Here is a 243,793-nt window from a genome sequence, read left to right on the forward strand (position 1 = left end):
ACTTTTCACAATTTACGTTAAAAAATGAGACATTTCTGAAAGACCACTGCTTAATATCCAAAATTTTAGGTGCCAGAACGCACCTCTACAGCCATACAAACCCCTTCCCTAGCCATAAAAAGCAAATTTCGAATTGTGAAAAATTGGGATAAACCTTAGAATCAGAAATTTTTTTACAAAATACTGTTCTGAAATCCAGGTTTTAGAAACATGATTTCTTGTAATCTAAACAATAAAGCCACACGACTGCTGTGAGTGGTAAAAAGCAGAGAGTCGACGCGAAGGTTACCAATATGTACTGATCACGATTTCGAAACGAAGCTCAACTTATCTTGGGTGTGCTGCGCACGCGCACTACCTTGGACACGCCCCTGTTCACCCCATCTTGGTCGCCCATTTTCACATTCACTAGTGCCGGCGCAGCAGCAAATTATAGTCACGTTGCGATTTAATACACGTGTACTATTTTAAATCTCCGCTGCCGACTTGCTCCATTGAATTCAAGAAACATTCCCTGGGACGTTCCGGCCGAAAATAATCTCCGGGTCGTATGTCAGCCAGCCGCAGCTCATTCTAGGGCTCCACGCGCTCGCTGTGTTACCTGTTTAGAAGGTACGTGCAGAGCTGCCAGCTGAGACAGGTTACACGGAGTAGAGGGGACAAGGTAGCCGTCCTCCTGAACCTCCCCTGACGTGTGTAATCGCAAAGTTATTTCATTCGAAACATAACATCACTGTCAGTGGTAAAAGAAACGGTAAATGACAAACGTCTAAGGCCTGCCTGGATATCAATCCCATACCTTTTAATTCGTATTGTGACACCCACTGAGCCACACTACATATTTACCACTCTGAACTATGGTTGCTAAAATGAGACTAATTCTATGCGACTTATTTAATTAGTTATTTATTACATCCAAATAAACGAAAAATTACGTCACTGAATAGCCTCCATAGGCGATAATCGTATTCGCAGTAGTACGCGCTTGTCTTCCGCCACTCTCAAGAACTGGTTCACCCAGACACACACAGAGAGAAATAGGTAAATGTGTGAACTGAACACTAGTACAATCTGGCATTGTTCTTATTCAATTAGCACCGCCAAATGTGAGACTCACGATAACACGGTTTGTTTTAGAATTAACCGGGCCTCTAACACCAAAGGTTAGTGGCCGACCGTTCTTGAGCGATACAAGCATAAAAGAATAGAGGCCGTCATTAAGAACATCTACATCTATAGTAAGGAAGCTATCTTACACTATGTTGCACAGTATCCTTCTGATACCACCATCTGTTTCCCTCCTTCCCTGATCCCATTCGTGAATTGCACTTGGAGAAAAATGACGGTCGGTTAACATTAGCTCTAATTGCACGGATTTTTTCGTTGCGGACATTTCGCGAGACGTTTGGGGGTGAAGTACATTGCCCGACTCTTCCCACAACGTACTCCCAGAATTTCAGTCATAAACCTCTCCAGGATTTACAACACCTCTTTTCGTCTACCAATGGAGTTTGTTAAGGATTTAAGTAATGATCTCGCGCCAACTAAACGACCCAATGACTAAAGACCCCGCTCTTCGTTTGTTCTTGCCTATCTCTTCTATTAATACAACCTTGGAAGGGCCCAAGACTAACGAACAACACTTAAGAATCGGTCGCACAATCATTTCGTAAGCCACTTGTGTTTTGGATGAATGACATTTTCTTAACATTCTTCTTATGAACGTCAGCCTTGCATCTACTTTTTCTACACTTTGTTTTGTGCGTTCATTCCACTTTAGGTCGTTCCGGATTCTTAGTTATATGCATTATACAACAGATAATGTTTCAAATGATTTGTGCTCAAGAGTGGAATCGTATAACAGTGCATTTCTTAGCTGATTTATAATATGTTTCATTTCTTTAGGTTCTGGGTCAACTGCTACTTCCTGCAGCAATCATCAAGCCTCTACATGTCTATTCCAATTAGTTAATTTACACATATAAGAAGCACAGTCTAGTAACTGGCTGATATTAAAACCAAATTCATAGTTAAGACAGGTTTTCAAAAAATATTCATGAATACAGTGTAATATATATTTAATGAATGACGATCAATAAACCGATTCTTTAAAGAATCTAATACCTATGTATAAAACAGTTTCAAATCTGATTACAAAAGAAGCAGGTGTTAAATATTTGACGTCAAGCACGTAAGCGAGAAAAACATTTGAAAAGATTTGAAATTATACTTAAAATTTATTGGAAGTCGCTAAGTGCTCTCATTATGAAGCATAGTATAAGTTTACTCTAGATAATTCGCGCTTTCAATTAAAAAAATCACATATTTAATTGTTTATGACGTCATATATCTATGTATCGTACAAACGTATAATTTGGCGAGTACAGGCTGACAATTATTGAACTATATGTAAAAACGTTAATTAGTTACAAACTACGGCGTGCACACACTTTCTTCAACATGTAAACGTCACTACAGATTTAGGTTATGACCTGTTCGATATGCCTGCCATCATTGGCGATGATGTGGGGCAGACGAATAGCGAAACTCTGCATGGCCCGCCGAAGTGTTGGAACATCGATGCTGAGGTTATTGCTGTACACCTTGTCTTTAGCACAGCCCCAGAAAAAGGTTAGCACTTGTTCAGATCCTGAGAATTGGCGGCCAATTTAAGCCCATGCCCGTGGTCTCTGGGTACCACAGAACCAGAATGCGGTGCCCAATGTGCTCCTCCAGTACATAAAACTCTCTCCTGCTTCGATGGGGTCGAACTCTGTCTTGCGTGAATCACATCTTGTCGAAATCAGGGTCCCTTCGGATAACGGGGATGAAATCATCTTCCAAACCACGTACCGTTCGGTAGTCACCATGCCATCTTGGAATTTTGCACTGATTATTCCGCGACTGGACATTGCACACCACACAGTCACCTGTTGAGGGTGAAAAGACTTCTCGATCACGAAATGTGCATTCTCAATCCCCCAAATGCGCCAATTTTGCTTACTGACAAACCCATCTAAATGAAAGTGGGCTTCGTCGCTAAACCAAACCATATTGCGCATACTAATTTGCGGCATGCCTCCCGGGCGAACGTGCAGTTTGAACGTCCAACGCAAACCGATCAGACGTTATGACGATTTTATTTCATACAGTTCAATAATTGTCCAACCTGTACATTTTATTTCATACAGTTCAATAATTGTCCACCCTGTACATTCAGTGATGAATTTAGACACTGTCTCCGAAGTGTGTAGTGACTGCATACATAGCGAAAACTGCAGTAAGATATTTTTTTACTTTCATTGTTTTGTAGGGGATGTCAGCGAGAAAAAGCTTCGTAAAGGTTTGAAATTATGTGGGAAGCTTTGTGGAGTCGCTAAGTGCTCTCATTCTCAAATACTGGAAGAATAAAGCCCGGATATTTGCACGGCGTGACTTACGCTGTCTCAAGACAAACAGTTTACAACTCCAACTGTAATACTTGACTTATAGTTTCAAACCTTTAACGTAAGATTATACCTCTTAATAAATAGACTATGACAGTATTTTATATTTTAAATTCAGTTAATAATCACGCCAAATACTCAAAATTAAAATTTTTGTTTCCCCTGGCAGCCGTTGCATCGGCAACCCGCAACTGAAAATGGTTGCGGGATAGTCTATGAGTAACATACTGCTTAACTACAGTTTTCCTTCTTTCGGCAGCTTAATTTGCAGTGTCAGCTACATTGTGCAGTTACTTATTTTCGAAGAAAGGTACGTTGTAAAGATGAAAAAGGGAAATGGCACTGTAATAGGTCCGAACAATGCGGCCGCCGTTGTGTGGAACAATGAAGACGAACAGCCGCCCAAATGGAACGACGACCACTGAAAAATTAACTAAACTACGCATGCAGCATTGCACACTGAAGCTGCAACGCGGACATTACTCTGCTGGTGGTGGTGTAGCAACGGACGTATCTGTGCGAGCCAAGAGGGGCCCGGAAATCACGAGTCCGAAAGCTGCCGGCACCGCGAGCGAAATTTTAACAGGGCTGCCGTCAGTTTGTTTACAGAGGGCCATGTGCGTTCTGAGTTGGGATGAAAGTACCGCCCTAACCAAAGAGTAAATCCGATTTCAAAGGACATTGTGACTAATTATCATCCGCATGGCCTAGTATATTTTTCTAACGTGTAAAAAGGTCAATAAAAACTCCGCTTCTTGCGTGTCACTACGTGCCATCTGGCGCGTACAAGACGCTCGCAGGAACTACAGTTGCCCGGCCATTGCAAGGCTGCGGCGTCCTTGGCGCCGCGCAGGCTGTGACGTCAGCGGCACGTGACGTGGCCCCCACGTGAGTGGCGACGCCCACCAGCTGCAAACGCAGCGCTCACGTAGGCGCTAGGCACTACACGCTGCCGCTGGAACAAGGGCGTTGCTGTCACGTGGAAGCGGAAACCTGCTAAACTAATCGCTGTCCAACCGCTCCCGCCGACAGCCGTTGCTACTTACAATATACAGCAGGATCTCTGTCTGTCTGTGTCTGTCTGTGTGTAATTAAATGGACCATTTTCAACGAAATTGCCTGTAGAAAATTAACAATGGAACGCTCTAATCGCCTTGTGTGATCAGAATTGCATTTTTTAATCATAAATTTCTCAATGCTAGAAATGAGTAAATTTCCCGTTGCCTCACGGCAATGGCTGGATCGATGTTCTGCCATTTTATATTAGGAGGAAAAGCTGAGATCGTTTTCTCAGTGCCGGCCGCGGTGGTCTAGCGGTTCTAGGCGCGCAGTCCGGAACCGCGCGACTGCTACGGTCGCAGGTTCGAATCCTGCCTCGGGCCTGGATGTGTGTGATGTCCTTAGGTTAGTTAGGTTTCAGTAGTTCTAAGTTCTAGGGGACTGATGACCACAGATGTTAAGTCCCATAGTGCTGAGAACCATTTGAACCATTTTTTCGTTTTCTCAGAATCTGTCCGGAGGATTTTTTTTACGGATTGCGGTGATTCTCAGAATGCAGATCCCAACGCAATGAAAATAAAAGAAAGGAATCGAGTACTTCGTATCACGTTAAGTGGTTCGAAACGGCGGTATGGAAACACACATTCATCAAGCATCCAGCAGTAGCACAATGAAGTCCGTCTGCTATATTATTGTCCGTGAGATGCTGCGCTGAAGTTACATAGTCAAACAAGCAAGTTACGTTTTTCACGACGCGGTATTTCCTCTATGTAGTGCACGAAACGCGCAAGAGATCCCGAAAAGAAATACAGGGTATCGCAAGAGCAACGGTCAATATTCAGCGCTCTGACAGGAACGATCATTTGAAGCAACAACGCCTAGTAAACATGAGCTATAAAACGCCTAACTTAAACGCTATAAGCAATTGCTCAGCCGAAGAAATGTGTTTCACAGTAACGAAGATCAATAAGTGCTCATAGCTCTTGCAATATGCAATTTAAAGATCATAGTTACTGACTTTGCTTCGAATTCCTCCTGCGAAACCCTGCAATAGAAGTACACCTTAAGGAAAAAAGACGCACCTCGAAGGAATTATCCGAATGGGGCCGAAATCTCTAGGTGTGATTTAGATTTACAGACAAACAAACGACTACAATTTCATGAAAAAATGGCTAATTTATTCAAGAGAAAGAGTTTCACAAGTTAAGTCAATAACTTCTTGTTCCACCTCTGGCCCTTTTACAAGCAGTTATTCGACGTGGCACTGATTGATACAGATGTTGGGTGTCGTCCTGAGAGATACCGTGCCAAGTTCTCTCCAACTGGCACATTAGATCGTCAAAACCCGGAGCTGGTTGGAGGGCATTGGCCATAATGCTCCGAAAGTTGTCAATTGGGGATAGATCTGGAAACCTAGCTGACCAAGGTAGGGGTTGACACGCAAGAAGACATGCAATTGAAATCCTCGCCGTGTGCGAGCGGGGATTACCTTGTTGAAATGTAAGCCCAAGATGGCTTGCAATGAAGCGAAAAGAAAAAGAGAAAACAGGTCGTAGAACACCGTCGACATAGAACTGTGAGGGTGCCGTGGATGGCAACCGTCGACATAGAACTGTGAGGGTGCCGTGGATGGCAACCAAAGAGGTCCAGCTATGAAAAGAAATGTCACCCCAAACCGTCACTCGTAGTTGTCGGTCCGTATTGCAGGCGACATTCAATGAAGTCAATTCTATTCCAGTCAATGAGATTTCAGGCCGAAGAGAAGTCTGGAGAAGTCTGGAGAAGCGCCGGACAGCAGTGAGTACAACGTAGCAAAATGGTGCTGTGAATCTGAAGTGGTGATATCAATGATAAACCAAAACAATGACATTTGTCACTGGTGGAACAGTTCAAATGGGTTCGCTGTGGCTTATCCAGCAGCAATAAAGATATCGAACCCTGTGCAAGTACTCTGTTTCCTCGTGTAAATACTGATCCAGCCATTTGCTCTAGCCCCAGCGATGTTACCCATGTTGTTGGACGTTCGTGGAACATACTAAAATGCTGTGGGTAAATATTCTTAACATGTAGTGACTCTGAAGTCCCGGAATGTCCGCATCAATAGCCACTATGTCGCGGCAACCTGTTAATAATGACATGTAACTTCAACCGTCGTACAGAAAAAACCGCCTGTATGTTACACTCCTTGCAAGCAATGTTATATGTACTTCTCGGTATTTTAATTTCAGCACATGTGAGGTTGACGATGCTGAATCATATTCTGAGTCCCCGTAAGTATCTCACATTGAGCGTTGTTTCCTTCTCGGGAGCTGTTTCAACCAGCGTACTGGCTGAACGACTGCAAGTTTGAAGCAAATATTGGTGAGGAAATTTCCACGCCACCTGTCTCGGCACTCGCATTAACTTGGTGAATTCGTCAAGTGTGAACTGCCGAACAATAATTCTACGTCGAGTCTGATATTGACAGAAGTTGAGCACGAAGGACTTCGTCATGCCAACGCAGAATCACATGTGGAGTACATTGCACCAGATTTTAACCCAAACAATACATTACAACGGTGTTACACATGTCGTAGTCTCCATACTATGTCCAATTCTCTTCTTTATTCTATCCGACAAGAAAATTAAGCTCAACAGGTGAACATTACACAAAGTACACGAAATTCGAGCAAAGACGCTGGGATGACACACCTAAACTAAGGACTACCATTCTGCTTTTCAGAAATGGCATGAGCACAGATTATTGTGCGCGCTCCGAAAAGAACTTTTAATTTCATGGTACAGAATGACGATTCAGTCACTGTCATTCATACATTTTGAATTTTCTTTTAGTACATCACAGGATAATTCGTTATCTCATTTAGATAAATAGTGATTGAACGCCCTACAATTTCTTCTGACCTGACAATACTTCAGCTTACTACATTATTGCCCTTTGGTATACATTACCCAGGTACGCTATGGACGGTGTCAGCAACAAGCACATTCCATGTGTAGGTGACCCAAGCGTCCCGTTATTTTTCCATTTCATAGATTTGATGTCGATTGGATTGATTCAAAAACCCAAGTTTACGGTAATTCTCATTCACAGTTGTGGTACCTCGGGCGGGGGGACATATCGGAATATTACTTGGAGATTTTACAGTCGAACGAAGGCATACGCAAATAGGTGTAGAGCACAACCTGCTGCAAACTGTTGATCGGCACCCAGCTGTTGGCGGTGGGCCTAAGGAACTAGTCGATATCCCGGAGTTACGAGCGTTTACAATGCCGTCTTGCTGATCTCCCGTGTAGCACGCAATATGAACATTACTCTCTCACCTACAGTTAAGCTGACAGTAGCTAGGAACACTACTGTCATCTGTAAAAGCGATTACCGACACTGTCGAGATGACTTCATTTTTTCCACACAGACCTCAAGTACTGCCTTCACACAGAGACTGATGTCAGGAAAATCAGTATTCCTACTCTGCATAATTACTTTTGTCTTTTACTATAATTTTCATTTGCCTGTACGGCGAGTTTATACAATATTACCGGTTTCGATTATAATGGCAATCATCTTCCAATTATGAAATATTTTTCAGAGCAGAGCTCGTCAGATGTGCCTGACACTCAGTTTTATGACTCAGTACTTTAACGTACAACGTGTGACGTGTTATTCTATGTCACGATATTTTATGATATAAAGATGATTGCTAGTACAATAGAAACTGGAGCAGACAAAAGTTACCAGACTGAGATTTTAACTCTGCAGCGGATTGTGCGTTGACATGAAACTTCCTGGCAGATGAAAACTGTGTGCCGGACCGAGACTCGAACTCGGGACCTTTGCCTTTCGCGGACAAGTGCTGTACCATCTCAGTTACCCAAACACGACTCACGCCCCGTCCCCACAGCTTTTCAAACTGCCAGGAAGTTTCACACTCCGCTGCAGAGTGAAAATCTCATTCTGGAAACATCCCCCAGGCTGTGGCTAAGCGATGTCTCCGCAATATCCTTTCTTTCAGGAGTGCTAGTTCTGCAAGGTTCGCAGGAGAGCTTCTGTGAAGTTTGGAAGGTAGGAGACGAGGTACTGGCGGAAGTAAAGCTGTGAGGACGGGGCGTGAGTCGTGCTTGGGTAGCTCAGTTGGAAGAGCACTTGCCCGCGAAAGGCAAAGGTCCCGAGTTCGAGTCTCGGTCCGGCACACAGTTTTAATCTGCCAGGAAGTTTCAAATAAAAGTTAAATTAAAAATCAAGATCGCTGTTTCACATTCTTGACCACATCGAGCCTATTAAACTACTTTTTACCTTACTTCTGCGACATTTGGGAGTGGAACAGTTGACAAATCGTCAAAGTGATTCTACGTATGAACACACTATCCAGCATATTGAATTTCACAGTAGTCATGTACACGAGAGGCAGATTTGGGAGTGTCACATGATGCCGATCATTATCTCTATCAGCGGACTCTCCGTGATGAATGCAAGATTTTTTAAAAATCTGTTAATCTTTATTTATAATCCATCAACAAATATAAGCGGCATGTTTTTACATAACATTTTTCTACTAACTTTGTTGATGTTTTTTTAACCTATACAATAAAGTTTTGTCATTTCATTCCCTGCCATCAGAAGCCCGTTCCAGCCTTGTCGGCTGGTCCCGGCGGAGGTTCGAGTCCTCCCTCGGGCATGGGTGTGTGTTTGTCCTTAGGATAATTCAGGTTAAGTAGTGTGTAAGCTTAGGGATAAGGACTGATAAGGTAAGGAATGAGGAGGTTCTACGCAGAATCTGAGAGGAAAGGAATATGTGGAAAACACTGATAAGGAGAAGGGACAGGATGATAGGACATCTGCTAAGACATGAGGGAATGACTTCCATGGTACTAGAGGGAGCTGTAGAGGGCAAAAACTGTAGAGGAAGACAGAGATTGGAATATGTCAAGCAAATAATTGAGGACGTAGTTTGCAAGTGCTACTCTGAGATTAAGAGGTTAGTACAGGAAAGGAATTCGTGGCGGGCCGCATCAAACCAGTCAGTAGACTGATGAAAAAAAAAAAAACTGCTAAGGTCATCAGTCCCTAAGCTTTTAAGTCCAATAAGATTTCACACACACACACACACACACACACACACACACACACACACACACTTCCAGCCTTGTACGTTCAGGTATATGTTTTGTCTCGGTGCGAAAATTTATCGTAGCGTGCTGCGAAATGCGCCTGCGTTTTCCACTGTCCGATGCACGCTGCAGGGCGCTGCGTGAAACGTTTTCCTAGGTGACGGGCGATGCGCTTTAGAACGTAAAAAATGAAAGTGCTATTTTTTGCAATTTGGCAACTGCACATTGTAGAGTGATACGAGACATACCTTCTGACGCCGTTTTATACTCTATGAAATTTTTGTGCTATTGTAAATAGAGAAATATTTAAGTTTTTGTGATTTTTTTACGCTAAGCAATAAGCTATTTATCGTCTCCTAAACTACGTATCGTACAGCCAAATTTTATAGCTGTGTTTGGTAGTATGTGTCGATGACGTCTGCAAGATTTCTGGCTAATAGAATTAGTAATTGTGGAGAAATAAATTCTCACGTCTGACGCAGAACTTTTCCCAAACCAAAATCCGAAATGTAGTAAGCGACAAATTTTTTCCCTTTGCAGATTAAGCTTTCCCATTACGGGTGTCGTCGCAAGCTAGCACCCAGCAATATGCTTGAAATAGCGACGTCGTTTCCGGAAAACCATTTGTAGACCATCAACAAAGGAGGTGGCTTACGAAACACTCGTTCGACCTATACTTGAGTACTGCTTATCAGTGTGGGATCTGTAACAGGTCGGGTTGACAGAGGAGATAGAGAAGATCCTAAGAAGAGCGGCGCGTTTCGTCACAGGGTTATTTGGTAAGCGTGATAGCGTTACGAAGATGTTTAGCAAACTCAAGTGGCAGACTCTGCAAGAGATGCGCTCTGCATCGCGGTGTAGCTTGCTGTCCAGGTTTCGAGAGGGTGCGTTTCTGGATGAGGTATCGAATATATTGCTTCCCCCTACTTATACCTCCCGAGGAGATCAAGAATGTAAAATTAGAGAGATTCGAGCGCGCACGGAGGCTTTGCGGCAGTCGTACTTCCCGCGAACCATACGCGACTGGAACAGGAAAGGGAGGCAACGACAGTGGCACGTTAAGTGGCCTCCGCCACACACTGTTAGGTAGCTTGCGGAGTATAAATGTAGATGAAGACGAACCTCAGAAGGTTCGAAAACCGCACCCATCTCATAGCCAGTACCATCAAAGTGTGGCTTTCCAGCGACATTCACGCCGAAAAGATAACAGTGCTAAGTTAAGGATACCTTCGTGTACCTCACGCGAAGAAAATTTGGAGTCTCTTGGCTGAAATTCCGTTATTGGCCGTGCCACGAAACTGGAAATCTTTATGGAGCATGTTTAGAAGGAGCACTTTTCGAAGAAGCTTGCCGTCAAGAATGTGCCAACAAGTTGGAAAATCTCTCACGGTTCTTACTTTTTATGAAACAGGCCGGACTCTGTTATAATTAACCAGGTGCCCGGAGATGTATTTCTTGAGCGACGGAGAGGTAGTTTCTCGGATCCAGGTGAATATTTGCGTCATGGAAACACTCCAGCACAGATGTCAAGTCGTTAGAGGCTCTTCAAATATCTTCGAAGAAACAATGTCATCCGCGTAGCAAAGACACGTCGTCCATTTATGATGTCCAAGCAGGTTGCCCATCATGCGGTCAAAGGTGCCTTGAAGCCTTTGCACAGACTAAACAGCACTCATTTGAACTCGTTGAGGCTGTCGGGTATTATGAAAGCAGTCTTTTGTCTGCCACTGAAGTCAACCTCTACAGCATATCTGCGATAGCATATCTAGACTATTTGAAGAAAGTACTGTTTGTACTCAGGTTTCCTGCCCGCGAAGACGATGTCTGAGCCAGGGTCGTATCGATGTGTTACTTACCCTGAGTCTCCATTAAACTGTTACCACACAGAATCGGGAATCTAATACCAATTATGAGAGGAGGGCTGTAAACAGGAAGTAACACACTGCGATCATGTTTATTAAGGAGACACGCAGCTGAACTAGCTGCCTCAAAAAAGTGTACATACATCAAATGTTTTAGCATATTCCACAGTTCCAAAAATGAAACAAGACACGCCGCAATACCGAAGGCTAGGGGATTAGTTTGTGAACTTTTAACGTTTGTACTGTATCACAGTACTGCTTCTGTCACACGAAAAACACCAGATGTGTCTAAAACACACATGATACATGTTGTTCATAAGATTATTAAGCGAATGACTAACAGAGCAAAAGCAAACCGTCGGAGTCGTCACGCAATAGCATAATCTAACTGAATCACCGGAACGTAAATCCCCACACAACTTTTTCGCGAGGACAAAATTGCACGTGAAGCGTGACTTGGCAAAGTACTCGAGCAGAATTTAAAAAGAAACTGATTATCAGGTTCCGGTAACCGACACAACGCTTTCCTGCTTCTGAAACATGGCTCATGGAAGCTGAGCCACATCTTGAACGCCCCCCCCCCCTACTGTTTACGAACAATGTGCTAAGGTTCTTATTTCTTACTTGTGTCACCCTGGCGATACATAACCCACTCTACAGTCAGTAATCACTAATATGTAACTTGTTTCTGCGTTCTGGTGTCCATGAAACTCACTCACTCACTCTCAATAGCAACACAGCATGTCCCTAACCTGATATGATGTGAGATGGTGTCTAAAAACCACACACAAAGCGTCCGGTGTACCGGAGTCAACAGTTGTAAATGCAGTCTAGCTCTTAAACGATACCTCACACTCCGAAAATAAGTCTCAATGAAAATACTTAACAAAAATCTAAAATACAAGAGAATTCTCTTGAAAGAGATCATGTTTACGCCAGTGACTGTTTAACAGTCACTGGTGTAAACATGATGTCTTTCAAGAAATTTCAAATGACTGTGAATCCCAGTTATGAAAAGTTAAATAAGAGAATTCGTTATTTAGGAGCCATTCGACACAAATCAGTAAACCCCAAATTCTTTAAAGAATCGAACTTCCACGTATAAAACAGCTTCAAACGTCGGATTATTTTACAAATGAAATAATACGTTAAATATTTGACGTTGAGCTTGTAAGCCGTTAGACAGGCAACCTGAAACTGGTGCAGGTGTCACGAGGGCAAGAAACTTACAGGGTAAGAGACGTTAACTATTCGCATCCACTCAAAAATGTGCGTAAGCCATCACTTCCTTGCAGCCGGCCATAATTATTTACGCGGGTACAAATCAGACTGGTTCTGTCACGTCTGCTATATTAACAAAGCGTTAACGTGTAACCTCAGTCCAATAAGCTTAGAAATCTCACCAGCAAGATGCTTCGCTCATTTTGAAACCGGTATTCGTCTGTAATGATCCTCTTTACGACAAAGTGTTAAACATCAGGTCGGCAAAGCTGTCAGCAGCAGGCTTCGTTCCCTACGTCTGCCGGGCGCTTCCAGCAACGCCGATCTGGTGTTACTAGTCTTCACAACAGGCAAGCCACAAATGGGCATACGATTAAGGTAAAAACAAATCGGCACTTGTAATCACGATCAGACATATTGAACTGGACCGCTTAGAACGCATAGTCAGACATTTTCGTACACTGCCAAGAGCCCAACCCGCCAGCCGAGGTCGTAAACGCACGCTTTTGCGGTCCAGCTCGACCCGGGTTGTAAGTCGGTTCGTGCCCTGTTGGTGGAAAAGATCACTGCCGGTATTTGGCTGGCAAGGGGAGGAGAGGTGGTGACGTCAAAGTTCCTGATCACCAAACTTTGCACCGATGTCCTGTTTTAAATACCAAACCTCTCCCCAAGCGTCTCATAAAGTGATGGCATATGGCAATGTTGACGGTGACCCGTCCTTCGGATGGCGACGTTAAGCTTGGCGGCCCTCTTGGTGCCGATCATACATGTATTACAAATATAGTAATGGAGCATGCTTATAAAAAAAAAAAAGACAATAGCTTTTCCTTGTGTAAGGAAACAGGCAAGCGTGGCGCATGCTTTTTATTTGTGCGTTAAGTCGCATTGCCACAGGTAATGATTCACCAGCTTTCCTGGAACACTCACCCACGTGAACGGAGAGCAGCGTATGCGCCCCTGACGTCATACCAAAATTGTGACTCACATTTCAATTGGAACCGGTTCGATTTTCACTCCCGAGTTCGTCTCTAACTATGTAATGCGGCATCAAGTAGTACAAGGCAAATTCAAGTAGTGGAACTGCGATTTCACGAATTGTACTGATCGAATAAATTATTAGTAATCAAAATAAAAAGGGAACTTTGAATCGTAGAATTTATGTCTTCACTCGCAAATCAGTCTTATTTTACCATCATCATCGTCATCGGCATCTTTATGTCTGTGTACTGAAGAACATAACTGATTAAAAAGATATGATGCAATCGAAGATTGACATAGAGTTCACAGTTTAAAACACTGGATCGCTGTAACCTTCATTGTAACCATGCCATACTTTATAAAAACCTTTTCCTGATAACTGATGAAAGTAATACAAACAAAACGGCTAACTTGAGTATCTGTGTTAATTCTGTAGAGCTTTAAGGCTTTGTAAGTCTAGAATTTGTCGGATACATTGTCTCATATTAGTATTTAACTTTGAAATTAGTGGTGAAACAGAGTTCTGCCAAGGAGATGAAAATGTCGCTCAGAGACTAGGAGTAATAAAGTTAACTATTTATTCTTTCCATGTTAACCAAATAATCCCCCAATTCGTTACTAGTATCTGGTTTATAACCAACTACCGTCCGTTATTCCATTTCCATTACGGTAGGAGTAACTGAATCAACCTTAAGACGAAAACAGTACCAAAAATTGAACTAAAAAGTTCAAATGTGTGTGAAATCTTATGGGACTTAACTACTAAGGTCATCAGTCCCTAACCTTACACACTACTTAACCTAAATTATCCTAAGGACAAACACACACACCCATGCCCGAGGGAGGACTCGAACCTCCGCCGGGACCAGCCGCACAGTCCATGACTGCAGCGCCTTAGACCGCTCGACTAATCCCGCGCGGCAAAAATTGAACTCATCAGAGCACAATAGCCATCATCAGCAACTCTCTCATCGTCAGTTTTTCACAATGAACTAAGCCACTTTTTCGTTGCCGCTTCTGTCCGTGTGAACAAATCACGAGCCCACGGCTGATGGGCAGCAGAAGCACGTCGGCAACGACGAAAGTTTGTCACAACGTTTCACGTTCCGTCTAACCTTCATCAGGTAGCGACTGTAGTTTCAGGCTACTCAACAGTATGGTATAAATCTATGACTTTGATAAGCCACACCATGTCTTGCCTCTCAACCCATGTCACTGTAACCAATTAACTCACACCGTAAGACGTCAAAGTAGTAAGCAAACGTCAATGAAAAGCTCTAAATCAACTAAGCTTACGTAACCTCGCAAACTGCAGACGACAAATTGACTATGAGTAAAACTAATTCTCACAGTAAACGAGGCATTAACGAAAGAGGAAAGCGTTTTTATCACACAAAAAAGAGAAACAGCGTTGAAAACGCTCTCTTTTTGGTAAATTAATGACAATTTTTGGTATAAAAACTACATGTCCCTTTCCCGGTTGGACAACTGAGGGTAAGTTAGGAACACGCAAGTCGGTGAAGTAGTGTTCTGTTGAAAGAGCTGCAATCTGTCAGTGTGCACGCGAAATTATTCTAACTCTATACAAATTAAAAATGTTTCTCCCGCGCGCTAAATCGGGCAGCTTTTATTTTCCACGAAGACCCAACTGAAATGTGGCTTTTATCACATTTCTTTATTTTCTTTTCTAGTGTTCTGTGAGACCATGTGAGCCCGAGATGCCCCGTCTTAGAACAAGGAATCGTTACAGACTTCGCAGGATGGCAGAAAAAAAATGTGATGGTATAAATGGGTAAGTAGAACATTAGAACGAGTCTCCCAACTATAACAGAATGGAAAGAGTACGCTACAAGGGAGTCATTCAACTGAGATTTAATCTATTATTCGCAAGGTGCCTCAGTAGCTCAGAAAGATTCTATCAGCGATACAGCCCACAATCTTGTCAGAATCACAGGATAAAGTTAGGGGCGTATGGCCTCAAAAGGTTTGTTTTTGGCCGCCATGGAAACTGGTCCCAGTAACTGTTAATCAACACGCGTCTCGCTACTTCCTCTGACTATATCATCACTATCGTCCAAACCAGTTACCCGATTCTTGCTTGATTCAACAAGCAGAAGCAAAGTACCATTCAACGACTACGACACAGGATGTCACCAACAAACTTATACGAAAACTAAATAACCTCCTACCCATTCCACTACCTCGTCAGGGCTTTTGTATTCTTAGATGCATACTAAAACACGCTTCAAGACTCACGAGAATGAGGCTTATCCAGAAGATTGTGACATTATACGAAAATTAAAGTTTATACCATGAATCCAACAAGTTAGAAAGGACCTCGAGAAAGTCCTGATAGGAGTGGTGGATACAGGAGATAGGAATCTGTTCAATAGAAAGGTAAAACGATTGCGTAGGACAGACAGAATGAGGTTCCGGCATCAAGCGAACTGAAGAAAAAAAAATAGCCTACGGAAAAACAGTGGGAGGCATATAGAAAGTCAGACATACGACTGTATACATACAGCGTTATCAGAGGTCTCTTTGTACAAAGTAATCCGTACCAATGACAAAATCGTGCAAACTTAGCAATATCAACATATGTGGCCCCTTCTGTGTTGATTGTGTAACAGTTTTGATTTCCACTCTCCCTGCCATTCCCTTATTTCGAGCCAATTAAAAATAAAATTTTGTCAACGTAAGATTACAGTTCTATATACATTTTCTGTTAATCATTTTTTCTGGAGTGAAAAGTGTCCACAGACACCAGAGATTAACACATGAAAATGCATTTCCATATCGCTTTAATAATTAGAAGGTGCAGAGTGGAGAGGAGGAAATCTTTATATATATTCACTGATGAACAACCACGGATCTTCTACGCCAATGCAGAGCCCAAACAGTAGTACATTTACATTAACAGTATTTGTAAGTGCTAATATGGATAAACATCAGACGTAAAATGGAATGACAACAATGAAAATCTGTGCCCGATTATCTGCAGTCGTAAATCTATTGTGTATATTCCGGGTACAGGGTAGACATTTTAATTTAAAGTAGCTTGCCCAATGTCGATGGATAAACAAACTATTACAGGGTCTATGTCGCTCAGAAGTACGATGCAAAGTTCCCTCGGACATCCGCCAGCACCAGGCTTGCTATTGTACTGTAATATACATAATGGATGTACGAGTACAGTTTGTACACACATTTTCGACGACATATATGAAGTTTCGCTCCGGCCAGAAGTTGTGCTCGGATAGCCCAATGATACACGACCGCTCGCGATAAGCTGGAAATACGGGTTCGAGTCCCGGCCCGGCACAACTTTTCTTTGGCATTCCATTATACAGCTGAAGGTTGTCCATATTCGCAACTGTGAAAATATTTTGTGTATTCCATACCGGCTCTAGTCGCCAGTGCCTGTTCCTTAGAACGTGCATGCATGTCCGATGGAACATTGCATCATAATTCGAAACAACAGGGGCATTGCAATATCATATTACATTTAACCCGTACACTGCAACAAAGTTCACTTTCTTTCTCGGGCCAAAGCACTAAGTTTGTGTAATCGCAAGCCTGTTGCTAAAACACTTTACGAGTCACCCAACATTTCATCAGCCACGTTATGGATCTTGCTACCAGAACTGCGCGAAGTCCCACCAGTCCATTTTATGTGTGGGACTTCAGAAGGATGTGAGTGGAATAGCATCTATATACATAAATAGCAAGCATGCGGAGGTCAGCGGAGAGTATCTTGTACCACACTGCTGGTCATCCCAATTCCTTTTGCACTCGCACTGTAGTCTTCACGCGAGATGTACGTTGGTGGCAGAGGAAGCGTTTTGCAATTTGTCACAAATGCCTGTTCCCCTTCGCACCCCTTCAGATTTAGTGGTTAGAGGACCCAGTGGACAGTGTCAGAAACTGAACACAGATCAAGCACGAAAACAGGAAGAAGGTATAATGTCCTGTGGAAAAAAAGCAAAATAAAAACACTGAACGGTCCAAGAACAAGAAGTGTAATATGGAGAAATGTGGAAGAGCCATAGCGTCATGGTTAAGCAGTCAGTGTTGGACTGCAAAGCGTGCGATCCGAGTTCAAAGCTCACTCGTGCCAATTCTTGCCTTTTTTTTTTGCCAGTGTCGTGGACCTGTAATGAAAGCTGATTCTTCACAACTACTCTATTAGCAGGCGAAAGGAAGTGGATTTCGAATGGGAACCGCAAACATTTGATGACAAGGCGACAAGTCAACTGAATCCTCCATCGCCGAACACGTCTTGTGTATCATACACGGCATTAGTGACAGTACGTGTTCGGAATTTCTTATTGGCGCACGTTATTTATACGCCTCGTGAGTGAGTGAGATATGCCTCCTTGCCTGATTTAGGTGTTCGTATAAATGTCAAATGTGATCACTCCAAATGGAATTATGAAAACAATAGTTTGTCACGTAAGCTGCTACAAATGTATTCCACAGTTTCACAATCATACAGTTTCTCTTTGCTCTGCAAAACAAACGTTTTTGAAGTTTTTGAAGTTGCGTCACGTTTTGGAAGTTTTGACTAATTCCTTTCTTCTAACAGTTCACATCAGTTTATTTCATGTTTTCATTTCTATGAGTCATCTATATGGTATCTCGCTTGCTCTCACTATTCACCACGTACTCTTACCACATGACTCAAATAACCAATGTATGGTATGGCAACTGCCATGACTACAGAAAGAGAAAGAACATTTCAATGACTAGTCGAACAGCTAAAAATGTGAAAAAAAAGCGACACGATAGAGTTTTGAATAGGACTCGTCCGCTTTACACTACAACATCCTGACCACATTTTTTTATCTCATTTTGTTCGTTGCATTTGTTCGGGGTGATCGTCCCATGACACTCCAAGTTCATCGTTGATCCACTCACTTTTTTTTTATCACAGAGGGCAGGTAACACACTGACCGAACACACTGAGCTACCGCATGACACCGCGGCTCTTCCACTGTGCTCGATGTTGCACTTTTTCATCTTGGACCGTTCAATTTCTATATTTTTTTCGCACTGTTTAGTACACCTTCTTCCTGTTTTCATGCCTGATCTGTGTTCAGTTTTTGACAGGCTATCCACGAGGCCATCTTGCCACTAAATCTGAGGGAGCTGCGATGGGGAGTTTCCCTTGTCAGTAGTGTTCCACGAAAGAACTTTCTCTGCCCTCCACAGATTACCATTAGAGTCCACGGAGCATTTCCGTGATACTCGAGTGTTGATCGAACCTACCGGTAACAAATTTAGCAGCACTCGTCTGAATTGCCACGATTTCTTCCTTGATACGACGTGGTGCAAACACTCGAGTAGTGCTCAAGAATGAACTCCATTAGTCTTATACATGCGTCCTTCTAGAACTCCCCAATAAACCGATTTCCACCACTCGGCTTTTCTACTCGTTCCATTTTACATTTATCTGCAACACTGTAGCTACATCGATGTGAGTGTGTCAAATAGCACACTAGTGATATTGTATTCGAATAATGCAAAATTGTTTTCCCTGTTGTATTCGAACACTGCAGAATTATTTTTCCTATTCATCTGCATTACTTACATTTTTCTACATTTATAGCGAGATGTCAGCCATCATTCCAAATAGAAATTCTATCATCTTGTATCATCTTGCAGTTGCTCAACAACGACCCTTTGCCGTACACACAGCATGACCAGCAAACTGTCTTAGATCACTGCTTGCCCTATTCAACACATCGCTTATATATGTTGAGAACAGAAGAAGTCGATCATATGTCTTTGGGACACTAGTTTCCCGTTAGCGATACTATTTGGTACCAACTGTTTACAACCAATCTGAGAATTTCAGCTCACTTATGTTGAGTACAAAACCGTTCAAAGATTTTGGTACCTGTTTAAACCACTCAATCTCCGAGGAAGCAATACAAGAGTAGCGTATTAAAGCATTAAACATTAAATGAACGACATGATGCCGCCTCCTCTATGGTGAATATCTGATGTTATAAGCCCGGAAGTGCAGCGAGTATTTCTACATCTACATCCATACTCTGCAAAAAGCCGCAAAGGACACGGCAGAGAGTACGTCCAACTGTACCGAACAATCACGTATGTAGCGCGGGAAGAATGATTGAATGATTCTGTGCGTGCTGTAATCATCCTAATCTTGTCCTCATATCCCTACGTGAGCGATGTCTAGTGTATTGCTAAGAGTCATCATTTAAGGCTAGTTCTTGAAACTTTGTTAAACTTTCTCGGGATTGTTTACGTCCATCTTCAGGAGGTTTTTTTTTGTGGTTTTAGGGCGCACAACGTCAACGGTCATTAGCGCCCAGACTACTTTAGGAATGCACCGCGAGTCACAAGTTTAAAACAGCAACGAAACGGAAAACACGATGAAAGACATACTGACAGGCATAGGATTAAAAAAGAAAACAGCATAATCAAATGTCCTTAGAGAGGTGTGTCAAGTTGATAAAACGAAGAACGCGAGCAGCTGCTCGTGGGTCATCCGCTAAAATGGCTTCTACAGTACATGGCAGGCCAAGATCGAGACGCAGGGTGGTAAAATCCGGACACGACGTTAAAATGTGGCGGACCGTCAGCAATTGCCCACATGGGCAGAACGGCGCCGGCGCAGCCGTCAGCAGATGGCGATGGCTGAACCGACAGTGGCCAATTCGCAACCGGGCCAAAACCACCTCCTCCCGCCGAGAAGGGCGTGAGGAGGACGTCCAAGCCACGGGAAGAGCTTTCAAGGCCCGAAGCTTGTTGTCCGGAAGTGCAGCCCAATCGGCATGCCACAGCGATACAATGCGCCGACAAATTACCCTGCTACAATCTGACGAAGGGACACAACAAGAAGCTGTCCGAGGCTGGAGGACCGCAGCCTTGGCCGCGGCATCTGCAGCTTCGTTCCCAGGGATACCGACATGGCCAGGAACCCACATAAAGCTAACCGGAGAACCGACGTCCACCAGCTGCTGAAGAGAGCGTTGGATCCGGTGCACGAAAGGGTGAACCGGGTACGGATCACCGAGGCTCTGGATAGCGCTCAGGGAATCGGAGCAGATGACATATGCAGAATGTCGGTGGCGGCAGATGTAAAGGACAGCCTGGTAGAGGGCAAAGAGCTCAGCTGTGAAGACCGAACAATGGCCATGGAGCCGATATTGGAAACTTTGTGCCCCGACAATAAAAGAACACCCGACCCCGTCATTGGTCTTAGAGCCATCTGTATAAATGAAGGTCATATTAATGAACTTCGAACGAAGTTCGACAAAACGGGAGTGGTAGACTGAACCGGGGGTAACCTCCTTCGGGAGCGAGCAGAGGTGAAGGTGGACGCGAACCTGAGCCTGGAGCCAAGGTGGCGTGTGGCCCTCGCCCACTCGAAAGGTGGCAGGGAGTGAAAAATTAAGGTGTTGAAGGAGGCGACGAAAGCGAACTCCAGGGGGTATCAGGGCGGAGACATACAACCCGTATTGACTGTCGAGAGAGTCATCAAAAAAGGAACGATAAGACGGGTGGTCGGGCATTGCCAGTAGCCGACAGGCATACCGACAAAGCAGTATATCGCGCCGGTAGGTGAGTGGCAACTCACCAGCGTCAGCATGAAGACTCTCGACGGGACTAGTATAAAACGCTCCGATCGCAAGTCGTAAACCCCGATGTTGTATGGAGTTGAGGCGGCGTAAGATGGATGGCCGTGCAGAGGAGTATACGAAGCTCCCATAATCCAGCTTGGAACGGACGATCGACCGATATAGGCGAAGTAGGACGGTTCGATCCGCTCCCCACGACATACCACTGAGAACACGGAGGACATTGAGAGAACGGGTACAACGGGCAGCCAAATAAGACACATGTGGAGACCAACTAAGTTTCCTGTCAAATGTAAGACCTAAAAATTTTGTTGTCTCCACGAATGGGAGAGCAACGGGACCGAGTCGTAAGGACGGTGGGAGAAACTCTTTGTAGCGCCAGAAGTTAATACAGACCGTCTTCTCGGCAGAAAAACTGAAGCCATTGGCGACACTCCAGGAGTAAAGACGGTCAAGAGAACGCTGAAGACAGCGCTCCAGGAAACACGTACGCTGCGCGCTGCAATAGATGGTAAAATCGTCCACGAAAAGGGAGCCTGATACATCAGCTGGGAGGCAATCCATTATTGGATTGATCGCTATGGCGAAGAGAGCGACGCTCAAAACTGAGCCCTGTGGCACCCCATTCTCCTGGCGAAAGGTGTCTGACAGGACAGAACCCACACGTACCCTGAACTGTCGATCCATTAAAAAGGAACGAATAAAAAGAGGGAGGCGACCGCGAAGGCCCCATGTATGCATGGTGCGGAGAATGCCCGCCCTCCAACAGGTGTCGTAAGCCTTCTCCAAATCAAAGAACACAGCCGCGGTCGGGCGCTTCCGCAAGAAGTTATTCATAATGAAGGTCGACAAGGTAACCAGATGGTCAACAGCAGACCGGCGCCTACGAAATCCACATTGTACATTGGTAAGGAGGCGTCGAGACTCGAGCAGCCAAACCAATCGAGAGTTAACCATTCGCTCCATCACTTTACAGACACAGCTGGTAAGCGAGATGGGTCGATAACTGGAAGGCAAGTGCTTGTCCTTCCCCGGCTTAGGAATCGGGACAATAGACTCGCGCCAGCATGCGGGAACATGTCCCTCAATCCAGATGCGATTGTAAGTACGAAGAAGAAAACCTTTACCCGCAGGAGAAAGGTTCTTCAGCATCTGAATATGAATAGAATCAGGCCCTAGAGCGGAGGACCGTGATCGGCCAAGTGCGTTTTCGAGTTCCCGCATGGTGAATGGGGCATTATAACTTTCACGATTCGAGGAGCGGAAGTTAGGTGGCCTAGCCTCCTCTGCCTGTTTGCGGGGGAGGAAGGCAGGGTGGTAATGAGCGGAGCTCGAAACCTCTGCGAAAAAGCGGCCGAAGGCATTGGAGACAGCCTCAGGGGCCACAAGGACGTCATTCGCGACCGTCAAGCCAGAACTGGTGAGTGGACCTTAGTGCCAGATAGCCGGCGCAGGCTACCCCAGACAACAGAAGAAGGAGTAAAACCGTTGAAGGTGCTTGTGAAAGCAGCCCAGCTGGCTTTCTTGCTTTCTTTAATAATACGACGACACTGTGCACGTAATCGTTTATAATTGATACAATTCGCCACTGTAGGGTGGCGTTTAAAGGTGCGTAAAGCACGTCGACGAGCACGTAAAGCGTCTCTACATGCTGCGGTCCACCAGGGGACCGGTACGCGACGTGGAGAAGAAGTACGGTGAGGGATGGAATATTCAGCAGCAGTGAGAATGACTTCCGTGAGGTGTGCGACCTGACTATCGCAGCTTGGGAATGTTTGATCCTGAAAGGTCGCCCTGGAAGAGAAGAGCCCCCAGTCTGCTTTGGAGATGTTCCAACTAGATGAGCACGGAGAGGGGGTATGCTGCAGGAGATGGATAATATGTATCAGAAAGTGCATACCACTCGAACCGGCGTGCAAGTTGGGGAGTACATATAGAGAGATCTAAATGGGAATAAGTGTGAGATGTGTCCGAAAGAAAAGTAGGGGCGCCAGTATTGAGGCAGACAAGAATGAGCTGGTTGAAAAGGTCTGCTAACAGGGAGCCCCTCGGGCAGGATGCTGGAGAGCCCCAAAGGGGATGGTGGGCATTGAAGTCTCCAGTTAACAAAAATGGTGCAGGTAGCTGAGCAATAAGTTGCATCATGTCTGCCCTGGTAACGGCAGACGACGATGGAGTGTAAACGGTACAAATGGAAAATGTAAAAGTGGGGAGAGTAATGCGGATGGCAACTGCCTGCAGGCCGGTGTGCAACGTGATGGGATCGTAGTAAATATCATCCCGGACCAGCAACATAACCCCTCCATGAGCTGGGATACCTACCACAGGGGGTAGGTCAAAACGCACAGAGGTGTAGTGTGCCAAGGCAATTTGATCGCATGGGCGTAGCTTCGTTTCCTGGAGGGCTACGACGAGCGGACGGTGCAAGCGGAGCAGCAACTTCAAGTCCTCTCGGTTGGAGCGAATGCTGCGAATATTCCAGTGAATAAGTGCCATCGTAAGAAAAAAAAAAAAAAAAGGGAAGATGAAAGAAGGGGTCACCTCGAAGGCCACTGAGGGCCTGGCTTCGAGCGAGCACTGCCGCCGCTATCAGTAGGCGGGCAGTCTTCGTCCATTGGGTCTATAGGTTCATCGGCCATCTTGGGAAGATGGCCGGGAGGGGGAGCTTCCTCCGCCGGTGAACGGCCAGATGTTCGGCTACCAGCGGTGCGGCCAGGCGAAACGGATGACGGCCTGGGGCGGCAACCGCTGGGTGGCGCAGGAGAAGAAATGCGCCGTGGCGGAGAAGGAGAACTGTGCTTCCTATTAGCCTTCTTGGAAGGTCGTTTGGTGGAAGTACCGGTCGAAGGCTGGGAGGTCGAGGTACGTAGGAAGTCTGCACGGGACGGTTCCTTCTTGAAGGCCCGTGCATCTGACTTCTGGGTCTTCGTCTTAGCAGAAGCTGATGAAGGGGCTGGTGTCTGTGGGGTGATGGGAGGAAGAGGAGACGTCGACCGCGCGATCTTAGCACTGGCCGAACGGACGACCGTGGTGCTGAAGGTCAGATCGTATGTCTGGGTTGCCACCTCCCTGGTAGTCCGAGGAGAGGCGAGGACAGTACTGTATTTCCCCGCTGGGAGCAGCGTGGGCTTCCTACTAGCCAATAGCTTGCGAGCAGCCGAGGTGGACACTTTCTCTTTGACCCGAATTTCTTGGATACAGCGTTATTCCTTTAGACAGGACAGTCGCGGGAGGATGCGGCATGGTCACCCTGACAGTTCACACAACGAGGAAACGGAGGTGGACAGTCACCCTCATGGGCATCCCTGCCACAAGTGACACATTTAGCCGCATTGGAACAAGACTGGCGAGTGTGATTGAAACGCTGACACTGGTAGCAGCGCGTAGGTGTCGGGACATAGGGGCGAACAGAAATAACCTCGTAGCCCGCTTTGATGCGCGATGGCAGCTGAACACTATCTAAGGTCAAGAAAAGTGTCCGGGTCGGTACAAGGTCATTGTTGACCTTTTTCATGACCCTATGGACAGCCGTCACGCCCTGCTCAGCGAGGAAAGATTGAATCTCCTCGTCAGTCAAGCCGTCGAGGGATCTAGTATAGACCACACCACGAGACGAATTCAAAGTTCGGTGAGCCTCCACCCGGACAGGGAATGTGTACAGGAGTGTGGCCCGAAGCAGTTTTTGTGCCTGAAAGGCGCTCTCAGTTTCGAGTAATAAGGTACCGTTACGCAACCTGGTACAAGATTTGACAGATCCGGCTATGGCATCGACGCCCTTTTGTATAACGAAAGGGTTGACAGAGGAAAAATCCTTTCCGTCCTCAGATCGAGAAACGACGAGGAACTGTGGGGCAGGCGGTAGTACTTTTGTCACTGGTAGCTGGTCACGTTTCCGTTTTTGGGCAGAAGTCGAGAGAGATGGAGTGAAATCCATTGCGGAGGAATCCCCCATGATTGCCAGCGTCTCCGATGGCGCGCTCCTTCCTTGTGGGGACCCTCTCAGAGGGCACTCCCGCCTTAGGTGAATGTTTACACCTCAGGTCACACCTCCCGAGAAACAGACGGAGGGACCAATCGGCATGGTCAGAAGGTATCACCTCAGGCAATCACCCCTCCCCGGGCCTGGCCTTTACCAGGGGGTACGCGCGTGCCTTACATGTCTACCCAGGGCGGGGAATTACGCGTTACCCCGTCACCGGCTACGCGTGCGAACGCGTGGGTCGGCCTTCAGGCGCGCACAGGGAGGAAGGAAGACGAGGAAAAAGGAGAGAGAGAGAGAGAGAGAGAGAGAGAGAGAGAGAGAGAGAGGGAGAGGGGGAGAGAGAGAGAGAGAGAGAGAGAGAGAGAGAGAGGACAGTGTCTCAAACGCCGAGGCGGAGACCAGAGAAGGCAAGGAGAAGAAGGCAATGAGAAGGCAAGGAGAAGAAGGCAATGAGAAGGCAAGGAGATTATGCAGGGGAAAGAGTAAGGAAGACAGTGAGGTGGAGAAGAGCAAAGAAAGGAACCAACCAAAGGAAGGAAGAAACGAGAAGTGAAAAAGCAAAATGACCGCAAATAGAGGTCGTGGAACCGTCCGTCTCCGGACGCAGGCGCTAACTACCCCCTTGAGGGGGAGGGACTCCTTTTAGTCGCCTCTTACGACAGGCAGGAATACCTCGGGCCTATTCTTACCCCGGACCCGCAGGGGGGATCTTCAGGAGTCTTCCAGTTCAGTTTCCTCAGCATCACTAAGACACTACGTGGGTCCAACAAACCTGTAACCATCGCGCTACCGTTCTCTGTACACGGACAATATCCCCTATTAGTTGCCGGCCGCGGTAAGCAAGCGGTTCTAGGCGCTTCAGTCCGGAACCGCGCGACTGCTACGGTCGCAGGTTCGAATCCTGCCTCGGGCATGGATGTATGTGATGTCCTTAGGTTAGTTAGGTTTAAGTAGTTCTAGGGGGCTGATGACCTCAGATGTTAAGTCCCATAGTGTTCAGAGCCATTTGAACCATTTGAACCCTATTAGTCCTATTTGGTACAGGTCCCGCACACTTTAGCAATACTGTAGAATAGGCCGCACGGGTGATTTGTAAGAAATCTATGTAAACTGACTGTACTTCTCAGTCCATTTCATATCCCTATAAAGTGTTACGCCCAGGTATTTGTATGAGTTGGCCGATTACAAAAGTGACTCACTGATATTATAGTCACAGGGTATTATGTTTTCCCGTTTTGTGATGTGCAAAATTTTACATTTCTGAACATCTAGCGAAAGCTGCCAATCTCTGAGAAATTGAAATCTTATAAAGACCTGGTTGAATATTTATGCAGCTTCTCTCAGACATATTTCACAATTGATAGCCGCATCATCTGCAAAAAGCACACAAGGTCATTAATATATAACGTGAATAACAAGGGTTGCAACACACTTCCTGGGACACACCCGACGTTACTTCTACCTCTGACGATGACTCTCCATCCAAGATAACATGCTGTGCCCTCCCTACCAAAAAGTTCTCAATCCAGTCGCAAATTTCACTTGATACCCCATATGATCGTACTTTTGGCAATAAGCGTCGGTGCTGTACTGCGTCAAATGCTTTTCGGAAATCATGAAATGCTACATCTATCCGACTGCCTTGATTCAAAGCGCTCAGTATGTCATGTGAGAAAAGTGCGAGTTCGGTTAAACATGATCTACGTTTTCGGAATCCAGGATGTTTGGCATGCATGTCATTCTGTCTAATTCCCTGCTACCACACTTAACTTTCTGCGACAGAAAAGTCTAGCATGGTCAACTCACTCTCGTGTGAGACCTAGTGAGGGCCTGCTTGAGTAAATGAGTAAAGTCGTCCTCAATCCCTTAGTTTGGTAAGGACACCAGCATGCAATGCTAGGCATGGTCCTACTGAGAGTGATGTGCTCTTGCCTTCCTCCTACCGTTCAATTGGGTGACCTAGAGCTTAAACGTAGACTCCGGGACGAGTGCTACTTTGCATGTTTCGCATTAGCAAACAGTTGCCAGGGATGGAACAAGTGCCAAGAGAGACGATAAATCCTATGACCTGCTGAGATTCGAACCCCTGACCTCTGGAATTCATCAAACCTAAAAACTTGCACTACACTGGCAATTACGCGACTTTTGGTGAACATCATACCTTGAGTCTAAACCTTATTGAAAGGGGGCGATCAAAAAATTTCCGTTTGAGAGCGTATACGCAATGTAGCGCGACTCTGATGTGGATCTATAGGCACCCACATGTAGGCAAAAGATCAATGCGGCATCCGTGTCTTTCCGACATGCGTACGGTACATGCAGAAACGAACTATGGGGTCATTATTACCAAATGCGTCCAAACAAGACCAATGTGTCCTTCAGCACATTAAGTACACGATACGACCGTGTTTTGTTCACACATGGATTCCAAGTCACAAAAGGATTACGTCAAGGATGTAGCATCTCACCTACATTGTATAAAATATATACAGAAGTAACTTTACAGAATTGGAAGAAAAAATGTCACGCTATGGGAATACCAATAAATGATAGAACAATATACTCGTTACAATTTGCAGATGACCAACTGATTATAGCCCAAGACTATGAGGACAGAAAATTGATTCAAGAATATAAAAAATCAGGTCTAAATGTAAACATGAATAAAACAAAGTACATGGTAATTGGTGGAGTGAATGGAGACTTAATATTAGAAGAAGGGATGGGAACAATAACAGCTACTGAGGAATATAAATATTTAGGTGTGAAAATTACAAATGATGGGAAACAGGACAAAGAAATTAGATCAAGAATAAATTCTGGAAAGACGACAATCTCTTTATTGAATGGAATTCTCTGGGACAAACACATAACAACTGATAACAAAATAAGGATTTTTAAAACAATAGTTAGGAGCATTATTACATATGGTTCAGAAGTGTGGACAACAAAATGGCAACTGAAATCAAAATTATTAGCCACAGAAATGGATTTCTGGAGACGTTCAGCAAGAATATCAAGACAAGAAAGAATAAGAAATGAAGTAATCAGAGACAAGATGAAATGTAAAAATTCAATTATTGATTTCATCGAGCACAAACAACTTAAATGGTATGGACACATCAGACGGATGGAACAGGAAAGGCTACCAAAATGCATAATCGACTGGGTACCAATTGGAAGAAGAAAAAGGAGACGACCACCTGATACATGGATACTGGGAGTTCAGTCAGCAATGAGGAAGAACAACATTCCTGAAGATTTATGGACAAATGGAGAAGAGTGGAGAACAATAATTAGTGACTTACTGTAATCTGGAATAGGTGCTGGAAAAATGTACTCACATTGTAAATCCAGAATAAAAAAATAAAAAAAAATAAGTACTCGTCAAATAATTGTCTCTTCGTAATTTGTGTGTGCCCTTCGGCAGCCAACAAATTCTTTTCTTGGCTGCCGATGAACAAACACCGGTAGACGAAAAATCTGAATGAGGCAGCATGTCAGTCGAAAACCACCGTTGTGGAATGGTGTTCCAAGTTCCGTGCTGATCGCGATTCAACACACAACGCCAGTCGATCTGAGAGGCCAGCCACATCCACTGCGAACCAACTCAAGCGGGAAACACTCGAGCCCATAGTCCTGATTTCTCTCCATGCGATTATAATGCCTTCGACCCCTTAAAGGCCTAGACGGTTTGAAGATTCTTGTCAGACGAGGATGTGCACCAGGCAGTTACGGACTTCCAAGCAGGATATAGTCTTTCACCCAATAACCTGCTGAGTCTGAGATTATTGCCTCAGTGTTCGCGAATATTTTTCCTGGGTGGCATACCGATTCTGGACTATACGGTCATCAAAGTGAAAGTCTTTGATCGGCCGCTTATACTTCCACTCTACATAAAAATCAGCTATCTTCAATCCTTTCTTAGACACACATTGCCGTACTGCTGGTTGTATTCGGGATATTTGGTAGGTTGTTTTGTCGCTATACGTTCACCCAGCGAAAGAAATTTTTTTTTTTTCGAGTGGCCTCCTGGATTGCCAATACAAATTTTATTTGCAATATTTCGAAGATGGACCTAGTCGTCATAGGTGCTGCACACGATAATCTAAGTCCACAGCTCGTGGTCGTGCGGTAGCGTTCTCGCTTCCCACGCCCGGGTTCGATTCCCGGCGGGGCCAGGGATTTTCTCTGCCTCGTGATGACTGGCTGTTGTGTGATGTCCTTAGGTTAGTTAGGTTTAAGTAGTTCTAAGTTCTAGGGGTCTAATGACCATAGATGTTAAGTCCCCTAGTGCTCAGAGCCACGATAATCTAAAATGTTCTCAATGCTTGGATTGAGTCCACGTAAACAAGCACACTTTAAGCCACATTCTTCAGCACATGAAGTATGCGATTCAGCACATGAAGTATGCGATTCAATCAGTTTTTTTCCACACGAAATGGACTTGTTAAGTAGGCCAAACACTGTACAATATGTATGTTCAGCTTTCCTGTCATTTCATCAACACGAATAAGTACTCGCCAAAGAATTCTCTCTCCATAGTTGTCTGGCGCGGGTGTACACAATGTACCTACAGGGTATAGCCTATATGCAAACAAGACAAAAATTCCGGATTTCCCGGTTAAAAATATACTTTTCCCCGCTTGGAAGTATATTTTTTCCATATTAAATGGCAATATGCTTTACCTTGGAGCCGTAAAACTTATCAACCATTAGAATGGTAAAGGATTCATACACGGGCATAAAACTTCTCGGCATTGCGATGGGCTTTTGTTGGCCCATAGTTTATGTCCAGTGATATCGCCAGCCAATGACGGCAGATGTTCCGAGCACAAGACATGCTATGTAGTCAGCTAAAAGCAACATCACTGTTAAGCAGGTGGTTAGGCAGCATCTTAAAAGCACAGCTTAAATTTCAGCAGCTGAATATTTCTGACGAGCACGATTATAAATTTCACTGCTTTGCACCGAGCATTCAGTGGGTTACCTGTATGATCAAATATTCCGTCGCACACTTCGACTTCTTCATAGAAAACCCAATTACGTGTGAAACTGTTCAAATGTGTGTGAAATCTTATGGGACTTAACTGCTAAGGTTATCAGTCCCTACGCTTACACACTACTTAACCTAAATTAGCCTAAGGACACACACACACACACACACACACACACACACACACACACACACATGCCCGAGGGAGGACTCGAACCTCCGCCGGGACCAGCCGCACAGTCCATGACTGCAGCGCCTTTATAGCGCTCGGCTAATCCAGCGCGGCGGTGTGAAACTGATGAACTTTTCTTTTTCTGAAGGATAATTTTTTTTTCAGCGGTACTGCGCAATTGTAGTCTGTGAAAGAGCCAAAATAAATACGAAAAGCTAACCTTGCATGTTGGTCTTTTTTGCGCGTTACCTTTTATGACATATCAAACACAAATGCGGCAGTAAATTTTAAATAATGGCATAAACGCCTGGTCTTCTGGGCCAGAAATTTTTCTAAATAGCTGGTCATCAAACTGCTAAGTTTTGAATGAGATTCAAACGCTCCGTGATTTAAGAAATTCATCGCACATTCTCAAACGTAACAAGTTTATATTGCGTAACAGGAAATTTACTTGAAAGTAACTCTTCTCGAACCACAATTAGCAATATTTTTCGGCGACCTATTAGAAATGTCAACAGTCGCGACATCACGCTCATCGTAACCAGTTTGTTCAGAAGTTTTGCAGTCTTCGTCCTAAAGCCTTTGACACATTTTTTTCCCGGCAGACGCTTGTGTATGCGCTTTGTTCTGTAGCTATAAACGGCCCATTTTCTTTGCAACCAAAGTTTTGTTTTGGTACAATCCTCTCGTTTATATATTATTTCTGCAGTATTAACCTTGCAGTAGCAGGCCATAGTACAAGTCTTCGTTGGGGTATAAATTGTTACCGGTCAAAATTACAAAAATTTAACTGAAAACTAAAACAGCGAAAAATTCGAGTTTTTCACAAATTTTTCCCGGATGTCCCGCGGTGTATACACTCTGTGACTAGTAAATGATAATTTCTTTTAGTTTTCACGTTATTTTTTAAAAGGATAGCATCTAAATTACTTCACATTCATCCTAGCAAACATTTAGATACGAGTTATAGACAGCTTTAGAACTGATGGAAGTGCTGAAATGGAACATCGCTGCTGCTGAATCTTCGGTTTTAGAAATTACTTACACATGTGTGGTATGTAACGTGACAAGCACCTAACGAGGGATTCGACTGCGGGGGAGACCCGTCTGCTCAGAAGGCGAGATGACGTAGTGTCCAGCATCAAACTGTTTTCCAGCTTGGGATCGGGCCTGTGGCGCCGAGGCCTTGTACGGTTTCCAGCTGATTGCCAGTGACTCAGCCACCGTATTTCCAGAACGCGAGCGCCAGCACAGCATCCCGTCTTTCCGTGGCCTCGACTTCCTCCAAAACAAATCCCCAGAAAAAAACAGGAAGCGCTCAGGTACATTCCAGCCAATTTCCTGGAGTGTCTAAGGTCCATTAAACTGCAGCTCTGCATCTCACAGCCAACAGTTGCAGTCTTTCTTACGACTGCGTTCTGGAAGAAGAACGGTAGAAAAAGAGGGCAATCCCGAAAGAAACAACACAGGATGTTTTGTAAGAGTAACAGGAAATGTACCAGGTATTCTTTCATGAATTTGTGAACCAGTTCGATAACGCTGGCTAGTGTATGCAAGATGGGGCTACACGACACACGTCTATTGCGGTATGTCAACGGTGGATTGATTTTTCCATGACAATTATATAATGGAACGATCACAGTCTCATTGCCAGTCGTTGTAAAGCAGGTGCAGACTTCCTTGTCACTGATAAAATACTGGGGAAATGATAGCAACTCTAAAGAATATTGCTTACTAAACACTCATGCGTTCCATCCTGAGAATGCTGCTCTCAAGAGTGTGGAACCTGTAAAAAAGGGGACGATGGGTGATACTTCAGTGTACAGACGAGGGTAACGTGAATCGTCACGTTTTTGGTTCATCCATGGATGAGTGTCACGGAGATAATAAAAAAAACAAAAAAAACAAAAAAATGAACTGGCATGCACTTTAAGATACATGCAAGCTATCCCGTAAAAAACTACCTATTATCATTGAGTATTTATTTATTTATCCATCCATCCTGGAATCTAATCGCGGTGATGTAGGATTTGTCATTGTATACAATGAAAATAAAAAGCTCAAAAATATATAATAAGAAAATATGCTTTATAAGGATATAACAGATGCTGGGCCGTTGTCTATTATTTAGGAAAACCATGGAAAACAAATTAGAATGGCTGGGCAGATCCAACTCCATCCTCCCGAAAATGAAGGTGTGTTGACAGCTGCATTACCTCATTCGGTTGGTCCCTATTGTACAGAGTTTCAAGAACAACTAAGTAAAACTCTAGTAATATACTACAATCTTCTATGTATCGCTTCCGTAGGCATCCCGAAGATAAGATTACTATTTGCAGCCCGTGCAGAGGCGTTTAAAATCAATCCTTTCTTCCCGCGCTCCCTACGTGCATGGGACAGAAAGAGACCGTATTAAGTCCTACAATGTACCGGTTGCTACCCATTTCACAGCGGATTGCTGGGTATGGATGCAGACATGTTCTCAAAACAGTCGTTAAAAAATTACTATGTAGGGCAGTTTTCTCATAAAACGCATGTAAGTACTAATGGTAACGTGCTCCAAGTCCGTAAACTTACTTTCAGTACCTCCAATCATCGTCTTGAGAGAGAGAGAGAGAGAGAGAGCATAACGGCTTTTGCTGAATTGTGTCCTGTGCAATAGTTAAAAAAGAAAGGGCTTATGACAAAGTGACTTCATATCATCTTTGATTACTTGGGTATCTCTTTCGAAGCAACTTTCGTCATCTGTTTCAGTAGTGTGTCTCTGCTTCTATATAGGTAATACCAATTGTTAAGGAAATCTATTGTTGCCCAACTTGGGCACGGTTTGGTCCTTACTAGGCACCGACCGGCGGTATTACTTCGCTCTCAAATCATAAACAGCAATATTCCACTACGGGAATAGTATGCCTTATTACAAGAGACCGGTTTTGGGTGGGCAATACAACTGGCTAATGGCGCTTCTAACCATGAAATTAATATTGTCGGAAATAACGTAACTGCTATCTGGCACGCATTATACAAACATATTGTTATTGAACGCCGCCACATGTTTCAGTAACTCCAGCTACTGCGTTCATGGTCAGTTTTAACAAAAAAAAAATAAAATCATATGGAGTACATTTTTCCAACACAAATTTAATACTCTTGTGGAATTTGCATAACGTGATCTGGCGCCAAACCCGTAGACTACAAATTTAATACATTTTCTACCAATATGGTAACGAACGTAATACAACTCAACATAAATATTTGCATTACCGCAAAGCTTATTCTCCATTTTCGTTGAAGATTCTCAATGAGTATTTCAACAGTAAGAAGGGAAATTCATTCCACTCTCCTGAGCTACAGGAAAAATTAATGGTAAACCATAGTATCAAAATAACTTACCCATATGCAAAGTGGCTCTTGCACCATAAACACCACTAACTGCGTCAGGTACTGGAATAAGGTCAAGTTAGGTTCCTCCACAGTTCTTTCCACGGTGTCACCGTGTGTTTCACCAGTCCCTTCACTTGCCAGTGTCGCATTTGCTCTCCACTTGGGATCAGATGTAACTTGCACAGCATAATACACGGAACACGACACAAGTAATAAGCTAATAAAAGTGTAAGCTCGCAAACTTGGCAGCGGTAAGCGGTCCAGCAGCACCACCGGCATTGTTAATCACAACACCCTCTTCCCGCTCGCGACACTCTTGCCACAGGCACTTCAACAGTACTGCGTTTCTTCCGTCATACAGACGCCCAAGCCGGGCGATGCTATGCCGGATTTACCCCCTCCATACAGACGCAGCGGACTCGCGCGCCATACTGCAACATAACACTATCGCTGGTGTACAGCGTCTGTCATATTCCTGTTTTACCTGTGCCGTGAAATTAAAACGAGCAGATTCGCTTCGTGAATGTAAACTTTATCTTGGCACTCTTCCACAGTCCTGGTTGCTTCCAAGACAAGCATCATATCAAAACTGATTAAGGTACCAAAGAAATGAATTAAACGAAAAGACAAGTGCACTGTAGCAAATATGAAAATTAAACATTACGAAAAAATTAATTTTTTGTGTAGCATTTTCTTGTTCTTCTTGGAAGTAAGCTTTGATTTAGGATTAGAGGCTGCTTTCCATGTACGGACAATGATTTTAAAACATGTACACGCACGTCAATAATTCCTTCATCCGTTTAACGTACCCAATAGTCGCCGCGAGTTTTTTTTTTAATTACATTCATATCGTTATATTGGAAGTAAATCTTAGGCCCCCTACACTTACCTCGGTTGTCAAATTTGTGGTGACAAGTTGAGCTCAAGCATAACTACTTCAAAAACTTTAAAGTTCGTCCGAAATCTCTCAAGAGCGATAATCATTATTGTATCACTAGTCGCTAATGTAATAGTTGATATTCTGTTGTTTCTTCACATGTGAGATATCAGGAGGTTCCGACAGGCAATGGGAATTTCTCAAGAGGAACAATGATTATTGTATAAGAAGTCTGTACAATTTCAGGCACACTATTTCCAGCATGGTTTCCTGAATACTCTTGACACGTTTGTGAGCTTCGAAATAACATTGCTTTCTTCTTTAAACTTCTGGCCACCATGTTAAACATGTATTTCTCAGCTGGATTTCTAATACTGACTTATTATGTAACTACTATGTAAATAATAGACCTCCCCAAAGGCGCTTGTAAGAAATGAATGTTATGTTATTTTTGCATTCATTTATTCACTCATTGTATTCTATGAATCTCATTGTGACAATTATATGCGGTGATAGTGGCCCTACACAGTCATGTAGAAGAGCCTTCCAGGATGAGTAATATAAATATTATCAGAAGCAACAACTGTTGACTACTTATGAAAAGTAGCCTAACTGTCAAACAGTTATACCTTGTGCTAATCTACTTCCACCATAATCACTGTAGTTATTTCTAGAATTCTTGATAGGCTATATACTTGTTGGAAGAAAAACAGCTACTTTGGAACAAGCCACTACTCATCATATATGGCTCAATTTTCAACATATTGTTCACATCTAGAGGTACAACATAAAATTATTTTATATTTTTCATTAATGTTTCGTGCAGCCTTGGGGCTGAACCTGAAAGGTATAAGAAAACCACCATTGAAGAATGACCAATAGGCTTGTCACAACACAGTGAATTATCATCTACTTATGACTCGTAGGTCCTCCCTCCCACATGTTAATTCACATATTATGTTCTGTGAATTCAATCATGAAGGATGGCCATCAGAGATGTGGAATGAATTAAGTTATGCATTAACAGGCAGAAGCAGGCAATTTGTATAAAGTAAACTAGCAAATAATTAAACCTAGGTCTCGCGGTTCTAGGCGCGCAGTCCGGAACCGTGCGACTGCTACGGTCGCAGGTTCGAATCCTGCCTCGGGCATGGATGTGTGTGATGTCCTTAGGTTAGTTAGGTTTAAGTAGTTCTAAGTTCTAGGGGACTGATGACCACAGCTGTTGAGTCCCATAGTGCTCAGAGCCATTTTTTGAATTAAACCTAGTGGTAAACTATTCACATAATGGGTAGGCTAACTCGGTAACAACACTGCTCGCAAAAGGCAGTGTTCCGGCATTTGCATCCTAGTCCACCTCAAGTTTTAATCTGCCAGCAAGTTTCAAAACTTCTGTGTTATTTTTAATACATTATAAATCAAGGTATTATGTATTTTATTAGAAAAGCAATTGACTGAATAAAAAGCCACTGCTCTCTCTCTTGTGTGCTTCAACTGCTGTTTTTATCCAACAACTCAACCCAAGCATTTATGTAATTTTATTTATTTTAAGGATTGCTATCAGCTAATTATATACTTGAAAAAGTTACAACCTGAATTTAGTGTAACCAGAATTTACATGCTACAGTCATTTGTATAAATTGCATGAAGATTGACTACCAAAGTGCTCCTTTAGTTTAATTTTAAATACCTGGAGATTTACAACTTCCTGACTGATGTCTGTTGGGAACCTGATAATGACTTTTCCACCAGAAAATAACAGACACAAAGTAGTGTAGAAATGACTTTCATTTCTAGTATTATGAATTTCAAAATTTACCCCAAATTCACTCTTATTTTTAACTGCAAACATCAACAAAGTTAATTGAAGAGAGTGCTTTTGAGTTTAGTAATGTATTTGTGTAACTTGTCACTTATCAGTGGGACATTTCCTGAATGGTTGAAATATGCTGAAGTTAAGCCTTTGTTTAGGAAAAGAGATACAGAAATGATGTCAAATTTCCATCCAATTTCACTTTTACTTGCATTCTTGTACATTTTGGAAAAGGTAGTAAACAGCTGGCTTCTTAATAATCTTGCAACAAATAATGTATTGTCAGATTCACATCATGGATTTCTAAAGAGTTCTGATATTGTGGAGGGTTTCTACACATCCCGTGAAAATGTGCTTAATTCATTAGACAGTGAACTACTCTAACTACTCTAACTTAATTCATTAGATGACAAGTTACTCTGAAAAAAATGCACTACATGCAGCTTAGAACTTGTAACATGTTTCCAACCAGTGTATGCTGATAATATGACAAACAGATAGAAGACCATAACGATGTTAAACTGTTGGGATTACAGCTTGACAATAAATTCAACTGGGAGAAGGATACCACAGAACTGTTAAGTGCTTAAACAAATACCTATTTGCAATGTGAATGTTGCCAGACATAGGTGATATAAAAATAAAGAAAAGCTAACATACTATGCTTGATTTCATTCCATAATGTCACAAAGGATTTTTTTTTTTGGGGTGGGGGGGGGGTGGTAACTCGTCAAGCCAAGCTCACATTTTCTGCATTCAAAACAAATAATAAGAATGATTGGCAGTGTGAACTCAAAAACATCCTGCAGAGTTCTTTTTAGGGAACTGGGCACACTAACTACTGCTTCCCTATATACTTATACCTTAATGAAATTTGCCTTTAAAAATATATCTCTTTTTCCAAACATGGAATCAATATCATAAATAACAATCTTCACAAAGATATACAGTTGTTCACTTTGGTACAGAAAGATGTCTGCTATTTAGAACACACATTTTCAACAGCTTTCCAGCAGCCATAAAAAGTGTAATTAGTAAAAAAGTTCAGTTTATGAGGAGCCTAAAGGATTAATCGGTGGCCAACTCCTACTCCATTGATGAATTTCTGAGTAGAACTAACTGATGTGTGTGTGTCACTGATAGTACCAAATAATGTGAGTATTAGTACGATATGACTTGCGTGTGAATTCAATGCAGAAATCTGATCATTGTAAATAAGTGTTGTAAAACGATTTTTCTATATGATGACACATGGCTATATAGGTTTAGGGCTTAAGAATTATCTTACGAACCTCAGTGTATTGTATATTTACATGTTTTTATCTCAAGTTATTTATTACCATTTCAAATGAAGATATGTTTAAGATTTTGTGACTTATTCCACATCAATGAGGATTATTACACTTGAGATTTGTGGAACACACATTAACATATTTGTTTTTCTTTGTAAATACACTGAGGTGACAAGTTATGAGAGAGTAATACACATATATACAGATGGTGTGGTGCACGGCCCATGAAGTCATGGACCCAAATTGTCAACAAAGCACTGTGCAACATTTTGGTAGTTCCATAATGATGTGGGCTGTGTTTACATGGAATGCACTTGAACATCATGTTTCAAACAACAACGGAATTTTTACAGATGACGATCTGCCATGTCACCGGGATTGGTTTGAAGCACATTTTGGACAATTAGAACAAATGATTTGACCACCCTTTGTTTCTCTATGAATTTTATCAGTCAATTTTAATAACTGTACAATTTTTGAAATGATTGGTGTAATTGTTGTAGATCTATAGATTCCAGGATCACTCTTGTCATTATATTTGTAACTTCTGTTTCATCTGTTGGAAATAGAAATATACATTCTTTTATTTCCAGTAAAACTGTACTTGTTTTAGTTGATGCCTCATTTTGTTTCATTAGGTTCTGAACTATATTTGTGGAATACCGATTTAAAATGGAACACACGTCTTGTGTGTCAGTCATTTCTTTCCCTTGTACTGTAAGCACTATGTTGCCACTTTTTGTCTCACTTGATTCATTCCTATTTGTATTTATGTGAGACCAAACTGTCAAAGAAATACTGATCGATTTCCAATTTGACGCTTATAATATCTAGATTTTGCGTGCCTTTATCTTGCTACATTCTTTCTTCTTATGCCCTTACATTTCATTTCATGGTCTGCTTTACTGTTGCATTTCCTATATCTGTCATAAAAATATTTTAAATCTGTCAAACTCATTATTTCCATTTCTTACTATGTCGTATGTTTATCGTACTGAGGAGCTTTGAACAAGCTATGATCGCTACATACAGCCTCCCAGTCTTCTGATCTGAGTAACATTTCCAGTATGTTGAGTTTTCTAGCATTCGTCAGCCTTCACTCTACAATGAAATTTCCAGTTCTAGATTCTTATTCTATAAATCAATCAAATAATCAAAGCGATCTGAAATGACTGTATTTATTTAAAGGTATGTTTGTAAAACTGGTCTGTTCTTGTGTCTAATGATTCAGCACTCTTTGTTGGGCTGTTTACATGCAGCTCCATATTATCTGCATTAACATCATGAAAACATTTCGTATGGATGCTCGGTTTCAGTGTATTTATATTTAGGTTACTAGCTACTGCTAAGTATGGAAATTTTTTAATAGCTTCGTCATGTAGTACCTCAAGTTCTGTTAGGAAATATTTTATCCTAGAGCCTGAAGAACGATATACACCTAACACTAGACATTTGTCCTCTAGAAAATCTGTTTGAAATGCTACTGCTTCAATACACATTTCTGTGCAATTTGTAACTGTCCATGGAACACAATCACTTACATTGCTTTCCACATACAGTGCTAGCCCACAGTTTTTATGTTCAGTTCTGCAAAAATATGACCCTGTGAAAAGTACATTTTTATTTTGTTTTCAGTTAATTCAGTCTTTCTAAAGATATTCAATACCTCAGCAAATCAAATGTCTATCTCCTCTCCTTTTTTGGGGCATACTGGGTACTTTAATGAAATATTCGGAAATCACAATTAGTTTCTATATACAGGGTGTTACAAAAAGGTACGGCCAAACTTTCAGGAAACATTCCTCACACACAAATAAAGAAAAGATGTTATGTGGACATGTGTCCGGAAATGCTTAATTTCCATGTTAGAGCTCATTTTAGTTTTGTCAGTATGTACTGTACTTCCTCGATTCACTGCCAGTTGGCCCAAATGAAGGAAGGTAATGTTGACTTCGGTGCTTGTGTTGACATGCGACTCATTGCTCTACAGTACTAGCATCAAGTACATCAGTACGTAGCATCAACAGGTTAGTGTTCATCACGAACGTGATTTTACAGTCAGTGCAATGTTTACAAATGAGGAGTTGGCAGATGCCCATTTGATGTATGGATTAGCACGGCGCAATAGCCATGGCATGGTACATTTGTATTGAGACAGATTTCCAGAACGAAGGTGTCCCAACAGGAGGACGTTCGAGGCAATTGATCGGCGTCTTGGGGAGCACGGAACATTCCAGCCTATGACTCGCGACTGGGGAAGACCTAGAACGACGAGGACACCTGCAATGGACGAGGCAATTCTTCTTGCAGTTGACAATAACCCTAATGTCAGTGTCAGAGAAGTTTCTGTTGTACAAGGTAACGTTGGCCACGTCACTGTATGGAGAGTGCTATGGGAGAACCAGTTGTTTCCGTACCATGTACAGTGTGTGCAGGCACTATCAGCAGCTGATTGGCCTCCACGGGTACACTTCTGCGAATGGTTCATCCAACAATGTGTCAATTCTCATTCCAGTGCAAATGTTCTCTTTACGGATGAGGCTTCATTCCAACGTGATCAAATTGTAAATTTTCACAATCAACGTGTGTGGGCTGACGAGAATCCGCATGCAATTGTGCAATCACGTCATCAACACAGATTTTCTGTGAATGTTTGGGCAGGCATTATCGGTGATGTCTTAATTGGGCCCATGTTATTCCACCTACGCTCAATGGAGCACGTTATCATGATTTCATATGGGATACTCTACCTGTGCTGCTAGAACATGTGCCTTTACAAGTACGACACAACATGTGGTTCATGCACGATGGAGCTCCCGCACATTTCAGTCGAAGTGTTAGTACGCTTCTCAGCAACAGATTCGGTGACCGATGGATTGGTAGAGGCGGACCAATTCCATGGCCTCCACGCTCTCCTGACCTCAACCCTCTTGACTTTCATTTATGGGGGCATTTGAAAGCTCTTGTCTACGCAACCCCGGTACCAAATGTAGAGACTCTTCGTGCTCGTATTGTGGACGGCTGTGTCACCAACCTCTTCAATGGCAGTTTCTACCATTTCAGCTCCAACCACCCCAGAAACTAGAGACACGAAGCAGCTAAATCATCTGAAAGATCTTTTATTGCCAAAAGGAGCAGCTACAGTGTCAAAAGAAGTAAGAACTTTAAGGAACATGTTTTTATTTTTTTATAGTGAGGGGAACCAACCTGACATTTGTGAGTATATCATTTAGATCTATAAGAGGGGGCATAGTTCCATGCCAGATGAAGTGACAGCTGATCATTTAATGGACTGCTGGGAAGAGATTACAGAAGAGCACACTGAAGATTCAGTTTTCGATGGAGAGACTGATGAAGACGTTGTAGCCAATATTTCCGTAGTTCCAACCGCTACTACAGTAACTGATGGTAGCGTGGGTAACATAGCGTCAAGTGAGCCAGTGGGTGAAACATCTAGTAACAAATGCAGCAGGTGAGGTTGACTGTTAGCCTATGCTTGAAGAAGCATTTTATGAAAGTTCTAAAACTGACTCTGATGTTGAAGTTTCTGAAATTATGGATTTATGTGCATAGTCTAACATTGGTTTTGAATCTCAGTTCTTTGGGGAATGACTTCCTACATAAGTTTACAGAGAGAAATTGAAATTGTTAATTTCCTGCAATATTTTTCAGTCTGTTTCAGCACAGCTTCTGTGTTCCTGATACACTGGTATTAAAATTTACCACGCAATAACTGTGGTGGACTTAGAAATACATAACAAATTGAGGAGCTTTATTGATTACTATTCCCATAGATTACATACTGACATGTATTTCATTGTTATGCTGTATAGAACATTTTTTCACTTAAAGAGTTAAGGAAAGTTCACAGGGATGTGGAACAAGTAAAGTTATACATTAACTAGTAGAAGCAACCACTGGCTACTTTGAAAACGTAGACTTAACAACAAATTATGACTAGTGCAAACTATGTAAACAATAATTATGGTAATTACATCTAGATTACTCTGTAAACGTACACTGAGAGAAAAACAGCTGCTACTTTCCTATACTACTCGACTGATGTTTTTGTCTAATACTGTACTTCAAACAACGAATTTATATAACTTTACAAAGACAACTATCAACTCTCTACATACTGGCAAATTAAGGATCCATGCCAAATTAAGATTCTTGGGTCCAAATACTATGATGAATTGTAAGAGTGGCTAGTGAGATATTCTTTTACTTTATTTTGAAATTTCTGGGGATTTTCAGTTTTCTGCCTGATGCTGACTGGTAACCTTTTAAGATTTTTGCACCAGAACATAAAATGTCATTCTGAATGCTAGACAAAGATTCATAGTCAATGTGGAAATAGACTACTTCTAGTATTGTGGTTGTAAATTGCAGAGTTCATTCAAGGTTCACTCCCATTATTAACCACAAATACCATTAGAGTGTCTATTTGGCATGTAAGTGTAAGAACCTTTAAGTCCCTGAAGTCACTTCTACAAAATGTTTGCTTATCAACTTTACAGTTTTTAGTAAAAGAAATAGTCAATTGCAAAAGGCACATTAAAAATTCCTGAGGATGCAGAACAAAAAACAGAAATGGATAAAACCAGAAATGAATATATAAAGATAGAACCTGAAATAATGTAGATATGTGATTATGAAAGCAGCATCGTCGTAGAGTGGCTTACACATTTTGTCACGTGAAGTTGTATTGTGTAATCGTGGAAAATACATAAATAAATAACATTAATAAAGGAGCTATATGATGGACAAAATTCTCTTCCCAAATTAGTGTCATTATCAATACTTGAGGGACATTATTCGCATCGTAATACCTGCTGTATCTTGGTATTCTTGGATCTTTTCATGACCTCTTTTACCCATATTCCTGTAGCATTTCAGTTATCTGTGTTTTCACTTGCCATTTTTGGGGATGTAAGCAAAAGTGACAACTGTTTAAATGTAAAGACTCCAGTACTATAATAATGAGAATAACATTCAGCCACAGCAATAAATGCCAGTTTCTTGATGAGCAAAATGTCACCAAGTATATGCCAAGGAGTGGAATCAGAATAATTCCAGAGGAAAGAAAAAAATTGCTTTTCCCTGTACATGCATTTCTTTAACTAGCACAAAAATTAATACTTCAAAAAGTAACATTGCTCTTCAATATTTGCAAACTGATTAACAGAAAATATCAATACTGTAACTTTTTTGTTTAACTGTGGTGTGGTCAGTCAGGTTTGTACGAAACATTGCTTTTCATGTAGAGTGCCCCTCACAGAAGGAAGATCAACTGTTTATATATTGTCTGAAATATGGGCGGGGGGGGGGGGGGGGCACAAAATTATGGAAACACCAAAAAAACATGTTACTATGCCAACACAATGTAGGATAACAGTTGACATTCAAAGTGACTTCCAGTCTTCTTGGAATGGATAAATACAGGTCCTATTTGGTTTTCAAAGGAATCTTATACCATTCTTCCTGCAAAATAATGGCAAGTTTAGGTAACAGTGGTGGAGGTAGATGGTGATCATGCACCCTCCCATGCAAAGTAGATCACAGAGGCTCAATAATATTGAGACATGGTGACCAGGGGAGATGTGCTAATTCATCCTTGTGCTCACATAACCAGTCCTGGGTGTTGTGACCTTTATCAGCAGAGTCCTTATTGCCTTGGAACACAGCACCAACATTCAGGAACAAACAATGTACCACGGGATACACCTAATCAGCAAAATAGGCACATAATCTTAGCAGTAATGCAACCTTGCAGAGTGACCACGGGGCCCACGGAATACCCGCAATGTTTCTCTCGTGCATGTAAACTTTGCCAGAAGATGGAAACAGTGTGAAACAAGACTCATCCAACTAAATGACTTCTGTCCATAGTCCAGGTTTTATGGCTTCTGCACAAAGTTTTCCTGTTATGGACATTTGCATCCCTGATGAGGGGTTATGAGATTCCAGCTCGCCTTGGAAATCCCTGTTTATGGAGCTTCCTTTGTGTTGTTTTGCTACTGTCAGGGTTCATAAGTGTGACATTCAGTTCCATTGTCATCCTCTTATTTTTCTTCACAGTCCTCTTCAGTGATCATCCATTGCAATCAGTCACCTCATATCTTTGTCCACATTGTGGCTTTACATGACGTTTTTCCGTTTTCCCTGTATGCAATATAAATCTTCGATACGGTGCCTCTTGGAAAACCAAACACTTCAGCTATGTGGATTACAGAAGCACCAACTATACGAGCACCAACAATTTGACCATTTTCAACTTCACTTGGCTGCAACATAATGAACTCCCAACTATGCAAGAACTGTTCTGTCCAGACAGACACAGTCAAGGATATTGCATAGGTGCTGTTCATGGTCAAATACAACAATGCAACCTGCAGGTTTGGCTAGCATTTGCATTTATGTCCAAGTGTGCACTTCTTGCAATGTTTCCATATTTTTGTCCAACCCTTATATAAGCTTGCTAGTATCAATTCTTGTAACTCTTGTGTTATTAAAGTTTACTTCAGACTTACTGTGCCTACACCTTGCAGCAGTATCAAATCTGAATTATCTGCAGGAAGCTGCTGCACAAGCCTTAATTAACTGCTTTTAGCAATGATATAAGCATTAATTTTTCATCCCTAAACATGGTGTTGTTGCTAGAAAGAATTTAATGGTTACTAATTTCAATTCAGCTTTCAGCACTTCTTTATGGGAGCATCATCTCTTTTACTAATGCTTCATGTTTAATAATTATCTGTGTATTTTTCCCCTTTTTTGATAACAGAGAAAGATATTGCAGTACTTTACCTTTACTACAACCTTAGTTCCTGACCATGGTCAGTCCTGTTTATTAGCTAGAGTTTTTCTTCCTGCAACATGACACTTTGATTCCAGTTGTCAATCAGATCTTTTACTCACCTCTGTTCAACTTAAGTCTCTTCAGCTTCAGACGAAAAAGAGACTTCAGAGTACTGTAGAGACACATTAGAAATGAATTAGATTTCTATTGTTTGCTCTATATTTATTTCTCTGCAAATTTTCTCCAAGCAATTAATCTAAATCATTGTTTACAATTCTTTCATGCTGTTTTCTTTCTTTACTAGCTATGCTAATGTAATTCTAGTCAACGAGAAGGGGCTTCAGAATTTTATTGTTCATTTCTGGAAATAAGCATAGACTAAAATTTTCGAAATTCCATGCACTCATTGTGCCAGAACAGTTGCAAAAATCTTAGCTGATCTCTAATTATTGAATTTACTACCTCAAGCATGTAACAAATTTTAAGAGTAGCAGGAAAAGGTGGTACAAATACATTGGCTTTACAGATCCACAGATAAGTCACAAGGTTCTGTGAGAAGCTAGTCTGTGACTTCCTGGACTTGCTGCAAAGGGTTGAGAACTGTTGGGTCCCCCTAAATGGGTCAAGTGCGCACCACACATTAGACACTGCTACCCAGATAGCGACTGTGTGCGGGTTGTACGCAAGAGTTTATTAGATTAGGCAACTCTCCATCCAGTCCTGATAATGACAGCTGTAGGAGACCCAATCCAGAAGTATAATTGTAAGATCCAATAATATCCCCAGGCAATATTATTAAAATTCTAGTCGTTAACTGCCGGGGCATTCGCAACAAAATGCCAAAGCTTGAAGTGCTACTGAAAAGCAGTCAAGCTCATATAATATTAAGTACAGAAAGCTGGTTGAAACCTGAAATTGGTAGCAGTATGATTTTTGGGGAAAATTTAAGTGTATATCTAAAGGAGAGGCTATTGGGAAATGGAGGTGGCATATTTGCCACACTAGACAAGAAACTAAAATTCACCGAGATAGAAATTGAAGCTGCATGTGAGACTGATTGGACATGTCTCAGTATAAGGGGTGGGCATAAAATGGTAATTGGACCCTTTTATTGCCCACCAGGCTTGTCTCAACTGAAAACTTTGGAGAAAACCTAATTTCGCTTGTTTATAAATATCCCAATTCCACTGTAATCATTGGTGGAGACTTTAATCATCCAACAACTTCAAGTGTGCCCCAGAGAGGTGTGTTGGAACCCTTGCTGATCATGCTGTATATTAATGATCCTGTGTACAATATTAACAGTAACCTCAGACTTCTTGCAGGTGATGCAGCTATCTATAATGAAGTATTGTCAGAAATAAGCTGCATAAATATTCAGTCCGCTCTTGACAAGATTTCAAAATGGCACAAAGATTGGCAACTTGCTTTTAATTTTCAGAAATGTAAAACTGTGCACTTTACAGAAGGAAAGTGTAGTATGTGACTGGAATCAGAAGAAACCGTAAGAATTGGTATGTACCCTCTGCCACGCACTTCACAGTGGTTTGCAGAGTACAGATGTAGATAGTAAAATCTAGTCAACTAGAAAATCAGTTATGATGAACATGATCTCATTGTGTACCTTTTCCAATCCACTGTGTGGGAAAGACATTGTTCTGGCAACGTAAGACTTGAAGGTGACAGCAAAGTAGAAAATTGTAATGAATGAAGACAAAATCATCCAAGTCGTCTTGAAGTTAACAGCCAGCTTTCTAGCATGTCTAAGTAAAGTGTTCACATCAGTTTTCAAATGAGAACAAAGGCATATAAACATTACATACAGAAGACTTGGAGAATGTTACAAGATTTTCACATCATGAAGCTTTAACATAATATCATGGATTGGTTGGGTTGGGTTGTTTGAGAGAGGAGACCAGAGAGTGAAGTCATCGGTGTCATTGGATTAAGGAAGGATGAGGAAGGGAGTTAGCCATGCCCTTTCAAAGGAACCATCCCGGCATTTGCCTGGAGTGATTTAGGGAAATCACGGATAACCTAAATCAGGATGGCCGGACGTGGGATTGAACCATCGTCCAGTGTGCTAGCCACTGCGCCACCTCACTCGGTAATATTATGGGAACCATGAAAAGTTTATCAAAAACTTACACAAACTGTCCTCAGAAATGATCTGCAACATTTGAGTCTTCTGTTGAGGCAATTGGCTTCCAATGTCTGCAGATCACAGCAATTCTTATGCAATGCAGTGTATCAAACACATTGTATCACTGAATTGCACACATCTTGCATTCTCTAGGGTTCTGTTTAAACTTGACTTGAATACACCAACATTTTCATGAAATGTGTAGGTTATTCCACATACAGTCATTATTTATGAATTTCTGTGCCACTCACAAATATGTGAAATGCACATTTTACCCCGATACATTGATTCAAATTTTGCAAACTGGACTCAATGATCTTACCCATAGTATTAAAGCCATATTTCTAGATAAGCAACAGCATCACTGCTCTTCCATGTCCAAGGTTGTTTATTAAATTTTTTTTTCCAGGTAGAGAGGGTTTCCTATATTTTAATTAAATGCTGTACGAATATTAATCTTAGGCAGATTGGTATCTCAGAGAGAGAAATTTCTGACAGAACAAATTTAGAAGATTGGTGAACAACTTCCAAGGTTTTAAAAAGGCATCAACGTCCAAAAGACAGAGAGGAGCTTTGTCTGAAGAGCATAAACAGGCACTTCTTGGTGGGCTCAGAAGATACTGGCAGGAATTCAAAACTGGAACAAGAACAAGACCAAGACACTAAAATGAAATTGATTGTTACCACACACTCCATAGAGGCTCTAATCGGAAAAAAAGATTAATTATTAGCCCTAGCTCTGCTCAAGTTGTGAAATTTTATTGGCAGATATTCCAACTACATTTAATTCAAGAGGTCCCAAGTGCGTAATCACCCCTTTCTTGTGAATTACCTCATATGCCGAACTGGTGTACTGCATCATTCAAGATGAGTCTTGCTACTCATGAAATATCACTATCTTCATGTCAGTATGAAAATGTTATCCAAAGACGTCCCAGTGCTATTCTCAAGGGAGAATCAAGATTGCAGTTCAAATTGTGCTTACATTTCACAATGATTGAAATACTTCAATTAAATCACTGTCCTTATGTTATAATACTGGTTATCTAACAACGGAAATAATCAATTATTGATGATATAATGTAAATGGAGGGATAAAAAAAATCTGCTCACCAAGCGGCAGCAGGGGAAAACACACAAACACACACACACAAAAGGATTTAACTTCTATAAGCTTTCGGAGCCACTGGCTGTTGTATGTTTTCCTCTGCCTTCGCTTGGTAAGTAAATTTTTTTTATCTATCCATTTTACAAAATACTGGTTATCTGCTACTCGTTACCCAATGAGTTCTGTATCAATTCTGACATAGTGATTCAGGTACTATATTTCCACAACCTTTTTTTATCTAATGAATTATTTGATTGCTGCCCTTTGTACCATTTAAACCACTGCTATGCCTGCTTGTACATAACATAAATAAGCTATCTGCATTTTCTTGTTCGCACTCTGTGTGAAGAAATCAAGGACAAAACAGTATATGTTTAGATGTACAGTACATGTTTAGATGTAATAAAAAATGTGGATAGGTGGTCACTCACCTACAACAGATTGTTGCTTGATGTACAGAAATAATTAACATACTGCAGTCAATAGACGCATGCCCTAGTCTTTAAACGGCTCTCAGAGTGTCAATAATAAATGTATTCACAAGTATATGGCAGCCCAATTTGAAACATAAAGCTTTCTCAGTTCCTTTTATCATTGATAAAACAATTTAATTAATGAGAGTCACTTATAAGATTACCCAAGACACCTGTTAAATCATCTGCAAAATGAAACTTCCTGGCAGATCAAAACTGTGTGCCGGACTGAGACTCGGACTCGGGACCTTTGCCTTTCGTGATCAAGTGTTCTACCCACTGACCTACCCAAGCACGACCACGCCCCGTCCTCACAGCTCTCGAGTTCAAGTCTCGGTCTGGCACACAGTTTTGATCTGCCAGGAAGTTTCATATCAGCGCACACACTGCTGCAGAGTGAAAATCTCACTCTGGAAACATCTACAAAATATTACTGAGCTTAGGTGCCTGAAATTTATCAGTTGTGGAAACAATCTGTGTTCGCTAGTTGAATGAATTCTGTAACATCATCTGTCTGTTATTTGTGCTGACAGAGATAGATGACTCACCAATCACAAAGAAAAGTGCTCCTGAATTTTAAAGAATCTGTATCTGATTGATGGGTGACACACACACACACACACACACACACACACACACACATTTGACAGTAGAGAGAGCTACAGCTCTTTCCTAGTCAGGAACCCACATATCCAGATACCTAAATGCTACAGCATTCCTTCAACTCTGCCGGCCGCTGGTGGCCGAGCGGCTCTGGCGCTACAGTCTGGAACCGCGCGACCGCTACGGTCGCAGGTTCGAATCCTGCCTCGGGCATGGATGTGTGTGTTGTCCTTAGGTTAGTTAGGTTTAACTAGTTCTAAGTTCTAGGGGACTTATGACCTCAGCAGTTGAGTCCCATAGTGCTCAGAGCCATTTGAACCATCCTTCAACTCTCTATCAACTCCATCTTATTTTTTCCTTCTTTTCACAAGTTTCGAAGTATCATAAGCACTTGCTTTCCACCTTCTCAGTTCTACTCTACCTCTTCATTTTAGTGGGTGATAAGAGGTGCGTTTACTTTGCTCTAAGTAGCTCATATACAACATTCACTGCATTATATTACAACCAGGCTTTGTTTCCATCTTACACACACACACACACACACACACACACACACACACACACACAAAATTACTTCATTTCAAACTACAAAACGACTGTTACTGACAAGTCAAATGCAAGTAATTTATGTTCTTGCTTGTCACAGTGAGCCTATGACGCAAACTGCACCAATTTCATCATGACATAAACTGCTCAAAAAACATTTTGCACCACATGCATATCCGCAAATATGTGTAAGCTCAGGTTCAAGGGGACCAGTGAATGAATGAAAAAGTATTAGGAAGCTAAAAAAAGGTAGAATTACTGTGAAATAAAAACAAAACCTTACCAAAATAAAGACAGTCCTTTCTCAAGAGCACATATGTGAGACCAAAATCTGCTTATGGATAATGTTCAGTACTATAATGGCCCAACCTCTGTATGGCAACATGCTTAGGTTCCCCTTGTGTAACTTACCGTAGGTCGAGACGCAACTCTCAAGGCCTCTCCAAGTCAATGGTGGTGGCCCTCCTGCAGATATCCTGTGTGTGAGGAGGGTTCCTGTGAAGATACAAAGGAAGTTTCAACTGGTCCAACAATATTCATACTCAATTGTGTTCATGTCAGCAGTTACCACACCATTCCATTTGGTTGATTCTTGGTCCTGGAATGAGGTTTTTATGTGGTAGGTGTGTTGTACTTGCATATTATTATTCTGAAGGATGAACCCATCACCAAAACGTTGACAGTAAGGCTGGAGAATAGGTTTCACAAACCTTTTCCAATACTGGACAGCTCTCACAATACCCTAACACAGACAAGAGGCATCCACATCCACACAGGATACTGGACCAAAACATAACTGATCTACCTCCCTACTGAACATGATGAACTGTATGCCCGAGACGTCCGGATTCTTCTTTGACAATCTTCAGATGTCAGACAAATCCTGCACTAGTTGGTGATGAGAAGCTGATGCCCATGACCTTTGTTTCATTCTGGGTATTTTCTTTGCCAATCTTGTAGATTTATTTGTAATGGACACCTGGAGGCCAAATGTATTGTGTGGAGACGGTTGTGTACTCTTTGGGTTGACACAGTCCTCCCAGTTACCACCAAAAAGGCAGTGCCCAAATGTATTGTGCTCTCCTTGGGGTCCCATGACTAGTGATGTGGGCTGAGCAAATGCCCAGTGAGCACAACATTTATAAATGGGCATTTGCCGAGGAATTTGCCCAGAGCAGTTTTAAATGCCCAAAACCTAGGCATCTATATATATTAAAAAAAAAAAAAAAAAAAAAAAAAATACTTTTTAAAGTTTTTAATACTAGAATGTATAATTTACCAATTGATATAAGAGATGGAACGATACCCCTGATATTGGAAATTAGTAATGTTTACATTAAACATACATGTGTCATTCATTGCCTTTATTACTAAGAATGAAAGGAAATAAGAGAGAAGCATGTTTTTTGTTGCTAGCATTCTGACTTGAGTACCAAGGTTCAAATGGCTCTGAGCACTATGGGACTTAACTTCTGAGGTTATCAGTCCCCTAGAACTCAGAACTACTTAAACCTAACTAACCTAAGGACATCACACACATCCATGCCCGAGGCACGATTCGAACCTGCAACGATAGCGGGGGCTGTACCAAGGAAGGGCACTGATAGCTGCTTGTCATTTGCAATGTCCTTTTTATTGTTACAAGTTCTACTCTTCACACACCAACAGATTAAACAGCTGGGGTGTGTTTCTTGATAATAAATGTATTCTTAAATGTTAAACAGTTTTCAGAGAAAAAAATTCTTTATTGTCAGATGTAGTAACATTTGAGACAGACTATAGTTTTCTATTCTAATCTTTTCTTTATCTACTTTAATATGACTGCACAGCTGTGAAGATAAAATGAGAACATTAACATAAAATAGATTTAATAACAAAGAATTGATGCTGAAGACACTGGAATCGTTTGATTCTGATACTAGTCAGTCCCTAGAGAATCTGCGATTCTTGGACCTGTGGAATCGGAACCGGCACATGCCTCATCCCAAATTAAAATCATTATGGATAAACTTTTTGGCTCTAATACTTTTGCAGTAGTATAGTATACTACCTAAAAGGTACCTGTTCAATATAAACTATAATTTAATTCAAGAATTACTTTTAAACTTGAGTTTTCTTTTCTGTTTTTATTATATGCTACACCGAGAATTGACGTCATTAAAAATGAATAGTTACATAGTCCAATTTATTTTCCCCAATAACTCTTCCCTAACTCTCAAGCAGCTTTTTCAACTTGAATACCTAACCACTATGGAAGCAGTGTTGCAAAACACATTTTCCAATACAAAATATCAGTTACAAAAAAAATTCTCATGTGTCTCTTATCATTTAATCTTTAAAGTGCAAAAATCCCTGGGCATTTAGCCCAACCTATAAATGCCCAGGCATTTTACATCACTACCCATGACTCGTACTATGTACGTCACAAACAGCTAGCATTAGCGACTGTGGGTGACCACTTCACGGCTGATATTCAGTGTCTTGTGTCTCACTATAGTGGATGAGTGTTTGAATAACATTGCTGTAGTTACACTGACCAGACATGCAACTTCCCTTATTGATGAAACTTATTCCCAAAGTAACAATTGCACACAGTCCAAGCTTGAGCTGACAAGACTGAACAGCGTACACAAGTCGAATTGTATGAAAAAGCAAGCAGTCTTCTATCTTCATATCATACATACTGCTTGCTGTAAAAACGCCATTTTTGCAAGCTACACTGTCTGATTCATGATTGGAGACCGATATGCACCACTGAACTGCACTTAGAATCCAGATTTACTTTCATCTCAGCTGCGCAGGTGGTTGTATATATCGATTTCCTGTAGCCAAAAGAATATTGAGAAAGAGGTTCCCCGGAGGGGAGAGAAAGAATCTCATCCTGAGCAAGTCGTGGGGAAGGTGCAAAGCCTTAAGTGAGCTATTTTTAACAGAATGTACTTTATGGACTTGCCGGAAGCAAAACATATTAGCAAATACAGAAGCAAAACATATTAGCAAATATAACTCACGATACTGATCTGCCAATAATTATTAAAATACAAAGTTTTTATTTCACTAAAATTTTACAGCACACATTATGCTTGAGACTAAACTTTTATGTACCACAAGACAAAAAAACATGGAATTTCTGGAATAATATGTTATACTTATTGTCTCTCACAAACAAATTATCACAAAATATTTAATTTCATATACAACACTCTTCTCCAAACTTTATTGTAATAAACACATCAAATTTCTGTTGATGTAAATCTCATTTTGTACAGTTACAATTCTAGTCTTTCCATTCAGTGGTTGAAATCAAAGTCTCATTCATGGTATGACAACCTTCTCTCCCATTGGCTGTACAGCAAAATATGTTGTCCTCAATACGTGATGATGTAAATAAATGATCACAATAAAATGTTGACTTACAAATTTAACTCACTGAACATCCTTTCAATCAAGTAGTGTTGGCATATTATGATTTTGGTTTTTTTTTTCCCAACTGCAAATTGATACTGAATATTGAAAATAACAGTTTTTTAAAGTCATTATTATTCTTTACAGTCTTCTAGTGTAAAAGCAGAGTGGAGAAAGTGTGATTTATCAGGTTTTCCCAATGTGACTCATAATCAGGCACATGTTTTGACAAGAGAATTCAGTTATAATACAACCATGCTGCTATTAACTTTTTTCAAGTTAATAATTTTATAAAATTAATGTCATACATTTTTGAAAGTGTAACATGGATACAGAATTACAAAGTGGATATTATTTCATGTGTTGCATAAATGTATTTTGCTTAGACTATGGGTCTCTTTCATGTAAGTGAACTATGGGACAAAGAGTTAAAAATAAATAAAGGCTGGTACTCAGTGTGGCATACATACATGGAGACTAGTAAAAAAGGATCATACTCTTTCTATAGTGGCTATGTGGAACAAGATTTAAGGGCTATGACTTCCTTTTGAAGCCACAGAAAAACAGATATAAGACATCCACAAAGATATTTATACAAAAATGTTTATTTCACCCTGTTTCAAAACTGAGCACTGTATACTTTTGTAGAAACATGTACCTAGCTCATAAGCATTTTGTAAGAAGGAACATTTTTCAATATAGTCTACACTTTCTCCAAATTTAATATATATGGGGGAGAAAAAAGCTATGGAATACAAAAATAAAGAACAGTACTGACTAACTGATATCTTCCACCCCCTAGTCAGCAGATTATTAGTAAAGAAATATCTGACTACTTTTGATGACACTCAATTTTAACAATTTCTATTATCTAAGAACTCTAAAGTTTTTGGTCAATGATATATTCAACATTCATGATGTAACAGTGAATGTGATAGTTGGAGGAAAATCTTTTCACAGTTCATAAAAAAATGTTTTCACATAATGAAATCCTAAATAAACTAGTACTTACATAATGTACACAATTTGTGTTTTTATGTGCATTTTTGCTGATGTGGCAATTAGTACCCCCAGTTTTGTTCTCAATATCATTAGAAAGTTGGGAAGACACACAATTTTCTAATAGCACAGAAGAAGTGGACTCCGAATCAAGTCAAATAACTTCACTCACAAATGGGTCACTGCATTAGCTGATTAGTCTGAAAGTTGTAATATGTTGTTGCCCTGAAAGTCCAGTTGCATAGATGAAACTGAAATATGATTTATCTGTAAATAAAAAATTGAATTAGCTGCATTTAAAAAATTCTTCCAGATCTATATATACTAGTTTGGAATATTACCCACAAATAACTGGCACTTGTCAATAAATTAGTTGCAGTCTGCCTCAAACATTTCTATTCAACTATGGATGTCCAAGTGCTGTGGCTCTAGTTCTATGTTTCTAGCTATACTATTTTAGTCTGGAAATAAGCCATACTATGTTTGTAGTCCAGCAAATCCTTTATAAGAAATTATGAACGATAGCAAATATTAACTTAATGCTACAAAAACAGGGGTAATTTTCTTAAAGTAAAGCTGTGTTGTCAAACAAGCCTTGCTATTTAAATGGCAGATATTTTTACACCAAAATCTAGAACATAGGAATGAATGTTAGAGTTGTATAGCCAACTTCCTGCGAAGCATTACTGCTTTGTTCCACTAAATGCTTTGGCAGATGCTGAAAAATAATGCTTTAAAGAGTACCTTTCCAAATATATAATGGCATTTTCATATAATGACATTGTATAGAAGATATGTTTCCCCATTTATTGGCATTTACAGGCATTCAACACAATGATAGTTAATCATTATAATTATCTAGCACACAACTTACAATAAATCAATGTGACTACACAGCTACTATTTTCAAGGGTCATGTTCTTTTTATCTATCTTTTTAAACCATCGACCAGAGTAGCTACATGAATTTTTCAAGGTGGCAGTCACAGAATAAAGTTGTCCGAGTAAAAGCTTACCATTTTACTTTAAAATTTCCAATTTGTGTCCCACTGTTCTGTCCAATCACACCACAGCCTCTTAATCCTTCAGTAGTGGTTCCAACCTTATTCACTTACCATCACACCGGCTAATTTCTATTTACGTAGGTTTGTCCGGCGAACACTAAATGCAGGGCACAACACGAATGCAACAAGTTGTCAACTGTTCTTTCCTATTCCACATGTAGCAACATATTGTAACGCTGATTTTATAGTGTTATCACTTTCTTAATTGTGAGTACCCATGGAGCAACCAAAAGATATGCAGTTTCATACTCTTTCAATGCATACATCACATTTTATTCAAATTTCCAGAAATGATACTTCCACTGTTATGGGAGAGTCATGAAAGATTTATGTCCGTAACTTCAAAAATATTGATGCTAGGAAGCTGAAACCTGGTTTAATCTCCAGTATGATATGTAACACATTAATGTTGTGAAGTCAGTCTGATTTTACTAAAAACAAACAGTGGTGTGAATATCAAGGAGAAGGAATGGGTTCTAGAGGAAGAACAGTACACTACATAAAAGGACTAAGAGATTTTAGTAACAAAGTATGAAATCAGTATTGTCCTTCAAAAAAAGCTGAGGCATTGCGCATACCAACAATTAAAATACATGTTTATTATACTGATGCAAGTCAATAATTTTATTTCACATAGATTACAAATAAACTTTTCTAAAGAAACTAAAAGTGCTTCTAGATTAGGCCATACATGAAATCCCTTATACACGGTGAGGCAGCCAAGTCATAACACTTCTTGTATCTCCCCAAGCAAAATAGATACAAAGATGCCATTTGGACAGTGAATTGCAGGGACAGGGGCTACTTGAATACATCACATTTCATGGTTGTGCTGTTTTTATTACAGAGATATGAGGCCATCTTTTTTTTTTTTTTTTTTTTTTTTTTAAATGGAACACTATGTTAAATTTTAGCGTAACATGATGGGGTTGGACGTTTTAGCTGTTAGTGACATTCGGCTAAGGGGTGAGAAAGAAGAGGAAGTGGGACAATACAAGGTCTACCTGTCAGGAGTCAAAGCAGGAATAGCACAATGGGGTGTAGGGCTTTACATCAGGAAAGAAATGGAACCCTGCGTAGTTGCAATAAGGTATGTAAACGAACGACTGATGTGGATAGATTTGACAGTGTCTAGCAAGAAAATTAGGATTGTGTCAGTATATTCGCATTGTGAAGGGACAGATCAAAATAAGATGGATAGTTTTCATGACACACTCAGTGTGTAGTTGTTAGAGTAAAGGACAAGGACAGTGTTCTGCTCATGGGTGATTTTAATGCCAGGATTGGAAATTGAACAGAAGGGTATGAAAAGGTTATGGGTAAATTTGAAGAGGGTATGGAGGCCAACAGGAACGGGAAACAACTCTTGGATTTCTGTGCCAGTATAGGCTTAGTAATCAGAAACTCCTTTTTTAAACATAAGAACATTCAACAGTATACTTGGGAAGAGAGGGGAACCAGATCTGTCATTGACTATATAACAGATCAGGAATTCAGGAAGGCTGTGAGGGACACATGTGTATTCAGGGGATCCTTTGATGACACTGATCACTATTTAATCTGCAGTGAAATTGGTATTGTGAGGCCGAAAGTGCAGGAGGTCAGGTCCATATGTAGGAGGATAAGAGCGGAGAAACTTCAGGATAAGGAAATCAGGCACAAGTACATAACAGTGATCTCAGAAAGGTTCCAGTTAGTTGAATGTAGTCAATTACAGTCATTGGAAAAGGAATGGACAAGGTACAGGGACACAGTACTACAAATGGCTAAAGAATGTCTAGGAACAGTAGTGTGTAAAGGTAGGATGAAGCAAACAGCTTGGTGGAATGACACAGTCAAGGCAGCCTGTAAAAGGAAAAAGAAGGCATATCAAAAATGGCTACATACTAGAACACAGGTAGACAGAGAAAGTTATGTTGAAGAAAGAAACAAAGCTTAACAGATAATTGCAGCATCCAATAAGAAATCTTGGGAAGACTTTGGAAACAGGTTGGAGACTTTGGGTCAAGCTGCTGGAAAACCATTCTGGAGTGTAATTAGCAGTCTTCGAAAGGGAGGTAAGAAGGAAATGACAAGTATTTTGGACAGGCCAGGAAAACAGCTGGTGAATCCTGTTGATTCCTGGGGCAGATGGAGGGAATATTTTGAAGAGTTGCTCAATGTAGGTGAAAATACAATCAGTAATGTTTCAGATTTCGATGTACAATGGGATAGGAATGATGATGGAAATAGGATCACATTTGAGGAGTGGAGAAAATGGTCAATAGATTGCACTGCAATAAAGCGGCTGGGGTGGATGAAATTAAGTCAGAACTCATCAAATACAGTGGAATGTCAGGTCTTAAATGGTTAGACAGGATAATTAAAATGGCGTTGGAGTCGGGACAGGTTCCATCAAACTGGAAGAAAGCAGTAATCACACCAATCTTTAAACATGGAAACAGAAAAGATTGTAACAACTACAGAGGTATCTCTTTAATCAGAGTTGTGGGTAAAATCTTCTCGGGTATTGTTGAAAGGAAAGTGCGAGTATTAGTTGAGGACAAATTGCATGAAAATCAGTGTGGGTTTAGGCCTCTTAGAGGTTGTCAGGACCAGATCTTTAGCTTATGGCAAATAATGGAGAAGTGTTACGAGTGGAACAGGGAATTGTATCTATGCTTTATAGATCTAGAAAAGGCATATGACCGGGTTCCTAGGAGGAAGTTATTGTCTGTTCTACGAGATTATGGAATAGGAGGCAAACTTTTGCAAGCAATTAAAGGTCTATACATAGATAGTCAGGCAGCAGTTAGAGTTGACGGTAAATTGAATTCATGGTTCAGAGTAGTTTCAGGGGTAAGACAAGGCTGCAACCTGTCTCCACTGTTGTTCATATTATTTATGGATCATATGTTGAAAACAATAGACTGGCTGGGTGAGATTAAGATATGTGAACACAAAATAAGCAGTCTCGCATAGACTTAGTTGTGATGGCAGATTCGATTGAAAGTTTGCAAAGTAATATTTCAGAGCTAGATCAGATATGTAAGGACTATGGTATGAAGATTAGCATCTCCAAACCGAAAGTAATGTCAGTGGGAAAGAGATATAAATGGATTGAGTGCCAAATAGGAGGAACAAAGTTAGAACAGGTGGACGGTTTCAAGTACTTATGATGCATATTCTCACGGGATGGCAACATAGTGAAAGAACTGGAAGCGAAGTGTTGCAAAGCTAATGCAGTGAGCGCTCAGCTACGATCTACTCTCTTCTGCAAGAAGGAAGTCAGTACAAAGACTAAGTTATCTGTGCACCGTTCAATCTTTCGACCAACTTTGTTGTATGGGACCAAAAGCTGGGTGGATTCAGGTTACCTTATCAATAAGCTTGAGGTTACGGATATGAAAGTAGCTAGGATGATTGCAGGTACTAGTAGATGGGAACAATGGCAGGAGGATGTCCACAATGAGGAAATCAAAGAAAAACCGGGAATGAACTCTATAGATGTAGCAGTCAGGGCGAACAGGCTTAGATGGTGGGGTCACGTTACACACATGGGAGAAGCAGGGTTACCCAAGAGACTCATGGGTTCAGCAGCAGAGGGTAGGAGGAGTCGGGGTAGACCAAGGAGAAGGTACCTGGATTCGGTTAAGAACGATTTTGAAGTAATAGGCTCAACATCAGAAGAGGCACCAATGTTAATACTGAATAGGGGATCATGGAGGAATTTTATAAGGGGGACTATGCTTCAGACTGAACGCTGAAAGGCATAATCAGTCTTAAATGATGATGATGATGGTGATGATTATGGGCTTAAAAAGACAGTTTCAAATATGTGTATATCATAATATTTAGGCGAATAGTTTTTGAGACACAGATATCTTCTCGCATCTAATTCGTCCTTCGAAGCGGCGTTGTCCAATGCGACCTTTCCTAATGACCACTGAGGAACTTAACAGGGAAGGCATTGCTTTCCTGCTTTTCAACAACGCCACAAGGTGACGCACGAGGTAGCTGGAGAGAGGGGTATAAATATGCTGCTGGGGTAATGAGACATTGCATTTTCGTCACAGTTTCTTGGAGCGGACATGTACATCAATGAGGAAAAGTTAGATATGTTTCTAGTGTATGGTGAAAGCAGAAGAAATGTTAGAGCAATAAAGCGATATAGAGAGATGTATCCTGATCGTGAGCATCCCATGCGCCAGCTTCTTGCACATATTTGCAAGCAAGTACTTGATCATGGAACGCCATACAGAGGACAAGGCAGAAAACTGCAACTGGTGAAGTACATGAAGAGGGCATTCTAGCGCTGACACATAACGACCCTACTGTTTCGCCTCTGAATGTGGTATAAGTCAGAGAAGTGTTCTACGCATATTGCACTGGCATAGATTTCACCCGTTTCACCTCTCATTACATTAAGCACTCTCCGGTATGGATTTTGAACGGCGCCAGGAATTTTTCCGGTTTGCTCTGCAGTGCCTACAAGATGATCCAACGTTTTTTCAATTGATGCTTTTTATTCATGAAGTGACTTCCACCAACCACGGTAATGTGAATTTGCATAATATGCATTATTGGTCAATAGAGAACCCTCACTGACTTTGACAGGTACAGCATCAGCAACTGTGGAATGTTAACATGTGCTGCGGCATTGTCGGAAATGTCGTTGTGGGGCGGTACGTCATTCTGGGTACACTAAACAGCAATAACTATGCACAGTTCCTGCGAAACGTTCTGCCCATTTTGCTGGAAGAGGTACCACTAACTACACATCCGTGCATGTGGTTCCAACATGACTGTCTTGATCACTCTTCCCGTGTGGCTACAGAGCTGTTAAATGAAAAGTTCCCGGATTGTTGGATAGGACGATGTGTTGAAGTGAAGTGGCCAGCCCCGTCTCCTGATTTCACCCCTCTTGATTTTTTTTCTGTGGTCAGCAATCAAACATAAATTGTATGCTCAAACATCAACTACGCCAGACGATATGCAGCAACGTATCATTGAAGCCTGCGCTGGTATCTTACATGACACCCTCGCAGCCATTCACAAATCATTCAAATGGCGACTAAAAATGTGCATTGCAGCAGAGGGGAAGCATTTTGAGCAAATGCTTCACTAAAGTTTTGTATCATGTACAGTATGTATTTTGCATATTTGTGTGCATTTGCTTCGCATTGTGATCAATAGTAAATATTTTCAAATAAACAAATATGTATGAAATAACTGACCAATAAGGGCCTCCTAATTTACATTTGTACTTCTATTACTTAAAATGTATTAACATCTTGTAGTATTTTAATACTGTATGTTGTCTACTCTTTTGGCATCACAGTTGTCAATAACTGAATAATATCTGTGCAACATCATCAGTTAATATTTGTGCAACATCATCAGTTAATTTTTGTGCAAAATATTGCAGTATGTATTACTATTTTCGGGTAAATGGGCATGTTTGCGTAAGGACGGATTCACAATATTTAGCATGTACTCTACACAGCAGGAAAGGTCGCACTAGACAGTGCCGCTTTGAAGGACGAACACAATGCAAGAACATATCTGTGTCTCAAAAACTATTCGCCTAAATACACTCCTGGAAATTGAAATAAGAACACCGTGAATTCATTGTCCCAGGAAGGGGAAACTTTATTGACACATTCCTGGGGTCAGATACATCACATGATCACACTGACAGAACCACAGGCACATAGACACAGGCAACAGAGCATGCACAATGTCGGCACTAGTACAGTGTATATCCACCTTTCGCAGCAATGCAGGCTGCTATTCTCCCATGGAGACGATCGTAGAGATGCTGGATGTAGTCCTGTGGAACGGCTTGCCATGCCATTTCCACCTGGCGCCTCAGTTGGACCAGCGTTCGTGCTGGACGTGCAGACCGCGTGAGACGACGCTTCATCCAGTCCCAAACATGCTCAATGGGGGACAGATCCGGAGATCTTGCTGGCCAGGGTAGTTGACTTACACCTTCTAGAGCACGTTGGGTGGCACGGGATACATGCGGACGTGCATTGTCCTGTTGGAACAGCAAGTTCCCTTGCCGGTCTAGGAATGGTAGAACGATGGGTTCGATGACGGTTTGGCTGTACCGTGCACTATTCAGTGTCCCCTCGACGATCACCAGTGGTGTACGGCCAGTGTAGGAGATCGCTCCCCACACCATGATGCCGGGTGTTGGCCCTGTGTGCCTCGGTCGTATGCAGTCCTGATTGTGGCGCTCACCTGCACGGCGCCAAACACGCATACGACCATCATTGGCACCAAGGAAGAAGCGACTCTCATCGCTGAAGACGACACGTCTCCATTCGTCCCTCCATTCACGCCTGTCGCGACACCACTGGAGGCGGGCTGCACGATGTTGGGGCGTGAGCGGAAGACGGCCTAACGGTGTGCGGGACCGTAGCCCAGCTTCATGGAGACGGTTGCGAATGGTCCTCGCCGATACCCCAGGAGCAACAGTGTCCCTAATTTGCTGGGAAGTGGCGGTGCGGTCCCCTACGGCACTGCGTAGGATCCTACGGTCTTGGCGTGCATCCGTGCGTCGCTGCGGTCCGGTCCCAGGTCGACGGGCACGTGCACCTTCCGCCGACCACTGGCGACAACATCGATGTACTGTGGAGACCTCACGCCCCACGTGTTGAGCAATTCGGCGGTACGTCCACCTGGCCTCCCGCATGCCCACTATACGCCCTCGCTCAAAGTCCGTCAACTGCACATACGGTTCACGTCCACGCTGTCGCGGCATGCTACCAGTGTTAAAGACTGCGATGGAGCTCCGTATGCCACGGCAAACTGGCTGACACTGACGGCGGCGGTGCACAAATGCTGCGCAGCTAGCGCCATTCGACGGCCAACACCGCGGTTCCTGGTGTGTCCGCTGTGCCGTGCGTGTGATCATTGCTTGTACAGCCCTCTCGCAGTGTCCGGAGCAAGTATGGTGGGTCTGACACACCGGTGTCAATGTGTTCTTTTTTCCATTTCCAGGAGTGTATTATGATATACACATATCTGAAACCATCTTTTTAAGCCCATCATCTTATGCTTAAAAAACTAAAGATGGTCTTACCCTGTATAGTTATACTGAGGGATCTAAATACTGATACATTAAAAGATAGTTGTCCTACACGAAGTTTCTGTGATCTGATCTGTGTCTACAATCTCGAACTAGGTGTACGGGGTCCAATAAGAGGCCGTCACACCTCACAAATGTTGACAGATCATGGAATTACTAACATTCTTCAGAATTGGCAAACAGTGTAAGTAATAAATACTGCAATCTCAGATCATTTTGGATAATGTCAAAATATCAAGAATCAATGTTTGCTGAGAAAAAAAATACTGTTGCAATTTAGACAGCTGAAGCTGGAAACTTTAAGCACATTACAAAAATTACTTAAGGAAAGATGACTGAAGGCAAATACTCTCAGTAAACAACGTAAAGGAGAGTCGAGACTAGTTTCGCTCAGCATAAAGCCTGCTTGCCATACAGTACCGGTACAGTATCCAGAAATCTAAATGTGAGAAATACTAAGAGGTGATGTCAGGAATATTTTTATGTTATGATGAAGTTGTGGAAAAATTCATAAAAGGTATCAACAGCTCCCAAAAATCAAGAAATACAGATAACGTCTCCATTGTCAGAAATGTATTTTTCTGCTGCTAGCAACTGAATCTGAGGTAGTAAAAATAATACATATTCTAAACCACCGAAAACACAGGTCTTGATGGAATGTCTCATGTGGTAACATAATGGTGGTGATAAGAAAAATTCTGCAAACTGTAGGCCAATTACTACCACATCTGTCTTATCTAAAATAGTGAAAATTGTCTTTAAAGATAGAATATAACATTTTATAGACAAGAAAAACATACTCCATGTGTTGTATAAATAAAACGGAAAATTATTTTATTCTCAGAATTTTGGAGAACATTCTCAGGTTTACACGAATAACATGAGCTGGAGAATATGCTTCACTGGAGAATGTCCTCAGCCTGAGTAAGAGGATGGGGAAAGTTGCTAACTGCAAAGAACAGTCACCGATTTCATATGAATAAAGCTAGAGATGTTTTTCATAAGCAGAGAATATTCTTCGTTGTTGGAAGTAATCTCTGTAGCATTCTTCAACCTGGGTATCTTTTGTTAAGTTTTACCAAGGTTTTTTTTTCAGTAAAAATGGAGAACTTTTGTTGATCAAAAAAAGATATATATAGCCCAAAGAAATAATGAAGAAAGAGACTGTAGAAATTCATACAAGTTTAACAACAAAAACATTATTTGGCTGACAAATCGCTTCCGCCCTGAAATTCAGTCAAGTATAGGAGGCACCCCTTCAAATGAAACATTTGCGGATGTCGATGATTCATGGCCTGGGTCTGTAGATGATGCAAGAATATGTAGGTCAGATACCAAGGAAAAAACCAGTCCAATGCTTTAATTTTACAAGGTGTCAGGTATGGCACTTCGGCATGGCTAATGAGGCCATTCCTGAATCTATAAACATCTGATGAGAAGGCCTACAACGTATTTCAGCATAGCCCCTATTTCGGAAAATTCAGTGAAGATGGTTATTTCATTAAATAACTACACTGACAGTGACACTTCAAGCATCTAAAATAGCAACGAGAGTGATGTCAGTAGAAGTTTCCCATTAACACGATACAAATGAAGCACAGACAGATTCAGCTGCAAGTTAGTACAGCGTAGCTTACAATTTTAAGTAGCTACATAACAAAAGTATATTGTCGTAAGTTTTGCAATTTTAATCAGAAGACCTCATCAGTAACTAATTCCAAATGATTTTTTTACCAAGGAAAATAGCCATTTAACCATACATTTTGAGAAGTTATTTTATTTTCACAACCAGTTCCAGCATTCCAATGTGCTATCTTCAGGCCCCATATGCACTTCATGTATTGTCAACCAGATGTATCGATATTAGCATCCTGGAGCTATCAATATCTGGATACTGTGAATTCAATATCTGAGGCCTTCCTTCGAAGACTTGACTACATCAGTTGTTGTCAAGTCTTCAAAGAATGGACTCAGTAAACAAATTCATGAGATCCAGTTGCTGATGGCTCCAGTATGCTAATATTGATAGATCTGATTGTCTATACATGAAGTGCATGAAGATGGTATATTGAAATGCTGAAACTGGTTGTCAAAATAAAATAATTAACTTCTCAAAACATACGGGTGTTTGGCCATTCTCCATCATCCGCAATGGATTAACAGAAATTCCAAATGAAGTTTTTCCTGGGAATTCAGTCTGCATCACACAAAATCGATACTTCTGAAATATTCAGGTACTGTTTCTTTGTATACCATTTGCCCTATTTAAGATATGTTTTCTCACAGCATAACTCTTAAAAATGATGTATTCTTAAGATTTCTTTGTGTAATGTGTTCACCTAAATTCAATAACAAAAAGTTTCCTGCATGTCGAAAATTCAGTCACATCATCAGAAGATGTATTTTTGTAAACTGTCCATATATTATCTTAAGAATTTGTTGCCACACATAAAACTAAAATTGAAACATAGTGCAACTCTTCTGGGCCACATGAATGCCAATTTCATATTTGTCAGCTCACCTGTTCGAGTGAGCTGAATACAATGTAAGAATACACACTAAGAACTTTCTCAAGGAGGGGAAATACTGAGAAAGAACTCCCTGGTCAAAGAATGTACTGAATCTTTTATTCATATGAAATTGAGAACTTACTCAGATCTTTTGCTCTGAGAATCTTCTCCAAAGAATGTTCTCTTTTTTATTCATACGAACCAACGAGGAACAGCACAGCTTTTGAAAATGCATTGTAAATATACAATGTATGTACTTTTTGGTGATGTAGGAACGATTTTGCTGTTATTTGCTCCTTTTTTTAAGGCAGACATGGTGTTACAAAGTGAGGCCATTAAAGTGTAAAATAGCGAAAATTAATGAGCGCTAGGTGCACACTGTGAAATTGTAAATTTTGAAAATACGAACATGACCATGTGAATTCATGTGGACATCACAATGTGATTAATCGTGTTTTTATCTTGTCCAGCTTATGTTAAAGAAATCTTGGATTGTTGTTAAGTATTCATCTAAGGGCGATTAAATTAAAAATAAAGGAAGAAAGATTAGGGTTTAAAGTCCTATTGACATATTAGAGATGGAGCACACAGAATAGTTCATGGGTGGGTAAGGGAATAGACTGTGCCCTTTCAAAGGAACCTTACCACCTTTTGCCCGGAGCAATTTACGGAAATCTTGGAATGCCCAGGCGCAGATTTGAGGCACTGTTCTCCCAAATACAAGTCCAGTACGCTAATCATTGTTCCACTTCACTCAGTATGTGATTAAATGAAGTTCTGACTGAATATGATATGTCCGTGTTATGTTATAGGGGTATTTATAAATACAATTGAACTGCATCTTCATATTGGAAATTGTCTACATATGAATGAGTGAATGAATGAATGAATGAATAAATAAATAAATATAGTGAGTAGTCCCGTGTTGTACATAGTTCGAAATGGATATGAGGAATGATTTCTTGAGAAAACTCATACAACTGCTTGTGTGTCGCAATTTGATTTTCAAACGGCTTTTGTACACTTGCTTTTCTGCAACACGACCTCCTCATTCAGGTCTATCACAAGCACTTAAACCATGTGCCATTGCACAATAATCATATCCTGCATCAGTATTGCAACCATTATTATGGAGACTTAGGTTGAGAATTTTTTAATTTTTTTATATTGTGCTTCACGGCCACCAGAAAAATAGAATATCTTTTTTATATTAAAAAACGACAGGGATTAGCAAAGGTTGAAGCCAGGGGGTTACAGGAACAAAGGATGCATTGTACAGAGTGTTCCCATCTGTGCAATTTAGAAAAGTTGTTGTTGGTAGGAAGAATCCAGATAGTACAGACTGAAGCAGTCACTGAAGTGAGGCACATTGCGTTGGGCAGCATGTTCAGTAAGTTGTCCAGCTGGCTCTTGGGGCACAGTTGGCAGTGGTCACTCAAGTGGGCTGACAGCTAATTAGTTGTCATGCTCAGGGATAAAGCAGCACAGTGGTTGCAACTTAGTTTGTAGAACACATGGCTGCTTTCATAGGTAGTGCTGTCTTTGATAGGATAACTGACACCTGAGACAGGACTGAAGGATGTATGGGACAGGTCTGATGTCTAGGTCCGTTGCAGGGATACGAGTCATGAGGCAAGGGGTTGGTAACAGGGGTGGACTAAGGAAGGGCAACGATACTGCATAGGTTCAGTGGGTGGCAGAATACCACTGTAGGAGGGATTGGGAGGATAGTGAGGAGGATATTCCTCATTTCAGGTCTTGGCGAGAGGTAGCCGAAACCATGTTGGAAAATATTATTGTGCTTCTCCAGCCCCGGGTGGTACCGAGCCAAGAGATGAGTGCTTCTTCGTGGCTGCATGGTCAGCATGTGAGTGATGGTAGGTTACTGGAGAGGCAAGACACACAAGATCTGTTTCTGGACAAGGCTAGGGGGGACTTACATTCTGTGAAGACCTCTGTGAGACTCATGGCATTTCTGGAGGACTGCTCATCACTACAAATGTGCTGACAACTGATCACTACAAATGCGATGACCAGGGGTGGCTATGTTGTACGGAAGGGACTTCTTGGAATGGACTGGGTGGCAGCTGTCAAAGTGGATGTGGTGTAGGTGGTTGGTAAGTTTGGTGTGGACGGAGGTACAGATATAGCTATCATTGAGGTGGAGGGCAACATCAAGGAACGTGGTTTGTTGGCTTGAGAAGGACCAGGAAAGCAAATAGGGGAAAAAGTGTCAAGGTTCTTATGGAACGTAGATAGGATTTTCTCACCTTTGGTCCAGATCAGAAAGGTGTGATCAATGAACATGAACCAGGTAAAGTGTTTGGGATTCTGGGTGGTTAGGAAGGGTTCCCCAGTGTACCATGAATAGATAGGCATAGGATGGTGCTAAACTAGTGCCTATCACTGTACCACTGATTTGTTTGTAGGTTCTGCCTTCAAATGAGAAGTAACGTTGGGTGAGGATACAGTTGGTCATGGTGACCAGGACGGAACTTGTAGATCATGAGCATTGGGAACATTGGTGAACAGGGAGGTGGCATTGACAGTGATGAGCATGGTGCTGGGTGGCAAAAGAACAGGAAACTGTGAGATTTGATGGAAAAATGGCTTGCGTCTTTTATATAGGAAGGCAGGTTACGTGTAATAGGCTGAAGCTGTTGAGCCACGAGAGCAGGGACTCTCTCTGCGGGTGTCCTGAGTGGTTGGATTTATGGAGTACAGGAAGTGGTGGGGGTGAGGTGACAAATACGACTCAAGGGAGAGGTTCTGGGTGGACCTAAGGAGTAACTGGGAGATCCTGCTGGATTTCAGCAATGGCATCACTGTGGCTGGGTTTGTATTTGGATCTGTGTGACGGCTTGTGAGTTCTTCTGCCATGTCATCCTTGCAGTTCATAACCAAAGTGGTGGAGCCTTTCTTGGCAGGTGGTTTTACAAGATCAAGAGTCAGGTGATGGACTGCAGTTTTTTTTAAAGGTTGGTTTCCATGTTGAGGGATTTGGGGAACATACAACATACCCTTTGACCCCGTAACATCCCTGGAATCAATCTTCACCAGTCCCTGTCTTCTACCTACCTATCCCCCTCCCTGTTCCCACTACAGCACTACACACGCCTTCTATCTCACCAACACACTTACTAGTATTTCCCCTCACCTCCCCCTATATAGTCTCTCGACTCTGCATGTAACAGCCCATCCTGCCCCTATCAAATCCCTGCAAGCTCCCATGGGCAGCACAGTATCTTCTTCCTCCAACCTTACCCTGGTATCCCTCTCCATCCCCAATCCATGTCACCTGCTTATCCCCAACACCCACCCCAGGAAATTCTGAAAAATGAAAAACTTGAGATGTTTACAAGATTAAATAAATACCCCACTGTAGCACCACTAGGTTATTATGGTGCAAAGATTTCATTAAAACTCACTGATTTCATATGGAATGACCCATTGGTGAGTTGGGCAAAATTTTGTTTGCTTGCTGTGTGTGTACCAAATATCTATGAAATCCCATCTGTACATAAAGCATGCTATTAAACTAATTCTGGTGAACTGTAATTTGAAATCATTCAAATTATCTTTGGAATGAGAAAAACTGTTGATAACTTGTTGTATTCACATGACATCAGGCACTTGCGACACTTGGCAAACCAATATACTAGAAATCGGCTTATGTGCTAAGTGGACATAGTCAGAGACACTGTTGTTGAAAAGGAGGCACACTAGTGAACATGTAATGCAGGTGTGAGGTGGCACAAAATTTGGAAACTTCAAAGTAATACAAGGACCTATTATCCAAATAACTTTCTTATGATTGTTACTTTCAAAAATTCAGATACTTCGGTCTGCTGATTTAAACGTAGGCACTCAGAATATGAGAATGTGACTCTCAAAAAACATGTAAAAGTGGGTTCACACTGAATCATTGTATGTTGACTGCAGCTAAAGTGTACTTACACTGTCGGCAGCTCTTGCATTGCATAGTGAAGCTGGCAATTTGTTGTTTGTGGTTTAGCCAGCTGGGTGACAGTTTATGGTAGCCAGTGTGAATTTCTGAATGTAATAATTTCTTTTTGATGAAAATACAAAATGATTACATTTGTTTTCGCAACAGCTCATGCAATGGAAAAACTGCTGATACTGTAAGTGCACTCACAGAGTGTTACTGAGACAGATAGGTGATACTGCCCAGCAGTATTTGAACAGTTGCTACAGGCAGATAATGGTGCACCTGCTACGGGCCATGTCTCACAAACTAAATTCCGCGCCGTCGTGACGCCACACACCACAACAGCCTTATGTCACGGGTCAAAGCCGACGGGTGGGATCGGACGCTTCGGTCGACCCAAGGGTGGTGACAGACATGAACCATACCCAGAGGCCCAGTTTAGGTTGCGAGTTTTCAAAATGATATCAATTTTTTTAAAATAAAACCAGACCAGCATAAAGATCTGTTTGATTAAAAGTGTTAGCCAAATACCAAATATCCTGAGATTGAGAAGTAATATATGAAAGATTACTCTAATCACCCAATCTAATGGCTGACTTTCTCTACAAAGATATAGGCAATGAAAAGGTTGGCCAATTTATAAGCCTAAAGCCTGCCTCTTAAAAATAAAGCATATACGACTTAGGAAATAATACACACTTAAGAGATCTCACAGCATACTCCCAATAACCATTTGACAGCAGAATAAGTGATGTAGATGCGTTAGTGAATCAATGTGACGTGTAAAAGAGATTATATGGTAGGTTTGCTCTCTGAAAAAAACAATGCAGAATTAACTTCAATACGTGCGGTGCTTCATCTGACACTGAAAATCGCCCCCGTATGAATGGTGTTTCTTTCTGGATGACATCAAGGAGAGCACTGACATTAATGCAATAAAATTTGTTAGTTAACTTTAGGCAGATGGCCACCAAAGACCTAGCTCAGAAGCCATAGAACACAGAAAAACCAAATATTTAATGAAAAAAGTTGTATAACAACATTTTACAAATCTATAGTCCAACTCAGTAGGACATTACTCAAATAAGAGGCAGAAGTTTCAAACCAGAGCTGGATTCAAATATATCCGACAGCAGATGATCATACAAAGTAAGTGTGAGTCAGTAGGAGGATATTTTTAGGATATCAAGATCAAACTTCTGTGAGATGTATTTAGAGACATTTTACCACATGCTATATGGACATTTTGTAATAAGTGAAACAGTAAAATTTATAGTACAATAATTCTACCTCGTATACACGTGCAGCACTAGGCTTCTTACAGGGAGAAGTGGAACCCGGAGGGGGGTGGGGAGGGCAGGGAGAAGTGTTACACTACTACATCCACAACCAATGACACACGCAATAAGTAGCTTCCATGGAATAAACGCTAAATATATTATATGCATCCAACAAGCAATTAAAGTGGTAGATATTACTGTGACTAACAACTAATTTACAAGCTTACTAACTTTTGTGTTTTAATGATGCTACTGCAATGCAGACCTGTCACGTTCTGTTTGCCGCCCGGAAGCACTTTACTTTTGATTGAAGTTTAATGGCTTGGTCAGTTATAACCAACGGAACATCTCTTTGACATCCACAATGTTGGCATATTTGCAAAAATAGAGACCCATCTGCATTTTTTAAAAGGTGTTATTCATATTTTTGGCCACACGAAAGTGATCGCAAACCATCGAACATATGATTACAGTTTTTTGATCAAACACTGAATACTTCAGAACTGTACGACTTTCATATTACGTTACCACAATGTCGTAGTTATTTTACACACTATTTTACGTTATTGTCGTTAAAAAAAAGCATAATTCCTACAGCGTCAAATATGGGCTTCAATGGACCACTGCGTTTAGTGGTTCGGCCCGAATACTCGATAAATCCAATCTCGAGTCTAGGTGGTCGTCAATTTCACCCACAATGGCCACATTGTCTCCGCGGATAATGTGAAGTCCGAGAACGACTTGCTCAACGCCTTGCACATTGCTATATACCCTTTCGTGACTTTCATCCAATATAAGATTAATTGTCTGGTCGAAACCTTTCAAGGTTCCCACGAAATTACGCCCATCGGCTGTTATTACTGACACTGTACGATTTAAATAACCTTCAAGCCCTGAAGCCATTTTCAATGCACAAGTTTAGGCAAATTCAGAACACAAATAACTTGTCACAATTCAACACAATGTCACAAGCCAGAACACCACAACAGATACATGTGCGTTTGTAGACCACATGCGTAAACAAATACCAGGTTACCAGACAAATGTTTAGCATCTCTGATTAAGATTTGCAAAGTTCTTAATCGAAATCGAGGTATGGTCGATTCGAACTGTAACGAAGTTAATTAGAGTCTGTTTTATATTACAATACATATGGAAGGTTTCACTTGTTTCAAAGTATTTATCAAAAAAAAAAAAGAACGAAAACAACACAAGGGCCGGTTTCCACGTACTTTAGACGTAGGTTTACATACAAATTTAAGACATTTCTTTAAGTATTAAGTGAAGAATTTAGGTTGTTACCATTAGACATATATTTAGTAGTACCGTATCTACTCGGGGAATTAAAGGTTTTAAGTTCTACCTTTTATTTCCTTTCAAAACGCGTAAAGTATGTACAGCGCATACACAATCTTAAGCCTAATTTTTCGGGTATACAAGTATAGATTTTTAGCGTTAGTTTAACTGCATTACGTTACTATATTAATAGTATACACGTATATTAGTGTTCCACATAACTTTAGTGGCTTTTGAGATCTGTAGTTAATAGAGTAGTTTAATTATTGTTATTGCCTAGATAAATTTCGTAAAAAATATTGTTAAAAACCACGAGCGAGAAGTGTTTGAGCTGCCGTAGGAAAGTCAGTTCTGGGGTTCTGTGCAGCTGTTGTGGCAGATGGTTACATTTGGTTGAATATAGTGACATGGGAATCGGGTTAGTAAATGGGTCTCTTCCATGGTATTGCAGATTACGTTCAAGGGTGGGAAAATAGCGGAACAGAAACGGAAGATTAGAGTCCTTCAGGCTGAAATGACAGTGCTAGGGAAGAACTGATGAGGTTAAGGGGGGAGGAGGATGAAGGCAGGTGGGAAGTGGTAGCAAGGAACAGGGGCCACAGAAAGAGAACAGTATCAGCCAGTTTCATCATTGGCACAAACAATGGATTTGCATTGCTACCTCAGTCAGCTAAGGAAGAGGCTCAAGTAAATGTAAGTGTAGTCAGCACTCAACACACTTTAACTAGGAAACCAACTGTTGCAAAAAAAGTAGAAAGTAGGAGGAAAGTTCTGCCGTTAGGTAGTAGCAATGGAAGAGGTGTGGGCCAGATTCTGCAGGAAAAATTAGGTGACAGGTACAGGTCACACAAATATTTTCTAGCCCATTGCATGTCTTAGCCAAGTGATAGAGGATGTAGGATCACTGTGTAAAGGTTTTACAAACCAGGATCATGTTGTGGTAGTGGGTGGAGTGGGAAACAGTATTGATAGGGATCAGGGCTACAATATTGAGTGTGACCTGGTAAAAATAGCATCTGCAATGAACCATACAAATGTTGGCTTGGTTCCTGCTTTCATGCGGTGTGACCAGACCCAATTGAACAGCTCTGTCAGCAGGGTCAATATGAAGCTAGATCAGCTTCTTTGGGCAGCCACTTTTTTTCAAGCATAGGTTTGGGTCCTGTTGATGGTATTGGTAGGTGGGACTTCACAAGACATGTCCTGCATCTCAATAGGAAAGGGAAGGGATGATAGCAAAATCTTTAAGGGGGGGAGGGGGGTCACTGAAACTCATGGGAGTACTTTTTTAGGATAAGATCAGAATCCAATCATTGTACATTGATTGAAATTAAGCTTAATGAAAAGTTCACACAGGCAGGTACTAGAGATATGAAAATATCACAAGATTCTCGTATCAGTACAGAGAAAAATAATGTTACTATGTCACAAGATTCACATAGAAGCACAGTAAAAAATAATGTTAATATATTGCATCAGAATATCAGGGGATTAAAAAACAAAGTAGATGAGCTTGAAGATTTAGAAACTGAGGGTGGAACAAAAATGGACTTGTACCACTATTGAAATAAGCCTTTCATATAGTCACAGTTATGTAAATGGTAAACGTAGGTGGATATAAGCTTTCAGCACATGTAAGTAGAGACACTATGGGGAGAGGAGGAGTTGCCATAAATGTTAAAATCAGTCATAGTCTGAAAAATTTGGAAACCAAAAAAATTTGTGTAGAGCAACACACAGAGGCATGTGCATGTGAGCTTAAACCAAATAAAGGCACTTTTATAACTGTAGCCATGTGTAGGAAATTTTCAACTATTTTTGAAAAACTTGGATTTTTTGTTGTGCTACCTGTCAGACAAAGGAAAGCAAATTATTGTTTGTAGGGATTTCAACGCAGATTTTCTGAAAGAGTCAGATAGAAAGCTTGACCATGAAGTATTACTTGGTTCTTTCAATTTGACATCAGTTATTGATTTTCCTACTTGGGTGGTAAAGGTGAGCAGCACACTGATAGATAACGTTTTCATAGACGAAGATAAATTTAATCAAATAAAAACTTTTCCTGTTAAGAATGGTCTATCTGATCATGATGCACAGCTAGTTATAGTATATGATATAGCTCCATACAGTAATACAAAACAGTCCTCCAAAATAGTGTTCCATTAACGATTTAACACTTCAAAATTTTATGGAAAGCTTGCAACAGTTAGACTTGGATGAGGTGTACAGGGAACATGATGCTAATTTAAAATCTAACCTGTTTCATGATACCTTTGTGAGTATATTTGAAAACAGTTTTCCTAAGAAAACAGTGAAATATAATTATAAGAAACCATGTAAAAAGCCATTGCTTACTAAAGGGATAAAAATATCTTGTAAACAGAAAAGGGAAATGTATCTTATAGCTAGGAGGAGTAATGATCCTGAAACAATGAAACATTTTAAAAATAACTGCACTGTATTAAGAAAAGTTATTAAAAAGTCCAGAAGTATGTGCATTATGTCTGAGATTAGCAAATCTGATAATACAATTAAAACAATTTGTAATATTGTGAAAAGGGAAACAGGGCAACTGAGAGTGTAGGAAGACTGTATTTCTATCAAACACAATGAAAAGTTTGTTAACAAGAAATCGGAAGCAGAAAACATTTTTAATAATCTTATATGGATGTGGTGTCTGTTCTGTTGGACATGTCCGAAATACCATTGATGACCTGCAGTCGTCTAGAATGAAATTAGAATTATATATTAACAGCTTCAGCTGCTGATGGGCATTGATATATATCAACGGCGACATGTGAAAATGTGTGCTCCGATCGGGACTCGAACCCGGGATCTCCTGAAATAAATGTCTACAAGGTAATCTTGAGTGGGCTCCAGCTATTATTCTGATTATACGTTTTTGTGCAATGAATACTTTCTCTCTTAATGACGAATTGCCCCAAAATATGATGCCATATAAAAGCAGTGAATGAAAATAGGCATATTAGGCTAATTTACTGATATGTTTATCACCAAAATTTGCAATAGTCCTAATAGCATAAGTAGCTGAACCTAACCGTTTCAGAGGATCATCAATGTGTTTCTTCCAATTCAGTTTCTCATCAATGCACACACCCAGAAATTTTGAATATTCTTCCTTAGCAACAGACTTCTGTTCATAGTCTATAATATCAATGGTGTTATGCTATTTACTGTACAGAATTGTATAAACTGTGTTTTCTCAAAATGCAGTGAGAGTCCATTTGCAGAGAACCACTTAATAATTTTCTGAAAGACTTTATTTGCAATTTCCTCAGCTGATTCTTGCTTCTTGGGTGTGTTTACTATACTTGTATCATCAGCAAAAACAACTAACTACGCATCTTCTTGAATACAGAGTGGCAAGTCATTAATATATATTAAGAACAATAAAGGACCCAAGACTGAACCGTGTGGGACACCATTCTCGATACCTCACCAGTTAGATGACTCTGCTGATTTTTACAGATTATCTGTAGCGTTAATTTCAAACCTCTTGGATTCTTCCGGTTAAGTATGAATTAAACCATTTGTGCACTGTCCCACTCATACCACAATACTTAAGCTTATGCACACTCATGCCCATAAATTAAGGATAATTGTAGAATGTGGTGTCACATAACGTGGCACTACACAAAACTGGCGCTAATAGCATAGGCACATAGGGAACATGACACAGATCTGTAAGTCCACAGTTTTGGTGATAAGTTGATAAAAATGTCCCAAAAGACATGTACTTCAAAACGCCACTGTTTCCTCCACATGTACCCCAACATCAATATGGGTTATGATCACCATGTACACGTACACAGGCTGTACAAGAGGTTGGCATAATGTGGATCAGGTGGTCGAGCAGCTGCTGGGGCATAGCCTTCCATTCTTGCACATGTGCCTGTCGGAGCTCCTGAAGTGTCATAGCGGTTTGAAGAGGTGCAGCGATATGTCGACCGAGAGCAGCCCAGACGTGCACGATGGGGTTTAGGTCTGGAGAACAGGCAGACCACTCCATTCGCCTGATATCTTATGTTTCAAGGTACTCCTCCACTGTGTCAGCTCGGTGTGGCCGTGTGTTATGATGCATCTGGAGGAAGGTGGGACCCACTGCTCCCCTGAAAAGGCGGACATACTGGTGCAAATGACGTCCCGATACACCTGACCTGTTACAGTTCCTCTATCACCTCCATCAAAGACATGCAGGGGTGTACGTGCACCAGTCATAATCCCACTGCAGACCATCCAACCACGACCTTCATACAGGTCCCATTCAAGGACATTAAGAGGTTGGTATCTGGTTCCTGGTTCGCACCAGATGAAAACTTGGTGAGAATCACTGTTCAGATTATAGCTGGACTCATCTGTGAACATAACCTGGGACCACAGTTCCAATGACCATGTACTTTTCTTGACACCAGGATTTATGGGCCCCCATGTGACCAGGGGTCAATGGACGTTGCAGGTCTCCGGGCAAATAGACCATGTCTGTTCAGTCATCTGTAGACTATGTGTCTGGAGACAATTGTTCCAGTGGCTGCAGTAAGGTCCCGAGCAAGACTACCTGAAGCACTCCGTGGCCGTCTGCGGGCACTGATGGTGAAATATCGGTCTTGTGGTGTTGTACACTGTGACGTCCTGTACTGTAGTGCCTGGACACGTTTCCTGTCTGCTGGAAGTGTTGCCATAATGGTGAGATCACACTTTGTGGCACACGGAGGGCTCGTGCTACGACCTGCTGTGTTTGACCAGCCTCCAGTTGCCCTAGTATTCTACCTCTCATAACGTCATCAATATGTTTTCTTTGAGCCGTTTTCAACACACAGTCACCATTACCACATCTGAAAACGTTTGCACACTTACTCACTGCACCGTACTCTGACATGCATGAACGCACCTCTGCGTATGTGGATTGCTGCCAGCGCCACCGTGCGACGGCTGCAGGGCAAATGCACTGTATGGTCATACCTTAAGGTGATTTAAACCTGCAAACCGACCACAAGAGCGTTGTTTCACCATGTATCAGCATTATCCTTAAATTATGAGCATGAGTGTAGAAGAATTTCTTGACTCACACTGTCAAAAGCCTTTGAGAGATCACAAAATATCCCAATGGGTGATGTTCAGTTATTCAGAACATTTAATATTTGTTCTGTGATGGCGTATATAATATCAATCAAATCTCAATTTTGCAATCGATCTGATTAAAATTATTGCTGTCAAAGAGAATCACCACCCTAGGTCTTTCTAATAATGATCTAAATGAAAAGAAAATTTTTTTCCCTATACCATTTCTGGGTCGAGTTTCGTACAGGATACAGCGTCTGCTTCAAAATAAATGTAACTGTAAAGTAGCCTTCTCCACTAATAATTCTTTAAAAAGTAACACATACATAACTTGAAAGCTATGCTTTCCCCTTTGCAGAATTCTGGTGTTTATAAAATTATTTGCGGCAATTTTCCCGCCTATTGCATAGGCCAAACAGGCAACAACTTCCAGGCAAAAAAGGCACCAACGTTCACAATTAAACTTTCGCTGACCATTTGTTAATCACAGGAAATTATCCAAAAGACATAAAAGACGTCCAGATCTTGCACTAAGAGAAAAAGGCTTTAGGCTTAACATCTTAGAAGAGCTAGATATTTTTAAACACCTATCTCTGAAGTACAGTCTCATTCTTAACCAACAGCTGCAATTTCACAACAAAAACTTTATTCAATTAAAAATGGTCTGAATGACGATACTCTCCTCAATGTAGACTCTTAAAAACCGTTTTCCCTTCCATTTTCATGTTTTCTCTGTACATTATTTGAACTGTATTTCTTTTGTAAAATAAGACCTTTACGGTATGTTTTAACTTTTATACACTGGTTCCTGTTGTTACCTGTAATGTTTAAAATGTTCTTTGGAGTGCCTCATTTGCTTTTGTCTGTAAATCGATCGCTTCTTGCTAGATGACGCGAATCTGTTTTCGTGTCCACCTCGTGGTTGCATTGGCCTGTTTATCGACTAGTGTAAAGGTAGCGGCTGTTTGATGCAGTTCTTGGCCGTAAGCGACCTCGCGGTTGCCATTGTATTTCGATGGAATATTTTATTCAAGTTGACAAACATGTTTCATTTTTATATTTTAATTTTTATTCCTGCCTCAATTTCTATTTGACGAGAGCATTTTTGCTCAGATGTTTTTCATCCATGGTGTGATTACATGTAAGTACATTGTTTGTACTATTTATGAAAGTAATCCTATTAAGTGTATTATATTTCAAGCCTTGTCATTATATTTTCTAAGTAATCCTGTCTAATTTATGTTCTGATGAAGACTGCCTTAGTGCTGTCGAAACCATCGTCAATTTGACAATAATTTTGTGCATGGTTGCTGGATCTCAGCCAATAATAATGGTTAATAAATGCAGATATACTTTCATCTTTCTTTTCATAAATATCTCTTTTCAGCGTGGGGATGTTCGCAATGCATCTTTGCTTCACAAAGTGTTCTAAAACTTACCAAATGGCATATACCTTATGGCTAAATCAACATAAGATCCATCACAACTGCCCTCTTACTGTATACTGGTCTTGTCCATCTTGCATTTTACGAACATAAATAATTATATTTCATATGGAAGTGCCAATTAAGCTAAACTACTTTTTGACCTGGCTGGGGATCAAATCTTGTGGCCAAGTTTATGTCTCATTTATCCCTTGCACACGTCAGCTTTAGCTATATTACAATTAATTTGCATGAAACTTACAGAACTTTAAAGGTTCAGTTTTTGAGAGATCAAAGGGCAGGTTTGAATTAGAGTTTTTTGCTCCATTATTGAGGTGTAACTACCACGTGTAGTTTGCATGGCCACATCTCCACACGTTCAATGGTGTTCATTGTCTCTGTGTCTTGCAGTATGATCTGTGCAGCTACAGAGAATAGTTCAGCCCCTTGTCTATAACTTTGCAGATGACAATGTATTGCACGTTGTTATAGTGTCAGGAGGGTAGCTACATAGGACAAGTGTGAGTTGATGTGTATTTGGTTAAAACATTCGATGCTCTGATGGAGAAGCAATGAAGTTCCAACCCTGGTCATTAGACTGCCTTGTCTGTCACATATTTCAGAGTCCAAAAGGCCATCACGTCAAGAGTTCATCAGATTCCAGATAAGTCCATAAATTACTTGCTTTAATTCCTTCTCCGTGGTAAAGTTTGGCATCCAGCAACACTACAAAGGGCACTTAGATCGTTTTTGTCATCGTAGACAGATGTAAATTTGATCACTATTCCACGCACATGTGTGTTCCTCATTCAACAAACACTAAACATATGATATGTGGACAGTTTTTCTTGGCATCCCTTTTCGTTTCATGTATGTTAATCATGCATTCCACATACAGTTTTTTTAGATGTTTTTGTGCAAATGCGTAATATTTTAGATTACTTACTTAAAGAAATTAAAACATGATGTAAATTTGCTCCTTATGTGCGAGATCTAATGCATTTCACTTATGTACAAGTTTATACACGAATTTGTTACATAATTTTCGATGTTCACATAACAATATTTAAATACAAGTGAATGACACTTAAGAAGTCACTATCGCCTTCAAAATTCATAAGGCAACATCTCCATGACAAGTTATTTCGTATTAATTCTCATCATTAATAGGACATTACAACTTTTATGATGAGCTAGTACTCCTTTAACTTTTAAATTCATTATGTAATCTTTGCCTGTGTTAACAACTTGCAGAACATGTTACACATCAAGACTGACAAAACAGTAACATATAAGCAATCTGATGATGTGCATGAATTACTACGGTCATCTCATTTAACTCAAGCATTTGTAGTTCCAGATTACTGACGAAAGGCATAGAGAATATCAGTTTTGCATTTTCAACACAAGCACGCAAAACTACACTTAGTCACACTTCTCTCAAATCTACTAGGAGGTAGTCAATTAATCTACAGGGTGTTATGATAAGGACTGGAAAGAAGCATTTTTCATCTCCTGCTAAGATCCATCGTTTTCACCTCATACAATAACTGAGGAAATTCTCTGTGAATATTTCTTTGTGTAATGATTGTATTTTAGTGTACTTAATTTACACTTTTCACTGCAGGATGCAGCTCTGTTCTTGGAAGGACATTCAGATAAGCCATGATCATGTGTAACTGAGTCTTGAACACTTGTATTTAGCATTCGTATCTGTTACTTGTGTTCTTCAATGACCAGTCTGACACTCCCCTTTTGATATCCTTTGGTAGTACAGGACCACACCTTCATTTCACAATATTTTATGAATTATAACTTCTTTATATTCACACACAATATTCACACTATCATAATCATACACATATTTATATATACATAATTTCTCATATATCAGTGTGGCCCTTTTCTTTTGGTAATAGCTACCTAAATTCTCTTTCTTCTCATTACTGGGACATGTCCCTGATTCATTCCCTTTAAAAAACTTAATATTAATTTATAAACTAAGTACTATTTGCTCCAAGGCTAATCAATGTATCATTCACATATCACATATAAGTTTCATTCAGTACAGAAATGTTTTCAGTTCATTATCATCTGACATATTGTCAGAATTCTACCTTTTTTTTTGTGGGCCCAGAATTGAAAATACCACTATAGTTGTAATGCTCTTTTGTTTAGAACATGGCTGGTTTCAGGCTCTTACACGTCCATCATTGGGAATCGGGAGTTATAACTTTGTGCTGTTATCCCAAGCGCCACCATGTTGGACGAGTATAGGACGCGGTGTATTACCGGCGAGCGCAGAGCTGCAGACGGATGACGTTTGAAGCATTTTACGTAAATGAACTGCGCTATCAATTCTAAAGTATTGTTTTAGTGTCTGGGATCAGTACCAAGAAGTTATGGGTAAGAGAGAACATAAACACATGCACTCCTAAGGCGGCACAGTTCTGCACTTAAAACATGCTGTGATGTAAGATCGATGCGGTTTCCGACCTGTTAGTTGTGTTGAATGCAGCACTGTTGCTATCCCAATATAAGAAATATATTTTCAGCGCACCACATACATTCTCCTTGCAGTTTTCTCTACGATGAACTATGGTGACAAACTGTAGAATGAAAACAAACTACTTCCTTAAAACATCGGTTCTTTCTTATACATACATGGACAATATAGTTTTCCAGAGATGTAAAGCGCCACTGTTCAGATCCGATCACGGTTCAGAAACCATACTACGCTTGCATCAGTCCTACATAAAATGATGATTAGTATTGGAGAATGCCTCTTACAAAGAAACTCACAAATGCATAGTAGCAGTGTTTGACATGTGAAATTACACGTGATGCTTGACGTGACAGGTAAAGAAAGATGTTTTTATACCTGATGAAAGAATACTTAGAGGGAATATAGCCCATGCCATAGTCCTGTACAGGATTTTCACGACAAGTAACGATAATTTAGCGGTGTGAAAACTCGAGGATTGTCCGCTTTCTTCTATGTTTGAAAATAACTCGTATAAACGGGAGGATTCTACATTTCGCGCGAGAATTCGAGGTGTATGGTCAACAACATCGTTGCTGCGGATTGGGTAAAGTGGTCTTTTAAACTGTGTGGTCTACGTCAGGGTGGAATTGTTTAGAACTACTGCATACATCCAAGCTGCTGCTGCTTGTTTCGCAGTGCACCGCGGCTGGTTGCAGAGGTGGTCACGAGGCGTAGGCAACCGGAAGTAACGGATTAACTTAGCATGTGATTGACACAAAGAACGTAACTACTCGTCTGATTTTGCCTACGGCAGCGAGGGCTCGCGAAGTGACGAGCGTGCTGGGTGAACGCAGAAGAAGCGGACATGCAAGTGTTTCGTGAGAGAAGATTCAAAATGATGGATGTTTGCGCTGGACATATTGATAGCATCCGAATTCCTATCACTCCAATCATTTGCTTTCCATTGCTTTCCATAGCTAGGGTAGTGCACTCAGCCGTACATGCGCGTCCACGACTGTGATTGCGGCCGCAGTGGAAATTTTCTCACACTTGTTTACGTCGGCGCTGGCGATGTGCGCGGAGGGGGACAGGAACGCTGGGTGTGGACGTCTTGGAAGTGGGTACGCCGGATGTCCGAGTGTTTTCAGTGATCTCCGACATCTAGCCCTGACAGCTTATTGCTACAGACTGGATTGTGGTTGTGGTAAGACTGTCATGTTTAGTGCTTCTCAAGACATCGCAGTGAACTCTGTCTTGGAGAGGTATTTCCCATTGTCTCTATTCTATCACACAGTAGAAGCCTCCTACTTGCTTGCGAATGTAGTGGAGAGAATCAGTTTAGGAAGTCAATAGTACTTTTAAAAACCGAATCGTGACGTCAAATGCCCGATGGCTCAATTTATTGTTTTCTGTAGTTGTACTGCATGCACACATGTGTTTTATGTGGGCATGGCCAACAAGGGTGTGGGTCTCTCTCTACCAGCTGGTGCAGACGGGGGCTACCCTACAGTCAGCGGACTGCGTGTTCCTCGCGATCGCTAGCTTGTGTGATTGTCGGAATTTTTTTCACCAGATACGTTCAGTAGAAATGTTGTGGTGGAGGAGGTCGCGTACGAGACCTCAGATGTATTTAGCGCTATGATCTATTTGTGACGGAAATCTGATTACTTGATTTGCATAATTTTTATGTATGATACTCAAACGTTGAAATATGTTTTATTACGAAGAAGGATCATTGTAAGGTGGAAGTGAGTGTTTTAAGCGATCTGTTTGACTCTTGTAAATTGTTAAACATTTAATTCGACATGGTAGTGCAAATGGATCATTTCACTCTATTTTTGATATCGAAATTGGGAAATTTCCTTTTGCCTCCTGCATTAGCCAGTAGGAATACAGTATTCTGAGGAGAGACGAAAACTTCCTTATTCGTGTTTGGTGACGTTGGTTCACACAGAGAAGCAGGGAGTGGCTACTTGAGAGCGACAGAGACAGCAAGCCAGTCTAGAGTTCGCCGACAACTTGATACTTTGTTTGGGGGCCGCAAGAACAAAGGAGGCCAATATCCGGTCCGTGGACGGTGGTATGTAGTAACGTGATCTGTAATTAAGACAATGGGCTGTTCTGAACTTCGTGGCAGCGCCCTGACGATAGACACACACACGGGAGACACCTAATGATGGCTACTGTATCGCACTTCACTCCGTTCCCTTGTGATTACAGTCATCATATCATGAGGAGCAAGGTTAGTGGGTGCAGTCATGATGTCTACGCAAGTGGGGAAACTCCATCCCCTGCAAACTAATTAAATGAAGAATATGTATCAGTATATAATTGACTTTGATTCGAATTATGAGTCAGAAGATCCTTATTCTCCCGCACAGATCGAGTCTTTTTCCTACCAATATTTTCTGGGAGGGGTGGGGAGGGAGGCTGCGAACGGTAAGGGCGTTGAACGTCAAATGGTTCAAATGGCTCTGAGCACTATGGGACTCAACTGCTGAGGTCATTAGTCCCCTAGAACTTAGAACTAGTTAAACCTAACTAACCTAAGGACATCACAAACATCCATGCCTGAGGCAGGATTCGAACCTGCGACCGTAGCGGTCTTGCGGTTCCAGACCGCAGCGCCTTTAACCGCACGGCCACTTCGGCCAGCTCGTTGAACGTCCTTTAGTGGCGACACTGTACATTAGGTCAGTCAATCCCTGCATGTCAAGGTGAGTGTACACACAAGAAATTTTCCTATTAGACGAAACCTTCAATCTGCAGCAGTGTAATTACGTAATTAGGACATGTAGTTCTGAATGTGAGCTTTTCCCAACAAATAAATGTGAGATTCAGCCCAAATGTTCAAAACATATGTGTGAAATCTTATGGGACTTAACTGCTAAGGTCATCAGTCCCTAAGCTTGCACACTACTTAACCTAAATTATCCTAAGAACACACACACACACACACACCCATACCCGAGGGAGGACTCGAACCTCCACTGGGCTCAGCCGCACAGTCCACGACTGCAGCACCTAGACCGCTCGGCTAATCCCGCGCGAGATTCAGCCCCTGCAAATTACATTTTATAAATAAACAGTGTATGCTATACTATGCAACTGAATTTCGCAGTGTGAAATCCTTTCTTCCTAGGACAGACAGCAGCTTAGAGCCCATGGTGGAATCAGATCACAGTCAGGAATTTGCCTCGGAAAGAGTTCTCGTGTGCATTGGTATTCCACAGGAGCATGTGTTTCGACAGACGTTTCTCATGTGCTCTGTTCGGGGATTAGAGTGACATTTGGTATGTCAGTTGCCGGGCCCGAGCGGACACTCTTGGATATGCGCGTGGCGTGGCCGCTGACAACTTCATAACTTTGCAGAGCTCCGAGCGAGCTGCATGTGCTGTGGTACGAGGTGGTATTGGGTGTGGGTCAGCATACAGGGGATGGCGGACGATGCGTGCTTCACACTCGAATGATTTTTAACAGCATAATTACATGTGATGGGTGTTTCATGACAGTATTCCTTGCATGATCGGAAAAAAACATTGCAATTGTTTAAATATTCCATATATCACCTTCCACCCCATAAATTGTATAAATAAACAATATTACACACATTGTCTATATTGTTTAAACAGTATTCCATCCACTGTAATCGATTTCCCATCAATTTCTTTACATGAATAAACCATGTTCCATATATGGCGGTGGTGGTGGTGGTGGTTAGTGTTTAACGTCCCGTCGACAACGAGGTCATTAGAGACAGAGAGCAAGCTCGGGTTAGGGAAGGATTGCGAAGGAAATCGGCTGTGCCCTTTCAAAGGAACCATCCCGGCATTTGCCTGAAACGATTTAGGGAAATCACGGAAAACCTAAATCAGGATGGCCGGAGAGGGGATTGAACCGTCGTCCTCCTGAATGCGAGTCCAGTGTGCTAACCACTGCGCCACCTCGCTTGGTCCATATATGGCTTTGTATCCCATGAACTGCTTAAATAGCAATGTTCTACACATTGTCTAAATTGTTTAAAGAACATTCGACACACTGCAACCGATTTCCCACCAAACTATTTTCATATACAGTCTTGTGTGCCATAAATTATTGAAATAAACAAAATTTCCACATATTGTCTAACTTGTTTAAATAATATTTCCCTCCAAGTGGCCGATCAACTGAGTCTTTTTCTCGGCTATTTCTGGGCGGTTTAACACCGACCGAAATTCATTTGCGAAATTCATTTCATAGTAAATGTGCATGGCGCCTCTTGACTTTCAATTTCCTGAAATGGACAGCCGAGTTTAACCGTTTCTGTGAAAGTATCTAAGTTGACCCATGCAAAGGACGTCCGAAAAGTGCAAGCAAATTGGAATTTTTTGACAAAGTGGTTTTAGGAGATCTGGATATAAAGTTGCGTGAAATTACTAATGTTCTAAGGATGATAAAGGAACATTTTGGTCACATCTTTCACCAAGAATTGAACATGAGAAAGCTCTATGCAAAATGGGTGCCATGTGTGGTCACTGTGGATCGAAACACAATCGTACGTCACTTTCTGAAAAATGCTTGGTACATTTTAAGAAAAACGTAAGTGTCTTTTTGTGCCATTACGTGGCAGTGGCTGACACGTGGCTTCACTAATGCATACCCAAATCCGAACAGCAGTCTATGCAGTGGACAGAAGCAGGTCCTTCAGCTCCAAAGAAGGCCAGAATGATGCCATTTGCGGGGAAGATTATGGCTTTCGGTCTTTTGGGATGCGAAAGGAATTTTGATGATTGACTGCCTTGAAATATGTGAAACCATAACTGGAAAGTAACGAAACTGGACACAAGAATTTGTAAAAGCAGATCCAACTTAAAGAAGAAAAAAATCATCTCCGAACTGAGGGATTTGCAATATGAAGTGCTGGAACAAACACCCTATTACCCAGAAAAAAAGTGAAGAAATTCCTCGCTGGTCAGCGCTTTTCGTGCAGTCAAGAAGCCAATGTCTTTGCATAGGTTCTTTATAGCACTTCCGGAGGAACTCTGCACAGAGGAGATAATGGCATTTAGACGCTGCTGGATGAAATGTATTGATGTCAGAGGAGATTTCTTTCAAAGCATAAACCGTCGTTTTCGCTATCAGGCCGAGAAATTTTCAGACTACTCTCATACAACGTCGATTCTTCATTTCTATTGGCGTCTTCAGTTCTGACATCTTGTAGTAGTTTTATTTTAATTGACTTTCTGGTGATACATGTGCCACTTTTCTCAGGTGCCACAATCATAGGTTGATAATGATGGGTAATCCAGTAAAGAGCAAAGTTCTTATCTGCACTTCACTCATCGGAAACTTTACTTCATTTCAGTAAATTCGATCGCAACAGTCATCTACCTACTCGCATTTATCTAATTGGGTTGTGCATTTTGTTCTATGCAAATCCACTCTACGTGTGAGTACAGAGTCTTCAAATTCTTTTTCAAGGGCTGTTACTGTATTTGTTTCCCTTATATGGGAGACGAAGAGTAAAATTCGGGAATATGCTTTTTTGTCTCGGTTTTTGTAAGAATCGTCCAGTTTCGTCGAATCTGAACCTCTATAATATTCCACAGTTCGTCATGGTCTATATACTCCTTCATTGCAAATTTCCATGTCTAATAATTTGCTCATCTGCTCAACTTGTTAACTACTGCGAGTCCAGACGAGGCTGTACTACTCATTTTTAGACATTATCACATAAAATAAACGGAAGTCTGCGCACGAGAACCGAATCGGGATTTTCTGGCATGACTCGTTTTGTAACATTTGTAGAACGTTGCTTTGACGCCTGGTCCTGAGCCCATAACCTTTTGTTGAGAATTTTTAGTATGCCTAACATGAAAGTTTTATGGAGGAATGTTTTATTTAATCAATATCAGTATGTGCACAACTATGACTTCATACCTATGAATACATAACTACAGAGTAGCAGTAACAATAAGGAGTAAGGAGTTAGCCATCAATATCAACTTACATATCCCAACAATTACCTAAGAATGATGCTCGTATGTTGGAAAGATTGTAGCTAATTCATTGTAGTTCAGGATGAAACATTATTGTTACTGGCATAAAGAAGCAGGCATCTCAAACACAAGACAGAATGGAGTCAATTAACAATAGTCACAAGACAAATCAATATGCAAAGGAATAAAAGATTGTGTGTGAGTAGGAAGCAGCAAAGATATAAAAACATCATATGCCCTATTGTCTACCTGCACAGATTCGTCACAAGCTAATCAGAGCAACAAGCCATAATATGTGACACTCCCACTCTTGTTTTCTGCTTTTAAAGACACAGTTGATAATAACTTTTATTCTCTGGAGCGCACACTGCAAAATATGCCCTCTAATAACATGATTATTATAAATATCAACCCTCTACACTGAGCTTTAAATTGTTTTTATTTCATAAATCACTTATAATGAGCCCATTTCGGCAGATTGTCATTATCATGTGCTCTTACATGTAATATGGTTGCTGGCCTGCCCTGTCTTTTTTTTAGAGTTATTAGTGTGTCCCAAGATGTACATTGCAGACATGTCTCTGAAACACAACTCCAGTGTGTGTCTAAGGAGAAACTAATAATTCTAAAAAAAAGGACAGGACATGGCAGCAACCACATTACATGTAAGAGCATCTGATAATGACAATATGCCGAAATGGGCTAATTATGAGTGATTTATGAAATAAAAACCGTGTAAAGATCACTGTGGCTGGCTGATATTCATAATAAACAATTGATAATGATCTAAAACTTGTATGGAAGTTTTCTTTGGCAAATGCTTGTACAAACAAGCAGGATTTTATGAGTTGACATAATACACAAGAATAGAACTTTCATAATCTTTTCACGAACATCATGAGACTTTATGTCTATGAGTTTTGTCCTTTGTGATGTTCATTATTTTTTAACCATTGCAATGATCGTCCACAAAGACTTCCATTTTGACAATGAGCTCATCTAAGGACGTGTAAAGCTTCGTTACTTCAGCAGATACGTCAGATACTGTAACATACTCCACTTCTCTGGTGGATCTTTCAAAACAGTTTTACTTGTGTGATGCCCACTTAACAGATCAGCTGGTTAAAAAGCTGAAATAAAGTATTGTTGAATGACGAGTATCAACATCTCCAGCAAAATCTCTTATCTGATTGTACATGAGATTTAAGATTCCTCTCACTAAGTTTAATATGTTAGGCTGTTGTACTCTGAAGTATTTCAGGATTCATTTAACAGCCCGGTGCTCATATCCAAAGTTGTTGAGAATTCGACTTACTTGACTGATAGTTTAATAATGAAATTCATCATATGCTGAGGAATCAGAAGCTGTTGCACTCTCGGTTCAAAAGGGAATGCGTAAATGATGACAAGCGAAGGTTAGTAAAGATTCGCGCGTTTGTGAAAATATCTATGCGCGAAGCATACAACAACTACAACCGTCACACATTAGCAAAAGATCTGGCATTGAACCCAAGAAAGTTCTGGTTGTATGTAATATCACTAGGTGGGTCTAAGGCTTCCATTCAGTTCCTTGTTGACCAATCTGGAATGACAGTTAAAGATAGCAAAACTATAGCTGAAGTTTTAAATTTCACATTCATGAAATTGTTCACACAGGAGAAAACTTACAAACGTACTGTCATTTGACCATCAGACAGACTCCCATATGGATGACATAGTAATAAGCGTACCTGGCATACAGAAACAACAGAAAGATTTGAATGATTTGGAATAAATCACCAGGTTGAGATGGAATCGCAGTTCGATTAAACACAGAGTACTCTACGGTATTGGCCTCTTAGCTAGCTTGCATCTACTGTGAATCTCTCACACAGCACAAAGCCCCAAGTGACTGGACAAAAGCGCAGGTGACTCCAGTATATAAGAAAGGTAAAAGAGCGGACCCACAAAATTACAGACCATTTTCCCTAACTCTTGTTTGCTGCAGAATCCTTGGATATATTCTCAGTTCGAATATAATAAACTTTCTTCAGACTGAGGACCTTATGTTCACGAATCAGCAAGGTTCTGGAAAGCATGCGAAACTCGCCTTGCCCTTTTCTGACATGATTTACTGAGAACCATGGATTAAGGCAACAGGCAGATTCCATATTTCTGTATTTCTGGAAAGCATTTGATATGATGCCCCACTGCAGGCTGTTAACGAAGGTACAAGCATATGTAACAAGTTCACAGATATGTGAGTGGTTCAAAGACTTCTTAAGTAATAGAACCCAGTATGTTGTCCTCAACGGCGAGTGTTCATCAGAGACAAGGGTATTGTCAGGAGTGCCATAGGGAAGTGTGATAGGACCACTGTTGTTCTCTGTAAACATAAATGATTTGGCTGACAGGGAGGGCAGCAATCTGCGGTTGTTTGCTGATAATGGCTCGGTGTACAGTAAACAGTCGAAGTTGAATGACTGTGAGAGGTGGCATGAGCCCCCTCTCATATTTCTATCTTACGATTCTCCTCTCTAATTGCATGTGGTGGAAAGTTGCTATTCCTTCACATGCGGACTTCCCATGCAGCGTCTCTCGTCACCCGGGTGGTCCGGTGACAGGCGGGCTCTGCTGATCTTGAAAGGGTAAGCCGACAGGTGTGAGGGAGTCGAGTGAATGCTTTCCAGACGCCGACATTGTAGAATAGCGGCTGAGACGCGCCCTGAAGTAGCGGCTGGGCTAGAGGTTCCGTTACTTCGTAGAAACACTTTCTGGCGGGCTACCAGCGAGGCGTGGGAAAGACTTGTGTACCCAGGCAGTTGTGGCGGGCAAATTCCCGCGCTTTCTGCAAAATCGTAACTGTGATTGGCTTGCTCAGGGCATAGCTCCGTGACGTAGCAAAATCAGCGCAGAAATTGGCGCCAAGGATCCCCATTGGTGGAATGGTAGTGCTCCGGCAATAGAGTGAAATTTTCCGCCGGTTTTCGAGTTGCTGATTGGAACGGTTAACCACGGCCACTGTCGTGGGGGCGGGAATGTTCTGTGCTCGGTTTGTACGGGTGCTCTTGTGGAGTCGGCTCTCGCCTTTCGGTCGGAGTAGGTTACAAGAATGAGCTCTCGCTGTTCTGGACAGCCTGCCTTCCGTTGGCTGTCTAATATACTTTTATTTAATTGTAACTGTTTGACGAAGTTGCTGAAGTTTCGACTTTAACGTAACTTTCCGAGTACAGTTGGCAATTGAGCGTTCTGCGTACAAGTGGCCTATGTTGTCTGTCTTGAGCAGTTTTGGCTAAAGTTGACTGTATCGGAGTTACAGTGTGACTTCGCTTGTTAAAATCAATCACTGTACCGTCAGTGATTGTGTGGCGAGCCTTCTTTGTCTCCCTCAGAGGCGCATTTGTTTTGCTAGGAAGTCTTTAGTCTGGAACAACCAAACCAGGATAATTTGTTTCGGGCTATACTCGCGACATTATCATCACCACGACGGGACGTCGAAGCAACCAGCCATCGCCTCCGGTACGCCAGATCGTGTTCTGGCAGTTAAGAAGACAGTTTGGTAATTTATGTCCGCAGCACCGGCAGATAGGGATTTTCCTAGGTGATAATCAGAGCTCAGCAGTGCGCGCCTGTTCGTCTTTTTCTAACTTTGTTCTGTCTTGGGTAGCAACAATTAATGTTGGATTGGCTGTGTATTTTCTCTTAAGATTTGAGTTGCAAGGAATTGGCTCCACATACCACTTCGTCATAAATGTCCCAATCTAGTTTAGGGACAACTTCACCTTCACAGCATTTATTTGAGTATCCAATTTGAGCCAATTTGATGTATTGTCAAATGTTTCATGTGTTTTTTTTATTATTTTGATTTTAGTCATAATAAATCATGTTGTTATTTTGGACAGAACTTTCATTCTGTTAATTGGTAGAGCAACCTTTTCATTTCTCACTATGTTAATGAAACTTTCCTTTATTTAACTTATTTATCAAATTAAATCATTGCAGGTGCCAAACTCTTTTCTACTCCACTTACAGGGTCGATTACAGTCAGTTCGCGTTTCTTTTTTAATCCATGTGCAACAGCAAAAGTCGGAATTGGAATAGGAGGGGGGGGGCTTAGGGCATACTTTATATATGAAGATTCTAGAAGAATTTAGTGTTAAATACACTGCTAGCCCCAGCACCTCGCAACTGTAGGAAGATACAAGACGACTTAGACAAAATTTCCAGTTGGTGTGATGAATGGCAGGTAGCCCTAAATGTGGTAAGTTAATGTGGATGAGTAGGAAGATCAAATCTGTTTGTGTTAGTGTGCTGCTTGACACAGTCAAGTTCTTTAAATATCTGGGCACAACGTTGCAAACCGATATGAGGTGGAACGAGCATGTGACAACTTTGATAGGGGAGGCGAATGGTAGACTTCGGTTTATTGGGAGAATTTTAGGAAAGAGTGATTCGCGTGTAAAGGAGACTGCATGTAAGATGCTGCTGCAACCTATTCTTGAGTACTGCTCAAGTGTTTGGGATCTGTACCTGGTCAGATTGAACGAAGATATCGAAGGAATTCAGTGGTAGGCTTCTAGATTTGTTACCAGTAGGTTTTTACCAACTGGTAAGTGATACAGAGATGCTTCAGGAAATCAAATGGGAAAAAATTTAGAAAAGCGGCATTTGAAACTGACTGCCGAACGATTCTACTGCCGCCAACGTACATTGCATGTAAGGACCAAGAAGACAATATACGATAAATCAGTGCTCATATGGAGGCACGCAGATAGTCGTTTGTCCCTCGCTCTATTTGCGAAAGGAACAGGAAATTAGTGGTACTTGGTACCCTCTGGTGGATGTAGATGTGAAAAATATCTAGTCTTGTCACTGTGACAGAAAACATGAAACCCATCTACAGCCTCGCTAAAAGGAACGTTTGTGAGGTTTGCATATTATTTTGATCACTCCATAAATTCTATTTCTTACATAAATATCGATATGCACAGCTCACACAGAGCAAAACTGTATAGCTGAGTAATCTTTGACTACTGCCACAATATCTTTGTGTTGTTACATCACATCTGTCTGAATGTGCTAGTAAAGTTATATGCTAAGCCGAGCAGTGTTGAGTAACAGATGTATTTTGAAGAATGGCCAGGTAATTTTCATTATAAATGTGATATGAGATGGATCAAATTTCATTATGAATATTTTTGATGCAATTATGGAGAGAGAAGCTGGAATGTTGAGAGATTTATGTAAGTTTATAAGTGTATACCATTGCTTTGTGTTATTGAGATTGTAGTAACGAAGCTCAGACAGTAGGTTTGTTGTACGGACTGATCTGAGAGGAAGATGTGATTCCCTTGGTTAAAGTTATTTTTAAAATTGTGTTACATAAATGGAACTGGGAACATTCAGTTGATTTTTAAAGCATTGCTTTTGAATATAGTTTCATCTGAATTTTGTCAGCAGTCATTTCTTACCTGTTAAAATTCTCACCCTTCTGATAGTTTATTATGGATGTACTGACATTGCACTTTGTTGTATGGAATTTTCAGTCGTAGTTTTTAATGTTGTTTTGCTGCTATATGCAGAGTACTGCTTTTGAGAAACCTGTAAAAATGTTTGTCAAGACACCAGGTAAATGAAAATACAGTTTAGGGTCAGGAATTTCTTTGTAAGTTTGTTGTGCATTTATTTAAGAAGTCAAGTTACATTCAGAGTAGCACTGCATTTCTGTAGACAGTTTTAGGAAGATTCATTGAGACAGAGAGAAACAGACAAGTGGAAGTTACATATTTACCTTGAATTTCACACCTTTTGCAAATTACCATTGAGAAAGGCAGTTTCCGCATCAAATTGCTTCATATCAATATCATATACTGCAATCAAAGCTGAAAGAATGAGAGCTTATTCATACCTAACAATAGATGAAAAAGTTTCTCCATCATCAAATCTGGGTTGCTGGGAATATCCTTTCGCATGTAATCTACCTTTATACCTCACTGCACTACCAGCTACTTTCCATTTAATTTTGTAAACCCATTTACAACCAATAGCGTGAATGTCTGTAGGTAAATCCCCTAAGTTCCAAGTATTGTTTATTGCATGTGAAGACATTTCACCTTCTCTATTCTTCATACCACTTCTGAGAATCTCTTGATGCCATTACTGCCGTGAAAGTTTGTGCTTAATCCGTAGGAACCACTACATGTGTTGACTGTAGTTGCACTTTTTAGCTGAGTTTGTGCCATCCAGAGATGTAGTTGTGGTATGAGTTGAGTGACTTGTCGGGGTCAGCATAATTCGAACTTTTCAACTTAATGTTGCTGATTAATCCAACAACAAAGAATTACATTTGCTAGCAACCTCTTTAGTCCATGAGAGCAAGATGTCAATTGAACTGTAGCCCAGAGTGCCAATACAGAATATAAGAAACATAAGAAAAAACATTGAACATAAAAGCACAAGAATAAACATCGCACTTAAAGAATGCACAAGCACATGCGAAAAAAAAAAACCAGGGCCACTGGTGGCCAGGCCTGTAACCCTTTGACAGCAGTGATTTGCTTATTAGATGCAATAGCACAGCACCTCTGGCGACCGGCGTGGAACTATCTTGACAGCTGCATGTCAGCTGTTAAACAAGGTGACAGTCACATAAACACACTGTGCAAATATGTCACTTCTCCGCACTAGAACTTAACGGTTGTCTTATTGGACGCTATATCCGCCCCCTCGGCGGAAGTGTAGCATAGGTATCAAGGAAAAGGGCCGGGAAGTAGACACAGCAACCAGAGCAGGTCGTCAGCGTTCGTGGATGTTCTACATCTACATCTACATTTATACTCCGCAAGCCACCCAACGGTGTGTGGCGGAGGGCAGTTACGTGCCACTGTCATTACCTCCCTTTTCTGTTCCAGTCGCGTATGGTTCATGGGAAGAACGACTGTCTGAAAGCCTCCGTGCGCGCTCGAATCTCTCTAATTTTACATTCGTGATCTCCTCGGGAGGTATAAGTATGGGGAAGCAATATATTCAATACCTCATCCACCTCTCGAAACCTGGACAGCAAGCTACACCGCGATGCAGAGCGCCTCTCTCGCAGAGTCTGCCACTTGAGTTTGCTAAACATCTCCGTAATGCTATCATGGTTATCAAATAACCCTGTGACGAAACGCGCCACTCTTCTTTGGATCTTCTCTATCTCCTCCGTCAACCCAATCTGGTACGGATCCCACACTGATGAGCAATACTCAAGTATAGGTCGAACGAGTGTTTTGTAAGCCACCTCCTTTGTTGATGGACTACATTTTCAAAGGACTCTCCCAATGAATCTCAACCTGGTAGCCGTCTTACCAACAATTAATTTTATGTGATAATTCCACTTCAAATCGTTCCGCCCCCATACTCCCAGATATTTTACAGAAGTAACTGCTACCAGTGTTTGTTCCGCTATCATATCATAATACAGTAAAGGATCCTTCTTTCTGTGTATTCACAATACATTACATTTATTTATGTTAAGGGTCAGTTGCCACTCCCTGCACCAAGTGCCTATCCGCTGCAGATCTTCCTGCATTTCGCTACAATTTTCTAATGCTGCAACTTCTCTGTATACTACAGCATCATCCGCGAAAAGCTGCATGGAACTTCCGACACTATCTACTAGGTCATTTATTTATACTGTGAAAAGAAATGGTCCCATAACACTCCCCTGTGGCACGCCAGAGGTTACCTTAACGTCTGTAGACGTCTCTCCATTGATAACAACATGCTGTGTTCTGGTTGCTAAAAACTCTTCAATCCAGCCACACAGCTGGTCTGATATTCCGTAGGCTCTTACTTTGTTTATCAGGCGACAGTGCGGAACTGTATTGAATGCCTTCCGGAAGTCAAGGAAAATAGCATCTACCTGGGAGCCTGTATCTAATATGTTCTGGGTCTCATGAACAAATAAAGCGAGTTGGGTCTCACACGATCGCTGTTTCCGGAATCCATGTTGATTCCTACAGAGTAGATTCTGGGTTTCCAACAACGACATGATACGCGAGCAAAAAACTTGTTCTAAAATTCTACAACAGATCGACGTAAGAGATATAGGTCTATAGTTTTGCACATCTGCTCGACGACCCTTCTTGAAGACTGGGACTACCTGTGCTCTTTTCCAATCATTTGGAACCTTCAGTTCCTCTAGAGACTTGCGGTACACAGCTGTTAGAAGGGGGGCAAGTTCTTTTGCGTACTCTGTGTAGAATCGCATTGGTATCCCGTCAGGTCCAGTGGACTTTCCTCTGTTGAGTGATTCCAGTTGCTTTTCTATTCCTTGGACACTAATTTCGATGTCAGCCATTTTTTCGTTTGTGTGAGGATTTAGAGAAGGAACTGCCGTGCGGTCTTCCTCTGTGAAACAGATTTGAAAAATGGTGTTTAGTATTTCAGCTTTACACGTGTCATCCTCTGTTTCAATGCCCATCATCATCCCGGAGTATCTGGATATGCTGTTTCGAGCCACTTACTGATTTAACATAAGACCAGAACTTCCTAGGATTTTCTGTCAAGTCGGTACATAGAATATTTCTTTCGAATTCACTGAAAGCTTCACGCATAGCCCTCCTTACGCTAACTTTGACATCGTTTAGCTTCTGTTTGTCTAAGAGGTTTTGGCTGCGTTTAAACTTGGAGTGAAGCTCTCTTTGCTTTCGCAGTAGTTTCCTAACTTTGTTGTTGAACCACGGTGGGTTTTTCCCGTCCCTCACCGTTTTACTCGGCTCGTACCTGTCTAAAACGCATTTTACGATTGCCTTGAACTTTTTCCATAAACACTCAACATTGTCAGTGTCGGAACAGAAATTTTCGTTTTGATCTGTTAGGTAGTCTGAAATCTGCCTTCTATTACTCTTGCTAAACAGATAAACCTTCCTCCCTTTTTTTATATTCCTATTAACTTCCATATTCAGGGATGCTGCAACGGCCTTATGATTACTGATTCCCTGTTCTGCACTTACAGAGTCGAAAAGTTCGGGTCTGTTTGTTATCATTACGTCCAAGATGTTATCTCCACGAGTCGGTTCTCAGTTTAATTGCTCGAGGTAATTTTCGGATAGTGCACTCAGTATAATGTCACTCGTTGCTCTGTCCCTACCACCCGTCCTAAACATCTGAGTGTCCCAGTCTATGTCTGGTAAATTGAAATCTCCACCTAAGACTATAACATGCTGAGAAAATTTATGTGAAATGTATTCCAAATTTTCTCTCAGTTGTTCTGCCACTAATGCTGCTGAGTGGGGAGGTCGGTAAAAGGAGCCAACTATTAACCTAGCTCGGTTGTTGAGTGTAACCTCCACCCATAATAATTCACAGGAACTATCCACTTCTACTTCACTACAGGATAAACTACTACTAACAGCGACAAACACGCCACCACCGGTTGCATGCAATCTATCCTTTCTAAACACCGTCTGTGCCTTCGTAAAAATTTCGGCAGAATTTATCTCTGGCTTCAGCCAGCTTTCTGTACCTATAACAATTTCAGCTTCGATGCTTCCTATTTCTGTAGGTGGCTGTGCTGGAGGTGCTAGTGGCTGGACATGTTGTTCAGGCAGGTTATGTTGTCCATGTTGGTTAGTGCACAGTGAACCTCTTGAAAAATATATGCATGCTTGACTCTGTTCAGAGGATCAGTTGTTGGCTTGCCATTCACCAATATGTCCATCGTATATGTACTACCCAATAACACACAGTACAGGCCAGTGTATGGAGGTTGTAAAGGCGATAATTACCTCGTTTGGGATGTATGAGAGACAGAATTTATTACCTTCAATCTTCGTAATGCTGCACAAAACTGACAGCAGTTCGACTCTTACTTGCATTGATTGAGCTTTTGTTTTGTTTTGTTGGACGTTCGTGTTAGTGTATTCATCGTTCAAGGATCAACGTCACCAGCACCTGAGAGAAATTCCTCAGTGTCTTAAAAAGTATGGCGAGTGTTGAACAAAGCAAAATATGTGTTTCGACCACCTGAAGTTGAATTCCTGTGTCATCGTATATCTTCAGCAGCCTCATTGCTATTCATTTAGAAGATTGAAGTTGTATAGCAGCTGCCTAGCCCATCAACAATAAAAGACGTACGTAGATACTCAGGAATGTTCAATTTTAACGCTGTCATTTCCCACACACTGCAGAACAACAGCCGCCATTGAACACAGTACCGCTTGGTCTCTAAGTTAAGAGCTGTTCTCCTGTTCAGTGGTCTGAGGAGTTGAATGCACTTTTGAAGCGATCAAAAAGAGCCTAGTACAAGCAGCTTTGCTGGTGCATTAGTGGTGGACGCCAGTCAGTTAGCCACCAAACATATTCTCAGTTCGAATGTAAGACGGTTTCTTGAGAGGAGGAACTTATATCCAAGAATCAGTAAAGTTCTAGAAAGCATCACTCATGCGAAACTCACCTTGCCCTTTTCCACATGATATACTGTGAACAATGAATAAAGAGCAACAGGCAGTTTCCATATTTCTAAATTTCTGGAAAGCGTTTGACACGGTGCCCTATCGGGAGCTGTTAAGGAAGATATCAACATATGGAATAAGTTCAGAGATATGTGAGAGGCTTGAACACTTCTTAAGTAATAGAACCCAGTATGTGGTACTCGACATTACGTGTTGATCAGAGACAAGGGTATCGTCGGGAATGCACCAGGGAAAATGTAATAGTACCACTGTTATTCTCTATATACATAAATGATATGCCTGACAAGGTGGGCAGCTGATGATATTGTGGTGTATGGTAAGTTGTCGAAGTTGAGTGACTGTAGGAAGACACAATACGATTCATAAAAAATTTCTAGGCGGTTTGATGAGTGGTAGATAGCTCTAAATGTAAAAAAAAATGTAAATTAATGTGAATGTAATATTCGGATGCATCATAGTCAAGTCGTTTAAATAGCTGGGCATAACACTCCAAAGTGATATGAAATAGAACGAGCATGTGACAACTGTGGTAGGGAGGGCAAACGAGATAATCTTAGGAAAGAGTGTTTCACTCATAAAGGAGGCCGCATATATGACGCTGCTGCGACCTATTCGTGATTACTGCTTGAGTGTTTGGGATCCGTACCAGGTTGGAGTGATGGGAGATGTTGAAGTAGTTCAGAGCCGGGCTGTTAGATTTTTTATAGGTAGGTTCAAACAACACATAAGTGTTATGGAAAAGCTTCGGGAACTCGAATGGAAATCTTGGGAGGGAAGGCGACCCTCTTTTCGAGAAACATTGTTGAGAAATTTATAGAACAGGCATTTGGAACAGACTGTTAAATGATTCTACTTCCGCCAATGTACATTGCGTTTAAGGACCATAAAGATAAGATACGAGAAATTAGGGCTCACATGGAGGCATGTAGAGTGTCGTTTTTCCCTCGTTCTGTTTGCGAGTAGAACAGGAAATGAAATGACTAGTAGTGAACCCTCCACCACGCACCGTACGGTAGCTTGAGGAGGATCTATGAATATGTAATGTAGGTGTATATTTAGCCCTCCATCAATGGATGGACAACTCCTGGCAGCCGCTGACTTATTTTTTTGCACAAGTTATCACCTTCTCAGCAAAGATGGAGTATCTACTGTTAGGAACTTATTAACTATGTACGAAGCAATCGAGTACTTCTGACCACAGGTTGTGTCGAGACAGGTCGTGATATATACCAACCACACGCCCTTAACATACATTTTCAAGAAAAACAGTAACACTTGATTCCCATGGCAGTACAGCAAAATGGAATTCGTTAACCAGTTCAGTACAGACATTTGCCACATATTGGGCATCACTAATGTGATTGTGGACTGACTCTCGAGTGGCCAATGTCTTTACTCCACTGAACATTAAGGCATTTGCCAAGGAGCAACAAGAAGACTCGGAGTTGCACTTGATGGCACTGTGGCACTTAAATCACAGCTAGTCGACATGCTCAGTGTGAACATGAAATTGTATTTTAAGGTGTCGCATGGCAGATCACTGCATTTCACAGGCTAGTGTCCCAGGTCTTACATAAGGGAAACAAATTGAAGAGCTAAGTTCATTGTGTTTTCCAAGAGTCATTCCAGGTTGAGTAACCTCCTCAGTGTCACATTATCTGTGAGGATACGAGCTATTTCAGATGTTTTGTAGCTCAGGTTTCTGGAAGTAAATTATTCCATTGACTGAGAGTGAACTCTCACACTAAATTTGACTATAAATTCACAAGCTTTATCCAGGAAAATCATCAAGAACTTAAAAGTTTAATTTTTAGGTAAGAGGATTTATTAAACAGCAAATCTTGTTTCACATGTTCTATTATTTGTCTGGGGTATTTCACTTGGGCTCTGTGGTATCCCAACAGTGTTAAAGCTGTGCTTGGCATCAAGATGTGCAAAGCTATGAAAGGCAGCAAAGAATCTTCTGTACAAACTATGAGGTCAAAGAATGCCAATGAGCAGAAGATTATAATGATAATGTATATACTGATATATTGAAGCTTCTGTCTTTTTAGAGGACTGGAATTTCTTCAAACAAGTTGTAAATAGATGTTTAACTTCTGCTCACATTTTGTAATTAGAGGCACAATAAAAGCCTTCTACAAATCAGTGTGAATGAGTCCAGGTTTTAGGAGAAGTTGAGCTATTCTACAGACATAAGAAGAATTATCAATGAGTCTGGAAGTTCACAGCTGAAGAGCAGCAAAGGGGTAAATTATAAACTAATTCAACCCTTACAGGTCGTTGAGTTTACTAGAATACATCTCCATTTTCCTCAAGTTGAGGAATTTCATCTTCTTTTCCTTCTGCTGGGGAGCTGTATTCGTATGTAACCTTGTTGGTCTTTAGCTCTTCGGGTTATGCTGTGGTATTTTTGTTGAAAACCACATCTTGTGGAAAAATTTTTTTCGTTGTTTTACGACCAGCCTATAATTGTTACTGTAGCCACTGTAACCAACCATTACCGTCTTCTTTGAGTTCCTTTGAAATTTCGGTCGAAACTGGTACTAGTATGCATGAAACTTTTGGCTCCAAGCCTTCAGCTCATATTTCCACAAGTGGAAATGATCTCTGTCAAATTTCTGAATACTGAAAAACTTCTTTCAGTCCACCTCTTAGCTTATCATTTTCCAATTGAAAACCCTCCATGTAACTGAACTCACTTCAGAGTCTTGATTGACATGAAGATAATTAAGTCTTACCCCTGTTAATAAACACATTTTACAGGGCGAATAACTTGTTGGGAAGACTGTAATTAAGTTATTACAGTTTGGGGTAAATATAGGATTTGTTATTTGAGTAAAGAACACAGCATTTGAAAGATAAGACACAGAACAGAGTCCATTATTTTATTTATTTATTGTGAGTTTTGGCATGAAGGTCATACAGCCACCTCTCAGTGTTTTGGAGTTTTACCGAATAATTTTGCATTTATCAATTAATTTCATAATCAGTATTTTGATGAAGGAGAATTTGTATAGTAGTTGGTAATGGTTGATTACATGTGATTAGTTGCTGTATGAAAATATGTGATCGATATTCCCTACTGCTATTCCATCACATTCACAATCAGGGTTATCTCGAGCATGTATTTGATGAAAGAAATGATCCAAGATTAAAACCTGTGTAATTTATGGAACATGTGAGAAAATTTTTATTCACCTTAATTGAGTGGAAACAGATTGTTACACATGTATTTAACAATAATATTTCTCTTTGATGCATACTGATAATTGACATTCTTCTTCACACTGACGTCTTGTTTTTCTGTATAGAATAGTCTTCAGGTCTAATGATGATAATAAGATTTTTTAATACTGCCATTTTGAGTGGCAGTTTTCGTTAAGTCGTTGACCATTTCATTATATTTAATGTTTGAATGTCCTTTGAGCCACATAAATTTTAACTTCTTTCCTAGTTATTCGTTTTCCTTCATAGCTTTCATGTCATTAATACTAATGCATTAGTTTTCTTGAGAATGGCAGGTGTCTTTATATCTTGGAGTGAGCTTCTGCAGTCCATGAAAATAAAAATCTTTCTCATTGGAATGTTCTCGAAATATTTTGAAGCTGTGGGAATAGCGGAAGCTTTTGGTGAGAAACAAGAAGTTTCACTGGAAAGCGAAATCAGTGTACTAGGGGATATGAATGTGCAACCCTCTTTCCCATTATCTTGGGTTTTGGAGCCATCGCATAAATACGGAAATATTCTGGGTCGGGGACTAGGGCCTCCCATCGGGTCGACCGTTTGCCTCATGCAAGTCTTTCGATTAGACTCCGCTTCGGCGACTTGTGCGTCGATGGGGTTGAAATGATTATGATTAGGACAGCACAACACTCAGTCCAGGACAACACAACACTCAGTCCGTGAGTGGAGAAAATCTCCGACCCAGCCAGGAATCTAACCTGGGCCCTTAGGATGGACATTCCGTCACGCTGACCACTCAGCTACAGGGGGCCGACAATATTCTGGGTAATTATCAGTGATGCAATGTTTACTAATTTTTCTGCTCCAGCATTTGCTTTTATTGTGACGCAGAAGACATTAAATACTGCTATTGTTTTGTTATAACGATAATCTGAATTATGATATACTGGTGCTCTTCAGAGTTTTGGTAGAATGTCCTTTAAATCTAAGGAGTTTGTACTCTATTCCGTTTTTAGGGCCATGTTTATTCTCTCTCTAGTCATATGTTCTTGACACAATACGTCGAATTTCTGTGTCCATTGCTTTTCAATTGCAGAAAATCTGTTTAGTAGGAATATGTCTGTCATTAATTTGCATTGTAAGGCACTCAGCAAATTTTGGGCTTCTGCTAACAAGACATTTGTTGACGTGGAATACATAGCTCCTAGGTAAGTCCTGATGCAGCTGAACTGGATTTTCTCTGGTTTTGTAATTGATTTTCTGTTGCCTCTACAGAATAACATGCTTCCATAGTCGAGTTTAGACCCCCAATGCATGAATAGCAGAATATTACAGTCCGCTCCCTACCATACTCTTGTAACTGAGCACAACACACTGATACAACGCTGGATCTTTTATATAAGGTATGCAATATGCCCCTCTCACAATAGGTGTGAGTTTATTATCATACCTAGGAATTCAGGAAAAACTGGTTATTTAAAGTTACATGGGTTAGTCCCTGTGGAAGTTTTCACCTGACAGATTTAACCAAAGTCGTATTAAGGACTGGGAACTGCAGATCTTTAGACGTCAACGAAGTTCCTAATTTCGATATTTCTGTACTCATTACTCTACTCGTTTCTTTAAGCCTGCTATTGGACATATATATCATCAACATATTGTAGTACTTGACTAATTTTTGGCAGCCTGGTTCCCATGCCTGCTGTGTAATAGGGTTCAATATTGATCCCTGTGGAAGGACAACAGTGACATACCTTGGTCTTACAGTTTTATTTATTGGGCGAAAGCGAAAGTCCTCCTAACGAAAAGTTTGCTTATTCCATAAACAAAATTATAGAGCAAACCTATCTCTATCATCCTTTGCAATACTAAAGGAATGATTACAGTATCATATGCTCCTTTCAGTATCTACAAACACGGAGTAATGTTGTCGTTTTTCAAATGCACTTTCTATGTCCTAAGTAAGTTGTATCTGTATATTTAATGTAGAGTGATGTTCCCAAAAATCATTGTGATAAATTGGTAGTAGGTTATTAGTTTTGAGGTATCATTCAAGTCTATTTTTAGTTGTTTTCGAAATGCACAGTGATAGTGCTTTGGGTCTATAGAAATCGGCTGATGTTGGATCCTTTCCAGGATTCGGAATTGATGTAGTGATCTATGTAGTCCAGTCTTGAGGAAATGATCTGTACAACTATATTTAACTGTAGATACCCAACAGCCTCCTTTTTGCAGATTAATTCTACGGCATTTCCTAATAAATATTGTCCACTTCTGGGGCTGTGTTCCCTGAGGGGATTAAGGCTATTGATAGTTTTTCCTTTGTATGCAGTGAGCATTGGAAATGTTGTGGTACTTTCCCTGGAGCATTCAAAGGTAATGCAGGTACTGAGGGACACGCTATTTGTCTAGAAATATGTCTGTGAGTGATTCATCCCTCCTCTTGAAACTGATATTTTCTTGATTCCATATGTCGAAGAGCTTTAATATATATATACAGGGTGTTCCATTGATAGTGATCGGGCCAGATATCTCACGAAATAAGCATCAAACGAAAATACTACAAAGAATGAAACTCGTCTATCTTGAAGGAAGAAACCAGATGGCGATATGGTTGGTCCGCTAGATGGCGCTGCCATAGGTCAAATGAGTATCAACTGCTTTTTTAAAAATAGGAACCCCCATTTTTATTACATATTTGTGTTGTACGTAAAGAAATATGAATGTTTTAGTTGGACCACTTTTTTCGCTTTGTGATAGATGCGTTGTAATAGTTACACACGTATAAGTACGTTGTTTCACGTAACATTATGCCAGTGCGGATGGTATTTGCTTCGTGATACATTACCCGTGTTAAAATGAACCGTTTACCATTTGCGGAAAAGGTCGACATCGTGTTGATGTATGGCTATTGTGATCAAAATTCCAAACAGGCGTGTGCTATGTATGCTGCTCGGTATCCTGGACCACATCATCCAAGTGTCTGGATGGTTTGCAGGATAGTTACGTTATTTAAGGAAACAGGAAGTGTTCAGCCACATGTGAAACGTCATCCACGACCTACAACAGATGATGATGCCCAAGTAGGTGTTTTAGCTGCTGTCGCGGCTAATCTGCACATCAGTAGCAGACAAATTGCGCGAGAATCGGGAATCTCAAAAACTTCGATCCTGAGAAAGCTACATGAACATCGATTGCACCCGTACCATATTTCTATGCACCAGGAATTGCATAGGGGCGACTTTGAACGTCGTGTACAGTTCTGCCACTGGGCACAAGAGAAATTACGGGACGATGACAGATTTTTTGCACACGTTCTATTTACCGACGAAGCGTCATTCACCAACAGCGGTAACGTAAACCGCCAAGGTCGCTGTTGTTCCATTTGTCGCTGCCATCGTGGATTTTCTGTTGCCGAATAGTGCATATTACCACTGTTGGTCAATTAGTATCTTTATGTAATTTGTTACAAAACGCTATCTATCTGTCTTTCTTCTTTTTCTTTAAAATACACTTCACTTGGGTGTCTTTTTCTTAACAATGTAAAAATTTTTTTGCGTGGTTGGTTTGCATGATATTCTGTCAATGCGTTTTTTCTTATTAGTGTTGCTGTTGAACATTCTACATCACACAAAATGGTTGGATTTTTCATTGGTTTATTTGATATTTTCTTCATTGGGATTAATTTGGCAGTTGCTTTGTTCATAAGACCGATAAATGCTTTCTTTATACTGACACTCTACACTGCGGTATATTCTTAGTTTTAAAATTAGCGGTTGACTTTGTATCTTGTATTCTCCCCAATGCATTTCTTTTATTCTTCAGTTTGTAGTTATCTCTACTTCCTTGTCTAATTTTGGAGTTATTACTAGGTTAATTTCAATTGAGAGATGATCCGAGCCCAGTGTACCACTCTGAACTGTCCAGTGAACTAAAGCAGAATTTTTAGTGAACTTAATTTTAGGTCTGCTGCTGCCTGTCGTCTGCCCACACTAAATTCTGTGGATCATCTCGTGTTGTTAGTTACTACTATACCTATAGTCTTCAATTATCAGTTCCATATGTGTCCCCTTGTCGTCTATTATTCTACACCTACACAAAACATTATATGCATTAAAGGCACTACGCGATAGATATGGCAGTTGCATACGGATAAAAATATTTCTCCATGTTCTGGCCTGATTTCTGGTTCTTAGTGGGCAGTAATCAGAGATTAGAGAGAATCAATGCATGTATGCATGAATTCTAACAGCTACTTCCTGAAGCTCTTCTTTCAGTGGTAAAATTGTATTAGAAAGATTCCTTCAGAAAGAATCACTATGCCTCATCTCCCATCCATTCTGTTTTTTCTTATAACATTGTATGCTGGAAACACTATGCTTAAAGTAGGAGGCTGTGACAGTCTATTGGTTAATGATGACCGTGTATTCAAGTGCAAAATTTTAAGCATTATCTTGTTTAATAACCTGTTTGATGTTTTCCTGATTTCTTACAGTTGAATATTTTCACCTCTGATTGATTTTATTTGTTTCACTATAGTCAATAGTAAGCTGAATAAACTGTCCACTATGTTTTCTTTGTGAGGTGAAGGTGTGTATGGATTTGAAATTATTGATGGTATTTTTCACTGATGAGGTACATGAACTGATTGATATACAGTCCAGTTGCTAGTGTTTGTTTTCATGTAGTGTCATGGAGTGAAAAGAATTGCTGTTGGCAGTAGCTGTTGGTTTGTTTTGTTTTCCTCGTGTTCACCATCTGTTCTCTATTGTGGAGAAAATTATTCAGTGTTATTTTTCCAGCATCGCATACCAGGGTATTATTTTGAAGATAGTGTCCTACTAAATTGTTTGCTGCAGTGGTATAGCTATATGAATTTAACATGTTGCTTGCCTAGGTGTAAGATATGTTGTTATAGATAATTACTTCTTGTGTTTGCTTCCTTCTGGTGTAGTCATTGCATCTTTTGTCTGTGGCTAGGTGATTTTCTTGGCACTAGAAAGATACGCTCGATGGAGATGAGCATTTTCTGTGTGTTCTCCACTGAATCTTTCGCATCTAGACTGTCCTCTACGTTTGTTGCTAATGTGAGTGTAGCATAGGCATTTGAAACCTTGTCTCACTGGTATCAAATGTTAATCCACAAGTTTGGTGTTTCCAGAACATTTCAGTTCCATTTTGCATGACTCGTTATGAAAACCTTCGAACCTTTATAGCTTAGATTCAATGATGATAATGTCCAGTATTTCCTCTTCACATATTGAGAGTTTAATGACTCTGGTTGCATCTTGTTTGTTCACCACTTTTGTGGGAACGTACACATTCCAATTATTATCTTTAAAACTTTTTCCAGGAATAACTAGTTTTTGAAACTTTATTTTTACATGGTTCTTGCTGGCGGTTGACACATTCACAATATCAGATTTCATAATCGGTACTTTTGTATGAATTTGGTTGCCCACAGCCATTGGGTGGAATGTACCAATATTTTTCTCGAGATCTTCTCTGATTTGTTTTGTTATATTTGTTCTGCCCACAGCCATTAGATGGAGTTTACTAATATTTTTCTCGAGATTTTCTACATTCAATACATTTGATCCCGTACCTGTCTTCTTACATCTGTTCTGAGATGTTCATCGTTCGTCATCAGTCATGCTATCTCCTACGTGTGCTATTTTTTTGTTTTATTCCAATCTAACACTTGTTTTCGATTATGCAGGATTTCCTATTTTTGGTTTTTTTAGAGACTTCGCTGTACTTTCCAGTCGTCGTTTTTTCCTCGTTCTTTTATTCGTTGTCCTCTTGTCTTTAGCAACGTCCACCTTAATGTCGTCTGTGAGCTACTGAAAGTTTATCCTTACTATAGTATTCATTGTTGTAGAGGGTGTCTTACCTGGGCTGAGAGTAGTATTTGATACCAAGTGATTGTCCGGCTGCGTCTTTTCCACCTCTGTTTTTTCTGGAAGTCACGGTAGCTTCAGTATCCATATTGAAGTCCTCCTCATGCATGACCTGTGCCAAATTTGCGACAGTCGCCAAAGTGTCAAGGTTTTCGGACAAATTTCGACATACTCGTCTGTGTAATCCACGTTAACCATAGTGGAGTATTTACTAAAGTCCTTTGTAGGTCCAAATATAAGTGCTTTCAGTCTTTTCTAACTTCGAAAGATTACAGGAACTGAGTGTCCCGATTGCTGTGCCAGATTCCATTATCAGTGATAACAAGACAAATTAGTACGCGAAGGAATAAAAGAGCGTGTGTTAGTTGGAGGCGGCAAAGATGTAAAAACATCATACGCATTATTGCCTACCTGCACGCAGACATTAGAAGGTAATCATCACAATAACCCAGTTCTCCACGGTGATTATACGTAGTAACGTAGTTTAACACTTAAATGTTTGCATCAGCTTTCGTTACTCTTCTTTATTAACTGACATAGTATGCTGCTCCATTCGTAAGGATGTTATTGTATATTACGAGCTCTATAACATTCGGATGATAGATATCAATATAGTTTTTCGTAACTCAACACTGATTGAATTAGTTTAGAGCAATCGGTTTAGAGAAAACAGAATTCATCACTTTGAGAGTTATACAGGTATACTCTCTACATTTCAAAATATTGAGAAGTTTGCTGCTATGTTATTTCGACTCTTATAAATGCTTATGTATTGTTAAAATAACATTTACACATGCACGAAACGAACGTGGGTGCAAAATCCATTCTTTTGTTCGATGTTGTTTACTTCACGGGTCACGTATTGAATAATATCTTTGGGGTACATGGGGGACTGTCTTCCTGCTTATGAATTTGTATGTAGACGTTTCAAAGTAATTGTTATCAGGTGCCCTACGTGTCAGAGATGTGTTGTTGTGTAAAGAAAGTTGTAGTTTGTGTGGGAAGTTATTGAAATTTAATTTTTTGTAAATTTTTGTCGAATGCGTTTGTCCAGAGAGTCTATGAGAATTATATGAGGTAGCATCATTATACGTCAACATGTTCTGGACTGTTGTTTTTGTTGTTGGAGTGACATTTTTTCACCCTTCGGAACAGTTTTATTTGCCGGGCCTCGCCCCTGTCAATTACTGTAAGCAGGGTGAGGACATCCCCACGACCTGTGAGGTAATTGCTGTCAAAATCTTGATTTATTTCCAAATAATGAAAGTGCTGTAAATATGAGAGTTTTTAACTCAGGCAGATAATATGAAAGGCTGAAGAGTTTCATGCCTAGGACCTTGATACGTGGCATGCAGGGCATTTTGCTTTACGATTACATTCCCTGTTATTATCAGTGTGCTGCACTGTTTTACAACGGTGCCGAGGAAACTAGTGTGCAAATAAGTCACTTGTCAATTGTAAAATGTTTGTGTGATCTTACCACAATGACAACAATGATTAATTGCACAATTATCCATCAAACTCAGTATATCGTGGTCAGTGAACACGTTGCCACATTAGTATGTAAACGTCAGCCAGCGGCATGCAATGTTTTAGGAAAGAACCAGTTCGTCCCTGTTATGGGCAGTTTGATTTAAAATTGAATTTCCTGCCATCAGTAGGTGATTACTTGAATTTGCAGATACTGAGTTTGACTGGTGTATAATAGTGGATTCCCCCATGATATTTTGGTTGTGGTAACTGACTAATTTGCCGTGCACATTGAAGTGTGGTTTGAATTGGAAAGTAACAGTTTGAATGATACTTTGTGAAGCAAACGAATCTGAATGTGCCGTAAGCGTTGTGTTAACAAATTTGCATGTAATTTAGCCTGATGTCTAATTTCACTGTGTATTTAACGATCGTTTCGTTATAAAAACTAAAACTCCTCGGAAATTCAGAAAACCTATAGGGCCTACCAGTATTAGAAGATAGACGTGCCATAGACTAGTATTTTGGCAAATGCTGTGTCCATTTATGTTAATTAACAAACGAAATATACAAGATTTTCCCCACTTGATTTGTAGCAGTGTTCATATCTGTTGTCTTGTGCACCTGCCGCCTCATATATAAATCAGTAGGAGGTCATTTGCTTATTTATTGGGATATTAGTATTTCATCTTAGGCCTCGGTCTGCTGTAACGATCAAACAGTAGGCCTACTGTGTGTAGGTTTAGATGAATTGAAGTGGACATTGCTGTTTGCACCAGTCAATCTTAGTGTGGCATGCAACATAAAAATCTGTGGCCACCTACACCGTACTGTAAAGAAGTTAATAGGTAGTGAAATTAATGTCAAACACAAATTGAAATCGTATATTTGTCTGGACATAGTTAAATGTAAAATACTGTAGGCTATATCATGTATATCAAATAAATTGACTGATTAATGAGAGGTTTGAAAAGTTTAGTTGGTGGGGGTTTTCAAAAGAAAAATCTACAATTCATTCTTTTTGAAGGTCTCTCTTTTTATGGATTAGGTTATTGGATAAACTGTTACTTTGTGGCACTTTAGTGTTCTATTTTATTATTAAGATAGCTGGACATGTATTATTTGAAGTTGTGATGATATATGACCAAAGAAACAATGTAGGCCTACATATTCTAGGAGTACGTTTAAAAAATCAGCGTCAAATGCTAGTTTCATGTGTGTATGTTGGAGGGGGGGGGGGAAGACAAAGTAGATGATCAGCACAACGAGAGGTGTAAGTTCAGTTCCCAGTCAGCCATCGAGATTTATGTTTTTTTTTTTTTTACGGTTTCTTGTAATTATTGGTTCCTGGAAATTGACAGGTATGGCAAGGACATTGATTGCTCAACTTTTAGATCTGCTCTCATTTCCAAAAACTGTGAAGAAAACTCTCTGAAATTTACTCCTTAACACCATGAATTGTTGGAGCACATACTATGATCTGGCAGTGTGGTATAGTGAACATAACAGTCAACCAGTATTTTTTCTTCTTTTACAGTCAGTTGTTACCCTGTACGTGAATCGACTGAACACCGAGGAGTCAGTGATACCTTATGAATATCAACAGTAAGTAGTTGAATTAAATGTAATAATCACAAGTGATGTCTAGTATTTTTTACTCTATTAATTGTGTAATTAAGCATACCAGCATTTGGAAAGTGTCTAATGCCATGTGTTTGCTTTGATCCATGACGTCATCGGTATGGTTGAAGCGTTTACTTCCAGCATATACAGAATGGCAACGATATTGTCACAAGTAAACATGTCAATAGAAGTGAACAAAAATAAAAAGACACAAGAATGTCGCACTACAACAATAAAATCAAGCTAACGGGACAACTGCAGGAAATAGGGGGTTTAGGGGGGTGCACAAGGTAAATATATAACAGTACATAACACTGCACCATAACCCCCTGCCCATAGATAAAAAGAACTCTATTATGACATAATGCTACAGCCACAAAACAAATGGGAATCATACTACACTTCACTCGACCTATATAGCTCAAGCCCATGGGACATTTCCATTGACTTATATAGCTCAAACGAAGCCCTTAATACCTACACCAACTACTCCAAAAAGTGGACTTGGACATTTCCCTTGAGATAGATCTGAAATGCCACTGTTGATACATACCGGCAAACCACAAAAAAAGAGGAAAAAAAGAAAACCTTGAATTTCACGCATCTATGTAACTCACAAAACACCACTGCAACAATAACTCGAAAACCCAAAAACCTCCATATTCACTAGATCAATTAAAACACAATCGAAATACAATAAATATAAAACAGATAGATTATCAGAATTACTGCAGAATAAACTCAAAACAAAACTAACTTACCAACAAAGGCCTCCGACAAAATCATGTAGGTTTGCTGCGCTGAGCCCCCCCCCCCCCCCTCCCTCCACATGCAAAGAGACGAAAAACACTTACACGTCAGCATCCACAGCTAGAGGGCACCATCAAATACAGCAACATGTCATCTACATACACAAACCAATTCAAAAACATTGTGCCATATTATCGCACACACCGCCACCATTATGTCACGGGTCCAAGAAGACGGGTGGAATCGGACACATCCAGTGACCCAGTATACCTTGCAGCTAATTCAAAAATCTGAAATCTTTGTCATTGTCAAGATTATGAGAAGTTGCTACTCACCGTATAGCGGAGATGCTGAGTCGCAGATAGGCACAACAAAATGTGTTTCACACTTAAAGCTTTCGGCCAGTGGCCTGTGAGCAGCAGCACCAGTGCATAATGGGTGTGGCAACTGGGTGGGGGTAAGGAGGAGGTTGGGGCAAGAAGGGTGACGGATAGTATGGTGGGGATGGTGGGCAGTGAAATGAAATGCTGCTGATTAGCTGGAGGGGGGGGGGGGTAGTGGAAAAGGAGATATTGAGAGAAAAAGATAAAAAGACTGGGTGTGGTGGTGGAATGGGAGCAGGGAAGGGGCTAAATGGGTGAGGACAGCGACTAATGAAGGTTGAGGTCAGCAACTAATGAAGGTCAGTGACTAATGAAGGTTGAGGCCAGGAGGGTTATGGTAACATAGGATGTATTGCAGGGACAGTTCCCACCTGCACAATTCAGAAAAGCTGGTGTTGGTGGGGAGGATACATATGGCACAGGCTGTGAAGCAGTCATTGAAATGAAGGATATCATGTTTGGCAGCGTGTTCAGCAACAGGGTGGTCCACTTTTTTCTCGGCCGCAGTTTGTCTGTGGCCATTCATGCGGGCAGACAGCTTTTTGGTTGTTATTCCTACATAGAATGCAGCGCATTGGTTGCAGCTTAGCTTGTAGATCACATTACTGATTTCACAAATAGCCGTGCCTTTGATGGGATGGGTGGTGTTAGTGTTAGGTTCGGTGGAAAACAGAATACCACTGTGGAAGGGGTGGGAAGGATAGTGGGCAGGACATTTCTCATTTCAGAGCAAGATGAGAGGTAATCAAAACCCTCATAATATTGTTACATTCCATCCTGGATTTTTCATTGTTTGATTGTTGTCTAGATTATAATCGATGTCACTAGACCTTTTAATAACATTGATGTTTGTCCGGAAAGACTCATAAGATGTTTTCTAAACTGCCATGCACTTACAGAGAGAATTATTTTGAATGTAATAACAAATCATTGGAATCTGCATTCACTGCTCAATCTCCTAACTTATTTCTACATCTATACTCTGCAAACCACTGTGAGGTGCATGCCAGAGGATGTATCATGCTGTACCAATTAGTAGAGTTTCTTCCCATTCCATTCACATATGGAGCACGGGAGGATTGATTGTTTGAATGTATCTTGTGTGTGCAGTAATTATTCTGATCTTATCCTCATGATCCCTATCTGAGCGATACATAAAGGGTGGTAGTGTATTCCTAGAACCATCATTTAAAGCTGGTTCTTGAAATATTGTTTACAGACTTTCATGGGAAAGTTTAGGTCTGTTTCAAGACTTTGCCAGCTTAGTGTCTTCAGTATCTCTGTAACACACTCCAGTAAAACAAACAAACCTGTGGCAACTCATGCTGTCCTTCTCTGTGTACATTCAAATCCCCTGTTAGTCCTATTTGGTATGGGTACTTGGTGGAAATGTGGTAACACTTGCTGCATAAGTAGTCTTTTGTAGACTCCATGTCTCCCTGGATAGTGCTAAAATAGCAGGCACCTTTTGGTACACAAACTGCAGTGGCTAGGTTTGAGTTAACACATTATTACAAAGCAGCGTCTGATAGTCTCTATCAATCTCTTATTGTTATAAAGCTCGGTATTTGCTTCAGTGAAGGGGGGTTCGGTGGTTGCTCATTGTATGTCTTAAGGGCTGTAGTCTAATTGTCAAAGTGACAAGAATGCTGCCCCAATTAAGTAGACTTTTATTAAGACAAAACTTTTGATAGTGGGAGAACTCTGGGTCATCTATCACAGGGGTGTGGTGATCCCATTATTGCTGAGCCAGGGCTGGCAAGCACCACCAGCTCTCTGTTATTCAAATCTCATAGCATGCTTCAGCAGCATCTATTTGGCACAAAGGTGAAACATTGTACAGGGCAAACATACACTGACTTGTGGTATGGATGTTACTACTTCAGTCATTAACCATTTGGGTATTTCTGGATTCCACAAAGAGTGGGAGGAGGCAGCAGTCACTGATGTGAGAAACATTATGAGCAGGAGCTTGGATAATCCTTAACAAAAATAAAAAATAGTGCCTTTATTCTGACATTTTCTGATGTTACCTGAATATATTACAGCAGATTGGAGAGTGTGAATTGGCTGGCACTTTCCTTTCCTTTTTTTTTTTTTTTTTTTTTTTTTTTTTTGCAGTGATCAGCTGGCCACACATGTGAAAATAAGTTTCAAGTAGTCTTATTTTGCTGTTAATAATCAGAGAAATAAAAACAGATGGAAGCTCTGAAGCTTTTCGGTAATGCTGTTGTGCACAGCAAGGTCTAAACAAAGGAAGATTGGTTTAGCATAGTGAATAAAAATCACTGGCTGCTGCAAGGAATAGCAGCTGAACTGAACTTAAATAAATGAAACATATTGCACTTAAAAAGGGAAGATATCTGTTACTGTTTGATTATGCTGTTGGTGAAAAATTACTGGAAACAGGAACAACTGTAAAGTACTCTGCAGTAATTGTCTGGAGCCATCCAAACAAAGTGACCATATACAACAAATGCACGAAAATGAGATGTCAGACTGAGATTCAGTAAGCGAATCGTAAGGAACTGTGATTTGATGAAAGTTCATTTAGTGTTGGCGGTTTTTGCATGACTTGTAGATGTTGGTAATGACGCGACAAGCCATGGGAAGTGAAGATTGTCGGTCATCAGTTACATGGAGGCAACAAATGACTTTGTGCTTCTGCATTTGTTTTGCTTCATAAACAGATGTGCATTGCTTTCTGCAGTATATAAATGACCGCCACTATAAATGGACTTTGATGCAAATATGGTCGCTGTGCTATTAGGTTCCTGCCTAACCACATACTTGGAAACTGTGACATGTAAGTAGAAAAAGAGCAATTTTTTTTTTTTTTTTTTTTTTTTTTTTTTTTTTTTTTTTTTTTTTTTTTTTTTTTGTAGAACAGGACTCTTAATATGTTTGCTATTTAAGCTGTGCAAATAAGTTCCTGCCTAACCACATACTTCAAATTCATGACGTATTTGTAGGAAAGAGAAAATTATATTTGTTTCTAGCAGTACCCATTTGAAACACCACTCCGCTATTTCACCTTGCAAAGTAAATCGACCCTGTATAAGTTACAATCAATCATGAAAACTCCTAAAATACTCCCACGAATAAAGAACACACTGAAAAATGTGTAAATACCTAACTAACTTTAAAATCCATAATAACCAAATTAACCCACATTCTCCCATCTTGAAACAAAACTGCAATAAACCACGCAAAAAATATACTCCACAAACCATGTGAAGTGCATAGCAGAGGGTCCCATCATACCAGTTATAATGGTCTCCTCCTGTTCCATTCATGTATGTAGCACGAGAAGAATGATAGTTTGACTGCTTTTGTGTGTGCTGCAGTTATTCTAACCTTGTCCTCACAGTCCCTATGTGAGCAGTAGGTAGGGAGTTGTAGTATATTCCAAGAGTCACCAGTTAAAGTTGGTTCTTGAAACTTTGTTAGAAGATTTTCTGAGGATAGTTTACGTCTCTCCTCAAGAGTCGGCCAGTTCTGTTTCTTCAACATCTGTGTGACACACTCGCATGGATAAAACAAACCTGTGATCATTTGTGCTGCACTTCTTTGTGTACATTCAATACCCCATGTTAGTCCTGTTTGGTATAGGTCCCACACACTTGACCAATATTCTAGAATGGATCATATGACAGGTTTGTAGGCAATCTCCTTTGTAGACTGATTGCGCTTTCTCTACATTGTACTAATAAACCTAAGTCTGCCACATGCTCTACTCACAACCGAGCCTCTGTGATTATTCCATTTCACATCCCTAGAAAGTGCTACACCCAGTCATTTATATGAGTTGGCTGATTCCAACTGTGATTCATTGATATTATAGTCACAGGATACTACATTTTTTTCATTATGTGAAGTTCACAGTTATACACCTCCGAACATTTGAAGCAAGTTGTGAGTCATTGCATCAGTTTGAAGTCTTATTGACATCTGACTAAATATTTATGCATCTTTTTACAAACAGTACTTCATTAAAGGTGACTGTGTCACAAAAAGACTGAAGTTACTATTGATATTGTCCACAAGGTCATTAATATACAACTTGAATAGCATGGGTCCCAACAAACTTCTGTGGGGGCACACGAAGTTACTCCTATATCCGATGATCATCTCCATCCAAGATAACATGCTGCATCCTACCTACCAAAAGGTTCTCAGTTCAGTCACAAATGGTCCTCAGCTTGTGGTCTCGTGGTCGCGTTCTCGCGGTCGCATTCTCTCTTCCCTAGCATGGGGTCCCAGGTTCGATTCCTGGTGGGGTCAGGGATTTTCACCTGCCTCTAAATGACTGGGTGTTTTTGTTGTCCTCATCATCATTCCTGAAAGTGGCGAGATTGGACCGAACAAAGGTTGGCAATTTGTACGGGCACTGATAACTGCGCAGTTGAGCACCCCACAAATCAAATCAAACATCATCATCCAGTCACAAATTTCACTTGATACCCCATATGACTGTACTTTAGACATTAAGTGTAGGTGCGGTACTAAGTTAAATGCATTTCAGTAATCAAGAAATAGTGCATCTGCCTGACTGCCTTGATCGAAAGCTTTCGTTATGTCACATGAGAAAAGTGAAATTTGGGTTTCATGCAGTTGATGTTTTCAGAATTCGTGCTGGTTGGCATGGGATGTATAACGAACTCAAAAATTTTCTTTAGTATAGAACCCAATAGTGCAGTACTAATTACACCCAATATAAATTATAAATTCATACAAGAAAATCAAAATATCGTCTAACTTTATTTACAAAACGAAAAAAATTATTCATAATATTCTCATTTATCATCAATGTCTGTTTTATTATTTAGCGTATGGCTAATACAGACATATCATGAAATTACATATACATATGTACATATTGACACACAAGAAACTTAAGTTTGTCTTTACAACTGAATATCCAGTCCTTCAATCCAGCGCACTGCATCTGGAGTTGCTAGCAGGAAGTCCTCTTTGGCGCCGTGATAGGCTCGAATCCTGCATTCACTGACAATGTGGTGAACAGTCTGGTATGGAGCCCCGCAGTCACAAGCTGGATCAGGCAGCTTCTTCCACTTAAAGAGAGCATCCCTGCATCGCCCATGGCTGGTACGGATTCTGTTGAGAGTAGACCACGTCTTGCGTGGTAAGTCGAATCCACTTGGAAGTTTAGCACCTGAGAAGATGTTATGCAGGTGCACATCTGTCACTGCTTCCCACCGACCTTTCCATTCTTCAAGAGGTTTGAAATTCTTAGCAACCATGTCAGCAGCATCGCACAGAGTTGGATGACGTGATTTCAGTCTCTTGCGACTTAAAAGTGGCAGGTCGCTATGCACGGGTAGGTTAGAATTCCTGGAGATCTTGTGGAATTCTCTCATAAGGGCAGTACATCTGCGTAGATCAGGAGGCATTATACCGGTTAACAGTGGAAGCCAATAAACTGGAGTAGATCTGATTGTGCCAGATATTATGCGCATTGTCGTATTCAGCTGGGTATCAACAAGCCTTGTATGATGACTATTCATCCAAACAGGTGCACAATACTCAGCACTTGAGTATACCAAGCCCAGAGCTGAAGTTCGCAGGGTGGTTGCTGTAGATCCCCAGGTAGTTCCGCATAGCTTATGGAGGATGTTGTTTCGAGTCCTCAGCTTTTGAGCTAAGTTAAGAAGGTGTTGTTTGAAGCATAGTGTACGATCCAGGATGACACCAAGATATTTTGGGTTCCAGTTGTGACGAAGAATTCTGCCTCTGAAACTTACCTCCAGTTTTACGTTCGCCAACTGGTTATTTAGATGGAAGCAACACACTTCTGTTTTACTCACACTGGGTTGGAGTCTCCAGATTTTGAAGTAATTGTCTAATGCAGACAGGTCATTGGCTAAAATCTCTTCTGTTGTCTTCATTTCCTGGTGTTTGACGGCTAGAGCCAGGTCATCGGCATAGGAGTATTTTCTGGACGAAGTGTCAGGTAGATCAGATAGATATAGGTTGAACAGTAAGGGTGAGAGAACCGATCCTTGAGGCAATCCGTTGTTCAGCTTCCTCTCCTTACTTATGTTGCTTCCAGTGATTACCTGGAACTTCCGATCACTTAGCATGCTGTTAATCAGTCGAGCCATTGTTCTGCAGGGAATGATGCGGAGAAATTTGTAGATAAGGCCTTCCCTCCACACAGTGTCGAAGGCGGCAGTTAGATCAACAAATGCCACAGATGTTTTCTGCTTCATTTGGTATCCTGACTCTATGAAGGATGTGAGAGACAATACTTGGTCGCAGCAGCTACGCCCTGGTCTGAAGCCTGCCTGATCAACTGGAACGTTCTCCAAGATAGCGCTACTTATTCTGTTATATATTAGCCTTTCAAAAAGCTTGTAGCAGCAGCTGAGTAGGGAAATGGGGCGATAGTTTTCTATCCTGTTGCTGGGTTTGCCAGGTTTCAGAACAGATATTATCTTCACCTTTTTAAACTCAGATGGAAGTTGACCAGTCAGCAGGATGTCAGTGAAGAATTCTGCCAGCCATTTCTTAGCTTTTCCTCCCATATGGATCAGGAATTCTGGGTGGATACCATCGAATCCAGGTGCCTTAAGAGGTTTGAGGTCCTTCAGTCCAGAGTCAATGTCTGAAACTGTGAAGGGATGGGTATACTCAGATGAGGGAGATGCCTTCTTTTTAAGGTCACGAAGCTGTCGTCTGATATGTCTTGTATGTTTCTTGTCAGGAGGTACTCTTGAGGTGGTAATGATGTGGGAAGCAATTTGGTTTGTGTCAACATGAGACACTAAGCTAACTTTGTTTGCAAAGTGAAAGAAATGAAGAACATCATCCTCATTGGCTATCACCATATGACTCAAAATTGGCTATTTGATGGTGCTGTTGCCAACATCTGCACTTCACGCAGATATTCCCAACACCGTGACTGCACTTGAATCATGTAATTTGTCCAGGAAAGTATCGCTTACAAAAGAGTTTTTGAGTTCATACTTGAGAACCTACCTTATAAAGTTGGTTTAATGGAAGAAATGGAGAAGATCCCAGGAAGAACTGCATGTTTCATCAGGGAATAAATTACTAGAAGCAAGAGCATTAAGGAAATACTGAACAGACTCCAGTTGCACTAGTTATAAGAGTGGTGTTCTGTGTCATGGAGAGGGTTACTGTTGAAATTCAGAGATGATTTGGGTGGGTATTACTTTCTCCCATGAATCTTCTGAAACAACTATGATGATGGGAAAATGGTAGAAATTTGAGCTTATATAGAGATTCAACAGCAGTCAGTAGCTGATTCAAGAGTTCAAACAGTGGCATTGTGATATTTATGAACAATTTCTGCATTTACTAGTGGCTCACCACTGGCATTAAAAAGACATGAAGTCTCCTAAGTAAAATATATACATAATTAAAAAGTGTTTATGTATTTAAAATCCCCACAACAAAGAGGGAATGCTTCTCTCAGATGAAAAAGCTGTAAAACTTGTTGACATCTTATTTGGCGATAAATTAAAAACTTTACATCGCTTCTGAGAAGTATTAAATCAGTATCTCCAAAGACTCTGAATGCTGTAAAGTGCTTGGATTTATAAAGCTTCTACTTCACCCTGACTTGACTACAGCTGTACAAGCAGTGCATCATCATGACTTTTATATTTGAGTGTATTTAACAGCATTGTTGATTTTCTCATAAGATTAGGAACATACGCCTGTAGAAAATGCCCTATACACAGCACAAGAAACCTGATGACCCATCTCTTTCTGGCTATCAAGAATTTCTTGCGATTTCATTAAGGGGTCAGTCAGGTAAAGTGGGTACTACTATAACACGCACCCCCCCCCCCCTCCTCCTTCCATCCAGCATTGAATCTTGTTGTTTTGCCTTTCAAAAAAATGTCATTTTATCATTTTATGCTATGGAACAGCATTGGGACAATTTGGGATCCAAACTAAAGAGCTTATTGCACATGTGTCACAGACCAGTGTGTTTTAACCTACAGGTGAAATACGTATTTTCTTGGCCATTAATAAGGACAGCATTGTTTTAAAATTTGAAAACAATAACTCTTGTGATCTTGGTTGTATTTTCAGATCAGTATTCTTTTGTGCTTGTTAACAGACAGTACATTTTAAAGGCATTTAAATTTATTGGTCTGACTAAGCACATGCTCTCAGCTGTTTGATTATTTTCTTCTGACTGTGTCTTTGTGATTTGCTTGCCACAGAAAATTATGGTAAAAGAGCTCTTCTTGCAGGGTAGCCGCAACTGTACAAGTCCATTTTGTGAGATGAAGAAATAGCACATCAGTTGCTTAATCCAAAAAACTCTTATTGTGTAAACAACTGATTTCAGAACACTTAAACAAGTTCCATCATCTGGTGTAAATTGTAATAATGAAAATATTGCCGTGGATACAACGTTTTCATTATTGCGGTTTGCACTAGATGTTGAAACTTGAAGTGTTCCGAAACGAGTCGTGTACACAATAAAAAAATTGTGGATTAAGCGTCTGTTGCGTGTTTTCTTCAGTTTACAAAATGAAAATAATGGTGTTCCATGCACAGTTAGTTCTGTGTGGCTCTAAAACCTAGTGTGGGCAATGTGTGAAAGAAAAGTGAGCAGATAAGAAAGTTCTTGTCTGTAAATACCCTTCAGCTTATTGAACAACTACTCAGCAGACTGAATATCCTGTCTAAGTTTACCACCATAGAGCTGTAAGAGGAAACAGCATATTTCTGCTGTAATTAGGACACACAAGATTTTATTAAAATGAGTTGTCCTGCCAAGGCTAAGATTATGCCTTGCTACTTTACACATTACTCACTCCTGGGGCAAGAGTACCGGTCAATTTGAGGTGCTTGTTGAATACATTTTGATACATTGCATTTTAGTTGATCACTTTTTATATTTGGAAATGACATCAATTTGCCTAGATAATAATCTGCCCTTTAATTTTGGTAACTCTGATACAAATGTTGAAATGATTTTTAATATTTGTGTGTTGTCCACCCTCATGGCCATGTTATTAGAAAGGACATTTTAATGTCTGCCTTAGTGGCCAGATCATTTCTTTTTGCCAAACATCATAAAGATACACTCACTTGACTTTGTTTTTCAGCATTTTGACTGTTTGTCTTTGATATGAAATGTTTTGTTTGAAGTTTGAAATTTTAAGCATTTGTAAAAAGCTCCTTGGGTGTATGTGTTGTTAGCCAATTTATTGTGGGTATTTCCGTCAGTGAACGTTTGTGGTAGCTTAAAACTGTGGCAGGCTGGATGTTTAACCTGGATCTGAGTCAAAACTCTCTCCTGTAGTTGTTTCTAGCAAATTTGGTCTCACATGTAAGATAATGTACATAATGCCAAGGACAAATTGAACCACAACAATTGTCTTGTGAGTAAAATTATCACTGTACCCATTCTAAGATCCCGGGCAATAAGTCTCTTGGGTGCACTTGAATAAAGGCTTAAACGTCTATGACCAGCTGCTCAAGATTCTAATGTTTGCATAATATTTCAAAGAATTACTTTTATGTAGAAAATATACGTGTATCAGAGAAAATATTGGTGGTAATTGAGAGGCAAATGTCCAGTGTTAATCTTGATCTGGCACACAGTTTTAATCTGACAGGAAGTTTCATTGGTAGTTTTGAGCCAGTGTATGGGTAAATTGATTAAGGTTTCTGATTTTCTTACAACATGTAACATATGAATACTCAGTGTGTAAGAGTACTCAACTTGAGGATCCAATACCAATTCTCGGCTGTGAGCTGTGATGTAATATGTGAAGACGTTTCGTTATGATATGAAACTTGCGAGTGTCTGTAGAGTAAATATTATTTATTGTCATCTTAGTAACTGGAGAAAACTGTGATTGCAGTTTACATGAAGTGTCAATGTATGTGCAGTATATGTTTATTTTTAATTGTAGGTGAACAGATCTTATTTTTGGTTATGAAATTTTTACTCGGTGTGGTGATTCCATTTAGTGATCAAATGTTATGTTTTGTCTTATAATTTTGTATATTTTATTTTATTCCTCTGTGTATTCCCTTGTTTGTTATATTTATAATCTGTGGTATAAGGCTTGTTTGATTAGTTGACTATTTTAGATGTGATGATGCCGTGTTAGTTTTTGCAACTTGGATTTGGAATTAGTCCTCAATAATTGAATGTTGCGAAGTGAGGTGGGTGATGTTGAATTAGTTAATAAATTTTTGCAAATGTTGGGTGTCATTAGGGAATGCTTAAATGTCACATATATGGCAATAAAATGAAAGAAAGGAAAAACCCAGGATGGAATATGACAATATTATGAAAAGGACAGTTGCTACTTGCCATACAGTGGAGATGCTGAGCCACAGATAGGCACAACAAAAAGACTGTCGGAAAGTAAGCTTTCGGCCAACAAAGCCATTCTCTCTCTCTCTCTCTCTCTCTCTCTCTCTCTCTCTCACACACACACACACACACACACACACACACACACACACACACACACACACACAGTCTTTGGCAGAGCCTGTAGTTGTACGTGTGTGTGTGTGGTTGGGTGTGTGTTGTCTATTTCCGCTGAAGGACTTGCTCACCAAAAGTGTATTTTCTGCATTCTTTTTGTTGTGTCTATCTGCGACTCAGCCTCTGTGCTATATGGTGAGTAGCAACTGTTCTTTTCATAATATTGGCAATATTATGTAATTGATGAAGGTGTCCTGTCAACAATCTTCTGATGGCTGCATATGGAGATGTAATTTGTGGTGATCCATCATGCACAGAGCATGGTTGGAGAGGTCAAGACTCAGTCTGTATGTTATTGTTATCTTACTATTTTTGTTATCAGTTGTCATTTAAATATGCCGTGCATGAAATGGGGGTTTCTGAAAGCACAGTAATCAACTGAGTTTCATTTTGTAGAGCAGTGTGTGTGTTACTCATTATGTATTGGGAATCATTGGTGGGGTTGGGATTGATAGTGGAAGTAGATGAGTCAAGCTATGATACGAGGAAGAGTGGTAGGGGGCATAAAGTTTGTTGGTCTTTGAGTTTTGGGGACAATTGTTTCTGGTGGGGATGGTGATGGTGATGTTTGTAGGTTGTTGCAAATTGTAGTAAGTGATGGTTGTCTTCATTAACAAAGGAATATGTAGCAGAGGGGTATAGTATCATGTCAGATTGGTTTGCTTCATATAAGGAATTGTGCAGTTGGTGTATGATCTTCTTACTGTAAATTGTAATATTGAATTTAAAGACTAAGAGACTGGGACATGTGCTAATACTATTGAGGGATATTGGGGGACGTCAGATCTGTGGTAGGGTATGGCAAAAGGTGTTTACTTTGGACGAAAAGTATTTTGCAGCGGTGTCATATTTTTCAGGTTTTTATGAATTTAATAGGGAAATTTACGGCCCTCTGCTTCTAAGTTAAATGGGACTGGGTGGCAGGTTTATTGTTTTTTTTGTCTTTCTGTTTACTTTTAGTGGGTAGAGGTTTTGGGTTGGATGATAGTACGTTATATGAAACAACCCCATCCCGAACTTCACCCTCTCCACCCCACCACAAAAAAAAAAACTATTTTCTGTTAATTGATGGCAGCAAAAGATGGCTCAAGAATAAGTAGCATGTATAAACTGAATGAAATACTTGGAACACAAATGTGCAACTATTTTACAATTAGACAGAATATCATTAATACCTAATGAGAAATGTTGGGTCATTTGTGTAGGATTGCGAGGCTTCCATTCAAACATTATGATAAGACTTCACATAGATAATCTATTACAGTGTTGTCTGTCTTTCCAATAGTTGATGGAGTACAATCCACATCGACATACAAATGCTGGTTCACTGTAATACCCTTCATCATCTCTGTTGGAAAGTCTAGTTTACACAACAATGGTTGCACAAGAGGTCCAATAGCTGCAGGATGATCTCTTCATTGTCACCTAGTGAAGTGGTGCAGTAGTTAGCGCATTGGACATGCATTTGGGGGGGGGGGGGGGTGAAGGTTCAAATCTGTATCTGGCCATCTACATTTAGGTTTTCTATGCTTTCTGTATATCACTCCAGACAAATGCCGGGATGATTCCTTTGAAAATGTATGGTCAATTTCCTTCCCCATCCGTGGCATGGTCAGAGCTTGTGCGTAGTCTGTAATGACCTCAATGTCAGTGGGACTTTAAACACCAATCTTCCTACCTTTCTCCTTTCTTCTTTTTCTTGTCACTGAGGCTGACCATGTGATTGATTTTAGATCATTGAATCTCATTGTTACTGCTGTTTGAGAGATGAAAAACTTGAAGTAAGTCGAAAGTTTCATACCAACAGAGAATAGGAGAGTTCAGAGTATAGTGTAGGAAATAGTGCAGAATTTGGACTATAGCAGAATCTAAAATTTGAAGGCTAATATTTCGATCGAGGATGCTAATTTACCTGCAAGATTCAGTTCATTGCATCAACAGGTCTTGTCAGTATAGACAATTGTCAAGTGCTAAGAAGTAAATATTTGAGCATAAGCCTCAAAATACATTCATAATGCTAACTCGATTCAGCCTACAGGTTAGCGGTAATATGGAGTGTCTCGGCATATTAATGTTAGTCACACGTGTTGACAATAATACGGCGCGCACAGCGCGCGCGCGCCCACACACACACACACACACACACACACACACACACACACACACACACACACACACAGAGAGATTTTTAATCAATAACTTACAGTCTTATTCTCTGGAGATATAATTATTCCTTCCTTTTATTGATTTTATTTTATTAAGCAGTTGGTAAGTGAAACCTTAATTTCACACTGTGCTTCAGTGATAGCTCTACCTTAAAAAAATGCGTGTCTATTCTTCTTCTCCACAGCTAAGCAAATGTTGATAGTACACATTCATATACATTGTTGTTTATCAGAATGTGTGACAGTAATGATTTCTCATTATTATTATTTGTTGGGTACATACTGTAATTTGTTTTTGCATTCTCATTTACAGTTTTGACTTTTGTGAAATTGATGAATCAAAATCACCTGTTGAAAACCTTGGACAAGTGGTTTTTGGTGAAAGGATACGTCCATCAGCATATCAGGTAAATGCACTTTTCTGCAGTGTTATTTTTTGTGAATAGTTTGTCTTTTAACAGTTTGCTTTAATTCAAAGTCACTTACTTTAGCTGTAGAATTTGAGAGTAGTATTAGAATTACACAAAAATTAATTGCTGCTTGTACAACCAGCATAGATTTTTGTGGCACCAACTCATTAGTCATGTGACCGCATATGACAGATTGATACTAACAAAGCTGACATTGAACATGGTGGTTGCAATTCCAGTTGGATGTGAAGTGTGGCATAAAACTTGGTTCCTGCAGGTATAACCTGTTAGATCCTTTCATGTCCATTGTAGACTTGTAGCAGCATTGGAAAACTGTTATGGGCATAACCAGTGTTCGGATTGTGTGCGCTTGATGCCTAAGAATGAAAATTGAGAAACTGGGGGTGACAATCTTCTTACAACTGATGCTTGGCATCTACAAAATTTAACTTTTTTCCAATGGTGAACTTCTTGATAGTAAATAGGTAGGTACTTCAGAAAATAAGTTACATAGGTCATCCCATGATAAGACCAATGCCCAACAAGACTGGTGGATTGTCCAGAAGAGAGTACATATCCTGCAGGCATGGTTCTGCTGTGGTACGGATAATAGGTGCATAACTGTGTGTGAGTGAAATAGTGCAGCATCTGGAAACATACTCCAGAATTGAAGTATGTGAGACAGTATGATTCTTGCTGGCAAAACATCTAAATTGCACAGTGATTCACCGTGCTCAAATCTGCATTATGTGGACCAAATGCAATGTCGTGGCGAGCCATAGTGTGAAATGATGCCAACAATTTCACCAAGGTTGGGCAGACATGGGTAATGCTGGTTGTGAATGAAGGACAGACTTCGACTACGACCACATGCGACAGTGTCGAGGCAGTCTGAAAGAACATCTGGGGTAATGGGGGGGGATCTCACGAAAACAGAGCAGATTTGCGCCATCGCGGAATTGAATAATTGGTAGAATGTTCTGACTGTTTACAGACAGTTGGTATGTATGTTGAAAGATAGTGCCATGTATCTTGCCACTTTGAAGTGTAGGACTGCATTCAGTAACAATTACTTCAATTCCTTGGCCAGCCAAAATAATGTGTAACTTACTTTTTGAAGTTCATATTTACTTCATGAATAATGTCTCAAGAAGGTGTCATAAACTGATAGAATCACATGGAGGTATCTGAATATAAGGAGGGATTATGGGTGTTGTAGTATGATAGGGGCTTCAGTGAGTAAAGACAACTTTGTGAAGAAGGAGATGAAAATATGCGGCAACTTGTGTGCTTTCTATTTTTATATAGGCTAGTTTTTTTTAGCTATCTGCTTTTCATGGCATTACAACACTGTGTGGTTCTTATATTCTTCAACCAAGTTTCCTCCAATTTTGCCCTCTCCAGTGCGATTCACTACCATCCTGTGACTATGAGACTGGGATTCCCAATCTTGCACTCTGACAGAACTCTTTCAGATTCCTGATACATGAAACACCTGTTTATTTTGAAGATCAATAAAATTTTAAGAAATGAGAAAACTGTTTTATTCAGTGATTACTTCAGTTTTAAATCATAACTAATAACACAAATATCACAACAAATTTAAAAAGGATTAGCACCATCTAAATGTAAAAAAAAAAGGTCCTGATATTAATAGTTTCTTGTGGGGCAATTATTCACGTCATGCAGAACAGTATTCCATGGAGCACAATTTGGGAAACCTTGATCTAAGAGATTTTATATCTTCTTCCACATTGTCTATCCACTGCTTTCATAGCCTCCCTCTTTGCCTTTTTGCAGTTGGCCTCCATTCAAAAACAATTTTAGTCATTCTCCAACAATACATCCTAAGGACGTATCCAAGCCAGGCTATTTTCTTATTTTTTATTAATCTTACAGTCACCTCCGTGTTGGAGACGGCCCATCTCAACTTCATTCTAAATCTCTGCAAACCACTGTTATCCTGAATTGCTGTGGAAATCTTGCACAGAACCATGTGTTCAAATGTCCTCAGATGTTCATCACTACTCTTGAATGTCCCCGTTTTCAAATCCGTAAGTTACAACTGACCTGATCACAATTCTATGTATTGGCAATTTCGGCTATATATTCAGTGACATGGAGGACAATAATTTCTTAAATGTGTGTTGGCATCTGTTGCTGCTTAAGATCCACAGATTTATTTCAGTTAACGCGGAATTTGTCCTGTTAATATTAGATCCTAGACAGCCAAAATTCTGCACATGTTCAAGATTGAGGCCAGTTTTTGATATATTGTCTGAGTTATTTTATTTCTTGATGAGATTCACATACTTAGTCTTCATTTCATTGATAGCAAGAGCTTTAGGTTGTGTGAATTTTTTCAGCTCAGATATTGTTCTCTCTAATGAAACTCTTCTTCCACTAATAATTGCTCCACCAACACATCTGAGTGGACTTTATTCTTATGTAACCAAATATTTGAAGCTTGCGAATGTGTGCTTCAAGAGAAAGATTGCCTTGGTTGACTCCTTTAACAGTGCTAAACTACATCTACATAGATACGCCGCAAGCTACTGTACGGTGTATGGCCAAGGGTACCCTGTACCATTACTTGTCATTTCCTCTCCTGTTCCACTCGGAGATAGAGTGAGGGAAAAACAACTGCCCATATGCTTCCACATGAGCCCTAATTTCTCCTATCTTATCTTTATAGTCCTTATGTGCAATGTATGTTGGCACCTGTAGAATTGTTTGGCAGTTGGTTTCAAATGAAGGTTCTATACATTTTCAGAAGAGTGTTTCTCGAAAAGAACATCACCTTCCTTCCATAGATTCCCATTTGAGATCCCGAAGCATCTCCGTAACACTTACGTGTTTTTCGAACCTACTGGTAGCAAATCTAGCTGCCCACCTCTAAATTGCTTTGATGTCTTCCTTCAATTCAAACTGGTGCAGATCCAAAATACTCGAGCAGTACTCAAAAAAGGTTGCTCTACTGTCCTATATGCGGTCTCCTTTACAAGTGAACCACTCTTTCTTAAAATTCTCCCAATTAGCTAAATTGACCATTTGGCTCCGTACTACAGTTTTCACATGCTCGTTCCACCTCATATTGTTTTGCAACTTTACCCTCAGATATTTAAACAACTTGACTGTATCAAGCAGGACATTAGTAATATTGTATCCAAACATTACAGGTTTATTCTTCCTACTCATCCACGGTAACTTACATTTTTCCACATTTAGGACTACCTGCCATTCATCACACCAACAGGAAATTTTGTCTAAGTCATCATGTATCTTTCTGCAGTCACTAACTTTCTGAGACCTTACCGTACATCGAGGCATCATCAGCAAACAATGGTAGATTGGTGCCCACCCTGTCCGCCAAATCATTTATGTATATAGAGAACAGCAGCAGTCCTATCACACTTCCCTGAGGCAATCCTGACAATACCCTTGTCTCTGATGAACACTCGCCTTCGAGGACAACATACTGGGTTCTATTATTTAAGAAGTCTTTGAGCCACTCACATATCTGTGCACTTATTCCATGTGCTCATACTTTTGTTAACAGACTGCAATGGGGCACCATGTCAAATGCTTTCTGGAAATCTTGAAATACGGAATCTGCCTGTTGCCCTTCATCCATAGTTCTCAGTATATCATGTGAAAAAGGGGCAAGCTGAGTTTTGCACAAGTGATTCTTTCTTAAACCATGCTAATTCCTGGACATAAGCTTCTCTGTCTGAAGAAAGTTTATTATATTCAAACTGAGAATATATTCAGGGATTCTGCCGCAAACACAAGTTAGGGAAATTGATCTGTAATTTTGCTGGTCTGTCCTTTTACCTTTTTTACACACTGGAGTCACCTGCACTTTTTTCCAGTTGTTTGGTCAAATGATTGTATGTTTGTACAGTTCTCTTGTGTGAATGATTTATTGAACATAAAATTTAAAACTTTGTCTTTCGTTTTACTGTCTTGAACTGCCACACCAGACTGGTTAACAAGGGACTGAATGGAAGCCTTAGACCCCCTTAGTGATATTACATATGACAAGAATTTTCTTGGGTTCTCAGCCAGATCTTTTGCAAAGTGTGACGGTGGTAGTTGTTGTATGCTTCACTAATTACATAGTTCTCCATCTACTCACACTGCAGCCTTCGAGGCAGGCACTTTTGCTTGAATGAGTAAAACATACTTAGATGATATACCAAGCAGCAACAAATCATTTAGTATTTCTGTCCTTATTATGTTTGTGGATTCACTTATGGAGACAAATTTCCGCCCCCCCTCCCCCCTCCAACTTTTCGACAGTTCTGCATTGTGCTTTGTAATTCTTTAGACAGTGCTCTACCTTCTGTACTTCTTCTGATGTGGGCTCTTCTACCTTTGGGCGTGCAGTGTAACAGAGTAGCTGCCCACTGCTGATAGTACTACCCAAACAAAATTCCCTTGAAGTACTCTCTCCATCTATGCAGGACATCTTGTTAGTCTGTCAGCAAATTTTCCTTTTTGTTCTTACGTGCTGTTCTTTTGGTCTATATTTGTTGGTTTTCTCTTTTAGTTTTGTTATAAAATTTTGTGCTTTCATTCCTGTGCTCTTCTATCTCTATATTAATTAGACAGAAAGTGAAAAGGGACCTCTTGTCAAAATTTTGGGTCTTGAGCTATTGTAATTTTTATGTCCAGCATTAAATTCTGAATAATTTGTTAAAAAAGAAATATTTTTGTCCCTAAATTTGAGTAGTTGAATTTTGATAATGGGAAATAGGGTTTGAGGCAATGCATTTGAAAGTTTCATTTTATTGCCAATGTTTAATTTGACATACTTAAGAAACAAATTCTGCATTTATATTACTCTTAAAATGTCCTTTGTCACGTGGTACAGACTTCTTTGAATTTAACATTAAGTGGTTAAACTCTTCAGATCTATAGCACATTACAGTGTACAAACATTTAAAACCAAGTAAACTGACTCCAAATTGAGAAATTTAGTGTACCCTGCACAACTTATTTTTAGGAAAATATTGGTATTTTTACTCAGTGTAACAGCATCTTTTAGACCAAATTTTGATTTTGAACCCATTAATGGGTCCAAAACCACCTAAAATTTTGAATTCACAAAACCTCCCAAAATAGATTACTGTGATCCCATATTTTATAGTGACCAAAGGATTTGATTTTTACTTCTAAAATACTTGTGTCTGAAGGGTTTCAAGATTGTTCACAAACAGTATTCTTGCCTCCTCATCTTTGGTTTTGGTACCTCTAGCTGTTAAGGTTCTTCCTAGGGATCCTCACTGTCACTCACTTGAAGTTCTGTTGTGGGTCCTTGTTCTAGTTCAGGTCACAGAATGTTTTTTAGACCTCTTTGCTATAGGTTCTGATGTTTTTAAAAAGAAAATCATTTTGTTGATTTGTCATCCCTGTTGAAATTACTGTACCAGGAAACCTAGCAGGTCCATGTCCTTCAGGAAAGATGCAGTGTTCAAATTTGGTTTTCATTGTGCGATGTACACTCCCTTTGTAGTTAATGATGAGCTTTAAGTGGATGTATTTAGTTACATGAGGTACATTGTTAGTGTTGTTATTCTTCAAGACATTTTTCAATCAACACTCATGCCAAGACATTTAGCCAGCCAACACCAACTTTGTCTTTTTCATTTCTATCGGTAACAGCAGAGTTAATGTATGTTGTACGTGTAGGTTTTTGTTGCTACAGTAACGTCAGCTGTCAGTTGACATTTTAAGGCTACCAACTGCAAATTGGTAACTTTTTAGGCATTTATAACTCTCATATAAATAGGAACGACTTGACGTGATTGGCATTATTGTATTCATAAAATGTCCGTGTATACAAAGCTGCTCTGAACTCCTTAAAATCCCCGTAAACATTAGGAGACACTGTTTCGTGAAGCAATGCATATGCATCTATGGGGTTTACAAAAAGGGTATCTTGTTAGACCATTGTTATTTCCCCATAATGACGAGAGATCCTTTTTCAAAAGACTGACATCAGTTGCTTTTAATGACATTATTGTCTCCTGTTGGATTTGGATATCTTTCAAATCGATAGGAGCATTCACAGAATGAAGTGTATTATCACAAAAAAAAAAAAAAAGGTTCAGCTTGTACTGAATATTTTGCTTCTCTGGTAAGAGGTCCCTTTGTCCTTTCTCTCTCTCATTTCTGCTCATTGCTTACCTTTTTTTCTTCCTACAAACCCTTGCTGCTTCTATTCTCTTTTTCACCATGTAATGCTGATTTGATCTCATTTCATTGTAAGCATTTCAGTCTTGCTTCCTTTTTCCTGTCCACTGCATGTCTACATTATCTTCATACAGTCTTCATTTGTAGGTATCCTTGTTGCCTCCAGTTTTTCGTGTGCTGTTGTCGGGAGAAGCATTTTTAACAACAGTTCCAGTTCTTGTCTATATGGTTTCCATCATCATTTGTTTGTAACTCCTGTCTCAATCTGTTCTGGTACTCTTGTGCAACAGATGCGTCTTTCAGTTGCTTTATACTGCATTCATTTACTCTTTTAATATTTCCTTTGCCAGCCATAGCAAGTTTCTGCCTCATTTTTGCTCCTACGAGGCTATGACCAGAATCAGAATTAGCTCCTTGGAAGGTATGCACATTTTCCATATCAGATGCCCACCTCTTTGCTACCAATACATGGTATATTGAATTTGCTTCTGATATTTTCCATGTACCTTTGTACATATTTTTTCTTGGGAATTAGTTGTAGCCTTTAATTTGGTCATGACAGTAGACTGTAGTCATCATAGCATTATTACTAATTTCTTCATGCAAATTTTCGTTACCAAACACACTATTGAAAGCGTCTTCCTTGCCCAGTTTGGCATTTAGTCCCCAAGGACTATTTTGGAGTCATATCTAGTTATTTTATCACAGGCTTCCTGTGGCTGCTCATAGAAACCATCTACCATATCTCCATGTGATTTTTCTGTTAACACATACATTCATGAAGGTCACAATGTGAAATTTTGCTTTGACATGCAGAGGGCATACTCTTTCATTGTGTGGGGTGAAAGCAATAACAGATTTATTCATGTCTGTGTAGACTATAAACCCAATTCCGTATTCTTCTTGTCTTTCATCTTTTCTTGAGTAACACGGGGAGAAGTTTTGCTTATAGATCTCACCACTACTGTTCCACCTGATATCTTGGAGCCTGTAGAGCGCTTGCCCTTTGGTGTGGGACACAGTTCATCTGGCTCCTCTGCCGTGGCCAGTTAGGATTGGGTGCCCCTTCCAGTAGCTGTGCTACTGTGGCATAGCCTCCAGCTTCTTCCGATCATACGTACCTCCCTGCCCAACCAGAAGGTGCCTTCGACAAGGTGGTGTCCCATGAAGTCATAATCTTATGATATATTCTGTGCTTCCCAGTTATTCTAATGTGTCTGTACTTCACAAAATACTGATAAAATATGTTTTGCATCCAGCACATATCTTACAGTTTCGTTTACCTTGTAAATGGAATACACTGCCTGGTTGGTCATACTGTCTAGTGTTTGGTTACAAGAAGTATTATCTTCTTGTATTGTTTCATTTGATTGACATTTATTTCTATATTAGTGTTGAAATTTGCCAGAGTTTGATATTATTTGAATTTTCTTATTTTAATGCATAAAAATTTCACGGTTCATTTGTTACATCAAATTTGGATAAATTTCCAGTCTTTCGATGGTATCCCCCATCATCTTCGTCAGAGACTAAAACTGACTGTTGTGAGCTGACAAGGTTTCCTCTTTTATACCCCTAGAATGGCATCCAATTGGCTGGATTATGTCATGACAGTGTGTACAGAGGTGACGCACTCTACGCCCACAGGTTTTGCTTTATCTATACATCTAGTGTTGCTTGCAGTGCCATCCATTGCCTCAGGCGATGAACTGAGAAGTATTCCTCTGTGATTTTTCCTTGACAAGTGCACTCTTCCATGCATTACTAAGGGCATAGCCAGTAGTTGCTTTCACAAAGTCTGATTTCAACAGCTACTGTAATTATAGTGTTCCGGTCTCGGAAACTGACAAAAGGCCGGGAGAGCGGTGTGCTGGCCACATGCCCCTCCATATCCACATCCAGTGAAGCGTATGAGCTGAGGATGACATGGTGGTCGGTTGGTACCGTTGGGCATTCATAGCCTGTTGTGGATGAGTTTAGTTTAATAATCACAGGGTCCCAGTAGTTCGAAGTGTAAACCAATATTCTCTTTTGTTCAAACAAGATCTTTTGCTTATTTAACAGTCAGTGTTCTGCCACCACTGATATATCCAAATTCCTGTATTTAAGGTGACACTGATGCTCGATGCAACAGTCAACAACAGTCTGTATAGAATGGCCCACGTAACTCGTGCCACACTCGCACACCCAAAAAACTTGATAGCCGTATCATTATTTTTATATTTGTACTGATTAAACTCCTTGATGGGTTAAAACATCTTATCATGCTAGGAATCATTGGCATTGTCCTTACTGACTGTTGTATCCAGGCATTACTCATCTTTTCCCTATACAGTGTTGATTGTAAAGTATCTCTCTCCTATGTTTGAGACTTCTTCATAATGGTAGAGAAGTTAGAATGTTTTAAGCCATGCAAAATCCCTAGTCGGCGTACTCTTGTTGCAGAAACTAAGTTGGTGTGACTGATGGACTAAAAGCTGTGCTTCATAATCCTGTGGAAATAGTTAATGAGCCGTCAGTAATCAATTGATTGAAGATGAGAAATAGTGTACATAGGAGCAGAACTGAATCAAAAGAAGAAGAAATGAATTTAATGTGATGAAATGATGAGCAGAGGGAGAAGATGTGGGGGAAAGAAAAGAAATAAAAAGAGAAAATAGTTTTCAGGTGGTGCAGACCGATGCATAGTGTACTCTCCTTCCTGCTTCTCTGTTATGTAGTATACTCTGAAACACAGTATACTGTATTGCTGGTAAAAACAATATGTCAGTAATTAGTATTGCTGTCTTAGAAGTTTGTAAGGCTCTTGTCAGTGTAAAGATTGAACACTACAGGTTTATAGTCCATATGGGTGTCCTGACAGCTTGCCCTTCTTTGATTGGAGAAAGAGGTTGATGATTGGTGACTTAGCAGTTGGCAAAAATACTATTGAAAAGAGAGCACTGTGTGACAATTTTATTTTAACCATAAATAATGGAAGGTTACAGCTCAACACACAGTTACGGCATTGAGTGTATGGTAGACACATTTTTTTTAGTATGAGATTGCTTGCAAATATCTTTTCTTCAGGAAGATTCTCCTATTGCGGGAATTTTCAGAAAATGCAAATTCCAGAAAAAGTGACCAGTGAGCCTGTCTCATTGAAATGTGGTGAAATTAGATGTGAAGTGTTTGATAGGTTGATAGGAGAGTCATTTATGCCAAATGTAATGTTCCAGTCAAGAATATTTATACACAAAAATGCTTTAACAAACAGTTGTCTGAGGATTGTCTAGGAGTCAGTGTTTCCACATTTAGGCATTTCACCTTCTTTAGGACGAAACATATTGTGTGTGGTTTTGGGCTATTGTATTTTGATGGGGTTTTAGGGAAATTTGGGGTAGAATCAAACTTAGAGTAGTGATCCTATTATTTATAGTAGGCACCATAATGTACTACTTTATGGCCCTTATATGAAAGTGAATTCCCTCAAACCTTTATTGAACGCAATCCATGTTATTTTAGCCAACTACATTGACTGTGTTATTATTATTGTTCAGGGCAACATCAGAACTTATTTCATTCTATATTATACTAAATAAAACTAATCACATGAAAAGTTGACTGATTACACTGGTTGTGTAACGGTGTAATCCACAGATAGCACGAAATCCAGAGAAGTAGCCTGTGAAAGGCGTATTTAGCCGTTTCAATTTTTTGGTGACATACAGAAACATGCAAAAAGTAGACATGGAGCTCTCCTCAAAGCCAAGTGTTTTGGGATTGAAGGTGAGGAAGAAATTAAAACATTGGCAGCTGAAATTTATTGGAGTTACACTATGTGAGCAAAAGTATATGGACACCCAGCTGAAAAATACTTCAAAGTTCGTGGCACCCTCCCATCAGTAACGCTGAAATTCAATATGTTGGCCCAACCTTAGCCTTGATGACAACTTCCACTCTCAGGCATACGTTCAATCAGGTGCTGGAACGTTCCTCGGGAAACGACAGCCCATTCTTTACGGAATGCTGCGCTGAGGAGAGGTATAGATGTCGGTCGGTGAGACCCGGCATGAAGTCAGCGTTCCAAAACATCCCAAAGGTGTTCTTTATGATTCAGGTCAGGACTCTGTGCAGGTCAGTCCATTACAGGGATGTTATTGTTATGTAACCACTCCGCCACAGGCTGCGCATTATGAACAGATGCTCGATTGTGTTGAAGGATGCAATTGCCATCCCCGAATTACTCTTCAACAGTGGGAAGCAAGAAGGTGCTTAAAACATCAATGTAGGCCTGTGCTGTCATAGTGCCATGCAAAACAACAAGGGGTGCAAGCCCCCTCCATGAAAAACACAACCACACCATAACACGACCGCCCCCGAATTTTGCTGTTGGCGCTACACATGTTGGCATATGAAGTGCACCGAGCATTCACCATACCCACACCCTGCCATCGGATCGCCACATTGTGTACCATGATCCATCACTCCACATAACATTGTTCCACTGTTCAATCGTCCAATATCTACGCTCCTTACGCCAAGCGAGGCGTAGTTTGGCATTTACTGGGGTGATGCACGTTGCTTATGAGCAGCCGCTTGACCATGAAATCCAACTTTTCTCACCTCCCACCTACATGTCGTAGTACTTGCAATGGATCCTTATGCAGTTTGTAATTCCTGAGTGATGGTCTGGATAGATGTCTGCCTATTACACATTATGACCCTCTTCAATTGTTGGCAGTCTCTGTCAGTCAACAGACGAGGATGACCTGTACACTTTTGTTCTGTATGTGTCTCTTCAGATTTCCACTTCACTCTCACATCGGAAACGGTGGACCTAGGGATGTTTAGGAGTGTGGAAATCTCGCGTACAGACGTATGACACAAGTGAGACCCAGTTATCTGACCATGTTTGAAGTCTGTGAGTTCCGCAGAGTGCCCCATTCTGCTCTCACATGATGTCTAATGACTACTGAGATTGCTGATATAGAATATCTAGAAGTAGGTGGCAGCACAATTCACCAGGTGTCCGGTTACTTTTGATCACATAGTGTATGTACTAAGCTTCAAAGAACTCTGTGGCAATTTTGTTTATGAAAACCTTGAAGTGGTTATTTCATTTTTATTAACAGTTCCATCTTCAAATACTGGGGTACAAAGATTAGTCAATGTTCTCAAAAATGTAAAAAAGACAAAATAAATAGATGTAACAATGAAACCCCTTAACAGGTATCTTCATACAAAAAAGACAATTCTGGAAAACAGTTGCTCAATTTAGAGTCTGGTAGTGCCACGCTAAGTGCGGCAAATAAATGTAAAAGTAATGCTTCAGCCTCTGATCCTATAAATCTACTAGTGTTTTGTATAGTGTGTTATAGGTATTTTATGATATTCAAGACCTGAAGTAAGATGATATTTTTTATTATAATTGTACACCCTTAAATGTAGAGATTTTTAATATTTTTAGGGATAATTCCAAAATAATCTAGGGAAAACCAATAATATAATTTGAAACTCTGCTGGAATGTTAGTAGTTTAAGAGGATAAAAACTTTTGATCGTGATTTTCTACAGATTCCCCATTTGAAGTTATAGGATTTTTCTTCTCTAATCTTGAGACAATATTGAAATCGAGATATAATTTTATGTGAGAACTTAAGTATTAACTTACTGACTGGTGTTCTGGGGAAAAGATCTAAAGTGGATCTGTGAAATAGAGGACAGCCAGTTTTGACAGTGGTGCTATCTGACAGCAGCAGTGGCCAGTCAGTGGTTTGTAACACTGACAAAGTCTTCACATTCCATCCAAGGTGTGAGTAATCTCATCTTTTTACACGAAAACGTGCATTCACAGTGTGTTTAGTGTATCATAAGACATTGAATACTTTCAGGAAATTCTATTTACAAACACAGTAAATGTCATACCACATCAAAGAACACAGAAATGGAAAATGTGAAGAATCTGAATGTGCACAAAAGATTTTAAAACTTAAGAGGGAGCTTTCTGAAGAAGAAGAAGAAGAAGAAGAAGAAGAAGAAGAAGAGCAATCAATTGAATGCCATTTGAATGAGCCATAAAATTGCTCTACTTTTAGCCAAGTCTGTGTGCCCTTTCACAAATAATGTTTTCATAAAGGATTACACTGCAGTTGCAGCTGAAAATTTGTCCCCCCTTCAGGTGGAAGAATTTCATGTGGTGTTATTAGTAAACATGACAGTCATGCATGCCACACAATTTATGACACAAAACATTAAGAGTTGGCTTGGTGCAAAATCTTCATAAACTGTTAGTTACGTATTCTTCACCATTCGATGTGTAGATCTCATTGGCACTCAGCTGGGTGTGACATTCATATCAGCATTTAAGAAATTGTAGGAAATGTAATTTTGTTATGGAATTTTGGTGACCGCAGACCCATTGGAAAATAAATCAGGATTCATAGAGCAACTGAATAGGAAAATGGAAATGCTTCACTATAAAATTAATGCTGATGTGCAACTTGACGTAATGGATCTACAGTGTGAAAGGGAATATAAAGATATTCTAAATTTCTCCTAGCATTTCTCTTGTAATTGATTTCCTTATTTAAACAAGTCTCACATCATATTCTCTGTAACAGTGGACAGGGGTATGGTACTCACAGGCACGTGCTCACCATTTACTCGTGGGACATGTTTGCTTTGCAGTTCTGTTGTAAATGGTCTTGCACATTTTCTTTGCTCATGTGGTGTCCATTCATAGATTCTGTTCAGCTATTGGATACTGTCTATGGCATCGAGAATAGTATATTTTTTCTCGTTTCTGATGTGTTTTGGTCTGGAGATTAGGCAATATCCTCAACAAAAATCAGTCTCAAAGGGACATCTATGTATTTTTATCCGTTTTGATTAGCCCATATTCCAGCATCTTCTGTGGTGGCACTCTCTATGATTGACTTGTACAGCAAGAGCTTCAATCTCTCTATAATTTTGCACTCCATGGCAAGAAGTTAAGTGATTTTTTTTGTGTTCATCATACCCTGTCTTTTATTTATTTATTTATTTGTTTGTTTCTTTTTGTGTTATGAAGAAAGCTATGACACACAATACAGAAAGCAAGCAAGATTATATTTATTGTATGCTTCTGGGTATTCAGCTGAGTTGTTGTTTCCATTTTGTGCACAGCATTTCAATAAATGTTCAGGTGCTGCAAGTTGTGCTGCTGTATGTACTTGCTGCCTGGACTCCAACAGACTGTGAATTAATATTGCTCTTGCTCAGGTATTTGTAACTGAATATGACTCCCAGTACTCACTGTGCCCTTTGATGCCCTACTGCTTTTCAGAGTGCGCACTGATATTCTGTGAAATGTTTGTGTCTAAGTATTCCCCCCAGTTCTGGAGTATGTGATGGCCAGCAAAATCTTATGACATTGCATGTCAGACCCACAAGCACTGCTTAAGTTGAAACCCTCATCCCATTTTATTTGTGTTTTTTACATATTTATCTTGATGGACTCCTTAATTACACTATCTCACAAACTTGCCATTAGCACTACAATATTGATCTCATCGTATTTCATTTCATGATTTTTCGTGAATATATTCAATGTAGAGCTTGGCAACAGCCAATTTCCTCAGTTGGTAGTGTTGCTGATGTTCTTAGAATCTCTCCCCAAGTGTTGTAATAGTCTGCCCCAATGCAAGACATGGCACATTTGCATTGAATGCAATACTGTACACCCATCTTTCAGAGATCTAAATTGTCTTTAACATTGCAGAGAAGACATTTTTCTGTTGTCAGGAGTGAAATATACTGGAAGCTGTGTTTCTGTAGGAATCTACGGATCTGTACGGATATTGGGCCCACTTAGGGTATATAAGCTACTCTTGCCATCTCTTTCTCCGTCTTGGTCTCACCCTCTCTCTCAGGCATTCTTGATTTTGATTGCAATGCCCTCTCAGTATGACAGTAAGATTATCCATTACTTTTAGGTGTTATATTCTTCAGCGAGGCTCTCTATTTCTGAAAGTGTTTGACCTCTACATTGTGGAGCACCTCCTCCCCATAAAGTCAAGTGATGACATCTCTCAGGTTTTCTTGATATAAAGAACCTGGAAGCATGCCATTATTAAATCATTCTGAGAAAACCTGAGAGATCACAAACAAGATTACAGATAGCTTTTCTTTCTAAGTTTTTTGAAGGTTTTTCTGTAGATCCTAGTTTGAAGAGTAACTCATCTTAATGCACATATTTTTTGGTCAGCTATTGTTGGCTTCAGAAAATGTGCCTTTCAGATAAAACAGCGTATTCTTTTATGTGTATAACACTGCCAGGGCTAAATGATAAGTTGAGGGTAGCAAGTATCTTTTTTTATTTTAACAACAGTTGTCATCCAGTGTCAACATGAATCTTACTGGAGTGCTATTATTTTTGTGGGTAGAGGGTCCTAATTTTGTGTATACATACAAATCAATGATTTATTAACCAAAAAAAGCAATAGGCTGAAAAATCTTTGTGTTTGTGGCATGCTTTATAGAAAACACATTGTTTCTCAACCACCCCACATCAGGCTGCATACATTTTCTGAAACATTAATCTTAAAACTGACATTTGGTAACAGTGAAGTCGATATTTAAAATTTTAACCTTGAAGACAGGTGAAAACCTTCCCAGTAAGTAACACATTCACATCTCAACAGAAGTTCAGTACAGCTATCTTCACTATAAGAATTATCTCCACAGTCACTGATACTGAATAATGAAACCTTGTTTACTTTATTTTTACACTATCGTGTCCTGTGGAATCATATGTTGAAATAAACAGATAAATGATGCATTAGCTCCATACTTAACAATCATATACAACCATTCGCTTGACGAACCAAAGACTGGAAAGTTGTACAGGTCACACCAATATTCAAGATAAGTAGTAGGAGTAGTCCAATTAACACAGGGCCATATCATTAATGTCAATATGCAGCTGGATTCTGGAACATATATTGTGTTCAAACATTATGAATTACCTCAAAGAAAATGGTCTGTTGACACACAGTCAGCATGGGTTTAGAAAACATCGCTCTTGTGAACCACGACTAGCTCTTTATTCACATGAAGTGTTCAGTGTTATTGACAAGGGATTTCAGATCGATTCCGTATTTCTAGATTCCCGGGAGGCTTTTGACACTGTACCACACAAACAGCTTGTAGTGAAATTTGCGTGCTTGTGGAATATCATCTCAGTTATGTGACTGGATTTGTGACCTCCTGTCAGAGAGGTCACAGTTCGTAGTGATTGACAGAAAGTCATCGGGGTGAAAAAGAAGTGCTTAATGGCGTTCCCCAAGGTAGTGTTATAGGCCCTTTGCTGTTCCTTATCTATATAAACGATTTGGGAGACAATCTGAGCAGCCGTCTTAGGTTGTTTGGAGAAGACACTGTCATTTATTGACTAATAAAGTCATCAGAAGATCAAAATGAATAGCAAAATGATTTAGAAAAGATATCTGAATGGCTCGAAAATTGAAAGTTGACCCTAAATAAAGAAAAGTGTGAGGTCATCCACATGAGTGCTAAAAGGAATTCGTTAAACTTAGGTTACACGATAAATTAGTCAAATCTGAAGGATGTAAATTCAATTAAATACCTAGGTATTACAATTACGAACAACTTGAATTGGAAGGAACACACAGAAAATGTTGTGGGGAAGGCTAACCAAAGACTGTGTTTTATTGGCAGGACACTTAGAAAATGTAACACATCTACTAAGGAGACTGCTTACACTACACTTGTCCATCCTCTTTCAGAATACTGCTGTGTAGTATGGGGTTCTTACCAGGTAGGACTGATGGAGTACACCGAAAAAGTTCAAAGAAGGGCAGCACGTTTTGTATTATTGTGAAATATGGGAGAAAGTGTCACTGAAATTATACAGGATTTGGGCTGGACATCGTTAAAAGAAAGGCGTTTTTCGTTACGACGGAATCTTCTCACGAAATCCCAATCACCAACTTTCTCCTCTGAATGCGTAAATATTTTGTTGACACCGACCTAGATAGGGAGAAACAATCACCTCGAAAAAATATAGGAAATCGGAGCTCGTACGGAAAGATATAGGTGTTCGTTCTTTCTGTGCGCTATACGAAATTGGAATAATAGAGAATTGTGGTGGTGGTTCGATTAACCCTCTGCCAGACACTTAAATGAGATTTGCAGAGTATCCATGTAGATATAGTAACAGGTTGCTTATTTTAGAAAAGGGTGATCAGAGCAGTATCTGTTGGCAGTTAATGAACTTTGTAGAGCTATAATTAATGTCTTCTAATCTGCCCCTCGCAAACATGTACTACCTAGTGGAATTTGTCATTAGTAAGATGAACGGGCTCAGTAGGAAATGCAGCAGTCACAAAGTGATTCTGGAAACAAATTGGTTACGGGTGACTCTTTATTAAGTGTTACATAGAATGATGTAGTCTCTTTAATGTGTCTCATTTTCAGTAGGCTTCCTACAGAACTGAGAACTGTGGTAAATCTATAATTTTCAAATTTTATATTAGAAGGATTCTTTGTGGTACACTTTTTTATTCTGTAATAAGTTCCTCAAGAGAGGTTACAACTGTCTGGTATACATGGTCTGTTCAGAAAATTCTGAAACATTCGTAATTTCGTGTCAATGGTGTGTTGTAGCGAAATGTAGGTTGGCATTCCTGCACATGCTTGCTAGAAAATGCAAGAAGGAAATGACCTGAAATGTGGCAAGACAATTCACAGCTCTTGCATCACAATTACGCATCTACATATTCATCCTATTTGGTGCGTGACTGTTGCACAAAAAACAAAATCACTTTGCTGCCTCATCCTCCATGCTCTCCAGACCTGGCCACTGTGGACTTTTTTTATTTCCAAGTATGAAAACCCCATTGAAAGGATGAAGATTTGCAACGATAGATGAGATAAAAGAAAATTTGCAGACGGCACTTCGTGTGATCCAGCAAGTGGCATACTGGGTCTGCTTCTGGAAGTGGAAACTGCATTAAGAGGGTGTGTCAATTGTGGAGGAGAGTATTTTGAAGGAGACCATGCACAACAAGTAAAAGGTAGGCATAGAAAAAAAATGTGGGGGCAAAGTTTTGGAATTTGTTGAATAGACCTCATATTGTAACTCTTAAAATATTTGTATTTATTTATTTATAATCTGGAGTCTGTAAATTATGTATTCAATGGCTTGTTTTATGACCAAGTAACTTTGGCCAAGAAAAATAAGTCAATCAATTAAAACAAGACATTGTCGTACAGACAGACTAACTTTTTATAGGTATTAGTTAAACAACAGATGGATGTTGTGAGAAGTTTGGAAAGAATTTTAGATGTTGCCAATTTCATTCCAGCTCATTATTGATCGAAATCTTACCTTTTAACTAGCAGTGGATTCAAACATCACGGTAAAAGTGTTATTGTGTAATATAGAATTTTTTCCTTGTTTCTCTAGTAAGTTAGTCATGAAATTATCGTAAGCTCCTAAGATGCAGAGTAAAAATAGATACAAAGCTGAACAAGTACTGACTTATCAGGCAAGCAGTCACATATGTAGATTATGAGAAATTAAGAGTAGTAAGATATACTAGATTAAATTAAGCAAAAAGTTCAGTATCATAGAAAATGAAAATTATACAGACATAGGTGAAGAGGGCAGTAGTTTTACAAAGGTACTAGCATAAACAGCACAATACAGTGCAGGTATGAAAATATAAAAAGAAAAGAAAATAGCTATTGGAACAAACCAGCTGTTATAGGTTGGGCAGTGTACTTCAAAAACTTGATGGAAATGACTAACGACATGCAACATCCGCTCTCTCTCTCTCTCTCTCTCGCTCTCGTGTGTGTGTGTGTGTGTGTGTGTGTGTGTGTGTGTGTGTGTGTGTGTGTGTTTTTAAATTAATGGTGTATAATATGTTTCAGATTAAGTTTTTGGAAGACCAGTCATGCTCTGTAGCGTGTATCAAGAACTACACCGGCACTGACAAAGACTCTGAGACAAAGCTTGGGTTACTTAGAAGAGGCATTGGCTTAAACTATCAACATCACTGGATAATTGGTTGGTATTACTCTACAGGCCGGGAGCACATAATTGTTTTATGAATAATAATGTTGATGATAATAAAAATAGTGGTAGTGGTAGTGGTAGTAGTAGTAGTAGTAGTAGTAGCAGTTGTTGTTGTTGTTGTTGTTGTTGTTGTGAGTATTAGCAAGCCACTTCTAGGATCTGGGTATGCACATCAACCTGGACTGAATTTTCGTGGCAGGTTAACTATGAGGGCCAGTGTGCTGGCCAGCCAGGATATGATTTTTAGGCAGTTTCTGACATCTGACTAGATGAATACTGGGCTGGTATCCACATCTGCCTCAGTTACATGATTCGCAAACATTTTGCATGTGTTCTAACATTTCCACGCGGGATAACACTAGATGCAGATGGGGGGGGGGGGGGGGGGGGGGGCATCAAAGGGAAAAGCATCACAACACCCTCTACCACACTAACAATGCCAAATCCATATTAACATGCCGACCCCAAGAAGGCATGGGATAAGGCCAGGAATAATAATAAAAATACTCCGTTTGTCAGAAAAGTTCCAGGACAGGTTTCTTTATTTATGAGTCTGCAGTACTAAAAATGAACAAATGTTGTTTTTATGTTACCTTGTATGTGTGTGTCCTTGAAGTGACCTGGGCCATGTTTCCTCAAAAAACCAGTAGGTGGCAGGGCTGTGCTCAGCAACTCACTTTTTGGTTTCTTGGCACGTTAGTTGACACAATGGATAATGATTGTGAGCAGAAAGAGAACATTAAATTCTTCATTAAGCTTGGGAAAATCCCTAATGAAACCTGGACAATGAAGCAAGTATATGCTGGCAAGCACTTTCAAGAAGTCATGTTTTCAATTGGCACAAGAGGTTTCGTGAAGGCAGAGATTCAGTGCAAGACAGTCCCTGAGTTGGTTGTCTGTCTACAGCACACGTCAGTGCAAAAGTGGAGCGTGTAAGACAGTTCTTACAAGAAGACCATCGTGTAACTGTGCAAGCGATATCAGAAAAAGATCATTTTAATCATAATCTGTGTCATATGATTTGATTCGAAGATTTAGGGAAATGAAAACTTAATGCAGAACTCGTCCCTTGCACACTAATGGACAAACAAAATGAAGAAAGGCAAAGAATTTCTGCCGAACTACTGGATGGAGCCAGAAGTGATCCCACATTTTTGTCAAAGATTGTTGCTGGGGATGAAAGTTGGTGCTACCAGAACAAAGACAATGTTTCTGCATACTTCTATAGTAAAGTATTGGTGCTCCATGAGTATGTTCCTCCGGATCAAATAGTGAACCAGACTCCGTACACCGAAGTCTTGAAACATTTGCAACAAGTTATTCTCTGTGTTTGCACTGATTTGTAGCTTTCTCAGGATTGGTTCTTACTGCATGACAATGCAAGACACCATACTGCTTTATTGTTACCGAGTATCTGGTCAGACATTCTTTTATTGCCATCCAACATCTACCGTATTTGCCTGATGTCTCGCCTTGTAATCTTTTTCTTATTTCCACGAGTGAAAAGGCGACTGAAAGGTAAGCTTCCTTAAGGTATTGCAGACATCCAACAGGTTGTGGCAAATGAGCTTACGAGCATCACAGTTGAAATTTTCCCTGCTTATTTCCAAGACCTCCAGAAACATTGACAACTTTGTATAGATAGCCAAGGGGACTGTTTCGATTGGAGCTAGGATCGTTGCTTGGTAAGTGCAATTTTCTGTTTCCAAAAACAACCTGTCATTAAACTTTTCTGACAAAGGGAGTAATAATAAAAATAATCACTTTAAAGAAATAGAAGAGGATTTCCAAAACTGTAACATGAGAGATTTCTACGAAACATTTAAAACCAGAATCAAGCAATGTTGGGTGGAGGACGTGAGGACAGTAGGTTGCTGTAGATTGAGGCCAGGATAATTTCACGAGTGGAGAATGTGTCGTAAGTAGGATAACTCCCATCTGAGTAGTTCAGAAGAGCTGGTGGTGGAGGGGGGGGGGGAGGGAGGGAGGGAGGGAGGGAGGATCCAAATAGGCTTGGATTATGAAGCAGTCATTGAAATCAAGCATGTTACATTCATCTGCACGTTGTGCCACAAGATGATCCACTTTTCTCTTGGCCGCAGTTCGGTAGTGGACGTTCAGCCCAGTGAACAGCTGTTTGGTAGTCACACCAATATAAGAAGCTGTGCAATGGTTGCAGCAGCGCTGGTATACAACATGGCTGCCTTCACAAGTGGCCTGACCTCTGATTGGGTAGGGTAATCCTGTGACAGGGCTGGAATAGGAAGTGGTGTGTGTGTGTGTGTGTGGATTGGGCAGGTCTTGCACCTGGGTCTGACAAAGGGGATGGGTTTTGAGAAGGGCCAGAGGCTTTAATTAGGGAATGGAGGTTATGAAGGAAAGAGACTGGCATACTTAGCCTATGCAGATGACATCTGTTTACTCTCTAGGTCGGAAGAGGAGTTGGAGCAAATGACCAAAGCACTAAAGGAGGCTGCCAGCAAATTTGGGCTAAACATAAACCAAGCTAAGACAGAGTACCTCGTTATGACGCGTGGTCATTGTCAGACTGTTGATCATCTACAATCACTGCAGGTTGGGGACCATTCCTACAAGAGAGTGCAAGAATTCAAATACCTAGGGGCACTTTTCACTGATAACTCGTCATGTGAAGCAGAGATCAATGCCAGAATACAAGCAGGAAACCGATCTTACCACAGCCTAGCACAACTGCTTCGGTCCAAATCTCTCTCCAGACAGTTCAAGATTCGACTGTACAAAACCCTGATCCAGTCTGTTGTTCTATATGGCTGTGAGACATGGAGTATCCGGAAACAAGACTTCCATAAGCTCCTTGTCTTTGAGAGAAAAGTGCTTCGGAAGATCTTTGGTCCGGTTCTGGATGCAGATACAGGGGAATGGAGGATCAGATACAACCAAGAGCTTGAGGAACTATACCAGCAGCCCAACATAGCAGGAGCTGTCAAAGCCAAACGAATGCAGTGGGCCGGCCATGTGGCCCGGATGGAGGATCACAGATGGCCTCGGAAGCTCATGGATTTCACACCTACAGGAAAGAGACCGCCAGGGAGACCCAAGAAGCATTGGAGGGATGGACTCCATGTAGATTTAAAACAAATGTCAATAGATGTGGACGAATGGCGGATAGCAGCAATGGACAGAATACAGTGGAGGAGGAAAGTTGTAGATGCCTGCAGTCCACTGGGCCTGATCACGTGGTAGTAGTAGTAGTAGTAGTAGTAGTAGTAGTAGGTTATGATGGAGTTCTAGTTTGGGATCACTCTTGCATGGTTTATAGGATGAGGAGGAGTTTGATTATTGGCAGAAGCCTTCTGCCTCAAAACAAACCCTGACATAATCATTCTATCTGCAGACAAAGGTTCCACCACTATCATTATGAATTGTAGTGACTACCTGGTGAAAGGCCTCTGCCAGTTGTCCCAGTTGTCTGACACCTACACTTGTAAATTCTGCTAGAGTGATCCCATCTCAGAAGTCCAACACAACCTGAAATACCTGCATCAAGCCTTAGGCCCTTCCCAGAACCTCTCTCCAGAGTCATAAATGGACTCTCTGCTCTGTAGAAGATTATTTTGCCCCCACTGGAAGAACTTCGGCCCTCGTTGACTAACATCTCTAACCAGTTGCTTGTATTGTAGCCTCCCACTTTAAAGATAGAGACTTGTCCTACACCAACTCTCCGCCATCCCTGTCCCTTTATCTGCTTGATTCTCACTTGTTACTGTTGATGCCACTTCCCTATGCACCAATATCCCTTACGCCCTTGGTCGTTCCGCTGTTGAGCACCACCTTTTGCAACATTCTTCAAACTCCAAACCTACTACCTAGAGGAGACCTTCCTTGCCTCCCAAAATGCCAAACCCTAGTCTGGTTCAGGTTCGGCCATGATATCTTTATGATCTGGACTCACGGCCAAGACACTCTATCCTCGTTCCTTCACAACCTCAACACCTTCTCTGCCATCCGCTTCACCTTATCCAGCATGCCAACTTTCTGGACATTGCTCTATTTCCTCTGTTGGGTCCATCCATAACTATGTCCACACTAAACCCACCAACTACTATGCATTTTGACAGCTGTGTCAACCCTTCCACACCAAAACATCCCTCCCATACAGCATGGCCATCCAGGGGCGGCAGGCACTCATCCCCCAGACCTAGTCTGAAAAAACCTCCTGTATCATTTCCCCACACATCCTCAATCCTCCCACCACTCCCAAGAACCAGCTACAAAGGAGTGCCCCTTTCTTTACCCAATAGCAGTCCAGACTGGAACAACTGGACAATATCCTTCATCAGGGCTTGGTTTACCTGTCATCATGACCTGAAATGAGGGACATCCTACCCAAGATCCTTCTTATCCCTCCTAAAGTGGTGTTCTGTCACTCACCCAACCTACACAACATCCTATTCCACCACTGTGGCTCTCCCAATCCCAACTCCTTGCCAAAGGATATGATCCCTGTGTGACCCAGGTGCAAGACCTGCCCAATCCACCCACCCAGGTCTTCCTATTCCAGGTCACAGGTTTATCCTACCCCAACAGGAGCCAAGCCACCTGTGTAAGAAGATATGTCATATAACAGCTCTGCTGCAATAGTTGCACAGCTTTTTGTATTGGTATGGCTACCAAGGAGTTCTCCACCAGGATGAACGGCGACTGCCAAACTGTGGCCTAGAGTAAAGTGGACCACTCTGTGACATAACATGCAGCTGAACATAATAAACTTGATTTCAATGACTGCTTCACAACGTGGGCCATCTGGATCTTCCTCTCTGAACTGTGTAGATGAGAGTTGCCCTGACAACATATTCTCCACACCTGAAATCATCCTGGCCTCAACCTGTGGTAACCTATTGTCCCCACACCCTTCATGCAACAGTTTCTACCCACTCCGTTGTATCATCTCCTCCCTAATAATGTCCACCACACTCTTCGTGTGCCGTCTTCTGCCAGCAAACCTGCCTATCTTTCCTCTCCCCTGGTCCTCTCGTGTTCTGTTGCCCCCCCAGCCCCACCCTCACCCCCCACATCCCATCCCCAACTCACGCAGGCATATCCTTGCCCCATGGCCTTCTGACACTACATGTGGTGACAGTCTTGTCATGTCTCCTTCTGGTCCTGCACACCCACCAGACAGCACTCATCTCTCCCTCCACCCATATCCTGCTATTACTCCCTCCCCCCCCCCCCCCCTCCCTACAGATAACCGCTTCCGTTCAACATGACAGTCGCATTGCGATCCGAGCTGCCAGAGATGCTAGTCACATGGGCTGGTCATGAGGTGTGTGTGTGTGTGTGTGTGTGTGTGTGTGTGTGTGTGTTTCCTTTTGTGAAGAAGGTTTTGGGTGAAAGCTAAATATGTAACAGTCTTTTTATTGTGCTTTTGTGCTACTCAATATGTCATTTTCACGGTGAGTAACAATTTATCTTTTTTCTTATATTTTAAAACATCATTGGATATCAGTCACAAAATATGTGTTTCTGAAAAAAAAGGAGAGCTTGTAAGACACTGGAGAAATACTTCAATGAACTACTGAATTGTTCTGAACTGATTGGAGATAAGGAGACAAATCATGAAACTGAAAAATGGCTAAACAACAGGAGAAGATGACATTTACCATCAGAGAAATAACAAATATCATTCAAAACATATGGGAGACCGAATTAATACCAGAAGACTGGAAGTGTGCTGTTACTTAAAAGGGATAGCCCGATTGGACCAGTGTTAACAACTACAGAGGGATATCCATACTGCCGCATCATCCACAAAAAACACAGTATCTGCAAATAGGACACAGATCAAACAGGAAAACAAGATAGGAGAATAACAAGCAGGCTCCAGACTGGGAAGATCCTGTTCTGAACAGATACTCAATTTGAAGACAGTCCTGAGATACCAAGCAGTAAGAAGCAGAGATGTTATGCACACTTTGTTTATCTGGAAATGCATGTAACTCCATAGATAGACTATCACTGACACAAGAACTAAAAGAGAGTGGCTGTGACGATAAGACAGTGAACATTATCAGACAGGCACTAACAAACACAAAATCTAAAATTAAATTAAAAATAAGTTGTAGGAAACCTTCAAGATTAGGAGTGAGAAAGGGCGATGGTATTTCACCACTATTATTCAGTAAACTTTTAGACAGGATTGTCAAGTAATGGGAGAAAGAACTGAGGATAGAGAGATTTTACAAGCTGATGAGGCTAGGAAGGAAAACCACAGGACTGGATTTTGGCTGTCTAGCAGTCACTGATAATCTGGCAATACTCACTGATGACACACAAACTGCAGTAAGCAAATAGCTGTCCTGAAAGATAAGGCTGAAGATGTCTGGCTATAGATCTCCTTCGGTAAAACAGGATGCATGTCAAAGCAAAAAGATGCATAAAAAAAAAGATCATAAAACACTCTGGTGAGGTCGAGTTCACAATTTCAGATATGCTGGGGAGATGAAAAAAGGCAAATCGGATAGAGAAAGTAGCTCACAAGTAGAGAAATCAAAAGATAAGTAGAGTATTCTGACATACTGGAAACATCTACAAGAAATCATGCCTAACACATTATGTAAAAGTGAGACATTACAATAGTGTTCTTATTCCAGAGACCTTATATGCATCAGAAATGCTGGTCATGGATTAGAATCGCGCACTAGAAAATATCGGGAAAATAGAGAGAAGAATCATCAGAAAAATTCCAGGACTTGAAGACAGAGAAAGGGTACAGATCGCAGAAGAAACACGAGACTGAATAAAAGTGACATGAAGAAAAACCAACAGAAACTTTATGAGCATGTGAACAGAATGCCAGATCTTAAGGTGCACAGAAAGCATTAAGAACATGAAGTGGATCACCAAAGTCAGAAAAGACCTGAAGAATGCTAACATAACAGAGCCAGATATACACTGAGGTGACAAAAGTCATGGGATACCTCCTAAGATCATGTCTGACCTTTTGCCCAGCGTAGTGCAGCAACTTGATGTGGTATGGACTCAGCAAGTCGTTGTAAGCTGCCTGCAGAAATATTGAGCCATGCTGCCTGCATAGCCATCCATAATTGAAAAACTGTTGCTAGTGCAGGATTTTGTACACAAACTGATCTCTCAAGTATGTTCCATAAATGCTCAGCAGTATTCACGTTGGGTGATCGCTGGCCGGCGTGGCCATGCGGTTCTAGGCACTTCAGTCTGGAACCGCGTGACCACTACGGTCGTAGGTTCGAATCCTGCCTCGGGCATGGATGTGTGTGATGTCCTTAGGTTAGTTAGGTTTAATTAGTTCTAAGTTCTAGGCGACTGATGACGTCAGAAGTTAAGTCGCATAGTGCTCAGAGCCATTTTGTTGAATAGTTGTCACCTGGTGGCAAGGCGCATTGTCATCCATAAAAATTCCATTGTTCTTTGGGAGCATGACGCCCATGAATGGCTGCAAATGGTCTCCAAGTCGCTGAACATAACCATTTCCAGTCAATGATTGGTTCAGTTGGACCAGAGGACCCAATCCATTCCATGTAAACATAGCCCACACTATTATGGAGTTACCACCAGCTTGCACAGAATCTTGTTGACAACTTGAGTCCACAGTTTCATTGCATCTGTGCCACATTTGAAGCCTGCCATCAGCTCTTATCAACTGAAATTGGACTTAATTGACCAGACCACGGTTTTCCAGTCCTCTAGGGTCCAACCAATATGGCCATGAGCCCAGGAGAGGCACTACAGGCAATGTCGTGCTGTTAATGAAGGCACTTGATCGCTTGTCTGCAGCCATTAGTCATTATCGCCAAATTCTGCCGTACTGACTTAATGGATACATTCGTAGAACATCCGACTTTGATTTCTGTGGTTATTTCACGTAATGTTTCTTCTCTATTAGCAACTCCATGTGTGAAGCTGCTGCTCTTAGTTGTTAAGTGAAGACAATCGCCCTCTGTGTTGTTCTTGGTGAGAGGTAATGTCAGAAATTTTGTATTCTCAGCACATCTTGACACTGTGGCCCTTGGAACTATCATTCCACATTCAAAGTCTGTAAATTCCCGTTATGCAGCCATAATCACATTGGAAACCTTTTCACTTGAAATATGTGAATACAAATGACAGCTCTGCCAATCCACTGCCTTTAAAAAAATGTGTACACGATCGCCATCTGTGTATGTGTATATCACTATCCCATTGCTTTTATCACTTCGGTGTACATGACAGACAAACATTCAAGGACAAAGTTATCAAGCGGATAGTGAGCCAGGATTTCCAGGATTTCAAGGAATTCAAGATAGGAACAACTTGGTCAGATGAAAGGAAGAAAGTACATGGAGAATAATGAAAGAAATGTTGCATCTAAGAAAACTTCACCTCAAGTAGACGATTTACGTGATTGTCGTGTGGCCTTACATATGTGTAATAATAATAATAATAATAATAATAATAATAATAATTACAGTATTGGCATTGCCATTCAGAACACACTGTTCAATTACTTGCTACTTTGCCTGCATTGTCCTAAACCAAACCATTAAGAAAGGATAACACACACACACACACACACAAAACATGCAACGAAGCACATAACAGGCTGGCCAGAGTGGCCGTGCGGTTCTAGGCGCTGCAGTCTGGAACCGAACGACCGCTACGGTCACAGGTTCAAATTCTGCCTCGGGCATGGATGTGTGTGATGTCCTTAGGTTAGTTAGGTTTAAGTAGTTCTAAGTTTTAGGCAACTGATGACCTCAGGAATTAAGTCGCATAGTGCTCGGAGCCATGTTTGAAGCACATAACACATATTGAAAAGACTGATTAGACACCATAGGGAGGGGGGTATTCATTGCAGTCAACAAAAATATTGTCTGTCAAGTTTAAAATTGAGGCTAACTGTGAAGTTATCAGGACACAAGCAACAGGCCTATGTGAACTCAAGTTAATCTTTGGATGTTTTTACCAGCTACCCAATTATGTCATAACAGTTGTAGAATCATTCAAAGGAAGTCTGCACTCAGTAGTGTGCATATGCCACGATCATGCAATGTCAAGCTACTGAGTATAAATTGAGATGTGTGTGGATTCCTGTAGCTGGTACTGACACAGTCTTGCAAAGTAGTTCTGAACACTGTTTCCCAGAACCGGTCTTGAGCAGCTTGTTCAACAACCCAAACTGTGTGGAAATAATTTAGACAGTGTAGTTACAAACAGGCCTGACTTTGTCAACAGTCTCAGTATAGAGAAAGGAAATAGTGATCATGATTCATCATAGCAGCGAGTGTCCTAATTAAACAGTGAATGGACATCATTTAGTTCCACTATGACGGATGTGGTGGACTTATTGGCAACGTTTAAACTGATTATAAAATTCCCTCTGGAGAAGTGTCTGCCAAGGAAGTGGATTAAGGACAGAGAAGACCATCTGTGGTTTAGTAACAAAATTCAAAAAATGCTGAGGAAGCAGAGATTGTTGCACTCTCAGTTTGGAAAAGAATATGAAAATTTCCGCAGACGAAGGTTAGTAGAAATTTGTGTGTCTCTAAAAAGATCAATGCGTAAACCATACAAGAATCTCCACCGTAAAAAATAAATCTTGCACAGAACCTTAGAAAATTCTGGTCCTGTGTAAAATCATTCAATGGTTCGAAGGCTTGTATCCAGTCACTTGTCGGCCAGTCTGTTGTGGCAATAGAAGACAGGAAAAAGAAGGCTGAACTTTTAAATTTTACATTTTAGAAGTCATTCATCCAGGAGGATCGTGCAGATGTACTGTTGTTTGATTGTTGCACACACTTCTCTATGGAGGACATTGGAAGATATACTCTTGATGTAGTTGATGTCTAATGAAGAGATTGAGATACAGTACTGCTCATTGCGACATTCGTACACTACACAGCGAAGTAAGACACTACATGCTTCACATCGTGTTTTCTGCTTCATGGCCGCGAGGCCAAGTCATTGGGGAGAGGGGACATTGTTCCTGTTTCAACTTGACAATGCTCAGGATGACTGTGTGAAACATCTCATCACCAGGACTAAAGAAGTAGACAACTCGCTCGCATATGGATCCTGAATGCCTAGGAAAAAGACTGAAAGTGTTATAATGCCAGTTGCTGACCAGAGAGATACAGTGTGGGAGACTTTGTATGAATTTTTACACCTGTGCCAGTGGGACTACCGGAAAAGTTACTTCAGTGCTACTTTGGGCTGTACCATATCTTTCATTGCTAGTTGCATGTCGTAAACAAAATTGAGGGGTATGACCCTTGACCATGAAGATAAGAAAGAAAGAGAAATTGTTCTTTTCTGCTGTGTGAAGCCATACTACAGTACTGAGGTGCAGATCTACAATTGTGCTTCTCACTCAAAGGAATTGAAGACCTGCTCAACAACTGAGAAGCTTCAATGGGAGAAGCTGCCTTTGATGCTAATCATAGTGAAGAGAATGTGACAATACAGGCAGAACAAAAGGATCTGTCAGCACTACTATATGGAAGACTACTGACTAGATCTAAATCCAGGTAGCTATTTTTGGCTCAGATGAGAACTTCTGAAACAGTGTGTTGCTGTTTCCCCAAGAGAGGGAGCAATGCCACAAACGGTGCCACATACCATATCGTATAGCGGTTAACATCGTTGGATGGGATGCTCTTGGTCACCAGTTCACGCCGAACCAGTAGCACTTATTTGTTGTGTAGTATCATTTTTGTAAGGTTCTCGAAATTTCTTATGTTTGTAATGTTTGAATGTTCAACATTATTTGATGTTTTTATAAATAGCAGTGTGCTCCATCCAATACTTCAGTTCTCTTATGTCTGTTTGTTAGTGTTAATATTAAACATATCTTCAGTGCTAAGTTGTGTGCTTTATTGATGGTCTTGCTTTCTGATTTGGATTTCGTTCCGGTTATCATGTGGCAGTATCCCTTCCTTGAAGAGTACTTTCCTCCTGGGGCATCCTTTCCTTAATATGTTACAGTTTTACATGTCTGTACGCTGTACATATTTATCTTGTTTCTGTCATTTGGTGTTTGCTTCTCTCCTTTCTAATCGAGAAAGATCCAGGTTGCAACAAAGCCACACAGGTAGTGAACAGTGCTAATCTTCTGCAAGACATTTTGAATTTACATTGAACAGTATACTTAAACTTGCTTAGTAAGTGACACTTGATATTAATTTCCTTTTATAACTGTGTATAACTTTCCAAATTTAACTCCAGATAACATGCCTGTCACATGGTGCTACCCATTGGATTATGGGAATACATATTGCAGTACTGGCTTTCCAATGGGATGCTATGTAAAGGACAAGAAGTCTGGCCAGGATAGTTGTTCTGTTGTGGTTAGTATACTGTCAACTTTTTCTGTATTGCTTTTTACTTTCATGCGGTACCTTTACTGTAATATGGTTCATACACTTCCCATTGCATGTTTAATACTGTAGTATGTTCAGTTGATGTTCAATATTTAAACACACACATCTGCTTGAACATAAATGTCATAAATGTGAGATGAATATTTTTCTGGTACACAGACTTTTTGGTGAAGTCTTTATTTGTTATTAGAGAGTGTATGTGGCAGTAGAACTTTTTAAAAAACTATATTTTACAAGGATGCTCATGTGAAATAAAATGCTTTTTCCCCCTAAGGTATCACAGTTAACTTGTTGAGTATTGAAGCTATCATATTGTTGTTGTAGAAAAATATTGTATAAGTAGCAAAATACGAATTTTATTGGAGAGGAGACATAGAACTGAATGAAATGCATCAAATGTTCCAGACACACATGTGCAACATGCAGCTCTAAAATGAAGTAGTGATCATATCAAAATATGAAACAGAAGTTACTTGGTCTGGAAATGAAGTTAAAAGGTGACCTGATTAGTTTAGAACATTCTCTATGTTGCATTTTCTTTCCGGATTCTGAAAATCTGTAATTTAGATTGTTCTATTGGCTCAGGGTACAGCTAGAGGGGGAGGGGAGGGGGGGCTTCCTGCAGTAATGTGATAGTAGTTTTGGAAAGTTGCTCAGGAATTCTTTTATGGAGGTCTTGTAATCATATTTCTTCATTTGTTGTGTTTGAAAACGTGACACTTCTGAATCAGGGTTATGTCATTCACGTAATTATCCAACCAATTTCCAAGGTCCAGTCTTTAAACGCAAGACTTTTTAGAAAAATTACGTAATTTGTTTTTCCATATTATTTCTCAAATGATTAATCTCTGTGCCTTTTCTACTGGATTTGCTATTTACCTGCCCTGGATGTTAGTTGGAATAATGTCCGTAAGACTGGGTACATAATTCTTCCTTTGACCTTTTCAAATCATAATGTGCTGGACTGGCTGTCATTAGTTAGATTAAAAAATCCTTCATTTCATGGTGGTTATTACTGCACAGTTTTGGCTTTATAACTATTGTGAAGAGTGTACAGTCTAATCCAACAACCCCCTTCCCCTCCTCCTCACCCCAAAATATCAAGCCATAAATTTAAGTAGACACAGTCGACAATATAACATAAGAATCAGCTTAATTTTTCAGGGAACTTCTCAACAGAATAGAACAACTGACGCGTGAGGAAATTCTTCAGTTTCAATTTGAAAGTGCGTGGATTTCTGCCAAGATTTTTTGGATTCTTGTGGTAGCTTATTGAAAATTGATGCAGCAGTATACTGCACACCTTTCTGCACAATAGTTAAGAAAGTGTGATCCAAATGCAGATTGGATTTCTGTGAAGTATTAACTGAGTGAAAGCTGCTAGTTCTTGGGAATAAGGTGATATTGTTAACGAGAAACGATGGTAAAGAATATATATAATGAGACTAATGTCAAAATACCCAGACTAATGAACAGGGGTCATCAAGAGATTCGCGAACTGACAGCACTTGTTGCCTGAACTACCCTTTTGTGAGCCAAAAATACCCTTTTAGAATGGGATGAGCTGCCCCAAAACATAATTCCATACAACATAAGTAAATTAAAATAAGCACAGTAGACTTTTTTTATGTCGAACAGTCACGTACTTCAGATACCGTTTGAATAATAAAAATGGAAGCATTAAGTCTTTGAACAAGATCCTAAATGTGGGCTTTCCACGACAGTTTACTATCTATCTGAACACCTAGAAATATGAACTGTTCAGTTTTACTAATCATATGCCCATTCTGTGAAATTAAAATGTCGGATTTTGTTGAATTGTGTGTAAGAAACTGTAAAAACTAAGTCTTGCTATGATTTAGCATTACTTTATTTCCTACAAGGCATGTCCTTAACGTCATGAACTGCACTATTTGAAACAGAGCCAACATTGCAGACAACACCCTTTACTACCAAGCTAGTGTCATCACCAAACAGAAATGTTTTAGAGTTACCTGTAATACTAGAGGACATATCATTTATATAAATAACGAACAGGAGTGGCCCCAACACTGATTCCTGGGGCACTCCTCATTTGACAGTATCCCACACAGGCCCCATATCACAGTTCTTCTCAATACTGTGAATAATGGCCTTTTGCTGTCTGTTGTTAAAGTATGAGGTGAACTAATTGTGAGCTACTCCCTGAATTCTGTAATGGTCCAACTTCTGGAGCATTATTTTGTGATCAACACAATCAGATGCTTTAATTAAATAAATAAAAAATGACTAATGTTCAAAACCTTTGGTTTAATCCATCCAATATCTCAGAGAAAGGAGAACATAGCATTTTCAGTTGTTAAACAACTTCTAAAGCTGAACTGTACATTTGATAGCAAATTATGTGATATAAAATGATTAATTATCCTTTCATACACAGGCTTTTTGATAATTTTAGCAAACACTGATGGCATAAAAATAGGTCTAAAATTGTCTACATTATCCCTTTCTCCCTTTTTATAAAGCAGCTTTACTACTGAGTACTTCAATCGTTCAGGAAACTGACAATTCCCAAAGGAAAAATTACAAATATGACTAAATACAGGGCTAACGTGTGATGCTCAGTACTTTAATATTCTGCTGGGCACTCCATCATATCCATGAGAGTCCTTAGTCTTCAGTGATTTAATTATTGAGTCAATCTCCCCTTGTCCTTGTCACAGATGAGCATTTTCCAAGAGAGTTATTTGTTTTCCTCCCTGTAGAAATGAAGTTTTTATTTAATTCACCAGCAATGCTCAGAAAGTGATTGTTAAATACTGTACATATATCTGACTTTTCAGTAACATAAATATTTTTACTACGAACTGACTTTATATCGTTGACCTTGTGCTGCTAATCACACACTTCCTTCCCAACTGACCACGTTGTTGTTGTTGTTGTTGTTGTTGTTGTTGTTGTTGTGGTCTTCAGTCCTGAGACTGGTTTGATGCAGCTCTCCATGCTACTCTATCCTGTGCAAGCTTCTTCATCTCCCAGTACCTACTGCAACCTACATCCTTCTGAATCTGCTTAGTGTATTGATCTCTTGGTCTCCCTCTACGATTTTTACCCTCCATGCTGCCCTCCAATGCTAAATTTGTGATCCCTCGATGCCTCAAAACATGTCCTACCAACCGATCCCTTCTTCTAGTCAAGTTGTGCCACAAACTTCTCTTCTCCCCAATCCTATTCAATACCTCCTCATTAGTTACGTGATCTACCCATCTAATCTTCAGCATTCTTCTGTAGCACCACATTTCGAAAGCTTCTATTCTCTTCTTGTCCAAACTGGTTATCGTCCATGTTTCACTTCCATACATGGCTACACTCCATACAAATACTTTCAGAAACGACTTCCTGACACTTAAATCTATACTCGATGTTAACAAATTTCTCTTCTTCAGAAACGATTTCCTTGCCATTGCCAGTCTACATTTTATATCCTCTCTACTTCGACCATCATCGGTTATTTTGCTCCCTAAATAGCAAAACTCCTTTACTACTTTAAGTGTCTCATTTCCTAATCTAATCCCCTCAGCATCACCCGATTTAATTTGACTACATTCCATTATCCTCGTTTTGCTTTTGTTGATGTTCATCTTATATCCTCCTTTCACGACACTGTCCATTCCGTTCAACTGCTCTTCCAAGTCCTTTGCTGTCTCTGACAGAATTACAATGTCATCGGCGAACCTCAAAGTTTTTACTTCTTCTCCATGAATTTTAATACCTACTCCGAATTTTTCTTTTGTTTCCTTTACTGCTTGCTCAATATACAGATTGAATAACATCGGGGAGAGGCTACAACCCTGTCTCACTCCTTTCCCAACCACTGCTTCCCTTTCATGCCCCTCGACTCTTATAACTGCCATCTGGTTTCTGTACAAATTGTAAATAGCCTTTCGCTCCCTGTATTTTACCCCTGCCACCTTCAGAATTTGAAAGAGAGTATTCCAGTCAACGTTGTCAAAAGCTTTCTCTAAGTCTACAAATGCGAGAAACGTAGGTTTGCCTTTTCTTAATCTACTTTCTAAGATAAGTCGTAAGGTTAGTATTGCCTCACGTGTTCCAACATTTCTACGGAATCCAAACTGATCTTCCCCGAGGTCCGCTTCTACCAGTTTTTCCATTCGTCTGTAAAGAATTCGCGTTAGTATTTTGCATCTGTGACTTATTAAACTGATAGTTCGGTAATTTTCACATCTGTCAACACCTGCTTTCTTTGGTATTGGAATTATTATATTCTTCTTGAAGTCTGTGGGTATTTCGCCTGTCTCATACATCTTGCTCACCAGATGGTACAGTTTTGTCATGACTGGCTCTCCCAAGGCCATCAGTAGTTCTAATGGAATGTTGTCTACTCCCGGGGCCTTGTTTCGACTCAGGTCTTTCAGTGCTCTGTCAAACTCTTCACGCAGTATCTTATCTCCCATTTCATCTTCATCTACATCCTCTTCCATTTCCATAATATTGTCCTCAAGTACATCGCCCTTGTATAGACCCTCTATATACTCCTTCCACCTTTCTGCCTTCCCTTCTTTGCTTAGAACTGGGTTGCCATCTGAGCTCTTGATATTCATACAAGTGGTTCTCTTCTCTCCAAAGGTCTCTTTAATTTTCCTGTAGGCAGTATCTATCTTACCCCTAGTGAGACAAGCCTCTACATCCTTACATTTGTCCTCTAGCCATCCCTGCTTAGCCATTTTGCACTTTCTATCGATCTCATTTTTGAGACGTTTGTATTCCCTTTTGCCTGCTTCATTTACTGCATTTTTATATTTTCTCCTTTCATCAATTAAATTCAATATTTCTTCTGTTACCCAAGGATTTCTATTAGCCCTCGTCTTTTTACCTACTTGATCCTCTGCTGCCTTCACTACTTCATCCCTCAGAGCTACCCATTCTTCTTCTACTGTATTTCTTTCCCCCATTCCTGTCAATTGTTCCCTTATGCTCTCCCTGAAACTCTGTACTACCTCTGGTTCTTTCAGTTTATCCAGGTCCCATCTCCTTAAATTCCCACCTTTTTGCAGTTTCTTCAGTTTTAATCTACAGTTCATAACCAATAGATTGTGGTCAGAGTCCACATCTGCCCCTGGAAATGTCTTACAATGTAAAACCTGGTTCCTAAATCTATGTCTTACCATTATATAATCTATCTGATACTTATTAGTATCTCCAGGGTTCTTCCATGTATACAACCTTCTTTCATGATTCTTAAACAAAGTGTTAGCTATGATTAAGTTATGCTCTGCGCAAAATTCTACCAGGCGGCTTCCTCTTTCATTTCTTAGCCCCAATCCTTATTCTCCTACTATGTTACCTTCTCTCCCTTTTCCTACTCTTGAATTCCAGTCACCCATGACTATTAAATTTTTGTCTCCCTTCACTACTTGAATAATTTCTTTTATTTCATCATACATTTCATCAATGACCAAAAGTCTTGTTCCTCCTGCCACCGAACTTCACTAATTCCCACTACATCTAACTTTAACCTATCCATTTCCCTTTTTAAATTTTCTAACCTACCTGCCCGATTAAGGGATCTGACATTCCACGCTCCGATCCGTAGAATGCCAGTTTTCTTTCTCCTGATAACGACGTCCTCTTGAGTAGTCCCCGCCCGGAGATCCGAATGGGGGACTATTTTACCTCCGGAATATTTTACCCAAGAGGACGCCATCATCATTTAATCATACAGTAAAGCTGCATGTCCTCGGGAAAAATTACGGCTGTAGTTTCCCATTGCTTTCAGCCGTTCGCAGTACCAGCACAGCAAGGCTGTTTTGGTTAATGTTACAAGGCCAGATCAGTCAATCATCCAGACTGTTGCCCCTGCAACTACTGAAAAGGCTGCTGCCCCTCTTCAGGAACCACATGTTTGTCTGGCCTCTCAACAGATACCCCTCCATTGTGGTTGCACCTACGGTACGGCCATCTGTATCGCTGAGGCACGCAAGCCTCCCCACCAACGGCAAGGTCCATGGTTCATGGGGGAAGCAACTGACCATATGGTTTTAATTTTATTCTGTATATTAGCTATTCTATTTGCATACCACATACTCTTTGCCTTCCTAGTAACATTTTTAAGCATCTTATAATACTGTTTGTAATGATCTACTGAGCTCGATTGTGATTACTACTAACATTTTGAGATAAGTCCAACTTTGTTCTACATGATATCATTATGCCACTAGTTAGCCACCCAGACTGCCTTTTACTGCTAGTACCCCATTTAGAACATTCTAAAGGGAAGTAACTCTCAAAGAGCATGAGAAATGTGTTAAGGAAAGCATTATATTTGTCATCTATGTTATTGGTGCTATAAACACGTTGCCACTCTTGTTCCTTAACAAGGTTTAAAAAAACTGTGTATTGCGATTGGATTAGCTTTCCTACATAGTTTGTAATTATATGTGACATTTGTTTGAGTACAAAAGCCTTTTAGTGTTAAAATTTGTGCATCATGGTCTGAAAGGCCATTCACTCATTTACTAACAAAATGCCCTTCTAGTAATGAAGAATGGATATAAATATTGTCTGTGACTGTGCTACTGTTCCCCTGCACCCTAGTTGGAAAAAAGTCTGCATCAGATCATATGAGTTTAGATCTGCCAACATCCTTTTTCTTGTGCAGTCATATACAAAATTAATATTGAGGTCACCACATATAACTAGTTTTTTATACTTCTTGTAAAGTGAACCAAGAACTCTCCATAGCTTGAGCAGAAATGATCTGAAATTAGAGTTAGGGGACCTATAAACAACAATTAGAAATTTAATTTCACTAAATTCAACTGCCCCTGCACAACATTCAAATATCTGTTTAGTGCAGTGCCGTGATACATCTATGGACTCAAATGGAATATTTTTTTACATACACGGCCACTTCCCCACTCTGCAAGGAACTCCTTGAAAAACAGCCAGTTAATCTGTATCCTGGTAAAGGAAGCTTCTTACATTGTCAAATTATTTAAGTGGTGCTCCAATTACCAATAATGTCGAGAGAACATCTGTAAGCAGTTCACTAACTTTAATACCGCTTAAATTTTGATGAAATATACTAATTTCTTCTCTACTTAGAAACATTACGTCCTCGAAAGGTAAGCCCTTAGTTACAGGGACTTCCTTTAAGCAGGTTTACCTATCAGCTGACTTCAACCTAAAAAAGGTGCAGCTCTAATACCAACGACTACAGGAATTTTTCCATGAGTGATGCCACCGCCACCCACTGCCATGTCACCTATAAGCATTGCTAGTCTCCCCTTCCCATACCTATTGAGGTGCAGGCCATGCCTAGTGAAACACGATCTACTGATAGACCCAACTGGCACCACTGCAATGTGATCAATGCCCTCTGCCATCAATGCCTTCTCCAGCCCCAAGTTAACACACCAAACAGCCACATTAAGATGAGGCCTATCATGACGCTGAAACACACCAGTTTGAGTAGCTATCTTTACCAGGTCAACAGTTACATCATTTTCTCTGTCCCTATCAAGACTCTTCCCTGGTCCACCAACTATGACTCTTGATCCTCTTTTGTAAAATTCCTGCATAACTCCTCTATGCTGTCAGTCACCTGAGCCAACCCTGAGCAAGGCTTCACAATGCTGGTGACCTGGTACTCGCTCCCCAACACTTCGTGCAACTGCTGGCCCACACCTCTACCAGCAGCAGAACCTTCTTCTTTCTGTTAGAGTTTGCAACTGACTCAGGCCTCCTAACTGCTTAGGACTGCTGCATGTTTCCTACACCTACTGCTACAAGAGGATCCTCTCCATTCAACTCTTACAGTTGGTCAAATCTATAGGCTATACGCAAAGTAAAACTGTCTGAATACCTCCTTCTAGCTGCTTTCTTGCCAACTGACAGTTCCCATTCCTCAGCATTCTTCCTCTTCACCCTCCTCAACCTATCTAGTTCCTCCTTTGCCTGTTGCAACTGCACCTGAAGGGCACATATGTTATGCTACAGCTCCTCTGTCAGCTTATTTCTACTACAGATTCTGCGTGCCCGGGAGAGGATCTCAGTAGAATGCCCACTGGCTTCCCCACTGCATTCCCTCCAGCAAAAATACATTGAACAAATCCCACGCAATAAACCGCTACTCACAAACTTGCAACAAAGCCCACACTTCTCACTGATGGTAAAATTTTACAGATACTGAAAAAACCTACCTAAGGTCAATTACAACAATAGAACTATGTACAGAACTAACAAGAAAGCAACAACTTCTATTAATACTACTAAACCACAACTAATATTAATACCAATAAAACTTCACACAATTTATTAGCTAAAATCAATAATTCAAGCAGCCGCCAGAACACTCAACGAAGTTAAAACAGTGAATGAAAATTTCACAGAAATATTTCACTAGAAACAATAAGAAATATCAGCTGAAAACTACCGCACGAAATTTACTAAACAACTTCAATGCACAGTAAACTCTAAAAAACACAGTGATCAAACATTTCCAGAAGTTTATTAAACCATTATTTCGCCACAAACTTCATGAGACACCATTGAAAACCACTAAATTTAGTAATTGTATAACAGAGCACAAAAAACTCGTTAGAATTTAACAACCGCTACAGCTGCAACCACATGTTGCGAAATGTAAACACACTACTGAGGCATGAAACTTGGATGAATGACATAAGTACATGCACGAATAACAGACCAGTCGATTCAATAACACATAAAGCAGACTGAGATTAATGAAAATTCACTACCAAGTAACTTTTACAGCAAATACTAACACAAATAAACTTTAAAATAAGTAACTGAAGACTAAAACTTTACAAAATATTGATGATCAATTTCAACAGCAGTCCAGCACATGTGACGTCACACCAAAGATTCTGCATTTCCTTTGCTACAGTAAGTCCGTTTATTATTCAGAAAGGTGTTGATGCAATTGCTGGCCCTGTGAAATCTTGCTTTCATTTACACTATGGCACTTCGCTTTTGGAGACTACTTCTGATTATAAAACACAACAACTGCCTGCACCTTCGCTCTTCCATGGCTATCCTGTTTGTGTCGAGGCCCATCCAGTGCTGAATTCTTCCTGTGGTGTTATTTACACTAGGTTGCTCAATGGTCTGACCGAGGCAGGAATCCAAACGTACCTCTCTGATCAGGGTATTGTTGCAGTCCATTGGGTGATGAAAAATGTAGAGGCCTCCTTAGTGCCCACACACACTCTGTTTCTCTCTTTTGATATAGTGATTCTTCCATCAAAGGTCAAAGCAGGTTATGAAGTTATCACAGTCAGACCGTATATTCAGAACCCAATGCGCTGCTACCATTATCATTGTTGCAAACACAGGCGAGAGTCCTGTTGACACCCAGCCAATTGTGTAACCTGTGGTAGGGATGCTTGCGAGAGCGATTTTCTGCCTCCTCTTCCCCACTGCATCAATTGCAGTGATGACCATGCTGCTGCCTCTCATGATTGTGCCATATATCTCCATGAACAGGGTGTCCAGGAGATCCAAGAGAAGGAAAAAGTGCCTTACTTGGTCGCTCACAAGTTGTTGGTTAATCGGAAACGCTGTGTTCTACTATTTGTACTATTTGGCACCCACAGTAGTGTTCTTGCTTCACAAATAACATGGCCATGCAGACATGCAACATCGAATTTAGCACTGTTGTGAAATTGCCCAGCATCATGGTAGTGTCCCCATCTCCTCCTCCAGCTGTGCAACATGTCACCAAACTTTCGTCTCGCGGATTGAAGTCACCAGCTGCACAACTGGCAGGCTGGAAATGACACAAGGAATACTCCTGTAAATACTTCCTATGTCCCTCCAGTGAACCAATGTCTGGAGTCTTCCTTTGCCAGGTGGAAAGGTTCCAAGAAGTCAAACAAAGGCAAATGGTCTTCTCCTTCGCCCATTCGAAGATCCTCTATGATGGTTTTATCATGTGATATCCTTGCCCAGCCAATCTCCATGTTGCCGGTGCGGACCACCATCCATTTTTCTGCCCTGGACTCCACAGGCCAACAGAAGGAGAATGCCAGCGCTTCTGCAGACCTCATGCAGCAGGATCCTCCTGCCTCTGTGCCCTGTAACAGCGAGTTTTCGAAGTCTGGCACTCGTCAGCAGCTGAGGTGACACCCCTTCATTTTTTCCTCATCATGACCCTCCTCCAATGGAACGTTTGTGATCTTTGATCAGACAAAGAGGATTTATGGCTACTCTTAGAATCTCGGTGTCCACTTGTTGTCTGCCTTCAGGAAACAAAATTGCATCTTCACGACCACTTCGAGCTCTCGCATTTCTTCCTGGTCTATTTTGACCTTCCCACTGAAGACAGCATTCCATCTCCTGGGTGGTTTGTGCTGCTCATATGGGATGACGTTCATAGTCAACTCATCTCCCTGACTATCCGCCTTCATGCTGTTGCAGTTCGCCTTTTCCTTCCTCACGTGACCTTTTCCCTTTGTGCCATTTACACCCATCTGTCATTCAATGTCTCCAGGGCAGACTTCCTCCACTTTATTGGACAGCTACCTCACCTCTTTCTGCTGCTTGGTGACTTCAACCACACCATCCCCTTTGGGGCTTGCCCAGAACCTGTCCGAGAAGTGCCCTCTTGGCTGACCTTCTTAATCAACTCAACCTCCTCTGCCTTAACACAGGAGCACTCATGTTCCTTTCAGACTCTACACACACCTATTCTCATTTGGACCTGTCCTTCCGCACTTCACAGCTTGCCCATTGTCTTGAGTAGTCCGTTGTCTGACACATACTCGAGCGACCATTTCCCAAGTGCTATCCGTTTGCTAATTCCTACCCCACCTGCGTGCACACCCAATTGGCAGCTTACAAAGGCTGGCTGGAAGCTTTACTCCTTCCTGGCGACCTTCGTAGAATGACATTTCCCCAGTTGTGATAACCAGATAGAATATCTTACAAACGTTATCCTTACTGCTGCAGAACCTTCCATTCCTCACACTTCCTCTGTACCATGCCCTGTCCTGGTCCCTTGGTGGACAGAGGCGTACCGCGATGCAATTCGCACTCAGAGATGTGCTGTCTGCATTTTTAACCATCATCCTAGGATGGATTGTGGGACCAAGATCCATTCCCCAATTCCCGGCCTGACAGTAGCAGATGATGTCATCGTGGACCCTATTGCTATCTCAAACACCTTGGGCCACTATTTTGCAGAGCTTTCAAGTTCCTCCCATTATCACACTGCCTTCCTCCATTGGAAACGAGCGGAGGCGGCTCGGGCGATATCCTTCTCTTCTCAGAATTGTGAGTGTTACAATCCTGCCTTTACTATGAGGAAGATAGATCATGATCGCACTTCATCCCGATCTTCCGCCCTAGGGCCAGACGATTTTTGCATTCAGATGTTGAAGCATCTTTCTCTTGCGGGCAGGCACTTTTTGCTTCATGCGTACAACTGCATCAGAGCAGAGGGCACGTTTCCCAGACACTGGTGTGAAGCCACTGTCGCACCTATACCTATCCCTGGTAAAGACAAACATCTTCCTTCCAGCTACTGCCCCATTTCTCTCACCAGCTTTGTTTGCAAGGTGATTCATGCCCAGCTGGTATGGTGGCTTGAGTCTCGCAATTTACTAACCACTGCACAGTGTGGACTTCGAGTGCGCTGTCCTGCAGTTGACCATTTTGTAACGTTGTCCACCCATTTCATGAATGGTTTTCTGCGGAAATCCCAGACACTGGCCACGTTTTTCGATTTGGAGAACGTCTACGGCACGTGCTGGAGGAATGGTATTCTCCATACACAATACACATGGGGCTTCTGTGGCCGCCTGCCCCGTTTCCTTCAGGAATTTCTAAGACCGAGTTTTCAAGGTATGTTTGGGTTCTGCTTAGTTGGACACCTTTATCCAGGAAAAAGGTGTACCTCAGAGTTCTGTCCTGAGCATCGTCCTCTTTGCTATCGCCATTAACCCTGAAATGGCCTGTCTCCCACCAGGCATCTCTAGCTCCCTTTTTCTTGACGATTTTGCCATCTATTGCAGTTCTCTATGGACCTGACTCATTGAGAGGTGTCTTCAGCAATGTCGTGATCGTGTTTTCTCAAGGAGCATTGACACTGGCTTTCATTTTTCCACTGACAAAACCACTTGTATGAATTTTTGGCAGTGCAATTGGTTTCTTCCACTGTCTTTACGTCTTGGGCCCATTGCTCTTTCATTTGTTGAAACTACGAAATTCGTGAGGTTCATGTTTGATAGGAAAGTTTCTTAGTCCTGCCACATGTCTTACCTGTCAGCCTGCTATAGGCAGTCCCTAAATGTCCTACGTGCCCTCAATGGTACTTCCTGGGGAGCAGATCGAACCACTCCTCCATTTGCACCGGTCCCTTATCTGTTTGAAACTAGACTATGGGTGTTTCATTCACGCATCTGCATGTCCTTCCCTGTTATGCCATCTCAGTACTAACCACCATCATGGCATCTGTGTGGCCACTGGTGCCTTTTACTCTAGCCCAGTTGAGAGCCTGTATGCAGAAGCCGTCAAACTACCGACGTCCTGTCGCCGTGACTTTCCCCTCGGCAGATATGCATTCCGTTTGTCTGCCATCATGGCCACCTATCCTATGCCTCCTTTTTCGATGACTCCTATGATAGCCAGTATGGAGCACATCCCTCTTCTCAGTTACTTCCTGGAGTTTGCTTTTGGCTCTTGCTTTGGCAGCTTAACTTCACACTACCTGCAACTTTCTTGGTGGGTGTTAACCCTTCACCACCTTGGTTTCATGCGGCGGTCCTTGTTCACCTTGGCCTTCATTCACTTCCTAAGGACACTTCTCCAGCCTCCTCTATCATCTTCAGTTTCATGACCTTCGGACAGAACTTCACGATGGAACCTTTGTGTACAATGGTGGCTCTCAGACTGACTGTGGTTTTCAGGTGTGCCTTAGTCATTGGCACCGACATTTTTCAGTATTGGCTTCTGGAACACTGCTCAGTGTTTACAGCAGAGCTCGTTACCCTGTATCAGGCCATGCAGTACATCTGGCGACACAGGTTTTTCAATTGTGTCATCTGCTCCGACACTCTCAGTGCCCTTCAAAGCCTCTGCATGCTGTACACCATCCATCCCTTAGTTCAACAATTCCAGGAAAGCTGTCACTTGCTCACTCTTGACGGAGCCACTGTGATGTTCATGTGAGTTTCTGGTCACGCCAGTCTGATGGAAAACGAGGGCACTGTCCCTGCTGCCAAGGCTGCAGTTCTCAAACCTCAGCCCACTAGTTGAGTTACATTCCCTCTGATGATACCTGTCAGGAGGTGGTGTTACCTTGGAACCACCACTGGTTCTCCCTTCATGGGAACAAACTCTAGGTTATTAAGCCTCTCCCAGTGGCTTCAACGAACTGTCAGCCATCTCACCATGAGGAGATCATTTTAGTTATACTGTGTATTGGGCACTGTCTTTTTAGCCATTGCCCTTTGGTAAGTGGTGCTTCCCCAACACGTTGTACTCATTTCACTCAACCTTTGACTGCCTGCCATTTCCTGATGGAATGCCGTTTTTTTAACCATTTATGATCTCATTTGTGTTTGCTGTCTGAGTTATTGGCCGTTTTAGTAATCGGTGCGTGGGCTGTCACTGCATTTTACTTTTTATCCATCGTAGCAGTATGGTGAAGGCCATTTAATTTTTAGTTCATGACTTCTGTTTCTCTATGGTGTATTTTATAGACCTTTCTCCACATCCCTGTTTTTTATCTGTCTTCTCTTCTGTCAATTGAGATTAACGTGTAGTCGTTCTTAATTCCTCTCTTTGTCTTCATGTTGTACAGCTCTGATGTGGGCGTGTATGACCCTACTTGTTTTTGTTCCCTAAAACAAAACAAACATAGCCCAACAAGTGGGCACACTTGAGTTACAGTCTGAATGTTCATCTAGTCATATATTGTTAAAATGTAATACATTTGACAGATAGTAAAATTATAAAAGTAACACAAAATGTTTGCTGAGTAGGATAACCACTGTGACAACTAAGAAGTACTGATCCCATAACACATTTTCCAGAAAGTGTTGAGTACTGTCTGCCTGTACCAGAAAAAACTCATGAAAATACTTTCTTGAATGGATTTCTGACAAAACTCTCAAGAGCATGCTGGATCTAGTTTTCAATGCACTCGTGAAGTATTAAGAGTAATTTTCAACTTTGTCTTGTATCCAATGTATGCCTCTCCAAGCATTCTCAATTTTTTTTGGTGTTTTCTTTCAGTCTTCAGGAAAGGACTAGATTTCCTTTTTATGTCCCCACTAGAACCAACAGTTATGTTGATATTCTAAAATCTTTGGCATAAATCACTGTAGTGCGCCTTTCTGATTTATATTGCAATTAATATCATCTTATGGGTTGAGGTAAAGTAGCTAAAATTTTTTTAATTTTGTTAGGCCATTGTTATGTAGTGTAGATAATTGTAGTGTAACATAGATAATTGTTGTACTGCTGTCAGTTGTTCGCAGGAAAGAACCTCTACATTTGTACTCTGCTTTATGTTTAGCAACAATTTGTTCTTTGATAAAAAGATCGTTTTGTGAAACCACATTCATTTCCGTGAACTGTAGCTATGACTGAAGAACTTCTTTCAAATACAGAGAGATACATAATAAGCAATAATACTGTGCTACAGTTGTGTGTGCTTTTGCATTTATGCTGTTTGCTGCAACTGCATGGTCTTTCAGTTGGTTGCAGTTACATGAAATTTACACGCATTTTTCTTATTTTTAAGTTACTTGGCGCTCTTTTAACTTCATTTTCTTTGTAAAGAATATAAAATTTTTCATTTTGCCAGTAATGGCTGGTCCTCTGAGAGTCAATGATGCCAACTGACGTGAAATGGAAAACTACAAAACTGAGTTAGGTAGTATCATTTCTTCAACACCACCTTACACTTCACCTAGTTGTGTATTGACCAGATTAATTGTTATGGACTAAATTACAACTGTGATGGAATTTTTATTTGCTGTCTTCTCTTGGCTTATGACCTATTCAGGCTTGGTGTGCAACAGTCTTTCAGAGCAGTGAAATGATAAAGCAATACAGGGAGTTCAGTTGAGAAGCAAGATAATGAAGGACACATACTGAAGGCTCTGAAGTCCAGATATGGTAATCACTGTGGAAACGCTATTTAGCCAAATATGGAGTGTTCAAAGCAAAGTGGTAGATCTGTGTGTCACACCCGCGTACTGCTTGATAGCATAGTCAGCAGGGCAGTCACAAGATTTGATTTGTCAGTTGCACCTTATTAATCAGAATTCTAGCCAAGTAACAACTCTAACTCTAAAATACTTAACTTAGACAATGTCGGAAAAGATAGATTGCAATTTACCATAAAGATGACACCTTTAGTTGCAGACAGGCACTATTAAAAGACACTTTATGCCATAGCCTTCATCAGAAAAAGAAAGAGGAACACTCACCGTTCATACACTGAGGAAACCGCACCTCTTATACACATGACAGCCAACTCTGGCAGCCTGGACCAGAATTCAGCTGTCACTTGGAATGGAAGCAACAATCTGGAGGAGGCAGCGAAGGGGATGGGATGCCATTGTGTGGGTAGGAGGAGAGAGGGTCACTGTCTGGCATAGTATGCAGGGACTAGACTGCCAACAGCTGCAGCATCAGGAGCTGACTACATGAGCCATCTGGATCTTCCCCTCCACCACCAGCTTTTCTGAACTGTGCAGATGGGAGTTATCCTTACAACGCATTCTCTGCTCCTGTAATTATCCAGGTCTCGACCTACAATAACATATTGACCCCACATCCTCCATCCAACTGTTTCCGTCCCCGCATCTTACCAGCTCCTCATTATTCTCACCACCCACCCTCTTTGTTTGCTACCCACTGCGAATGCACTGACTCATCTTTCCCTGTTCCTCTTCTTTTTTGCTCTGTTTTCCCCACCTTCCTGCCCAACTACCTCCTGACGCTGTGCCTATTGGCAGTCTAGTCCCTGCACACTCTGCCAAACAGGACTCCTCTCTTCCCTCACCCATACACTTATATCCCTTCCTCTTCCCCTTCCCTATTCCTCCCGATTGCTGTTTCCACTTCACATGACAGCTGCGTTCTGGTCAGATCTGCTGGAGTTGGCAGTCATGTGTGTGTGGCGTGCTTGCTTGTGTGTATGAATGGTGTGCGTTTCTTTTTCTTATGAAGGCTTTGACTGCAAGCTTGTGTGTAAGCATGCTTTAATACTGCCTGTCTGCAACTTAATGTGTCATCTTTACGGTAAGTTGCAATCTCTTTTTCCTACATTGTTGGTATTCCAAACTGGAATTTCCGTAGTTTGATACTTTTTAGAACAATACATGTTGTTGTTGTGGTCTTCAGTTCAGAGACTGGTTTGATGCAGCTCTCCATGCTACTCTATCCTGTGCAAGCTTCTTCATCTCCCTGAACCTACTGCAGCCTACATCCTTCTGAATCTGTTTAGTGTATTCATCTCTTGGTCCCCCTCTACGATTTGTACCCTCCACGCTGCCCTCCAATACTAAATTGGTGATCCCTTGATGCCTCAGAATATGCCCTACCAACCGATCCATTCTTCTAGTCAAGTTGTGCCACAAATTTCTCTTCTCTCCAATTCAAATCAATACCACCTCATTAGTTATGTGATATACCCATCTAATCTTCAGCATTCTTCTGTAGCACCACATACATATTTATACACACAATACATAGAGGATAATATTGGAAGTAAATGTGTAATGATGTATATTAAAGACCTGAAGCCTCCAAAAATCATAATGTTGCAAGTGTGGTGGGGTGTCTTAAAGGACTTCGTGATTATCAACAGCATGTTGTTTTTTTACATAAATTTGTTCTCTCCCTTTACTGATTAGTGTGTGCTTCAAAAACAACTATACTCCTTCACCCACTCAGAGATACCGTTGTGCTCACATTTTTTGTGTACAAGCATGAAATGAATTATTTTAAGGGGCTGCTAATGTAGTAAATGAATGTTCCAGCTGATGCAGTTTTATTGGGTTGTCAGTCGAATAACAACATTGTCGTGGAGTAAAGTTTTAAATTTCCTACTCATTCTCCTCACTAGGATGGCTCTTGAGTATGAAACTTGTTGAAACATTGCTTCAATATGACAGTGAACTTTGAGGTATTGCAGTAGGAATGCTTAGTATTTTAGGAGATGGTAATATAGTCCAAGATGGTAATATAGTCCAATTAGAATAAAACTTTCCATAACACGTGTCAAGTTTTTATTGGTAACAGAGACACCACTGCTTATAGATGTAAGTTCTAATATAGTGTGTTTGTTCTCCAATTGCTATGGGTTTTATTTATCTATTGTCATTTTTGTTTGTAGTTCAAATAGTGAGGTTGTGCCCGAGTTTATATAACTCAAAATTTTCAACTGTGATTTATTGGCCAAATCTGGTGTATCTTTTATGCAAATGCTAACATGATATTTGTGCACAGGTTTTGTATTGGAAACACTGCTGCTGCTTGTAGAGAATGTGGTGGTAGATTCCATAACCACAAGGTTAACAGAGTCAAGAGTGTCTACTTGTATTTTCGTATAACTATGTGAAACTGTGCAATGCGCAGCAGCCCTCTCTCATTGGAAGATGCAAATGTACAGTGTGTCACTGAAGTAGAAGGCATTATTCAGTTGCTAGAATTCGCGGTCTTCTAACAAGCACATGCAGAATTTCTACAAATGTCGGTATTCCGTATACAAGAATATAAGGGACATTTCATATGCACATCTCTCAACATTTACAGCTGATTCAACATCTTCCAGAAGGAGATGAAGGTAGATTATTGGAACTATGTTATTGGCTGATTGCAAATCACTGAGTAATCCCAATTAACTCTGTTTATTGGTGAAGCCATGTTCACTTGTGACAATATTGGTAACACTCATAACTCACATCAGTGGTCCGAGAAAAGCCCACATTTTTAAGAACACTTCTCTGTATTGTGTGTGGTACTGTATGATAGTCAGCCGGGCATGTTGTGTTACTGTACTGTCTTTCAGGGCACCATTACCTAGACTTTCTTGGAAATGAGCTTCCAGCATTATTGGAAGGTAAACATTTGTGTGTGTATGAGTTTTTAATTTACCGGACTGGTATCTCATTGTCAGAGGCTCTGTAGAAGATACATAAAGTAATAAACATAATACATGCTACAGGAGCTGGAATGTGTGTGTAATTTTGTGTATTTGGTGTTAGACTGTTTAGTATTTACGTATATTTTACATTTTTAGAGGTTTTTATCTTTTACCTTTATAAAAATTTTTGCAGATGTTCTACAAAAATAAAAAAAAAATAAACTATATAAAAATAAACTATATTAACAAATAAAATGTCATTTATCAACTATATAAAGGCTGCAAAACACCTTAAATACACATGATTATTGGAAGAGATTCCTTTGGCTTCAAGGATGTGTGTCTTCTTCCTGCACAGTGGGACCACTGTACATTTTATTCATCACGTTGTATCATCTAAGTCTAATGATCCCCTGAAGAATGATTGGTAGAAGTGGCCATTTTTCTTGGGCACCATGGCTCCAAAACCACAGCCCTTTGGATTTTTGCCAGTGGGGATGGTTGTAAGGCAAAGTCTACAAAGGAAAAGTGAACACAGTTGTTTGCTTGATTATGAATAGGCTGCCCTCGTCAAAGTATGCCAATATGGCCCCAGAATTACTACACGTGGTGTTGTCAAGAGAATTTCAAAGTGCATTGAAGTCAGAGGTGGACTTTAAGAAACTCAGCTTCGAACTTAATTTTTTGCCTTTGTTTACTAAGGCACAAGAGGGGTGGTTCTGGTGTTGCGTTTGATGGTGGAGGCAAGATGTAGACAAATTGAGATACTGTCATTCTCAGAAAAATAGGTGTATGTATAGGGAAAATGAGTAACACACAATATGTACAAGAACCAAGAGGGAATAATAAAACTAGAAGACCTTGGCGTAAATGCTTGTATTAAGAAAGATGTAATCCTTCCCCTTCTGTTCAACATGTACATCAAAGTAGTAATGTGGGAAATTAAAGAAAGGTTTACAAGTGGGATTGAAATTCCGTATTAAAGAATATGAGCTATTACATTCATTGATAATGTTGCTGTCTTTAGTGAAAAAGAGGAAGAATTATAGGGTGTATCGACGGGAATGAACAGAATGTAGCTTAAGAGTAAATAAAAGAAAGGCAAAAGAAATGAGGTTAGTGATAATGTAATGCCAAACGTGAGGATGACTATACATAGTAGACAAAGTGAAGGAATTCTGCTGCGTATTGTGCAGAAGTTTTCAGTGAGCTGACGGGGGAAACCTAAGAGGGATGTTCCCCAGTTTGGTTTACCAGGTTATCAACTAAATACTAATTTAGTCACCAGTATTACAGATTTATGGTGGAAGGTCCACTTAGCATGTGTTACAATGTGGAAAATGTTTTGAAAAAGAAATCGTGCGAAATACTCATAATGAAATCACATTGGCACATGAAATTTAACATCCATATGAAAGATCTTGGGAGTAAAAGGACTTTTGGACAATGCTGTAGGTGACCTACAAAGGTGTAGAGTAGTTCTCAAATCGAAGGTTTATTTCTATTTGCAATTTGTGTTGATTCTTTCAAAAGTGTGGATATAAAAAGAATTTCAGCGTGATTGTAATATTTATGTTCCCCTAATATAGTACATAGAATAGCTCTGCTTCACAAAGTATTAGCACTTTTGTACATTCATTGTTCTTAGATTTCATTTGCCTTTTTTCATATTTTTCTGTTTGGTCATCTAAACAAAGCTTACTTTTACCTTCAGAATATGCAGACTAACAGGAAAGCACACTATATTTTCAACCATGTTGATTTGCAAATCACTTACCACAGTCCTGAAGGAATGGATTGGGACATTGGTTACCAGGATAAAGCTGGCAGAATTATCTGTAAGTAGTTCTCAGTCTTAAATAATCATGTCATACTTGTCACAAATATTTGTCAGCTTTGCCTGTCAGGCTGGCATTATTCATTGCTGCTAGGTTTCAAATGGTAAATGAACCACTAAGTGATTGGGCAGTACTTTTATTGCGTGTTTTACTGAATCATTGAAAATTGCTCTAGTGGGTATTTTATGTACTCAAGAAATTTTGTGCATCACCTTTAATACTTTGTTGCTTGTGTAATTCTGAGTACAAGTTACAGTAGATACTTAACAATAGCCACAGTATTTTCCTGTGTTTGTCAGTATGGAACAACCAAAAAATGGTGCAGTAATTGATGATTATAGCCATTTGCGGATAATTCTTTTTGAATGTTAATGCTCTGTGAGCTTCATTTTGAAACTGTTGAAGTAAATTGGCTTTCTTTAGTACTTTCAAAACATATTTGCAGATTCAGTAGCAAAACAATGTGATGTTTTTCACTGACTTAAAATATGACATACTTCATTGACTCATTAATGAGTATCAAATGTCAAATAAAAATGCAGCATGCAGAGAACAGAGACTTGCATTCAGGAATAACAGATTCAAAGTCTGGCCCTCCTTTCTTATATCTCACAGTTTCCTAAAATCACATCAGTTCAGTGCAAGGGTAGTTTATTTCTTCTCCCACCCTTTTTCTAAATTAGTAAGTATTGAACCTTTAATGGGTTTAGTGTTGATGGTGCGTGTTATTCTTTCTTTTGTCACTTCATTAGTTCAATGTAACTTCTTCTCCATTGAAAGTAAAATTAAACCAAAAACTAATAGATCACTAACCGTCAAACGGTGGCGTTTTAACAGTCATCTGGCGCGCGCGCACACGCACACGCACACGCACACGCACACACACACCACATTATTATGGTAGTGCACCAGAAGCAAATATTTTATTTGGAATAATGTTTTAATTGTAACGTACATGCAAGTAAATGTATAACACTATTCCATCACTAATTATCAGTTCCTATCCAAAGCTTTGCAAAATCCAACTGTATGCCCCATTTTCAGTGGTTGTGGGACAGAATACTGAGTGGTCGTAAGAAGTGCTTATGTTTGATTCATACAAGATGTTTCTAAAACGGATGTAAAAAATGAGAGGGCAGGTAGAGTGGGTCATAACAAGCAACTTTCACATAGCAACCTATGTCTGCATCCCTTAGTGTTTGCTTTAAGGTTTCATTTAACAGCGTCACACACTGCTGGGAAGATAGGCATACAACCCACCATCAGTGTCGAAATGGTAGTAAGTATTGCAGGCAGGACAACACCGCAGAGTTTCTTCTGGTAATTGCTGGGATGCGAAAGCATTGTGTTTGGTGCTGCAAATGCCTGTTTGATACGATGCCGCATAGAGGGTGGCACTTGTACATATGCAGTGACTGGTTTGCCCTGTGTCAGTGTATCAAGAAACGGGAACACACTTGTGTTTGCTACTGTGCGGAGCAGACAGGAAATAAAGAGCTTTTCATGGGAGGAAAGGGCACATGTCTGCCGTGCTTATGGGATGGTGGAGGGAAATGTATTGTACATTCAACGGTTTCTGAGTCGTCAAGTGCCAGATCCATGAATGTTCACTGCCATCCACAGATCCCAAAGAGAGACAGGTGCTGTTGAGGTGAGTTGTCCACCGAAAAGGTGTTGTAATGGCATGTGTGCATTTAAGGCTACGTCGAAACCCAATGCATTCGTTTTGTGATACAGGTGCAAAGGGTGGATGAATGTGGTTGTCAATGCACAATGATTACACCAGAGTTTGAATAGGAGGCATTAGCACTACTACAAAACACACCCTCAACAATCTTACAGAGTGTTGCCCGAGATGTGGATGTAAGTCATTCCATGTTCTTGTGTGTTTGGAATGAAGATGATTTGTGCCCTTACCACCTTCAGAAAGTTCAATTCCCTAACTGAGAAGATTTTCTGTGTTACTGACTTCTGTCAGTGGCTTATGGAGAAGTGTGCCATTCAACCTGAATCCCCACACTTTGTACTTTTTATGAATAAGGCATCCTTTGTGGGGGAGGTGTGTCGAACAATCACAATTAGCATTCGTAAGCCTATGAAAATCCACATGCCTTCTTTGTTTGTCGTCACCAAGAGCACTTTGTAGTCTGCGTTTGGGTTGATTTGGTAGATAATAATCTGATTGGTCCATACTTACTCCCCCAACGACTGAACACAAACGGATACTTAATCTTCTTGAGGGAAACACTGCAGAGTTATTGGAACATGTCCCTCTTAACCTGTGACAGCGCATCTGGTACCAACATAATGGTGCATTGCACACTTAGCTCATGCTGTGCAAAATCATGTGGATGAGACCTCTGCTGAGAACTGGATAGGGGGTGATGGGCCAGTGGCATGGCCTGCACGCTCCCACCACTTGACGTCTCTTGATTTTTTTTTTTTTTTTTTTTTTTATGGAGACACCTGAAACCTGTTGGGTACAAAACACCTATTAGGAAAGGTGAGTTGCTTATAGCACGAATTGTAGCAGCCTCAGATACAGCCCCACTTTGCCAGGGGAGATTGAAAGGCTATGACAATTGCTCAGATGTCATTGCATGACAAGCATTTAAGCAGGAGGGTGTAATTTGAGCAGTTTTTGTAACTGTTTGCAATTAAATGTCATAAAATGTCCACGCTACCTCTTTTATGTTGACGGCACAAAGAAATGAAAACATTGCACTGCAGACATACTAACATGTTGACTCGTATGGTAGGCTTGCCTTGCTGGCAGTGTGTGACACTATTGCATGATGCGTAGTGCTGGATGCTAAGGAATGCAGATATGAGTTGCTGTGTGAAAGTTGCTTGTTATGACCCACACTACCAGCTCTCTCATTTTTTATATTTATTTTAGAAACACTGTGTTTAAAGATGGGGTGAGACTAATCAGTATAAACTGAGTGGAATTTGATCATAGTAATCAATGTTTAGCAACCTCTATTCGTCAAAAGCAACAAAGAAAGAGGGATAAAGACTAGAAAAATTTGTAGAGGAACTGATATTACTGATAAGAATGTATCTTTTCTTACAGCGGCAAAAGTAACTCCCCGGAGTATAAAGCATCCAAATAACAAAATTGACTGCTCCAGTAAAGAGCCCATGGAAATTCCAAGTGAATGGAAGAAAAATCAGAAGTTATCTATACCATATACATACAGTGTGAAGTTTATGGTAAGTCTGCCAGTTAAAAATGAGCTAGTTTTGAAAGCTATTGGCTGTACTATATAAGTTGTTAATGAATTTCTGTGTGTAGACTTTTATGAATTTCTATATGTAGACTTCAAATATTGTTGTCAGAGAAACAGTATCATAGTTTAGACTTGTCAATGTTAGCTGGAACTGTGGCCATGGTTGTGAGATATTAGTAAAATATTGAAATTTGGATTAACTGTATGAAATTAAGGAAAGAGCACATCACTCTCCATATTTCACGAGCAAACTCTCATCTACAGGTAAAATATACAGGAAGATTTTAAAAAGTTTGATACTCTTAACTATGTAAAAAAGAATAATAACTGCAACTGTCTTACTTTGCACTCTCTCTTCTTACTCTGGTAGCACTGTTGAAATCACACACTTGTTTCCTTCATTCTGCCATCTTCTCCTGTCATCTGGTGTAATGACCACTTATTGTATGTTCTATTGCATCCTCATGCACCTGGGATGAAAGTCAGCTATGCACTTGCTATTTGCTGTTATTGTTGTAAAAACACATCTCCAATATTATGTTCATTTTTCAACAATTTTTGGAGTATGGTGTATCGATTCTACATACAGGTGGCAACTGCAATACAGTGTAATATAACAGTAATCTTTAATGTTCTTGGACTGCACTTAACGCGTATTATATCATCCCAAACTGTAAGAGACTTTATTGTAGCACCCATGTAAAGCGTTTAAAGAAAATACTTGAACCACTCATGACTTGATGATTTAAAATATTCTGGCTCTTATATTATGCAGAGACATTTCCAGTTCTTTAAGGAAGCGAAATTTCTTCCCATTTAGAAGTGTATGCTATACTTAAAGGATTTTGGTGCAGTTCAGTTACTGGTAGTATATGTCCAGCATCACGAACATACTTGACTACCACTGATCACTGATCTATTGAACAATGGAGTCAAGGATGGAATAACAATAATATTATGAAAAAGATTGATTGCTACTCACTGTATAGAAGAGACACTGAGTTACAGACAGACACAATGAAAAGAGTGTTAGACATTTACGCTTTTTGCATTTAAGCTTTTTACCAAAACCCCTTCTTCCAAAATTGGACACACACACACACACACACACACACACACACACACACAGAGAGACAGAGAGAGAGAGAGAGAGAGAGAGAGAGAATGACCACTGTCTCTGACCTCTGTGGCCGGACTGTGGACAGAAACTGGGCCTGATGGAAGCAGCTATCTGCCGTGGGTGGTTAGGGTAAGGAGGCGGCATGGGCCAGGGAGGGATAGAAATATCAGGGTAGGAATGGGGTAATACGTTGCTGCTTAGGAGAGCATGCAAGGATATGGTGAGGACAGGGTAGGACAGCTATGTACAGTCAAGAGGTTTGAGAGCAGAAACGGAAATAAGTAGAGAAGGGGAAAAAGACAAGTGGCTGCATTCTCAGAATACAAGGCTGTTTAGTACTGGAGTGGGAGCAGGGAAGGGGATAGCTGGTCAAGAGATAGCAGGACCACCGATTGCTGAACACTGCTCAGCACAGTGTGATTCGCTTCAATGACTGATTCGTAGCCTGCACCATTTAGATCCTTCCTATTAACACTAGCTGTTCTGAATTGTGCAGGTGGTTTCTCTCCCTGAAATATATCCTATTTTCCTGTAACCCTCTGGCCTCAACCTTCGTTAGTCCCTGTCCTCCACTTACCTATCCCTTTGCTTTTTCCCACTCCAGCACTACACAGCCTTCTATCCTGTCAGTGCACCCATTAGTCTTTTTCTCCTTCTCTACTTCTTTCCTTTTCCGCTCCCCTTCTCCCCCTCCCCCAAATCACTTGACGGCACATAGCAGTCCTACCCTGTCCCCACCGTACCCCTGCACACTCCCTCAAGCAGCACTGCACCTTCTCCCACCCCTACCCTGCTACCCCTCTCCCTCCTCACACCATGCTTGCTCCTTAGTCCACTACCCACGGCAGGTTGCTGTTCCCATCAGTTGCAGTTGCTGCCTGCAGTTCACCCACAGCGACCAGAGACAGTGCTCGTGTGTTTGTGGATTGCATTTATGTGATTGCTTATGTGTCTGTTTCCTACTTTGGAGGAAGGCTATTTGGCCAAAACTTAAACATCTAGCAGTCATTTCATTGTGCCTGTCTGCGACTCAGTATCTCCTCTATAGGGTGAGTAGCAGTATTATCATTTTCATAATACTGATCTGTCAAAGTTGCTCAGTTCTTAAGGCATCTTTATGATTATTGTATCTTACTTCAAAATTCCTCCTCACGTGTTTTGTATATGTAGTGTCACACGATGTGCACTTTATCTTGTAGAGCCCGATGTGTCATACTTAATAGAATTATTTTTCAGATCATTATCCACTTTGCATCCCAATACACTTTCCATTTTAAAACCAACTGTGATGTTAAACTGCTGCAGGAGATTAGCTTTGTTTTGCGAGATGTTGCCACTCTATTTTTGTATTACTCTTTGCATCTTGGTTATTTATATTTAAATAACATAACAAAAATTATGTTGTTTGGTACACATTATGATGGGGGGGAAATAACAAAAAATTAATTTTGTATGTACAGTAAAATTCTTATTGCAATTTGCAGTGTTTCGTTGTTAGCGCACAATTTTTATGCATGATGTAGTGCATGTCTGGTGTTTTACTAAACATGATCTTCGAAAATAATAACTTATTTTGTTAAAACCAAGTGCCCGTATGGGGTTGCTGGTCCCTCATTGGGCGCCTCCCTGAGTAGCAGATAGGGGAATGTTCTCCAGATATGGAGGGTAGGGAAATGAAGTAGCTGGGGCAGACCAAAGCCAGTAGGTTTGAGGGCCAGTGACTTGGAAGAAAGGCAGAGGAGCCCCCAACCATCAATTGCTGCCTTGCAGTCAGTAGAGGGATCTACAAAGGCTAAGGATATTCCCCAGAAAATGGAGCCAGCTACTTGCGAGCTGTAAGGGGCAATCCTTCAGATGGTTGAGCAGAAGATTAACAATATTCCCCTTAAAAAGCATTTGTTGCGAATGCTAACAAGGGAATAAGCCGGACAGATAATTTGATGACGACCCAGAAAACAAAGAAAGGATAAGTGATGTGTACGTAGGAACATGGAATGTGTGGAACCTACACCAAGCTGGAGCCCTATGCCAGCTGCTAAAGCGAGTAAGCAACTATTGCATAAAATTATTGGCTCTCCAGGAAATTAGGTGCAAGGGAAGTGACATAATGAACTCTGGATATTTCACTATCTTCTATAGTGGCTGGAGGGCAAATACCTTTGGTACAGGTTTTGTGGTTGCTAAAGGACTGAAACATGCTGTAATGCACTTCAAAGTAATCAATGAACAGATTTCCATGTAAAGATTAGGGGAAAATTTTTTCAACATAAGTGATACGTGTACAGTCTTAGACGTAAAAACTGACAGCCGGTCGGCCGCCACAGAGATTAAGTCAGAGTCGTTCACTTAAGGTAGCCAATAAAACCAACCGCCCCTGACAATGCTATGTCCGGCAATCTGCACAATCTGGCAACACTGTAAGATGCGGAAGTGTCAGGAGTAAGGGTTGTCTACTTCCGAGATGTTGTCATGTTGTGTGAGCCCATGGTTTAGTGGTAATCGTTGTGCATTCTAAGCTTATAGTCACGTGTTCGCGTTCAAATGTACACACACACACACACACACACACACACACACACACACACAAGCACTCATAATTTCGGCCTTCGTCTAAAGTTATGGATCTGGTTGAACATTGAAGATAATTTGCTTCACATTCTACCCACCAGTATTAACAAATACTTTCAGAAACAATTCCTCAGGACAGCTCTTGGCTGCGTTGTGATCAGAACAGCTTACGCTAGAGCGTTTCCTCATGCTGCAGCAGCTACTGGCCACCAGCCAGACGCCACCCACCACCTGAAATTGGGTGTTGCCCAGGTGAACTCGGTGTGACGCTGTCCGTGTGTGTCTCAAGTGTAATTTTCGAATTTGAAGTTCTAGTTATCATCTTGTAGTTAAGCATTGGATTTTACATACTTGAAAATTATGAGCTATGGTTAAGTGTTGTAAAATTGGATCACAGGTGAAAAAAGGTATAACATCTGCAACACAATATTCATTTTTGTTTTAATAAAGGGGAGAATGCAGAGGAGGCAGTTTGAAAGATTTGAACTGCATGTGGAGCAAGTGCTTTTGCGAAAAATATGCCAGAAAAAGATATTCTTGTTTCAGCAAAGATCGTTCTGGCATGAATGATTTTCCACATTAAGGAAGTCTGGACTACTGATATAAGTAATGAATTACCATTTAACCATCATGTGACATTTGCATTCAACAGACAAGGTTCAGAAGTCTGGTGTAGGAGTACTTCATGCTCTAATTCGAAACAACAAAAATCAATGGAGAGACTATTATTGCAGTTTTGCTTGAACATCATCAGGTCACTCATTGAACATTCCTATGCAATACTTCAGATTTTATTCAGTAGGTCGTCAGGAGATGGACGGAAACTTCAAATTAAGATTGCTTTCCGAGTCATATTCAATCCAAAATGAGGTGGTTTTAAGGTAGTTGAGTGTTCTAGCAATTACACTTTGATAATTCCCATATGAGTATTCCGATAGCCAAAAGAACCCATTAGTGTGAAACCATCAGCAACTACATTAATATCAAACTGCAAGAACTCGAGACAATACGTGGACTCTTCCCTTCGCTGGGTAACCTCTTACTGTTATTTAGGATTCTCTCTGTCCTAGGCGTAATGCAAGTGGAACTTCACATTCATGATGCGCTTTCCGCTATTCTTGACAAACATCAGCAACTTGTAATCGCTGCGAGTAACGACGATGTGGTGATGATGGTACAGGTTGTCAGTGGACGTGGCGGTGTTATGCTGTCAACCAGCTTACAGTTTGTGGCGCACATTATCTAGCGGTGACTAAGTACATACAGTGTGGTGGCATCATCACTTACCTTTATTTGGCATCAGCTTGAGTAATGTGATTTAACGAACACAGTACTCCATTCACAAGCTGCTAATGATACAGTATGACTACAGAGATCATCATGCGGGTATTACATTAATTCTGCAGTGAATTGCTTGACAAATATTGCCATCAGCTATGCAGCTGAAATGACTCACTACGCAGGTACTCTTTGTTGCACTTGGTTAAGTGATCAGCTCGCTGCAATCTTGCTTCTACTGTTCGTAAATACTTGTATACTGACCATTCGTTACTTGACTAAATATGTGCTACAATCTTATCTGCATGTATATGACATAGGTTAGCACCATCACAAAGCAATGACTAAGGAATGGATGCCGTTAGTCCCGTTACCTAGATGGCAAGACATATGTTCGAAAATCACCTGTATTGCCTCAGAAAACAATTGCATCTTAAATATCGAGGGACAGACGTCCACACTGTCACAAGGCGTTGAAATACAGGAATGGAGGCAGATGAAAATTTGTGCCCTACTGAGGTTAGAACCTGAACCTGCTGCTTACTAGGCAGATGCGCTGACCATTGCACTATCAAGTCACAACAGCCAACCTCCTTGCAGGATCTATCTACACATGCTCCGCGTCAGACGAAAATGTCCATCTTTGCCACCTGCCCCCCCCCCCCCCTAATTCGATATATTACAAGTAATTACACTCTAGCCCCTAAACCTAGTTACAGAAATGCGAATAAGACTCATTGACATATAATGAGGATATTCCAGCCCTTGTCACCCACAGGTTTGAGACAAAGCTATAGTCACTTCAGAGGTCACTCACAGAACAAATCAGTTGGTATCCTTCTTGGTAGTATAACTGAAACTTGGCAACAATGCAGAATATGTTTGGCACCTCGTGGCTGACGAGTTACTTCCTTGATGGCATGGAACTATCTTGCTAAATTCACTTGATATTATCATGTCATTTCAGTTGAATAATGCGAGTGATTTTCTCTCGATGTGATATAATGATATCAGTTAATACTATTGAGTCCACGAAAATTGTTCCACAAGGGAAATAGAGCTACTCTCCTCTCTTAAGCTGCAATTTATCTGCAATAGCTGCTACTGGACCAATAAGAAAGACACATAGGCCACATCTCTTCACTAGCTCCGAGATAACGTGCTTGCCTACTAGGTACAAGTGGCTTTTGTTCGCCTTTTGAGACTTGCTGAAAGCCATGTTTTTAATTCTTTTGTAGCAGAGCTACAAGCAGACAGATAGAAACTCAATAAAGGAATCGTAAGATAACGCAGGGGTAAAATGCTACTTTCAGTACCCCTTCAGTGAAAACCTTATGGTATTGCAAAATTCATAATGCCACTTTTGTTTTCTACTGACATATTTTTTGCTGTTGTGAGTTCATAATTTTATCTATGAACTTCCACATTTTCATAATACTTGAATATGATATAGGACATGAAGTAAATACAGACCTTTTTGAAGTAGAAAGTTGGTAATAACCTACTAATTCATGTTAAAATAGGCACAATCAACTTCCAATGTTATAATAAGATAGACTGCCATCATGATGTTTCTGTAGTAAATTTAATTTAATTTGTATTAACACAGAGAATATTTTAATTGTGTTTTCCATTTAGTTTATTGAACACAAGAGTAATCATCAAAGAGAAATCAATCAGCAACAGTATATTCTTTCACAATATGTGAAACAATCTGACAATGCTAAAATAGTTTACAAATTCTACACCTGTAGAAACCTATTGGTTCTAACAATGTCATTAAACCGGTGTAGTTTAAAGAGCATTTTCTTGTAGGAATGAATTGCCTTGATGGCTGACCGATCAAGAGTGGGAAACATATAAGTTTAAAAGTATACGATCAAAGGGACAAGTGCCTGAGAGATGACTTCCCTATCAATACCACTGCCTAAGAGGTGATGTCCCTATCAATCTCCTGGATAGTTTTGTTTCTCAGATCAACGGCCTTTCATTTCTTCTTAGGAAGTTAACAATAAAGGCATCATAACTCGTCTCCAGTAACAGTACTGCATAGGAATGTTCAATGAGTGACCCGATGACATTCTAGCAAAACTGCAATAATAGTCACTCAATTGATTTTTGTTGTTTCAGATTAGAGCATACAATACTCCCACACCAGACTTCTGAACCTTGCCCGTTGAATGTAAATGTGGCATGATGGTTAAATGATAATCCATCGCTTATATCAGTAGTTGAGAGATTCTTAATGTGGAAAATCATTCGTGCCCGACTTCAGGCGGCGGGTGGTGGCTGGCCAGTGACTGGTAGCCACTGCAGCGTGAGGAAACGCTCGAGCGTAAGCTGTTCTAATCGTGACGCAGCCATGAGCTGTCCTGTGGAATTGTTTCTGGAAGTATTTGTTATTACTGGTGGGTAGAATGTGAAGCGAATTGTCTTCGGTATTCAATCAGGGCTGAAATGTTTGGGAAAAAAATATACAGTATGACGCGAACACGCAACTATAAGCTTAAAATGCATGACGATTACCACTAGACCATGAGCTCACACAACACGACAACATCTCGGAAGTAGGCAACACTTCCTCCTGACATTTCTGCATCTTACAGTGTTGCCAGATTGTGCAGCTTGGCGGAATTAGCATTGTCAGGGGCGGCCGGATTTATTGGCCACCTTAAGTGAATGACTCGAACTTAGTCTCTGTGGCGGCCAGCCCGCGGGCAGTTTTTATGTCTAAGACTGTACATGCATCCACAGAGGAGACAGATGAACAACAAAAGGATGAGTTTTATAGCAAGGTAAGGCAGTTGGATGATCAGGCTCCCAAACATGATGTTAAGATCTTAATAGGACACTTGAATGCAAAAATAGGAAAAGAAGAGTCTTATCAGCCAACTTTAGGAAGAGGCAGCCTCCATGAAATATCAAATGACAATGGAATTATGGTTGTAGATTTTGCTCTAAGGGAAAACATGAGTATCAGCAGCACTTGTTTGACACACCAAAAAATACACAAAGAAACATGGACTTTACCATGTGGACAAACTAGAAATCGGATAGATCATATATTGATCGATTGGAGGCATGCCTCGGACATAGTGGATGTTAGCCGCCAATGTGGAGCTGACGAAATTCAGATCATCATCCAGGGAGAGTTAAATTAAGTACAGGCAAAGGATCTCACTATTTAGTAAACAAAAAGGCCACAAACAGAAGAGGTTTGACATTAAGAAACTGACGTTAGAAGAAATACAGAGAGCATATCAGATGAAAATAGAAGGGGGCATTAAGAACGGTTTGGACACATCAAATGAACATGTAGAAATAATGTGGAAATGATGCAAGACTGCAATCCTCGAGGCAGCTGGGGAGGTTTTGGGACACACACGGGATCAAAGGAAGGCAGATTGTTTGAAGAATGTGTTAGAAGAATTAAGGAGCATAACATAGCACGAATGAAATTATTTCACAGAAGAACTAGAGCAAATCTAAATAAATATAATAAGAAGCGGCATATAGCAAAGAGGGTTTGCAGACAGAAGAAAAGAGCACAAGAAAACAAAAAATTTGGAAGAAATTGAACAGCTAGGAGAAGAGAAGCAAGTAAGTGAAATGTACCAAAATATTAAAGAAGGTAAGGCCATGTTTCAAGTCAGAACAAATATATGTAGTAGTAAAGAAGGGAATTTGATAGAGTCGAGTAATAAAATACTTAACAGATGGGCAGAATACTTCGAAGAGTTACTGAACCCAGAAGTAGAAGGCTTAGAACAGGAAGAACTGGCAGAAATAACTTATTATGGACCAGAGGTCTTAACACCAGAACCCACAATGGAGGTAGTGATACAAGTAATTAAGACCTTAAAAAAACAATAAGGCACTTGGAGAAGATCAGATCCAGCAGGACTTCTCAAATATGGTGGGGAACCACTGTGGAAAGCAATACGTAAATTAATACTGAGCATCTGGCAGGAAGATAGCAAGCCAATGGAGTGGAAAATGGCTATTATGTGCATCATACATAAAAAAGGAGATGAATTAAACTTCCAGAATTACCCAGGAATCTCGCTGCTAAATACTACATGTAAAGTGTTCTCCAAGATCCTCACTAGGAGGCTTACTCTCTATGCGGAAGAGAGAATTGGAGACTATCAGAGTGGGTTTAGATGAAATAGGTCAACAACTGACCAAATATTCACATTACACGTACAACTTGAAAGATGTTATGCGCATCAAATAAACATACACCAGCTTTATATCGATTTTAAAAGCCTATGATAGCATCTCAAGAGTGGCATTGCAGAATGTGGTGGAAGAGGCTGGAACACCTAAGCAGCTCGTTAAACTTACTATGATGGCACTCAGTGAAACCAGCTGTAAAAGTAAAAATAAAGGGCAAAATCTCCAGAGAAGTGGAAGTGAAGAAGGGCCTAGAAAAAGTCATAATTCAGATAAGAGTTAAATAGAGGAGGAACCATTTCTAATTGTTCACTGCAGTACCTAGCTTACGCAGACGATGTGGCATTACTCACATGAAACACTGCTGTGCTGGCCGATGCCTATCAACATCTGGAGAGCGGTATGAAGGAGCTTGTCGTGGTTGTCAATGTCGAAAAGACCAAATATATGGCAGTGACCAACCAGCAAAACCTACCAAATCTCAGGACATCTGAAAAGGAGTTTGGAAGGCTGAGAGACTTAAAGTACCTTGGATTCACTATCACGGAGACAAATGACATCAGCAGCGAGGTGAAAGCTAGAATAACAGCAGGCAACAGTTGCTACTTTGCCACACTGCCTATGCTTAGGAGCTCACTTCTATCACAAAAATCTAAAATCCTCATTTACAAAACAATTATAAGTCCAGTTGTTATGGATGGTGCTGAGACATGGACCATGACTGCAAATGGAGGCAGGATCCTTAGCATTTGGTAGAGAGAGGTTCTGCGTAAAATATACAGCCCAATACGTGATTAAGAAGGTTGGCACATCCTTATAAATGCAGAATTAGAACAACATTTTGAAGAACCTGACATTGTCACTACCATTAAAATAAGAAGTCTGCAGTGGGCAGGACATGGGATCAGAATGGAGAAAGACAGAACATGTTAGAAGATTTTTTATGGCAAGGCTGGAGGCAGATGATGGAAGAGACATCCCAGAAAGAGATGGGTGGACAGAATTGAAGGCGGAATGAGAAAGCTGGTTGTCAGAGGATGGAGATGGAAATCCATGGGCCTTATAGAATGGCAGGATATTGTGATGCAGGCCAAGGCCCTTCAAGGGCGGTAGAGCTGAGGAATAAGTAAGTAAAACCAAGTGCAACACTACACTTTGTGCACCTGGTCTGTTCATAACCTGTACATTTAGGGATACTGCATGTAATCCTCTTGTTAGACCATATTGGCCAGTGACCAGTTTTATCTTAATGTACAGGTTTTGGTGGCAAATACTGTGTGCCACGTATGTGTTTCTTTTGTAATCGTACTCTCATCTAATTAATGTCTTGTATTATTACATTCAGACACTCTTGCATTTAGTTTGCATAATATTTTTGCCAAGTAAAGCTGAAACTCTCTCTCTCTGTATGCCTTTTCTCACTATTTGCCTTCACCAAGAATAAATGGCCTGTCAAGAGAAATGAACTTCCTGTGAGATTTATTGTATCACTGCAAATGTTGATGCCAAATTTACTATCTTCCCATCACTCTTAACTGACCACAGAAATGTTGGCTCCACTGACGGCAGCTACGTGCTTTACCAAATACCCATGTCCCTTTTTCTGTATTCCTTCACATCTGGCATTTTAAAATTTGGAATTTGACTTCTAATAGTACCAAGGCTAAGGATACCCTCTAGGTGCAAGTACTCGAACAAAAGAATTGATGTAAAGTAATTATCAAATAGCAGGCGGTAATTCTGATTTCTTAGAATATTGCTTGCTAGAGGTTATGATACTCCTTCCTGTCTCTCTTTCTTTTGCTGCCTTAGTTCTTTTGTATGAACAGTGTGCAATTTTTAAATTTTATTTGTCCCATATAATGTATATAGTTATATATCATGTCACATCTACCCTGGTCCTCTGTGAATATGGTTCTGGAAAAACAAAATTCTTTTGCCTTGATAACACACAGAAGATATAGCAAAACTTTTCAAATTACCTTAGTGTTTCTATTTTCCTAGGCTCATAATGTCATTCTGAGTGTGCACTTGCATTTAAACACATTTCTTCTCTTATAGTAATGTTAAGCACACCACCACTTACATATGCATTCTTGTAATTGCGGATATCTGATAATGACGAACCAGTTAACAAAAAATATCTTATCGCTTGTAGTGACGAACTAGAACTAACTTCTCCAGCATAGAAAGAGGGAGACAAAAGAACGTACAGGAAATAATGTGAACCTTTGCCATACTTTATTGTAGGTGGTAAAATGCATTTAATATTTAGATATTGCTATAATTTATTGCTATTCAGGAATCAGAAAAAAGCAGAGGTACTACAGCATATAACTATGTCTTAGAAGTCCATGCCATCTTCACTCCCCTCTCTGTTGTTCAAGAAGTCCTCAATTTCATAAGGCTTTAAATCTACAGCTTTTCTGTTAAATAAGTGCCCTCAGTGCTTAAGTTAATGAGATAACATTTTAAAGAAGCTTGTAACAAGATTGGATGTCATAAATGAACTAATTGGTTTATGAGAACCATACTTACGCACTGTTGCATTTCTTTGACAAGAAAATAACTTCACTTATACAGGGTGCCCTAAAATTCCTCTTACAAACTCCTAGGACTTGTAGAGGGGACTGAGTAGACAATATTTTGAGCTGGAACCCCTGTCCAGAAACAAATCTTTCCGTCCTACAGCTGTTTGGAACTGTTTTCCAGGCACTTATATAACAGGGTTGTCATGGTGGGGATGCATATATCCGATCGGCTGATGTCATTTGACATTTGTCCAACCCCTCTGACCTGGTTCGAACCTCATTTACATACGTTAGTGTTAGTGTTAGAGCAACATGGTTGAGTATACATTTGCAGAATACACCTACATGATCCTTCTGTATGGCAAAGCTCACAGTAATTGAAGAGCTGCTTGTTGCCTTTGTCAAGATCGTTATCCACAATGTCTGACTCTCATAGCATACCCTTTTCGCCACAATTACACAAGGGCTTCAAGAAAGGGCTACCTTCACCATCAGCAGGGGTGACTGTGTTGCTCCTAGGAGATGGCACACACCAGAATTGGAAGATGCTGTACTGTAAACAATTGTGTTTGTGAAAACTGATTAAATTTCCGTTTTGTTTCTTTGTTTATTAATAAGTGGAACTGTAAAACAAGTGACGCAATGGGTCACAGCTAAGAAATTACTTGTAAAAGTGGCTACATTACCAACATGTTTTCAAAAGGTTGTAACATGGAAATAGTACATTTCCAGACATGAGTTCCAGTTCAAAATATTATCTGTTCAGTCCCCTCTACAAGTCCCAGAATGTTATAAGGGTAATTTTAGAGCACCCTGTTTACGTAAAACGATATAATTTCATAATTAAATCTAACAAATTGTATAAAATAGAAATATCTTATTTTTGTTCTTCGAAAACAGTTAACTGTAGATGCACGTGTTCTTGGAAAACAAATGACAAGCAATTGCATTGAAGCCATAAGATAGAATCACTAAGAACTTAGAAAGACCGTGGAATGTTGCAGCATTGCTAAAATGTGTGTTTCATGTTCTAAGATTCAGTTGGTATGTTGCAGAACTGCAACATGGTGAGCCAAAGAGTTAGTGTCATCCTTTTTATCTGATGACCATTTCTTACACACAGTTTGTGAAAGGGAGTAATTTAAATTATTGACTTTGTAGGGGCTGTGGCTTTTCCTTTGTGTCGAAGCATGTTTGCTATGAAGCATAACTTTTCATCCTTAAAGCTTAGCATTCACTGTAACTTGAGTTGTGTCACATTCTGTGCATTATGTGCCATCAAGCTGCGTACTGTTGTGCCTTTGGGGCAGTCCTATAAATGCTGCTGGCCTGTAGGGTGGGTACTGTTAACAACTAACACTGCGAAAGCCTGTACCTGTCATCATGATTCATACTGGCCTATGGGCCGACAGCATACAAAAGGCTGCCCAGTCAGGTACAGCAGTATGTTTAGTGGCTGAATACACATAGTGCATTAAGTTACCTTGGTTACCTCTGGGCATCGCGAGAAGATACCTCGTGTCCCTTTCGGCAATATCAGCCAACTGGAATGAAAATAAAAAGTACTATCAGTAAAAATTGTCAGCTCGTGCCTCCACACTGCTACCACACAGCCAAAAAGTATGTGATATTGCTCACAAACTGCTATGAGAAGAATAAAATTATAGTGGAAAAGATCTTGAAGACGATGATGATGAAATCATGTATCCATAAATATGTCATTGAAGAATTAAAAATTTGTTGCTCCGGTAGTAACAACAGGTACACAGAGTGAGGCTAGGATGCTAAGTAAGAAAAATGTAAAAGCCACAAAAAGTTAAGCATACTTTATTAATTCAGTGACTACATGTAAGGTCATTGCATGTCTGGACTGTGTAGGAATTTCCTAAGTAGATTCCTGTTAAATTGTCTATACTTTTATTGAGAGGGTTTACTTTTGATGAATATATAATTTGGCTCTTCTGATATTGTGGAATGCCAGCTGACTCTAGTTAGGAGACATTATAGTAATGCAATTTTACAGTTCTCAAACTGAAGACTGCAGCAATTGCACTAATTGACTACTTAAGGGTCCATAGTTCTTCAGACATGTTTGTGGGGTAATGTGCAAGATGTGTGGTTTACAGAGTACAAATAAACAAGTATGAATTGGCTGCAACCTTATTAGTATTCACGCATTTATAAAAGATCACTGTAAGAATATAATGAAACAGAATGAGATGAAAAGTACATCGCACATAAACTTCTAGCAAAATTTAATTCAAACCAGTGGAAATTGTTACATTGTTCTTTAATTAAATAGTGGATCTCTGTAAAGCTGTAAGTCAGTTGCAATAAAATTGTAAGCATGAACATTTTCACTGAAATTGTCTGTTACACAATTTGTAAAATATATGTGTGTTATTTGAAAAACACTGCATATGCTTTAGTTATTTTTCATTTAATTTTTTTCATTCTATTTTTTTGCTCTTCTAGATTTCTAAAAATTTCTACCCATTGTCAGATTTAAAGATTGTTTCCTTTTACCTCCTGAGTGTGACTGTATTATACAGGCAATATATCTTAGCTTTCATGAGAGATGGGATGCGAGGAGAGGAGGAAATGTAGAACTGGAAGGCTTTATCATGTTTTTACTCAGTGCCAATCTCAGCAAACAATATCATTCTCAGTGGCAGTGTATAATAATATCCTGTAATTTATAGGAATAAAGAGTTCAGTTTAAACTATATAAAATCTTTTCAGTTTAAACTATATAAAATCTTTTAAGTATCACCTTTGTGTGTAAAGTCTGATAGCCTAGGAACACAGGTACATTTTTGGTTTATATGCTTTCTGACCACAAGAGTAGTATTTGTGGCACACTGGGATTTCTTGCATCTGCTCCCTGCAGCACCTCAATAATTGCCAGCTTATGTTGTGAATATAGTAATGAAAGAATGGTTTCTCATTCAAACTGAGTAGCTCTTACAAAAATGCTAGAGAAATTACACATTTAAGAGTTCTGCTAATTCCCCAACAACCTGAAGAAGAAGAAGAAGAAGAAGAAGAAGAAGAGGAAGAAACTACATTTTGTATGTAATAATTGGACTGTTTGTTGCAGCTGTTGATTTATGTTCACCTCTGAAGGCAGTTTTATAACATCACTTTATATTTTACTAACTAAACTAAAATAAGTTTTAACTATGAGGGTCATTTGGAAAGTAAAGTTTTTTTTCCTACAGAAATTTTTATTTGACATAATTAAACAAACTTTATTTTACATACAGTTTGATACACAAGCTGCTACTCTACACACTCACCATTGAAAGTTAGACACTTCTACCGTTTCACCAGCTTTTTTATGCCTTTTGTATACTCAGGTGCCACCAGTTTGTTGAAGCACTGATTGTTGGCTCATCAACACTCCTTTAGTGATGTCCACTCAAAAAATCTTTTTGTTTGGGTAATAAGTGATAATCACTTGGGGCTAAGTCTAGACCTGGGATTCCCAAAGTGGTCGATATCGACCCCTTGGGGTCGATACCGGTTTCCTAGGGGTCGACATAAACGAAAACTGATTTTGGGGGTCGACGAGGTCTAAAAATCGACCCCTATTAAATTAACACAAGTTCTTATTTAAAACTTTCAAGATAGGTAGGTACTGTATTGTTTATGTTGTGTTACGTGTACAAAGAATAATTAATATTTGTGTAGGAAGTAGTAGCTGTTTTAAGTTAGCGGACCATTATGAATATGGGGGTTGATCTTAAAAGTAGGTAATTTGGCCATGGGGGTCTGAGATAACAGTTCATTTTGTAAAAGGGGTCACTTATCCAAAATAGTTTGGGGATCCCTGATATAGACTGTATGGCGGATGGTGAAACATTTCCCACTGAAACTGCTGAAGCAAGTCCTTTGTCCCACTGCATGCAGACGTGCATTATTGTGATGGAGGATGACTCCATTGGTTAGCATTCTGCTCTGCTTGTTTTTAATGGTCCAGTGAAGTTGTTCAAGCACTTGACAGTAGGCCGCTGTATTTGTGGTCTCACCTCTAGGCATGTAGTCGATGAGCAGGACCCCCTGATAATCCCAAAACACTGTAGCCATAATCTTTCTTGTGCCTAGAATTTGTTTTGCTTTTTGTGATTTTGTTGAGGATTGTGAATGATGCATTCCATTGACTGGTGCTTTGTTTCTGGTGTGATATGTGATATCCAAGTCTTGTGACAGTATGATTCAAAAATTCATCACCGTCCTTTTCATAGCAACTAAGAACTGTCAATGCAGCTACGATTTGAATCAGAAGAAATAATGCTGGGAAAGATATGTTGTTACCATAGAAAACCGTCTTTTCACAGTTATAGGCCAAGCTGCATTGGATTTACAATTACCAGCAAGAAACCAGTTTTCCTAGTGTCAACTTAGATGGCACTGTTCATACTGACCGTAGTGTTATTGCAGAATGCTCTGAGGCACACTTTGCTTGAGTATCAGCATCCAGATACTATGCTGCAACTTGTATCTATGCAAAAGATTGAAGGAGGGTAACTACATTAGAGATTAGAAATGAACTCTGTGTATTTGCTGTAAATTCACCAGCTGGCCCGATGATGTCATCTCTGAGCTTGTCATCTATGTACACTTAAAAACTAAATTTGCCAAGTCTCTGCCACTGCCCATTTGGCTGAAAACTTGTCACTTGTGTGTGCCAGGTTCAAGTGTACTATGCCAGGTTAGAAAGGAGAGTGAATAAACGAGTTCACAAGTATAACCGAGGACTTGCTACATTGCCACTACATACACGGCTGTTGTGCATAGTGATTTGATTATTATATACCAATATAGTGACTGAGGTACATGCCGCCCCCCCCCCCACACACACACACACTCAGAGAGAGAGAGAGAGAGAGAGAGAGAGAGAGAGAGAGAGAATCAGTCAGTCAGTCAGTCAGTCACAGTCAGTCAATAAGTCAGTTAGTTTACCCCTGTTATCTTCATTTCTGTGCAAATACCATCACAACAGTGAGAGAGCCTGTAATACCGTAATATGCAGTTGCCAAATATACAACACATCTGGTTTCTTGTAGAAGTCTATTACAGGTGCAAAAAGGACTGTGATGTGGTTGTTGTCACTTTGGGAAGAACTCGGCAGAGGCATCCTTGTGCTGTCCTTCTACTGAATGCCATGGAACCATGTACTAAATGCATATTGGCCAACTCTTCATCAGTAAACTTATCCATATTGCTGTGTATCACTGTTAACATACAACTAACACTGCCAGAAAACATATTACAGACAGAACATCGCAGTATTGAATGCAGGCTCAAGGGCAAAGAGTAAAGTGGGCATTCTTGTTGTCAGCAGGAAGTATCATAAATGAATGGAACAAATTTGTTTCCAAACAAGACACACAGTGCGTACTGTTGGCATTTGCAGTGTTGTGCACTATTTTCTACGCAGTACAGATACCAAGCTAATTGTGGCAAGAAATCGAACAAAACACAATTACTCTGTAATGAGCCAGCTGAGACCATGGGACTCTTACACCAAAATGCTTTGAAGGCTTCCCTGAGTGACCTCTGAAAGTTTGGTGGTGCAGATGCAGTTCGCTCGTTTGTGTGTGTGTGTGTGTGTGTGTGTGTGTGTGTGTGTGTGTGTGTGTACACACGCGCGCCAACACACAACATAATATTGAGTTTATGACAACAGTACAAGAAAACAAGACATGGGTGTATGTTCACATTTTCAGCTGTTTTGAATATTTAGTTTATTGTTGATAGTTGAAAAGGCTATACCGATTTTCGAGTGCTCAGTGAATTTTTACATTTGAGGAAGGTGGATCAAAGAATTTGCGTGAAATTTTACTTGAAAAATGGAATAAAGTGCAGCACCGCATTTGAAATGTTGACTGTGGCTTTTGGTGAATATACTTATGATGTCTTGTATGTGACGGTTCTTGCCTGCTTTATTTCTTCAATGATCGTCCTCAGTGTCGACATACTGGCTGAAAAACTAGGGGGTGTCTACTGTAAATGATGTAGCTGACAGGAGCACATTTGTGTTTTACAGTACTTTACTTTCACTGTTAACAAACCCGCAATAATACACAGTTATATGGGGACAGTGCACTATTCTTTAACTTTTGATAAGCCACATTAATATGTTGCAGGCGAACATCCACATAACCACATAATTCACATGTTCTTGAATAATAGAAAGGTACATATGGAGCAGATACTGTTATTGTCTTATCACAAGGCCTAATTGTGTAACACTTATTTCACAATAACGTTGGAAGCTGAAGAAGTGAATTAAAATTTGTGCTGCGGCCGGGACTTGAACCTGGATCTTCTTGCTTACTAGGCAGATATACTGACCATTACACCACCACAGCATCATGGTCAGCATAGCTGCACGAACTACCCAAGTCAAATACCCTTCCCAACACAAACTCCAAATCACATCTCCCCTTATATTGTGACTATTACTAGGGCTCTCCGACATTGGAATAGCATCCCAGCATTGGACGTAATGGGGAAGTGCTGTACTACATGTGATCATATAGATCTTAAATTAAATTTTCCCTTGCTATTCCAATGTCAGAGAGCCCTGGTGATAGTGACAATATACGGGGAGATGTGAATTGGAGGGAAATCTGTGGCACGATTTGTATAACTTTTGAACGATTCATACATTGTTGGCAGAATAACAATTAACATTTGTTTCCTGATATAAATAGTTTACTGCATAGGGGAATTAAGATAACTAAACTTTAATGAAACTTGCACTCTCTATGGCATTTAATATTTGATATGCCAGAATGGACTCTTAACAATAGATACCTGATAAAATAAATGTCTTAGTTTCACACCCAAATGTCAGTGGGTCCCCACTGTGTAAGATAGCAAAGTTGTATACAGTTTCATGGCTCACTCGGGGCTCCCCATCCCATTCTTGAAGTTTCAGCACTGTATGTTTTGGCCAGTGTCATTGTATGACTGATAGCCATGGACACTTCTTTCCTTCTTGCCACAATAGCGATCTGTGGTGATGCTGAAGACATCCAGTTATTCACGTTAAATGCAGTGCTCAAATACAGTGTTAAAGTAATAAAATAAATGGTTTTCCAAGTTAAGAGGAACCTTGCACTTGTGCATTTCCTTTTTAAAATTGGGGTTTCTTGGCACAGAATTCCAATTTTTGAAATTAGTATGGTTTTGGTATTACAGCACGTAGTGAAGCCTTGTGTCATTTTTCTCTATGCAGCAAACTTTGTAGGTTTACTAACCATCCTAAACAGAATTTTAATGAGGCCTCTAATTTATAAAATTATGGAAATACACCAAATGCATACTAACTTTCAGTTTCTTCGATTTACAATAAGTTTCAGACGCTATTCATCATGCTCTCACGGTACTAATGTTCATTAGCATTTTTAGTTTAATAACCAACAAATAAAATGAGGCTAACATAAAATATGCAATATTTTAAATTAATTCTTAAAGACTATAATACACTCTACCAAATGAGCTGCTTTGTCTGTCTGACAAAACCATATAATTATTTATAGCTTCTACAGCTGTTTGTTCTTCTTTTCCTCTATTCCTAAAAAGTCTCCATTCTTTCATTTGTTTTCTTTCTCTCCTCTTTAGAAGTGTAATGTGTGGACCTCCTTATTAGTGGTTTCTCTTCAAATTACCTTATGCTGTTGACTGCTTCTGAATTTTTACTTGTCTTGGATCATCTCTTTTGAACTCTTGACCCAATTTGAGGTAGACTTTGATGTGATGTAATCAAAGATATTTTTGCTGAGTCAGTGTTCGTCAGTTCTTGCTAGCTGTCCATAATATTTCAACCGTTCTATGTACATTGTGTCCGTTAATTTTTTGTGCACTTGTAGAGCTCCTAATTTTCCTATTCTTTGAAGTTCGATCAATAGTCCTCTGAGGCCCTTGAATTTTCCTGAGAATCTTGCTTTCCTTCTTTTCAAGTTTTTCCAACTGTCCTTTTTTATTTAGAATAAGAAATTCTGAAGAGTAGAGTCCTTCCGTATTTATAACTGAATTATGATGCTCAATTTTGGCCTTATAGGATATCACTCATTTGTTGTACCCGTTCTGTGTTAGTTTGTAATCAGAGTCTAATTTTCTGGCTCTTCCTTTGCCTCTTTATCCAATCCATTGTGGTGGATGCATTCTCCTAAGTATTTGAACTTTCTATCCTTCAAGTCTTCAGATTTTTTAAAAAACTTACCATTTTAGGTGTTGTCTGTCGGGATTTGTTTTAGGATTTACCCCGTTTTTCTATCAATTCTGAATTCCTCTAAAATGCTAAATAAAGTTTGTCTGTCACTTGAGTTAGCTTTTTTGAAGTCAACAGAAATTGTGTTCTGGTTTCTTATTGCTCTAGTTCTTAGAATGCTCTTGAGGTTAACTATCTGTTACATGCATCACTGCCTTTTGGGAAACCAGCTTGATATCCCCCAATAAGGTGATAAGTCTGTTCTTCAACTCTTCTCAGCAGGGCTTTAGAGAGTACCTTATAAGCAACTGGATCTAAGGAGCTTTCTCTATAGCTATTTGGATCTGTTTGGTTGCATTTTTTATGAATTGCATATACGAGTTCACATTTCCAGTCTGCTGGTATCTTTCCAGTTTTCCACATTAGTACCCTACTATTGCACAAACATAAAATATGATTTATGTTGCCTTTAATGTCAACTCATTGCCATTCATGACACATATAAATGCTAAACAAGGGAGATACATTTATTTTCACTGTATTAGGCATACTAATATTAACCATTTTAAATCACTTTTAATGTTTTTATCCAGTAAATACGAAGATTCTTGACATTATGTTTTCAGTGTGACTCACTGTTGGCCTTCATCAAACGTCCTCCAGCAGCATCTTTTGCTTTGCTGGTGCGTTGATGAAGTCTCCCCCTGTTGAAGTTTCAGCACCACGTCACAGGCAGCCACACTGCCTGGCTTCCAATTGTGGACACTTATTTCTTATTCGTCAAAGTAGCAATCTGTCTTGCTGCTTAAGAGATAAACAACGATTTGGGAATTGAGAGTCCACCTTGACGCAAAACACTTTTTGTTATGTATTCCCAAACTAGTTTCCACAACAATTATCACCATCATCAGTGGGTTCTTTAAATCTAAAACATGCAAAAATAGTATAGTTATTGTAACTCACTATTACATTTGTACTGTTTGTTTTTTAAATATTGTTTTCTGTGGATACTTTCATACTACCTTATTTATTGTACACTTCAGCATAATTTTTAGAATTGTTGTTGCTGTTTGCAGCGTACTTTAAGTGCTTTTTCTGTTGCTGTTTTTCTCAGCATACATCATGTCATTTGGAACTGTGTGAGAGTCTCTTAGGAAACAAAACTAAAACATGAACTTACATTTATCACTGTTCAAACCATTGGATTGCAGTAATGCTGTGATATAGTTTTGGTGTGTAATAGGCTGTTACTTAGTTTGCCAAGTATTCACATTCATAGAGTAATTTGCAGCTAATTTTATACACAGAAAAACAAAACTTTTGTACTTCTTTTATGATCCAAAACATTAAGCCATCTTGCTGTTCATGTGTGTCACGAGAAATGTTCTGCATGTTGCAAGAAGGCTACAGAAACTGTAGCGAGAGTTCTAACAACTTATGTTCCTTATTTATGTCTCTGTGGGTGATGTGGGAGTAGTTCTTTTGTGTGTGTGTGTGTGTGTGTGTGTGTGTGTGTGTGTGTGTGTGTGTGTGTGCTTTCTGTTCTGTGTCCTGGGTCGGTTTTCTCAGAACGGTACAGTGTGTGTTGTTGCAAAGTGTTGTGTTTGTGTTTATTGCATTTTTCCTTTCCACTACAGGCTTTTGTGTGTAGTAATTTTCTTCTGTTGTTAGTTGTCTGTATAAACTGTTGCTGTGTTTCGGGATGTGTAAATCGCTTTCGATATCAGTGGGGTTATGGTTTTTGCTCATTAGGTGTTATGCCAAAGTTGAATGTGTGCTGTCACTCTATAGGGCTCTCATGTGCTCTGTGTACCTTGTTTGGAAATTTGTGCTTGGCTGTCCTCTGTATTAGGCCTGGCAGGAGCTACATGTGGGTTAGTATATTCCAGCATTGCTGAATTTGGCTAAGGTTCCACTAATGGGGGACCCCATGGGTAGCCCCTCTTGGTGCAAATAGAAGTTGTTGTTGAAACTGAAGTAGTTTTGCTCTGTGATTAGCCTAAGAATGGATGGGATTTCATTTATTTGTATTTATGGGAATTTCTTGCACTTTAGGTGTTGTTCTATAATGTTTATAGTGTCTTTTGTGTGTGTGTGTGTGTGTGTGTGTGTGTGTGTGTGTGTGTGTGTGTGTGTGCGCGCGCGCGCGCGCGCGCGCGCGCGCGCGCGATGACATCACGGTCGACGAAACTCTCCAGGCCACCAACTGCAGGAACACCAGATCCACCTCTTACGATGGCTACTGTTAGCCATCCATTGCCATGTGAAAAGGTATCATTCAAGTCAATACTAAAATTGAGTCTGCAACCACGAAACACACAGGGTCCTTCGACGAGTTCACTGGCAGAAATGTTCTTCAACTTGTTACTCTTCTTGTCAGCAGCAGAAGTTGTCATTTCAATGTTCTCGATAGTTTTGTAGACTGTCTGACGGGAACGTCGACGGTATCTTCTGTAAGGCATCGTGGCAGCGTTCAATGCAGTTGCCTGTGCAGCAGCAGCAGCGCGAATGAGCAGGCTGTGGCCTGTTCGCTCGCTTTCATACGCGCGAAGCGCGTGACCTTGATTCGGACTTAGCCGATTTCACAGTGCCAGCCGCGCGTTATCCCGGACGCGAGCATTTTCCAAATTTCGATTTTTGGCGTTATCCCGGACGGGCGTACTAGTCGTACTAGGTACGCCCCGTCCGTTGTGCGTCAAGTCAAAGATGGCTGCCACGTCATCACCATATGGATGTTTGTGGGGGGAGTATACTGTGCCCCTCCGACCCCCCACAACGTATATCACTTGATTTCATGTGTATCAATGTTCTACAATGATCTATGACATGTTTTAACATTTAATCACTTTATTTATGAAAATATACAGTACAGTCTCCCACAAACTTTATATATTCACAACATCCTTTACCTTTAATCCAAATATATACAGATTCATTAACAGAAACCTTACAGCAGCAGAGTCATCAGGGGTGAGGTATATACAGATTTTCCAAAGTCTTTATTAGCCAATTCTCCAATATGGTAGGTGCGGAAGGCGATGACATCACGGTCGACGAAACTCTCCAGGCCACCAACTGCAGGAACACCAGATCCACCTCTTACGATGGCTACTGTTAGCCATCCATTGCCATGTGAAAAGGTATCATTCAAGTCAATACTAAAATTGAGTCTGCAACCACGAAACACACAGGGTCCTTCGACGAGTTCACTGGCAGAAATGTTCTTCAACTTGACAGTCTACAAAACTATCGAGAACATTGAAATGACAACTTCTGCTGCTGACAAGAAGAGTAACAAGTTGAAGAACATTTCTGCCAGTGAACTCGTCGAAGGACCCTGTGTGTTTCGTGGTTGCAGACTCAATTTTAGTATTGACTTGAATGATACCTTTTCACATGGCAATGGATGACTAACAGTAGCCATCGTAAGAGGTGGATCTGGTGTTCCTGCAGTTGGTGGCCTGGAGAGTTTCGTCGACCGTGATGTCATCGCCTTCCGCACCTACCATATTGGAGAATTGGCTAATAAAGACTTTGGAAAATCTGTATATACCTCACCTTCCTCACTATCCCTGTACACTAGAAGTAGATGTAAGGTTTCTGTTAATGAATCTGTATATATTTGGATTAAAGGTAAAGGATGTTGTGAATATATAAAGTTTGTGGGAGACTGTACTGTATATTTTCATAAATAAAGGAACACAGTAATACCAACATAGTGCACCCACAAATCCACATCACAATGGAAACATAGAAGAACAAGAAACTAAATTTCCTCGATCTTACAATCACAAGAAACAACCACTAGCATGAATTTTCCATAATCAGAAGGCCCACATCCACAAGCACTGTTATCCATAGCTCAGCCAACCACCCGCCGCGCGCGCGCACATGGATGTAAAGTCGAAAGATACCAGTTTTGCTGTTGGGGGAACCTTAGCCAACATTTTCTTCTATCATATAGAGAACACAATATTCAACAACATTCTAAAACAAGAAGGGTGCAAAATAATCTACCGATATGTGGATTACATAATCTGTCTTGTAGGTGAAACATAAAATAGGATAGAAGAGCTACACAGTAATACCAACATAGTGCACCCACAAATCCACATCACAATGGAAACATAGAAGAACAAGAAACTAAATTTCCTCGATCTTACAATCACAAGAAACAACCACTAGCATGAATTTTCCATAATCAGAAGGCCCACATCCACAAGCACTGTTATCCATAGCTCAGCCAACCACCCGAAAGTGCACAAATACCCCAGTTTCACACACATGCTCCGCAGGATAAACAGAACACCCCTTAAACCATAAAATTACCCACAGGAATAAATATAATCAAACAAATAGCTGTTGAAAACAACTACAAAACAGACATCATAAACAAGCTCAACAACAAGGTAAAAATGAAACACAAAAATCCGGCCGGTGTGGCCGTGCGGTTCTAGGCGCTTCAGTCTGGAACCGCGTGACCGCTATGGTCGCAGGTTCGAATCTGCCCCGTGTGATGTCCTTAGGTTAGTTAGGTTTAAGTAGTTCTAAGTTCTAGGGGACTGATGACCACAGATGTTAAGTCCCATAGTGCTCAGAGCCATTTTTTGAAACACAAAAACAGAAGCCACTCACTCAAGAGCACAACAAAAGGACGGGAAAACCCAGAGGCAAAACACAGACAACATAGCAGATCACAAAACTTCAGGAAAAGAGACAGATAGTATACACGAACACACAATAATAAAATATCATATAGAATTGCAAACATCTTGAAAAAGCAAAGGATCCCAATAACATTCAGAACACACAACGTAAAACCATACAAAAAAATCTCAGATAAATTCAGCAATGCTGGACTACACCAACTCACATGTAACTCCTGTCAGGCCCAGTACGCAGGACACCCAAGCACAAATTTCCAAACAAGGTACACAGAGCACATGAGAGCTCTAAAGAGTGACAGCACACATTCAACTTTCACAGTACACCTAATGAACAAAAACCACAAGCCCAAATATCAAAAGCTATCTGCACATCCTGAAACACATCAACAGTTTATATCGACAACTAACAATAGAAGAAAATTGCTACGTACAAAAGGCTGTAGTGGAAGGGAAAAATGGAATAAACAAAAACGCAACACTTTGTAACAACACGCTCTGTACTGTTCTGAGAGAATTGATCCAGGACACAGCACAGAAAGCACACACACGCAAAAGAACCACTCCACCATCATACACAGTGACATAAATAAGGAACAGAAGTCGTCAGAACTCCCACTAGAGTTTTTGTAGCCTTCTTGTAACATGCAAAACATTTCTCATGACACTCATGAATAGCAAGATGGCGTAATGTTTTGGATCATAAAAGAAGTGTGAAAGTTTTGTTTTTCTGTGTATAAAATTAGTTGCAAGCCACTCTATGAATGTGAGTATGTGACAAACTAAGTAACAGCCTAGTACACACCAAAACTGTATCCATAACACTACCACAATCCCAATTGTATAATGCTGATAAACGTAAGTACACGTTGTAGGTTTGTTTCCTAACAGCTGCTCACACAGTTGCAGATGACATGATGTATGCTGAGAAAAACAGCGACAGAAAAAGCACTGAAAGTATTCTGCAAACAGTGATAACAGTGCTTAAAACCATGCTGTAACACACAATAAATAAGGTGGTATGAAAATATCCACAGAAAACAATATTTAAGAAACAAACAGTGCAAATGTAATAATGTGTTACAGTGTATTGTAACTATGCTATTTACTGCATGTTTTAGATTTAAAGAACCAACTGTTGATGGTGATAATTGTCACTAAAACTAATGTGGAGAATATATAAACAAACAAATAACAAAAGGCATTTTCTATCAAGGCAGACTCTCAATTCCCATATTGTTGTTTTTCTATGTAAATGTGGACCAAATGTAAGAGTTCCACGATAAAGTTATTGCTTAAGAGGTCTAGTTATTCATGTGAACTGCAGTGCTAAAATACTATGTTAAAAATAATAAAATAAACTGTAGTGCAGTTTAAGAGGAAACTCATAACTTCATATATTTTATTACTCTTGTACAGTTCTTTACCATGGTTTTATCTCATTCCAGCTTCTATGTCTCAGATTAAACTGTTAAAAATTGAACTGGCTGTCTAGATACCTCTGAACAGCAGCCTGGCCTGATTTGTGGTATTTTCTACCTTTTTATGTTTCATATTTGTTCTTGGTGTCATGATTGTTAGTTGTTTTATTTAAGGTATTTTTATATTTTTGGCATTCTGTGACTTGGCGTTCTGCTGTCTTCTGCAGTGACTAAGGGTGCAGCTGTGATCAGGTACAGAAGCCTACTTCCTGTTGGAAGACTAGCACTGGGAGACCTGGCTGTTTCTAGCTGGTGCATCCTTCCAACCTTACTGCGTTTTATTGCTCTCCCTTTCATTTTTTCCCCTTTGTTTTTCCTTTTATCTGGTTCTAAGCTTCAGATGTAACAGCAAAGCATCATCCTTTTCTCCTCATGGAATCCTTTAGACTTTGACTATTTAAAGAAGAAGGCACTTATGATTTTGCAGTTTGGTCCATTTTAATCCCAATAATCAGTCATTCGATCAGTCAGTCAATCGATCAATCAGTCGATCCATCCATTTGAAAGAGACTTTAATATATCAACAAAAATAATCAATTTTTGAAAAAAAGTAGCAGAAGCAGCAGGAAAAAACACGTATAAAGGTTAAAGAAATGTGCATGTTTTTGGAGCCAGTGGCTCCTCCTAGCAGAAGGGTTGAAGAGGAAGGAAGATTGTTGAAGGAAAAGGAGAGGTGGAGTAGGAAATGGGGAAAGTTCAGATAGTCGCCCAGAACTGCAGGTCAAGGGAAACTTATCGGACGGGATGAGAAGGTAAGACTCCACTGAACGAAATTTAAACACCTGAGGGTTTCAATGTGGAAGGTAGGGTAATAAGCAAGATGGAGATTAGTGACAAAACATCATGAAAGCTGAATACATTATATATGGTAGAGATGGGGAGGTGGGAAAAAATAAGACAGTTTAGAAATTAAAAGATATTGAAAATTAAAAGGGAATGAAGAAAAGAATAGTTACCGAGGAGAAATGCTGAGACTGAGGAAATTAAAGAAAATAATTAACGTAAATTAAAGCCAGGTGGGTGGTGAGAAACCAGGATGTGGTTTAACACCAATTCCCACCTCCGAAGAAGTCATGAGTGTCATGTTGAGAGCGTGCTCTGCAGCAAGACATTGTTCTTTGCCAGTATATGCACCTGCCTATGCCCATTCATCTTAACTGTTAAATTGGTGGCAGCAGTACCAATATAGAAGCTGAACAGTGTTTACACAATTGTTGGTACACAACATGTGTCATTTCAGAAGTGGCTCTCCCTTAGATAGTATTTGTTTTGACAGTTAACAGGGCAGGTATAGGTGATGGTAGGAGGGTGCTTAGGGCAAGTCTTATAGCAGGAACAGTTACAGAGTTACTAGCTGTGGGTAGAGAAATGGATGCAGAAGAAACATAGGATCTGACCAGTATATTATGAAGATTGGGCGGGGGGGACAACGAAAAGCTACCATATTTACTCGAATCTAAGCCGCACTTGAATCTAAGCCGCACCTGAAAAATGAGACTCGAAATCAAGGAAAAAAAAATTATCCAGAATCTAAGCCGCACCTGAAATTTGAGGCTCGAAATTCAAGAGGAGAGGAAAGTTTTAGGCTGCACCTCCAAATCGAAACAAAGTTTGCCCATTTTAATATGAGACACAATTTAGGTTGAATGAATGACGATACAGCTACAGTAGTTTGGTTCGAGTCGTAAGCTTAGCAGTTAAGCTTTACCAGGTAGCCATTGCTATGCGTCAGGCACTCCGTCCGTATTTATACATGTACCCTTCCTTTTTCACGTGCTTCGTCAGGTCTGAATCGATTGCTTATTTTTCTTTGATCTGATAAGTGCTGTTCTCTTTGTTATAGGTGTTTAAGTCACTATAAGCTGAAACTGAATTACTGTGCTGTGGCATGCATTGTTTGTCGCATTCTGATAATGAGTGTTTATGGCCTGTCGCCGCTCGCGGCATGGCTTGCTTTTGTGCGCGCTACCGCTGCTACAATAAAAAAAAAGAGAGGAATTGTCTCATTAGCGAAACAATGACAAGAGACTGCTATTTGTTGCTACCTGCACCGCTGCTATTTTTGATAATGGTCAACAAGAACCAAATGATAGACTGCGTATGATAGATGATGTTCTGAACGAGAGTTAAGCGAAAATTTATCCCCGTGTGAAAATCTTTGCAGACGCTTCTTTAGTACATTACATTCTGCACAGAAATTAGAGTCATCTTAGATTTAAATATCTAGTCAATTGCCGTGCTTCATTTCTGACTGTATCACTATTAGCCATAAGAATAATACGAATATAAACATGACATGATATGTATATTATTCCGCGTTTGCTGTTGTCTCACTCTAGTTTCGAAGTTTATTAGGCAGACAGGATTTATATGAGATAGCAGCAAACACGAAAGAATACATCGCAAAATGTTTATATTCGTATTATTCTTATGGTGAAGAGAATACTGCATGTGATTCACAGTTCATAAAAGTTCCTATTAGCAACCACCTCTTCTCACAGGTATCAAAAAATTCAGAATGTAGAGTTGGCCATATTGACAAAAACCTCAGTCTTGCCAGTCGGATTTTCGTAGTACATTGAAATGCTGCTACATTCAAAGATGAACAATACGGAATTTGTATTTATTTCGTTGGATAATGTATGAAAATGCAGTGGTCGAAACTCGGGGCGGAGAAAAAAAGCTCGTCTTCCACCTTTTTTTTAAATTTATTTAATGACGCAGAGATTTTGGCGCCAGTACTTATCTTTGTGCCTGCAAAGCAAGCCCGTGTAGCGCTACATATATTCGACGGCAGAAGTTAGTTCTGGTGGCACCTACCTACATTTTTCAGAACTTCCGCTTACTTTGCACTCGATTCTAAGCTACAGGCGGTTTTTTGGATTACAAAAACCGGAAAAAAAGTGTGGCTTAGATTCGAGTAAATTCGGTAGTCTAGATGTGGGAAAAATGTCGGACAGAATGGAACTCATTTCAAGGCATATTTTTGGGAAGTCAAAGCCTTATTGAAGTAGCTGATTAATATATTCCAGATCAGGATAATACTGAGTGATGAGAGGTGTACTTTTAACTTGTTTTTTGGAGGGATCAGCAGTACCAGGATTGGGTGTGATGGACTGGGAAATCTGCTTTTGTTCTAGGCTGATAGAGTATTTGTATTATCCAAAAGTCTTTTTTCAGCCCTACAACTTCAAATTTCAATAACAGGTCAGAATTGACATCACAAAGTTATCCTGTCTTCTCCTAAACTACCTCAACAGTGGTGTTTTCCTTCCTGTTTCTCTCCAGCTCCTTAAACAGGCACACCACCAGCACCCACTCCTGTCCTACAAACCAAGCGTGGTCAACCTTCTTAACATCCCCCAGCCTTCACCATTGCCTCTCAGAGCAATGATAACACAAGATCACAAGAACCAATGACAACAGTACAGTGTTCTCAACCTCTCATCTAAGGCACTCTTCCCTCTTCAGTTATCTGTATTATCCAAGGGCCTCACTTCCAACCCTATCCGTGTGACACAAACTGACCTACAGACCCTCCAACCTCAGGCATCTCGTAAGGTCTAATACCTCAATTCATAGTACTTCATACACCACCTTAACCACGTACTCCTACCTTTTACCTTCTTCCTAAGATCCACAAACCCAGTCATCTGGTGTCCCATAGTTGCTGGCTTCAAAATACCCTTCAACTGTGTGTATGCCTTAGTGGATCAATGCTGCAACCTACGGTACAAATATTCCTCTCCTATATTAAAGTCACTTACCATTTCTCTGATCCCATGAAATCTGTTCCTGTTTTACTCCCATCACACACCTTGCTTGTCACCACTGATGCTACCTCCCTCTATACCATCATTCCTCGCGCTGAACATTGCCTTAACCAGTGCCCTCCTGATTTCAAACCTATGCTCACCAACTTTATGCTTACCAACTACTACTTTACCATTGAGAGGCAGGCATACAAATAGATCAGGGGCATGGCCATGGAAACCAGTTTGGCTCCTTCCTGTGCCAACCTTTCTATGGGTCACATAGAGGGGGCTTACCTGGTTAAGTTTTGATATTGGACAACATCTTTGCCATTTGGACTCTTGCTAAGGCTGACCTTTTAAAATTCTTAGAATCTCTAAATGCATTCCCGTAATTAAATTTCACATGATCTCATTCAAATCCCATGCCAGTTTCCTTGGTGTTGACCTCATCTTCCCCGAAGATCAGCCACACGTCTGTTCACATTAAATCTACTAACAAACAGTAGTACTTACATTTTGACAGTTGCCACCCTTTCTGTGTCAAACAATCCCTCACATACCGCCTTGACATTCGAGGCAAACATATTTGTTCTGATGCAGACTCTTTACAGCAATACACCACCACTCTCACCTCATGCTTCACTGGACGTAATTACCCTACCAGCCTACTTCAAAAGCAGATTCTGTGAGCCTTCAGATCCAATTCTTGTACTGCTGATCTCTCCAAAGAAGAAAAGCCGCTTTGGAGTATACCACTGCTCACTCAGTATTATCCTGGTCGTGAGTGTGTTAATCAACTACAATGACAAGTCTATGACTTCCTGACAAAGACTTGCCGTGTGAATCCTCATACCCCCACCTATACCAGCCTGTAACTGGCAGAACATATACCATCAAAGGGAAAGCCACCTGTAAAATGACGCATGTCATGTACCAGCTGTTATGTAGATCCTTTTGGCCTTTTACATCAGCATGAGTACCACCAAGTTATCAGTTAGGATGAATGGTCATATGCAGAGGGTGTATACTGGCAACACATAGTCTCCTGTTCAGAGCATACTCTACAACATGACAGTAGTGACCTTAATTTCTATTTCACCATATAAGCCATCTGGACTCATCTTCCAGAAATCAGTTTCTCAGAATTCCACAAGCGGGAATTGGTGTTAAAACGTCCTTGGTCCTTGCTACCCACCTGGCCTTAATTTATGTTAATTATATTCTTTAAATTTCCTCAGTCTCAGCGTTTCTTCTCAATAACAATTCTTTTTGTCATTTCCTTTTAATTTTCTGTGCATTTTATTCTCTGAATTGTCTATTTCTCTCTACCTCTACCACATAAAATGAACTTTCCACTCTTATTAACTCTTGCATGATGATCTGTCTTCAAGCTCTCAGGTTTTCAAATCTCGCCCAATGCAGCCCTCGACAATCAGTCTTCCTTCTCATAAGTTTCTCCTGACCGGCAGTTCAGGCCAACTTTTCAGAACTCTTCCCATTTCCTAAACCTTACCTTTATACTACTTCCTTCTCCTTCATCTCTTCCTCCTGGAGGAGGAGCCACTGGCTCCAAAAGCTTACACATTCCTTTAAGCGTTATGAGTTTTTTCTGGTGCCATTGCTTGGTAAGCTGGTTTTTTGATCCATCCAGTTAAATGATGTGTTAGTGGGATGTTAGTTATCCTGTACATAACAAGTATTTTCTTGACCTGTGCAAACATTTTAGGCCGTATTTTCGGCAATGTAATTTCCATAGACAGCAGGCACCCTCTGGGGTTGTGTGTTTGTGCTTTGATATTTAACCCTACAGGATGTGGTTTCTGTGGATATAGTTACACATAAGTATTATTATTGAATGTTTATTGACAGTACGTTACATGACAAAAATCCTTCTTGTAGACATAATACATAACTGTTAGCCCTTAGTGACAATGAAATCCAAATCAGCACCTACACAATATGAAACACAATTCCTGTCTCTTTTGACTAAACACAAAATAATGTAAAGAAAAAATGAAATTTTTTCCACAAATAGAAAGGAATACAGTATCTGTTTCCTCAATAGAATCATCAGTCACACATCTAACACACAGTATTGTTTTATGCTCACCACATACGCGTGAATTACGTTGACACAAAATTTGGTTCCTCCATCTGTCTTTTGAATAATCACATAAGTTACATCTTCCACGTTTTGTCTAGGAATTCTGATTGTGTGTGGCAGGGGAGTGTTCTTTTTTTTCTCCGAACACGTTGGCAGTTGTCAAACGAAGAGCTCTCAAAATACTTGGGTTTGGCATTCTTTTTTCCATCATAGGTTTGGTCAAAACCAACAAGAGGCTTTTTAGGAATGTGGCCTGTGCACCTATTGGGAATGAGTCTTGGTTAGTATTATATTTGAATAAAACAGAATTATTTACAACTGTGATATCTATCATTCTGAAGTATCTCAGTGGCCACCTTCAGGTTTTCGGTTTAGTTGTCTTGTCTTTGTAAAGTTTGTCCAACACATCCACTCTACCTTATGATAGGTTATAGAATTAAACACTCTGGCTGGCTTGACTCATCACTCATTGTTCCACCATGGTGCATTGTTGACAGTAGCATAACTTTTTTTGTTCTTTTTAGGGGTGAAAGAAACCAATATTTTGTCGTCTTGATAGACGAACTTCACAGTGCCAGCTAGGGCCGTTGACAATATGGCTAGTGGTATTTCACACTTATTTTTACGTAGTGTAGTGACTAACATAAGTCTCCTCTCAAACAGTTCCTCTGCCAACTGATATGAAGTGAATGTTATCAGTTGTTACATTTAGATTGATCCCTGTCACTGAGCCAGTAAGCATAAGAAACTACTGAGTTGGAATGGATAAATCATCCTTCTTATTTGTTTGCTCTTTTCCAATATATGGGATGCGTGAAATGAAACAGAACAGTATGCATCACAGAACAGTATGCATCACACAGTGAAACTATTTTTGGACTATACTTATCAGGTTTTGATGGTACGAACGTTCTGAAGGGACACTGACCATGGAAACTCAGCAATGTTTCATCCACTGTCAAATACTTGTGATGGGTTATAATACTGCAAACAATGTATCACATGTTTCCTGAAATGCAGAAACTTTATCTTCAGCTGTTCTCGACTCCCTAGCACTTTTATCATCAAATATAAAATTTTGTTGAAGGAATGTAAATATTTTCTGCAACATTGCACAGTGAAAGATCAGTACTCCATACATCTCGGAAAACATATGGTCTTGGAATAAACCAGAATCTTTCAAGAGACCCTTCGTGAACAAGAGACCAGTGAATGGTTTTCTCTCTTTTACGTGTGTTGGATGTAAAAATGAATTGCTGGAGCCATTGTGCTTGAGCTTTGATTGATCTATTTCATTATTAGTATGACAGACTGTGTTTTCTATCATTTCATCAGTCATAAAAAGTGAAAGTAACGTTTTTTTCATCTGTAATCCCTTTTGCCTTCCCATTAGGTCCAGGCAGGTGAGTAATCACATTTGGAGAATGGGTTTGTGACTCTTTTGAACATAAAGGCTTGTCGGTCCAGATTGTTTGCTTGCCCATACCTAACTCAAAATTTATATCTTTTGTTCCTTCTTCTTCACTCCTGTACCTCTCACCCACATCATCATAGTCAAAAACATCTTCTTCTATATTGTTGTTCATAAGACTTCCATTGTCAAATTCTGAGACAGACTCTTCCAGGTCAGGGTCACCATCCTCTTGGTCTGAAGGATCCTCCTGGCGACATAACTCAGCTACAACTGCCTCAGGCGCGTGTAACAGTTGTTTCCAAGCCATTTGTAACAGAACTGTGAAAAATATTCATAGTAAAATTAGTAACATTATTGGTGCGGCTGAGTTTGATATGACTCAGAATACACATAGCGAGCCAAGGTGTCTTACACAATAATTACAGTCATTCCAATAGCACGACTGGCTAGTAGGGTTCCTGGCCAGATAGACTTCCTGTGCTGAGCAGGTGGAGGAGTGAAGAGGATAATTGAATTTGAACATCGAATAGGATCTCTTTTGCTAACAGATGGTATCAATGCGAGATCAGCTGCGAAACAACTTGGTAGTCATGGCTGGGTTAAATACTTGCGAGCAGCAAAAGCACACCCTTCTACGGAGTGGTACACATACATACATACATACATACATAAAGGAGGGAAATGAATTTTTTCCCTTGGTTGAAACTTGATGTAAGCTTTTATAGTCATAATTTTGGTTGTGGAGGAGGAGGGGGGGGGGGGGGAGTGTTGTATGTTTAAGTTGATAAGCTTATCAAATCCCATTTCCTCTTACATATTACTATTATTGACTTGAAATCTGAATTGATGAAGTTGTTATCAGCAAAATAAGAGCAATACAAATGTGCAGTTTGTAGCCCACTTATCCACATAAATTTTTGTAGGGCGGGTGTCGATTGGCAGGAAGCCAAAGATTCATGCCATACACTAACACCAAGTTCCTGCACAACTTTTGTTGTATTAGATGTACATGCCAACCCATACAGATGCAGGCTGTATGTTGAACAGAGTGGTGATAAAATGCTTAATTTCAAATTTTTGTGTCTTATTGTGGCACAGATATTTTGTGCATACAGACCGATGTGCATTTTTACTCAGTCTGTGCCATTTTTATCTTTGTTTCAGAAAAATAACACTATAAAGTGGTCATCAAGATGGGATTACATATTGGAGTCAATGCCTCACACAAATATTCAGTGGTTCAGTATCCTGAATTCCCTAGTTATTGTTTTGTTCTTGTCTGGTATGGTCGCCATGATCATGCTGAGAACATTGCACAAGGATATTGCTCGATACAACCAGGTAAGAATAATATGTATTATTTCTCAGCGGTGTTTTTTTTCCCCCATATGCCATATCTCCCCTATTCCTTAATCAAAATTATTAATTGATACATCATTTTGAAGATTTTGTTCACCACTAATGACGAAGAATATACAAATAGTTCACAGTTGTTGTTTTTGTTAAAAAAAACTCTTATTTTTCAAACATTATGGCTTTTCACATTCATTTTGTTCTCCTGCCAATATACCCGAGTTGTGGACAGCATTTCAGGACTCTTACAGGAGATTTTCAGAGACAGCACATGCTATCTGAAGCCTACAACCTCAAACTGCTAGAATTGGAGAATGTTTTTAAATATCGTGGCAAATCTGGCCAACAATTCAAGCTGCTGGCACCTGTTGTGATCATCGCACAACACACAACAGAATCCTACAATGCAGAAGAAGAATGTATGAACAACAAGGCAGCTTACAAAAAACTAAATGAAGAACAGAAGGCAATAGCCGAGGAAGTCTTAAATTCAGTAAGAAATAAGATTCCCAATTGTTACTTCATTGATGGACTGAAAGGCTCCGGTAAAACATTTCTCTGCAAAACTTTGTGTCACATTTTACAAGGTGAAAACAAGGTTATATTAACAGTTGCATGGACAGGCATTTGCTGCCAATCTCCTACCAGTGGGACACACATCAGATATGATGTTCGAACTATCTGTACTCATCTTCAGCATATCAGTCTCTTCGATTCACACTCTCTCTGAGGATACACAACTTCTCTGGGATTCTGACATCATCATTTGGGATGAGATATCAATAGTTCCCAAAGATGCACTAAGTATTGTCGATCAACTTTTAAGGAGCATCATGAATAATAATCTCTATAATCTTAAACTGTCAATACCTGTACAATTATGGATACAGTGGGAATCATACAGCCAACGAGTTTCATGTCAAAAGTTTATTCAAATCTTTACCTAGATTTGGACAGATACAAACCCGTCTTAGTTAGAAGAAGTAATAAATCATATCAAATATTGCATGAAAAGAGAAATGAAGTCATAGGGCTTAATTAATGATCCTTATAAACCCTATGGTGTAGCTATATGGCTTAGTCAATAGTAAAAATGATCCCTGTAAAATTTGAGGTAGATGTCCATCATGGTCTGTCAGCGTGTATGATGCACATCTACATTAGATTTTACATGGATCATTTTTATTGTTGACTAAGCCATAAGGCTATGCCATAGCATTTGTATGGATGACCTTTTTTTTTTTTTTAATTAAGCCCTATGACTTCGTTTCTCTTTTTATGTAATACGTGAAAGAGTTATTACTTCTTCTGAGAGGTTTATATTTGTCGAAATGTAGGTAAAAGATTTGAATAAACATTTTACAGGCAACTGATTGACTAGATGAATCCCATTGTATCAATAATCATCTCCCTTATGGAGGCAAAATAACTACATTTGGTGGAGATTTCCATAAAGTATAACCCATTGTTAGACATGCTAATAGAGAAGCCATTGTCAAAACTACAGTTAAACAATCACCCTTGGGGTGCCATGTAAAAATTCGTAAGTTGATTCAAAGTAAGAAAGCAAATGGTAATGTGGTTTTTGCTGGATGGTCACTTAAATTTAGTAGCAGTGATTTAGAAGATCATATTATTTCAGTGAAGTGATCAAAATTCCTAAACATTATTATTGTAGTTATGATAGTATTGTTACTTCCTTATTCAGAAGTCAGTAAACAAAATGCTTCATCATTCTATTCAACGGTGATTGAGAGGCAAAGGTTTACCTCAGTTCTGATTCTGTTAAACTTGACAAAATAAACAACATTCATCTGTATCCGGTAGAATTCTTGAACTCTTTAAATCTTTGCAGTTTACCAGCTCATCAATTGTTTTAAAAATAAAATATTATTTTATTACTTTATTTTTATTATCTTAATAGTTATCAGAAGTTAATTAATGGTGCAAGATCAGTGGTAACTCAGTTATACCAGTACATCATCACTGCTAAATTCATTGATACCAATAAGTGTACTTGTACCCCACAGTACCTTCTGATCCAGCCACGCCTTTTCAGATGATAAGAAAACAATCCCCTTTAAAAGTAGCCTTCGCTGTGATCTTTAATAAAGCAGATCATCAGACACTTCTAAGGGCAGGATTGTATTGACCATAAACTTTTTTTTGCTTGGGCAGTTATATGTTGTGTTTTCACGAGTTCGCAAATATGGTGATGTTTATGTCATCCTAAAGATACAAAACCAAAATATAAACAATGATCGTAATGTAACTGCTAACGTTGTTTTCAAATGGTTCAAATGGCTCTGAGCACTATGGGACTTAACATCTGAGGTCACCAGTCCCCTAGAACTTACAGCTGCTTAAACCTAACTAACCTAAGGACATCACACACATTCATGCTGCAGGATTCGAACCTGCGACCGTAGTGGTCACATGGTTCCAGACTGAAGCGCCTAGAACCACTCGGCCACTTTGGACGGCAACATTGTTTTCAAAGTTGTTTTGTGAAGTAGAGAATTTTTGAAAACTAACATTAATCTGACAAAGACAATATCTTCTTTACTTATGTTTCATAGTTAACCATGTTGTATATAATGGCATTGCTCTTTTGATAATCAGACTAATATTAGTTACTTATGTTCAAAATGTAATACTGCGATTAAGAATTTTGATGGTAACTGGTTCCACAGCTTTTGTAAAATTTTTAAATGAGATCATTCCACTATTGGGTATTAAAATAATATTTATTTTAATTACGGTTTTGACATGTCGTTTTCAAGCATTGTGGGATATTGTAACCCACTCAGTAATATAAAGTTGTGATATACTGTGTAGGAGTATTTACATGTGGTGTTTTGATTTTTTGCTGTTCCATATAGTATATGCATTAGAAAACTGGTGAAATAATGATATAAAATTTCAGGTAATTAGTATATCATTATTTCAAAGCTTACTGACATATATGGTATATGAAACGGGGGAGGGGAAACACCACATGCAACTACTATTACACAGGTATTCACAGCTTTATATTACTGAGTGGGTTACACCATTCCACAATATTGAAAATGACCACCTGCCGCAAAATTGCAATTGCAATAAATAATGTTTTGACAGCCAAAAGGAAATGATTTCATTTAAAAACTTTTATTAAGAAATACTTGTATTTACTTATTTCTGCATTGTTATATCACCTATTGGTGACTAATCAGGATAGAGTTCAAATTATTCACACAGATCAACAGTATGTTTGAAAGTAGGAATTGGTAGCAGTAGACTGTCAGGCTACTTCGAAATTTACGTAGTGTAAATTTTTAATATCACATTTATTATGAAAGCTTTTGTCTTACATTTCGGTTTTAAAAGTTTTAGCTTTTCTGCTTTACAATTTGACTTACAACATTTCACGCATCTTGCTGTAGTTAAATATGGAATATCTTCAGCAGTCAAAAAATGCATAATCCAGGATGGAATGTAACAATAGTATGAAAAGTCTAAGATAGGCACAACAAAAAGACTGTCAACTTTGTTAGTCATTTTTCTCACCCATCGAACCCCTTCCTTGTTCCCATTTCAGCACTACAAAGCTCTCATTCCACCAATGCACCCAGTCTTTTCACTTCTCTCCTTTTCTGCAAACCCCCCTCCCCGCCCCACACCTTTCCCTTGCCCTCCGTCTAAACTCCCAACTGTACCTAGCTGCTCTACCCTCTCTCCACCTCATCCTTGCGCGCTCTCCAGCAAGACTTCACTGTGCCCCACCCCTACCCTGCTATCCCTCCCTCTCCCTGCCCCAGCCTTCTCCTTACCCTCACCCAGTTGCCCCTCCCATCATGCACTGCTGCTGTTGCTTGCAGTGTGGCTTCAGCTGCCAGAGGCTGCAGCCATGTGTGTGCGAGTTGAGTTGTGTTGTGTGTGTGTGTGTGTGTGTGTGTGTGTGTGTGTGTGTGTGCGTGTGCATTTTTGACAAAGACCTTGATGGCCGAAAGCTTATATTGTGACAGTCTTTTTGTTGTGCCTATCTGCAACTCAGCATCTTCGCTGTATGGTGAATATCTTCAGCATTTAGGTTGAGGTGCTACTGTCTTCTTAATTTTGTGCAGTATGCAGTTTTAATCCCTGTTGATTAAGAGTATGAAGATGTGTGTGCAAAGGCTCTTTTAGATGAAGTAATTATTGTTTTGCTATGCTGACTCTGTCTTGTTCTTAATGCAGATTGATTCAGGTGAAGATGCCCAAGAAGAATTTGGATGGAAACTAGTACATGGAGATGTTTTTCGACCACCACGGAAAGGGATGCTGCTTTCTGTTCTCCTGGGCTCAGGGACACAAGTTTTCTGCATGTCGCTTGTCACTTTAGGTATGATCATATTTTATTTGAGAATCATATGTATACATTGATTTACAGCACATAATAAATGTAAACATTTATTTGTTGTACATACTAATTATTAGGAGTGTTTTCTTGCATTGGTTAAAATTGAAGTTGCTACAATAATAATTATAATAATTTTATGCATACAAAGACAGATGGAAAAGTGAACAGTTCTGACGAACTTTAGGCTTCCATGCACTGAGAGGAAGGGAAGAGCAACTTTAGCTATGACATGAGTTGTATAATGTGTGATCTATCATCCAGCTCTATTGAACCAGAAATGAGCAAATAGAAGCAAGCCTTCAAGTTCTCGCCACCTGTCGCATGGCTTGGAGTCTTTTTCCTGTTTCCTTGGGTTCCTCTCTTAGCCCATTCTCCAAACCCCTCTGGCCCCCTGCCCCCTCCCTGCATTATTTCACTTTTGTTTTCTCTCATAAAAACATTCCCTCTCCACTTGAAAACAAATTTGAATTAACTCATTGCAACTGTCATTTCCCTGTGGCAGTTTGTCTGTTGTACTTCCTTTCCTCCATTATGTTCTTATATTTTAATTATTGGTGTGGATACCTCTTACTTAGTTTATTGTATTTTTTGATAGTATTTGCTTTGGTGGCATGCCTATATAAGATGACAAGTGTCTGGCGCAGTTGTTAGATCAGTTACTGCTGCTAAAATGGTAACTTATCAAGATTTAAGTGAGTTTAATGGTGGTGTTAATGTCGGCACATGAACAATGGGGTACAGCATCTCTGAGGTAGCAGTGAAGTGGGGATTTTCCCATACGACCATTTCATGAGTGTATTGTGAATATTAGGAATCCGGTAAAACACAAAATCTCTGACATTGCTGTGGCCAGAAGAAGATCCTGCTAGAAAGGGACCAGTGACGACTGAAGAGAATCATTCAAGATGAGAGAAGTGCAACCCTTGCGCAAATTTCTACAGATTTCAATGCTGGGCCATCAACAAATGTCAGCATGTGAACCATTCAACAAAACATCATCGATAGGGGCTTTCAGAGCTGAAGGTCCATTTGTGTACCCTTGATGACTGCATGACACAAACAAAGGTTTATGCCTCGTGTAGGCCTGTCAACACTGTTGATGATTGGAAACATGTTGCCTGGTCGATGAGTGTTGTTTCAAATAGTATCAAGTGTATGGACGTGTATGGGTATGGAGACAACCTCATGAATCCATGGACCCTGCATTTCAGCAGTGGACTGTTCAAGATGGTAAAGGCTCTGTAATAGTGGGCCTGTGCAATAGGAGTAATATGGGACCCCTGATACATCTAGATCCAACTCTGACAGGTGACACATAGGTAAGCATGCTGTCTGACCACCTGCATCCATTCATGTCCATTGTGCATTCCGATGGATTTGGGAAATTCCAGCAGGACAATGTGATACTCCACACATCCAGATTTGCTACAGAGTGGCTCCAGAAACACTCTTCTGCGTTTAAACATTTCTGTTGCCCACCAAATTCCCCAGACATGAACATTATTGAGCATATCTGGGATGCCTTGCAAAAAGCTGTTTGGAAGAGATCTCGACCCCCTCTTACTATTATGGATTTATGGACAGCCCTGCAGGATTCATGGTGTCAGTTCCCTCCGGCACCTCAGACATTAGTTGAGTCATGTCACGTCATGTTGTAGCACTTCTGTGTTCTCGTGAGGGCCCTGCACAATATTAGGCATGTGTACCAGTTTCTTTGGCTTTTCAATGTAGTATGCAGTTATGTAAGAAAAGGAAGATCAGATTTTAACATGCTGTTTAACACTGATATCATTATTATTTATTTATTTAGCATATGGCTAATATAGACATTTCATAAAATTAAATTACATATACATATTGACACACAAGAAGCTTAAGTTTGTCTTTGTAACTGAATATCCAGTCCTTCAACCTGGAGTTGCTAGCAGGAAGTCCTCTTCAGCACCATGGTAGACTCGAATCCTGCATTCACTGACAATGTGGTGAACAGTCTGGTATGGAGCCCTGCAGTAACAGGTAGGATTAGGCAGCTTCTTCCACTTATAAAGAGCATCCCTGCATCAGCCATGGCCGGTACGGATGATGTTGAGAGTAGTCCAGGTCTTGCGTGGTAGGTCAAATCCACTTGGAAGTTTAGCACCTGAGATGATGATATGCAGGCACACATCTGTCACTGCTTCCCATTGACCTTTCCATTCTTCGAGAGGTTTGAAATCCTTAGCAGCCATGTCAGCAGCATCGCACAGAGTTTGGTGGCGTGGTTTCAGTCTCCTATGATTTAAGCACTGGATTTTCTCCTGGATATTGTGCACTTGGTCTAACTTACCATGAGGTGTATGGAACTGCTATTGATATCGTTAGAAACTGTATACATTTGTAGTACATAATCTAACTTAAACAGAAAAAGTTATTAAATAACCAGTTTCAGACGTGAAGCATCCATTTTCAGGTTTCAGTTAGTGATGAACCTACTGTGTTAGATATCCAAATACTGATATACATTTCAAAATATAAAGTACATTTGCATTTAACTTGAGATGAACGTAACTGCACAAGAGTATCTAATGTTAGTTATGAATGAATGCAACATGGTAGATATTTCGGTACCATTAACAAAGGTGAGACTTTGGTTAGGAATGAGACTTAAGTGAGATTTAGGCTTTTAGAAGATAAAGTAACAACTCTGTTTTGAGTCTGTTTGGGAGTTGAGTTTTGTAGGGTGTTTGTGGGAATGTGGCAGATGAAATAGATGTCTGACAGGAATTGTCTGAGGTGCATGGAAAATTGACTGATGTTCCCTAGGGGTTGCAGTTTTATTGTTGGGAAAGTGGGATAGTTTTATTAGGTGGTGCTTAAAATGCTTCTCTAGATGATGGAGCACAAGAGTTTTAATCTGAGAGTTTGAAGAGTAGATACTTGATAGCAGTATTTTCAAAAACAGCATAAATTGTTTAATGGTGCCTACACTATTGTAATTTCTTTCTTTGGTGATTCTTGGAGGTCTTTATAAAAGGGAGGGCTGCACTCAAATATGAAAATATATATGAGCAGATCATTAGCAGGGGGTGATAAATTGTGTGTTCTTCCATTACCCGAAAATTATGTAATTAGGCAGTGAAATTCCTGTCAATTTGCAAGTCCACTGCTGTGTATTATCATGATATTTATCAAGTTCAAGATATTTGTTGCACTTAATATGTCTGCATTAGAAGTAGCAGATTTATCACAGAGATTTTTACATTCAGTTTTTCATTATTTGCAAATTAAGATTTACTTCACAGGTACCATGTTTACTAGAATGTATAAATCTATTCAAAAACACACTTTCGGAGAATTTATTTCAATATTGCATTGGAGAAGTGATATTGAAATGAAGTATTAAAAGTAATGTCTCTTTTGTTTCAGCATTTGCTTGCCTTGGTTTTCTGTCACCTGCAAATCGTGGAGCTCTTATGACGTGTGCAATGGTACTGTATGTGTGCTTTGGGACACCTGCTGGGTATGTTGCTGCCAGGATCTACAAAAGTTTTGGTGGAGAGAAATGGAAATCCAATGTTCTACTCACATCAATGCTAAGCCCAGGGTACATATATTTTGCTATTTAAATATGCAGTTAGTTTATGTGTATTCTTATGAGTATTAGTGTCATTCTCATAAATTTTTACACACTCTTGGGAAATTTTGTTAAATGGTAAACATGAGTCTCACAACCGTTTTGTTAACACTTTGAAATACATGCAACATGTTGTTGTAGGGATGCAGCTATCTCAACCAACATCACATGGAAATAGTTGCTGCAGGGTGTAAAAGAGAAGTTCTATTTTTTTCTAAACAGATGGTCAGTAAAATTCATGGTATTATCTTAAAGGATTCAATGGTTTGTTGAGACATTAATCAGCTTATGTGAATGGGTTTACAATATCCTGACTGATATTCTGCATCGGAAAACAATCTTTACAGTGTTTGCCGACTCTAGATAAAAAATTATTGGGGAAGGGCGTATCAAACTGGTATTTAGAAAATTTGAGGTAAACACTGGTACCTATTGCTGCACAATGCAGTTGGACTGTTTGTAGTTTGTATTGAGCTGCAGATGTCTGGACGAAGGTTAGAGTGCAGAGAAATGCTGTTGCAGCAAGGTGCAGGTGGTGGCACATGTCGGCACTAATGACGTGTGTTGCTTTGGATCTGAGGAAATTCTCTCTGGATTCCAGCGGCTATCTGATTTGGTGAAGGCTGCCGCTCTTGCTTACGAGATGAAGGCAGAGCTCACCATCTGCTGCATTGTTGACAGAACAGACTGCGGACCTTTGGTGCAGAGCCGGGTGGAGGGTCTGAATCAGAGGCTCAGACGGTTTTGCTACCGTGTTTGCTGCAGATTCCTTGACTTGCGCCATAGGGTGGTGGGGTTTTGGGTTCCACTGAATAGGACAGGAGTTCACTGCACTCAGCTGGCGGCTACACGGGTAGCGGAGGCTGTGTGGCGTGGACTGGGCGGTTTTTTACGTTAGAAGGCCTCGGGAAAGTACGGGGTGGGCTGCAATCTCAAAGGGTGCATGGCAAATACAGGACGTGCTTGGATCAAGGAACATTCTGAATTGTGGTTGTGCTGGGAAAGTCCCTGAGCTTCAAGCGCTAATAGAAAGCACAGAAGCTGAAATCGTTATAGGTACAGAAAGCTGGCTAAAGCCCGAAATAAGTTCTGCAGAAATTTTTACGAAGTCTCAGACGGTGTTCAGGAAAGATAGATTAGGCAGAATTGGTGGTGGAGTGTTTGTGTCTGTCAGTAGTGGTTTATCTTGTAGTGAAGTCGAAGTAGATACTCCGTGCAAATTGGTATGGGTGGAGGTTATACTTAACAGCCGAACTAAGTTAATAATTGGCTCCTTCTACCGACCCCCAGACTCCGATGATATAGTTGCTGAACAGTTCAGAGAAGATTTGAGTCTCGTAACAAATAAATACCCACTCATACGGTTATAGTTGGTGGGGACTTCAACCTTCCCTTGATGTGTTGGCAAAAATACTTGTTCAAAACCGGTGGTAGGCAGAAAACATCTTCTGAGAAGGTCCTAAATGCTTTCTCCGAAAATTATTTCTAGCAGTTAGTCCACGAACCCACGCGAATTGTAAATGGTTGTGAAAACACACTTGTAAAGTACACAAGCGGCAAGACGCAGTCAATACCTTCGCTGCGCAGTGCCGATGGTACTGTTCCGATGACTGTGCCGCTAAAGTGGAGTTATTGAACGCAGTTTTCCGAAATTCCTTCACCAGGGAAGACGAATGGAATATTCCAGAATTTGAAAAACGAACAGCTGCTAGCATGAGTTTCTTAGAAGTAGATACCTTAGGGGTTGCGAAGCAACTCAAATCGCTTGATACAGGCAAGTCTTCAGGTCCAGATTGTATACCGATTAGGTTCCTTTCAGATTACGCTGATACAATAGCTCCCTACTTAGCAATCATATACAACCGCTCGCTCACTGATAGATCTGTACCTACAGATTGGAAAATTGCACAAGTCGCACCAGTGTTTAAGAAGGGTAGTAGGAGTAATCCATCTAACTACAGACCTATATCATTGACGTCGGTTTGCAGTAGGGTTTTGGAGCATATACTGTATTCAAACATAATGAATCACCTCGAAGGGAACGATCTATTGATACGTAATCAGCATGGTTTCAGAAAACATCGTTCTTGTGCAACGCAGCTAGCTCTTTATTCGCACGAAGTAATGGCCGCTATCGACAGGGGATCTCAAGTTGGTTCCGTATTTCTGGATTTCCAGAAAGCTTTTGACAACGTTCCTTACAAGCGACTTCTAATCAACCTGCGGGCCTATGGGGTATCGCCTCAGTTGTGTGACTGGATTCATGATTTCCTGTCAGGAAGGTCGCAGTTCGTAGTAATAGACGGCAAATCATCGAGTAAAACTGAAGTGATATCAGGTGTGCCCCAGGGAAGCGTCCTGGGACCTCTGCTGTTCCTGATCTATATAAATGACCTAGGTGACAATCTGAGCAGTTCTGTTAGGTTGTTCGCAGATGATGCTGTAATTTACCATCTAGTAAGGTCATCCGAAGACCAGTATCAGTTGCAAAGCGATTTAGAAAAGATTGCTGTAAGGTGTGGCAGGTGGCAGTTGACGCTAAATAACGAAAAGTGTGAGGTGATCTACAGGAGTTCCAAAAGAAATCCGTTGGAATTTGATTACTCGATAAATAGTACAATTCTCAAGACTGTCAATTCAACTAAGTACCTGGGTGTTAAAATTACGAACAATTTCAGTTGGAAAGACCACATGGATAATATTGTGGGTAAGGCGAGCCAAAGGTTGCGTTTCATTGGCAGGACACTTAGAAGATGCAACAAGTCCACTAAAGAGACAGCTTACACTACACTCATTCATCCTCTGTTAGAATATTGCTGCGCGGTGTGGGATCTTTACCAGGTGGGATTGACGGAGGACATCGAAAGGGTGCGAAAAAGGGCAGCTCGTTTTGTATTATCTCGTAATAGGGGAAAGAGTGTGGCAGATATGATACGCGAGTTGGGATGGAAGTCATTAAAGCAAAGACGTTTTTCGTCACGGCGGGATCTATTTACGAAATTTCAGTCACCAACTTTCTCTTCCGAATGCGAAAATATTTTGTTGAGCCCGACCTACATAGGTAGGAATGATCATCAAAATAAAATAAGAGAAATCAGAGCTCGAACAGAAAGGTTTAGGTGTTAGTTTTTCTCGCGCGCTGTTTGCGAGTGGAATGGTAGAGAGATAGTATGATTGTGGTTCTATGAACCCTCTGCCAAGCACTTAAATGTGAATTGCAGAGTAATCATGTAGATGTAGAAAATGTGGCTGCAAACACATTGACTGTCACGATGGCAAGTGATATGTTGTTGTAATTATAATAAAGTGTGTTCAAACTTGATTGTTAGTTCTTTCCTGCCAACACAGGACACTACAGTATCAGATATCTCCCATTTGTTACTGTCAGTGTTGATCGGCCTCTGTCACTCTACCATTTTCATCAGTAGATTTCAAGGTCAAATTCATTAACTTCCAGTGGCAGAACAATTAAAAGTATTAGCTGTATGCCAAAATACTTTCTTCTTTGTGTGATACCTTTTATTGGAAAGCTTTTTCTGATATCTTGAGTTGATTATGTGTGGTGGCATACACGAGGGAGGCAAAAGCATCCTCACCAGATAGCAATGTTTTGTAAAATTCAGTATCACTAAGAAAAAAGAAGAAAAGTTATGGACAAAATATTGAAAGAGAATTTTTAAAGTTTGAGAAAGAGAAATTAGCTGGAGTGAAGGAACACGAAGACATCATCCAAAATCATGATACTTACAATTTCCTGATGAGTCTCAGGACTGCATACAACAATTACCCTTTCTTTTCAGAGGAAAATGTTTGTAAAATTTAAAATGCAAAAGCTTGTGTGTCATGAATTGGAGGCTGTGGTTTCAGTACAACGTTCTCCTTTAAAACATTGACTGTGCACTAATTCAACGAACTTGATCATTACGGGGAACTTTGCTTCTTGTTTTATACTACTGCGTAAATATCCTCTGTTTTAAAATTTTTGTTTTGAATGTTATTTAGCTGATACTGAAGTGTATTATTACTCAATCTGCAACTTGAGTAAAAGTTTTTCAGGAATGTTTTAATGTTTTTTACTACTTCATGCAAGGAAGAAAACTCTCCTAAATGTCAGTCGATATTTGGGAGGTGAGTCCATAACCAACCATTTCTTATGTGCTTCAGAATTCTGTGAGTCACTATAATGTGAAAACAAAATCAACAGAACAATGAAATCAATGCCATGTAAAAGAACTCCAGTTGCATAGTGGTGAAACACTTCAGGCTGCATCATTGTCATCTTCGACTTTCAACTGCCAAAGAGTGAACATCCCTTGCTGCTGAGGACAAGCTCACCAAAGAGGAAAAAAACTGCATGGAAACAGAAATGTCACTGACACATGCATCAATCAGTGGTAGTTTATTTAGATGCTCTGCAGTGTTTGACACAATGCTGAATCCACATTTTTTTTTTACCCCAGTTACAGCAGAAAAATTGAAATGGAAGCACCTCAGAGACAAACAGCTTAATAATTTTGTCATTGAATGATCCACCAAAATGTACATTGAAAGTCAGTCGCACTTAGCCTTGGATTTATAACATTAATTTCCTGTAATAAATACCATTTGTAGGAACTAAGCACATTTCTTTTTCATCTCCAACTGCAGAGAGTTTCAAGCTTTTATTACAGTCCATCCACAGCAAAGTCACATACGAGATTAATTTATTCTTCTCTTCTTCTTCCAAATATAAAATGTACATCCCACTAACTGTAGGATGCAGACAACAAATAATTGTTTGCCTTTTGTAATGTGAAGTGTGCCCCATTATAAAACCATAGCAGGTGGTTGTCCAGTATAGTTGCCTGTCACTGAGGAAAAAGTTCATGTATATTTTGATTTTTCTAGACATAGGTCATTAAAATAACATGAGACCAATAATAGGCCTGTGTTGATTGTAATTTTTTTATATTTTTTTTATAGGTTTGCGATTGTGCCATTGACGCCACTCTTTAATTTGTATTTACTTGTGAATGGGGACAGATATGGGTGTCACTACCATTTCAAAAACTTTTTTGTACTTTTAGCTATGTTTGGCTTGCAATAATGTGTGGTTCAAAATGTATCCAGCAGCAAGTTACCAGCCATCAAACATTTTCACTACAATATTTGTAAATAAAGTGCATGTGCTTGACAAATAGCGTAATTTCACAATGACTGTTTCGAATTGTGAAACAGTAAATAGTTTATTAAAAAGCTAAGATGCTATACTACCAAATGTAATTTTTTAATAATTGATTGAGGAACGTAATGGAAGTAAAAAACACATGTGAAACAAAAAGTAGGCATTTTCTTTTATCACCAAGAAAGTAAAGCTTTTAAGAAAAACGCAGGTTCATTAAACAGTGTGGCGTAGTCTTTTACACTGCCAAGAGTTTTTTCAGCATGAAAATCGGGAAGTGAATTTTCCACCCTTTCATCCTCCCAGCCCGGCATGCAGTGTGAACACCCAGGGCGGTGACTTAGGACAGCTAGGCTGTTGGGACAGAGTGTGAACACAGCCTCCACCCCCCCTCCTGCTGCCCCCCCCCCCCCCACATCCCCCAATTTACTAAACCTCGTCAATCCTTTCCTTCACCCCTCTTCCTTCCCATTCAACACTTCTGCCAGGAGAAAGAGCTTCTGGATCTGAAAACTTGAACATTTCCTCAACTTTTATGTGTGTTTTCTCCAGTCACCACTTGAAGAGTAGATTTTATCCATCCAGTTATATTTTCAAAAATCGGTTATTTCCATTGAAATTTTTTGTGTGTTTACCTTGTTCTTTGTAGCCTTCATAGCAAAGAAAGTGATGTGTACTCAGCTATCAGCAATTATTTCACTCATTTGTCAGTATGGCAGTGTTCTTAGTGTGACTGATTTTGGCCTGTTCAGTAATTCGGCAAAAAAAAAAGTGTTTTTTTTTTTAAAATCAAGGCTATTTCAAAATACCAGGAAATGGTAATTTACAGTGAACTCTAAAATATGTTTCATGTAGTAATAAAAAACTTCCTCCAGTAGGTAGAAATCAGTCATATAAACAGAGAATTTGTTAGTAGCAAATGAAACTTGTTCAAGTGTCTTTATCAAAAGATCAGCAGCCAACTGGTTCTTTCCATTGACGTGTTCCAACATAAACATAGAAGTCACGGACATTTGGTTTTAAAAAAATAAATAAAAAGCTCATAACATTCTCATTTCCAGAATGAGATTTTCACTCTTCAGCGGAGTGTGTGCTGATATGAAGCTTCCTGGCAGATTAAAACTGTGTGCCGGACCGAGACTCGAACTCGGGACCTTTGCCTTTCACGGGCAAGTGCTCTACCAGGAAATGGTAAGAGCACTTGCCCGCGAAAGGCAAAGGTCCCGAGTTCGAGTCTCGGTCCGGCACACAGTTTTAATCTGCCAGGAAGTTTCTTAACATTCTCATTGTCTGTAAGTTCTCAAATGTTTCTCTCTAGCATAAATAATGCCATAACTTAATCTGCCTTTCAGATTTGGAAATATTCATTCATGTGATTCCAGTTTTTGCATAACTTGAACAGCTTTATTCACAGCAGAAGTTGTGTATATGGTAGCAGACAGGAAACTGCTTAATTTTGATTGTTGTTTTCATGTTCATTGGTAGTCAAGATGATATTGAATTCTGCCATTCAAAATCTTTTCAGTATTTGTTTAGCGTATTTTTCTTGAGACATGCCACAATCACTCCATATTCATTTTGTTTTATTTTTGTGCCAAGGAAACAGTCAAGCTACCTGTTGTTACACAAGTTGTAACATATCCAGCAAGTAGTCATTTCTTCCTTGTCACTGCCAGCTATTAACCCACCATTAACATGAATTGCTACTTGAAGTCTATTTACATTGAGTTTGTGGTAAAGCAGAAAAGGGTCTACTGCAGTGTTTGAAATTTTTCTTCATGACTTCCATAAAATGTTTGTTCCAACAACGCAGTGCTTGCTTGAGTCCATAAAGACTCTATTTCAAGAGACACACTCAATCTGCATTATCTTCAAAACCTTCTGCTTGTTTCAGATCAGTTTCTCTTCAAGTATTCCATTAAGTCTGTCTTCACATCACGTCATTGTACTGGCACCTTCTTGGAAGTAGCTGTTTCTAGCATAGTTCGAATAGTGTCATAATGTGCAACAGGTCTAAATGCATCTTCATAATCTTTTCCTGCTTATTGAATACACCCTTCAGCAACCAGTTGACTTTGAAGTTAGTATTTCGATTAGCTGCAGCTTTCTGATGTAGAACTCAGTGATTCTGCAATATTTTTTTTCATTTGTGGGATTTACACACGAGACTCTCCATATTGTTTCTCTTAAGCAGTTCCATTTCTTCATTAATATGTTGCATCCATTTTTCTTTCTCGTTTGACTGCAGTGCTTCAGAAAAACAAAGTGGACATTCGTATTCATCAGCACCAACTTTTGTTAGCAGCAGAATTCACCACTTTCCATCTACCATATTTACTCAAATCAAAGCTGCGCTTTTTTCCGGTTTTTGTAAGCCAAAAAACCACCTGCGGTTTAGAATCGAGTGCAAAGCAAGCGAAAGTTCTGAAAAATGTTGGCAGGTGCCACCACAACTAACTTTTGCCGTCGAATATATGTAGCGCTACACAGGCATGCTTTGCAGGCACAAAGATAAATACTGGCACCAAAACCTCTGTGTCAGTAAATAAATTAAAGAAAGGTGGAAGACAAGCTTTTTTTTCTCCACCCTGAGTTTCGACCACTGCATTTTCATACATTATCCAAAGAAGTAAATACAAATTCCGTATTGTTCATCTTCGAATGTTGCAGCTTTTCGATGTACTATGAAAATCCGACTGGCAAGACTGTTTGAGATGTTTGTCAATATGGCCAATTCTACATCCTGAATTTTTCCTACCTGTGAGAAGAGATGGTTGCTAATAGGAACTTCTATGGCTTGTGAATCACATGCAGTATTCTCTTCACCATAAGAATAATATGAATATAAACATTTTGCCATGTATTGTTTCGTGTTTGCTGCTGTCTCATTTAAATCCTGTCTGCCTAATAAACTACGAAACTAGAGTGAGACAACAGCAAACGCGGAATAATATACATATCATGTCATATTTATATTCGTATTATTCTTATGCCTAATAGTGATACAGTCAGAAATGAAGCATGGCAATTGACTAGATTTTTAAATCTAAGATTACTCTAATTTCTGTGCAGAATGTAATGTACCAAAGAGGCACCTGCAAAGACTTTCAAACGGAGAAAATTTTTCGCTAAACTCTCTTTCAGAACATCATCTATCATACGCAGTCTATTATTTGGTTCTTGATCATTATCAAAAAAAGCAGCGGTGTAGGTAGCAACAAATAGCAGTCTCTTGCCATTGTTTCGCTAATGAGACGATTCCTCTCCTTTTTTAAATTGTAAGCGGCGGTAGCATGCACAAAAGCAAGCCATGCCGTGAGTGGCAACAGGCCATAAACACTCATTATCAGAATGCGACAACCAATGCATCACACAGTACAATAATGCATTTTCAGCTTAGAGTGACGTAAACACCTGTAACAAAGAGAACAGCATTTATCAGATAAAGAAAAATAAGCAATCAATTCAAACCAGACGAAGCACGTGAAAAAGGAAGGGTACCCGTATAAATAAGGACGGAGCGCCTGACGCATAGCAATGGCTACCTGGTAAAGCTTAACTGCTAAGCTTACGACTCGAACCAAACTACTGTAGCTGTATCGTCATTCATTCGACCTAAATTGGGTCTCACATTACAATGGACCAACTTTGTTTCGATTTGGAGGTGTGGCCTAAAACTTTTCTCTCCCCTTGAATTTAGAGTCAAAAATTTCAGGTGCGGCTTAGATTCGGGAAAATTTTTTTTCCTTGATTTCGAGTCTCATTTTTTAGGTGCGGCTTAGATTCGAGTAAATATGGTAGTTTAGTTTTCTTTGTTGCCTTCTGTTCTCCAATTTATATGCTTCAGAAAATTCGGAAGTTTGTACTTTAAGGAATTCTGTTGATTGTTACAGTCACTTGATGCTAAATTTCTTCCACAATCATGTGCACTGAATTTTTTATCACTTTGAACTTCTCCAGAAGCAATTTGTGAATGACATTTGACTTCTTCTGCATCAGCTACCGTTTCAAACCATTTCAGGCTTGGAAATTCTTGCCAAGAAATTTTAAATTCAATATGATCATTTCGGAAACTACAAACTACTACTAGCATAAATTTTACATCATGACTCAGGACTGCTTTCCTTCTAGAAGGAATCGTGGTTATAACTCCATCTTTGTAATTGACATACACAACAAATTGTCCAAAAACAGCCTTGTTATCTAACTTTGAGAGGAAATATTTGTTTATGTGAACATCGCAATCTGTGCCAAAAATTCTGAGATAATCCATGTTTTCCTACTTGCAGATTTTATCTGAAGATCAAGACCTTCCAGTAGGATTTAATATGTAGACTGCTCTATTGCAAGTTTGTGCCCACAATCCTTTCAGTAGTTTACTTGGGTTAAGCATAGAACATACAACATAAACAATCTCTGTCTTTCGTATTACCATATCTTTCACTTTTAAGCTCTCAGGTTTTCAAATCTTGTCTGGTGCAGTCCCTAAAAATCACTTTCCTTCTCATCTCGTCCAGTAAGTCTCTCCTGACCTGGCATTCTGGGCAACTTTTCCAGACTCTCCCCCTTTTCCTCACCTTCATCCCACTTCCTTCTTCTTCACCCCTTCTTCAAGAAGGAGCCTTTGGTTCTGAAAGCTTGCAAACTGTAATACCTTTTATATGTATGTACTCCTGCTGCTGCTTGGTGAGTAGAGTTTTTAATCCATCCAATTACATTATATTTTCAAAAATTGACTATTTTCATCGATGTATTAAACAATTTTTGTGTTTTCATGTTCAGCCGCAGTATTTTGTTCAGCACTATAGGGTGGAGAAATCAGTAATACTGTTCCCTTATCTACAAACAATTCCTTAACTATAGTATCACTTTCAGGACTGGGCAGCTAGGGAGGCATTCAACCGGCAGATACTGTGCATTTTCTCAATTTTTTTTTTTTTCTTCTGAAATTGGTGTTGTTGGTTCCACTGCACAGAACTTAGATAAGTTTACTGCATTTGAAAGACGGGTCATTTTTCTATGTAGTGTTTCAAAGAACCATAGACTTACATCAGAGACAATTGTTTTTGTATAGAAATGAAAATGTGTTGCTTTCACAACAAAAACACAATTTTTTCGTCTTTCATTTCCTTAAACGTGATAAGATTAAAATTATTTGGCACTAAAAATAATACAGTGGGATTGTTTGTAAAAATAAAACTGTTAGAAAATGTGATATTCTTCACTGAAAAATTTTGAAGCCTTCTGTTAAACCATCCATCACATCCTTCACAATAGTACTTGGTACCTCTTCTTGTCTCTTTGCTGGATCTTGTCTTGCTTCTTTCTTCACAAACTTTATATGTTCTCTGAGCCATTTAAGACTTTCCTGAAGCTCGACTCAGTTTTGGAAAATGTCTTCCACTGAGTCTGTTTGCTGGTGTTGAGTAGTGGAAGTTGATTCAAGCAGACTACCTTTATTCGACAAAGCCTTAACTGATTCAATAATGACTCAATAAGATGTTTATTAGTAGGCCTCAACTTTGTGTTGAAAACATACTAATTTATGACCATCATCTGAAAAGCTGAGGGAAAAAAAACTTTCTTCCACCACTTTATTTGCCTCCTCTCAAAAGGTAGTTGCCCATTAGTTGGCCACTGTGGTCCACACGAGCCTTGTTTTATTGTAATGCAAAATAAAGTCAGATATCATGTTTTCTGTCATTCGTAATTTCATTCTGATATTGACATTGAATGCCATCTTTTTGTGTTTTTTTGTCAAAATAAATACACCCCTTTTGTCCTTCCATTTTTTTTCTGTAACTTAGAAAACACTTTAACATAAATCACAAATTTTACTAGATTACTACTGATTTGGCCCTAATAATTAGCTGCTAGGTCTTAGTCTTTACTTCATACCATTTTAAAAACAAAATAAGTGATCAAGTAAAAGTTTGGTAGTTGCGTAACAGATAATGAATGAAGACTGAAATGCTTGTTCAGGTAAAGTATGAAGTATGTTTTAGCTAGGAGGAACAAAAAAGACAATACATAATACCTGAAATTTTTGGACGCAAACATTATTACTGTAAGTGTAGGAGAAAAAAAACTAAAGACATGTGCATGACCATATTGGCTGATGTTTGACCATGACTGTTTTTTGAAATTAATAAATATATTAAATACTTGTAAAATTTTGTTTCTGTCTTTTCTATTCATTGCAGTAAGTACGGATTTTCAGTAAAACTAGTATTTTCTCTCGTTGTACCACAAGCCTTGAGACTGATTGCATAATCTCGCAGGTGTTACTTTGAAACATAAAAATACTTTTTTTTAATTTGTTCACAGAGTTGTGTTCTGCTTATTTTTTGTTATGGACCTTATTCTGTGGGGCAAGGGCAGCTCTGCAGCTGTTCCATTTAGCACTCTGGTTGCTCTGCTTGCTCTATGGTTTGGTGTTTCTGTTCCACTCACATTCATTGGAGCTTATTTTGGATTTAGAAAACGAGTAAGTAGTTTCTCTTCAGTTTTCCATGGTTTCAAGGTAGACAAATTGTGTGTTTCATTTTTAATTTATTTATTCGTGTTATTTCTTTTATTGTTGCAGGCTATTGAGCATCCGGTTAGGACAAATCAGATCCCACGAAAGATTCCTGAACAAAGCATTTATACACAACCATTGCCAGGAATAATAATGGGTGGTGTTCTCCCATTTGGGTGCATCTTTATTCAGCTGTTTTTCATCCTTAATTCTATTTGGTATGTGTTTTGTGTTGTAAGTTTTTTAGTGATACTTCTAATAATTATTTTTGTTAACTTGTGCAAATTTATGTCTATGTTATTAGCATCACATTTTGTGCAAATTTTTTCATTACAGGTCAGCATTGACTGTGAATTGTTACTGTTTGCATGGTAGTTGGGTTTTTTTCCAACAGGTTTTCATTATGAATTTTAGGTAGTTGAATTACACCATGCAACACTGTTCCTTCAGGACTAAATTGAAGCCAAAACTATCAGTACACAGTACTAACTAGCAGTACACATGTTTATATGCCTGCATCAGAAGCTGGTAATGCTAAAGCAGAGAGACTGTGAGGATCTTGTGAAATATGTGACTTTGGATGACAGTATTACCACATTGGAAAGAAGTAATGATATGACAGTAGAGGGCAAAGAAGTCTAAGCTGTCTGTGAATATAGTCTGAGTGAAAGAAACTTGAAATGAGAAGGTGTGAGTAATTATAAGTGTTAACAGGAATTTCATTTAAAAATCCCAAACTGGGAAATGTGAAGAGCTATCATCTTGCTGAGATAAATATATAAGTACCTCGTAACTGAGTGCCAAAGACACACACACTTTTAATTACAGTGTGAAATTACAACCTATTAGTTATGACTGGTGAGGTGAAAACCAAAAGAAGAAGAGCAGACGTACAAAGACAGTCATACATATTTCAAAAACATGTGAAGCATAAGCTGTTTGAGGCTGTGACCACTGCTCCAAGAAAAAGCATTAACTGTTATTTGGTAGAAGAGGGGAAGGTAGTAAATAAGGAAATTTTTAATGTCGGGAAGGTCACTGCTGAAACAGCAAAAATTATTGTGAAATTTTGACTTGGACAAGATTCAGGAGAGTAAGAAAAAACTTGAAATTGCCGATCATTCGCCACCTCTTCAGGGAAGTTAAAGAAGCAATTCTGACCTTCAAGTTTGGAAGGGAAGGAAGAAATGGCTCATTGTATTTGTGAGCACAGAGAGAACCTGTAGCACTGTTAGTTGGATTAGGATGACAGAGTACGAACAGAAGAAGAGTATTGTTATATAGTATATCTACAAATAGCAAGTTTGAGCCTGAAAAATGGGAAAACCAACAAGGATAAGCATGTATCAGAATGGTGTAGCAAAGGGGTTCAGTTTATCATCAAGTGCTATATGCACACATACCTCCAATCCTCCCCACAAACCATTTGCAAAGGATGAGTCCTTTTATTACCCAGCATCGCCCTGAAGTGTAAAAGCTTGACCACATCACTCACCGTGGCTTTGCCTACCTATCACCATGCTCGGAAAGGAGAAACATCCATACCACAATTCTTCCCAAGTGGTATTCTGCTGCCTACCCAGTCTACAAAATATTTTGATCCATGCATAAATCACAATCACCACTTATCTCATACCCCTTGCCATATGTGTCCTATCACTGTGGAACATCCAGATGCAATGCTCTTCCCAAGTACCCAGTCAGCAAATCCTACTATTGTCCCTGCTAGAGGCAGAATCACCTGTGGAAGGAATCGTATAATATACAAGCTTCACTGTAAAACAGTGGAAAAACTCCAAACTCTACAGTAAATTTTGCACTGGCTTTTATGTAGGTACAACTACCAAACTAATAGCCAACCTCAATGAACGGCCATTGCCAAATTGTGATTAAAAGCAAAGTTGACCAATTAATGCTAGACAATGCTGCTAAGCTTGACTTTAATGGCTGCTTGATAACCTGTTCCATCTTAATTATTTGGCTCCCCACCACCCCTACCCCTCCCCACCCACCCTGGCCTCAATCTGCAGCAGACCTGTCTTATACCCCTTTTCTTATGTCCCCAATTGATCCCATTAGTCTGCACACTTCCCTCTCCACAATATCCCTATTCCTCTATTTCCACTGCCACTCCCCTCTCAACCTACTTCACTACTTGGTGTTCCACATGCAACTCCCTTCCATGCACCAGGGTGAGGTAAATGGTGCTGCATTTGTGTTTCATTCCCTTGTTGCCTCTTTTTTTCTAGCTGTCAACCAACCCTCCCTCCCTGCCTCTTTTTGTCTTTCTCTTACTCCCTGCGACACACTCGCTCATCCCAGAGAGGCTCCATTGTCGGAACAATCTACATCTACATCTACATCCATACTCCGCAAGCCACCTGACGGTGTGTGGCGGAGGGTACCCTGAGTACCTCTATCGGTTCTCCCTTCTATTCCAGTCTCGTATTGTTCGTGGAAAGAAGGATTGTCGGTATGCTTCTGTGTGGGCTCTAATCTCTCTGATTTTATCCTCATCGTCTCTTCACGAGATATACGTAGGAGGGAGCAATATACCGCTGGACTCTTCGGTGAAGGTATGTTCTCGAAACTTTAACAAAAGCCCGTACCGAGCTACTGAGCGTCTCTCCTGCAGAGTCTTCCACTGGAGTTTATCTATCATCTCCGTAACGCTTTCGCGATTACTAAATGATCCTGTAACGAAGCGCGCTGCTCTCCGTTGGATCTTCTCTATCTCTTCTATCAACCCTATCTGGTACGGATCCCACACCGCTGAGCAGTATTCAAGCAGTGGGTGAACAAGCGTACTGTAACCTACTTCCTTTGTTTTCGGATTGCATTTCCTTAGGATTCTTCCAATGAATCTCAGTCTAGTATCTGCTTTACCGGCGATCAACTTTATATGATCATTCCATTTTAAATCACTCCTAATGCGTACTCCCGGATAATTTATGGAATTAACTGCTTCCAGTTGCTGACCTGCTATTTTGTAGCTAAATGATAAGGGATCTATCTTTCTATGTATTCGCAGCACATTACACTTGTCTACATTGAGATTCAGTTGCCATTTCCTGTACCATGTGTCAATTCGCTGCAGATCCTCCTGCATTTCAGTACAATTTTCCATTGTTGCAACCTCTCAATACACCACAGAATCATCTGCAAAAAGCCTCAGTGAACTTCCGATGTCATCCACCAGGTCATTTATGTATATTGTGAACAGCAACGGTCCCATGACACTCCCATGTGGCACACCTGTTCTTACTTCGGAAGACTTCTCTCCACTGAGAATGACATGCTGCGTTATGTTATCTAGGAACTCTTCAATCCAATCACACAATTGGTCTGATAGTCCATATGCTCTTACTTTGTTCATTAAATGACTGTGGGGAACCGTATCAAACGCCTTGTGGAAGTCAAGAAACAAGGCATCTACCTGGGAACCTATGTCTATCGCCCTCTAAGTCTCGTGCTGATTCCTACAGAGTAGATTTCTAGTCTCCAGAAAAGTCATTATACTCGAACATAATACGTATTCCAAAATTCTACAACTGATTGACGTTAGAGATATAGGTCTATAGTTCTGCACATCTGTTCGACGTCCCTTCTTGAAAACGGGGATGACCTGTGCCCTTTTCCAATCCTTTGGAACGCTACGCTCTTCTAGAGACCTACGGTACACCGCTGCAAGAAGGGGGGCAAGTTCCTTCTCGTACTCTGTGTAAAATAGAACTGGTATCCCATCAGGTCTAGCGGCCTTTCCTCTTATAAGCGATTTTAATTGTTCCTCTATCCCTCTGTCGTCTATTTCGATATCTACCATTTTGTCATCTGTGCGACAATCTAGAGAAGGAACTACAGTGCAGTCTTCTTCTGTGAAACAGCTTTGGAAAAAGACATTTAGTATTTCGGCCTTTAGTCTGTCATCCTCTGTTTCAGTTCTCCCTCCCTCCCTCCCTCCCTCCCTCTCTCTCTCTCTCTGTCTCTCTCTCTCTCTCTCTCTCTCTCTCTGTGTGTGTGTGTGTGTGTGTGTGTGTGTGTGTGAGAGAGAGAGAGAGAGAGAGAGAGAGAGAGAGAGAGAGAGAGAGAGAGAGCTCCAGAAGAGGACAGTGTGTCCAAAAGCACAGTATTCTTGGTTACATACCTGTAAACCGTTCAGCATCTCTACAACATGTTAAATGGTTACACTTGCTCCTTGAATTATTTAAAACTATACGAACATGTTGTTTATGTGGGCAAAAGTAAGGTTTAAATTTTGCATCACATTTTTAAAGGACATTAATGAATGTAGTTATTGTAAATAACGAACTGTTTTGATGACTCATTGGTTTAATCCCTCTCATAAATTAATCATTGCAATCAGAATGAGAGCACTTGCCTGCAAAAGGCAAAGGTCCCGAGTTCGAGTCTCAGTCCGGCACACAGTTTTAATCTGCCAGGAAGTTTCATATCAGTTCACACTTCACTGCAGAGTGAAAATCTCATTCTGGAAACATCTCCTAGGCTGTGGCTAAGCCATGTCTCTGCAATATCCTTTCTTTCAGGAGTGCTAGTTCTGCAAGGTTCGCAGGAGAGCTTCTGTAAAGTTTGGAAGGTAGGAGACGAGGTACTGGCAGGAGTAAAGCTGTGAGGATGGGGCGTGAGTCGTGCTTGGGTAACTCAATTGGTAGAGCACTTGCCCATGAAAGGCAAAGGTCCCGATTTCGAGTCTCAGTCCAGCACACAGTTTTGATCTGCCAGGAAGTTTCAATCATTGCAATGTTAGAAATTGGTGTCAGATAATCCCACAGTATCCATTGATTATGGAAGACACTCAACTAAGTTCAGCTTCATGGAGTTAATGGGCCTCTCCTGTTTATGGAAAAATTCTTAACAGGAGCAGCAAGATTGTTATATTAATATTGCAAAAATAACAAAATCTGATATGATTTTCTGTTTTAAGTGTGTCCATGTACTGCCTGTCAATCAACAAGAGTAGAGTGATTGACTGTCCTGTTTTCTTTCCATTGTTTCCAACATGGAATTTGCATTGCTGTAATATTGTAGTCAGGTTTTTAATAATGTGGTGTTTTGGACTTGGTGTAGTAAATGTGAATTTTTGTACAGGTCCAGCCAGATGTACTACATGTTTGGATTCCTCTTCCTTGTATTCATCATACTTGTTATCACTTGTTCAGAGACAACTATTTTGCTGTGTTACTTCCATCTATGTGCTGAGGTAAGTTGGATTGTGAGATGACTAGAGTAATTAAAAACAGTTTGTGGTATTTGTTCTAATTGTGTTTCATTCAGTCTGTCATATAGTTCACCCACACATCTCAGTATCCATTGTATTTAAGGTCGATATAAATACCTTGCATATGGTATACTTCGGGACAGGAAAACTTTGCGAAAATGATAATGTGGAAAATAACACAAAATTAGCAGTTTTTAGAGAATTAACATGAATTGGTGCTTTTTACAAAATTTCACAGTTTGTAATTGTACTGTGTAAAAATGTTATCTATCTGAGGACAGCAATGTTTGCTAATACTTGCCTTCGCTAAATATTAAGGGTTAAAATTGCATTTTGTTTTCAAACATTCTCAAGGTTCAGGTTCATGTATAATTTTAAAGTGACACTTCACTTCCACTTAATGAACTTTGATATGATGACAAAAATAGAACCCAGTTTGGCAAAAAACAACAGTGACTTTGGCAGAAAATATGAATGTGGCAAAAACACAGAAATTTGGAAAAAAATGAATTTGGCAGAAAAAATAGCACAGGGTTTGGAAAAAGCTTAGTTTTGCAAGCAGCGCAGCGACTTGTTTGGCGAGGAGCAGCAACAAATCTGGCAAAAAAAAATCCCTGTTTCCTGGGTATGTAAGGAATTGGTAGATATAGCAGGATAGGGCAGAATATTTGGTGGGTTATAAAATGTTGACTAATTTTTATTCTATTATGGAGTTAAAACAGGCTAATAAACTAGTCAACAATTACAATAGTAGTCAGTAAGTAATACAAAGAAGTAGTGTATGCTTAGTAAATTGTAAAAAGTAAATATAGTTCATTCTATAAGTATCTTACCCAATATAGGAAACAAGATGACAGTGTTAAAAGGTCCATTTTATTCTCAGCTTTTGAATTCTTAAGAATTTCTTGATTATGTAATGGGGACATAGAAAATAGGTAAAACAGTAGATAAGGAAGTAAAATGTCAAAGAATAAAAACCACCAAAATGTTAAAGATTCACTTATATAATGCCAGCTGCTGCTGGTAAAGAGAGATACAAGGCAGAGAAAAGGATAAGTAAGATTAGTTTCAAATTCCAGTTTATTAATAGAGAGTTATTGGCAATGACCAGATCGAAGAAAAAGGCTAATGGTTGTAATAGTCAGAGTATATTTGCAAATGGAAAAATAACATTTTCTCTGCTTTATGTTGGCATTGTGATGTGCAGTTTTTACTTTTATTATGACACATTTTCTATGGTATTTTGTGTTTTTAAATATATTTGGCAGTTGACCTGTTTGACTGGAGCCATATTTTTTGTTTTGACATTTGACAAATTCACATCTGTGTAGAAGAAAGTGCACATTGGCATAAGCACTGTCAGAAAGTTAGTTTGTATCTTACCTATTGTGGGTAATACTCATCATCACACAGTTGTTTTACATGTTGTAGAATAAAAGGGACACTTCTTCTTTTTTAGGATTATCACTGGTGGTGGCGCAGTTTTCTCACGAGTGGCTTCACAGCATTTTACTTATTTGTCTATTGTATCCATTATTTTGTAACAAAACTGAACATTGAGGATGCTGCATCAACCTTCCTGTACTTTGGATATACTTTAATTATGGTTTTCCTGTTTTTCCTACTCACAGGTATGTATATTATTAAACAGCTCATTTCAGTTCCATTCCATACTCTGTAAATACTGTCTTCTAAATTTGTAATTTTTTTATGTAGTTAATGAAAGCCCATATGTTGCTCGGAAAGGGGAATGTGGGTAATAGGGTGTATTGTAACAATAAGATAATTCGAGCAAAGTGATAACACTTGAGTGTTTTATTTTCTGTACACTGTTACAAGGGCATGCTGAAAGTAATGTCTCCAAAATTTTTATGTGAAAACTTTTAAAGCTTTTAAAATAAAACAAACATTATTAACAGTCTACATCTTTATTCTTGGTGTCTACATATTTGCAGACCTCTGCCACTAAAGGGCTCTTAATTGTTGTGTGTAACGTAGCGGTGTGTAATGTGTCATTGTGGGAGAAACCGCATGCTGTAATCAAGTTTCAAATTTAAAGAGTTCACTCTCACACGGAGCAACCCCTCCTTCAGTACGATAATGCCAGACTGCACATGAGTGCTGTGACATCTACAATAATTTGATGCTTTGAGTTCACTGCCATCGATTATCCACCTTCATACAGTACTGACTGGCTCCATTTGATGCGCATCTATTTTCAAAACTTAAATAGACCTTCAGGACTTTGATTGTGACGAAACAGTGCAAGCAAAGCTGAGGTTGTGGCTCCATCAACCAAGTCAAAATTTTACAGTGATGGTATCAACAAACTGGTCTCTTGTTGGGAGAAATGTGTCCATTGGCGGAGTGACTATATTGAGAAATCCAGGGTGACCATGTTGAGAAATAAGTATCTAGACATGGAAATAAATGTGTGGTCTGTTAATAATTTTTGTTTTATTTAAAAATGTTTAAGAGTTTTCACAAAATTCAGAGGCATTGCTTTCCAGCATGCCCTTGTAGTTCTCTTACTGAAATTGTGCCTATTCAGTGTATTCAATACAACAGACATGCTTTTCGAAAGTGATAGATTTTATCCTCTTGTACTTGAGTTGTATGTTCTATGCTGTTAGTAAAATTTCTCTCTTACTGATCAATGTTATTCAAATTCAGTTACTTTTCCAGAAGTATAGAACTTATGAGAGTTCCTACACATGAATATTTTATAAATGATCCTTACCTTGGAACTAGAAATTTCATTTACGGTTTTGTTGGCATAAATCTTTATAGGCAAATCTATGTAGAGTTTGAGTAAATAAATCTGACTCATAGAGCCCAACCTATTTGTTGTTGACAATGAAAACGGAATCTTGAAGGAGTGGGTTTAGTTTTGTTCTGGATGTACGTGACCTTAAGGAAAACACGGAAGCACTGATTAAAGACAAGTAAAGGATTGTCCTTTAACTCTTAATAAAGCTGACATACATATCCGAAGGCTACAAAGTCACTTACAGAATATATCATTGGGAAGCTTTCTTCCCAACAGACTGAATGGAGAGGAAGAAATATTTCAAATGGAAGAGAAAGTAGTACTATATGTTATTTATGAGGGTCATTCAATAATTTTTTTTTCTCAGAACATATTTATTGTTAAGAGTCAGAATTTGGTGACAATATGGATCAACATGTCTTGTCCATGTCCTATTTTTCTACGTCATCTCCATCACATTCTATGGCTGTACACCAACATTATGGAAGAGCATGTATTCCCTGCTGGTAAAAGCTCTTGTCCCGTAGGCGTAGCCTCATTTTCACTACATAACTGACACTCTCATCACCTTCAAAGTGTGTTCCCCATAGAGAATCTTTAAGCAACCCAAAGAAATGGAAGTCAGAGTGTGCTAGGCCTGAACTGTAGGATGGATGAGGCAGTGATGTCTGACCCAATTTGATGATGTGTTCCTGGTTTCTCAGACTTGTGTGTGGGCTGCATTATCATGTTGGCGCAAGATTTCTGCTGGATTCTTGTCTGATCGAACACATCGGAAACAGTTCTTGAATTTATTCAGAGTCTTCACATATGCTCTGAATTGATGGTTGACATTCTTGGCATCACATCCACGAGAATGACGCCAACACAACTCCAGAAGATGGTCACCATGACTTTTCCGGCAGAGGGTTGTTGTGAATGTCTTCTTTTGTGGTGAACGAGGATGATGCCACTCATGGATTGTCTTTTTGTTTATGGTGCAAAGTGGTGCACGTAGCTTTTGTCCCTCGTAACGATATATGACGGAAAGGCCCCTCTGTCGATCTCAAAACGCTCCAACAATTCAGATGAAATGGCCTTTTTTTGAGTCATGGGGTCTGCTGTGAGCATTTATGGAACCCATCATGAGCACCTCTTTGAATACCCGAGACCCTCAATCATTGCAGATGCGCTTCCAATGCTAACTGACAACTGTAGAGCCAATTGTCGAGTTGTGATGCACCATTTGGCACAAATAATGGCCTGCGTACAATTCATCGTGTGTGGACCAGTGGCTGTGACAGGATGCCCCAAGCATGGCTGATCATGAAGCTGTGTTTCTGTATTTCCTGAGGCTGTAACTTTCTTTACCCATCGCCTAACTGTGTTCCTATCAACTGCAGAATCGTCATACACTGCACATTAATGTTTATTGATGTTCACCACTGTTTCTTTCTCCGCACACAAGAATTCAATAGCAGTACACTGTTTGTAATGTCAGTCATATGTTGATGCCAATTTGACACTGTACTACGGCTCTGCCAACTGCCAGGATGGTTTGAAACTCCACCGGCACTCAGAACAAACATCAGATGTGAAGCACCAACAAGGACATTTGTCCATGTATATTAATAGCTTTTTTTTTTTAAAAAATGTGGGGCATTATTTATTGAACGACCCTCGTATTTGCAAATTTAACGTTCACGTAAGTGTAATGATGTACTGCAGTGATGTGATCAGAGAAACTGGGCAAAGGAAAACTGACAGAAATAAAGAGTGCATAATTTAAGAAACCTGTAGTGATTCTCGTTTGGTTCCTAAGTGAACTCTTCAACACACATTCCTATATTTCGTCTTCGATACTATTATTAGTCTCTGATTGAACAGTCTTTGTATTTCATTCAAGTGATTATAGTTAGTAAAGTTTGAGCATGATGATTATTGGCTGTTGCTTCATCATTTGCATAGTATGTCTAATTTACTCTTGATCCACGATCCAGAACCTCGTATTATATCTCATTAAATTGCAGTGCTGCAGAATAAAGGCTTCTGTTTGTTTAGCATTTTTCCTTGATTGTTTTACTAGTCTAGATAAAAACCGGTAGACATCACATTTTTGGTTTTATAGATAGATCTGCAAATGAGAAGAAAGAATTAAATGAACTGAAATTGTTTTGAGGAATATTGAAACTTTGATAACTTTTAACAAAGTAACTTTTAACAAAAACTGATAGGTGCCCAAAGTGGAAGAATTTAGTGTGAATGAGAAATTTGATTTCATTATGGAGAAAGATCACAATTACTTAGAGCTGACTGAAGTTGGGGTAAAGGGCAACAGTAAATGATTTGTTAACAGCTGTATTAGTGCTTGTGCAAATTTTTAATTACGGACCACTTTCCTAGGGACACGTGCAAGTTGTTCCATTTCATTGACAAGTATGCTACAGCTTTTTCGGTTCTTATGTTTGTATTAATTTTATTGTTGCTATAGAATTTTCATAACTCATAACAAATTAAAACTTGACATTACATGAACCGCAGTTTTCAGATGAAGAATTGACTAAGATTACTGAATTTTAGTTTGCTGCATTGAATTTGAGTAGACATTATTCTTAACAACTGCTTAAACAGTCTCTTACTAAATGTAATCAGTTTCAGTTTGCTAATAGTATAATAATGGATATTGCAAAACATAGCATTTACAAATTGATACAAGCAGATAGTGGGAATACATTTGTGGTATAACTTCAGATAAAAATATACAACTCCAAGCTATATTATAGATTCTGATTTCTCTATATGTTTCTAAAAAAAATATATCAGTTTGTTGAAAATTTAATACCACATACAGCAGTTGCATACAGGCTCACATTATAATGCTTCTGTTGATTTCTAATTACATTGCAAATATTTGGTAATAATGAAACTCCTGCCAAATTAAGATCTACCATCCCCCCCCCCCCCCCCCCGACACACACACACACACACACACACACACACACACACACACACACACTGTGTGTGTGCTTATTCGTCAGTCTTTGTATATATAAATATGACTGTAAGACTTGGAGTTGAAAATATCTGTAATCTTTTTGTTTTCCAGGAACCATTGGATTTTTTGCCTGCTTCTGGTTTGTAAGAAAGATCTACAGTGTAGTTAAAGTTGATTGAAGTGAAGTCCTTCAATGATAATGGTACTCTGGATTGAATAGAAGTGAAGTCAAGAAAAGTGAATTGATGTCAAAAGTGCTTTAAAAAGTGCTAGAACGTCTATAAAGTATGAGTGGTGGTTTCGCAAAGAATGCTCACTATAGGGACATTAGTGCTGGTTCTTAATACGGACTATAACAGAAATATTTTCTGATGTCTGATGTACTTCAAATTCTTTTGTATAACTGCAGTGCTGTACTGCTGGCTGATACTAATATTAAGAGTAGCAAAAGAAATAAATTTAATACTGTAAGAGGTTGCACCATTGTATTATAGGTTTTGTAAAAATAATAATAATTTTACAAAGTGTATAACGAGAAGCCATTCATTGGGCACTACATAGACCTATGCTTTCTTCCATGGAACTGTGAGTTTTAAACTTTTTTCCTTAATATTATGCATATTTTTTGTTGCCCTTAAATATACCTCAGATGAACTAAATTAAAAGGACAATGAAAATTTAGTATGGAATATATGTAGCTGCGAAGAAGATACATTATTGTCCACATTACAGAAAGAGTTCTTAGCAGTGAACATACCACATTTAGCACACATGATTGTTTCTTTAGCTTTTGGATTACATATTCTCCTTAAACTGAAAAGATGATGCAGCTAGTGAGAATGACCTTCCGTTGCCGTAAAGTGCCTGCAGTTGTGAAGAAAAGTGTGTGTGTGTGTTTAAAGAAAAAAAAGCAGGAAGGAAAAGAATTTTGAAACTTTGTGTGTGTGTCTGTCTATTTACATAAAAAAACCATGAAAAGAAAGAATTTTGAAAGTAAAGAAACTTTCAGTAGACCTAGTTATTTATTTGTAATTTTAAGTGAGGTAAAAATTGAAATTTATCCACACTGTAGCCCAAGATTCAGCACTAACATTACATTGCCAGATCTTGTACCAAGTGTAATGAAACATGTATCCTTTGTTTAGAGTTGAAGTAAAAAATGGTGTAGAGGAATGTGTGAAGTGGTGGAAGAGAAACAAATGAGAATTAGAATGAAAATGAAAATGATGGGACAGACCAAAATAGAGATAAACAGTGATGAAATACCTTCCTGACACTATTTATTCCCAAGTGGTGCATCATATGGTGTCGTTGAAACTTCACAACATTGCAGTGAAGCACATGTTTGGATTGCAGTAAAGTACATGTTTGGCATCAGTGGGCAATGATACTGACTTAGTGTATGGCCCGAGGAAGGCACTAATTGTCACAATGATACATGTAATGTGCAGGCATCAATTATTGATACTTTGATAACAGTATAGCATGTTTAAAGGGCAATGAAAATGGGCTGTTGGTTGCGAATCCAAGGTGAAAAAAAATGGTTGCATTGTCCCTTGTAATTAATATGATTTCAGCATGCTTAGATTTGTTCAAACATAGTGAAGTGTGAACAATACAGTCTGAAGTTGTCTGAGAATCTCTCCAACAATTACAAAGTTGTGTGTCAGGATGTCCTTTTCAAATAGTGTGTCAATTGCTAGATATTTTTTGTGTTGGAGGTTTTCGACAAATTTATGCTTTTACATCCCACCTTTCTTCAACATTGCCTTTCTTTTATTATATACTCTTTACAAATAGAGCTTTATCAGTTATTTCAAACAGAAAGTCCAGGATGGAATAACACAGTATTCTTATATACTATCAGTAACTTTATTCATTTGTTTATACTCTTTAACTATTTCTGAAGCTACCATTTACCTTGCACAGTGCATCATTATGTCTCATTTGTCTGTTATTCGTGTTGATTGATGTTGCTTCATTTTCGTTTCTTGAAATTTGGAATTAAAAAGAAAAAGATTATTTAAATTGTTAACTGTGTAATATATATGAGAATCTCCTTTAGGCCTATCAGAGTGTTGTGTTGGCATCCATGCCTTGAGGTTACATATGCTAAATCAGAAACTGTATGTAAACGAAAAAGTTGTATACTTATCCTCATGGACTCATAAATGAAACAAAAACTTCTCTAATTCACAGTTAAAGACAAACTTGTCAAATATTTCATAAAATTCTTTGTGAAGTCATGATGGGTGCATTATAGGCAAATATATAAGTGGGTTGGAGGAGGTGGTCTGGCCACATTTATCTCCATATTAAGATTATGTTGTCCACTCACAAAGAATTGACAAGTGATTGTTGTTTGTTTCTTGGGAATGCAGGTACCAGTTTTGTTGACAGTTTCAGTATAAAACGATCTCTTCTTACCAGCATATAAATAAACATGATTTTGTTCCTGTGAAATATTAATGCATAGTACTATATAATATATATATATATATATATATATATATATATATATATAATCTCCAAAAACAAAGATGATGTGACTCACCAAACGAAAGCGCTGGCACGTCGATAGACACACAAACATACACACAAAATTCAAGCTTTCGCGACAAACTGTTGCCTCATCAGGAAAGAGGGAAGGAGAGGGAAAGACGAAAGGACGTGGGTTTTAAGGGAGAGGGTAAGGAGTCATTCCAATCCCGGGAGCGGAAAGACTTACCTTAGGGGGAAAAAAGGACGGGTATACACTCGCGCACACACACACATATCCATCCACACATATACAGACACAAGCAGACATCTGTATATGTGTGGATGGATATGTGTGTGTGGGTG

General features: G+C 40.0%; 1 protein-coding gene and 1 long non-coding RNA gene across 2 annotated transcripts; one reads left to right on the plus strand and one right to left on the minus strand.

Moving 5' to 3' along the window:
* Positions 1-52,440: 52,440 nt before the first annotated feature.
* On the minus strand, positions 52,441-70,299 carry LOC126262637 (uncharacterized). The gene is made up of 2 exons (XR_007546747.1): positions 69,926-70,299; positions 52,441-54,081 (listed from the first exon to the last, which is right to left on the minus strand). It is a non-coding gene; the product is annotated as an uncharacterized LOC126262637 (long non-coding RNA).
* A 36,088-nt stretch (positions 70,300-106,387) lies between these two features.
* LOC126262222 (transmembrane 9 superfamily member 2) lies at positions 106,388-241,481 on the plus strand. Its single transcript, XM_049958669.1, has 15 exons — positions 106,388-106,702; positions 108,486-108,553; positions 122,699-122,792; positions 140,912-141,047; positions 152,277-152,398; positions 172,270-172,393; positions 175,470-175,609; positions 210,106-210,282; positions 214,513-214,657; positions 218,081-218,258; positions 229,777-229,936; positions 230,036-230,187; positions 235,076-235,187; positions 236,665-236,836; positions 241,061-241,481. Exons 1-15 carry the CDS (start codon positions 106,577-106,579, stop codon positions 241,126-241,128), a joined length of 1,974 nt encoding a protein of 657 aa, XP_049814626.1. The 5' UTR covers positions 106,388-106,576; the 3' UTR covers positions 241,129-241,481.
* The last annotated feature ends 2,312 nt before the right edge of the window (positions 241,482-243,793 follow it).

Source organism: Schistocerca nitens, chromosome 6, assembly GCF_023898315.1.
Source record: "Schistocerca nitens isolate TAMUIC-IGC-003100 chromosome 6, iqSchNite1.1, whole genome shotgun sequence".
In the NCBI taxonomy this organism is placed as follows: Eukaryota; Metazoa; Arthropoda; class Insecta; order Orthoptera; family Acrididae; genus Schistocerca; species Schistocerca nitens.

What these genes read in the sequence shown, in the direction of transcription:
- LOC126262222 (XM_049958669.1), top strand. Translation starts at nt 106,577, where the DNA reads ATGTTCTGGACTGTTGTTTTTGTTGTTGGAGTGACATTTTTTCACCCT. An exon ending in AGGATAGTTGTTCTGTTGTG is followed by an intron (nt 152,399 to 172,269) that starts GTTAGTATACTG and finishes TTTTACCTTCAG; the next exon opens with AATATGCAGACTAACAGGAA. An exon ending in TTCATCCTTAATTCTATTTG is followed by an intron (nt 230,188 to 235,075) that starts GTATGTGTTTTG and finishes ATTTTTGTACAG; the next exon opens with GTCCAGCCAGATGTACTACA.